Source organism: Melopsittacus undulatus, chromosome 5 (assembly GCF_012275295.1).
Source record: "Melopsittacus undulatus isolate bMelUnd1 chromosome 5, bMelUnd1.mat.Z, whole genome shotgun sequence".
Lineage (NCBI taxonomy): Eukaryota > Metazoa > Chordata > Aves > Psittaciformes > Psittaculidae > Melopsittacus > Melopsittacus undulatus.
Window position 1 is genome coordinate 57,958,781 of NC_047531.1, and position 243,804 is coordinate 58,202,584.

A 243,804-nucleotide genomic window follows, 5' to 3' on the forward strand; every position below is an offset into this window, starting at 1 on the left:
CTCTGTGGTTCCCACAGTGGCAAAGCTGGCAGAGTTGCTGCTATGAAACTTTTTTGATTCCTACGGCTTATATCCCACTCCAGGGCTGTTTACAGAAAACCAGCCCTAGGCTCTGGCGGCAGAGAAGACAAGCATGGGAGGGTCTCAGCAGCCAGCCTGAATGTGGATTTTGGCAGATAGAGGAAGAGGAGGGTGCCCGATTTGAAGCTGCAGCAGCCAGGGAGATGGTGAAAGCCAGTCCCTGCAGGAGGGATTCCAGGCACTTGCTGCTTCTCACTCGCCTTCCCATGCCTGGTTTCCCTGCAGAGCTCAGCCAAGCAGCCAGAGCAGGGCTGGCAGTGCCAGAAGGGATATGGGGTTTGTGCCGACACAGAGAAGAAGCAAGCCCTGGGGGAAAAGCAGCTGCTAGCTTTGCTACCCAAGGCTTAATGCCCTAAGAGCCCAGCTGACTCCTGCTCAGAAGCAAAGGGGAAACTGCAGGCACTCTGGACGGCTGGGCACCCGATGATGCTGCACTTCCTCAAACCATGACGGGACAAAGGCTCAGAAAATGCATCGCCCTTTGCCTGCTGCCCTGGAGCTGCCTGAGCTTTGCCTGGAGTGATGCTGCTGGCCCTAGGACTGCCTCACCCAGGGCAGGACACATCAGAAAAGGGCTGCCCAGAGACATTGCCAACGGGACCTACTGGCACAGCAACATCTCAGGTACTCTAGTGAGCAATTGCCCATCTCCTCCTCTGTCCAGCTGCCCCACTGTGCAGGCAGACAGGACGAAAGGCGGGGGATGCGCTGATGATGGCACTGTGGTGCTTCTCCTGGTGGGCATGGAGGCACACTGAGGGGGCTGCAGGGCTTTGTGTGGTCCCCATGGCCACAGCAGCTTCTGTAGTCTGTGAGAGGTGTATCATGTCAGAGGAAAAGTCGCTGAGCACAGGGAGAAAATTTAACACTCAACTGTCTCCCTTGGAGAGTAAACTCCTCCTCCATGTTAACCTCTATACGTATCATGATGGACCAGCTCCCTGCCCAGGGCATGGGCACACTGAACACATCCTTGTCCTCAAAAGATGAGCTGGGACCCCTGGGTAAAAATGAGGATGGACATTCTTTAGAAGCACAGATGATCTCCAAGTGTTTGGGGTGATTACTTTTTCTTAATCCACTTGCTAGAGCACAAAACACACTGTTTCCCGGCAAGTGGGACGTGGCACTGGGGCTGCTGTGGAGTGACCACCTGCCCAGTGCAGGCAGAGGCACAGAGCAGCCCACGCCATACTACTGAACCCTTCGCCTTCCTAAACCTTTATGAACTATATGTAATTTCCAAAATGCTTGTTGGGAACATTCCCTGGACCACCCTATGTCCAAACCAAATTTTTGGGGAAGGTGCTATCCAGTGTCAGGCAATTTAACTGTGCAACACATCCAGCCCACACATCTGGGCAGCCTCCTTCGCACGGCTGAATTTACTCATATAGACATCTCCATTACCTGTTAACAGCATTGCCAACCTAGAGAGAGTCTGATCTTACTCAATCTGTTTTGTTTCTTGTCAGCTCCTGTGGAAGGGAAGCCTACATTGACTCAATGAACACAGAGGCAGACCAAACCTCTCTCACACATTAGCTTTACTGCTGCACTCAGAATTTCCCTCAGAAGTTCCCTGCAAGTTCTAAGCTTAGCTTAACTAGAGCTGATCAGAGTATTTTCCTTTAGTTCAGGGTATTGGTACCTGTGATATCTGTTACACAAGAATGTACTCACTGACATTTTCTTGGCATGTGTTAGTATATCCAGGGATTTTCTGCAGGAACACAGTCAGATTGGCATCCCTTTTGGAGCCTGTCTCAGCCCTGGCTCTTGCCAGATACTAGCAGAAACAAACAGCACTAAAGATGCAAAAGGTGCAATGCAAGAAGTATAACCTAAGCAGGATAACTGAGTAGCTCTGAATAGCTGTGGGTAACAAATTAGGAAAAAATAAGGCTGGGATGGAAGAAGTATCTTTCTACAGCATAGAACAGTATTTCATTGCTTTGACTTCCAGCCAACAATATCCTCCCAGAATACTAGGGTATTTAAAAAATGCCTGTCCTCTTCCTCTCCCTCCTAAGAGTTGCTCTCTGCACACTCTCCCCATCCTGTACCTTTCTGTCATGGTTTGAGCATGGTTTCTGTTCATTTAAGTAGCAGCTCACATTGCAGAGTTTGCAACTTAGAAGACTTGTTTTCCACATAAAGCCACCAGACTTCCCTACGCCTTTCCTTTAGGATCACACACACACATAATAAATAACTTAGAGACTTGCAGGACCTGCAGGAGTGACACAGGGTACAGAAGCATTTTCAGGAGCATCATCAGAAGAGACTTTGTCATCACCTGCACTTAATGTCCTCCCTTCTCCCCAGCACTATGCACAGCACTTGTCCCACCACGCTACGGATTCTACTACGTGGACAGAGGGTCAGGCGTCTCCCTGGGCTCAGTGCTCGTGTACTGGTGCCAGGATGGGTACCAGCTGGTGGGCAGCCAGAGGCTGTCCTGCCTCCGCCGAGACAGCACTTCTTCCTGGAGCCACCCTCCACCCCGGTGTCAGGGTAAGGAGCTGCTCACAGGGTCTCAGGGGGGTGCAAGTGATCATCACCCATCACTAACTCGGGAGGGGAGGCACAGGACCTCACACGGGGGTTCCTCACTCTGACCAAGCCACTGAGGGCAGGGGGAGGAGCTGGGGTGCTCCTGCCACCCTGAAAGGGGACAGCAGAGGTCCAGCTTGTCCCATTCAGTGGCTGTCAGCACGGGTGATGTGCCGTGATTCAGCAGGGTCCCTGCAGCAACGCGTAAGCTGAGGGGTTGCCAAAGGGTGGATTCACCTGGCAACAGCACAGAAGTGATCAGGCTTCCTCTCATTCCCACTAACTGGTACAGGCAGCACTGAGCTGGTACCTGGTACCAGCTGATACCTGACCTGTGGTCAGGTACAGGGACTAAAAGGCACAGCTAAAATTTCAACAGGAGGAAAGCTGGACTTTGAATTAACTCAGCACATTCTGTTTATGAAAGCACATGCAGAACAAAACTTGGCTGCAAATGGCCCTCACAGTTGTTGTGGTACCAACTCCCTGAGAACAAATGGCTTAACATTGAAGGAACACAGCTTATTGCTTTAAAAACTTTCTCTCACACACTGCATACTGTGTGTACACATTAAATAACTTCAGGAAAACTGCCCCCAAGAAAGTTATGTATTTCTGCAGCACAAACAAAACCACTTCAGTTGTAAAGGCTACATAGCTTATGCGTGAATTGTATTGCTTATGCTGGGAATCAGACCTGGGACTCTTTCAGAAGCAGCGTACAGGCAAACCCGTGGTGCAAAAGCTGGCTAAAAAGAGTTGGAAATAGAAGAAGTCTGCCTTTTGCTGCTTCTCTCTCACTTGCTCAAGAAATATCATCTCTATCTTTTGCTCAAAACATGCAAACCCATTTTAAACAGGTAGCATTTCAAAATTAGAAACCAAAGTGCTTCAACCATAGGACATCTGCACAGGTGCTTGAGCTCAGAAGCACTCCAGGCAGCTCACCCTTTAAAGATGAGAACAGAAACGAAGCAACTCATCTCAGTTCAGAGCTGTAAAACCTGGTGATACACAATAAGTCACTGTCATTCATAAAAGTAAGCATTGCAAAATAAAAGCAATGAACTTTGTTGCAACGAGTTACAGATGCTTCTGCAGTGAAACGCTCCTAATGCTCAGCAGCAATATTTGCCTTCTCAGCCCTAAACAGAGGCTGCAGTTTGTGCACTGCAGAAACAACTTGGGGGAACCAAAAACCCCTCCAAGCATTAAATCACACCCTGGGTTGCCCAGAATAGAAGGCTTTTAAGACAGCTTTAAGGGAAAAATCCCCATAACAGTTTTTCAGCTTAAAACAAAAAGCAAATCTCTGTAGTTTCAGATGTCTTAGTTTGGTTATTTTGCAAGGATTGTAAGGTTGGGGATTGTTCATGTATTTTTTTTACTTTGAAAACCAAAACATGCAATTTTTGCAGATGTTAGTGAACTCTTTCATATTATTTTCCTCTTGGGATGGGAGACACTTTCTTAAGGTTAGACATTGGTAATGCAAACACCGTTTAGGCTTCCATTATGGTTTGATCAGGATGTAATTCATCTGCTCTTTCTAACACTGGTCTTACGGCAGGTACGGGTCACACACTCAGAAGGCCCATACACCATCCCAGAAAATTCTGGCACAGGGTGCCCAGAGAAGCTGTGGCTGCCCCATCCCTGCCAGGGTTCAAGGCTGGATGGGGCTTGGAGCTAACTTGTCTAGCGGAAGGTGTCCCTGCCTGTGGCAAGGGGTGGGAACTGGATGAACTTCTAGATCCCTTCCAACCCAAACCTTTCTATGATTCTATGATTACACTCATCAAAGTTTCCAATTTATAAATTTTTAAAAAAATTTCATAAGCCCATTTTTCTCTCAAATACTCATGCTTCCTTAATACTTTTCCCCTTTTGTTCCCTTTTAATTTTTTGCTTATTTTTTCTTCACTTTTCTTCCCTTTTCCACTTTTTCCCTTTCCACTCTTTTTACCTTTTCCCCCACTTTCCCCCTTTCCCAGTCTTATTCCCTTTTTTCTCCTTTTCTCCCTTTTCCACTTCTACCCTTTTTTCCCTTTTTCTACTTTTTCCTTTTCCTACACTTTTCCCCTTCTCCACTTTATTTCCCTCTTTCAACTCTTCCCCTATCCCCCTCCCCATGCAACAGACAACCAAAAATACACATTCCATTAAAAAATAAACAACCAAGCAACAGTGAGGCTACCGCCATTGCTTTTTCATTGTGTTTCATTCCTCCTCCCTTTGCACTTCACTCAACATCTCACATTTTCTCTCCCATGCGGCTATTTCACTTTAATTATCTGAGGAAAATATTAACTCTTAATGTGACTTTGGAGATTCCCCCAGTCGTGTCATCCTGTGTGTGTCGTCCCCCTCCCCCCTTTAATTTCTGTGTTTATGGAGCTGTCTTTAAATGCTTCTTCGTAAAAACAGTGCCCTGAAGTGTAATTATAAGGGGGAGCAGGGCCGGTGCAGGGGATGTGCAATGCCCACTTCAGCCCTGCTCCCATGGACTCCGCTCCCATGGGCCCATCCTGATCTCTCCCCGCAGCCACCCCACAGTCCCCAGGCACTGGCTCCCGTGCTGCGGTGGCTGCATCGCTGCTCAGCGGAGCTGTTATCCTGGCGTTGTCCATCTCCTTCGCCATCTGCTGCTGGCGGGACAGGGCAAGGAAGAGGCTCGGGGGGTGAGTATGGAGAAGCAGGAAAACGAGGGGGTCACATTAGAAATCAGCCACAGCTAGGCATGGTCATGGCTACAAAATGATGGCATGTTTGGCACTGATGGGGAAGATGGGTCTTGGAAGGGATAGTGGCCCCAGGGATGAGGGATGGGGTGGGTGACTGCACAGAGGTGCCCTGTAAAGGATACTGTTAGTTTGGTGATTGACAAAAAGTTCTCCAGAACAGAGAAAGGGAACAGACACAGAGAGGATAGCAAATAGGAAACAGCCCTGCCACACTGTTTGCACAGCCCAAGGTGGGGAAATTTTCTGTACAGTTCTGATGTCCTCAACATAAGAAGGACATGGAACTGTTGGAACAAGTCCAGAGGAGGCCATGAGGATGATCAGGGGACTGGAGCACTTCCTGTATGAAGACAGGCTCAGAAAGTTGGGGCTGTTCAGCCTGGAGAAGAGAAGGCTGCGTGGAGACCTCATAGCAGCCTTCCAGTATCTGAAGGGGGGCTATAAGGATGCTGGGGAGGGACTATTCATTAGGGACTGTAGTGATAGGACAAAGGGTAACGGGTTGAAACTTAAACAGGCGAAGTTTAGATTGGATATAAGGAAGAAATTCTTTACTGTTAGGGTGGTGAGGTACTGGAATGGGTTGCCCAGGGAGGCTGTGAATGCTCCATCCCTGGCGGTGTTCAAGTCCAGGCTGGACAAAGTTTTGTGTGACATGGTTTAGAGTGAGGTGTCCCTGCCCATGGCAGGGGGGTTGGAACTGGATGATCTTAAGGTCCTTTCCAACCCTAACTATTCTATGATTCTAAATAAGGAGCATCATCCTCTGGGAAGCACTGAGAGAGAAGCAGGTGGGGAGCAGGGCCACCAGACAGGACCATTCTCACAGAGCAGCAGCACTGCCCTGTTTTCCCACCCTAAGGTCCAGGAGGACCCCTTGTTTTTGCCAATCATGGTGTCCTGAACAAGTGATGGCAGCAAAAGGGACCATGCAGGAGCCTACCTGGTGATGTGGCTTTAACTGAGAGCCTAAGACCTTATTATAAGTGCACAAGAACCAAGAGTAAAAACCCCTGCAAGAGACAACGTCTCAATCTCCCAGCAGGCACCAGCTAGACCTCTCCCCACTGTCCTGCTCTTTCCTGGTCTGGCTGGTGCCTCACCAGCACCCCTTTTCTGCAGGGCTGAAACAGCTTTGGTGCTTTGCTCTGGGAGCAGAGGAAGGAGGTTAGAACCATGGGATAACAACTTTGGTTTAGGATGCAAACATGCCAAACCCGTCTGGGGGTGTAAATGCAAACAACTGGCCCCCAATGTACAAAGAAAGCATCTGCATCTCTCTCTCCATTTTGCAGGCAGCAGCAGCAGCAGAGGAGGAAAGCCAGAGGAGGATGGAGATGCGATGACTCCACTCCCGACAGGGCAAGGAAGGCTTTTGGGAGACTGAAACACTACCACCGGCGCGATTACCACCTTTCGGCTCTTTCCAGCTCTGTGTTCCCAGGGGCACTGGCAGGCTGCAACAACCTGGCTTTCCAAAGGTACCGCTCAGCCCTGGTGCTGGTACTGCCCCCCAGCTCCTCACACGGGGTCAAAGGCTGCTCCCAGTCTCCCTGGAGTGGCCAGATGTAAAAGCCCACATCGCTTGGGCAGTCACTCCCTTGCTTCACCCTCTTATGCACTCCCCACCTAGCACCTAACAGCAATGAAACCCTTGCATACGCTCTTTTCAAGGGGGAAGTTGAACCAGAGGACCAGGGTTCCCCTTTGCCCTGCCTCAGCATCTCCTGTGTGGGATGTGGGCTCCCTGCAACGCTGCAGCCCCCTTTCACCTCTCCCTCTTGCCTTTACCAGCAGCCCTGAAAGCCTGTCCAAGCTGACCCTGCAGAGCTGGCACCCCGCAGCGCAGGTCCTGCCCCGGCTGGTGTCGCCCAGCAGCACCCTGCCCAGCCAGCCGCACCACAGCATCCTGCTGCCCATCCTGCCCAGCCAGGCCCGTGGGCCCAGGGACCTGCTGCCCCTCTACCACAGAAGCCTTGAGGAACATCAGCTCTTCAACAAGTTCGGGAGACTGGTTTGAAAATTTAAACTGCTGTTTGACCTTTTTTTTGTTTCCTTTTTTCTTTTAACACCATCGATTCCTTGGAACTCTGCAGAGCTGAGGGAAAAATCTTGTAAGAGCCAGTTCCTGCACCTGGATTTTCAAATGGAGAAAATCTGATGTGTTATGTTGAAAGGCTTTTTTTGATATAATCCTTCTATTTCCCACCATGTCCAGAAATGCACATCTCAAACAAGAGTGCCTGGGACACGCTTCTTAATTCATCATTAAGATGTGAGATGTGTAAAGCCAAGCCTGAGCAGCTCCAGCTTAAACCACAGGCTGAGCATGTGCAGACTTTGAGGTTTTAAACACAAGGGGCTGATTTTCTGTTTCCGGCTCTTTCAAAGGCTGGAAGTGAAGACAGCCAGATACCAGGAACAACGAATCTATGTAATTGCATAATTGGAAGCATTTACAATTCACTGCACTTGGATGTAGGCTGAGATTTAAAAGTGGGGGATTTTTGCTGTTCAGAACTCACTATATATACTCCTATTTCTACAGAGACAATCCTAGACTTGCAGGAGGCAGTGACAAGTGTGCAAAGAGAGCCAGTCAAGATGAAAATATGAATTCACCTGAAAGCTGTGGCTGCCCCATCCCTGGCAGTGTTCATGGCAAGGTTGGACAGGGCTTTGAGCAACCTGGCCTAGTAGAAGCTGTCCCTGCCTGTCCACGGCAGGGGGTTAGAACTGGATGAGCTTTAAGGTCCATTCCAACCCAAACCATTCTGTGATTTCTATGACCCAGCACATCTGAAGGGGAAAAAAAAATTAAAACCAAAACCAAAGACAAAAGCCCCAAAACAACCAAAACCCAAGCAAACAAAAAAGCAACCACCAAAACTTGAAGGTTTTCATCCCTTCTCCCCTGCATCAGAAATTCATATCAGGTGTATCAGACCTACAACAGCAGCTGAAGCACTAGCGTGCAATCCTTTACATTTAGAAAGCAATGACACTCTTTGTTTCTGTCCAGGATTTCCTGGGTGAAAATAGAGAAGCATGTTCCAGGCAGCACATGCAGAGCCCGGCCAAGGAGCTTCAGGACAGCCCACCCCCCATTTGCACCACAGGACAGACCTCTGCCTGTGTAGCATGATCTGGGCTTGTCAAATAACACGGCATCATGTGTGCACAGAGATGCTGTTCGTACCCCTGGAAGCATTACAGTGTTAGAAGACCTGCTAGCAGACCCAGGAACTGCTGCATGCATGGGGCATGGAATGAGAACAAGCACCCAGGATGTGAACCCTAGCATCACCTGCCATCCAGTGCTCAAGGATGCAAACTGCGATGCTCAAACCTGCTACAAAAGCGAGGAGTTTGTCTGCTGACAACATTTCTATCCACATTGGCATCACGTTTCAAGGAAAAAAGGCTTCAGAAGACAGAAGGTAGTACATCCTTGTGATAAGGCAAAACCTGCTAGTGGACATGTGGTAACCACTGCCACTGCTCCCTGGAAAAAGGGCTAGAGACACTGTTCTTTCAATTTCTAATAATAATAAAGGAAGCTCCCCCCATTCCACCTCCTATGTCTTTTTTTCACATCAGCAATCTATGGGAAGTCTGGTCTGGGTGCTGGGTTTCAGATAGCAAAGCTTTTTTACAGATTCCTAGCAAAAGACAACGATGCCCACAGCAGCCATCTTCCAGCAACAGCACCATGAGAAGGAAAAACCTTTCCATTCTCCTAAGACAACCGAAGTCGTAGAAAGGACAGGAAAACCAGGACCTGCTCTGCGCTTCCCTTCGGCTCACATCCTCACCTTACCTTTCTGTCCTCCCTCTTTTTTCCAGCCAAGTCTAACACACAGGGAGGGGAACAATCCTGCTTTAAGGTAAGATGTTCTTTGGTCCCCTCTCAGCTGCTCACGAGACTGTCCAGACAACCTACGGGAATGGTGCTGTGCATGCAGAGATGGCAGCCATGGATTCAGACACAAGCCCTATGGGTGTTCTGGGCTCTCACGAGTACGTCTGTGCCATACCCACAGAACACTATTCCACTCCTGTCTCACCAAAACAGGTTTCACAGCCAGGAATTCAGCCCACGATCGGCCCTGAGAACAGCACTGCCCAATGTCTTGTTCATGTAGGAAGAAGCTGTCTTTTGTCTAAGAGACAAAATCAGGGAAAAAAACAAAGGGAAAGTGATGAAGATGGGAATGAGACTTTCCCTTTTCCGTTCCTCTCCCTTGTCGTGCTTTAAAGAATAAATAAAAGCTCACTATGATTTCCCCTTTTTCCAAGGAGATTTTTTATTAAAAAAAAAAATCATGAGAGACACAGAATTTGAGTGAAGCTTTAGAACCAAAAGTGGGATTTTTTTTTTGCTACACGAGATGAGGCTGACACCTGCTCTCACTGCAAACTGGAACGACACACACTTTAAACACAAAAATCTTTGCCAAACATGCCCAGAAAGGTGCTGATTTTGAAATATCATAACAAAAAGTGACCATTTTCCATAAAACACCTGACACCACAGCTTTACACACAGCGCCAGCTGTCAACGCAAAACAAGCATTTCATACAACTGATACTTAAAAAAATATTTACTTGACAAAACCAAGAGGATTCCTTGCTGCAACGTTCTCCTGACTTCTTGGGATGCAATCTTTAGCTTCCTACCACAAAAACGTGATCCCAAAACCGTGTCAGACATAGCCGTGTTCCTTCAGCAGGGAGGAGCACAGCCAGGTCTCCCTCGAAAGTCATCTCAAGCTTACAGGAGGCTGAAATCAACAGAAGAAAGGTGGGTTAAGGGCAGGAAGCCCAACTCTATCAGTTTCCCTATGTCGCCCTTAGTTCCTTCTCCTCTTGGACCAGCCTGTCAAAGAGCAGAGTGAAGGCTGTGAAGAGCCACACTCAGCTTCAGCCTGGGAAGGCACCATTAGGAAGGCACCAAGCAGCACTGTTTGTGTTTATCTGCCAAAGAGGAAGGAGAAAGCAGGTAACCATGTAGAAGCTTTAATTTGTAAACAGGAAGAAAAATAACCTCACAAGTTTACATCCCACACATTCTCACTATGTCACTCAGCAATTCCTGTTAGGAGCCACCATCTACTCAACTGTTCATCACCCGAGCAGCACATGAGGTGCTGCTCTCCCCACCGGCTCCCCCCCTGCAGACCACCACAGAAACTCATCTTCTCCAGAATAGGAAAGGGGGTTTCCAGCTGTCTCAGAGGCTGGCTTCCCTAGAGGGAAGCTGAAGCTCCAAGAAGTTTAGTTATAATGTTTTATAAAGCATCAAATACAATATCCAACGATGCAACACATCATATATTGCATTTCTACTTATTTATATTGTATACACGCAATATCCAACAGAAAGGTGGGCTCTAGAACCAGAGGAAACCATTTGAAGAGGGACAGAGATAGCTGCAAGGTCAGCTCATTGCAGATTCTGCTCCAGGCAAACCTTACAGTCACTTTCTGCTCAGCATCTGAACAAAGAGAAAGCACCCTCAGTTCTTTATAGAAATGGGATTTGGGGATTTTAAACATCAGACTCCACACCGGAAACCTCACTTGATCTGCAAGCTCAACCAGAAAGAGCTGAACAAGTTCTGGTGACAGCTTTACGCTCTGCACTGAAGTTCAACATACCACCCTCCTAGGACTGTGGGCACTAACAGAAGAGGTTTCAGACCCACTCTAAAGACATGGACAAGGTTAATGCTGGGACTTGCAACACTCAAATGCTAAAGCCATGAAACTCCAAAAAAGATATTAACTGCGAACATGAAAAGAACAGCCATCCACCAGTACAAGCTTTCTAGACTACCATATTGAGTGCCACTGTGCTGGTAGGAAGAAGAGAGCAGGCTGAGCAAGTTCCACCCTCTCCCCAGGCATCTCTAGAACCGGAGAGGTATTTGGCAGATTCGTAAGTCTGAGGACCCGGGGAGATAAAGAGCAGTCTAACAGGATCCACAGGACAAAGCAACAGTAAATGTGCCATGACTGTACCCCACTGGAACACTCCACCTCAAATGTACTGCTGGAGATGGGCTCCTCATAACTATCAGGGGTCAGGCAGATCACTATTCCATCAGCTTTAGATTAACAACGACCTTTTTGTACTGATTTCCTGACACAACCAAACTCTGTTCAAACTACTTCCACACCTAGTCTCACTGCATCAGACCATCTAAACATGTGGTTTTCATCAACAAAGCTGGTAACACATCTGTTGCTGGCAGGATTACCCAACTTACCTCAAACCTTCACAGTGCAGCAGTTCAGACTCCTGCATCCCTGCAAGTCACCTGAGCTCCCTGTACTTATATGGCAAGAACTTCATTTGACCATTTCCATCTCAGGAGCCTTCACTTTACCACATAAAGCAGTAAGCCTAGGGCAAAGGCAAACCCCCAAAAGATAGGAAGATGTAGATCCTGCTCATATAAAGTGATCTTTCACATAGATCGAAGCATAATGAGGCTACATAATTTCTTACAACTGTAACTGAACACTATGATGATATTTCACCTTCTTCCTCTTTAGGAGCTTTGTTTACAGTCACAGCTATAAACAGGGGAAGACCCAAGAGCTGTTTCCCATCAGCAGAATGTCCCAGAGTAGGAAGAAAGATGCTGGGGTTTGGGTGAAGAGGAAGGCACAAAATCTCTTACAGTTACTACATCCACATGTAGCTAGAACAAATGATAATTGGTGAAGTGAAGGCATTCCTATAGCTATATGTAAAGCAACAACTATTCTTAATGCATAGATTCAAGTCAACAAGCACTACACATTATTTGCTTTGTCTCTGTTAAAAATACACACCACTGGTAGCTAGAATGGAGAAGAGTTCATTCCCCTCAAGGTGTTATGAGTACCTACAACCCCTTCAAGCAGGGTTGGTCCCCTAACACTTCAAGCATTGTGCTGCTCTCAGTGTTTCTTGACACACTTCAGTTATGAGCAGTAAGTTTTTATTCCAGCACAACAGCTTTCAACAGAAGGAATCAGTCCCAGGCAATACAGTGCCTGCTATGCAGTGGATTTAGGCATGATGGAGACCAACACCAAGCCTAAGCTCCTTCACAACTTAAGGCAACTTCCAAACATCCTGAGAAGAAGGATGAACAAGAAGCACCTAGGTAACTGTTCTACAATCAAGTGTATTTTTCCAAGCTCCCTTGCAAGGGTGAGGGAGGAAATTGGTGCATGACCCCCTTTTCCCTTCCTTTGACTTCTTTGCTCAAGTAAAAAATCTCCACAGCAGGATAGCCAGCTCTACAAGCTGTAAAAACCCAAACAAAAATCACAAAGCACAAAACCAAAAACCCCAAAACCACCACCAGAAAAACCAAACCCAAAACAAAATCAAACCACATCCCACAAGACAACCTAAACGCATTGCATTTTTCTTACAATCCAGCATCTTGAATGCGTATCATTCAACAAGCATCTTAGAGAAACAAAAGCAACACAAACTTTTTGGACAACCCAGTCTACTAGCGAGGGGAAGGAAAAGTTTGAAGTTCAGGAACTAGAATACAAACTCAACTTCATGGTTAAAAACTGTCATGGAAACTGGCAATGGTGTTTTGAGTACAGTTAAAGTAGTCCTGTCTAGACACTGCATTTATAGAGGCACAGACCTGCTCATGTTTGACTCGCAAGGAGGAAATGGGAGTTATAAAAGGAAGAAAAAGGAATTTATGCAGGGCTCTTCACCTTACCTAGAAGCTGTAATTCAGAAAAAGATTGTTTCCTTATTACATACTAAAGAGGAAAAGAAAAAAAAAATAACAAAACCAGCAGCAGCCAGGAACCCTTAGGAGCAATCCAGCACTGCTGCCCCCCAAATTACTACATTTGAATTAACAACTCTTTGAAAATGCAACACAACTTGTACCAACATGTTCATGGCTAACAATGAATAATAAATAATAAATCATGGCTCAATACATATTCATGTCCATTTTGGAGGAGTCTGGTCCATTCTCCTTTTCCAATTCCATCTGTACCAGATACTGTCTACCAAATGTGTTGCTAATCCTAGGAAACCAGCCTTTTAGCCAAGGACTGCTCTTCGCTTAAGAGCTGCAAGAGTCTAATATATAAAATAGAACCAGACCATACACTAAGACAATCACACGGACAAAGCAGACACAACTACGCTCTCCTTTCAGTAGCTGTTCCTGTACAGGATCTTTTGTCACAGCAAAAGTCCATCAACAACAAAAACCTCCAGAGAAACTAATTGAGCTCCACATGGTTGAATAGTGAATTGCCAGGTTGCTTTGCCATTGGGGTAGGGGGACATGCAGGAATTATCATCAAACAGTAGATAAAATTAAGGTAAGGGAGGCAGAAGCTGCACCCCCACACAACATGAACTGATGCATTTTAATAACATCAATGTTACCCACAAAGAAGCCTCTTAGGGAGGGCAGCACCATAAAGAGAAAAATCACTCTAGTTGTAAACTTTGGCCTGAAGGCTAAGAGTTTGTAAGTAGGACAACCACACAAGCTTTTGTATGGTTCTCCCAAGCAGACAAAGCCTACTCTCTAGCGGTAGCAAGCCATGGACACAGGTTTCCCCTCAACACATCCTAAACTGTGACAGAGACAATTCAAAACCCAGTAAGCTTCAAGTATTGCCGTGACACATAGGAAACAATTACAGCTGCTTCGGGAGGCTGGCTTATTTTCAGGGTCAGGAAGGGGACCCTTTTAAAATGGAAATGTCAAAAAATGTCCATGTCAAACAAGTGAGGAAGGAGAGAAAGAAAACAAAAGCACCTTACAGCTTCATCAGCACCTCCAGCAAACCGTTCCTCCTGGGTTGCATCCCCAGTGGCAGGCGCAGCAGCAGGCACTGCCACTAGAGAGGATGTCCCAAGTCTGCAGCACTTCTGCTTCCACCACCAACAGTTAGAGTGGGGAATTGAGCAATGGCTGACTGAGTGGCAAAACTGTTGTCTGCTTTGCAGGGGAATGCTGGCATCAGTGGGTGTGTGCATTCCCCCAGGTAACGAGAGCACACGGACCGCTGATCTGCAGCAGCCATGCCTATCCAGAAACAGTACATGCAGTTCCTTAAATAGACACCAAATACAGTACTAAACACCAACACAGGTGAGAGAAGAGCAACAGCAGGTAACCATCAACAAGTAATGTTTTACAAAGCAGGACATTCAGCGTAATTTTACGCAGATTCAATGCCTGGTTCCCCTCTCCAGTGATTGATTCAGGACTTGCTCCCGCTCCCTGGACTGTGAAAGGCCAGTGCCTCCCATGCTCACTAGGTGCCCAAAGTTCCACAGTAGGAATTCCCATCCTTTCCCCTGCCAGCCGCAAATACTTAGGAGGGAAGCCAGGCAGAACTATACAGCTAACACCAAGTGAGAAATCCTTCTGCACAGGCATCTCTAGGATTTCAGGCTCTCTGCCATCCTCATGAGCTCCAACAATGCAGCACCCCAATCACAAGGTTGCTGGTTTTAAATACATCTGGCTGGAAGCACAAGAGCTTGTTGGGGGCCTTCTGTATGTTAAGATTTTTTCATCTCCTGTTGTGCAGTGACAATGTTTTACACCTTTAAGCGAGGTTGCTGACAGAAGCTGAAGTTGTAACTAGAATTCTCCGCCACACCTTTAGACACGTCATTGCATGCTATCTGTCTCAAGTGCCATGGCATTCATGGCATGGCATCAGAACATACAAACAAGGTTTCATGCTTCAGATCTAAACAGATACCACCTATAAAGGTCAGAAACACACAGCCTCTAACTATTGCTGTGAGTGAAGACAACAATACCTTTAAAAATTTAAAGACTGCACGCTTTGTCCACCCTCCAGTACAGAAGTCATCATGCAGAGCAGTATTCCCATGAAAAAAGTATCTCCAGTCTAGATGAACAGGAAATAACACCCCATGCAATGACATACAGTTTTTACCAGATGCAGTAATTAAAAACTCAAATTTAACAAAATAAAAAGCAAACACAAAGTCATCATCAAGTTTTCTGTTTTATTTAAGATTTTAGTTTTAATTCTGAAGAAAGAGGTACATTTCCTTGGTTTTAGTTTTAGCGTCAGGTTATAACCATGTTTATTTATCTGTTTCTTTTTTTTTTCCTGTCTTTTCAATACTGCACAAACGTCCAGAAACTACAGGGTTAAGTAAAAGCTGCAGGCAGAGGAGGTCAGAGGTTGCTCCTGATGGTGATCATGTGGCCCCAATGCAGTGCTATCCCAGAGTGCCCTAATCAGATGGATCTTTTTTTTTATTTCAAAAAAATAAAATAAAAAAAAAAGAAAGAGAGACTAAACAGAGGAGACAGAAAGACTGAAGTAAGTATCACTCGTGTTTCAGCTGCTTATGATTATATTATGTATATGCTAGGTATTAAATCTGTGAATACTTTTAAAATATTAAGGTTTACTTTAAATCTAAAGCCAAAATTAAAGAAAAATCTTATTCTCCCCTCTTTAAGCCACTCTTTAGCAACATGCCAGTTACTCATAGCTATAAGTGTTCTGTCTTTCAACACACTTCATGTCAAACTGACACAGTAAAATCCCTTTCTCAAAAAAAAATAAAATAAAAAACCAAACCAAACCCCAACACAGCAATTTCCCTGTGTAGTGCCACACTGAATGCAAAATAAATGCTAGGCCACTGCTTGCCCCACATGTTCAGTAATGTCATTTAAATGAAATACCCTTTTCATGTCTCTGCATTGGATTCTGCATTGCATTTTTCCCCTCCTGCAGACTGACATTTTTCCACTAGGCAGAAATACTCATATGCAAAAGACATAAGACAGTACTATTTTCCTTAAGCACTGAGACTGCATTTTGATTGCTCTCTCTCTCTTTTTTTTTTCTCTCCTTAGAATGGTTAGAAATATTTCAAACAGTGTATTTCAAACACTGGCTCAGCAGAAACTTAACAAAAAGATACAGTCATGACCCTGTGATGGCATTGCATTTGGGGGGGAAGCTTGATCAGGAACTGGATTCTTCAGAAAGAAAGATATGACAGGAAACAGTAGGTGGGCATGGGGAGGAGTCAGGGTGGGACACTTCCTGCATTTCTAACGTTTTGGGTTTTCTTTTTCTTTTTTTAATTCTTCTTCCTTTCCTAATGACGATCCAGCGCTGAGCTCTGTAGTAGATCTGTGGGGGTTTTAGTGGGAGGTCTGAAGGCTGTCTGAAAGCCTGGAGGTGGGGAATGGAAGCTGGTGGGGTTTGAAGGAGGAGAGTAGGGATTCCAACTGGCTCTGTGCAGAGGGATCTGTGTGCCGAAGGGGTTACTGTGGTGCGTTTGTGATGGTGCTGCACTGGGGCCGTCCACCTCTGTGAGGGCCTGAAGAGATTTTAGCCAATGTGGAGGATTGTCATCTTGAAGGGTGTCTAAACTGTTTCCTGTGGAAGCTGGGATACCTATGAAAAGAAGAAAAAAACAGGGATACAGACAAGTCAGAGCAGAAGCAATAAGCTGAGCATGAAGGAGGTCAATTTAACCTAACAAACAGCAACAGTGAGAAAACATGATTAGTTTGTACAGCAAATGCATTTTACATTATTATATATAATTAACCTGCCCGCAAAACATTTAACATTAAATCCAGACAGGAAAAAGTTCCCCTTCAGAGCACTTCATAAGCACACATTTTTCTATCAAACATCCTTTGCAAGAACTACATCCCTGTTGATGTGACCTTACCACACCAAACTATCAGTACGCTGCATGCTTCATCTCCTACTCTGCCTGCCTGAATCATGCTTCAGCCTCTCTAGCAGGGAAACACAACCAGACAGCCTTATAAAAGAGAGCTTTATAAACAAGTGGAGTATGTCCCTTTTTAAATAACAAAGTCCAGTGAATGCCTTCAGTGGCTCAGGACAAGCGGCGCACATACCGGACATGCTACCCAACAGAAGGGACACCTACAGATTGACCCTATAGGTAAGTGCTGATCCACCTGACTACCTGCAAAGGTCCCAGGCATGCATTGCAAAGGCCTAAGTGACACTCTGTTACACCTAGCAGTTCCACAAAAATTCCTGGACCCTTGAGGTTTTGTGGATGGAAGCTGGAAGAGACCACCGCATACTGACTTTTTTCCAGATGTTAAATCAGTTTGTGCCAAATACCCATTTGATGGTTTGCCAGCGGAGCTGAAGGAGTGAGAAACGGTTACCTGTGATGATTGCGGGGTCCATCCAGCTGCCAGGGCTGTCCCAATTCAGGCTGTCGGTGGTGGCAGTGTTGGACGTTGGTACACTGTGGTTGGCGTTGGAGGGGGAAGAAGCATTGGGCAGTCCACCAAAGTTGATGTTAATGTTCGGTAGAAGTGCCCTTAGCCCGTCCTGCCATTCCTTCATATTTAAACTCTCTACAGAACTGCTGTTGTCTGGGAGATTTACCAACAAAAAAAATGAAAGATAAAAAAATAAAAAGCTGAAGTTAGAAACAGATGTCCTTCTTTGGTGGGGTATGGGATTTTCTTTTTACTTTTTAAGCTAAGCATGTAATACTTCCCCTGTCCAAAAACTAGGGTCAATGTTTGTGTGACTGATGAATTATTCAGAGGGGCTGGCAGGTTTTAAACCAGGTATAAGGAAGTGGAGGAAAGATTTAACTCCTCCCCCAGTTCATATTTCCCCCTTTTTTTTTCAGTTCAGAGACTTAAATTATCAAGGCCACAGTGGTTCTCCCTCTATTACTAATAGGGAAAAATCTACCAGATCCTTTATGAGAATACTTCTTGTTGCAAGCCAGACAACCCAATTTGGCTGCTTTATTAACAGGCAGCAGGCTCGAAAAGGGTTGTTTTCTTTGAAGTGTATCAAAATGAAGAAAGGCTAGGTAGGGCTTTGCAATAGAAACCGAACATGAGGAACCAGGGAGGTGGAGGAATATCATGGAAGTTTTTTGTTTTGTTACAGCTTGATCATTCACAGCCCTACAGGTGTTCTTCCGAAGGAAATGGTAATTAGGTTCTCATGAAGTCAGAGGGAGTGCAATTTCCTCTTGCAGTTGAAGAACAGTAGCGAAAATTCTTTAGAGACCTTTCAGAACAAGTCCCGACACAGCAACAGCCTCAAAACTCTGGGAGGCAAACCAGCTGGACACCAAAACAGACAAGTCTCAACTATTTGCCTGGATGTCTCAGGACATGTAGTGAAGTAGCACAACAGGATAACATGGCTATTAGCACTATAGCAAGTGATCCTAAACACATGTTAAACCATTCTATCGAGAACAGACTACCAGGTTCTAAGATCCATCTCCTTTAAGTATATTAAAGCAAAACAAACCAGGCAGGAGCATCCCAGTATTTATCAGCCAATACAGAAAGTAACTTAATTAACTTGTGGTCAAATACATTTTAAAAGAAAGTGCTGGGTAGTACATTGGCAGCACACTCTCCTTAACAAAATCCTAAAATATAATTTTAACTAACTCTGCCTGTCCAAATTGAAGAAATGACCTCGATGTCAATCAGAAGTCTTAAAGTGAGTTACTTACACAATACTGTAGAACTAGAGGATATCACTAACTTGCAACTCTATGTTGGGGGGGTAAGAAAGTTTCACTTGCTATGAAAACCTGCCTTAGCAATTTCTGTAAAGCTGAAGGCTCAGAAAGAACTGATGTTTTGAGCAAGTCCCTTTTTGTAACTAAAGAGGATGGGAGGAGAAGCAAGTTCTTGAAAGCCTGTGCTTTCATGTAGAACTTTCCTTCCCCAGGCCAGACAATTTTTAGAATAAGATTTATATAAGATTCTGCTTCTGTACAGAACTGCAGCAAACAATTTCAATCACAAATCACAGCTCAGTCATACCTCAGTGCATGTAGCCAACTGAACTTCAAAACAAATTACTATGCAAATCTGCTATATCCACTTTGCCTACGATGACTGTTGGAGCAATGCATTCATTTCTAACCCTATGTATACCTAATGCAGCTGTTTTAAGTGCAATCATCCACCTTCATGCATAAATGTCCCCACATAGCACAAGAGCAGCTGAGACCTAGGACTCTTGTGGCCAGATTGATACTGTGCAGAGAGCCTGGACAAGGGTAACAGCACAGATGCTAACAGCATGCTAAAATCATCCTCTGTGCCTGGGCAAGTTCGCAGAATACATCTGACCACAGACTTTGGAAGGTTTACAGCTGTCTGCTGTCGTAACCATGCACTGACTGAAGCTGGGGAATCACTCTTCATCAGAGGTTATAGCATGAAGTACCGCCATGGGGGAGACAGACAATTCCTAAGCATTCCCATAAACAAGAGACGGATCAAAACTCAGGTAGTGGAAATAAACCCCAAAGCCTGCCTATTACAACATGCACCATGATATATCTAAAGATAAAATTTTGAAGTGCTACAGGAGAAAAAGCAGCAGTGACAACTGCAGCTCTGCCTCAAGCAAATAACTTAAGATCAGCTTTTTAGTTGCACTTTAGCACACAGAGACAATCAAGTGGCCAGACTTATGCGTGACTATCCACACACTGTGTGCAGCAAAGTGCTTATGGGGCATACAAGGCATTTACGGAGGAAAAAAGAAGGCTTATCAGCAATTTGTTCTGGGTTCATTCAGCACTGAGCCTTAGTGCATACAACTGGTTTGACCTCTACATTCATTTCTCCCACTGTGAATCAAGTATACTTCCTGTTCCCTCCAGAGCTCCCACTGTTTTCTTTGCAATACTAATACACACAATAAACAGTTTTAAAGAGTTTGGTGCAGTATATTTTTTATACAAACCTATGATCCTAGGTTAAAAAAAAATCAAAATTTCAAAAAGTATTAGCCAGAAATATCCTCAATAGGTATTCGCTCACAACCCTCTTGAACATCCATAAGCCTATTTGAGACATTTCTACATTCATTTTTTGGAACAGAAGTAGCCAGCTCATGATCACAGAAATAACTGCACCAGATTCTGCACGGTACACCCTTAAGTTTCTACTTTATTTTCTCACAGCTGCTTCCAACAGCTTGTGCAAAGAAATACAGTTCAGCTTAGTTACTTGCTTCTGCGAAACGCACACACAAGATGCTTACAAGGAGCATGTATTAGTGAGCATACTCTGCAATACCTGTGAGCTCTGCAAGATCATAATGATCTGAATCACAGACATTACTAACCACTAATACGCCCTCCTCAAAGTTCATGTGCAAATAAATAAACATGTGGTAAACTACACACCTGCAAAATGTCATTGAGGAAGTCTAATGAAGACAAAGCCAGCAACATTTCCCAAGGAATGGGACAGGAAAAAAAATGTAGTAGGACATTAGGCCACCCTGGGCTAAGAAAATACATGTATTTTTGTCACGTTATTCTCCATTTAAAAAAAGACGTAATACAGCATACACAAGAGCCCAGAAAGATAACAAGCAGTTTTGATACAAGATTTTCATGGAACAGAAAAGGCTGGCACTGTTTGGTGAGGAGACATTAATCTGCATTGCAGGCATGGCGCACCACTGCTGTGTACCCTCACACAGAACAAAAGAAAGTTAGAAGAAACTGAGGAAGAATGTCTCAACTGTCAGTACAAAATACAGTTAGAGCCACAGACATCTGTGTTTTACTTGCTAGCAATAAGGAAGTTACTTATTAAAGTCTTGTGCTCCTGGGTACAAAAGTGACAAACCAGAAAATTCCCAAAGATTTATCACCTTTCCCAGGCAGCTGGGTTTTCTGGGCTGAAAGGCAAGCTCTGATAAGAACACTGCCCTCTAACACCAAAGGCAAAACAAGCAACATGTTACTCAGGTGTCTCTAACAGGTTTTCCAGCCTGGCTAACAAATGCACATGGTAAATTAAAAAGAGGCCCCAAACATGACCAAAGTTCACAGCTTTGTCAGACTCCCAGCCCCTAAGCTGCAATTAAATTATTCTTGTAATATGGGATCGGGTAAGGGATTAAAATTCATTAAGGTGTTAAAGTAGTTGGGATCAGTGGAGAATGCAAGGCTTTATGACACTCCCTGTGTTGCCCTCTGAGGCCTCAGTGACTGTCTGTGATAGGTAAAACACCCAATTAGAAAAACTCCTGATGCAACCCAAGTACGTGAGCCGTCTCCAGGCACGCATATGTACCCAAACCACACAATTAAAGAGCATGTCTTTGCTGGAGTCTGACAAGTTTTAAACAAGAGCCTAAGTGAAAATACAAGTCCACCCCAGAGTCAGGAGTTACTCCCACCATCTAAAGAAAATAAGTATCTTTGTAAGATCATAGAATGGTCTAGGTTAGAAGAGACCTTTAAAGGTCACCTCATCCAACCCCCTGCCATGTTCAGGGACATTTTCCAACTAGATCAGGCTGTTCAGAACCACATCCCACCTGGCCCTGAACACTTCCAAGGCCAGGACAAGGAGAACCAAACCCAAACTCACACACACACCACCCTCTCCTCCCCCAAGCTAGCTTTTCTGTTAATTAAATTTATGCTTCCCCATGAAGTCAGTCCTGTAGTTAAAAAAGATCTATTAAAATGGTATTTGCTTATTATCTTTCACTAATTGTAAATTTAATTGGTTAAGGAGAGTAATTTTTAGAGTATCTAAAAGACTTCTCGGACATCGTAACACAAGGGCGTGAGAACGAGTACACCACTGTCTCCCTCTTTAAAGAAGTGGAAATACTGTCTCCTTCCACAGACTCATCCTACTTTAAAGCAGTATGTCCACAGACAGTAGGAAAACATAAAAGAAAACAAGTCAAAGCCCAGTTGACTTCACATAAATGGGAGATTTCTTCCCCCATGCACCAATTTGTCTCTGAGAGAATAATCTGCTGAAGCACCACTGAAAGCACCACTACTCACATGAAAAATACACTTGAACACACATCCCGAACTCCAGTCTTTCCTTGCTGTGCATTTCATAATCATCTCTGGTCTAGCAGAAACTTGCGTGTACAGAGGTGAACAGATCCCACAGTTCTAGCACTGAACTTTTTCATGTGTCTGAGGTAGTATGCCAATATGAAATACTTGTATGTACAATTTTCAAAGCCAACCACTATCTTAAAGTGAGCAAAAAAAGGGAAAAAAACTTTACCACAAACTTGCCCACCCAATTTAAATAAATAAATAAATAAATAAATACTTAATGTTAGCTCAAAATGGAATATGACTGAGAAGCCTGATCATTCACCCGTATAAAAACTGGTTATTTAGTGAATTTTTAAATAAAATCATCGTGCAGTCATGACATCCTACCAGTCTAGTAGTGTTACTTCACTACCTGTAACACCATTCCTTCAAATCAGGAAAAAGAGTGTTTTTTTTCTGGTGGAGAAACAGCAGAGAAGATGATGGCCAAGCAAGAAACACTGTTCTGCTGTACACAGTAAATACCCTAGAAGATGTCTACACTAGTGTCAGCTGCATTAACACAGACTGTTCCCTGACTTCGTAACTTCTGACAAATGCAGACCCAGAAGCGTTTCAGATTTGGCCGCACTACATTTGTGATTTTGATGCACTTGACCTTTCACATTGAGGGTAATGAGACAGCATGTCTTACAGTTTACTTGGTGGGCGACAAGGACAGTAAGGCAAATGTCCTACAAAGACTAGACCATTTCAAATTATTGGACCAATTCTGATACAAGTTTATGATCAAATCCGTATTGAAATTCACACAGTACATGCTTAAATAAATACGACTCCTAGCAAAGATCGCAAGACCATCACATTAAGCATAAAGCAAGTGTATTTCTTTGCTCTGCCAAAATTATATTCCAAGCTATTACAAGAGCCTGGTTTTGTACTAATCGTGTGTACTAATTTGTACTAATTGTAAAATATCTTTATGCCAAAAGTCCTAAATATCCTAGTTCCACAGAAAAACAAGCAGTCCTGCAAATGTAGGCTGCAATTGTTTATTTCTTTAAGAACCTATCAGTATGCCATGCGTGTGACAAAGGCACAAAACAGCACTACAGAAAAGCTTCAAATAAGCAAAAGAAATCCAGAGGAAAATCATCAAGTGAAATAAAAATAAACTCAATTATCAATGTCATGTACATGACTGCACGGAGTGAAGAGACTACCAAGGTGTATTCTGTAATAGACTGGCTATTGCAATGACATGCTTGTAAGAAGGCCTGTGTGAAATCTTCAAAGACACTGTACAGCAACAGTTTTGAAGCGCTGGCAAAACAATCAGAATGCCAAAGTTCAGCTGGGGTGGGGGGAAAGAGAAGGGGAAAAGACTACTAGAAGGAGTTCACCAGGAGTCTTTCAACACAATTAGAAACAAATGGGGCCACCAGAGAAACATCCTTTTCAGTGACATCTCTGAGACTTCACTGATTCTGTGTTCTTGTGATTTCTAGGAATCACACAATGCTTAAACCAAATGATGGAGTTTCACCCATTCTCAGAGGCCTGAGATTATCACTGGCACATTAAAGCAAACTGAATCTATCTCCATTTAAACAGCATAAATAGCAGTGCTGCCCATCAGGAATACAAATACCCACTTTGTATTAGGGAGATATCAAGTGACAGAAGCACTGGCAGATAAAGCTGCTTGCAGGGAACATCTAAAAGCCTCACCAACATTTCTGACACACAGGAAGCAACTTGGCAATCCATGAAAACCGTTTTCTAAGTGTCATACCACAATGTGGATTTCACATGGAAGACTTATGGTCTTGAGCTCTAAGAGCTGGGAAAACAAGAGGTGTACATACATACATGCACATGTATATGTATATGTTCATCCACACACCTACAAAATTGTCTCTGTTAGTCAAGAGACACACATCTCCCCTCAGCTTTAAAACAATGCACATAAAGCAGCTTTTATCTTGATTCCATATTGATTTCCATTGTCAGATTGCTCAATTTGAAAGACAGTCATGTAAACAAAAAAGCACTGTTTTTTAATTCAAAATAAATCAAACGCAATGTAACATGCCAGTAAGCCAAATTATCAACTAGAAGAGGAATATACTGAATTCTAAAGTATACACTTCAAAGGGAAAGTAATTTTTTCTAAATAATTTTCATTTTTGCTGAAGATCTGACAGCACAACTTTTAAGCTGTCTGTGACTAAGTAAGTGTAAAGAGTCAGAAAATTTAATTTCTTTCCAGGGGAAATCCCTTCTACAACATCAGTGAGGGAACATCTCATCTTAAATATTCAACAGGAAAATTCATATTTGCTTTTATGTACAGTATCATGAGTTTATTAGGCTTGAGATAAAGTCATTTTACACTAAATATTCCGGAAAGTTCTTGTGATTTACTCATACTTACCACGACTGAAGAGACCAAATCTAATACACAGTTATAACAGCCAGCCACCCAATTTTAAGCTCTAAATAAACGTCAAATTGAGATTCCAACTTGCTTTGAAAAACATGTTTGACTTCATATCCAGTGTTTCCACAGTATCCCACTTTTTATTACTGACTTTTTAATCATCTATTGCTAAAAATGCATAGTGGTCAATTGCAGGACTTCAATCTAGTTCGGGGCCACTGTCCTGCATACAAAAAAAGACAATATATTCTGTAATGATTCCACCTTAGTCAATAGCTTCTTTTTCATGTGAGCTAGCAAGATGCTTCTCATCCAAACAAAAAAAAGCACCCCATAAGAAAACAGCCAGTTCTTACCACTGATAATCTTCAATATTAACATAAACCTAAACTGAACATACAAAGACTTAAGATACTGAAACCTACATACAGAACAATTTGATTAAAAAGCTTAGAAAAACCACGCACTTCTATTAATCTGAGAAAAAAAAATGTTCATTTTAACCCATGTATATCTGCTGCTTACTCTCAGATCCTGCACCATGGTTTAATGTCACCAGGATATCCTGTGTCCTGGGTTCAGCAGTAGCAGTAGGAGAAAAATGACTGCTACTGCTGAATCCAGGACACCATGTCTGTCAATAAAAACCAATACTTTGAGCTCACGTGAAAATCCTGGGTGTACAAGTGTACTTGTGGGTATATGCATAGACATATGCATAAATAAGAAAAAAATACATGGAATCTGCCCTATGGCAAATGCAATAACTAGAACGGGGGGGGGGGGGGGGGGGGGGGGGGGGGGGGGGGGGGGGGGGGGGGAGGGGGAAGAAATCAGGTCCTCAAACTGTATAGATAATTAGCAAGAGTTTTTCTAGTTATGAAAGTTCTAGATTCCAGGAGTCCCCGAAACAGATTCTCTAACCAAAGCTGTGAGACCAGCAAATGCATACTCTGAGAAATGATAAATTCTTTCTTCCAGAGCTGCAACAAACAATTAAGGCTAATGTACATTTGTAGATACTTCAATCATCCTGTGGGAAGATTGGATAAAGCTGAGAAGAAAAATAAACCTTCCATGATATGAAATTAATTCTGATTACTAAATACTGTCTTCCAGTAGAAGTGACCTACTTTTTAAATACATGGGGTTTTAAAAGTAACTCCTTTGGGAACAAGCTGAAATTCAAATGAGGTTCTGATGCAGAAGGAACCAAGAGACAGCAAAGTATAGAAAAGATCAGATTTTTCCTTTATTCCCTCCCCCCCAAATGCAATTTGGTATTGCTGAAGGAGAAACTTTTTGTAAAGCTGCTTTTTCAATTGCTGTTATCCCTTCAGGATATTTCATTTACACTCCTCCCCAGTACAATTTCCAAAAAGACTGAGGTTGCCCTTTCTCAATGAGTCTTCAAGTTGGTGCATTTCAAAATATGTTTCTTACAACAGCAGATGAACTGTCTGTGCTTTCTGCTAAAGTTCATCAGTCATAATTGGTATTTTGTGAGATGGACTTGACTTAGAAGGAACTGAAGTTTCAGATCCCTGCCCAAGGCACAGCCTCTTGTCAAACACTGCCACTAACAGGTGGCACTGCCAAGTGTACTAATTTCCAGTCTTCAAAGGAAAAAATGCCAGCTTTTTAACATCACTAAGACAATTACATCTTTTAACTCATGCTGGTGGCTTATTGTGTATTTTGAAGTGCCAGTCTGTAGTTTAGAAAAGCACTGAAGAGAACACAGCACCCCTAGGCTGAGCATCTGTCTACTGGAGGAGAGAGACATATGCTACAACAGCCAACAGAGCTTCCTTTTAACACCACTGCAGAGCAGTCCCAAGATCTTACAGGTTACCTGTGAAAGGAAACAGCTTTTTCTAACTTTCGGTGAACCAACCCTAAAGAGGAAGGAAAAGTTCTTCTTCTGCAAGGAATAAATACAGTCTTCCATCCCTAAAACACAAAGGTCCAGTACCTAGTGCAGCTGAAGCTCATTTGATGACACACACAGTCAAGGAATTTGATGTGAAATACCTCCTGTATACTTGTTTCCTCCCTGTTTCTGGGAAAGAGTTACCCAAAAAGTTGTCAGGACTGATGGTCTAGAATGCAAATTAGGTCAGCCACTCAGGCCACCTATTCCAGCCAACAATGCGTTTATTTCAAGTCTAGCAGTGTTAAAAGTGATTAGTCATTTCTCTGATGTACTGCAGCCAAAAAAGTTAGAGGATTCCCCCCCCACCTTTTTCTTTGCATTTTTATCACATTTTCATCTTCCAAAATAAAGTTACATATTTAAAAACAGGCATCTTACTACACAAAAAGGATGCCTCTTTTTCACTTCTATCCCTAATCTTACAATCAAGGATTAAGAAACATTTAAGACCTTAAAACCAAGCTCCTGGAGATGAGGCACAGATACTTATATGTCAAGCTTTATGTGAAACAGTATCTCCTATATAATAATATGAAAAAATCCACAGCTTTTACAAGCAATTGCAACATTAACACTGAAAAGGCACTAGGAGGGAAGGGTGGGTATGTGAGGTAAAATGCTGGAACAGATGAAGAAGCGTCAGGACTTAAAGAACAGGTGCTCTGGATGAAGTTGTCCCAGAGACTGTGACAAGATTATGCTAAGGGAGGCTTTAGTAGGAAATGTAATGAGTATATAGGAGTTACGGGATAAGACACCAGAGGTACGACAAGGAACATCCATAGCAGATTTCAAACAGTGTGACTTCAAATCTTGACACTGATTTAGTATTTGCGATTAATCCAAAATGCCATTTACTTCATTTGAAACCTGGCAGCACCTAGGTGCATTAAAAAAACCACCTCCAGAGCAACAGAAGCAAGCAAGCCAATAGCTCATTTTCAAATCAGAATTGTTCCATATTGTGCTAAGCTCTTCACCTCTTCTCCAGTGAAACAAAATTAGTTATGATGTGAAATATATGGAGAAATCATATTGTGTGTGGGGGATACACACAGACACAAAGCACCTCCAAAAGAAGGGTTGTGGAGGCCCAAGAACCTCCATGGAAAGAAATGGGATGGACTGGGTGAAAGGACTGCTTAGAACAAAATGTTCAGTGGCAAAAACTGCACTAGGAACAGTTATTTTTGCTGAGGGAAATGGGATACACAGGGTCTATGCAAGAGTCAGTAAAAGCAGTACTGTTAACAGGTGAGGTTTGTTTGCAAACAATTCTTTCCATTTTACCATTTCAAATCAGTGTTCAGGCCTTTATTTTCAGATGAGAAGTGACCTTGATAATGAGGGTAATACATCCACTTCTGAGAGGAGCTGTTCTGCATTGTGGAAAGATACAACCCTTTGGAGGTATCACACACAGCACCTACAATTAATAGTGGTATCAGCCAAGATTTTCACCAGACTTTGTATTTTCAATACTTATACCTAATCAGAGAAAGCCTTCAGCTATGGGAAGCCATAGCTCTAACCAAGAGCACAGAAAAGATGACGTTCAGCTGCCATGCTTTCTGCCCAGCTGCTGTCAGAAAGCCAAACATCAAAGACGACTAACAAGGATTAAGAGAGAAAGTTAATGGACTAATGCATCTCTTACTGTTAAAGTACGGCCATCAGTACTTAGAACCTGTGTGAAACCTTCCACATATTGTTAGGTCAAGAGAAAAAGTGTAGCAAAACATTCTTTCAACCACTCCATCCATATAAAGGGATGTGAGGCAATACTGTTTAAGTCACATTGCCAGCTGCTAGGGCATGGGATCAAATGCATTTTGTACACAGCATCTGAGGAGTTTTAAATTTTACAACATGCTGAATTTAACAGCCATACCACATGGGCTCTTTCAAAAAGGCAAAGTAGAAGAAACAGAACTCCTCTCAAAACCCCATACCAAATTATTATCTTGAGGCCACAGAAGAGTGTCAGCTGCAAACTCTTTTTTTTTGTCCATGATTAAACAAGCCATGTTTTCCTTTGTTCAGGAGACAGAATCAACAATTAAGAATCAACCCAGAGAGAGGAGACAAAGTCAAAAGGACAAAGGTCAAATAAGAAGTGTGCTCCCCAAATGGAAATGTGGTTATGTTTTGAGAACAGAGCATGTCAACACTAATTCTGATATCCCACCCTTCTCTGTGGTCTGAATAAAGTCTTAAACAATACGATCATAGCCAGTATATAGGGACCTTCCCTTCTTTTACTAAAAAGTTATCCAAAAGGTAGCATTAAGCAAGAAAAGATTTGATGTTCAAGACAAATTTAATAGCTGGGGGCACAGAGGCCAGAAAGTAAAAAGCCAGACAAGACATAACAACGTAGGTTGTTCAGAGCCCAGGACTTAAAATAAGCAGTAAGGCTGTGGACCTTCTTAATATAACCTCCACTGCTTTGCCCTCCCTGCTACCCGCTATTGCTTCACAACCTAAACGTAGGCAAGACTTGAAAATGTGCATGTTAATAGGAGTCTTGATAAGGAATGCAACACCACTATCACAATGACTGTTGGATGGCGCCCAAAGTTAATACAATTTTGTAAACTTAAAGATGAGATTGAGACAATAAATAGGTACACATAATTCCATCAATTAGGCTGTGCATATTCAAGAGATATAAGCCACGATGTCAAAACAAATGGTCAAGAGAAGAGAATTTTGATTTGTCAATTATATTTAATTATGAAGACTTAGGACATTCAAGCCTCCTGTTTTGAAGTTTCAAGAACAGTCCCAATCTGAACAGTGTTTAATTCTTTGTACTTCCTATCTGTCTCTGTGTCCATTTGACTATACCCTTTTACATTTCTAACATATGCATGATACACATAAACTGCCTATGTTCAAGAAGTATTCGGACAATGCTCTGAGAGGTATGGTTTAATTTTTAGGCTGCCCTGTGTGAAGTCACAAGTTGGGCTCAATCTTTTTGGATCTCTTCCAGCTCAAGTGGTTTCAATGACTTACGTGGGTAAAACAGACACACAATATTGTATAACATTACTCTTGTAAGAGCTCAAATTTCAAACTATCCCATTATTGAACTATGTTCTTACAATTAATTTTTTTTCTTCATTTGGAATTATGTTCAGGATATTTAGGAAATTAATAAATGAAGTAACAGACAGTTTCAAAATGTCAAGTACTTCACCTTGCATAGAACTGATGGGAAAGGCAAATTAACCATTTACAGCTTCTTCTCATACCTTTAACTGTGTGAATTTGTTCTTACTCAATAACTCTATATTTCTATTTTCCCATTATTAATATGCATTTATATAATTTAATAAGCATATATCTCAAAACACATTGTTAATCTGAGACCTACTTTACTCTGTGATCCAATACTATACCTATTATTTTAGAACACACCACTGGGCAGTAGGGTAGCAAAGATGACAGCATGTTAGCTATCAAGTTACAAAGAGTTTCCTGTTATCCTAAAGTAACATAAAGGCATGTACCCACCCACACTTCTGTCAGTGGATCTTTCCTATCTGCAGAATACAGGATAGGCAATGTCCTTTGTTCTTAGGATAGCTTGCACACAAGCTAGGGTAAGACTCCTTTTAGCAACAATCATGTTGTCCATGAATAAAAAGTCACTGAACTCTTCTCCTAAAGCACAGTTACACAGTTATAATTACACAGCAAATCATCTAATCCATCCCACACCAGAGAACTGCAACAAGCCTAAATTGTCCCTTACAATGAGAACATGTAACATCTGCTATAGTTTGCAAAATGCTAGTTTGAGAATCAGTCAATCAAAAAGTTCGTTTAAATATGGGTTGGGGACAGATGTATGCCTGATGAATGTGACATATTTCAAGTATATGCATAATAAAATTATTAAGTCAATCATGTGTCATTGTGTTATTTCCCTGGTAACTGCTGAATGAGTTTAATAAGTACTACTTACTATGAGGAATAGGTTACCAAATTCCACATAAAAATTATTCTTAAATGAGAGCTTTAAAAAAATTAAAAAATAATATGTAGGTAGAGCTTGTGTCCATTTAAATCTGGTACATGCCACAAAACAACCCTACCTCAAACTGTGGGGTTATGAATGTCACACAGCTTTGATTCTCGACTAAAAGGTAGATTTAGAACATTATATTTAACATGTCACACATGAGCATTTCAAATTCATGTGAATATTAATGCCTACCTAAAGCCAATGCAGCAGTTTAAAAGATGTGATTTTCTTCATACAACCTTCCAAGCCACAAATATACTTCGTGAAATCAAGTAAAAATGGATTTAGAAAGACTAAAAAGTAGTATACTAGCTTCATATAAAGTATATAGGTCTGCTTAATTTCACATAAATGAAATAGAGAAGTTTAAAATGATTGCTTAAGTAGAGAGAGAAAATGCACAGAATAAATTAATGTTTTGTTTTGAACAAATGGTCCACTATTATCCAGTTTAGGAATTTATAGTCCTGAAAAAAAATGTGATCAAAGGCCTTAAACATTCAACTTCAATAGCAGATGAGGGTCTCTGCTAGAAGACAGAATGTGAAGTTTCACCTGCACTAGGTTTCTGTCGCTGCTACATCCAGAACAACCCAGTTGATGACATTTTTTGAAATGCCCTAATACAGACTAGCAAAAGAGCTAACAAAAAGGAGCTTCAGGTATACTAGATCTAATCTCTCTATTGCTAAATGGCTACTGTGATACGCACCGCCTTTCTAGCAGGTCAGGTAGAGTCTGTTATAAATCAGTGTAATAAAGTCCTATCAACATGATTTCTCTGTACTTGTACACTACTCTCCCACAACCCCACCAGACAGCTGAATCTGTAAATCAAATGATGAAACCAGGAAAATTCTGTAATTATATACCAGCTACTGACAGATTAAAAACAAGCATAAAGAACATGAAATATTCTTTAAAAAAAACACAAAAGGAATTCATTGAGACACTTATACACTAGATATGGGTTTGAAAAGACAGAATAATCAATAAATTGGAAGCTACTTAAGTCAGCACACAAAGAAGATTTTTGAGAACATCTCCTGACTTTGAAATTAGCCGTACTTTTGAAGCACTTTTATAACTAAAGAAAACCCCAGGCACTAAATACCATGCAAGTAATACAGATCCATAGCTCAGCAAACAAAATCAGAACTGATTTCTGACAAGAAGCTGTATCAAGCTGACATGTAGATCAGCTGAGAAGCTTTTGCACTGCAGCAACTGCTACTACCTGACTGTCAACCAGGCAACCAACAATGTTTTCTATAACATGAGATTAAGACCAACTCAAAGGAACTTTCCATAGAGACTACGGCAGATGTTTATTTTCTGGTTTTAGTACTGTATCTGCCAAAAATATTTTGAGATTAACTGGTTCGATCAGTTGCATGCAAAAAAAAAAAAAACCCAAAACACATATATCAACTCTGTTGCCTTAAAACATGGGAGAAGCCAGACACCAAGGAGCTATGAGTCTTCCACAAACACACAGACTCGCTTTCAAACTGCCAAAGACAATGGAATTTAAAGCATATTTTGCAAACCTAGAATCAACCTTTACTACAAACACTATGTTTTGTTATTCTTTCTCAACACAAAATGAGTTTTCTGCTCCCTGTAGCCCAGAACATAGTTTTGTTACTGGCCCCTCAAACTAGCAATTTTTAGAACTGAGTTGGAAAGTTGAAACTTGATGTCTTGCAATGTTCTTGGAAATTCTGTACAGTTTAGGGCTAAGCAAACAACAACTTGCAGTGTTACAGGTGGTGCATTTTTGACTCCACATTATAAATAATTAATTTTCCTTTAATATTGTTTCCTTTTCCTCCAGTGTAACCATTACCAGTCATTTTAGCTTAAAAACTTTGCCACTGCCAGTATAAAGAATATTGAACTACATGCATATGTAGTCTGGACCAAATGTTTATGCTATGCATAAGCCTAAGTATCCTACAGCAGTACTGTACCTGCAACAACCCTGTCAAAGAGGACAAGTACAGGGAAGTAACACCCAAAATTAGCTCTCGTACTAGAGCATCAAAAGAACACTGACTTTTTCTAGGTCACTTTCTTATAGTATAGCTAGTACTTCTCAAAACCCATTGAAGGAAAACTACACTGGCAAGATCTCAAGAAGCAGTTTTCTCCATCTCAAGGCTACCAAGAGTTTGCAGAGACTTTCTACCTCCAGTTTATTGTACATTTAATGCATTCTTTTTTTCCCACCTGTTAAGAAAAGAGAACCTGTTTGTGCCAGGCTAAATCGGAAGCATGGAAGGACTTCAAACTCCAGAAGTGAATTTTTAATCAGAACAGTTATTGTTACAATTAGCTCTAAGTTGTAATGTTTGCCACAAGAGCCATCAATCCATTCAGAGCAGCCTGAACTGGCCTGACTGCACATTTATCCTCCTTCAGCACCACAATCCTCACAATCAGGATGAATCCTCGTACACACATTGCAAGCATCCATTCAGTGAAAGATTAGCATAATACTAAGATCATCTGAAGTACAGAAATGAACAGCATTTGAATATTCTATTGTGCAGCCATTTGGTTATGCACAAGAGGGAACAACCCAGCCAAGACATCTGGCACAAACTACCAGCATTACAGTTTTTTTGCATAGTTTTAAGAACTCTGGTCAGCAACTGCGTATCAACACAGAAGTCACAATGCACTTCCAGGGCCTACTCTTAGAGAAAGCCAGTCTGGCAAGAACCAAAATACCAGTCTGCTTTGGCACAAAATTAAGAGGGCACATAATACTCCACCTTCCTTATAAAGCTCAATATTACAAGGCTAAACATCCAGATTTATATATATATATATATTTTCTTTTGTTGTTGTTTTTTTAATGGAAAGGGCCTTTTTAAAACAATATTCTTCCCTCAGTTCATAAACCTAGCATGACAGTCAAGAGATACCACTCTTCCACTTGCAGCTGGCTATTCCCTTTTCCTGTCCTAGCCCAAAGAAGCTGAAAGCATTAAGTCATTTTCATGGCTGTCCCGATTCACCTACCTGATATAGGTATCCCTCCCAGACCTGTGCTGTGTTGTGGTGGGAGACTCAAGTCCAAGAAATTACTATTTGAGGTGGGATTTGCTGTGTGGTTCAAGTGCATGATGCTATTGCGTGGGAAGGCCATCCAAGGATAGCGAGCTGCTTGGCCTGGAAAACTGAAGGAGTTGTAAACTGCTCGATGCTGTTGAAACTGTGGGAACCTCTGTGGCATGACTGGAAAGGTGCTACTGAGAGAGTTGGCATTTGTGGGTGCAGCAGGATGCAGAAATCCAGAGCCTGGCCCTTTGGCAGTTGTAGTGTGTGGGGTAGGGTTCTGAAGAGATGTGGGCGAGAGGGAAGGTTGGTCTTGGACTGACAGTTCCTTCTCAATCAGGTCTGCTAAGGCTTTGCGGGTGATGTCAAAGGGGTCAAACCCTAAGTCGTCCTCTTGCTGTTTGGAGGAACCAAACCCAAAAGCCGCTTGCCAGTCTGTGGATGATGATACTGGTATAGTTTCTGTCACAGGAAAAAGGAACAGGAGTTAGAACAAGAATTAGTAACTACCCATACAAAAATTTCAGCGTCACTGTATCTGAATCTATGTTGCCAGTTATCTTTATATAATACTTCTTTACATATTCCCCAAAGACACCTTATTCATCAGCTTACAATGCCATTTTCACATCAAACTGTCAGATTTCTACTTAGGGTGCAATGGTAAAACTAGAAAATAGTATTTTTACTGCCAGAATTGCTCTGTTCCTAAACTACAGAAAAACCTTACCCAGTGAGTATTTTCAGTAATAGCTCCAATTAGGAAGAGACATCACTTGCTTAGAACAACAAATTACTTAAAACAGACAAATTACTTAATGGAAATGTGACCAAGTGAAGTTTAAATAAGTTATTTATTCAGTTCAGTATTTTGCTTTCAGTATTAATGCTGTGCTTCACCTCTGCTCTGCAGGAAAGATGGAGTGATGCTCCCTCTCTAAAGGGTAACATCTGGGCAGTGGTTAAGAAAAAACAACAAAAAACCACCCAACCCCCCCCCTACTGTCTCCCAATGAAAACCAACCAAATTCTTGAGCAGGTAAGAACTGACAAAACAGAAGGAACTATATCACAAGATATTAAGTATTTTGAGGCAGTGTTGCAATAAAGGGTTACCAGAATTTCCCTGAATTTTCAATTACTACTTCATTTTATTAAACTGCTTAAGTCTCTTACTCAGGTTCAGTGAAGGCTGGGTCTAGTTTCAGAGTATTTTTCCTCAAAACCATGGTAAAGCAAGCTGATGAATACAAAGTATTATCACTCACAACACTGGCTCCCTCTGCTGGTAGGGAATCTGGTCTGCTGCCTCAAGTAATTCAAATGAAGCTCAGTATGCTCTAAGAAATCTATGCTTCTATTTTCACTCTAAACTTCATGACAATAAATAATTTCCAGACAGACAAAAACTTGTCTTTTGTTTTCTTATTTAAATAGCAGCCATAGGTTTTGTATTAATTATGAAACCAACAATATCTCTACTACCTGGAAATTATCTCTCACTGCTACTTAATCCTCATAAAATTGGTGTGTATATTACCTTAGCAGTAGCTAATTTCCTTGTAATAAATATCGTTTACAAACAGGACTACAACATCCAAAAGTCAGATAGACATTAAAACTAATCACCAAATAAACCAACCTTGTCCTACAGTACTATTTACATTCTATTTATTATTGATGTACATTCTACTACTAATATTGTTTCATTTAATTTTCTAACAATTCCCTCAGATTTCTAATTTGAGCACTTAATCACCAAGACTATAGAAATACAACTAAAGATAAGTTTCATTCATATGAAGTGGTATTTCATAGGAAACTACCTTTCACTTGATGTAATTAATCGTATTTTTGTATTTTCTGAATGTATATAATCCCACTTCAGAAAGCGGAAGATTAGGCACCTTCAGACAACTATGCAGAATACTAAAGAAAATTCTGAATTCTACTGTACAGCTTCTAATGTCAGAATTACAGATTATAACAAATTATTAAACCAACATATTATGACACCACATTTTCCTCACTCTCAATAAAACCCTGTAACATTAAATATTAAGCATACATATCACTTCCTATTATTTAGACCAGCACATGGCTGAAGGAAACTAAAATGAGCATTCTGAATACTTAGCCATGCAGCTGGAAAACTCTGTAAAGTTTCTTTTAGAAGTAAACCTTACGCCAGTACGATTCATTTGTAGTTACGAGACAAATTTTAATCATTCATGAAGGTGAAAAAAACAGTATGGAGGAAGTCCTAGAGTTTTTGGTTCTACATAGTTTTAGAAATCAGTTGCAAAAGCAAGCAATACCCAGCCATGTAACCTGCATACAAACCTGATGTGAAGAGGCTCTGTGGTTCTGGTGCTGTGGGCCAGTCATTTGAAGTCTGTGGAGAGCTGGGGAACGGAGGAAGCCCACTAGGGATAGGGTTAGGGTGCCGGAAGTTGTCAGAGAAGAGTGACTGTGATTCTGTAACGGCCCCTTCAAAAGGGGACCGTGCACTGTGATTAGATGAACTGATGGGTATGACTGGATTGGGTTTTGTTAAACCAGGTGGTGGTGAAGGTGTATCACTATTTGTTATCTACAGGCAAGAGATAAGAGAAACAATTAGGCTATGAGTGTTTATATATAAAATATTCTTCACTTATACAGTTGAAATATTTCCTCAATCTATAGCTCAGTTAAGAGTTAATCTAGAACTCATGACACAATCAAACATAAAAATCAACTTAGCAGTAGCATTTTTTACTTTTGTTTAAAATTATGACACACTTCAGAAAGTACTGGCTTCTCCAACTACAAGTTGCACTAAAGCCTCAAACTTAATCCTTACTTTTACAGCATTTATCTTAATGTCTCACCTGCTGGGAGCTGTCACCATTTCCTATACTGAGTGAATCTGAAGGTTTGTCGATAGGGCTGCAAAGTGGGAAGGGAAAAGAGACAATAAGACATTCAAGTATTTAATTTTAAAAAGCAGTATTTGCTTTTATAGTGGTAAAAAAGCCTTGAAACAAAGATTAAGTGAAATTAAATGGGAGGAATAAAGAAGTAAAAATGCCCACTTGAGACTTTTTTTTTAAATATAATAAATATTTCAATCATTTGCCATATATTGGCACACTTCTTCCACTCTCCACTCTGCTTGTTGACTGTCCTGTTAAGGAACAAAAGGAAAGTTTTAAACATGCTCATAGTATTGCTATGCCATTCAAAAAACCAAAACCCTTGTACTATGGCACTACTCTATAGCATTCAGTTCCATCTATGCTACTAGTGGAAAGAAACTTGGGAACAAATTTGTTTTCCAAATACTTAAGTTGTCAGTTCCCACACAAGTCTTAAATAACTCTGAAGAGAGGTAAAAGATTCAATTAACTACTTAGTTCTGATGGCAAGTTAAACTTCCCACCAGCCTTTGAGCTTTAACTAGCAGAAATTAGTTCCAAGGTAAAAAAACTGAGTTTTGAGATAACAAAGGGCAAAAAATGCAGGAAAGATACAGCATCAAAAATTCCCAACAAACTTAAAGAGAATAAAAGATAAGACACAGTAGAAAACCACCTCAGAAAGCTATTAACTGGAAATTAACGACTTGGCTGAAATGGCACATCTCAGGATTCAAGATTTTGACAGGCATCTGCAAATTGCCTTAATTATGCTAAATATCACAATAAGGAGAAGTATTAGTTCCAGTTCAGATTAAAATCTCTGCTTTACAACTGCAGGGTACTTTCATTTTTATCTACCCGTAAGAGAAGGTGCACAAGCATCAGGCTGCAACAGCCCAAAACACCAGTCCTACCAACAAGGACCAGAAGAACATGAATTTCAGTTCCATTTAAAAGCCAGAATGCAATACAAGTAAAATTACAGGCATGATGCATCAGCACAAATTATACATAGTTATTATTTTAACTGGATGCAGACTTCAGATTCTAGCTAAACCTTGTTTTCGAACATCCCTTGCTGCTGCAAGGTTCAAATATGTATAGAGCCACATATCAAGGTCAAAAATTCATACAGGTTGCTTCTCTCCATACGTGTTTTCTCCATCCTAGAATAACTAGTCAAACCCAGCAGAACTAATTCTTTTCCATTCTAAAAAAACTGTGCAAGATTTACCTGTCAATAAAACTCATTTTCGTGCAAAAGAACACCATTTGAGTCAGAACAGCAAAAGAGAGAACTGAAGCTGAAGTATTTACAATTATAAAAATCAGAGGAATGTACTTGTAAACAAACATTACTCCCGTACAGATTTAGAACAGCATACTCAATGGTTGAACAGCATGAATACAGTTCTTCCACTTCGAAGAAACTGCCCTGGGTTAGTAATTTCTTAATACCTATAACACAAGTATTTGCTGTAGACTCTTCACTACACAATCATTCTGATTGCCGAGCTGATATTCCAGTCAAATTCTTTTCCCAAAACTGATGACAGAAAGTCACAATGCTGCAGTTTAAAAAGCTATGTGTTAGACAACTTTTAATGACAATCTAAGTGCTGAAAAGGTTTACTATATTCGAACCTGACCAAGGAGCCTTTAATTGTAAGGCAGGCCTCCACTCCTCAGAAATGAACACAATTCACTACCAGCTATAAAAATATTACTTAAATTTAGTACATTCTTTTCAGGAAAGATATGGAAGTTGCATGTTATTACTGAGATGCAACTGTAGGATCTCTGATCACACCTCAATGGGGAAGCTATTAAGCCTAACAATAAGATACCACTTTGAGCAGTACTCAGTGTTAATGCATTGGTTCAATATTGATTTAATATTAAGATCAGATACTTAACTGGTAACACCTACTTCTTGAAATACTAGGGTTTACCTTGTTATTTTCCCATCCCACTTATGAATGAGCCCAATCGCTATTACCTAAGGGGGTCCATGAATATATGTAAACTAAAAGCATGACTACAGACTATCATGAGACCCGCAAGTGATGGTTATGATGGAAGAGGACATCAGTTCCATTCAAGGAGGGCACCAAAGAGGAAAAAATATTGGTTAGCAATAAGGAAGTTGCTGCAAGCAGATGAATTACTTCCTCTGCACAAAAGCCTCAGATGAATCTTCTGCCCTGTTGCTCCTGTTACACAGTAATAATCACGGAATCCTTTCCTCTGCAGTTGTTTCTGCAACACACCTCTCTGTAAAGAGGTGACAGACCTCAGCCCTAACATTTAGCTTCCTTCTGTTGAAGCTTTTCCAACCGACAAGCCTCCTGATGTATAGCAACTAGTGTGTTACTTTTGTGGAAGCTTCTGCACAGAAATTAAGGGCTTAGCTGTGGCAGGGACCATGAAGCTATATAAGCTGTTGGTCCCCCAGTTATTCAGTCCCCCTCAGCCTTTATCTGTACCACCCCTTACTAACTTCCTGTTAGGGTTCTCCTGTACAATCTGCCAATCAGTCTTTTTGACATGGGCTAGGCCAAGCCCAACTTGTTATGACCTGATCAGGATTTGAATCCAGTTCTCCAATCAGAAAGAGACTGGAGAATCATTCCCTCCACACCAACCAGTGAGAGAGAAAGCAAGCTATCTGAAGTATAAAAGGCAGCACAATTACCCGAAATCTGAGTATGCACCATCTGGAGTCATGTGTTCTGGGTCTGTGCCATTTTCTAATATAGGAGGCGTTTTCCTGTGTTCCATTGTTAAACCGTTGGCTGATTTACTTGAACTCTGTAATGATGGCCAGGCATCTTTGTTATTACTGTTGGGTCTGGAAAAAGGCAAGAGTAAAAAAAAGAAAAAAAAAAAAAGAAAAAAAAAAAGAAGAGTTCAAGTTATGAAGAAAGTGTTTCTAAAAATTATAAGTACTGGGGAAAGGAATCCTTGTGCCAGAAAATCCGTAAGAATAGATTTATCTGGGTATCATTTCTCAGATTTTAAATGGTGATGACTTAAAAAAAGAATTACTGGGGTAGGGAAGGGAGAGAGAACACTGGAGGAATTCTGTTTTCTTCACTGAACAAACAGCTGCTCTGCCAACGCTGAAGTCCAAACTTGTCCATTTGGGGGGAGGAGGGGGAGGGAGAACAAAAAAAAAACCCCAAAAAACTCCATCAGCTTCAGGTATCCAGACCTACTCACACCTCATTCAGAATTATTTGCTTTATCCCATATGTATTTAAGTTGTGTAAATCATGAACTAAATCACTTTTCAAGAAAACATTTTATATTCCAGGCACTATAAAGCCTGGCCACAATAGATGAAGTTTGTGTTTTATACCTACACAAGAGTCCACAGCTTTATTTACAGACCATGAGACCAGTCAGACCAACACACTGTTCATTCAAGTTACTGTTCCCTTAATTGATAGTTTAAAGCCATAATTACTTCCCTTTTATAAAGCAAAATGAAATTTAATTTCAGAGTCCACATTAAATCTGAAAGAAGTTCAAGAATGAACTCAAAGCCCAAGTTTTTTTCTGAAAATAGTTACATTTTATACAAATTGAAATGAGCTGGAATATCATCTGTAACTGAATGCGTTCAAAGTCAGTGTCACCTAACCCTACAATCTTACTATGACAGGCTTGCTTTTGTGTTTTCCACTTCTTTTATATTAATTTTTGCCTTCAGCTTTCTTCAGGATGCTATTTTTAGTGTCCAAGTGCTTTCTGCATAAGGAAGAAGCCTTCAAAAACAGTTTTGTAACACATGTGTTCCTCCTGATGCTCCCCTTCATTCACATGTTCATATTACATGTTTCAATATTTAATCTACATCTTTAGGACAATTTAGTAAGCTCACAGTCAGAATGCTGACTACAGCAACGTTTCTTACTGCTATTCAGATAAAACTGGTATTACTAGTTACACTCAAATCTCAGTATTTATAAGATGTGTTATTCTACCTCCATCTTTTCTCATATACCTGTAAGGTATGTACACAGATGAGAGCCTTAACCTGATTTACAGATCCCATCTTTGCTTTGTACACATTTGAATTAAGTTAGATAGGTAGGTAATCAGATACTGAATACTAAAGAATCAAAACATATCATGAGCCAATCATTTAATATTGTCACCCTTATAAAAAATGAGCTGTAATCCAAATACAACAAGACTTTCAATCCATTAACAGATTTATTTTAAATATTAAGATTTATGTCCACTGCAGTGCAAAGCCATCCCTATACTACAAGTAACTTTAAAATGCCAGTTATATGTCAGCTTTGCACCCAAGAAGAAAGGTAAAGAAACCATTTTATGCTTTGGGGTGGTTTTTTGTGTGTATAGGCTTTTTTGATTCGGTTATGTTCAAAGCTGCATGCTATTTTCTAAAAGACCAGCCAGTGTTTAACAAGTGCTTTCCACTTGTAGCATAAGAAAGCATTCATTTCAGTTCTTTAGGAAAAGGTCAGGAGAAGGAAAGGGGAGGAGGAAAAAAAAAAGAAAAAAACAAGAAAAAAAAGAAAAGGAGAAAAAAATAGCTTGATCTGTTTTAATTGTGGAATATACGTTTAATTGTATGAGAGGGCAGCTAGTCAGTATGACCACCAAGTGACATAAAGAGATGAATACCCACATACACAAAGTGGCACTAGGGAATTTTAACATCTGCTTTCACCAGAAAGAAAAAAAAAAGTGTGAGGAGGACCTTTCAAATTAGAACAATATTGAAAAAGCATTTATGCACAGTTTAAAATCTGTTTTCTATAACTGGATATTTATAACTAAATGTCTACTATTTAGAACTCAACTTCTGTTCAATTCCAAAGTGAATGTACCCCAGAAACACAAGCACAACCAGAAAACTGTCAGAGGCTCTGACAAACTACCAGAAATATTAATATTGTATCAATAAATCAGACAAAACCAAGATCCCGACTGGGTAGAAAGCTGTGAAGGCAAACAATATGCATTCACCAGCTCACAAGCTACATTTTGTACTGACGAGACAGGACTTCAAGAAACATTTTGAAATCCCAGCTGCAAGAAGAAATTCACTTTGCAACCCAAAAGGTGGTGCCTAGCCATTAGCAAAAAACAGTCTGTGTTGTGATGATGCTGTTCAGCTGACAAGAGAAATTAACTCCAGGCCACTTGTTGCCATTTTTCCCACAAGTGCCAAAGTGTTAGCACCATGGGCTGGCCAAGCTCCAATTCATAATTGCTTTCTGAAGGCTTAAAAGTTTGCTATCATTTCAGATAGAGCATTATTTCCTCACTGCTATAATTTGTTTTGCTGGGATATAATTAAGTTTCAAATGAACATTAGTTCAGACTTTTTAACATTAAATAATCAATACCCAAATGCAGAAAGTGGTTTATTTGCTCTGCTCACTGCCCACTACTTTTCAAGTCAATATTGAACCAGTGACCCAAAAGAAATAAGAAGTGGCACAGTCCTTAAGAAAGATCTAACTGGAGGTCCCAACCACTTGCAGTCAACAAGCATTTGATACCTTCCCTCCAGAAGTTTAAGAAAATAATCCCAGTATGCCAATTGGGATATCAGTTCTCAGAATTATATTCTGCTCATTCAAGATCCATTGACAATACTTTAGATACAGTACCCTCTTTATTGCTTAAAGCACAGTGACACCGCTAAGTGGCAAATTATTGTCTGAAAAAAATCAGTAGTGGATAAACTGGCACACAATACAAACTGATTACAAAGCCAAGGTGAGTGCAAAATGCAGTCTAACTTTTACACTCCACTGCGCCCATATCATTTTGAAAATCTGACAAAAAGGAGTGTAAGAAATTGTTAACACTTTATTACTTTATCTTAAACATGGTATTTGAGTGGATAATTCACATAAGAACTGATGACCACAGACTTTCATTTATTTTTGTATGACTATGTACTCATATGGACAGAAATCTTCAAAACATACTGTACAAGCTACTTCAACGAATATTAACAAGCAGTAATGAGTGATATGCGATTACAACAAAGAAATATGTAACTGAAGTTTGCTAGATGAAAGCAATGATTTTTTTTTTTATTCACAATTCTTACACAAAAGACACTGATTTTACTTTCGATTTCCAAGATCCTTACACCTAATGTAAGGACTGCACTATAAATTATGATGTAAAAACCAATAAAACACATGTATCAAGACTCTAAGGTATCTCAGTTGTCAGTGTACAAACTGACACCATGACGTGATACCAGGAAAACTAGCACCTGGTCTTCAGAAGAATGTGTTTATATTAATATTAATTACAAGGCCATCTTTCAGAGTAAGAATACCTTGTTCCCAGCTAGTGATCCAAATGCACTTGGCAGAAAATCAGTTCTTTACTAAGTAAGATTCACGCTCATTTTGTATTAAAATAAAGTGGTGCATATGTGTCTGCACAGGCAAAACCAGTCGCAGTTTATCACGTGAAAAGCAGTGGGCAACTTAGTGGATACAACAGCAATACAAAAGGTTTCTTTGGGAATAACCAGCAAGAAAACAGCCAGGCAGCTCAGCATCAGTACTTACACATCATACCTCTGCAGTGCTGTCACTTTGTTCTTGTTCTTGTCAACTGTACCCGTAGATAACTGGAGAAAGTTGGGGTTTAGTTTGTATAATTCTTGCAGTAGTTTCTGTTCATATTCCTGGTGCTTACCCGCCTAAGAGAAAAACACAGTGTACAAGTACTCGTTTAATATTTTTTAAAAGATTTTAAATCCCAAAATTATATAACTTAGATATCTACATCCCAAAGCTAAGTAATTGAGCTTTAACAACTGAACAGGCAAATCCTGACAAATTCAAAGCAGTGATTCTCAAACTCAGCAGGTGTAATCTCAACAAATTTACAGCTTGTAAATACATCCAAGTAATTCCTAGACAAGTTTATAAATTTCTTTTGAGCCTTCTAAAGCAGAAAAATAGTTACAACCTACTTAGAATTTGCTCTTCATTTCTAATCAAGAGCTACACAATATACTTTATAAATCATGAACACCTAAATCTCCCAGGCAGTCTGCATTTGATATGTCAAGCATACTAAGCTTTTCAAAAGATGGGAAGACCAAAGAGTCTCTTGAACCAGAAGTTCCAAAATGGAGGTCATTTTATATTAGTTTAATAAAACCTGTTGAGCTGGTCTGAGGGTGAACTATCATCTGACAGGATTTTCTGAGCAATAACTGATAAATCATTATTTTTAATAACTTAAAAATTGAAACAGTCTTAACTCATTAAATTAATTAATGAGAGCAATTTCTTGCTTTCAGATATTGAGGAGTATTTTTCAGTCTAGTTTATCCGTAACATTCTATGGCTAAATAGCGAAAACAAAACCGGCAAGATCCACCCCCCCAACATTTAAAGTGGTATCTAAAATAAATGCAAGATGAACATTCCCATTTTTGTAGGTTGTTACACTACTCTAACATAAGAACTACTGTTTGTAAGTTAAGTATTGTAATGAGTTGGATCAAGATACAAAATAGTACAGTAAAAATTTCTTTAAAAGCATTACTTGCTTAAAAAAAATAAAATAGGAATAGCTGACAAAATTCAAAACAAACAGTAATGATGAGAAATTAGATTCCCTTATGGGCTCCTTATAGGCAGCTGCATAACCCATTCGAATACTCTAAGTCAGGCAAACACTATAAATATCTCAACATTTTCGCTAGTTCATTCTCTGGTTCTCTATTACTGACTGATTCTGAATATATCTCTAGGTAGTCAACATACACAACCCTCAAAAAAGACACTGAAACTTCTAGTGTATGCATCATCTTAACCAACCCTGTCAGTACAACCAAGCTACTACTTACAGTAGAAAAAAGTGTGGTTCTAGAGTGTAGTTCACCTAAATGCAAACTTTACAATATATACTGCACCCTGGAAATGCTTCTTTCACCATCCACTATGAATGGAATATAAGCAACTAGCTCAGATGCACAGATTTGCACTGCAAACGTTAAGCAGCCGAGTAAGGCAACACTTTCCTAGATATCTCATCTTGCTTAAGATTTTAGTGGCAAAAGACTGAACATCAGCCTACTCCTAAGCTCACTTACCTGTCACATAAATGTAAGAAAGACACAAGATTAAAAACCTATATAGGAGCTTACAATAATTGCACTTTATTTACAACAAGCAACCCAGAGCCCAAACTTAGCACTAACAACCTACACTAACCCTAAATTCACAACTTCATTTTCAGAGACTTCCTGGAGTTCTACCATTTTTTTTCACTGTTTTCAGTTTGTCACAATGTTTAGTTCTATTAGCAATTATTGAGCACAGAACATAAGTTCATCCATTAACAATTCTATTTATTTCTAAATAATCAAAGTTTGTGACAATGAACATTCAGTCTCAGTAAATAAACCTGTAATTCACTGACACTAAGGCAAACTCCACAAAGCACCCTACACTCTTCAGTAATTTCCAACAATTTCTAAAAAAGCAAGAAGAAATCAAGAAGAAAGTTTAAGAAATATAACAAAGAACAAGAAAGGAAAATTATAAGTCACCATGATCAACTAGGATCCACTCAAGATTTCTAAAGGAATTCCTATACAGGAATGTTGTCTGGGAAGCTAGGAACCAGGTTAGGAAAGCTAAGGCTCAGTTAGAATTAAACTTGGCTGGGGATGTGAAAGGTAACAGGAAGGAATTCTGTAGGTACATTGCAAATAAAAGACAGGCTAGGGACAACATAGGCCCCCTCCGGAAGCTATCAATCAGGAGAACTGGCTACCCTGGATTTGGAGAAGGCTGAGGTTCTGAATGGCTTCTTTGCCTCAGCCTTCACTGGCAAAGGCTCTGACCACACCACCCAAGTCTTGGAAGGCAGGTGCAGGGATTGTAAAAATGAAGACCTTAGGCCCACTGTACGAGAGGGTCTCTTTCAAGACCATCTTAGGAACCTGAACGTACACAAGTTCATGGGACCTGATGAAATCCATCTGATTTCATCTGGCAAATTAAGTTGCGAATTAAGTTGCAAAGTCCATCATATTTCAAAAACCGTGGCAGTCAGGTGAAGTTCCCGATGACTGGAAAAAGGGAAATACAACCCCCATTTTCAAGAAGGGAAAATGGATGACCCAGGGAATTACAGACCAGTCAGCCTCACCTCTGTGCCTGGCAAAATCCTGGAGCAGATTCTCCTGGAAGGCATGCTAGGGCACATGAAAAACAACAAGGTGCTTGGTGACAGCCAGCATGGCTTTACTAGGGGAAATTCTGCCTGACCAATCTGGTGGCCTTCTATGACGGGGCTACAAAAGTGATGGACAGGGGTGGAGCAGTTGATGTCATCTACCTGGACTTGTGCAAAGCATTCAACACTGTCCCACATGATATCCTTGTCTCTAAATTGGAGACATCAATTTGATAGGTGGACCACTCGGTGGATAAAGAACTGGCTGGATGGTCGCACTCAAAGAGTTGTGGACAACAGTTCAATGTCCGGCTGGAGATCAGTAACGAGTGGTATCGCTCAGGGATCAGTGTTGGGACCAGTCTTGTTCAACATCTCTGTTGCTGACATGGACAGTGGGATTGAGTGCACTCTCAGCAAGCTTGCTGGTGACACCAAGCTGTGTGGTTCTGTTGATACGCTGGAGGGAAGGAATGCCATCCAGAGGGACCTTGACACACTTGTGAGGTGGGCTGATGCCAACCTCATGAAGTTTAACCATGCCAAGTGCAAGGTCCTACACCTGGGTTAGAGCAATCCCAGGCACAGCTACAGGCTGGGCAGAGAACAGATTCAGAGCAGCCCTGCAGAGACAAACTTGGGGGTGCTGATGGATGAGAAAATGAATGTGAGCCGGCTTCAGTGTGAGCTTGCAGCCCAGAAAGCCAACCGTATCCTGGGCTGCATCAAAAGGAGTGTGACCAGCAGGTCAAAGAAGGTGATCCTGCCCCTCTACTCTGCGCTCATGTGACTTCACTTGGAGTATCGTGTACAGTTCTGGTGTCCTCAACACAAAAAAGACATGGAACTGCTGGAACAAGTCCAGAGGAGGCCACAAGGATGATCAGGGGACAGGAGCACCTCCTGTATGAAGACAGGCTCAGAAAGTTGGGGCTGTTCAGCCTGGAGAAGAGAAGGCTGCGTGGAGACCTCATAGCAGCCTTCCAGTATCTGAAGGGGGCCTACAGTGATGCTGGTGAGGGACTATTCATTAGGGACTGCAGTAATAGGACAAGGGGTAACGGGTTGAAACTTAAACAGCAGAGGTTTAGATTGGATATAAGGAGGAAATTCTTTACTGTTAGGGTAGTGAGGTACTGGAACAGGCTGGCTAGGAGAGCTGTGAATGCTCCATCCCTGGCAGTGTTCAAGGTCAGGTTGGACAGAGCCTTGGGTGATATGGTTTAGTGTGAGGTGTCCCTGCCCATGGCAGGGGGATTGGAACTAGATGATCTTGAGGTCCTTTCCAATCCTAACTATTCTGTGATTCTATGATTATGTGAAATTGAGTTCCTGGCCAAGGTATGCAGCCTATCAATTTTAACTGGCAATCAGGCCAGAGGACTGACAGATTGCCACTGCATTCTATAAAGTGCTGAAGATCCTGTGAACTACGGGCTTAAATTCAACCTCCATCCCTGAGGCTACCAAGTCTATGTTAGAAATTCATTGATAAACACCATCTGCCAGGAATCAATCTGTACATCTTTGGTAAAGGGGAATTCTACTTGACTAACATGATGGGATTTTATGATAGTGTCCATAAGCATAAAAAAAGAAGATTCACAAAATTTCCAAAAAAGCTTTTGTTTGACGATGTTTCCCACTAGAAGTCATTCACAAAGCTGTCCTGGGATGAAGAAAAGGTTCCTGCATGGATTGAAGCTGGTTCAAGGATAGAAAGGCAAAGGTATGACTGGTCGCTCTTTCAGGGTGCAGAAGCAACTGATGACTATGAATGGCATCAGTTTTATGCAACATCATATATGCATGAGAGAGGAGTGAAGAGTAAGTTCTTTGCTGACACTATCAAGCTCTCTGGGTAGGAAACTGCTTTGCTGAGAACGAGGAATTCCAAAAGAACCCCAAAAAACTTGTCAAGAAGGTGGCAAATAAGCTTCACCAGAGTCATGCCAGGTAACAAAACACAGCCTAAAACTTGTACTAACGATCTATGAACTGGTTGTTACAGCTCCAAGAAAAGATAATGAGGTTACTGCCAACAGATTTCTGAAACTGTTAGTTGATTATGCACTGGCAATCAAACACAAAATATATGCTGGGCATCATTTGGACAGGCACTTAAAGAACACAACAGCCCACATACCATACTATGCACAAAATACTCAGTACTGCTATATTAAACTTTGCTTCACCCCACATTGTGAGTATGAGTCTGACATCTGCATGTGAATGATAACAAAGAAGGTACAGAGATTGGCAATAGAAATTATTACAGAAAGGGAGGAGCTGCTTTTCAAAGTTTGTAAAAGCTCAGAAACTGTTTGGAGAGGATAAGAGATAAAAATTAAGTTTTATAAAATCACAAAGGCAATGGATAAGGTGCAGAAGGGTTACACTATCAGCAAGTACAATGGTAAGATTAGGGGACACTTGACAAAACTAACTGGAGATCAGTTTAACACAGGCAAAAGAAAGCACTTTTATAAAATAGCTGGTGAACTTCTGGGGCTTGCTACAACAAAAGACTATGGGGCTGACAGTCTCTGCAGGTTCAAAACAGATTTAACAAATTCATGGCTGACAGCTCTATAGAAAAACTAAAAAGCCTAGACATACCCCCCCCCCCAAGGGAAAGCCTAGGAACATACCCCCAGACATGTATAACACAGCAGGTCTAGGTGGTAGAAATACAGGGAAATGGAACAGGGAAGGTGGCCTGGTTTGCAAGTTTTCCTTGAATTTCACCTTTATTGCTATCATCTGCGACAGAATATATACTACAGGGACTATTCATCTAAACCAGTAGGGTATTTCTTTAATTTATGAAAATGTACCTGAAATCCTCAGAAATAACTGCTAATTTGTGGAAAAAAATATTGAATAGATATAGACTTTCTTCCTTACTCTCTGACTTACATCAGCTTAACACACAAAATGAAATCTATCTTTAAAACATCTGAGCTAGGACTAGGGGTGGGGACCACCTGCTGCATGGGCAGACCACATGCAAAAATTAACAGCATGGATGCAGAGCTGGCATGTTTCAGACCAAGTTTAAAAGCTTTACCATCCCTCATGTAGAGGGACAGGTCCCGATACAGAAGACCTTAGAAGGCACCAACTTTGAGAAAATAAAGCTATCCATTTACTTGCTTCCCTACCTTAGATAATAAGCATATTGATGGTCAGGTAGTCAAAAATCCCTGCAGCAATACTTGTGCTCTATTACAGTTACCCTCAGTTTTTTATTTGCACACAGTTTCTACATCCTTCACAAGCTAAAAGGGCTATGTGAATTAAGACAGCATGGTCAAATCACAGCCATGGTAACTGGTCACACACACAAAACCTACAGGAAACCCCACATCTGCCTTAAATTTTTTCAGAAACTTAAAAGAGTGTGTTACCTTACATTGGTATGGACAAAGTGAAAGTAGCTAACTTGATGTTATCTGAATTCTTTGCCAAGAATAAACTCCATCTTTTCAACTCATGAACCCTAGGTAGGCTTTTCAGCCTTTAAAAGCAGCACACAATGAAAAAAATATAACTTGCAATATCCAACTGGTTAATCACTTTCTGGATTTCAAAGTTCACCTCTGCCATAACATTCAGCAGAAGGCTATGTTATACACATATTTGAATAAAACATATATATCAATACACATAAACGCCACATTTAATGAGATTCCCACTCATTACATGTACCTGCATTTCTTCTTTTGTGAAACTGGCTGCTTCATCTCCCAGCTCATGTAGATACATACAGTCTGGTTTTGGACACTGCATATTTTTTAGAAAATAACTGCAGTATTTTGTTGTACCTAATGATGCCTGAAGGAAAAAAAAAATACTTAAGTACTTGAAGTTATGGTTGACTTTTACAATGTAAGAAAAATAAACCCTGAAACAGCTGTATTTCAAGAAAAAAAAAATCCTTACCAAGATTTAGAGTTCCACCATCATGCATTTTTTTTATGCAGATGGACTAGAAAGTCCATTTGTAAGAAATCTATGTACTTGAGGATTAGATAATTAGGATGTGTATTTCTATTTTCATCCTATCTAAATAAACACCAAACAAAGAGCCTCTGTAAATATTTGCATTCATAATGCTAAGAAGTCAAATAAGTAGTCATCAATTTGCATTACATAAAACTGGTTAATGTTTTGTAGCGGGATCAGGAAATTAAAATTAACTAGATGATTTACTACAACCATTGGTTTTGCCCAGTCAGCCTGAATACCTGTTTACACAAACACCAAATGGAAAAAACTCCCATTTCCTATGGAGCTTGAGAGGTACAATGTTTGGACTACAGAAATGCTCTGTAAAAGCAAATAGATTTTCATACTGTGCTATTAAGCTATAAGGCAAAAAAGTCACTGTGGAAAGGAGTTGGTGGTGCATCTTCTCCTTTGTTTCAAACTTTTGTTTTAAGATGTTACTGGCTAACCCCCTTAAATGCTGCCTGTTGGAAGCTCACTGAGCTTCTATGTTGTGTTTTGACCAATGTTTTCCTAGCATTAATCACAATCCCCAATAAACTGGACATTATTGTTCATCAACACAAGCGTATCCATACAAATAAAATTTTATACTATGCACTGATATTAGTGGCCTATCACATACATGTAATAATGTAAAATATTACCACCTTAAGTGTTCTGCCATCTACCACCACATTATTGACGCACTGTATGGCTCTGAGAGCATCTTCTGACCGGATGTAGGTTACATATGCACTGGCACTTGGACCCTAGAAAGAAAACATACCATATTATATTTATTTTATTCCCTCCCCCAAAAAATATGAAAATAAATTTGCCTTTTAGCAGCTCAAACTAGTATACTCAAGGCTAAATGTTTTTACAGGAAAACTGACAAAAATGGTAGAATTCATAAAAATTTAGATGTGATGCATAAACAATGGAGAAAAGAAAAAAAAAAGAATTCCAACAACACACTGCCTGAAAGTTCTAAAAATAAAGGTATTTTATCCCTGAAAAGCAGATTAGTGAATAAATGCCACATTGCTGCTTCTTTGAAGGTTCTCATCCTGTCTCCCAGTTTTTCCATCCTTTTACACTGCGTCTTAGAGCCAACTTTGAGAGTGTGGTTGGACAGTGCCTCAGTAACTCCACAATAATTTGATTTTTGCAATGCTGTTTTTTTGTTTTTTCTATACTTCTTTAACCTATTGCTTAGTCAGAAATAGGGAGCCCCAGATTCATTCCACAGACGTTTATTTTCTCTAAAGGAATAAATAAAATCACAAGGACCTCTGGCTTACCTGTGAGCCTGCATATGACGTGCTGTTATTAATGACAACTTTATGTATTTTACCAAACTTCCCAAAATATTCTGGTCGTTTCAAAACCTACAAGAAAAGAAAATCAAAGTGGTATGTTGCGAAATTAATTCATACAGGGCTGTACTTATTCTTCTCTAAATGTTAAACTAAAGCCTTTAACTAATGAAGACAGGTCTCCTATACAAAGAAGAGAGCATGTAGTTTTGTCTTCTATGTAAAACAGTTACTTGCAATACAGAATAAGCTACAACTGCAGTAAAGAACTTAAATAAGAGATATTCAACATTTTATGCTGTATTTTTTAGATTTCTTTGGGTATTTAGATTACCCAAATCTGCCCTTGCATAATAAATCCAATTCAGCAAGAAATAACGTGTATTTTGTAATTTCAGGCTAAAAATAAGAATCCTATTAATACCAGTTTTAAAAAAAATAACCACCCTAAACTTTAATTCAGATATATTAACTGCTAGGAATAAGATGCTAAATCTTGACTCACTTGCCCCACTCTGTAGAGAAATATTAAACCAAACAGCTCAAGATAGCCTCAAGTTTTCAGATGACGAGACTAAGTACAGGAAGACAATATATGACACTTCCCAGGGGCAAGAAAAAAAAACATTTCAGAGTCAACTTCATGCTGAAATGAATGAGTGAATATCACATCCCTGAAGGAAAAAAAAATGCTCTTGTCTTGCTCTTCTCTGCATCAATTATTACTAACACACCATCTAGGGATCCTGCACAAAACAGGAACATCTCTGGAATGTTATGCAGCTGTGCTGAATAATGATTACCTGTGGGTCAATGTAATTGGCAATATATCTGACACATTTTGTATCAAAAGACTTTTTCCTACCCCTATGAGGTAAGGAGGTGCAGAAGTATTAAACTAAAATGAAATTAGATAAACTCTAGGTGTTTCTAGCTGTAGACAATAACCTGAAAGGTTAAAAAGGAAGACTGGTTTCCCCAGCTCTGCCTTCCATATTAACACTGGATAGTACAGTTAAACTGTACTGAACCAAGAACTTCTTTACTGAACCACCTCTTCTTCCTTCTCAAGGGAGAACAACATCCTCAAGATTTAATAAAATCGCATTTGGAACATCCTGTAGAACTACAACCAGTCACTCACTGATTTCTTCTGACTTCACCTGATCTAAATCCTTCTTGACAGATCCTACACCCACCCTCACGCATCATTGAAGAGGAGACTGATAATGCTGAGTAACATAGAAGAGTTTCTTCAAGTATCTTGCAAATTATACTTCTATTAAGATATAGCGGCGTGGCCTTCACAGTTTTTACAAGAGCATGCCAGAAGAAGTGGAACTACCTGTACTCTATTACAATCCACAGATCATAATGATTCAGAATCAGCAAAGAGCAGCCTATCTCCCCTTCCAATCATCTTTATTCGTGGAGGAGTTTTTTTGCCTGCTTAAGTGGAAAACTTAAACTGAACATATTGAATACTTTGCAGTTTTTTTAGCCCATTTCTCTCTTTCAAGCTAGGTTCCTTGGAAACCAAGTCAACTTGCTGCAATAAGCAATATTCAGTAAGGATACATTATCTTTTGGTTATGTCAAGTGAGAATACTGCTACCATCAAACCTAGTACAACTCCAGATCCCCACACCTTACTACACCAATAAACCCACTTCTAATAACTTCATATAACCAGTGAGGAATTATCTGCAGCAGCTAAATAAAAATTTAACTGTATATATTATTTCTCTCAGAAATCCTCTATTTGGACAAAGAAACAGAACATACTTTTCAGTAACAGCAACAAGCCAGTGTTGACAATTGCTTGTAAATACTTGTTGCTATATTCTTGTAGAAACTGAAATGTTATACACCAGATGAGTTTAACTTCTATTTTTCCTCTTCCCTTCATATCCCCTTTTTTCCCCCCTTTCAACAAAAGCAGCTTTTTACTTTTGCTCTCTCAGTCTACCAAAATGCAAACCATAAGCTGCAAGTCCTCAGAAACTGACACTTCTAGCTGAGATTTCTCCAGACAATTTAGTCTGATCTTAAGTGAATTTAACTTGGCACAGTAGTTTTGATGACTACTATCTATCTTACCCTGCAGTGCATTCCTTTCATGTTCTAATTCAAGGTACTTTTACTCATTAGCCCTAATTCCATTAGTCACATGCAGATGACTGATGATGGACGTAAATAAAACATTTTAAACAGTCTTCCAAACCAAAAGCTTCATCTTGATGATGCAGAGTAGCAAGCCAACTCTATCCCTGGATCTTCCTCTTACTAACACTCTTCCTTCAACTGACACCACCCTTATGGTCTTTCCTAGTTACACTTCCAGGCACTGGATTTTTTCTTATGTCCCTACAGGCTTGTACTACACTTTATATTTGCTCTTCATAATTCAGCCAAGCTCCCATTTTAGAATTGGTGGTGCATGACACAGCTGTACAGAGCCAGCAGATTCCGCCAAGGAAAAGGAGTACCTGAAAAGTTCTTAAACTTATTTTTAGCTTAACAACAAGCCATTTTTAAACAAAGAACAACTTCCTTAAAAAAATAATAAAAAAACTAGAGCATCTGTACTCCCAAAAGCAAACACAAACACTTGCTGAGGCTATGCTGGAATAGGAAGCTGAGTAAGTTCCCTTAATGAGAGGAAGCCTCAGAAGCAGTGAACCTTTCCAATGCTGCTTCATTTTATACCAATCAGAAGACAGACAAGGGTAGGCACAATGGTATTGCAATGGCTCTTTGACAGTAAGTTAGGAGAAAGATCTGTCAGTGTGAACCACTCACCTCTGGATCTGCTAGGCGCTGAGATAGCCCTACCACGAAGACAAGGTTCTTTTGTACAACCCGTACACTGGCTAAATGTTTGCGATTCTCTGATATCTTCTGTTTCCTCTCATTTTGTTTCTGTTTCTTTTCATTTTTTATCCTTTGCAGCTCTTCCTGGGAGAGCGGTTTGTACACTGCTGGATCTTCTGGATATGGCTAAATATAACAAACACCATTAAAAACAAAACACATACAAAACAACACATTTCAAAATCATTAATCCCAGTGTTTTAACATGCAGATTTTTTCTTCCATTATACTGTTCTGATTCTTATGGCCAGCCACATTACAGAAATAACATTTTCAGCCCTTTGAGAAAGGTGAACATCTTGCATATTTTTATGGAATTCTCCTACTGATAGTGTAATAATGATTTGGGCAATAGCCTCATTCTAACCCAGCTGCCTGTCAGTTTGCTAGAACTACAAGCAGCTGCAACATGACAGCCAACACATCTTAAGATTTCACTAACATAGCATAGTAAGCAGGGGGAAGGCATATCCTGCATATTAATTTTATATTTAGTTGTCTGATACAGATATGGATAAATAAGTGTATTAGACTACAGGAAAAGAAAGCAAAACATAAATGTAATTTCAGTGGCCCAAGTTCAAGACAGTAACACCATTACATAGCTCAATCTTTACATGGTTACCTTCTAGTGAAGGGACAGATTTCAATACGCTTACTGCACACTGATTCAATAGTATTCTTGCCATGCTTGTGTACTAGTTTGAAATCTGGGCTTTTTCTTCCCTTGACAAGGGTGAATTTTTAACCTCAAGATTATCATCTACAGATAACTCCTCAAACGCAGACATAAACACTGTAGGTTTGAAACTCAAAAGGATCTACCAGAAGTACAAATGTCCTCAGAGTCACCTCAAAAGATTGTTCTACTCATACAGAGCACTGCTACAAAGGCACTATTTTAGCCTGGTCTTGTAGTCTACAATGCACTGTCCTCTGCCCCAGATTACTCCTCAAAGGAATTCCCTATTCCTTACCTGTACATGCTTTCTCAGAATGAAAAATCGGTTTTCACACTTTATATACAAAGAAATGCTAAGCACAGAAGCAAGTATGCGAAAATAGATATAAAACAAAAAGCAGTGTTTCCAAACACTGGCATGAAGTAAAAAAGAAAGAGTACAGGAGATGTGCATTAAGATGAAGACTTAAGATAAAAATGTTGAAGTTCACCAGTATATTGAAAGTTAAAAGCATGTATTCCTCATGCTTGCCATGATGCTACTGAAAGACCCACTAAGTGCTCAGACCCAACAGTCTTCTGAGTACATCCCCAAACAAAAGAAGATCCATTTTACAGTTCAAAGAGTTTAAAGTTCAGCATCATTATGCTATAGTTGAGAAATTTTCTGAAAATATGCTGCAGCTGACTTCAGTAGATGGCATCTCATGGTTAAACACCAACTACTCTGGAACACGGTTACAGTATCACAAAGGAATTTAAGTTTAAAAATACTTTGGCAGTAACCAAAGATACATAAGTCCTTAACATGAAAACACAGCAAAGACTCATGCTACCTTTGAAGAACAGTTAAAACCACACCATTCTTAAAAAGTTATGTTGTTCACAAGTAACACTGAATACTTTGAACAGATTTCACAATGTACTTGATGAACAGCAATGACCTGTTAGTAGGGTCACTTGAGATTAGCTATAGCAAATGATCACCTTGAGTTTTAAAACATGCAGGCATGAGGACTTCAGAGATGCAGAATACTTCTGCAATGCATTTCACTTAAAGAATTTCTCAAAATCTGTTCCTAAATAATGTACAATAAAAAATAGACATTTGTTCATTTTAGGGAAGAGAGACTGCTTGGCAAAAAGCTAATTCAGTTATCACAGTCAAGCTGACTATCAGGTATGAATAGGAAGAAAACAAGTGCACCAGTATAAGGTGGATATAATTCCAAAACCAAGATGGCTCACCCTACATCAAGGGATGTGGTATATGCACAGCCTTTCACAGATTAGTTCCTTCCCCATATCCCATACTACACAAGGCAAGCTTTGCAAGTGCGCTGCTCTCTGGTACAGCACAAGAAATGAATTAATGGTTTTCAGTAGGTTCAGCAAGTCTCCGGAAGGTCCAAGAAAACTACAGCAGACATTGCCAAACAGCTTCTTTCTTGCCAAGTATAGCCACATTCAGAGCATATTCTCAAATGAGAAACAAGTCAGATAGTATGTTCCTTCTCTGTCCAGCTATTTGCTACTGCAGGTCCTGAACATTAGTCAAGAAACATCCCAGGTAGCCCAAGCACAATGTTTATTTGCTTACAATAAAACTTGTAGTTTGTACTTGTACAGGAGAGCACAAGGACTGTTGAGAAGCACATGACTAGACAGCAACTTCAGAATAAAGAAACAGAAACATCTTCATCTCAGCAGAAAGTACAAGATTGCCTCAATAAGGATTTCAATCAATTAAGAAACAGGAGAATTAATTTGCCATCAGGGATAACAGCACTTGCTTGAGCAACAGAATAACGAACAGATCTTGCTAGATACTGTAGGGCTGTATTATATATGAAATGTTTCAAATATGTTTATCACTCTTATGACTAGATATCCTAAATTGCAGAGCCTGCAAATGAATCTACATGCACCTCTTGATTTCCAAGAATAAATCAGAAACCCAATCCTATGAACTGACAGCTTTTCATATATGTATCTCTAATGTGTGGCATGATGACAAAGAGATACTGCGCATTTGAAGGAGGAAAGCAAAGAGGCACAGCACCACCAGAAGCTAATTCTAAATGACAGTATTAGAAATCCTGTTCTTTTCAAATAAGGACATACAGTCAGCCTACAAACACAACAATAAATGATTTCATCTTCAGAGTGATTGCTTCCCACGGTGCTGAAGTTCATGAACTCAGATGATCGTTCAACTATAGACAGAAAGCATGCAGAGAAGGCTGGCAGAACCTGGCTCTGAAAGCCAAGTAAGGTGAATTGACTGATAGTGTATCTCACAGTACCATTTCATCTGTCGTTTAGTCTCTGTGCAACCCTGCAAAATACCACCACAGGCACCAGAAGCTCTCGGGTCTTGTAACAGCTGAAATTGCTACATCAAGTGTTATCAGCATTATGTCAGATGCAAGACATTAAGAGATTTCAACATCAGAGATTCACTAAGTTTAGATGACACCCTCCACTCAAGTTATACAAATCCTCTTCAGCATAAACCACGGAAGTCACCTGAACAGGGTGTGCCTACATGGAAAATAACTAGATTTTGTTTACACTAACTGCAAGTTGCTGGTAGTCCTACAACAACTTCATCAAAAGTCTGAATGTCTCTTCCATAGTCTTGTTTCTTTAATCAGAGATGAATTCGCAGTCTTCCTGACTAAGTTTGTCTTGGCATTTAAGTTTTGTTTTCTTTCAGACTTTTTCCCCCACATTTTCCCAACTGTTGAAAACTGAGATGTGATTTATCAAGCATTTTGCTTTTGACATTCCTAGATGGGTCACATTCCTTCCACACAATGGATGTACCAACATTTCCCAGTTGTTGCCTTGCTACCGAATAGGTTCTGAAATGAAAAATACACAGAAAGTCAATAAGGTTTATGCACAGCATACACCACACTACTTGTATCAAGAATAACAGTGATTTACTATATACTCCTAAATATCAATTTTTACACCAAGCTACTCAGTTGTGTAACAGCTAGAAGAAACAACTGATATTTGGAGACTGCATTAAGACCAGAAGCAGGAGTAGGAGAAACATGGGCAAGAGCATGCTTATAATATGTTTGTTTGTTGATCACAAACTTAGCAGTTTATTTCTCTCCATGTCTAACACAAGGTGCTGGGAGGAATAAAGCTCACTAAATAAAGCAATTGGAGAACAAGGCAAAGCCCCACCACAGGAACAGCTGTATATCAAGTTGTATTATTTGGTGGAAGGGCAAAGCAATTAAGATATGTGAAAGAGCTAGGGTTTTTTTATTGTTGGATTTAAAAATTGCAAAAACTGACACCAAAGTCAGAGAGCTATGCTATAATAAAGCGATACAAGCAACTGAGTATGACAAACAGTACATAGCCTGCTGAATTTTAAAGGAAAAAAAAATACAGCAAAGATTAAAGTCACTTGTTTTAAATCAGTCTGGTGACCTGTAAACCAGCTTTTGGCTACATAAGTCTCTATTGATAACAGCATTACTTTAATTCTAATTTGACTAGTTAGCAGCTATTTCACTCACAGTTAAGAAATCAATTGACTGGAAAAAACAGGAAGGCTTGCTTAGCATCTTAGAATTGACTACACCTACAGTTCTGAAGGGCATCAGGAACTCAAAGCAGGTCAGTTCTGGTTTTTTAGGAAGTACTTTCTGTAGTTAATGAATTAAACAATTTCTGAGTCTTTTTCAGCAAGATTCCGACAAAGTTTAGGAAGCCTTAAATGTGTTAAGACTAAAGAGTACTATCTTCCAAACAGCACTCAATTTGAATTATACCAGCACCTTACTTCCAAAAATTGAAACAAAGCGGATGTTTGTGTACAACTGTTACTAACAGGAGGAAACTTAGACATGCTAACTCAATTGACTGCAATTCCATGAACATATTCTGCACATGTGAATGTTAAGCTATGTTTAAGCACACAGAAGTATTTTCTCCTTGGTAGAAAAATTACAAGTTACAGTTAATTGTAACTTGTTAAAATCTACAGAGTTAAATTGTAAAGTTACAGAAAAATTACAGTAAAGTTACAGAATAACTGTTTTAAAAGTTTATAGATATAAATATAGTTTACTTTAAATTTACTTCATTTATAGATATAAATGAAATTTACAGAATAACTGTAAAGTTACAGAAGAATTACAGTTACAAGTGAATTAGAGAAGCGTAGGAAAATAGTGGTATATATATGTTGCACATTTAAGATCTATCAAAATAATGGCACCGGCACCACTATAATGTATAGCCAAACAGTTTTATCAGACTCTTCTAAAGTCTCCTCCAAACCTTTCAACCAAAATGCCTGGATAGGGAACTTCATCACTCCTTTCCAAAGACAAGTGATCAAGCCACTAGAAAACTCTCACTGGATTCAATACCACTGGCACAAATAGCAGTTTTCTATTATGCAATGGTGTATAACACTCAGCATTGCTTTAACATATATTTATTCGCAGTCCATTCTGCAGTAATTATCCTGCACTGATATACACATTATAAACATGATATACCTGTTATATACCATGATGTATGTTGAATCCATAGTACCTACTATAAATTCTCCTGCAAAAAAAATTGTTGCTTTGCTATTTTCTGCACTTCAGTATTTTAAGTGGTCACAACCAATACACACCATAGTAGATATGAATTAGAAAACTATTTAGATCTTTTCTCCAGAAGCCTTACTACACAGAGCTAGGAACTATTTAGACACACTGCACATAAAAGCACATACCTGGTTCAGAAGGTCTGGCACACTTCAAAAGGTGGCTTCTTCAGACTTATTTAATGCTGCCATCAACTGTGTAGCTCAAAATGACTTATTCCCAAGATCCTGATAGGGTCTCTGCGCCACAATGTCTTTGTCTATGCCACAAGAGGAGTGTACTCCTCCATGCAAATCTCTTACAATTCAGCAATACAGCTTCAACTCTATTCAAGAGCATCTTGTAGTCCATAGATGAAGAAAATATCTTTGTCCATTGTGAAAGAAGAGGTCTCCTTTGTTCCAACTGTACCACTCATTCTAACTTTGCTCCCAAAAAAATTTTTCTGAGCAAACTGTATCCAATTCAGCAAAGTATCTGCATACCCAGTCATACTCCAGGTTAATCCACATTAAAAAGTCCAGCTGTGGCAGTATCCATATTCCAAAGAACTCAAATATTCAAAGGCAGAGAACAGTATGCTGATTCCGTGATCTTCTAGATATATTCCACAAACTTCCAGTACAAACAGGCGGAGATGAATCAAATAGTTGTTGGCAAAAAACTTGTGCAATAAATCCAGGTAAATGAAATGACTTAGACAAGGAAACTCCAGAAATCTCACGTTGTGTCAGAAGAGTAAAAGTTTGCTTGTACTAAGAAAAGTGCTATATAGCACGTGTCATCTACAGCAGGTATCCCGTGTGAAGACTAATCTGGCTGATGACAGGTGGATCTTCTTTGCAAGATGTAAACCACTCAAATATTGCAGCAAATTTGCACAATTTGTTAACATATGTTGCTACGGGAATGCCTTTAGGCTTGCAGAGGCATCCAAACACAGATCAGCTCTTGTGTAGCCAAAGCCCAAAAGAGCAGCAAGATATATGACTGGAAGTGCTTATAGAATACTATGGCACTGAATAAATATAGTGAGACCAAGTAAGATTACTTTGGAGTCTGAAAAGGGAGCTGTAATATGAGACAGGAAACCAACAAAGGCATCAACTAAGGACAGGATCACAATTAAGTAACAGAAGAAAGAGGGGACATAAGTAGCTGTGATTACAAAAAGAGGAAGGCCAGCCAAGAAAGTTATAATCAAGGAAAGTCATTAGAGCTAAAGAGAAGAAGATACTGAGAAAGAATTTTATTAAACACTGAACACAAGGAGAAAATGAGTTTAAGCAAAACACTAAAAGGAGGAGGAAAATAATTCAAAGGAAAAAAGAAGGCAACTTAGTGAAGATGAACTTCATAGTTGTGGCCAACCAAAGTACCAGCCAGACATGAATTAAAAGAGAGGGAGGAATTAAGTGTGACTCAAAGTACTACCTTTAAGCATTTGAAAACAACATCAGAATACTAGACAGACTGAAGCATTTAAAAATCTAGGCTAAAAGTTTAACACCATTGGATATATTTTCCTAAGGTTTTACATGTTTAGTGTCCAGAAAAATATGGACTAAAAGCTCCAGTGCCACAAACAAAATGAGCAGGTGCTTTATAAGCTTGCCTCAGACAGCTCTGATAATTTAGCTGAACCTTGGTCTCCAGCAAACCCGAGTGCTGGAATCCCCACTGTACTTCCTGAAAAGTGACTGTCAATGCATGAGCATCTCAACCTGGAGGTTTTAGGGTTTTTTGCTGCTCTCCCAGTATCAGCATGCCTTGGTTCTGATCCACAGCTTCCCCTATTAATCCAGTTCTGATATTAACAAACCAAAACTAGCCATTGTGCAACAGCTCCGACACATATGTAGACAGAATCTGAAAGATCCAACACCTCACCCTTGATCTAGGCCATCACTAGATGAATGTTTTCCTGAAGGAAAAGGATGTCTGTGGTACCAACACAATGCAAGAGCCTTGTGATATGTGCAAGACAAGCCACTGTTCCAGGATATTTACCTTTCTGCAAGCAGGACAAAGTCCATTCTCATCAGTGCGGATACGATGCCAACAGAAACGACAGATTTGGTAGCCACAGGTGCAAGGGAAGAAGTTGATGTCATCAATTTCCAGAGGCTCCATGCAAAGAGGGCATTCCACAGGGTCTTCCTTAGCATCAGGGCTGCGAGACATCTTTATATGTTCACAGAGCAGCAAAAGTTTATAATAACTTAATAGACCTTGAAGGTCAGCTTGAAGGTCTGCAAGAGGGGAGAATAAAAAAAAAAAGAGGAGAGAAGAATGATTAGTGCTTCTGACAATCTTTCTCTTGTACCTTTCATATATTTCAGTTCTTCACCGCTTTCCTTCTACCTATGCAAATTATCTACTAACATACAAGTTACTCCCTAAAAAATTCAAGCTTGTCTTCCTACTTATGAGTCACACAAGTAACATGAAAGATGGTACTGGTGATGTATCTCCCTGCCTGGACAGGCAAGCACTTCAGCAGATCACTAGCCTATTTAGATTGCAAACCATACAGTTGCGAAGAAATGCTGAACAGTGTACACCATGCATTGCTTCTAAGTTCTGTCAAGTTCTTTAACCATTGCTTCCTTGAAATCTTGTACAAATCTAAAGTCAAATCCTTGAATGCAGGACTTGATTATTAAGATCAATTTATTTCTTTGATCAGAGACTTGGAACACTGCAAGATATGGACTAACATTTCAGCCATACATTCAGACTTTTCAACAGGATTACAGAACTGCCAAGCAAAAACAAGGAAGGCTTCTTACTCAGGATTCATTTCTTTGTCCATCTTACTATTTGGTTCAGAAACTGATTTCCAAGATCAGCCTTAGGAATAACATTAGCCTAGATTTGTCAGGTACACAGCTTTCTGTGTGTCAGAGAGCTTTCATCCCATTTAAGCTTTTCATCAGCATCCAATTCACACCAAAGCCCAAATATACGCATGTGGTTCAAAAAAAAAAAAAAAGAAGACAAAACAAAACCCCCAAATCCTTAGGTTTTAATCTAAGGATGTAGCCACAACAACGTACTTCTGGGTCAGAATTTTGAAGAGAGCCAAAATTCAGGTAACCATTTTCTTCACTTACTTCTCAAACTCAGTCATTCGGGTATGCTTCTATTCTGCCAGTTTAAGAATGCAGCACAAAAAAGTTACACTCAGACTCAAAATAAGGCACATACAGCTGTCACCAAGCTATTCAATCACTTAAGTGGTTTTCTTTTTTTCATAAGAACATGTAAAAAGATGGGACTGAATTCAAGGGCAACAGTGGTGGACCTTTGATGGGGGAAAAATGGGGAGAGGAGGAGGAAGAAACCCACTGAAAAAGGTGGGAGTAGAACTGACAGTTGGATGGTCATATTATCTGTAATGAATTACAACACTTCTTTACAGTAAATTTAAAAAAAAAAATCCAAAATTCTTTTTACAATTAAGCCTTCCCCACAACATCAGTCACACAATTACAATTTAACTACACACACGATCTGGCGTCCAACTACTTTCCCAGAGAGTTTTCAATTTAATTTCTAACCAAAACCTACTAGATCATATGCTACCCAGTCTTTCTCCAGGCTTTCAGGAGCAAGTCCAGAAACAAATTCTCACATCCACCTACTTGAAGAAGAGTGACATTTACTCTTGCACTTGAAGATGACAATGTTTTGAGATTAAATCCTTACTCAGAGGTTTCTGTATACTACAGCCTTACATAGCTTTAGTTTGATACTTTAACAGCCACAAACAGCCCTGTTCACAATCTTTCACACGCTAAACCTTACATGAGAAGTCTATCTTGTAAAGCCTAAGGGCTTCCAGCTCAAGTTGGGACCTCCTACTTTACAAGAATAAGATCTGTTTAGCATCAGTCTGCAATACTTGTCCCTCACCTGCACATCTCTCCAGGTACAGCAGCCAGGAGAGAACCCTGAAGAGAAACAGCATGCACCCACACAAGCCAAGTATACAACTTTGTCCAGAAATGGTCATATTGTAGGTAGGTTAACCTGTGTTCACAGGCTGATACCAGAAGTCTGGACCACTGCAATTTTCACTAGTTTGGTAGGGAGTATAGCCTTTAAGCAGGACGTACAGTTCTGGTTTTTGTCTCTAAATTGGAGTGTCATCAATTTGATAGGTGGACCACTCGGTGGATAAAGAACTGGCTGGATGGTCGCACTCAAAGAGTTGTGGTCAACAGTTCAATGTCCGGCTGGAGATCAGTAACGAGTGGTGTCCCTCAGGGATCAGTGTTGGGACCGGTCTTGTTTAATATCTTTGTCGCTGACATGGACAATGGAATTGAGTGTGCTCTCAGCAAGTTTGCAGATGACACCAAGCTGTGTGGTTCTGTTGATAGGCTAGAGGGAAGGAATGCCATTCAGATGGACCTTGACATGCTTGTGAGGTGGGCTGATGCCAACCTCATGAAGTTTAACCATGACAAGTGCAAGGTCCTACACCTGGGTGGGAGCAATCCCAGGCACAGCTACAGGTTGGGCAAAAAGGAAATTCAGAGCAGCCCTGCAGAGAAGGACTTGGGGGTGTTGGTCAATGAGAAAATTAACATGAACCAGCAGTGTGTACTCACAGCCCAGAAAGCCAACCATATCCTGGGCTGCATCAAAAGGAGCGTGACCAGCAGGTCAAAGGAGGTGATCCTGCCCCTCTACTCTGCTCTCGCGAGACCTCACTTGGAGTGTTGTGTGCAGTTCTGGTGTCCTCAACACAAAAAGGACATGGTACTGTTAGAACAAGTCCAGAGGAGGGCCACGAGGATGATCAGGGGACTGGAGCACCTCCTGTATGAAGACAGGCTCAGAAAGTTGGGGCTGTTCAGCCTGGAGAAGAGAAGGCTGTGTGGAGACCTCAGAGCAGCCTTCCAGTGTCTGAAGGGGGCCTGTAAGGATGCTGGGGAGGGACTCTTCATTAGGGACTGTAGTGATAGGACAAGGGGTAACAGGTTAAAACTTAAACAGGGGAAGTTTAGATTGCATATAAAGAGGAAGTTCTTTACTGTGAGGGTGACGAAGCACTGGAACAGGTTGCCCAAGGAAGCTGTGAATGTTTCATCAATGGCAGCGTTCAAGGCCGGGCTAGACAGAGCCCTGGGTGACATGGTTTAGTGTGAGGTGTCCCTGCCCATGGCAGGGGGGATGGAACTAGATGATCTTCAGGTCCTTTCCAATCCTAACTATTCTATGATTCTATGGTAAACACATACCACCACTGCTCTAGAGAAAAAATGTTCCACTTGATGTTCATATAAAAGTAAGGATGAGAGAATGGATTTTAGATGCAGTAAGCATAATTTCTCTGTATGGCATGTAGTAGCAATGACACTGCCCTCTTCCTGACCTTCACAATTATTACAATAAAAAAATTAATCTACAGTAACACAGCAGCTTTTACTCCATTATTTGTGCTTTCTTCATAGTGTTGCATTTACGATCATTTTGACAGGCTCAAAACCAGGTCCTGGGACCTTAACAGTGTTTTCTCAGAGAAAATTAGCAAAATCTGACTGAAGGAAGCAGGTAGCATAGTAGCAAAACCACTACAATATGAAAGTGACTTTAAGCCGAAGAAAGGATAAACTGAACAGATTTTGCTCCATTTAGATTTTGATTTGACCTTGTCACACATCTCCAAACAGATCAGTAAGCAGACAGCATATCCCCTTCGACTGTGTACTCACTCCACCGCATGCTCAGCGGTTAGGCCTCCTGAAACACATCTAAATAAAGCCACACTAGTACTAGTGAAGCCGTAGCTAAAAGCATGGTTTTGAAGAAACTTCAGCCACCACAGTAAAACTACTGAATTATGAAGTCACTATTTGGAATTTCTGAGATAGTGCGACATATTAGCTAGCGCCTCTGGGATGTGCAGACAAACTGCAGCATGATTAAAATTTATGAGCTGTGTAAGTTAATGCTAAGAGTACAGCAGCTGCTACGAATAATGCCAATAGCTTGCTTCAGTCAGCAAATGGCCCGTTATTTTACAACAAGGAGAAAAGAGCAGCTGTGTGCCACGTTTCTTGAAACTAAGTAAGAGGCAGTATTTATTTACTTGGGAAAAGACCATTCAAGCATCCCATTTAGAGATTCTTCACTGAAGTGTGTCTCCATTTCAGGAGGGTTTATATACCAGGGTTTGTGTCTCAACTCTGCATCAGAACAACACTTGGGGTTTTTTTTCAAACCCAGAATAACATACATAGTAAGGCATCATAATGCACTACCTATACAGCACTACCAAGAAACACAGAGTAATTACTCAGCTCTAAAGCTATTCCAAACAATTCGATACTACCATCATAGAAAAGTAACACAGCAATGGCAAAAACCAAACGGCAGTATTACATGCTAAGTTTAATCCAGAGCATTTAGTCTTTGGAATCAAGTTCAAAGAGATGAAATTAATAGCATCTCAGAAGAGGAACAGGAAGAAGGTTGTGCACATGTACATACACAATACAAGCAGCCAGACTGTGTCCATACACTTTCCAAGACACTGACAACTGCAGTCAAACAGGGCCCTGACAACTCCATATCCTGTTTACAGGAGACTCTGCCAAAACATTCATGCACAAAGGGATGGAGCAGAGGTGGACAAAGTCCAGCAGCATCTTTTAGATGTGATATATTTGTAATAGGTAATAACTAAAACAAAGAAATAAAGTTTTGTGTCTTATCCTTTCCACCATACCAACTAAGAAGTTCATTTCCAAACACATATGCAGAATGGAAAGATAATTTTTCATTAACTTTTAAAAGTGCTTACTTAGTGGATTTCACAGCTGTGTCTAATCAGCTTCACTGAACAATTGTTTCTCTTGATGAAATCCTCCAAATTTTGCAGTTGGGAAAGAGAGCCTACTATTTAAGGGTACTCAAATAGTAAGATCTCTCTTTCTCTACTAAACACAATTTTACTTTTAATATAGCTAGTGCTTTCAGTTCATTGAAGATGGAGACGTTGTCTTTCCCTTTTTCAGTACGGTGAGCAAGTTTAGCTTCCAGTAATTTATCTTCCCTATTTAATTTTAAAAAATGACATAAATATAGGGGGGTCAGGGGAAACACTAGCTTGTTATTAATTCATTTTCAAGTGCACAAATTTGAGATTCAAAGCACACTCCCCCTCATCTCCCCAGAGTAGACACCAGAACATCTCCGCTTACTAGCGGTTCATTTTAGTAAACACGTCCCTTTCAGTTCTCCCCCAAAAGTTGTCAAAAATCTAGCCATGAAATTAAAAAAATCTCATCCCAGAAGATATTTGGAGACTTATGGCCTCTTGGAGGAAAAAAATCCAGACATACATTAGCTAATGTTTCACTTAGAGTTCAAACATACCTGACACTTGAAGTGAAAGAGGTCAGAGTCTATGCACCAGACCTTTAGTAAAGGCTCATTAAACTTATGCAAACAGAAACTCCTACTTTTTTTTTGTGGCCTTGTATCTTTGAAACTCATCAGCCCTAAAAAGTCTCAAAACCACACTGAGGATGCTGCCCCTAATGTCACAGGGGAGGCAGCCACACCACACCTCCTCCCATTCCCAAAACACCTGTTCCCACCCTGCAGAAGGATCACTTCTCTTTCCCTACTTCACCACTGTGGTGATACCACACACAACCTGGAAGCAGAAAGACAAGCAGACTATAAGCAGCAGCTGTAACAGGTTATCCCTTCCATGAATCAGGGGAGCAAGCAGCAGGTTTGTCAGCACAGCACTATCCTCCAGGCAGACACACAGCAGCCTGAGGCCCACAGCTGCATTATCTCCTCCTGCTAGTGGCTGCTGAAAGGAAAACAACCTTGATCCCCTTTGGCCTCTGACTGTTAGAAAAGGTATCACTTCACTGCACTGCAGTAACCACTGGAAGGTTTATATCAAAACCCTTCTCAGGTAGGCTGCAGAGGAAAGCTCATTTTTACTTTAGGCATGCAGAAGTGAGGAGGATCCAGCATATCTGTTATTCAGGGCCCCACAGAGAAACCATCCAGAAGGGAGTTCAGATATGCAGGTCTCAAATCATGGATGTTCTAGTCACTAAAGCATGATGTGTCTTAATTAAGTCACCCACACAAGTTAGAAACCCAGAGAACTTCCCCAGGCCACCCATTTGCTTGCCTGTCTACTTGCCTGTCACTTTTCAGAGCACTACACAAGGAGGGTCATCCATTTCTCCCACCAGCCCTTCACTCACATCAAAATACAGTGCTATTTTACAATCATCTAGTTAGCAACCCTGACACAGGAGGCTGCAGGAGTATTGAAAACAGGCTATGCTTTAAGTTTTATGGTGCTATTACTGAGAACAAAGACACCTCAGTGGCAACTAAGCAGGCTCTTGAATTCATCCAAGTTGATTTTCATTTGAGACAGAGAGAAAGTTCACTTCCTACTTCTTTTTCCTGACGACGCTAAACATTTAAAGCAAACTGCATGCATTGAAAAATCATGCCCAGTAACTACACAGTCTGTTTTCTCTCATGTTGCCTCTCTGAAATGTTTATTACTCCAAGTTCTGCAGCTACATTTTGATCACAGTACAAACAATGCAAAAGAAAAGAGGTAGATAAAGTCCTGAATGTTTAGAAATATGATGAAGAATCTGGTAGCCATCTCAGTATTTCTAAAATTAGTGTTACACTGACTAGGATTATCCCCAAGTTACTTAGCTGAAAGACATCAAAACTGAAGTCTCTAGAGATTCCTCTGTTTTAAGTGTCCCTGCAGGTACTTGGGAGGCTCGCTCCCATGGTTGCAGACTTTGAATTCTGCCAGCATAAGCAGCTGTACTTAACACTTGAACCAACAAGACCAAAACACGACTATTTTTACTGGGTCATATTTAGCTTAAATCAATCCTCTATCCAAGTCTATCACAGAGCCAAGCAGAAGCTTGCACCAGCATGGTAAAGATATAGAAAGAAGCACCTAGAGGTAGTCTCTGCTCAGGCAGCAGATTCAGCAACAGTGCAAAAATCAGCTAAAGGATTTACTAGGTAAGTTTCAGCCTAATGCCCTAAAGGCACCTTAATAACAAAAACAGAAAAGTCAGATGCCACTGGCTAACTGAAAAGGGAGCTAATAATTCTTTATAAACTCACTGTGAACACAAGCTATTTCAAGACAGTTACGTGGCAGAAAAAAAATGTTACATATCACAAAAAGATGCTTTTTTCTCATTTAAACTGAATGAGGAATTGGTCACTGTAGGCATATTGTTACAGCACTCAGCTTTTATGCGTAAGGGGCTACATATTATCAGTGACACATAAACGCCAAGTAAGAGAGTATTTACTCAAATTACTTTCTTACAAATCACGAACAGGATCAAGGTGTTAAAAGTTTATTTACAAAGAAAATAGGCCAAGTAAGATTCATCCTCAAGCACATAAAACTGTGGACACAATTATCCAAGACAATGACACTAACCTAGCATCTAGGTCAATTCATTCAATGAAATTAAAACCATAATATTGCTCTGTAACTGTACAAATTAATTTCCCACATTAATTCACATTAGAACTTGAATGCTAGTATTCCTTATTTTCTTTCTGCATGCCCCCATTTCATTTTTGTGCCTATAGCACCACTATATATAGACATGATATGCCAAAGGCATTTGGATAATGAATTAGAAGTAGGCTATACAATTATTAGCTTAAAATATTTTAAAAGCCTAAGTCACAGACAGTGACTGTCTAGTACTGATACACATATAGAAGCATGATTAATCCCCACTCCTTAGGACACAAACATGAGATGCTCAAGCAACAGGTGAAACAAAACAGCCACACCTATACAGACCTGTATACAGCAAATTGTATCACTAATTGTTGTCAAATAATGTTGCAGAGACCAGAACAGCTCCTGTTTAACATGAAATACGTTCTATCTGAACTATCCTGAACTCTCTGAATCTCTCTCTACTAGGAAAAAGGATACTATTCCATTCCTTGCACTTTTTCTTGAAAGTAGATAGATCAGCTTGCCAATCATGCAGCAACCACTGGCATCTATTAAATAGGCTATGTGAGGAATGGAGAGTCTTTATTCAGTTCATGCAGCACCTCAGTACAACATACTGATTCTGCAGTTAGGCTACCTATACATTAGCATACCAGAGTTCAATTTTTCCATAATGCTGTGTTCTGTTTAGTCCTTAGTAAGGTGATACATACTCAAACACACACTTGTCATCCTTGCAAATCTGTAAATCACTACTAGCACTGAAAAACTCCTTTCCACATCCTGGCACACCAGTAATCTCTGTATTCAAAGACTAGCATATTGATTTCATTGTAGAAGACTCACATTCTAGCACAGCAGCACTATCAGACAGCTGGAACAGTACTTTGGAAAAACAGTGTTTTGTAAAAGACACATAATTTAAGAGATTAAAAGCTTTGTTAATCCATATACTTGCAGTTTTTATTTGTGATATGACAATATTTAATTGTAAAGGCAGTCACTAGCATAATAAAGAAATTCAGGACCAGTGCAGAGTCTCCCAGCAGTTTTTTTTAATGATAACATAACAGACTAACACAGTTCAGCTACTCAAACTCCCTACAGCAAGCCACAGAGGCTGAGTAATAGCAGCCTGATCCCACTGACCTGTCCTTCTGTATATTTCACAGATATTTCTAACATCTATCTAGTGCTTTTACCTATGCAGATTAAAAATCCTACACACAGGTGTTCCATTGGTGCTATCCTGAGTAAGTTTGGAGACACTGGTTAGAACAGCTCTAGGCTTCAGCTTATCCCATGTTGCAACCCCCTGAAGAATGACTTTGTGCCACTGGAGCATCTTATCTATGCATTTCTTATCTTCTGCTGCCTTTTACTCACAATGAATATTTTTAAAATCACCAATTTTAAGACAAATTGCAAGTTAACCCTCCCCTCAACTGATTCTAACTTTTCGACTACAATTTTTTCCTATCAGTAACTACTAAATATGTTAATTTACAACTAAACAAAGCTTTAAAAAAGACCAAAAACAAGTAACTCAGCAGAAAGTCTGTATTACCCACACCTGAGCTGTTGGTGTTTCAGTATGTAGTATGTTCCTCTGACTTCTGAAGGCTGGTTTCTTTATCTAGTATCAACAGTGTATTTAATAACATCTTTTAAAAAAATCTACAGGGAAATTTAAACCAGCATAACATACAGAAGACATACAAACACTTTGATGTGCTGTAACATAAGACAGTACATTCACAAAACTTGAAACCAATTATCTAAAAGTAGCAGTGTTAATGGTAGGTTGTATTTCCAAATCCTTCAAGATTTCAAAACTAGTATGGCACATTCTCATTTTCCTTTCCTAAGGGTAAAAAGAGAAAAACGCTTTTTCGCCTTAAAAGAATTAGTTCCTCTAATGAAAGTGAAGACATCATTTAGCATATTAAGGTGTCGTGACCTGACTATGCCTTTCAAAGTTGGTTCAGCGAGTAAACAGATTTCAGTTCTTTAGCTAGTGAGTTCTACTAGTATAATGAATGCTAGAAGTCAATACTAGTATCATTTATTCATAGTTTGAATATGACAACTACTAGAGGAAATGCTAATTTCAGTGAGAAAGATCACTAAGTAGAAGAATTACATTGTAACACTTGCTACTGATTTTGATGTGGGAGTTGAAGAAAAACTTATTTTAAGAGACATGATCTACAGACCAATTTTAAGCTTTAAAAATCCCCAACCAAACCACAACCCCAAACCCACAACATGTTGCCTGTCACCACAACAGTGGTATCCTTTCCCTTTGCACAGCAGTTGGGCTGTTGTCCTCCCTCTCCCATGACACAGCTCAGCTGTCTGCCTCTCTCCTAGGCAGCCCTCTCACCATCTCCCACTTTTCATCAGTCTCCCCAGTACCATTCAAACTATTTACATTTTCATAGGATGCCTTCATCCAAAAGACATGAAAACCAGCATTTACTACAGCATTAGCCATTCTGGCTACTGGAATTTTTATCAGGCTGTTTCTTCACTGAAGAGAGGTAAGAACATGCCATTCGGTAATGAAAACTTCTTGTCCTAACTTGTGTTAGACTGCGTATTTATTAATAATGGCCAGTATTCCCAGATCCAATTAGGAAGAAAAGCTCAGCTCTGAAGAGCTCCATAGACAACCCAGAAATTCTCTCATGTAAAAGTCACTTCACTGAGGTTGAAAGACTTTGAATATTTGAATACAACCCAGTTTGCAACATACTGCTGGCAGCCATGGCCTCTTGGTTAACTTACCAGAAGGACTTACTTTTGACCTGCTGGTCCAGCTGCATTAGTTCACAAACAATATTACAACTGGTCTGATCTGAAAAGGACGAGTCTTACCATCAATAAAACAGTCTAGCACAGAGCACCATCAATTCAGTATGCTCAGGAAAAGGAATATACATTTTTTAAAACTTGCATTAAAAGGCAGCTCAGCTTTTACATTTAAAAGACCTCTCAATTGCATTTTCACGATACACCACAAACAAGACCACTGCAGCATCTTTAGAAGTCCTAGCCTACCTGTCCAGCTGTACTCAGTGATCACAAGCTGCACTATCCAGTTCAAAAACTCTATAACCAGTTTTCCTATTAATTACTGGATATTTGTTACCATAATGAAGGAAAAAGAATCACCAGTTAAACCTTCTGCAAACAGATCTCTAGAGATTTAATTATTATCCATTAGATAAACAACTTCCTCTGCAGCAAAAGGATTACCTGTTATTTGCCCCTAAAGAAGCAGTTAAACTGTCTCTTCCACAGAAACCATAACTAAGGAAAATGCCATTGGAGCTAAGGCACATTCCAGATGAAATTTTTCTCTTCAGATTTTTTAATTCAAGGATCTTTGATTGTTAAAAAATCATCATTAGTTTTTGCTTTTAAGGGAACATATTTCTTTAGCCCATAACAGTTATCAAACAGACTTGTAGAAACTAGGTATAAAATGGAAAACTGGACAACCACAGGTCAGGGCTTCTTGCCTTTACTTGCAAAGTATCTCAGGAACATTTCAAATTCCTTATCTCTTCCATATGAATTGCTGAGTTGTCACAACAGTGATAAACCATAAGTGTCTTAGCCACATATTAGTATTAAAAACCACACACATGGCAAGTAGTACATTTTCCATTTATGTATAAACGGAGAGCTCACTTGTGAGAGTGAGACCTCCCTTGGAGTACTGTGTACAGTTCTGGTGTCCTCAACACAAAAAGGACATGGTACTGTTAGAACAAGTCCAGAGGAGGGCCACGAGGATGATCAGGGGACTGGAGCACCTCCTGTATGAAGACAGGCTCAGAAAGTTGGGGCTGTTCAGCCTGGAGAAGAAAAGGCTGTGTGGAGACCTCAGAGCAGCCTTCCAGTGTCTGAAGGGGGCCTGTAAGGATGCTGGGGAGGGACTCTTCATTAGGGACTGTAGTGATAGGACAAGGGGTAACAGGTTAAAACTTAAACAGGGGAAGTTTAGATTGCATATAAAGAGGAAGTTCTTTACTGTGAGGGTGACGAAGCACTGGAACAGGTTGCCCAAGGAAGCTGTGAATGCTTCATCAATGGCAGCGTTCAAGGCCGGGCTAGACAGAGCCCTGGGTGACATGGTTTAGTGTGAGGTGTCCCTGCCCATGGCAGGGTTATTGGAACTTGATGATCTTAAGGTCCTTTCCAACCCTAACTATTCTATGATTCTATAAGCAAGGGGGATTGAAAACTGCATCTGCCTTGCCTCCATCCAAGAGCCCGCCCGAGCATTGTTCTTAATTCCACAAACTGCTTCAGATGCTCTTATTTAATAGAAAGAATATAAGTGAATATATGAGGTAACCTTTTTTTCTGTGTTACCAGGACATGAATAAAATCAAGAATGATTCATTCTGAAACTTAAGAACACAGCTGAATATACTTCAGAGCTAGGGAATGGGAGATCCAGCTAAATGTTAGCTGCAACCCTTTGCTTCCCTCCTTGAAATTAGGAAAGCGTAAAACTAAAATGCCAGAATATCTGAGACAGAACACATTCTACGTAATTCTCAAAGCTCTTTACGTAAATGTTTATGTTTAAAACAGCCTTCATAAAAATGGATGATAAATTAAATGCTGATTTGTTTTCTCCCCACCTTCTCAATTAAGGTGTATTTATTCTACGCTTCAACTCCTACAGTTGTTCAACATTTTCAAAAGAGAACAAAAGAGTAACTTGACCTTCAATTATTACAGAGCAACAGGCATATTATATACTTTTCAAATAATTTTAAACACAAACATGAACACAATATCAGCCTAATTATTGTGTTCTTAGCAACAATGGTATTAGGTCTTCCAGGTTCTTCCACAATACATAAAAGAATAAAGACTTTTGAGTTGGATTGGAGGGGAGAGAAGTGCCAAAATGAGCCTGAGAAATCTGCACAGAGAACACCTTATACAGCTCATCTATAGGTCCTAGATGAGCAGCAGTTCCAGCCTGAGTGCTTCTGTTAATCGAGTGATAATGCAAAACATTGAGTTCAGAAGAACAGAAATGCTTTCTCAAAGTCCACACGCTCCTCAGTGCTCACAACTCTATGTTGAATCTCACTGGCAGCTGATGCCAGAGATTAGAGGACTGGCATGAAGTATGCAGCATGACACATTAATTTACAAATCAACAGTCACATATGGCACTAGACTGAACATGCCTGCTTATTCTTGTTCAAGTAAAACACAAACTACTACTTTATCTCTTCCCTGCTCAGAAATTGTGAAGCACCTATGTTAATGCCTCCCTTTGGTTCTAGTAGTAGCTTGTACTTTAAGTCTAACTTTATGGGAGGAAAAAAAAAAACAAAAAACAAAAAAACCCAACACAATAATTCCTGATCTTTATTTCACTCTGGAATTATGTGGATGCTTTACAAAAGTCTCATATCATCTTCTGATTTTCCTGGTTGTAGCTTTATTCCCAACAATTCTAAGTGTCCTACTGGATACCATGAAGCAATGAAGCCTTCACGGGACTTATTTAAATGGAACTGTTATAACTGGAATAGTCTGGTACAGATTCAGACAGATAATACAGATTCCTGCTTACCAGCAGGAAGCATACCTCCCTCCTGAAAGCTTACATAGGTCTCAAAAGACAAAACAAACAAAACCAACAACAACAACAACAAAAAAAACTAGTAAGGGAAAAGTAGCCCACTGTGTATTTAAGAGAGTCAGAAAATGATGGATAGAATTCCAGAGATACTTCTTCTCCAGAGCTGAAACTGCCTCCCTGGAAAGCCAGTAGAAACCACACTTTACCTCTTCTCCCTTCTCAAGACAGAAGTTTCCACACCAAGGTCAGCCCCATAAGCAGGACCCCCAGCAGTGGTTACTAAAGTAGACTTGGCTTTAACTAAAGACAACAGCAACAGAGTAAGAAAGAAATTATTACATGATCAAAACCCAACTGCTGATCACCACACAAGACATTCTTGTAAAGGTCAGGATGGAACAGAGACAGTAAAAGTTAAAATTTAAAACTATTAAATCAGTTTGCATTTCTGGACCCAGGGCTACATTGTAGGAGCAGTAGCACAGACACTGCCACTCCTCTATAGCAGAGATTGCAGGGAAAACTGCTGGAGCAATAACAGCTTCCAACAGAGTTTGTGGGTTATCAGCTTTTCTTGCACTATACCATTTAAAATGTTCCCACATCTTAAGTATTTTGTCTTTTAATGTCTCTGGTTGCATATGGTCAAACCAAGATGAAGAGCCTTTTTTCCTTTTTTAATAAGGTAACTCAGCAGTGGCTTTTCTTCATGTACATCACATTTTTTGAATAGGCTGTGGTCTAGAGTTCACTGTACAGAGAGCAGATGTAATGCAGACAACTGCAATACATGACAACACGAATTTCCAGATGCAGGTCTGGTGTGAAAATAAGCCACTACCTTTTGTCATTTCTTGCAATGGGGCTTAGAGCAGAGGAGCTGGTGGGAATCAAACAAACCCCCTGGTTTTAAGTGTTCCTGACTCAATACCGGAAGAACACAGCCAGAGTTTTCTTTAGGAGCATCAAGCCAAAGTTAATGAAGTTGCATTTTCCAGGAAAAATACAGTTTAGGAAAGACAATGACAACCAGCAGTCACAGAATGCTGACACATGAATTGCCATTCCCAGTCAAATATTACAAAAACCTTGAATATGTTAAGCACTAGTCTAGAACTAGGATTTCCTGCCTCCATTTATTAGAATTGTGAAAGCCCCAATGTGTTAAAATACACGGCCTTAAAAACTGGCAAAAAGTTTTCCCCTCAATACCTGCACATTCATTACGTGAAAACTTCTCTCAATACAAGCTTTACTTCCTACAAATGAGAAGTTCAGATTTATAAAAATAAAGTGTCATTAGTGCTTGATCAGACAATTCTTAATCAAGTTTCAGTGGGATATAAGACCTCTTCAGCATTTTATACAAAAGAGCTATACTTTCCAAAGCCTATTTCTTTTTAAAGCTATTTTGTCTAAGTTGACTGGGCTTATCTCCACAAGATTAGTTTAGAAGTTATCTGCAGGTTTACTTTTACAGAGTATGGTCAGTCATACACATTGATCAAGCAGCTGAGGAGGAGCACAGTTCCTGCCTACTGAGCCCGCACTTCAAAACTTCTGCTCATTGAGTTCACAGAGTTGCTCTATAACAGGTAGCTGCAGTACCAGATTTTTAAGGATGGGAATTGATAGTAAAAGCATTTTTAAAGGGACTTGCCATACCTGTCCTTTACCGGAAGGAAATGTTTTGCTAAGAAAAGCACTAGGATATTTCACTGAAAATAAGTAGATTGAATTTCTTTGCCTCACCTCCCATTGGGTTTACAGAATCAGAGGTACATTGATATAATGTGCCATACCAAAAGTAACAGCTTCTAGCCAGATATTAACCATCCAAAGGAGGATCCGTTCATAAAAACACATCAGATTCTCCAAGTGTGAACAAATACTGCAAAGCCTGTAACTTTAAAGATTTAGCCCATAATGATATACAATGACCACACTAGTTAGTGCCAGAGTTAGCATGCAACGAAAACAAAAAGAAAAAAAATATTCAACTGTTCATGGAGACAGTTATATTCCTTTCCCCCCTTCCCCAATAATTTTTTGAGGAAATTCTCAGATCATGAAGACTAGAACAATCTTGTTTTCTCCTTAAATTTCAAAAATGCTTTCAACAGGGCTCTGCTGAGCTCTAAAAACTAAGGTGCCATCAAGAAGCATCTATCCTCTCATGGATCATAGAAATATAGCAGGTAGATTTCAATTAGGTATTAGAAGAAATTCTTCACTACAAGGGCGGTAAGATATTGGAACAGGCTGCACAAAGAAGCTGTGTGTGTCCCAATCCTGGCAGTGTTCAAGGCCAGACTGGATAGAGCTTTGAGCAAGCTGGTCTAGTGGAAGGTGTCCCTGCCCATAGCAGGGGTCGTGACTTTATCATCTTTAAGGTCCCTTCCAGCCCAAACCATTCTATGCTTCTATGTTGAGATGTTAAGAATTGATTTTAAAAATTTGGAAACAAAAGAAGATAAAAGGAAAGCCAACCATGGTAGCTCCACACAATTCTCTAGTATCACAGACATAAGTCATTCTATTTACTAGTGATCCCCAAAAGAAAGCGAGGATGAAGTGGATAAAAATGACTACACAAAAAGACTTGCCATTTAAGACTGGCACAAAAATCTAAATCTCAGGAGACTAAAGAGAAATAAAATAGTATGAAATATATTATTTCTAAATACATATGATGCAAGCCAGGAAAAAATTACTTGTGAGCACAGCGATGCCCCAATCTATCTAGCAATCTTAAGCATCTGAGCCATCGTAAGTATCTCCTGCTACATCAGTTCAGTAATCAGTAATTAGCCAAACTAAATGCAAACTACATTAGAAAGAAAAGCACCAAACCCCATCACTGCATAAGTCTACAGTGCATGTGCATCCTGTACCCAGGACAGCTCTGCTTCCCTCTTCCACATGAAGAAAGAACTAGCAAGTACAGAAGGAATAACAAGACTTACCAAATGTATCACAAGGAAGAAAACTGACCCACTGGGAAAAATGTACTGCAGGTACACATGAACGGAAGAAACAAAGAATATGAATATGATCACTCTTTTATATATGTTACATTATTTATATATATAAATACAAAAATAAATACCGTGCTAGGTCAAACTGTGAAACTCCTTGCTATCTAAAGTTGCAGAGGACAGAATTTAAACACCTTAAGAATTATCAGCCAAGTTGACCAGGGTGGAAGACACAGTGTAAAGTTAGTAGGTCAAACACAACTAAGCAGAAAATACACTGCCAAGGAAGTGGCTTCTTTAGAAGTCCTCAGGCTGGTTACCAGCAGTTAGCCAGGCAACAGATAACTACACCATGAAATTTCACAGTTCTTTGCAGAAGTATATCAGGAAATTATGTTGAACTGTTGAAAAATATTCCTACTTTTGATCAACAAAAGCTATCAGCAGCTAATTTAATGTTACAATTCTGCATCTGCATATACTGCACGAAAAGAATCACAGCTGCATCACTCTGATTTTCACACCATAGGTACTACCTGAAGTTCCCAGAATTCATTGCTGTGTAGTGACACTTTCAGTTACAAGCCTTTAAAAAGCACAATGAGTAAATCTATAATGAAAATCATTTCTGTGTCCACCAATATTATGATGGAGAAATCCTTAGTCATAGCACTGAGATATTGTCCGTAAGGCTTTTCAAGACTCTCAGAAGTGATAAAAATTAGAGGAAGAAAATAGTTAGATTGAGATTGTCTTACTCTATTTGTAAAGTAGGAATACAAAGCTGCTTCTGTAGTATTATTTGAACAATACTACACAAAAGCTACAACCCAGCTCCAAAGCTTCAGCATTTACACAAGAGACTAGCTTACCTGCTGCTAATATTACTTGGAGCAAGGTGTTTGCAACCATACTATTTTTTTTTATTTACTTAATATTATAAACAAAGCTGTTTTTGACACAGCAGTCTCTCAAATAACCACATTCAAGCAGCTCAGACCTCCTAAAGTATTACAACTTAATATGTAATCTGTAGTGACAGCAACAATTGAAATTTTAACCATCTGAATAAAAAAAAAAACAGCAAAACACGTAAGGTCAGTAAATTTCATGGTCTTATATTTTCTGGTTAGAAGGAGTCTATTCCACTGTTTTTCACACTGGTCCTGTTCCTTCTCCTTCTCATTAGCAAATGGCTTTCAATAGCCAAGAATACAGTTCTGATCTAAAGAAAGACTGAACTAAATCCTGAAAAAGAGTAGCAATAAAATACACGGAGCTCATTGATGCACAGAGTTACAGGTACTGCTATGTGGGAAATGAAAAGGGACAACCAAGGGAGGCTACATAAACCAAGTTTGAGCAGCCTCCAGAAGGGTCCCTGTTTATCACCTTGTAGCAAGCCTTAACACATCAAGACTCCCACTAGGTGGAGAAAGATCATCCTCAAACATTTTCTGCTTGTATCCTCTTAGCTGAACAATATAATGAGTTCAAATCCACACATTTTCACTTTGCCTTGGATAAGGTTTCTGGGAAGGAAATCAGTTAATCCTGTATCTGCCCAGATTAAGAGTTCAAACCCACTTCTGCCAATAATTTAGGGCTGGACTTCACAGTAATGCTGTACTTAAAGTGAAGTGAATCACAGCCAAGTATCCCAGTGATGCCTAAGGTTAACTGCCAAAATAAGCTTGCCCTCACTGTATTCTGTCCTCATAGGTGGGCAGAAGAGAAGAACCAGGCTGCCATGGATTAAAATACACTACTCAGATCTTTAGGAACCAAGGCACACGGAAGACTCCGCAATGGACCAAAAAGCCACAGTACATCCTCCAACCTCCATCAGTAGGCATAAACAGTCATTATCTTCAGCCTGAGCAGGTCCAAAGAAAGCCCTTATTTCCTCAGCAAGTGCAAGCATCCCAGAGAGATCAGTATCACAATAAAGACACATGAAGAAATTCTGCAATTCTTCTGGTGATGATCACACGTACAACAGTAACAACCAGGAGCTAGAAGTCTCCAGAATGACATCAACACAGCCAGCACACAAGCATCTGATCATTTTTACAAACCTAGTCAAATCACAGGAATTTGAGAAAAGCCTAAATCAGTTCCTTAGGAAGAAAAAACACCAATCACAGATCAGAACCATGACTAAGAACTAATTTAATGTGTTTCAAAACTTTTCATTTACAAGACAATCCTGCAGAGAACTACAACAGAATTTCTCCAACAAGGGAAATCAGTACACAAAAACTTTGGTTTAATATTTAAGAAGCTGCAGTTAGCCCCACCAGCTAAATGGCACCTTGCATCAAGGTGAGGTCTTTTGCTTGCCTTCCCACAATGCACATATACTGTGAAATAGTAACATTAAACGTTGCAAGTCAGGCAATCCTCAAGTGTAGGCTGTTTGTACAGTTTGTTTTACAGAAGAATCAGTTGCTTCTAAACAATGTCCATTGTGCTCAACCTCTGCATTAGACATAAAGCAGGCATCATACATTATATCTACAGAGCCTGTCTTGCAGAAGAGAACTGGTGTTAACAAGACTGCAATGACTAGTTAACACTCTACCTAACATGAAAACACCACGGGTTCTCCCCAGGATAGAGCTAAGATTTCAAGAGAAAAGGAGGAAACATACGTGCCTGCAATGAGAACATACTGTCTGTGGCCACTGAATGACAAGCCTGCTGTTGAAGCAATTAATGTTTGAAACTACATTAGAAATCTCATACCAATGTCAGGTGCCACAGCCCTTATATCCAGAGTCAACTCTCAGAGTATATTAGCAAGAATGTTCCATTCCTAGAAATTTTGTAACTCATCCCTTAATTGTATTTGTGACACAAATAGACTTAAGAGGATGAATGTTTAGATCTCAGTAAAATCTGAGTGCACTTGTAAAATATTTCTTACCTTTCTACAAATTAAGTTGAATGAGTTAAGTCTTGCAGCCTTCTCTAAAAGTTAAGGTCCCTGCATTTGCAAAGACAGGTTACTGCATTAAGGTTTCATACCATTCAAGCTAGGATGATTAAAGATTGTGGAAGCATCAAAACACCAAGTAGGGAAAATGAAAACACCCCCCGCAAAAAAAAAAACAAACAAACCCAAACAAAACAAACCAACCAACCACACTCACAAAACCCCTAGTATGCCATCATAACTTCTCTGAAAAGCTATAGCTCTCTCTGAAAATCCTTGCCTTATCACCTCCCTTTCTCACTCTATGAGAAGAAGCATAAGCTGTCTTCCACTAGTTACAGTGCAAGGGTTTTTTATTTGGGGCCAGAGATGTTAACATTGCAAATTAGGAAAGATTTTTTTTTTTACTGCACCCTTACATTCTCTTCAAGTTTCTCCACTCCCAGAGACAACTAAAGCACTTTGTTTATTGTTACGTGTTCCAGTGCCAGAGCCTTCATGGCCAGCACAGCAATAATCACCATGGTCCTAAGTACAAAACAGTACCAGAAGCATCATGGCCCTCTCTTGATAAAAAGTCAGGAACAGAGATCCAAAAGAAGCCTCAAAGTAGTAGGTCTAGAAGATTAAATGCAGAAAGAACATCTTAGTTTCTTAATATGGCAATCCAGCATAGGCCTTTGAGTAGAACAGTCCTTTCCCTTTCAAAACACCGGCTCAGGGAGGCTCTCCTAGAATTCCTTCCAGAGAAGCTGAACCCATACAGAAATGTATCAAAGCAGGCCATCAAGAACTAAAAATCACAAAGTGAAGGGATTTGTTATTTAAGAAGTATCATGTATTTTATTCTGAAAGTCATTAGTGCCTAACAGCAAACTGAATAAGCAAAATATTCCTAACAAGCCTCACATTAAAAGCAGAGTCTCTATCACACACATCTGAACTGTAACCAAGTTCAGGTGAGAGAACCAAGAGGCAACTGTACCCTTACTTTTCCTTATTCTTTTAGTGGCCCAAGCCAAGTACAGCAGCTCCTTGGACAGAGCTGTTCAACATGTCCAGACTTGCATACACGATACCTGATACCAGAATCCAGCAAGCATCAGAACATAATTTCCCCCTGCAATTATCATGTACTTAAGATGTGTTGTTACTGACTCTTGCCCTTCGGTTTTCAAAGTACAACCATTTATGACTATCTTCTGACAACATCATTCTTTTTTCATTAGGATATTCCACTTCATAAACTTTGTGATATTTGAGTCTTGGACATAACTGTAGTGTTATTGACACATAACTATAGTGTTACTCGCACATATCATAGAACCATAGAATAGTTAGGGTTGGAAAGGACCTTAAGATCCTCTAGTTCCAACCCCCCTGCCATGGGCAGGGACATTCTAAAACTGTTTCTCAAAAACCTGACACCTCTAGTTTAGAGAGAAATCACTCAAATCCGACTGTACACAGGAAAATGGCTAAATATATGGCTATTATAAATAGTCACATACCCCCACTAATAAAGGTATCTGCAATATTAATATGCAAATAAAGCTAAATTAGTTCAGCAGTTGCATTCAACAAGAATAATAATCTACTCAGTCTGTTGTTTCGGTGTTCAGAAATTCTAGGGTCTTGGCATCAGGAGGCCATGTAATGAACCACAGTGAAATACAAATGTGTATTTTCTAAGTTTATGCTACTGTGTGTATTAACTACAGGACAGACAGCACTAGCTGGTATCCAATGTGCTATATTTGGGAGAACAGATATTGACAAAGCTTACTTAGATGAGAAAAAGAATCTTCCAAAATTAGCCTTAAAACCAAAGAAGTTCCATTTGAAATGTGTGTACAGAAATAAAACAATGGGTCATATTGCACTGCCACTTTTACATGGGCTTGTGCATGATTACAAATCTCTAAGAGAAACTTTAGTGTGGTTTAGTCTTCATATGCAAGGTGCTGAATAGTAATTGAGCATTTTAAAGAGCAACCAGAAAACCCCTATTAGTGTTCCTACATAGGAGAGGAGTGCTTTCGCTGCCTCTAACAGAAATGTCCACTTTCAAAATAATGGTAAGTCACCACACTTACTCCCTGAGTTTAAAAAAAAAAAATATCTCAAGATTTATCTAGTAAACAGCATAATTAGAGAAGCATCTTTCCTGGAGACTTAGAGAGGGGTGGGGTATCATATTATTTAGGGACATGGCACCCAGGTTATCTGCTTCCTGACAAGCACTGTACCCACCTCACAGGGAACGGGCTACATGTTCCAAGCTCTTTCAACCCCCATCTGCACAAAGGTCAGAGCCACACAGTAGCGTACAGACAGAACACACAGTAAATACCTCTGCTACTCTGACTCAACAGACAAATTTTACCTGCTTTTTAAGAAGGGACATTTGTCTTCATAAAGCAGGTTAGTGTTTTTTGTTAGCTTCTGTAATAGAGAAGGCTTGCGATCAGTAATGTGCATCAAATAGGCAAATCGTTACCAAGCGTTTTAGCTCGTAACATAACAGACGTAGGAAGGCACAGGTAGTTCAGACTGCCCAGAAGGCATTAACAGAAATAGCTAAAAATTAATAGTTAGGGTGAATAAATGGCACATTTGGTTTTGTGGGTCACGACCCGCACACACACCCACCCTTGGTTTTCTTCCATTCTGCTTACTAAAACTTGGTTACCTATGCACAATGTCATTGTTCCCAAATTTACGCTACAACATCAGTCAGATAAATTCCCTGCTCTCATACAAACAACAAAACTTTGGAAAAGGATGATGTATTCCTGCTGCTGCTGGAACATCATCAACTCAATTCCCAGACCCTCTGGAAGGAAATGCTCATTGGGTGAAGTACTGCAGAGAAGAAATACAAAGTCAGAATAACAGAAAAGAAACATCCTCTCCCAGAAGGAAGAAAGCCTGACGTATTTTCCGCTGCCCCATTCCATAGGGTTAGAGAGTAAAGCAGCTGTCAGGTTAGCTGCTTTCTCTGCAAGGCAAGAGCTCCAAACTGACCATATGCAAAATCCGCACTGTTTCTCTCCTGCACCTTTCAATTAATTTTGCTTTTTTATAACTTTCATATGAAAATAGTTTCAATGAAAGCCTGAAAACTGTTCTAAATACTTTTAAAGGGACATTTGTAGCCACCATGGGTTTTAATTCTCTGACACACACAGCTATGCATAAGACTAAGAATGCTAGAGCACACAGAATATTCTCCCCAGATTAAGATCATAGACAGCATACAAAACAGCGTAAGATATCACTACACAAAATTAAGGTTTGTGACATGAAGTCACAAGTCACTTTGTTACACCCGAACAGAGGTGTCGGTATCAAAGATAAAGCATGTGCCCACAGCAGCTTTTCTTACACAGCAAGACATATATCAAGAACAGCCACAAAAGAAGATTAGAGTGAGTATGAAGGGAAAGCAAACTCGTCTTCCTGCTAGCACTGCACACCTCTGCAGAGTCCTGAGGCTGCCAATGACAAAAAAGCCACACACATCCTTGTGCCTCACATACACTCTTGCATTCATTCCACTCCAAAGCAGCCACAAGGTTTGTAGGCTGAGATTGTATCTTTTATTAGACCAACACATATAACAAACTGGCATACTGGTTTAACACAAGATACTATCTCGGCAGCCAACAAGTTACTACCTCTGCATCCCCCACCTTATACAGGGTGATGGGATGATAAAATCTGACACTTCCAAAATTCAGTAATTATTGATTAATGCAAGTTATAAATAAGCTCTTCAGTATACTCAGCACTCAATCCCAAGTTCTGGTGTTCCAAACTTTCACCAGAATTAGAGAAGTTTGTGAAATTAATATAAACATTGTCCTCAGGGTATGCCTAAGTATTAAAATTAATGGTCATTTCCCTTGCTTTCTCAGTGATCAGCAAGAGAACAAGGGTAGCCATTCTGAAAGTAAATTGAATAAGATCAACTATGGCATAACAGAAGAAACCAACAGCTACACTTGGGGGGGAGGAGGGGTAAAAGAGGTCTTTAAGGTACTCTTAGAACAAAACACATAAGTTACCTGCTATCTCGGAGCCTTTTCAGACAAGGAGGAGAAAAAGAAAGCATTTAGCATACTGTATCTGAGCAGTAAAATAAGAATCTTGCATCAGTTTGAAAGGGATCAAAAAAAATCCCCAAAATATCTAAGTCATCATGTGGTATCCATAACAGGCTGCATTATGGTTGCTGAACATCCCAACTTTAGGATTTGCTTCCTACTTAAAGGCATTTACAAGTCTTGCATTTAGTCTTTTCTCACAGTTCAACACAAATTCGGGGTGTAGGTGGCAAAATCCATTACACAGGTATGTAAATAATGCCGAGTGTTTAGGTGAAACTACAGCCATGTACTGCTAGAATTTGTTATCATACCACACCTTCCACAGGAAAAAAAATATATATCTGACATGCTTGAATTGAAAAATGCTTGGGAATTTACTACTCTCCACAAAACAGACAGGGGCTGTTTCTGCACGTTTTTCAACCTTTAAAAGGCATTTTATCTTCCGGAATAGCTCTCATACTAATTGTCTATAAAAGGACTATAGTGCAGAACTGCTTATGGTATAAGTAGATTTCCTCCTCTAAAACCTTACTCCAGATAAACTTTACACTTGCGTTTCTATGTGGAGAAAGGCATTATTATTTAAATTTTATTTTCAATTTATCTAGCAACAGCCAAATTACCAAACATAATTTATTGATGATACAGAAAGTACACTGCAACAACTCACCACAACAAAAAAAAGATATTGCTCTGTTAAACATTTCCAGGAACAAAAAAAATAAAACTGATACATTTAGGTAAAGAGCCTGTCCATCATCTCCACTCTTCTTCAAAAACAATGTCAAAATTATGTTGTTTGCAGAACACTCCTTCTCCAGTAGTAACTGAATATTTTAGAACTCTGACTTTATGGCTGACACCTAGATCCAGTTCAGGGTCAGTGTTGACCACATGTCAACTACTTTTTATATACCTCTCAGAGTCCAGGTCTCTAGTACCCACAGTACCTCACTGTACCACACTTAGTTACCAAGTTGTGGGTAGAAGCCATAAAAAAAGCCCTGAAGAGTGAGCTACCTTCATATTCCTACATGCCAAATTTAAAGTACGCTTTCATGATTTATATTACTCCTGCTGAACTTGTTTGACTGACAAAGAGCTGAAGACTACTACTGGACACACAAAAAGCTCTCTCAAACACACTCTCTTTCTTTAGAGCATTCTATAAAGTTATTGGATAGATTACAAACACCTATATTGGGTCATCAATCCCTAACTAATTTCAATTTTAAAGTGCCATTAAACCATCACAAGTTAATATAAGGGAGTCAAAAGAATGAAAATTACTGATCAGTATCTTGTTTTTAAAGGTAGTGAAAAATTATACGTACTTCAGCTTTCCTCTAACAGCGATATCAACATAAAGGGTTTAAACACACTTTTCTAGTTACCAAAACAAAATTTACAATCTTGAAAAAGAATATGTGCAAAATCTACAATAACTAGCACAAAGGACACTATCCATAGATACAGTGCAGAGATGAAGAAAACAAGTTTAGGATGCTAGGACCACATTTCTTCCAACGCCTGCATTCTCCCAGGGGAGACTGCAGAAGCTGTGAACCACTGTAACAATGTTTAACATCTAAATTTATTTTTCATTTGTGACTATTCATAATCCTGCCACTAGGAAGCTACCTAAAAGTCTTAGTTTAAGCAGAAAATTGAGAGCAAGTTCTGCCATAAGACAAATTATAGCAAAGTTGCAGTTACAAATTGCAGAAATTATTTTGGATTACCTCCTGTAAAATTGTGCTTTTTAGCCAACAAATACAAAGTCTGTTTCTCCTACTTTTTGCAGACACACAACTACAGGAACAAGCATTTAGTCACATACAGTGCTGTCCCCATTCCTAAGGCTTTGAACAGAAGTATCTTGCCCAAAGGAGAAACAAAAAGTAAAACTTTACAGGAAAGCAAGGAAGAAAAACACCCATAACACCCCACTACACACACAACGTACCTCAACATCAGTACTGAATCGCTTTCATTCCAGAACATTCTCAGACTGAGTACCACTACAGAAGGGCAACGCCTGCACCTGCAGTACCATGGACAGTGTACAGAAAAGTTACCACTTTGAAAATTTTACCCAACTTTATTCCTGCTGCTGCAGGAACACAACAAACATCCTTTGACAGTGCGAGAGATTCAGTGATCTTCTGTATTGCACCCATAAGCTTTGGTGTTTACATCAAGAAACACCTTTAAGTTCAAAAGCTTTCTTGCATGTGCACTGAAGGCATATTATCTACATTAAGGCTTTTAATACAGACTCATCACTGATGCTCACTTTCAAGCCCCAACACAGAAAACTTTATATTTATAAAGATTTTTTTTGTGCTACAGAATCACAGAATAATTCCAGTTGGAAAAGATCTCCAGGATGCTCTAGTCAACCTTCTACTCAAAGCAAGGTTAGCAAGTTCAGTCCACATTACTCAGGGCTGTATCCAGCTGGGCATCAAAACATCCAAGGATGGAGACTGTTGAACTTTCCACCTGTCCCAGTGATTGTTCCACTCCAAGGTGAAACGCATTCACCTTAAATGCAGTTATTTTAATGCATTCCTGCTGTCTCTTGCCTGCCTTTCACACACACTGCTATAAAGATCCTGGCTCAGTACTCTCAATAGCCTGCCCATAGGTACCAGAAGGTTATTATTAGTTCCCTCTGCTTCCCAAACACTTCTCTTCTGCAGGATGAAAACTCATTTTCCTAACAACCAGAACAATTTTAGCAAACACTTATCATACACATATGCTAGACTTAGGTCTTCTATTACAATGTTAAGTTTTGATTCAGAGTGGCTTTTAATCTTCATCCCTGCACTTCCCCAAATTCAACCGCAGGAGCCAAGATCTCATACTAAAGCCTGTTCTAGTACAAGCTGAATGAGTTGTACATTGCCTTTCTAGGCTCACTACAGTTCTTCAGCCCTGAAGAGACAGCATCTCCTGTGCAAAAGAGCAGAGGTTTTACAGGCTTATATAAATACACATACACTTGGATACATAGGAAAAAGATGCCCAGAGCGGAAGGGCATACACGTAGATCAGAAATAGATCTGGAAGGAGAATAACAGTACATTACTAAGGCTGCTGCCTAAACCATGAAGTTGCCATTAAAAAGTGAAAGACATTAACAAAGAAGCCACAAGAACTCCAGCATCTGAAGTAGATTTCAGGTAAGGTATAGTGCCTTACTGATAATTACAGCAAAAGTTCCTACATCAATTTTCCCAATCCTCTATCCAGTCCTGCAAAGTTATTTATCAGGCTAATGGCAACACACTTCTGAACAGCATCAGCTCTTCAGATAGAGACATGCACTCTTTGACGAAGCAAGTAACATTAGGAATTGCTAACTACTGGAAAATCCATGCCATGACTTGTCAGTCAATGAATCCCAGAGACAAAGAGGGGAAGGACTGAAGAAGAGATATATCCAAAGATTTAATTCAGACCTTGTAGCAGTAATCAAGATGTGTGCCAGCCTTTTTCCCCCTCAGAAAAAACCCTACATTTGAAATATTACATGCAAAACAATTAAGTTTTATTAAATTTTAAAGACTGCCATTGCACAACACAAGTGTGTTGTACTGTGTGTAAATCCACATGATATAGTGGGACTGTAAAGTTACAATAGAAATCTAATACATTTCTACTTTAAAGGGACATAAGACCTACATGAGGTACTCACTCTTAGAATTTTTCAAGAGTGCACAAGCAACTAAAGCATTATAACTGTAGCTAGTAACTGCAAAGCCTGACAGGGGGAAAAAAAAAATCAAAATGCACAACTGAAGCATTTCAGCTTTCATGATATATACCTGGAAGGTAAAGTTGACTGCAAATACAGCACACATCCTGCGTTCAAATCTGTGGCACTATCAGGAATTAGACAGAAGCTGGGCTTCTGGTTTATTTCTTGTTTTATGCTGATAAAGGCAAAGGCTGAAGCTTTTCTAAAATCTGGAATTTTGTAACATAATTCAAGACAATAAAAGTATCTCTTTTAGCAATTTATATTTTTAACAGAAAACTGCTGGATAAACCATAAAGTAGATCTAATTAAAATGCACTACCAAATAAGTCCTATGATCTACCACTTCTATTGGCTGAAGAAAAACACTGACTTGAAGTTCAGTGCAAGTACAGAAAATAAGAATACTACGCTTAGGACATCAGCTGCTTGTGACAGGTAAGAACAGGATGCTGCTTCAAGAAGATTCACAGACATCTGTATCACCAGAAAATAGTACAAATGTCTATCATGTCACAGCCACATTCAATCACACTATGGGATTACTGCTGGCTTCTAAAGAGAATACTTAAGAATTTTACTTTGGAGTGGGGGGGACACCACCAACCAGAGAGAAACACCACCCCATAAATGTAGAACTGGAAAACAAAACAACAGAACAGAATCTCTCCCGCATGCTCACTTTTTTTCCTGAAGACACTTCTGGGACAAGAAGGAGAAATATTAGGAATCACAATTAGGGTGAAATTAACTTCTGAAGTGGCCACTCCATTCCCAACCTTTCTACTACTTCAACATACAGTGTAGTTTTTTTACAAAATATACCTCTGATAAGGTAGATTACACTTAATTCTGCATTCTCTAGCCATTAAGAGTGTAATCGTAAAAATCAGTACACAGCAGAGCTCAATTACAAGCCTAAGTATTTTACGCAACAACTTTCAGAAATTACTGATTATGGTTCACTTTTATTAGACAAATAAAGATAAGAAATTCTGAAATCTGCACAAATGAAGATGAATGTGGAAACTACAATCACTAGACTGTCCCAAGGGTAAAAGTTACATTAGAAGAAATTAAACTCTATTGCTTTGGGGCAGAAATGAGGGATGACCTTAGATTATTCAAAAGTTTATTTTAACTACACATAGAAGTGTAAGGACTCCAGGTAAGAATATTGCACCATTGCTTTCAAATGAAGGTTGTGTCCCACAATGGGATAAAAACTACAAAATTTAGGAAATCACAGATTAAACAACAAGAAGATATAACCACTCACACATAGTCCAGTCTAAAACTGGTCAAAATGTGTTCCAGTATTGCAGCAGATATCCATTTCGTATTTACAAAAAATTGAGTTTTATTTGAAAAGTAAACCAGAGTTCAAGCATTTAACCTAGAAACACTGGAGAGGATATGAGAATTGATCTATCATTCCCTTCACACACCTGCTAGAAACCCAGAAAAGTAGCTGCTTTATGCAATATTCTCTCACACCATTAATTCCCATTCCAACATATTATGTACACAAGCTACAACCTTCTGCTTCTACTTTTCAGGGAAAATATGGATCTGTTACTAAACAACAAAAGCTGAGAAAGACCAGGACCTGCATTCAGGGACGCACCTTTATCCCAATGGGGAACAGAATGTATAACTGCTTGAAGATAACATGTATGCTGTCATAAACAAATTCTAGAGACAGTCACACACAAAGCAATTGTTTTACAAGAAAAAAAGGAAGAAAAGGGAAGGGAAAACATTAAGAAGCACCCTGGGGAAACAGCTTTCCAGGTCATTTTCTAAAAAGGCTGGGCAGAAATGGAAAAGTAATTTAGTATTCTAAAAGAAACGATCTAGTAAAATACTCAAAAGCAGAGCACCAGTTTTTAAACTTAAGTAGTATCTGTAGTACTGGCTTTATACAAATTTCTTCTACTGCTACCTCAGCTATATGGAGCTGCATTAACTCAGGCAGGTGAAGTTATGAAGTCATTTGATATGTGCAGAGCGCTGAATTAAATCCCAAACAAATAATCTGTCAGACTATGACAAATATATGCTGTAAAAAGCACAGAAATTCAAGTTGACAACAAATGCACTTGCCCAGAATATTCTTTAAACACTGTAACTTTTTAATACTAACAGGGACAGTTCCAAATTTCTGCTGATCAAGAGCAGCTGAATACAGTTCCTTTACAGAAGCATAAGACCACATGAGAGGCAAACTAACCAGAACCCATATGAAATTCAAATAACTGCCTTAAGACAATGAAGAACTGGCTATTAGACCTAAAGTTCCTCTAGCTGATGTCAGCTCTGTTTGAGGGGATGCTCTAATATCTGGCTTTATAGCTAATAAAAAACCCCAACAACCAAATATAAACACCACCACCACCAAACCAGTGACACCAAATCCTTCTTATTTCTTGTACTTTCATGCACTGGGGTCTTTCCTGAGCCTGTAAGTCTCAGAATAAAATGGTACTGTCAAAAGATGCTGCACAGCGCCTCTATGGAAGTTACCTTCACCACACTTTGAGTTGGCACACAGCAGAAACAGCAGCTGGTTGCTCCTCTCAACCAGCAAGTGGCTTATTTATTAAGCATGGATGACTACAGTACTGCAAGTGCCAAAAGGAACCTGCCTGTCTCACCTTGTCCTACCAAATTACATTTGTTTGAAAACAAATTTTGCTTTGACTCTACTCAATAGTTTAATATACATACGTGCAAAGAATTTTAAAAGACTCATGGTAACTGGTATTAATGATAACTAGAGACAGAATAAGCTTTTTTACTTTTAAGATCCTATTTTCTGATTTTCCCAATTTTTTTCTTTATTTATACTCCTTATAACTAAGCTTAAAAAAATAAAAGCCATACCATTGAAGGCTTCCTTAGAAAGATGGCTGTGTAGAGTTCTCTTTTTGATCCCCAAACTCAAAAGCAGTTAACTGGTTTCCATAACAGAGATACTCTTGTCTACAGAACCAATTCTAAGCAGTTTCTGCCTAAGGTATGGTATTCTCGTAACACTGTCAGAAAGTCATATGGTCACACAACACAGCTGGTTCTTACCAAGTTTCAGTGTGCTATGTATTTATACAGTAGTAACCAAAGCAATAGTTCTCATACAAGGTATGACACTGCTCCACCCCCAGGGAATCACGAGCCTCAAGGTTAAATCAGAATGAGACCATGAGCAAAATAATTGAGAAATTAATGGCTCTGAAAGGGCTCAATTAGAGTAGAAAGCCACTACACTAGTGAGAACATGAGAACAGACCTACCTTGAAGCATGCTTCCAAGTATAACCACTATTCAAGACAAAAATGAAACTGTAATCCAGCCAGAAGGTGACACTACCCATGTGCAGAAGACAGCCTGATGAGTATAAAAGCTGGTATTTTCTTAAACTCTCCAGCTGTTCCTCCATATTTTCAACGTACACGAACAGTTATATAAAAGAAAACCAGTGCTCATCCTTGTTTCAGGCTTGCCACCTGATGTTCCAAAACCAGTCTGCCACTAACTCTGAAACCACAGCATTAATGTTGAATACATGTTTTATTAAATGAAAGTATTAGCAAGGAAACTTTCAAAGATGGGAAGAAGATATAATTAATCAAATGTGGTTCCCCAGTTACAACTTCCTTGACCCTTAACCTAGGATGAAGTTTCATAAAACAAAAGCTTACCTTCTTAGGTTAAGGGATTCAATTTACTCAACAACCAACAGAAGTGCATGCAAGCAGGTTCCTTCAGAGCAGCAGCAGTTATATGATAAATGGCAGTAAGATTAAGTCACTAAGACAAATTGGATTAATGCTGCTGGGCCTCTCTCATTCAGACCAGTGCTTTTAACATAACTCCAACAGTTTAGGGGCCCCTACAGTTCACACTGATTGGGGGAAATGCATTCAAATTAACTGTCACTCAAGTTGACCTATAAACACTGATTTTGACCTAGCAAGCTCAGGCTTTTCACTGTATGCTCGTTTAGGAGATCTCAGAGGACACTTTTTTTATGAATGAGATACTGAAGACTAATTCTAGATTTCATTCAACAATAAAAAAGAAAAAAAAAAGGAAGAAGTCACACGTAATGGAGCAGTAGCTATTCAAAGAGAGTAGCTTCTATTTTTGCAACATCCAGCAGTCCAAGGTAACTTCTACAGATGGTGTAGAAGTTTTACATCTTTGACAGGCACAGCTGTAGCTACATATACCTATCATCGCTCATTATATTTGGATAGAAAAAGAACGAAGAAAAAAAATAGATGAACACTTTCTTCACACATCTAATGATTTGTGCCATGTACTTCTTCCCTCATCCTATTTTTCTAAATTTCTAGGCTGTATTGCAAAACGGAAACTCTGAATAACAGAGCTATCACATGCACCCCTGTCTGGGACATTACCTTCATCAAAACTTCTATAACAAAATCCCTCAGGTAGGCAGCTCCAAAGCACATATTACTGAATTACTTCCTCCTGTTCTTGCACGCAAAATTTGTTCGTTTTTTAAAAAGATGGTATCATTGTAACATGTAATAGGAGATGGGCTTAGAAGTAACAATATTACTCCACCTTCAAGTGCAGTATTTCACACTTGCAATTTAAAATTAATATATACCAATCTTGTGATTAAAAATAAAAAAGATCTTGGGGATCTTGCAATTTAAAATTAACATACATGGTTTAAACAGGATTCACATCAAATCTACATTGGTCATAGAAACTTGAAACCAAAACAGAACATGTAGCCTCCTTTCAAATAAAGCTCATCTGTTGAATTCAGTGCTCCTGAAACAAATTGCCCAGCTTCTCACTTTTCCACTGCATTAAATTGGGAAACTGGTAGTGAGTCTTCCTATGTAGTGTATTTTGTCCTACAATGACAGAGATTGCTACCCTTTAAGTTATTACTTCTCTATATCAAATCTTGCATGGAAGAAACCATTTAAGAACACACATTGGGAAAACCAAATGCCCCTTCTGTGAAGCAAGGCACAGTCTAGAGCTCAGTAGTCCAAAACATAAGATTAAGATGCAGCCTACCACAAACAAGGCCTAAAAATGTGCCAAAGTAAAACCAGGGATGAAACACTGCTTGAAGACCACAGAGAACACTCACTCCCATCACGTTTTTAGGTCATTTCCTACAAAGCTCCTGAGATTCTGTTCAGAATTTGAAAAATTCATTAGAAGAAATTTAATGTCAAGAAAGGGAAGCATGCTGTCATTTTCAGTTTCTCTCTATGCACTTCATCTCTTTTGAAAAAAAAAAAACAAACAAAAACACTACCCCAAATTCCTAATGCTAATAATAAATGCTCACAACCAAATAAAAGATATTGCAATGTTACCTTCCAGCAATCAAGGACTGCTAATCTGTGATGCGCAAAACACCTACAGCCTAGAAGGGACAGTACAAGGAACTGTGCTGAAGTAGAGGACCCTCAGTCCCATAACCAAGACACTTAGAAGTACAGTTACTTTGTATCAGGAATTGCAGTCAAATGGAACCCATTTTCTATTAGGCATCTGTTCTTTTTGAGATAGCTGCAAGACAGAATAAACTGATGCTGGGATCACAGCATGTTATAAGACCATTCACAGACAGCTGAAGCTTTTCCTTCTTCCCTTGAAAAAAAAAAAAACCAGAACCTGATCAAAAGCAGACAGCACTGCTCAGGGCACAAGCCTCAGCCAAGACCTAAGCTCCATTTCCACCAAGTTCAGTAGCACATGTGCTTGATCTCTACATCCACCTTGATTTTTAACTTGGTGACTAAAAGAAAAAAAAACAAAACAAACCCTTATGCTGACCCCAACACACCTTTCTCCAGTTTAAAAACCAGCAACAGTTGAAGGTCCTAATAAAATACAAAAATGTTTGATTAATCATTATGAAATTAACACTAACATGTTCGGCTCCAGAATAAAACCACAGTACACAGCTTTCAGGATACATAGAAAGTGATGAGAAGGAGTGCCACTCTCTTTGCCTGCATTCTCCTGATGGCTTTGGATGCAGGCTTTCTCAATTTGTCAAAGCACGTGCATGAGAGCTTATGAATGTGTTATTTTGTACATATGCGTTTAGGAAACAATTGTTAGCTCCATTAAAATGATAGATTCCTATAAGAAATACCTTGGAGTTGTCATGTTCACAGAAGAGTGAAGGGGAAGGAAAAAAAAAGAAAAAACCAAAACCACACATACCACCACCAAAGCTACTTGATCTTAATACTATGTGAAAATCACTAGTTTAAAAAATTATTTCCATTAAGCTGGTGTAGCCAGTCTCATAAGTCAGTCAAAAATATGTATTCTGAATGTTCACTAAATTAGTAGAATCTGTGATATAATTCTTAAGAAAACTATAAGGATTCCCTTTTCAGACTTACACAAGAAAACCAGCACCTGACAAAACCAAGCACAAAGTTTATGGCATGACATAACAAAACCCATTTTGATACAAATATGCACCTAACTGACCTAAATAGTTTATGCAAAAATACATACGTGTTTTTACTTACAGAGGTTATATTCATATTTCCTGATAGATACTTATACTGCCCTCCCAGTTTGCTTACAGGAAGACCCAGAAGGTCTGAGCAGCATAGAATCATAGAATAGAATCATAGAATAGTTAGGGCTGGAAAGGACCTCAAGATCATCTAGTTCCAACCCCCCTGCCATGGGCATCTCATGCCATGCTACACTCTTTGCTGCTATACTGCATTTTCCAAGCCTGTCAAGTGTTTACAGTTGCTGAAATGTTAACAAATGTTAACCAATCTTCTGAAATTGAGAAATTCCCGGACTACTCTCCAAGAACCAGAAGAGGGGAGAACAGAGAGATGGGGGTCTGTTTATTCACAGATCTCTGATTCCTCACCCTCTTTCTATCCAATAGAAATGGGACAATGCAGAAAGAAAGTTAGACACTGGAAAGCAAAGAAAGCATCAACATCTTTAAAGAGCTGAAACACTCAGGACATTAAAGAAAGGTAAGTTATGCAGCCTTTCACATGCACTTAAGTTCTCAGCAATATTACATAGCTGCAAGCAAGGACAAAAGGTGGTTTGTACAACCTGAGATACCATTGACCATGTGGAAGTTGAAGAACTCTTGATCCTAGCGGTCTTGCTGAGCAATTAATTTGCTTCCAACATGTGGTAAGGCCTATAGATCAGACTAATCCTAACAGAACAACAAATTTACTCATCGAATGCCTAAGATACAATCTACAACCATTCACTTAGCAGTTACCTATCCTTACAAAACACTGTCTGTTTCAAACAATCTCATTTATTTCAGAGTTAAGCAAAATTTTGAGAAACAGTTGTCAGAGTTAAGCCTCCAGGGCCCACACTTAAGATCATGGTCAGTGATTTCAAAACATTTCATTTACAAAGAATATCCTAACTTTCCTGAACAACAGCCATGAAGGACATCATGTACCTGTTCATAATGAATATTTTTAACTAAACAAAAAAGCCATGCACTTGTGTATATTCTCTCACCAGCTTCACTAACCCAAGCATTTTATTTAGTGAGCACCATATAGCTGTTCTTAAACTTTCTGAAGAAAAGGTACCAAGAAATTAATAGAGCACCATTCCTGATAGGCACTAACCACCTTTTCTCTATAAAGGGACAAGTTGTTAGGATCCTCCAAGACTCATCCATTTGAAAAGCTAATTAAGAGGCACCTGGAGAAACATGCAAGTTAAAAGCTGAGCTGATTTTATCGTTGCATTCCCTTTCCAAAACAATCTCTTCCCCTAAAATGAACTTTGTTTCAATTCAGCCAAGTTCAACTGCTAAGCATTTCTAAATGCTTGCATGTGTTTGTCTTGCTTATGAAACGGAAACCATCACAGAATCCCAAAAGCCTAAGGTATAACAAATCTTAGATCATGCACTAGTTTGCTACATTATTAGATGCTAAGAAACTAGAAGTATATTTGAGTATTTGTAGGCCATATGAAACCATTTCACCCTCTCAAGACAAACTGCTATTTTAGTCTCTGCTCTTCACAAATACCTACTTTATTTTCTTCCTTTTCTTTTTTTTTTTAAGGAGTGAAAAGGTCTAGAAGGTATTTTATTCTTCTACGTATTGTATCTTGGTATGAGCTTCTCTTCTGTTAGTGCCAGTCACCATGTTTACAAGAACGTGGAGTCAAAATAAAAGGATGCTGGAGTCAAGGCATTTTAAAGCCAAAACAAAATACACACAAATAAAACACAGCAAGTTAAAAATCTGTACAGGCTCAGTAAACATGTGATTGGCCAACATTAACTTCTAGAACTTTTGGGCAGAAGTAAGCTAATATCTGCAGGCCCCGAGTTTCCACAGCTTTAACTAGCTGATGGGCATTGCTTGCATTAACATATGCTCTAAAGAGAATTGCTTCTCCTATGAACTACGTACTTGATATCACCATACTGACACAAATACATAAGCCATGGACAATTAAATCCTTTCAGGTACAGTAACAACGCATTTTAAGATAACTATCTAGTGTATTTTCCCTCCCCTTTTACTGTACAGATGAAGGCATCAGCAGCTCACTTTCAGACTGGCAGATAGAGCTGTACAACCGTCGCTGGAAGTAGGATGAGAGCCTGAATGCAGCCTTGTCATTTGCTTCTGCTAACGCACAAAATGCAAAGAGCTTCTAGGATTTTGCAAGTAGGAGACGGAAAGTTACGTACCGGTTATTTTACTGACACACAAATCTCGGGAGGTTACACGGACCGTCCAAAATAACACCAAATATAAGAGGCTGCCATTTACCATCTGTTTGCCTCTCTCAGTAAAAAAAAAAAAAAAGTGCAGATTACAAGAACAAATGGAGCCTGGCTCCGGGGAGGAGGAAGAAGTGGAGAGAGGAAATTTCCACGCAAATCCTAAGTGAATCACGCCGCGATCCCCGCTCCCAGCCGCTCCGGCCTCTCCCGGCACAAGAGAGCTGCTCCGGGGGCACCGACACCCCGCGCCCCCGGCCGGCGGCCCGGCCCGGCCCAGCGGCTCCCCGACGCCGCGCAGGGAGGAAATAAACACAGCCTCCCCCGGGAAGCTGCATGGAGAGAGCCCCCGGCCCCGGCGCCCCCCGGGGAGGAGCCGCCTGCTCGCCCTCCCCACACTGCCCGGTGTCCTCCGCGCACGGCAGCGGACCGGCGCGTTCCCCCGCCGCCGGGGCTGGCACCGGGGGGTGGGCTGAGGCCTTCGCCGTCCCAGCGAAGCCTCGGCGCTCTCGTAGTCACAGCGGCCCGGCTCCCCCCCCCCCCCTCCTCGCCTCTCCTTCCCTCCCTCCTTCCTTCCCCAGCCCGGCCTTCAGCTCGCACTCACCCGCCTTCCTCCTCGCTGCCCGGCCCGCGGTGCGTGTGCGCGGCTCTCCCTCACGCTGCCCGGCACGGCGGGGGCGGGCGAGTGGGTGGGTGAGCGTGCGGGAAAGGAGGCGAGGGGAAAGGAGAAGGGTGGGGAGGGAAGGAGAGAGGCGACGAGAAAAGAGAGAAGCGGGGGAGAGAAAACCGAAGCAACGCTCCTGGGGCGGGACCTGCGGCGGCGACCGGCCGGGCACTTGGGTGGCTGCTCCGACGACCTTTACGCGAGAGACGAGTAATCTCCGAGCTCGGGGCGCTCCGCTGCCAGCCCGGCCACCATCTTACATTAGGGAGACTTGCCCCGGACGCCGCCTCCCCTTGCGCTTGCGCCGCCGACAGTGGGCGGGCAGGAGGGGGCGCGAGCCGCGACAACAACGACGCGACGGCGCTGGGCATGACGGGACTTGTAGGCGACAGCGCCCGCACGGGGTGCGCGGGAGGAGGCGGTGCCTGCTGTGCGGTCCTCAGCCGGGGTCTGCTCTGCTGCCGTCGCTCGGATGCGGCCGCGGACTCCAGCCCCTCTCTGCAGGCAGGGCCGCCTCACTGCCCAGCGCGCCGCTCCAGGGAACGCAAGCCATAAACGCGCTCCACTTCCAGCCACCTGTTGCTGGCCACTAAACCTCCGCAGGTCTGAAGTACTGGGCTGATTTCTTTGTTATTATTATGTTCCACTCTCATTGATGCTCTTTTGGGTTCTTTTCCCCCGCCAGGTCGAAGCGACCCTGTCTGACTTCCTTCACGCCACCCTCAGGCCGTTCCGGCTATGGGCTATAACGTCCGGGGAGGGAATGTCCTCCCGGAAAGCGGCTGTCAGTCAGCCAGGACAGCTGCCGCGGCGTTTTGCTCAGGGCTGGATGCGGTTCCCACGAAACTCAACACAGGCAGCAGTTCCTCACAGCGCCTCCTTCCCCTCGCAGGCCGGGGCAGCGGGACTGCGCCCTGCCCTGCCCCTGTCGCCGTCTGCTGTTCCGCTCCTAAGACGGCCCCAGCTTTGCTAGCCTCACTCCCCGAGAAGGCACCCCTACGCTGTATCCCCACTTATCCTTCCCTTTTTCCCCCCTCTATTTTTTCCCACCCTTACAGGCTGCAAACAGAAGGACTCGGACTGACAGGATCGCTTCTCTAATGAGAACATCTGTTTCTGAAGGTGCAAAGTTTGGAAACCACTTCTATGGCTCCCTGGTTCCTAGGACACTGTGCTCCTGTCCTGCCAGGCCCAGCTTCGGGTGGCAAAAGCGTCCCCTGACCTGGCCAGCACTTCCCTGTGCTTAGGTATGGCTTTCCCATGGTGATGCTGCTCCTTCGATGAACAAGTTGCTGTTACTATTACACGGATTTTCCAAGTCCATGCCCCATTTGGAACAGAGCCCAATGGAACAGAAGGAGGTGTTTCCTTGGTTTTTCTCTCTTCATTTGCAAAATACAGGCACATTTTGTTTTTATGCATAGGGGTTGTAAGTAATTTTGACAGAAGCAACTTCTTACTCTCCTTGTCAAGTAGAGAAGTAGAGATCTTTCACCTGCCCAAAAAGCATTTTTTTTTTCTTTTGTCTTTGTGTTGTCAGAAACTCGCACAAACCACATTGTTTCTGTCATCTCTTTCTACCGCAGACAGCCTGGGACAGGGGCCTGTTAAAACAGAAGCCCTAACTCTCCCTTTTTAGTGTAATCCCAGCGCCACACAAAGGACCTCATCATCTCAGCTAACAGACAAAAAGAGCACTTTTACTCACTGCCTTTGCTGCTCTCCAGTGTCTCTCCTTGCACTGGCATCCTCAGCTCTCCAAACACGCAATCTCGGTGTTTCATTACCACTTTCTCCAGTGCACAAGCTATTACTACTTTTGCTGTGAAATCAACCACGTGAGAATTTACTTATTTCAGCAGTGGATAGGAAAGAGAGGTTTTCATCACAGAATGCACTGGCATAATTACTTTGTCTAATGGCGTGATGTTTTTTTTCTTCATGTATGCATCTTAAGATTGAAGTGTAATACTAGTACAGCTAAGTGCAATACGCTCATCCTACTAACAGTAAAGTGCCTTGTCTTGGCATAGTTTATTCTTCTTCCTAAAACAAGTAAATGTTACCTTATGCATATAAAATTTTATATTATATTTATATTATATTTATGTTATATATCATATATCCACAACAGGAATGCTCTGTGAATTAACTTTACCACTTCTGACTGTAGGCAAGACCCAGGTCTGCATAAACATAGGTTCTGTTTTCAGCAGTACTCTTGACATATGCAAACAAAGGCAATGTTCTTTTGAAAACAAAACATACAATGGAATATAAACACCTATAAATGTGAGAAATTCCATGGTTCTCTGCATATATATTCAACTGTAACATATTCTCCATATATATAGCTACATATTAATCAAATTGAGGTGACTATATATATAAAAAAATAATGTATTTCTCCAAAAGTTAATACTTTTCACATTTTCACATCAAGCTATGTATAAAGCATTAGGTTTCAGAAGTACCCATTATGTTAGTAACTTACATATGTAATGTAATTGTTGACACATCTAATACCTAGGAAAGTTTCCTGTTGACTAAAAGCAAGTAGTGTGACTTGGAAAGAAAGATTAAAAATAATAAATCTAAAAGGTGCACTTCTTAGAGTTGAAGCTGTTTGTTAAGTGAATTCTGTGATTTCTTTTAATCCACTACTGAGGAGTCTTTCCCTTAGTCCATATCCATTTGCTGAGCCCTTCATGAACACAAATTTCAGCAGAATCCAATAATAATGTAGAAAAAAATCTACACGGCTGAAGATTTCTTTGGATGATGCTACTGAAGGTTACCCATAGCCCTGCTACCACCTTTGCTTTAATCTAGTAGGAATAATTCACTAGGCCATCATGTAGACATCGTAAGATTGAAGATGTTTTAAAATTAATTATTTTCTTGTCTGTAAGTAAGTGTAATTGTTTTCATTAGATTAGTCTTACATAGCCACATTTTGTCACCTTATTTGTTTCTAGAAACGTGTGCTTTTCATTTGTTTTGTACAGGTCTGATAACTGAGCAGGACTGTTCCTAAGAAATTGTTCCCATATCTACAAGGAAAACCTTTTAGAATATGTTTTCTTGGGAATAACCAATGTGTGCTAGCTAGAGTAAAAATGTGTATCTGTATAATCTATTCATTGTGGTTTCCCTGTGATTTGTTGCATAATCACTGCTGTGCATTGATTACCACCATGTTCTGGGAAGGTGTTCTTCCAGGCAATGCTCCATGGCCACTGTCTTATGGAACAAATCACAGAATGGTTTGAGTTGGAAAGGACCACAAAGATCATCCAGTTCCAACCCCCCTGCCATGGGCAGGGACACCTTCCACTAGAGCAGGTTGCTCCAAGCCCCATCCAACCTGGCCTTGGAACACTGCCAGGGATGGGGCAGCCACAGCTTCTCTTGGCAACCTGTGCCAGTGTCTCACCACCTTTCTTCCTAATATGTAATCTAAATCTACTCTCTTTCAGTTTAAATCCATTTCCCCTTGTCCTGTCACTACATGCCCTTGTAAAACGTCCCTCTCCAGATTTCTTGTTGGCCCCCTTTAGGTACTAGAAGGCTGCTTAAGGGCTCCACACAGCCTTCTCTTCTCCAGGCTGAACAATCCCAACTTTCTCAGCCTGTCTTCATAACAGAGGTGCTCCAACCCTCTGATCATTTTTCTGATCTTCGTCTGGACTCCAACAAGTCCACATCCCTCTTGTGTTGAAGATACCAGAACTGCACACAATACTCCAGGTGGGTTCTTATGAGAACGGAGTAGAGGGGGAGAACCACCTCTCTCGACCTGCTGGCCATGCTTCTATCGTTGCAGCCCAGTATACGGTTTGCTTTCTGAGCTGCAAGCACATACTGCCTACTCATGTTGAGGTTCTCATCAGCCAGCACCCCCAAGTCCTTTTCCTCAGGGCTGCTCTGAATCTATTCTTCTGCATTTGGGATTGCCCCAAATCAGTTGCAGAATATAGGAACCTACTGCGATTCTGCTGTTATTCTGTAGCTATTTTCAGGACTCCACTGGTGTTAAGCTACCACTATCTCAAATGGCTGCCAAGCTGTATGGAGGAAACACAACAGAGATCAACAGTGGAGTGTCCTGAGAAGGAATTAGAAAGAGACACAATGGTGGTGTACCAATACTGGCAGAAAAGGAGGAGGTGGAAACTTAGTAATTCCCATGGCTGGTTGGAAAGAAGACTAATTATGCTGGGACTTTTAGGATGGTAAATTTTGCAAAGCATCTGTACGGACTACAGTTTTAATATTCAGCAACAAATAACCAGTAGAGCAGCACTTTCAAAATACTTCAAGATTTGGAAACTTCTTGACCCTGATTTGTGCTGGAAGCAGTGGTTGGACACATGTGCCTATACTTCAGTCTCAAAGTCAGGTTTCATAAATAGGAAAAAAAGGTATTTTTAAGCTTCTGCAAAGCCTCATTGGTTACTATGGAAAGTTCACAGGTATTAATGCAGAACGATATATAAGAGTTGATGACAGGTTTTTTAGAAATTCAGCCTTATTTACTGCAACAAAAATATGAATTGCTCCTCAGACTGCAATAGATGTTATTGATGCATCCATTCCTTTTGTCACTCTGGGAGATCCAGACATCTTTTTGCTTCTCTGGCTAATGATGCCTTTTGCTGGGCAAATGTGTTGGAGAAAGGAACTGTATGACTGTTCTGAGTAACTGTAGAATAATAAAGAAGGCTTTGTTAGGAAATTGAATGGCAGGTGGAGGAGCCTTACAAACACTCTGATCAATATTAGCTGCAAGTGGCAGATGTTCATCATGTCTTGTTCAAAATCCATGATAAGGAGGAGGTGTCTATACTGCTCAGAGCTCAGAGAAACAGGAGGAGGGATTTGTCCTGCTCTTTCTCAAATGAGATAATACAGTGCTGAAAAATTCATGTGTTGTAGCCAAAGATATGAAAGAGCTGCATCTTTGTTAACGTTTTTGTGTTATTAAGGGAAAACAAAAACTTTAGTGGGATGCCTCTGCTAATTTTTGCATGGTAATTTTTACTTATTCAGCATAACTCTGTCACAGTGCACCTTATCTGCTAAATGCACCTATCTTTGCAAATGAAGACAGAAAAGCACTCCTGTTTTCTGGAAAGGGTGCAGTGGGGACCTCCAGGAAGCCACCACTACTTCTAATGTTCTTCAGAGGTCTGTTTCCTTCTGCACAATTTGCAGCAAATTTTCCTGTACATTGTTTTTCTTGTTCCAAACTCCTCTGAATCTAAACACCGAGTGAAAGTTGACACAAGTTGTCACAAGCATTCTTCCAGCTCTTTTTTTTTCCTTCTGGCTCCTGTGCTGAAATCCATTCATAGAATCCTTGGACTTCTTATTGTCCTTTTCTTTTTTTTGGAACATCTTTTATGCATCAAGAAGTTTGCAAGACTCGTGTTCCTCATCATAATGGTGCCTTGGTTGCCAGAGACGATTTGCAAGTATTTGTCATTTCTACGCTGAATTCTGCACCAATGATAATAGGTTGCGTTTTTTTCCCCAATTTCAAAATGTCAGTCCCATATGTTTTTCTAGTCTGGGCTCCCCTAGGAAATGGATGTTCCCAGGAAATTCAGTAGTGTGTAACAAAATAAGATGCATCTTATTCTACATCTCCTCACCATAGAAATCCTGTGCTGGTACTGGAATGGAAAGGAGGGAAGAAGATGCTGCGCTTATGAAAGGTGAATAGTAACAGGATTCAAGTTTGCACTTCTGTGTGTGCCTCTATAGTAATGTTACCTTGAATTGTGTTTCCACAAGATGCGAAAAAGTCTTACCAAAGAAAGGCAGTGGATAAATCAGAATTATATGCAGCATTGCTTAGAAGGGAACTGAAATATATTCAGTTGCAGAAGTGAAAGAGGCACCATGCAGATAAGCAACCAAGAAGGCTGCATTGCTTTGCTCTGTGCATAGTAAAATGGAGCACAGTCCTTGCCTTAAGATCTCCTATAACACACACAGGTCAGCATCACGTGCACCAGAAGGGAAAAGACTTTAAAGCACTTGGTCTGAATCCAAGAATTTTATACTGCTAAAGATTTTATTATAAGTGTCGTATAATCTCAGCATTTTGAAATGTTTAATTTTGGTAATTCATCTCATAAAATGTGAAAGGAGCTAAAGAGTGCTGAACAAACTATAAACCAAAGTATATTTGCTATTGCTTTTCTTCTGCATCTGCTGTTGCAATAAATAAGCCTGTTCTGCAGTCAGTATTCTCTTTTAACTCATGCAGTACTGCCAAATTATTTGAGTGTCAGGAAGAGTAGCAGTGAGCCCAGATACATAATCAAGTAGTGCAAGGTGGGGTCAAAAGATTTGAGTTCTTGTTTGTGGAGCACCACAATGACCACACTAGGGAAGGCAGTGCCAAACAGATGGAAAGAGGCTTATGGTTCATATAACTTGTGTCAACCACCAGAGGTGGCAACCACATACTATCTGGTTTAGAGATGTATAGCTACAGTACATATATTATACAGGATTATTTCCCTCTGCAGCATTTTCAAGCTGACTGTCTTTCTGGATTTCAAACAGCATTTTTGTAACCTTAGTGTTTGCATTTCAGTTTAGTGGTTTATAAAAAAACAGCTCTACATTTCCCTATTTGAAGTGACATCATTTGACAGCTGTGGTAAATCACCTGACTACATTACAACAGTGTTCAGCAGTGACTTCCCATGGATAAATCTTTCACAGTGGATCCTATTCCGGACATTTAGAAATCTTGGAGATCCTATTCATGTCCCTTGTCCTCTTGTAGACCAGCCAAGATTATTTTGCTTTATGGTGGCAGTTGTTCATTTCTCAGGAATTTCTCTCTGTTGTATTCAGTTTGGCCACCACTCACAAACCCTAATAATTGAGGCAGTGTCATAGAGCTGGGGCTGGATGTGTTACACAGAACCCAGAAGACAATATCAGGGGAGGAAAAGAGGCGCTGCTGTAAATGTGTGAATCAGCAAACACACACACACTGGAATTACAAAGGAAGCCATCAGCATTCAGTGAGAGTGATAACATATCTAATCTGGATGATCTTGTAACAGAAGTGGGCACTCAGGGGCCAGACAGCAAATAAACCTTATCACATTATACAATGAGGGAAAATCATTGAAAAATTGAGAGAATCCTCTCATGAGCTTGATGTAGCTTACAGCTGTGGGCTGGTAAGCCTGAGTTTCATTCATTCAAAAAGAAAGGCCAGCCACTTTAAAACAATCTTTGTGAATGCACTCTAGTCAACTCACCTGAAATATTTGAAGTAACAATCCCTGTGTAGGCAGGACTTCATTATGTTACTTGTTATTGTTTTCAGAGTCCTCACCTGCTCTTTAAAGCACAACATACATTATGTGAATGATTGCTCATTGTTGTTGTGTCCCTTAATTGCCATCTATATTAGTGTGTTCAAAGGAATGTATTTTTCCTCTTCTGCCCTTCTCTGCCTACATCTGACAGCACTCAGCATTTTCCACAGAGCTCAAAATTGCTCGCATTCTTATAAAAACGCCTCAGCCGTATGGGATTTGCTGAGACAAAATAAAAAGTGCACGGCTTGAGAAAATGCAGTACATCATCCTGTGTATTGATTCCATTGCTGCCGTATAAACAGGAACTGTTACAAGAATTTCCACTGACTTTATTGGCATTAGAGCTCGTGTTCTGCATAGGCCAGGTGTGACATGAGCTCACCTGTCAAGAAAGTATGACACTGCATTTAAGTGCTGGGGTGAACTCTGATGCTTGTAAATATATTGCACCAGACAAGCTCCAGCTGCAGTCTTGCAGTTTTCCAAGCAGATCTACTTCCTTTTGCCAAAGGAATGTGAGCTACCACAGCTAATTTTATGCTCTATAAATAATGCTGATAGAGAACCAAACTTGAAATTATAGGTTAGATAGGCAAAATAATAGGTTAACTAGGAAAATCAAAGCATTTGTTAATGAGAAATATGAGTATGTTCCTCAAGGAGCTACAGGAACCCAACTGTAATGATGACAAATGAGAGATCGCAGAATAATAAGATCAGTCTTGCGTTTAGGCAACACCATAAATGAGACTCTGTATGACATAGATGCACTGTTCTACAGAGAAATTGGGCCCTTATATTCTGATAGAGAACATTTCCTCTTCTTAACAACAGCCTGTGCTTGACATGCTTACAGTGTGAAGGTTCTTCTGTGTGCCTTGTGTTGTTCTTTCCCCTTCTGCTCCATCTTCCCCCCAGTGCCCTCCACCATCACAGGGCCTGGCTGAGAGCCACCAAGGGCAGGGATTATATGCAGGTGGAAGAGAGATCAGGGAGGTTGTGAATGCTCCATCCCTGGCAGTGTTCAAGGCCAGGCTGAATGAAGCCTTGGGTGATATGGTTTAGTGTGGGGTGTCCCTGCCCATGGAAGGGGGTTGGAACTAGATGATCTTAAGGTCCTTTTCAACCCTAACTATTCTATGATTCTACGATTCTATATTCTATAGGTTAACCAAGACACCCAAAGGATGGTAGATATTTTAATATTTTAATATATATTTTTATTCTTTCATCTGCATTTTAAAATTTTGCTATGTTTTCCCCTGCAACATTTTGAAATCATTGACACATTACTGCATGAATAGCAGAATTTCCAGCTGGCAGGCCAGGAGTAGAATTAAATCTCTGGGTAGATCTAGTTTGTTTTACCCCTAGTACCTATCACTTTCTTTTTTTAAGGAGTTATAAATTGCCTCTGATTCTGAAACAGGTTAATTTAAACTCTTCCTCTAATAGCAGCCATATTTTGCTAAACAATGTAAACCATGGGCTACGTTTAACTTACTTCCATTTGGTTTTCTTCTCCTCACTCTCTTTGTATTGGTATCATACACTGGAAACCAAAATGATTTTTTTAATGGAAAGCTTCAGAACCGATGTGCCATCAGCACTTCCGCTGATAGTGTATTGTATCATGCTTGCCTGAAGTGCTTATAATTTGTTTTATGCAAAATCACTGTATGCTGGACCTTAAAATATACTGCACAGTTGTTGGATTGCCATGGGGAGAAGGAAGGATATGCTGAGTTTTTTTGTGGTTTTATTCCATGCCTATCAGTATTTCTCCTAGCTAGTAAATAAAACAGTGCGATGTCTAAAAGCCACAACTTTCAAAACTTTTAGGTGTTTATATTTTAGGTGTTTATATTTACATGAGATCCTATTAAAGAAGCCTGATTTCCAAAACAGGGGAGCCTTTGCAACTTCTCCTGAGGTCAATGATAACTCATCTTCTCTGTAAGAAAGCTCCATTCTGCAAGTTTTCCACACAGGATTTCCATGTTAAATATTAGACCTACACTGTTGAAAACACTGGGTATAGTCTCATGATACAAAAAACAAAACCAAAACAAAAATGGGTTGCCCAGGGAAGCTGTGAATGCTCCATCCCTGGCAGTGTTCAAGGCCAGGTTGGACAGAGCCTTAGGTGACATGGTTTAGTGTGAGGTGTCCCTGCCCATGGCAGGGGGGTTGGAACTAGATGATCTTAAGGTCCTTTCCAACCCTAACTATTCTATGGTTCTATGAAAAAAGTGGGTACCCAGCATATTCTACCAGCTGTACCCAGAATCTTCCACGTTTCATCTCTTGGGTGTATTATGTAAGAATAAATTTGGAAAAGACTTCAGGGTAAAGCTATGACTAAGGAGAATAGCAGGTAGTAAAGAATCTTCTGAGAGAAGAGAGTAAGGAATGTACCACGGAGTAAGATGCACAAGGTGATGCCTTAACAGTAGGTTCAACCATAAGCATATTAACAGCTTCATTGTCCTTCAAAGGCAAGTAATTCATTCAGCCGACATGATGGGTCATTGTTTTCTTCACTCTCAAGTGCAGAAGCAGCAGAGTAGGAGCATAAAGATTAGGTGGACAGCTAGCTACTTCCCACTTGGGTAAAAAGCCTTTGCCAAAATCAGGGATGAGAGGGAAGCGAGTTGCTAGTTGCTTGTGTTTTTGCTCCTCCTCTTTGCAGATAGGAATCTAGACACTGGACTTTCTTCCTTCTGAGTAATATATACCTTTCCTCATTCTTCTGAGCATTATATACCTTGACTCATTGCAGGCCTACTTCAAAGGCATAGGAATCAGAGGAAACACTTAGACCTTTTCTCACTAGAGTGAAGTCTTATGTTCTCACCTCAGGTGAGACATGTAAGCAGTAAGTTGCCTCAGCTGAGATCTCAATTAAAAACAAGGGAGTTATTTTTTCATCTTCAAGATCTAGTTAAAATTCAAGCTTACCTTAATTTTGTAATGTAAGTGAAAATACCTCTGTGGATTTTATTTAAAAATAGTTAAATAGGTATAATATCTATTTATTGAGGTATGACTATATTAAAAGAGCAGAAACAAAGAGCACAAGTCTCAAATTGTGAAGTAAAACTGCTGAAAGAGTAACAATGGTTCTGTTGTACTTCTATGCAAAGCAGAACATGATGGCCTAATTGAGTTTTATTACGCATTGCTTTCTGATTGGTGATGTGACTGAACAATCAAAACTGTAAAAGGTGCTTGGCTAATATTTTGAGCAGTGTGCTCCCTTCAGAAAACTTAGTTATGATACAGCATTGACCTTTAAATGGTACCTTTCATCTCAGATAACTGAGGAATTAAGAGGATAAACAGAGCCACCTTAGGTTTTCATGGCTCATCTACAGCTTGTACAGACTTTTAAAGTTTAGTAGCTTGTCACATCTGCCTTACATGCGGATAGAACAGCCCTGCATGTCATGAAGCAACCACTTAATGAAAGAAGTCTCCAAAAGTTTCAGCACACAAATGTTCAAAAAGATGGTGGCTTTAAGCCCTCTTTTTAGGAAGTGCGTAAGCTTTTCCACCTGTGAAATTCAGGCAGTCGTTTTAAATAAAAATGTTAAAAGTGAGCTCTGGCAGCTTACAGACTGACAGCACAATTACCTGTGAGGTGTGCCCCATTGTGAAAAGGCTGAGCTTGTGCAGTTTGTTCATGTCACAGCATGTGACAAAGGGTTGCCAGAAAGTAAATTACTCTTGTTGTACCATGGCACTGCTTGTGTCAACTGGCTTTAGCAATGGCAGCCAGGCTTCCAGTAAAGAACTTATTATGATGTGGCTGACACCAGCCATGATTTGGATGAGAGAATGATATGGGCAGAGGAACACCATGTGAATAACATATGCTATCTTAGGTGATACTAGCTTTGTGTGTCCTTATTGTCCTCCTATTTTTTCCCCTTAATTTTAAATACCATCAGTTATTATTAATATCCCCTTAACTTTAGCTAAGTTTGTATTTGCACAAACTTAGAGGAGGTAAGTTGTTTATGAGCAGGAGGCCTTAGCAATGCAAAAGGCTGTTAATTCTAGGAGACAAACTCCTCAAAAAGTCCTTTTTCTGGTGTTATGCAGGAAAGTTGGTGTGAGGTAAGACTTGAGTCTTATTTTGAGACTTATTTTATGGAACCATGATTAAAGAGAAAAGGCACAGAGCTTTCAGACAAGAAATCCAGTTTATTGAGAGCACTGGGGCTATATGACTCATTTATCTGAGTAGACAAGCAAACTAGGAATTATTAAAAGAATGGCTCTGAACAATAAAAATATGTTTTGGTTCTTGCTGAGATCAGGAAAAAACCCTAAAAATCTGCCCTTAGACTACAGATTGCCCCAGTTTTGGAACACCTGTAAAGAAAAAAAAGGCTATAGCTGGTCAGGTTGACAGAGCTGGTGGAAGTGGTGTCATTTTTACATATGGCTCAGGCTTTCAAGTTCTTTCCAATGTAGTTGACACTTTAAGTTACATTTCATTGTGATTTAGGCAGAAAGTAAATTAGTATTTGAGTCTCACATTACTTGAGCAAGAGCTCTAGGCTGTTGAGGGCCTTGGGTCGTGCTTCTCAAGTCTTTTGGTTGACAGTGATGCTTTTGCCCAAAAGACTTAATCAAGAGAAACTGGAGGAGAAATATTCTCTATCTGGTGGTCAGGTTAGTTTCTGAGTGGTAGGATTATCAATACCCCATTCCCTGACAGGTTCTAGTTCCATATCTTGTGAAAGTTTAATTACTTTTGCAAATGAAGTGGCATTAATGAGACATTGAGAGCACACAATGCCAAAGTCCCCTCCCACCTCGATGTGAAGTAGATGTGTGTTAGGCTGGGGAGGGCAGAATTTAGCAAGCCTCTCACAACCTGGACAAGTGATCTGAACTCCTCCAGTGAAAGGGAGACATTAATCTTTCCTATAATGCTGTCTGAATCTCACCTCAAAATTGACACTAGAAATTCTGGTATATCACACTCTGAAATATGCTTATCATCTGCCCGTATAAAGCAGTGTGAAACGAAACCACCCAAAAGGCACAATAAAATCTTCATTAAAAATAAGCCACCTAATTTTTAGGGGTTTCTCAGCTCAGTATCCTTGTGTAGTTATAGTCTAAATATACCTGCAAGCAAACCTTTCCCTCAGTGTCTCAGAATGAGTCAGTACCTCAAGTTTCTCCTGGGCTGGACCTCACTGCAACTACTTGTTTCTGCACAGAGACTGTACATTAAACAAGACTGAGAGTGATGCATAAGAAAAACAAAATTATATTGTTAATAGGTAGGTGCCTAGGAATGCAGCTGAGTGACACATTCTGAGTGTTCTTTCCAAGCAAATATTGATTGTAGTTTATAAAGAGATAGCACAAGATGTAAAGCTATCCTGAGATCATAATCATGATTCTATGCTGTCTACTTAAGAGAACTGGAATGACCCTTCATGCAGATACTAACCATAATAATGAATGTAGGTCCTGACTTTCGAATTTCTGTTCTTCAAATCAGTATTTCCTGCATGCATGCTTTCAATAGGTTATTAACTTTGGAGTGAACTATTCTCCAAAGTATGCTTCATTATAATTCTGCTAAAGTTAATATACAATAGTAGTAGTTTTGGCTTGTAGAAAGACCTAAAGGATTACCATTCCACCATGCTGGACATCTACAGACATACACAATTAACTCTGAGAATTTTTACTTCTTCATTGGTTAGTTCTCATTTTATGAGAGTTCAGGTTAGCTGACCAGGTGTTTCTCAGCACTGCATTTCAAAGGCAGAGGTTTAGGTTTGTCTGATTTAGGATAAGAATACTTTTGAGTGATGAGGAAAATTAATTTTGACCATCTGACACCATCTAGAAGAAAGGTATACGCAGCTCAGAAACCTGTATATAAGATAAAGGTTTTATACTACTCTATTCTTGAGCACTTAAGCAACTGAATGAGCACAAGCAATAAACTCCAGCCTTGATCACTCAAGCACATAATATAGTTCAGTGCTCCAATGCTTAAGGTGTCACCTTGGCAGGAGTTACTGAACATGTGCTCTTAACAATTGCACCATTAATTGTGAACAGCTAATATTGCTTCTCATTATCCTTCTGCAGCACAGTCATAACCAAATAAGGCAGGAGGAGACTTTAATAGACATGTGACTTCCAGTGAAATATTTTGACAGCAGAGCCAATTAATACAGTTGCCTATTCCAGTCCATAGTCTTCAGATTCTTGCTCTTGAAGATAATTCTTCCCAGCCCTCAGGAAACTTCAACTAAACAAAAATGGACTGGAGCAGAAAGCAAATCCTTTCTTATGCTACCTATTCAAACAGGGCTTTCCTTCAAATAAGATACCTCAGAGCATAAGGCTAGGGAAATTCTGCACACATCTCTGGTGTACAGGAGCTTCTTATCTTGAACACAGAGAACTCCAAAGAAGTGGGCAGTGCTGGAAAGATAATTAACAGAATGGCAATATAACTTGTGAAACAATTTTACATTGCAGTAGAGATGGCATTGTGACATGCCCTTTTTCCTTGCCTGTCACTGGTTCCCATATCAAATTCACTCAATTTGTAAAAATAAAGTAATGATTTCTTTCAATTTGGTTCTGATTGACTGTCAAGATACTTCCTCTCCTATTTCCTGTATTATACCCACTTATAAAAAGCCTGTGCTTTACATGATTAGCAAACAGATTTTTACTGTATGCAACTTTATACACCTTCAGTGTTGCTCAAATGACCTCATTACATTTCTGTAGCTTTACACTTATTCAAACACACCCATTCTCTGATAGGAACCCAAAAGGATGCAGTAAGTGTATAACTGAGCCTTCAGAACATATATAACATGCTTGAGAAATAGCATGAATTTCAGGACAAAGCCTGAATTTGTGGGACTCGCAAATAGCAAAAACATCAACCATCCATAAATCTGATATGGAAACCACTGGACAGAATGAGTATCAATAAGGCAGTTTATGTGCTAACACTTCTGCTTATTGGATCAGGTATCTCCACTTTGTTCCTGTTTTGTCTTCCCATCGTTTCCCCTGTTGTATGTTTCTCCATCCCTTGTTGTCAATTACTAGCAGCTACATCAGTAATCAAATTATCTCCCCAGCTAGTCACGGCCTCATCCCCTTCAGAAGTTGAAGGGAGAAATTATTACCAAAAAAAGAGAAGCTATTTTTATTCTAGGATAGAGAAGAAAGATTAACAAGACAGAGAGCAAAAAGGGTCACAAAGCAGGAATTAGAAAAACAATAATTCACAACACATCACATGGCCGAGAACACTATTTTCATTTTACTTCTGAAGCCTGAACAGGAATCCTAAAGACTCAGTTGTCAAGCAGGAAAAGTACTGATAACGTTTTATCAAGGCATTTGTTTCTGGTGAGATGCCTACAATCAATAATTGTCCTCACCTATACAGGAAAGGCAACACTCGCTCATGTTCAGGTCCTCTCCTCCTGCCCCCAGACCCTGAGGAAGGTATTCATATAACTTTGAGAACGTTTAGCTCTTTGTTGCCTTGGACTAGATTAACCACTTACCTCATGCAGTTTCTCTGCTGAGCTTAGATACCATGGTGACTGTAGGAATATCTAGGATGGAAGACAAATTACAAAGTTATTTTGTTGAGAATTGCTGCAGGGAAAGATCTTAGGCTTTCTTCTAAGATTTGATGCCAAGCTAACTATCTCAATATATAAAACACATTTTTTTCTGACAAAGACAGGATCATAACTAGCTAAGGAGTTCTCAGAAAAATTAGCCAGTACAGTAAGAGAATTCAGGGATTTGTACTCTGCCAATTTAATGTAACCCAAAAACACATTCTTTTTCTCTGTTCAGATGGGGCCAGGCTAAAGATCCAGTCGATCGGCATTCCAGGCCTACTGAGAAATGTTATACCTGTTTTTACAGTCCAGTAATTTGAAATGTACAAACCTAGTGTCTGTCAAAATAAAAGCTTAAGGAAGTTTAATGGTTTAACAAGTAGCAAAAATGCTTTAGACTTTTTGGAAAAGAGGCATATTTCATAACGTAAATACTGGCCTATTTATGTAAATGCATTTCTAGAAGGCATCTTTTTCAGAAAAGCAGAAAAGCCTTTTAATTTTCATTTTACTCCATTATGCAGGATGTGATCACAATGACACTCAAGATTAAAGCTAGGAAATTAAGCATGGCTTCTTGGACATTTAAATAATACTTATTTTTTGCTAATAATTATTCTTCTGATCATAATAAAATGTGAAGAAAAAATAATTACATCATTGTTATCTTGGTATCTTGATGTGTAATCTGGCTATGAACCATAGTAGCTGAATTTAGTATTATATATATGTTACATTGTACATCACAAACCACCTGCAAGTTGCAATTAAAGAGCAGGTTCCCATTGTAGAGCTCATTTCAATTACTACTAGTAGTTATTTCCACCTGTATAAAATAACGTCTCTTAAATGAAGGTATCTCAATGCACAACCAGAATTCACTACCCCATAGGCAATCTGGGACCTCCTTTCCCTGGAATCCAGAGGAATGAATATCCATCCCAGGTATTTACTGTCAGCCTACCTTTGATACTTCAGAGATTTCTGTCTAGTAATTAAGGATGAAAGAAGCTGGTGTCCCTCACTTGAACCCAGCTGTACTGGAGAACTTGCTGAGAGCTGTTAGAAAGAGGAATGAGGTATTCTTTCCCTGAAGTGATTCAGCAAAAATAGTCTACCAAATCAAACAGCAATCCCAGGTAAACAGTAAGATCCTAAATTAAAGGACAGCAAATAAACTGACAATAAACAAAGAATTACTATTCATGGACTTGCCTACTCATCAAAGCATGGATGGATGCAGTTATGCCAATATAAATACTTGCAGAATGTATGGCACGGTGTATCTAGACACCTCTCTTACTTAATCCATACTAGGAGCTGTACTGTCACAACTATTTTGCATTAGAATATTACACTGCCAACAAAGAAACAGTATAATAAATGCTGAGCAGCTGGAGCTAAATGTGGTATTTTGCTTCTGAACTTCAGCTGCCCAAAGACTTACCCCATGCCATCCACTCTTTTCAAGGTGGTGTTTTGCCTTCATGTTGCTATGTGAAGGAAAAACACCGTTGGCCAATTGGCAAGGAGAGGAATGAATTATCTGGAAATTTAAAATACTAAATCTGCAGTGGTTTGAAAGGATTTTTTTTTCCTCCAACAGAGATTGAAAAAAAAAGTGTGCTCAATCTGGCTGCATCTGAATGCCAAAAGAAATATGACAACTTATAGTGCCTGGGAAAGGCTTTTTTTAAATAAAACCACAACAACCAACTGATTGTTTTATTTAACTTTTTTAAAAAATAAAATAAAATAAGGTCTTATTTCTTAAGGAAACAAGGTGTAGGAAATCACACTCTGTCCATCAAAATTTTTCAGTAACTTTTGAATTCCTGAACCAATTCCTGAACCAACTCCAACCTAATCTGATTAAGGGCTAAAGGGCTCAAAAATTTAAGTCCTCACAAACTTTGTGAAATTCAGGGCATATATAAAGGAGCAAGATCAAAATTATGATCCCTGTGGTTGGAAAGGCTGAAGCAAAACCTTGAGCTATCCAGTATGTTTGCTGTGGCCAGGTGAACAGCACATGTGTCTCCAAATTTATCATGATACCTGCCTTTCATGGTCTGGGGGTGGCATGTGAGCAGTCTGGAAGCAGAGCTCTGGCTTCACAGTAATGGATACCCGAGAGAAGATATAAGAATGCTATATACAGGTGCTGAGGCTGCTTCAGTTAAGTTGCTTGTGGAATAGCTACACTTATTTTCTGTTTTCACCTCTTGCCTGGCATTCTTCTTTTCCTAGAATAAAATAAATAATTCACAGTCTATCATTCTCACTGCAATAGAATCATAGAACAGGTCTGTTCTGGTTCATGGCTAAGACCAGGAGAAGAGAAATCTCAAAGAAACAGGGTCCCTTTGACTAAACAAATTCTGCTAAACTAATCATAATGGATTAATCTGTGGAACTCTGACAGGAGCTGTTCTTGTCAGGACAAACTCTTCCCTCCCTCCCCCTTTTTCATTTCTTTTTCTCTCTCTTCTTTCTCTGGCTAATCCTTGTGAAACTGTTTCTCTGGTTTGCCTTTTTTTTTTCTTACAGCTGCTTTGCTAATTCACTCTAAGCCCAGGACTACTGCTCTTTTTATATTGTCCACTCTGCCACCCCATTATAGGGAACATCTAGAGGAGCAAAGAGTTTGGCAGTTTCCCATGGGTCTAGTTCATTGGAAGTGGTTTTGCAATCATGAAATATTGTTTTAATAAAGTTCAAGAGGGGAAACCATGGGCAGTAAAAACGAATATACACTTTTAGTGGAATCTTTTATCTTAAAGATAATACAGGAGGGAATTTCTGAGGATATCTGATTACTACAGGGACATGGGGTGGTAAATCGGCTTCAGATACGGAGTACTTCTCAGATACAAGTATTTGTTCCTTAGCTCCACATACGTGCATGTACAAACATCCCTTCTGCTTGCTTGTCTTCATTCTGGGCACTTATTTTTTAACTGAAAAATTTACAAATCTCTGATTTCGGTTTTTTGAAGACTTCCGTCTGCAACCATACAAACTGAAGATTTTTAATAAACCTATCTCCCGGTGCAGCATCTTCCTTCAGGCATTTTGCCTTATTCAATGAATACGGCTTTTAGGATAGGGTTTGAAAGCCAAGACTCCCTTCGGTGTGATCTGGAAAAAGGAGGAGGAAAAGAGAAGCCGAACGGCACAGGACTGATACGCTATTTACAAAAGCAGCGAGCAGGGAATGCAGAATGCCGCTGCTCTCCCTTTTCTGCTGCCGCCTCGAGAAGGTTTGAGCGCGAACACGAAGCCGACTGACACGAAGAACTATCAGTCTGTCACTGACACCAGCAACAGCCGAACAATTCCGGCTCCCGACCCCTCTGCGACTACAACCCCCGTCAGCCCGCGGTGCAGGGCTCGCCGCCCTGCCCCTGCCCTTGAAGGAGCGCCGGTTTAGAACTGGCCGCTGCTCTACCTTTCGCCAGTCGGCCTGCCCCTTGGCTGGATAGGGAAAGCCGTGGGACCCCGACCCCGTCCCATCCCCGTCGCCCGCGGCGGGAGGAGCCGGTGGGACGCTTTCCGCTCCTCAAGGAGGCGCCGCCGCGGACAGCCCGGGCTGTGCCGGCCCTTCCTGGGTCTGCGGCGCGGCGCCCTCCCTCCCTCTCACTAAGATGGCGGCGCTGTTGGCGGTAAATTCGGGTAAGAGAAACGCGAGCGTGGGGCCGTAGTTTTCCCCCGTCCTTGGTGGAGGGGCCGTTCTCCGCCTTTCCTGCCAGCCGATCGGGGGGCGCCGGCCCCGCGCCCCTCCTCAGAGCCCGCGGGGCTGAGGGCGGCGGTGGCGTGGGGAAGGCCGGCGTGAGGCGGTGGTGCGGCCCGAGCGGGCGGCGGGGCAGTAGGCTGTCGGGACCGCTGTGGTGCTGGCAGGCGGCGAGGAGAGTGGCTTCCGTGCGGCAGTACCGGGGCGCTCAGGCTGCGTAAGGCGGCCTGGTGATGGAGTTCCGCGGTCGGAGCTGCGCCATGCCTGGCCGGTCCCTGCCAGGAGCCAGTGAAGGTGGTGACATGGTGGAGCAAAGGCCACTATGGTAGCTCCTTGTGTATGTGATTAAGCATCACTGCTCTATTGCCCTCATCTCTTAATGCTGTGTGCAATAAAAAGTAAAACAAGAAGTGCACCCTGCATGTTGCTCAGTGCTACCACAGGGAGTCTGGAAGTGTTGAGCTGGTTTCTCTTTCATTGGGTGTTGCTAAGGGTTAGCATCAGAATCAGCTATGGTCCTTTCAGAGCCCATCACAAGGAGCAGTTTGCATTACTAAGGCAGCATATACCCAGCATAACTAGGGAAATAAATCTAATATAAAAGGAAATTACTAGATAATCAGAGAATAATCTAGGAAGTCATCTGGCCTAACCCTCTGCCTTTTCCACCCCCTTAAAGCAAGGCCAGCTCAGTCAGGTGGTTCAGATCCTTATCTAAGCTAGTTTTGAATACTCGTAGGGATGAAGATCTTCCCAGAGGCCTCTCTGAACCTCTGTTTCAATGTGTGACCAGCTTTATAGTAGTGTTTTTTTTTTTTGTTTGTTTGTTTTTTTTTTTTTGCCTGATGGCTGTTTGGGAGCTTTGGTATTGCAGTTTATGTCAGCTGCTGCTCATCTTCTGGGGGGATACCTCTTGTCTCTTCCCTGTGTATACTGCCATTCAGTAGTTGAAGATAATAAGGCTCCCATTTCTCTTTAGCCTTGTATTCTTAAGACTGAAAAAGGTTAGTTTTTTTCAGGCTCTTCTCATTAATCCTGTTCTTCAGCTCCCTATTTCAGTGTCTTGCTCTGGGGAGCCCAAAATTGGACACAGGACTGGACTGAAGGACTCTCGGAGATGTATAAACAATCACTTGTTTATATGGGCCAGGGGGAGTGAGCAAGTGGTTCTGAGTTACTGGCTGAGCTTAAACCATGACATTGGTGTACGTCATACTGACTAGCTAATAAAATGAAAAGCTCCATTCCTGTGTTAAGCAAGGAGTAGATTTCACAGATAGTATATTTTGATCTCAGTAAATCAGTTACTTCCCTATCCCCTCATGGAATAGCAATGGTGAAGCAAAGATTCTTCATTTGAAATGTGACTTTGTTAAAGTGAAGATTGAAGTGGTTCAAGTAAGAATACACTTTATTTTGTAAATTACATAGCAAGAGATTCTGTAGCCTTATATTAAAAAATAATGGAAGAAGGAGTTTTATATGTGAAAGATGAGATAAAATTTAAAGCAGATGTGGCACTAGAACTAAGGAAGATTTTGCCTTAGTTTATAGTTTATTTGTGGGGACAGACAGTGTGGTTAAGTCTGTAACTTGACAAAATCTTCAGTCATAAGTGTCAACTGCTGTTGTTGCCAAAAGAGGCAACCCAACCTGTCCTTCCTTGCTGTCCCTGATGGGAATGTCTTAATGTCTTACAGTATTTGGAGTAGTGCAAAGCAATTGGGTTGCAGGGACAAGAACAAACAAATAGGCCACGAAAACAGTTGAACAGCTTTTGGCAGGCACTGTGGATTGCTGCTTGTGTTTATGGGACTCAGTAATTTAATGAGAGTGAAAAGACAGTTTAGAGTGGAAGTAAGTCTCTGAACTCTGAAGTTATGTTAGACAGCCAGTTACAGTCCGGGGTGTGAAATTATCCATCCAATAGTAGCTATTTTTAGTGAATTTGTCAAGGCAGTGGTAATATTGTATGATCAAAACACTCTGGTGCTTAAAAAAAAGAGAAAGGATTTGTCCTTTTTTACAGGTGGTCAACTTGGATACAGCTCTATTACTGCAGCTAACGGTGCTGTAAATGAGGACAGTTTTTGTTAGTGTTGAGTTTGGGTGAGAGGGTTTGTTTTGGTTTTATTCTTATTTTGTGTGGTTTCTTCCTTTGCAACAGGATAAAACTGACAAAGTTTTACTTCGTTTACTGCTTCCAAGACACCTTAGGTAGTGGTAAAATTGACTGAAATCAGTGCTCTTGCTCTGAGACATGCTCTTGTCTCCATGTTCACTCACTACATCTCAATTTGACTTATGCTGCCTTATTCAGGGCATTCATGTAGCATATTGCATTACTTCAAGGTGGTGATTGGTTGTATGAAAAAGAGGGGCATCTTCACTTCAAGAGTAGCTACCTCTTGCTTGCTATCTTAATGTGAGCAGCCTGGTCAAGATGAGGTGTGGATATGTTTGAGTTGGATGCATGTAGTCAGGTTTACCTTAAGGGTTAGGCCTGGTCAAAACAAGTATGAGAATTAAAATGTTGCCTCTGTACCTGATTTTATGGCACAATGTTAACCTGTACATTAAGAAGAAGGAGGCAGGGGGAGGGTGATGTTTAACCAGTTGTAGGTGGAATGTTAGTATTTTTGTATATAGGCTACTCTGCAAGGCATAGTTCTATTTTATCATTTCTTCAGAAACAAAGCTGGTTTCAGAGGCCTCTGCTGTTCACTACCCACTCATTCCTTCTCTTCATGTTTCAGGTATTGCTCTTTCACTAGTTTTTATGATTAGGAGGGATACTTTGTAGTCTGTGTTAATGAAATACTCTGATTTTTAATAACAAGATTGGAAGAACTCTTGTGGGAATTCTTAAAGAGCCAAGGCCACGTAGTGAGCGATCCCGATACCCTGAGCCTTGTTACTGTAAAGTAAGAAGATTTTTGGCAGGCATAAGCAAGGTCAATTGTCTTGTTAGGCCTCTGCAATTTTCCGCTGAAAACGTGCAGAGAATGATCTCTGCCAAGGTTATAGTTTCCTGCTGTATTTTTAGAGTAAGGTATTTAATCGCAGTTATAACAAGTTATAAACATTAGCTTTGTAGACGGTAGTAACCTCTAGACTAACCAATTAGAGCTTAGTATCCAAGGCTGTTACATAAGAAACCTAAGGGAGTAAGGGTATAAAAGGAGCACTGTATCTGGATAAACTTTGGCAATCGCTTGATAACATTGATCGTCTCCGCGTTGTCCGTGACTCCTGCATCAGCAAACTCTGGAAGATGTTTCTTCCTTTTTACCCCCCTTCTTTGATTTGGATCATTTGACTAACATGACTTACAGTGCTATCCATCAAGAGTTAATGGAGCAGGTATATATACAGTTTGGGAACAAGCGTCTCTCAATGAAGGAGAGCAGCAGCCTCTTAAAGTAGCTTTTCTGCTAGCAAAGTTGTAGCACACAAAAGCCACTGCTAGCTTATAATATCTTTGGGTCAGGGACTGTCTCAGTAAATGCTCAGAAACACAGAAAGTGACCTGCAATCTGGCAGTGGTTGTTCTGTCGTAGCTTGCAGTGACTTGTGTGTAGAATCTGAAACTTTCACAGATACAAATGAAATCTAGCAAGGGAAACATATTGGTACTTCTGTTTAATGTTGGTCTTTAGTTGTGATATATATATATTAATAGAATGTTAATACTAGGTGGTAGGAATAATTTACCAACTGTATGATTTTCAGTTTAGACAGTGATTCTGTCTGAAGTCTGAAGACTAGTTTGGTATATTGTTTTCAGGAGATCTGATCATAAGGAAATTTCTATTGCAGTTTTCATACTACAGACTTAGGGTTCTGAATTATACATATTCCAGTTGTACTAAATTCAGTTTTGAAATACTGGCAGTCCTGGGGTAACGGTTGGACTTGATGATCTTAAAGGTCTTTTGCAACTGAATTGATGATATCATTCTATATACAAAGGAAACTTGAAAGAGGTTTTCTTTTTTTTCAGAAACACTGAAAGGTGTTGAGGAAGATGAGACTATTCCTAGAATAGGGTCAGACTTCTCGTAATTAATATATTTGCGCTTGCTAGTTTCCAGAAATAATCTAGTCTCTTCTAAGCATAGTCTCAGGTAATGATTTATATTCTAGTACAGGAAATTCATATCTTTATGTAAAGATCTTGTTACAGAATGTTAGCAGCAGATGTGTCTTATGGGTCAAAACTACATTTTTTTTTTAATCAAAATGAGAAAGATGAATAGATGTGAAAGAAAGTGCCCTTAGGTTCATGATTTTTTACTTACGTAATACTGCCTTTAATCTCAGGGTTTTGGTTTCTAATTTATGTTATTCTACAGACTGATAAAATGATGTGACAGATTCTGATAGCGCTGCTGTTCATTTTCAGTCCCTCATATATTAGGTATTTCTCTGTTTTGGATTCTTCTGTCAGAAATAGAAAACAGGAAGCCAGTTTTGCTGAGTTACATTCATATTCAAGGTCTGCCTTGCAGATCTTAGTTATTCTTTAATTTTATCTAAGTGATGGAATCTCATAGGCATATAAGGTTGAAAGATTACAGAGCTTGTATCAAATATCTTTATAAGATGACTTTCAGCTTCAGAATGTAGCTGCGTACATCATCTTTTCTGCTTCTGTAGCTCCCTAAATGTAATTAGGTATTATACTGGACTGCTGTTGTAATTTTTTTGTGCCTTAAGAAAGGGAAATATGCTTTGTTTGATGGACATAACATTCTATACTGTCAAGCTGAAACTAACAGTAAGTTTAAAAAGTCTACTTACTGGAAATAGTGTGTAATTGTTTTTTTTTCTTCTTTCTTTCTTTCTTTTTCCATTCAAAATACAATGTTTTATTTCTTTTAGCTGCCAGCTTGTGGGGTCCATATAAGGACATATGGCAGACTGTAATGAATGCCATTTGGAAAAGGCAACCTGAAGCTATTCATCGCCTCGACCAGATTTTAAAGAAACACAAATCGGACTTCATATCTCTCTTCAGAAATCCGGTACTGGATTAGGGCTCTTTTGTGGAATGAGTTGGAGAGCTGACAATTTACTCTGTATTGTACGATTGTATGATGTACCGTTTCGGCCCCAACCATCCTTTTCGTTATATGTTATTACAGTACCTAAGACAAATGTGTTACAACAGTCTTGTTCTGCTGTAAGAATACAAGTAGCTTGAATAATGTGTTTTATTTTTTGTCTTGTACAGGATGATTTACAACTTTTTTTTTTCCTCTCACATTATTTGAATGCTATTTTGAAAGGAATAGTAAAAGTATCTGATAATCCATCAGTCAAGTATTGGCTTTTTTGCTACTCTTATATGTCTGAAATAAACACAAAACTATTTTGTCTGGTTTTGGTCCATGCTCATGCTTCCATCAGGTTAATGAACACAAAGAACAGAGGAACACATTAATTTACAAGATATACTTCGTGTCTTATTAGATATGTGAGATGATGTGTAAAACCTTGCTGTTTCTTGGTGGTGGATCACAAGGCAGCAACTAGCAATATGTCTTCTTTCAGTGGTGTTACTTCTGCAACAGTATATGGCTTTTTATACGGATAAGACAGAAAATTTAACAGTCAACTATAGAGTTTTGTTAGTATATTTTAGTGTCTGAGTTTAATAGAAAAAAGAATGATGTAGAAAACTGGTTTGCAGTAATGCAACAGTTCTGATCAACAACCCAGATGTCTTTTCCTGAGCTGATACAAATTCCTCTTGAGAACTGTATCAAAATTTACTTTGTCTCCTTTATTCTGAGTAAACTAAACATCAAAACCAATTGTATAAGATTATTTTTGGTACATCCCAATATAAAGACCATTGTTGTGTGACTGTAAAGCATTTTTAGGGTGCCTTTACTATTTCTGTGTTTAAAAGCACTGTTTTTATGTTGACAACCTAACCTGTCAGAATCATATTTGTGAGGACTGATGTGTAAAGCTTTATTCAGTATTTGATCTTGCCATTTTGAATAACTTATGAGGCTTGTTTCTCTTGCAGCCAAAGAATGTCCAGCAGCATGAGAAAGTTCAGAAAGCAAGTACAGAAGGAGTTGCTATCCAGGGACAGCAGGGAACTAAACTTTTACCAGAGCAGCTAATCAGAGAGGCCTTTATCCTCAGTGACCTCTTTGATATTGGAGAGTTGGCAGCTGTTGAGCTCCTTCTAGCTGGTGAGAAGGGAAAATATTTAAGAGGTGGAGAAATACTACCTAAGTAGGGCCTTCTTATTTAAGTATATGCTTATCATGAATGTGTGATTCAGTCAGGGCCTTAGAGCATAGAATGTTCTTAAAAAAAAATATACTGTCACTGTAATTTAGTACAATAACAGTGTTCTGAACCTAATGTTTATACTTCATGCAGCTGTTGCAAAAGGGAGGATAACTTGAGGGGGTTTTATGATTTGCTTTCTCTATTACTGAATTTGAAAATAGTTAAAAAATAATTGATTGAGAGTTTTTCCATAAAGCAGGGTAATAGATCTTGGTTCTTCAAATTATGTAGTAGTTATGCACTGATATGTGACTCTGTTTGGATCATAATCTAGTAACTGATTAGATTATGAAATATATTCTAGAAAATTACATGCTTTGCATGTAGAAAATTGATTTCAGAGTTATTAAAATATAATTGTTAGTTATCACTACTAGCTGCTGTTCCATCATTAACTTTTTAATAATTCATTAAAGAAGTAGCTTGCAAATTTGTCACCTTTGGAAAGCCATCTTCAAATCAACCTCACTTTCTATTTTGAATTTGAGTTTTCGATATAAATTCAGAAAGAAAATTTTATTTTAAATAAAGAAAAGATACTTTGCTGATAATCAGCTTGAATTGATTGTTAAGATGGGTAGATATGAGCTACAAATACCATTTGGACTAGGTTATTTATGGACTTTCACTTCTATTTCTTCTGAATTGTTGGATGTTTTAATAATTGAATTTCAGTTTAAATAGTAGCATTCAAAATATCTGTGATATCTTTTGAGTGCCTGAAACAAAACAAAGTGATAGTGAATAATCATGGTTGCTTTGAATTCTACACTTATATTTCAATTGGAAATGCAAAGGCATAAATCTGTTATCCAAGTGTGTAAGGTAGACTTTCTGTGACTATTCTATGCATTTTCATTCAACAGGGGAGCACCAGCAGCCTAATTTCCCTGGCCTTACAAGAGGTCTAGTGGCTGTTCTATTGTACTGGGATGGAAAAAGGTGCATTGCCAATTCACTAAGAACCCTCATCCAGTCACGCCAAGGCAAGACATGGACGTTTGATCTCAGGTCTGTATTAGGGTGATGAGCTCATCAAAGTTCTTTGCTTTGAGTTATTTTAGGACTAATTAGACTCATTAGTGCATGTTATGTGCAGTACTTTTTCCTTTGATAGCAACCTTAATTAGCTGATAGAGGTTGTAGTTTCATATTCCGTATTCTTGAACCTACAGCTGTCTAAAGACTTTGTATCCATTCAGCATAATGGTTTGAGGTGAGCCATGCATATTTAGTCATTTTATGTATATAATACAGTTGTATGCTTTCCATCAACAAATACATTTGATGGGATTCATTATTTTAGACTTCTTCTGTGACTGGGAATAGTACGATTAATTGTTAAATTTATATTCTTTCCAATATAGTCAAGAGTTAATATCCATGACAACACGCTTTACAGATGACCTAATGGAGCAGGGTTTGACTCAGAAGATCCTCACTCTTGTGTCACACATTGATTTGAACAATGAATTTGATAAACTCCAGAGAGAGCGAGGGTTGGGCAGTGAGAAACATCGCAAAGAGGTAAATATTCACTGGCTGTAAATATTCTTCTGAATTACTTCAGATTACTACAGATTAGAATACAGTTAAACTGCAAAGAAACAAGGAGTGATTTTTCTTTTTACTTTCTAGTTTCTGTTCTCTACCTTTGCAGTCTCTGTTACTGTCTGAGAGGTTGTGATATACCAGATTGGGATCAAGGTTACTTCCTCCATTTCAATTTTGCTGTTGCTCCCTCATGCTAGGGCATACCTTATTTTTAGTGAAGAAGTGTAATCAAGGACAGTAAGAAAGTAAGCCTAACCTTTGCATTATGTGTAGATTTCTTCTTTTTAATTTTATTCTAAAGGCTGTGTATTAAATCATCTGCTCTCAGCACCATGGAACAAAAATAGTTTACAAATTAGTAAACGAGATTGAAAGCAAATCAGGTCAGGAAAATAATGCTCTTTTTAATAATTCAGTTGTGTTTATATGAGCAGAAGCATTTCTAATACTGAAGTGAGAATTGCTTGAAAATTAGTTTATGTTTTTTGTCGTCCTTGAACTTAATTGAGACTGTGACTACCTGGAGAGTATGTTTCTAGTAGGAATATTTCAGACATTATTGGTTTATTTTCTACACTTCTTTCTAATGGGTGATCTGTATGAAAATTATTCTATGTTGTAATCAGTCAATTTGTTTTCCACCAAATAAACTAGTTTTACACTTTTACTATTAATGTAGAAACTATTCAGAGGATATCCTTCTGATTTACCTTAAATTATCTTAGTTTTACATTAAAATACATTTAATATGTAATGTTAGAAGGTTTTTTGTTTTTATTCATCCACCTTTTAGGTGGACTACTGTATTTCTCTCTGTATTCATTAGACCTATTCAGCTGGAGTCTGCACAAATGTCTTGCTGTGTTAAATGTTGAAAAGTTTTTATCACGATATATGTGATTTTAGTGGAAATAGAATGCTTATAGCTAGCTATTTTTTATTTAACCAGGTACAATAGAAACAGGGAAAGAATGTCACCAGAAGCTCGCAATTTAGCTAAATAAAATATGGTTTTACAGAGATCATTATGAAATGCTATTAGTGGCAGTTTAAACTGAGGGGGAGGACTGAAGTTAACAAATTAAATGAATGTCCTTGTTTGAAAACAGGTAGTTTTTGTTGCAACTGTTAAAGAACAAATTCTGGTTTCAAGAGCAATTGTACTTAATTGTATCACAGCGTGAAATATTTTGCCAACTAAAAAGAAAATGATCTTAAGGTCCTTTCCAACCCTAACTATTCTATGATTCTATGATTTAATATGAAAAGGCTTGGTAGTCTTTAGGTTGGGCATCATATTTGTCCCATATGTAATTGGGGATGATAGATTTAATTTGTATTTGTTTTCTGAAGTTGATACAAGTATTTTTTCTGGGGGAAGAAAGTTCTAATTTTAATTGTTTTTCATGTTTCTCAGCATCCTAAAAGTTTTGCATTTGTGTAGTCGGCTGAGGTCATCTCTTTTGGGAGAAGGAGAAGACTGTGGCCTTACCTGGCTATAACTACCAGCGTAGTTGGGTATTACAGACACAATGTGACTTTTGTGTGGTATGTCTACAGTCACAGATATTCTGTGTCAACTCGTGTCTCCTGACCTTGACAGAGATGCTGACCAGTCATATTTCAGGGTATCTACTCAAACCTCATATGAAATACATGGGAACACAAACGCATCTAACAAGCAGAAGTGTGCCTTTTGTTGTTGAGCAATTAAAACCCCCAACATTTTCTGTAGCTGTTGTCTTTAGAGTAATTTTAAATTTGACCTAGTAATCCTGATTGACTGTGAAGGACAAAGTGAACATGTAACCAGAATATTTATATTCAGAGTTTTTGTTTGGTTTTTCTCTTAAAGGTTTCTGACCTCATTAAAGAATGCCGACAGTCCTTGGCTGAAAGTCTGTTTGTGTGGTCCTGCCAGTCACCACTGAGTAAAGATGACACTCTCATCCTCATAAGTTACCTGGAAAAAGTAACAGTGGAAGCTGATGGCTCACTGGATGGTGTGAACTTGTCTCTTCTCATGGCTCTCCTTTACTGCTTTGATGTCAGCTCTTTGGAACAAGGCACAGAAGATCGTGATGGTAATGCTGGCAAGTTTCCCAGAGCTTATGTTGTGCATATGGATGAATTGTTTTTTAACCAATTTTGTTACTGATCTGTAACAAATTGGTAGGATTTTTCATGTTTGTTTTCACATTCATTTACTGGGTGGTGTTGTTATGTTTGTTGTTTTTCAAGATTTGGTGCACAGGCTCCCTCTGCTAGCAGAAAGACAGTATATAGCAGCAATACACACTCGTCTTCAGGAGTCTCAGCCTTGGAAATTACCGGGCCTGCAAGCTACTGTTAGATTAGCCTGGGCCCTGGCATTACGAGGAATATCCCAATTATCCGATGTGACAGGTAAATTACCCTGAAGTGCAGTTGCTGCACATTAGTATTCAGAGCTTCCAAGAGGTACAAGTCAAAGTATCTAACCTTTTTGAAGTGTTACTATTTACCTTTATGATAAAATTACAGTTGACACTCTTTTAAGGCTTTATCAGTATGTGAGTTTAGTTGTTGAGCATTGAATTGCTCTGAAATGTACACAGATTTAGAAATACTTAGTTGTTAGACAGTAATATTGCATAATGTCTCATTGAAGTGAAAGATATTTTAATATACTGGAAATGTGAAAAATTGCATTTTAGCAGCTTTAGTATTATTTGAACACTTGAATAGAGAATACTCTTATGATTTTTTACACCTGTAAATGTTAAACCTCAAGATCTTGAGAGGACAAATCTGGTTTAATGGTTTTTTTTTCCTTATCTGTGTACTTCATAAGCTTCCCAGGCTCCCTACTAGGTCAGAATTGTGTCTACTCCAGAATATATATTTAAAGAAAATGTGAACTTTATAATTAATATCTAATTAAGGTTGGTTTGTGATTCTTTATACATAGCCTTAGATTTGATTGGGTAAATGGATTATGTGCTTTAACGCTTATTAAATAACAAAATTGAGATAATCACCAAACATTAACTTGTATATTCCAGTCTAGTGTTTTCCGGTATGATAGAAAAAGCAAAGTTGCTAGATGCATGTCAATTTGCATGTCAGACAGGTATTCTGAAATATGTTTTGTTTGGTAACAGGTAACTATAATCTATTTTTTTCCCTCTGTTGTGATTTCTGTGGCCCAGCTCTTGCAGAATTCACTGAGGCAGATGAAGCAATGGCAGAGCTGGCAGTTGCTGATAATGTCTTCCTGTTCCTGACTGAATCTGTTGTGGGGTCTGAAAATTTCTACCAGGAGGAATTTTACATTCGCAAAATTCATAACCTTGTCACAGACTTCCTTGCGCTCATGCCAATGAAAGTAAGCTGTTTGCATGAATAGCAATTCTTCTTTTCTGTATTTCTGACATTAGAAGAGAGAGCATAGGGATTCAGATATGACCCTCAGCTTGAGGCTCTGTGGTTCAGAAAATTTGTTGACTTTATGGAACAGATGTGGTTTGGGATTTGTTTTCCACATTGAAGTGATGGAAGAATGTGATTCTTAAAACACTTCAGTGTGGTGAGATTTGCAAAGCAAGCTTTTGTGGCAGTAGTGGTTTAGTTTTGTTTTGTTTTACATGATTGAAATTTAAACGAATGTAGAAATTGATGGCAGTGAATGTGCGTATTGATTTTTTTGTTTTCTTTAGATACAGACAGTAACATAACCTAAATTTACTTACAGCTTTTGTCTCTTATTCTTCTAGTAGTGATGTTTTCAATATTTAAGGGGAGGGATTCTCCTTTTTCACTAATATAAATTGCTGGGAAAATGATCAGTGTGTATCACTAGAACAGTAGAAATACTGCAAAAGGGTTTAAAAGAAAAGTTTGAAGCAATTGCAACAGTTTTGTTTGTGGAAGAGCTTGTATCTAAGCATGGAAGATTAAAATTCTATGAAAAGGTTTTTATTTAATTGATGGAGCCTTTATTTTGTGACCTTTGTCGTGTTGAGCTATAGTTGGAGTTGCCAAACAATTACTTTTTCAGTGTGCAAGAGAAGGATTTAAAAATCTATTTTGTTCATTGTAACATCTCAGAATGAGAACAATATTGTCAGGAAAAACAGTATGTTAGTCTTAAGAGTCTTTAAGGGCATATATGAACAAGTTGTAGACAGCTTTTAGGTTTAATCCTAATTTATTTATAATCTGGGTGTTGCATGTCGTTTTCTTGAGATGTCTTTTTAACTGAGAGAATATCCATAGAAAAGTATAACGACAGTTCAAACAAGTTCATGCTGATAACAGCTGTATTTCTGCTGCAGTGGCTGCCTGCCTGGCAGCACCACATTGTTAACAGGCCTTGGACGTTCTTTGAAGGTGCACACAATGGTGTTTTCTGTAATACAGATACAGTATCCCTTAGGAATCTTTTGAATATAGTAGGAATATGCGAGGTGTATTTTATAGAAGTTCCTTAACAATCAAGTGCAAGCAGGTTTGGAACTGGGAACTCCTATGAGGCAGTTATTCATTGGATAGTGAAATGTTGAAGGTGAAATGTCTCCTCATAAGGATACCGCTTTATGTGAGAGACACAAGGTAGCTTTTTGAATGAAGGTTGAAGACCTGGAGACTGACCCAGGCTGAGGTTGCTGCCATACTAGATTTAGAACAGATATGACACTGTCCCCTGTATCCACAGAACTGCTTGAAAATCCCAAAGCTATTGGCTGATTTGTTGGTACATCTCTCATCTTCATTGCATTATGGAACTGGAGGCTTTACCTCTGGGAAGAATATTTCTCTTCCATTTCAGGTTTTTTGGTTTTGTTTTCATTTTTGTTTTTTTGCTTATGTTCAGATCTGGAGTTGATTGTAGCTAATACATAAAGATGAAGAGAGATGTTTTTCATTGCAAGTAGGATTTTTTAATACATGTAATCAAAAATCTGGCTGTTGAATTGTGTTCCCGTTGTATAGGTGCCAGTACTAGTTTTTCTACAGGAAAAACTTTGTTAGCTGATGCCTGGGATGCAGCCCTTCAAAGGGATTTCTTAAGTGCTGTTATTTAGTGGTTGGCTTTTGTACTCAGCTGTTTCTCCTGAATCTCAAATTTTAGGTAGAGAAGTGTCTGAACCTGTGTTCAGTTTTATTTGAATCTGTGAGTCAGCATTTTATTTAACTCTTCTATATTTTAACATTTATATTGCTTGTCAGTGATGATTTGGGTAAATCTTTGTGTTGACTGCATTACATTCACAACTTGATAATTAGCTTCAGTAGTTTGGATAATTCATTATTTCATTTATTAACACGCAATTTTGTCCATGTATTAATTTTGTTAGTGTACTAATTTGGTTAGTTTGCTCTGACCCTTTCCTCTGTTATTTCTAGTTTTTAACTTCTTTTTTCTTTGTGAGATAATTGTTTTGCTACACATTCGATTTTGCAAATTAAAATATATGGTAGACCTTGAACAGGTCTCTATTGACCATCACCATATTTTAGGTTTTGGTGTGTTGAATTGGTTGCTTTTTTCTGTTTCTGTTTTTCTTTTTTCCTGTTGTACTTACTGACATGTGATAATGCTTTTAGCTGAGTCAGACTGGCTCCAAAGTAATTCCATTAATCCAAAACTTTTCAAAATGTAAAGTAGCTGTAACTAGAAGTAACCATAAATGGCTAAAAAAGATACAGAAAACGTTTGTTTTTTTTTTTCCCTGTTTCTTTTCACTCCTTGTTGATAATGGTCTAACAACCTTTGTTCGAAGCTAACCTGTCTAGCTTTTGAATTAAAAGGAGGAAAATGCTCCACCTTTTGGAGCAAAACTGGAGGATTTGGTGAAGTCAGTTGTGAAAAACTCCCATGGCACAAGTTCAGGGCTTTTGCTATGAGCTCTTCAGTTGGCAGCAAGGAAGTGTTTGAATATCCCTTTGATTGTATGCTCTTGGGGGGAGGGGATTAGAAAAAAATAAATAGAATATTCTTGTCATGTATGTACAAGTTCATTTTCTTTCTTAGTTTTTAATGGTCTGTTTAGACAACTCTCCCATGCCTGTTCTGTTTTATTCTGGCTAAAGACAGACCAGTGGGTTTTTTAACACTTCATAAATTGTGTAGGTGAAACAGCTGAGAAACCGTGCTGATGAAGATGCTCGCATGATCCACATGAGCATTCAGATGGGTAATGATCCACCTATTTCCCTTCGCAGGGATCTGGAGCATTTAATGCTTTTGGTAAGCTCTATTTTCTTTTACATTACTGTGGCAAAAGGTGGTTATGACTTTTCTTCATCTGAAAACCCATCCCTGAATGATATCGTACAGTGCTGAATCTTTCCTTTTCTGCATTGGAGGGATTGTTTGTTGTTTTTTTTTTTCCTCAAACATAGACACTTTCTGTAACTTCATGTAAAGGAATTAGTTTACTGCCTTGGCTTCTGATGTTAATGAAGTATCATTTAATTCTTGTTTAGTAAGTAAATATTGCATTGTTTCTATATTTGAAGAACTTTTGACCTGAAGTTATTTTGCAAAATATTTACATACCTAAAATTTAAGTTATTTTAAAATAATCTTAACATATCTATTATTTTAAGCTATCTTATTTTAACGTAACTTAGAGTTTTAAGGCTACAGGCTATCACTGGAGTTGAGATCTGCCTAAATGCATGCATGTTCTTTGAATGGAACACCTTTGTGTATCTAGACCTCAGTGGTTACATGGTGTTTTGTGTTTCTATAAGTCTTCAAATTGAGATACATGAATAGTTATTTAAGGAGAAATTACACTTGTTTTCTTAGCAATGTAATTTGTAATAATTAAATAGAAAGCTGTGTAAGTTTCACTTATGTGTGCACCTGGTTGTCATTTGTTCTGATATTGCTATTTAGACAAAGAGTTTTAAGGAATGGAACACCAGCCATGGGATGCTTTGCCTCTCAGATGTGTTTAGCTTATCTAGAAGTAGTGCTTATTGTTGAAGTAATCTTCTCAATATAGTTGATGCTTTTTAACATCTTCTTTTCTTTGATAGATTGCAGAATTGTATAGGAAAGACCCCTTTAATCTGGAACTTGCTCTTGAATACTGGTGTCCATCAGAGCCTTTGCAGACATCTACCATCATGGGGTCCTACCTTGGAGTAGCTCATCAGCGACCTCCTCAACGCCAGGTTATCTAGCTTTTCTTGAGTAATTATTAGTAACTTTAAAGTCAAAAACCAGGCAGCAGAGTGTTTCATATCCTTATCACAGCTAGCCTCTAAAAAGACATCTTTTATCAGTGGTTTATGTGCATGTGTCCTCTGCATAGCATGGTCATTGTTACTTATGCTAAAATGAGCTACTGCCAGTCATTCATGGTTTTCAATAAGTTTATTAAGGAAGAATGCTAAGCAGAGCTCTTTGAAAATGTTGTTCAGGTGTGCTTTTGTTGCAGTTGCTAAATGAATTCTGGTAACAGTGCTCTTGTGTCTTCTGTCTGATGACCTCTTCATGCCTTTTTGATGTAACTGAGAACATAAATTCTGTAATTATAAAAAATCTTTATTAACTGTAATTGATGATATTTTAGGGGGTGGGGAGGAATCATAGAAATATTTTAATTGTTTAGAGCCCAAAGCTTACAACCCGTAAGAGTCAGAACTTGAAATCAGAATGAAGAAGCAATCTAAACAGATGAAACAGATGTTCCAAAACTTTCTAAATACCTGGGATACTGTCAGCCTTCAGTGCTTCTTAAAGGACTATGCAATGTTAGGCAAAACCTAGTACAACACATATTGGGCACATCCCAAGATTCACCCAGAATAGAGGCAACTTAAGTTAGGTCTGATTCAATCTGCAAGCACCCTAATATGACCATGGGAGGACCCACTGTGTGAATTACTGTGGTTGTGGATATGACAAGCATAGTGAATTCTTCTCAGCATCACTTAACTTGCACTGTGAGATGTATTAATAATATTGCTGTGCAGCATTTGTGAGCTGAAGTAAATTTTATCACAAAAAAAACAGAATTGAAAAATTAGTAGAGTTAGTATACTTTGCAGTCACTTGAAATGTTTTATTTCCTCTCTGAAACATGTTTTCCACCTTCAGGGAAACTGAATAGGACAGTCTACAGAGGATTTTTTTTTATATGAGTTGTGATTCCACCCCTCTATCCTACCCTGGTTACATTAGATTCTGTTGGCAGCCTGTTTTATTCCTAAAATACTCAGATTTTTTTTAAAACACTGATCTTTATTTGTTCTAGGTTGTCTTGTCAAAGTTTGTTAGGCAAATGGGAGACCTACTTCCTTCCACAATTTACATCCCATACTTGAAAATGCTGCGGGGACTGGCTAGTGGGCCTCAGTGTGCTCATTACTGCTTTAGTTTGCTAAAAGTCAATGGCAGTAGTCATGGTAAGAAAAGTGACACTTCAGCTCTTTCTCAACTCTTCTTTAGAAAAGTACAAAGACTCATTTGAAGTTAATTGTGACTTCATACTTTTAACATTTCATTAATGCAAAGGTGAAATCAGAAGGCTTCACTTGAAAGTGTAGTGTGGGAAAAGAAAATCCAAACTGATTAGGTAATTAAACATCTGAGCAGCTTAGCAAGTAATTCACATAATGAAATAATATTTTTTTAAAAAGCTGTGACCTAACAGTATAAGAGATGAATATCAATATTGCTTATTGTAAAATATAAAGAGAATCATGTCAAGTTGTATATTCTGTAAATAGTTACCTTTTTACTTATTTCCAGAAGGACTTTGTTCTATTAGAATTCTTTTATATATGTAATATAATAGCACTATTAAAGTAAGAAATGCTTGTCAGTCCTGTGTTTTGCATTGATCAAATTAGAAAAATACTCCACCCTACTTTGAAGATACAAATAATGCAAACATTCTGATTCATAAAATTGAAAACTTATTTGTATTGGCTCTTCATATTAGCACCTTTCTGTTTCTATTAAACAAAAAACCCCCCAAAAAATACCCAACAACAGCAAAGAAACCCCAACCCTAAACCAGAACTGCTAATTTTGGCAACAACAGCTTTACTTTGAACTTTACTTTTTTCCTCCAGAAAACAAAGTTTTCCTTTTAAATTTAACTACTTTGCTTGTCATCCCTTAAAAAGAGTACAAAGAAGATCTTGTCACCTCTGTGTTATTTTTCTAGCGGAAAATATCCAAGGAGCAGGTGGCAGCCCAGTCTCCTGGGAGCATTTCTTCCACTCTTTGATGCTTTATCATGAGCACTTAAGGAAAGACTTGCCAAGTGCAGACAGTGTCCAGTATCGTCACCTGCCTCTCCGAGGAATCACACAGAAAGAACAGGATGGATTAATAGCATTTTTACAGCTGACCACTGTTATAGTAAGTTGGGTAAGTAGCCTTTTACTTGGTTTTCTTTGTTAATATATATTTTTTTTCTAACAGAGCATCATCATTTAACTGAGAAATTCACTTGACCAAAAAGGTGTGTAGGGGAAATTTACCTAACAGTTGTCATTTGACTAGTGAACTTTATAAGTGTGAGAGGCATCAGGAATAACTGCTATGACCAAACATACACAGTCTGGGGGAAGCAGGAAAAGTAACACCATTTCCGATGTTACTGCTGTTACTGATTTTCTTGCTTTCCTGACACTTTGGTGTCATGGAGATGTCTTTCAGAAGTGAGGTATATTCAGAAGAAATGACTACAGAGTAGGAAAGTTCTTTGCATTTAATTGAGTTTGAAAAGGCAAAAATAATAGATGGATTTAAAAGGAAGTGGTAGAAGGTCGGCGACAAAACTGATGAATTGTGAAACTTGCCTCCAGAGTTAGATTTAAAATGTCCCCACACCAAGAGTGCAAAATGTGCCATGAATTGAGTAGAAGAGGATTCCAAGAGAATAAAACAACAGTGCAGATTTTGTATGGTGAGTTGTCTGGGTAATTCTGGATAGTGTGGAATTCAGCTCTTCAGTACCAACCAGATTCTGCAGCACAAAAATTCTGCACTGTAGTGAGATACCTTTGGTTTTGCTGACACAAACACAAGACAGATCAGTGAAACTAACTTGTTTTTTTGAAAATCATCCTTGGTGATAATGGTGTTCCTATATGAGCTGTTGTGTCAGCATTGGATAAGCATGGGGAAAAAGGAACTTTTAAAACTAGTATTTTGTGACATCATGAAGCCATAACCTGGGAGGAAGTAAATTTGTTCTAAAGATGCAGGGAATTATGATTTGATGAGGATAGAGGCTTGTTCCTGTTGAGTATTTAACCTGAGAGTTTCAAATGAGCTTACACTTGTGATGACCCTGCTCTTAGGCTTAAATAAATGCATACAAGTTCCTAGCAAATGTCCAAATGCATTTTAAGTTTGTAACACAAGTATTGATTGAAGTCCCTGTACTGATGCTTGAAGAAGCTGTCTAGAGTGTAAGTACTTAAACCTATTTAAGACTAAGTCCATGAATGTGCGTCTACTGAAAAACAAACAAAAATTGGGTTTTTATGAGAAGCTTATATTAGCACAGAATAACAGAATGGGAGGGACCTTATAGATCATCTAGTTCCAACACTCCTGGCAGGGGCAGGAACACCTTCCACTAGACCAGATTTCTCAGGTTATGTACAGAAATCTTCTGTATGGATAGGCACAATTTTAGTACTTGTGAATTATTGAATTGGGCTTTTTGTTAAATGAAAATTGTTTGCTTTGGAATGGTTTGCTATTCATCTGATGTGTTGTGTACCTTCAAGTATAAAGCAGTGTCATTGATACTGAACTTTGAGGTAGAGATTGTAAAACATGAATAATCTTCAAATTAATAATGCGTGGTTTTGTCTGTTGAACTCTATAGAGTGAGAATGCCCGCTTGGCTCTTTGTGACCATCCTCAGTGGACACCAGTAGTGGTCATTCTGGGACTTCTGCAGTGCAGCATTCCTCCTATTTTGAAAGCGGAGCTATTAGAAACCCTTACTGCTTTTGGAAGATCTCCTGAAATAGCTGCTTCACTCTGGCAATCTCTGGAATATACACAGGTATTTTAGGATTTTCAGTGCTTAGAACTATAGTATCCCAATCTGTTGAAATTATCAGTAGATTTGAAATAGTATTGCATTTCCTCCTATGTTTTCTTGTTGCCATTGAATGAATATGTGGTTTTTTTTTCACTTAGTTAATGCAGTTCTTACTTTGACATGATCTTGAAAATGGCAATATGGTTTTATGCCTCAGATATCTTACTGGTTGTGCTTATTTTACATAAATGCAGGTTTCCTAACAGACAGTTGTGTGCATTCAGTATGTTTTTTCTTCAGTGTATGGCATCAGTAATAAATGTTCTTCAGGGTTTTTCTGAGGTTTTTTTGTTCGTGACATTGTTCTATTGTGAGTCATGCTCATAGAAAGAAAGGACAGGCAAAAAGGCTCCACTTTCAGACATTTAGTTTTCAGAGGAAGTTAATAGTAATTTACTGGATTTTGTTGCCAGCTTTCACATTTAGATGGCAAAAGTGAGATATGGATTAAAAGCCCTGCCTTTTAAGAAAGTTTTTTTTCCCCTTCTGTCTTGATTTCAGAGAAAAATTTTAAATATAAATCCTAAGGACGATGAATATCAAATCAAAATGTTCGTGGTATTGTTAATTAAAAAATCATGATGGGATCGGCTTATTTTATAGTCTGTTATGGTTCAGACTAGTTGCTGTTTTATGTGGAAAAATGTGAGGCATTTGAACTGCAAGTGCTGGTTTATTAGCTACTAATAAAAAGACCCTGACATCTTGTAACAGTATTTTAAGTGCTTCTCCTTTGCTTGCTGATTTAGGATATTGCTTAATATGTACTGTTGTAAGAGATAACAAAGTAAATGTCTTTCTGCTAGTCAATACAAGACAAAAGTTGTTAATATGAAAGTATTTCTGTGCTTTATTTTATTTAACAATAAACATAATGCAGATCTTTGAGGATGCAAAGCTAGAAGCATGTAAGTCTACAACATACAATCCAGCCTCTCTCTTTTCACAGCTGAAAAGTGATGAATACCTTTTAGTCCTGATGGAAATGGTACAGATGAACTTTGATGATTTGTAATGTACTGATTTGTGTTTCACATCTGTTTTCATTTCTGTTTCTATTTTGAAGATACTACAAACTGTGAGAAGTCCAGACCAGAGGCAAGCAATTGGTATTGAGGTGAGGGTTTTTCTCTACCTAGGTAGCTTCTCTGACTACTCTGCGTATGAGTTCAGGAAACACTCACAGGGGGTGTATCTGCTGCTGTGTCCACAGGAAAGCCTTTGAGTAGGCACTGTCATCTTACTGCTTCTTAATTTACATTCAAGCCTGCTTGTAATTTCTGGGAACTTTATCTATTTATGGATCTAGTGCAGCTTCATGCTAGTAACAGAGCATCATCTAAATGCCTAAGTTTCTCATGAGCACTTTTTATTAGATTTTCCTGTTTCCCTAAACAGGCCTCACTTTTTGTTACATCATAGTACAGATCACTTCACTTATAATAAGAGTGGTAAATAAAAGGAAAGTATATAAATGTTGAGGTATATCTCTTAGTAGCTCAGAAATGAATGAAGAGTGTATTTCTGAACTGACTCTACTGTTGCTTCACTGCTTTTGCTTTGTTTCTAATATACCATAGACAAAAATGCAGCAAAATCAATTCACTGTAAAATAATTAATGGATGATGCTCTTATAGTATTTGTGCTCACATTTTCTTCTACCTTCAAAGTCTTTGATTTTTCTCCTTCTGTTTTTGCTGTCCTCTTGGGAAGGTTGAACTGAACGAGATTGAGTCCCGATGTGAGGAATATCCATTAACCCGTGCCTTCTGTCGACTCATCAGCACACTAGTGGAGAGTTCGTTCCCCTCTAACTTGGGAGCAGGTCTCCGTCCACCAGGCTTTGATCCCTATCTCCAGTTCCTCAGGGATTCTGTGTTTCTCCGATTCCGCACCAGAGCTTACCGGAGAGCTGCTGAAAAAGTAAATTTTGTTTTATTTTTTATTTGTTTGTTTGGGTGTTTTTGATTTTGTTTTTTTTTTTTTTTGTATGTAGTTAAAATGATTTGCACTGCTGACATGGCTTAGTTTTGTTTCAGAGGCTGTGTGAGGTTGATGCAGAGTTAACCTCATAATATTTTGACTCTATGAACAGGTGATTTTTCAACTCTTGGGTCATCAGGATCTATGAACTACTTCTAAGGGGCCTGTATAATGTATCCTTAATAAAAAAATATATATTTTTGCTAAATTTCAATTTGCTATACAGGATCTGCAACTCTGCTACATGGCTAATGACTTGTGCATCACATACCCAAATCTACAAGTCAGATTTGTTCTTTCCTCAGTGTTACTTATAGAATATTTCTGACTTGCTGAACCATGGTATTTGAGTTTCCTTTATGATACATTTGGATGAAAGTGCATACCAAATTGTATCCAGGAAGCTATTAATGATCTGTTATTAGCTGTATACCTAATAAGACTCTTTATTCCTTGTAGTTTCACTGTGCTGATATGTATATTGTGTAATAGAGCCTAAAATAGGCAATCAGTCTCTTTCGGTGTTCCATTTCACTTCAGAAAGAAAGCTTAATCTTTGACAGTCTTTGACATGGTGAATTATAAGTGTTGTTGGATAGCATTTCAGAGTCAGATAGTCCTGTGATAATTCTGATCCAGTATATCACTGCATTACCTGTTGTATTTTTTGTTTCCTGGTCTTGTTGCTGCAGTGTCAGTCTTAATCAGTGTATGACTTTTTTCTCATTTTGTGGTTATCTGCAGTGGGAAGTAGCTGAAGTAGTTCTGGAAGTGTTTTACAAATTGCTGCAGGACTATGAACCTCAACTTGAAGACTTTGTGGACCAATATGTGGAGTTACAAGGTTAACTTGTTTGCTTGTTCACTGGCCAACAGAACTGTAACTTGCTTTGCTTTCTTGTCTCTCTGGTGATGTTGTTTAATATTGCAAGTAGGCTGGTAGAAAGCTAGACCAAGGCTTTAAGATAAAAAATATTCAGTAAATATCCACATACTATCAGAAGTTAAGCTGTTGATTCAGTAGGGCTTCATGTACACTATTTCCTATTTCCATAGCTCTACTAAGAGGATGACTTGTGTCTCGCGTTGCTGATTTGATTAAAGAGCAGCATTTGATGCTTAAAAAGCACCTTGGTTTTGGGCTTGTTCCTCTATATTTCTTTGGTCTACATCTAAATCACCACTATTCACAGGGTTAATTTAAAGGTGTCAGTATTTTTGATATATCCTCTAATATTAGTATTATTCATATATTAATTATTTAAAGCAGACAGTAGTAGCAGAATTATGATCTGAATTAATTTAATTCTGGACAACTATTCTTTAAAAGGCTGAAGTAGATGGCAGATGCCTCGTTATAGGAAATTTAAGGCTAATTTGGTCTGCAGGGTTTCTTTTTGTTTTTTTTTTTTCTGAATACAAAGTTTCTTCTTATGTTGAATGCCATGGATTGGCTTCTAGCAGTAGGAAGCTGCAAGAACCACTTCATAAGTGAATGACAACTTTAAGGCGTACTCTCCAGTCAGCTTGCCTCAGTCACAGAGGCCTCTGTGCCCTGTGCTTTGACAAACAGTTCTTGACAGCCTAACTGGCTTGAGCAATTCCTGTCCTCAGCTAGTCCTTCAACTTGTGTGACTATTTGTGGGTTACGTGGTATGTTGGAGAAATGGGCTAAACCCATTCTTTTTTTACTAGATCCATTTCTTGAACTGATTCAGTGTGTGACTGCACAGTGGCTTGTCTTACTGGTGTGTTAGGCAGCAGTACAGCCACGGTGTGAATGGAAGGACAAGGGGATTGTTTAAGCTGATGCCAAGAAGAAACTTCACCCATGTTCTTACTTGCATATGGAAAATTACACTTACTGCTCTCTTTCTTTTATCCTATACTATAATTTATAGCAAATTATAGTTTACTAGAAAACGAGATAAACATTAGCCTTGACTTCAGATTTGTAAGGGCCATTGAATTTTAGGCTAGTAGTTTTGTTTTTGCATTGATTATTGCAACAGACATGCAAGCATCTGTACACTGTGAGCATCAGGGTTTCAGTGGATCTTCTGATTTATGAGGGCCTTTGAGTTTTAGGCTGGTAGTTTCACTTTTGCATAGATTGTTACAACAGACGTGCAAGCATCTGTACACTATGAGCATCAGGGGTTCGGGTCAGTGGACCTTCCCAGCTTTGATTTCTGGAAGTGCTTTTTCCCTCATCCAGGGTGTTTACACAGGCTTGGAGGGGGGGGGGATGCAAATTTTTTCCAGCTGCTTTTCAATCTTGCAGAACTATTTAATGTAGCTCCAGTGTGGTATAAAGTCCTAGCACTAATTTGAATCCAAGGTCAAGTGCACTTAGGAAAGGTCTAACTGGATGAAGTTGAAATTGTGCTATTAGTAATTGCTATTACTGTTCTTTCCAAACTTTTAAACTTCCCTAAATGGCTTATGTGTAAAGAAAACCTCTGAAGATTTTGCAGTATGTTTCATCTGTTTGATGTTGCTTACAATGACAGGGACTGCTACATTTTGTAGCTCAGGCTAGCTTGAGTAATTGATGTCTTTTGTATTAGATACTAATTTTTCCCCCCTCCTTTCTTTAGGAGAAGAAATAATAGCCTACAAACCACCTGGATTCAATTTGATGTATCATCTCTTGAATGAGTCCCCAATGCTGGAACTGTCCTTTTGTTTGCTGGAAGAAGGGGTTAAGCAGCTTGATACTTATGCTCCGTTTCCTGGTATGTGCCTGGAATTTTTTTTTTGTATGAAGTTAAAATGCATGGTACGTAGGATTTAAAGCTGACATTACATAACCTCATGTTGTTTCTCTTGCATTTAAAAGTGGGTTTTGGGGGGGATTTTCCTAGTAGTAAACAACTGACAAGTTCTTTCCTGGTGCAAAGCTTGATGAATGAGGTGAAAGCAGTCTATTTAACTGCTTCTTTGATTTTCTTATGGTTTGTTGTTGTTTGTGCACTGCAGGGAAGAAGCATTTAGAGAAAGCTGTACAGTATTGCCTTGCACTTCTAAACTTAACCCTACAGAAGGAGAATCTTTTTATGGATCTGTTGCGGGAGAGCCACCTTTCCCTTATTGTCACACCATTGGAACAGTTGCTCCAAGGAATCAATCCTCGCACTAAAAAGGCAGATCATGTGGTGAATATTGCTCGGTATGTGTGAAGTACTGAGAAGGGAGGATTTTCAGAGGCACAGAAGTGTTTGGGTCCCTGTCCTGTCATTAGTTTTACTATCCAATGTTTCTTTTTGCGCAGAGCATCATACACTTTTTTCAATTATATTACTTTTTTCACATAACACTAGTTGACAAATATTTTAAAAAAAGCAAGCCTTTTAAGATGCTTTCACATTTAATTTTTTTTTATCTTGTGTGCTTTGGGTCCATGTGGTAGTTGATTTTAGCTAGTTGTGGTTCTTCAGTGACATATATTTCTGTGTGATCTGAAGTTATTTTCTCCATGTTTCTGCTTTGAGCCTATGACCAGTTGTTTTATCTTACTCTGTAGTGTTTGTGCTAGATTTTGAATAAAAAGAATGGTAAAAATTCCAGAAAAAGTTATTATGCCTACTCAGCTTAGTACCCTTCTTTTAATGGAGAATTAAGTGTTTCATATAGAGTTAAAGTTGGTTTGTAGCTTTAACGTTATCTCATGTAGTTTGATTTGTGAATGTTTTAGTTCTAAATGTTGTTTAATTTCTCATCTGTGTCTTACCATCTTGAAATAGTAAAATTCTCAACAATTCATTTCAATAATCTTGTATTTTTTAAGGTATCTTTGTCATGGAAGCAGCAATCCTGAACTGGCTTTTGAAAGTGCTAAGATTTTGTGCTGTATTTCTTGTAATTCCAACATCCAAATAAAGCTAGTTGGTGATTTCACACATGATCAGGTAAGTGATGGTTTCTTTGGATCTGGAAAGAGAAACTGGTAGAGAAATACTAGTATTCCATAGTGTTACTTCAAAGGACAGGGTTCTAGTTCAAGTATATTAAAGCTATATATGTCTTATATCTACTTACCTCTAAAAAGTCTTTCACTGTGGCACTGTGGAGAAACAACTACATTAATTGAAAATAAGAACCCTAAAATCACTAATGTTTGCAAGAAGGAAAAGAACAATATTCTTTGAGATAGTAAGACTTTTCCTTGACTTTACAGTCTTCAACCTGTGAGGATAACCTATCATACATATCAAGAGCAGATTTTTTTTTGTTCGGTGGCTAATTGCTAACCTATGTTTAGAACAGCAATGACTCTTAACTCCCGCTTATTAACTAGGTTATATAATTTTTGTCTAGAACTAATGTTAACTTATATGCAGGGAACTACAAAAGGTATTATTTTTAATACACTTAAAATCCTCTTAATTTTCATCCTTTCATTGTTGAATACAGAGTATTAGCCAGAAGCTGATGGCTGGGTTTGTGGAATGTTTGGACAATGAAGATGCGGAGGAATTAATTAATCCAGATGAGGGTATGTAAAAGTCTTCTTAAAAATGGCTCATGTAGTTGTCTTTTGTATAAAATTAAATTAATGGGAGGTGAAGAAAGTGCTTTTAAGTCAGAAAACCCCTTTCTTGTGTTGTTTTCTGTAGAACTAGGCCTTTAAGTGAATGAAAAGCACTGATGTCTTGTTAATATATGTCCATAGTGTGATGAGCCAACTACAAACTGAGTGTTTTTTTCAGAAGACAGCATTGCTCTGGATGTATTATTTAGAGCTGTATTAATAGTAATTTGAAATTTTGATCTTGTATCCCTTTGTGCTAATATAAATTGATGCCTTCACTTTCTTCTGTTTAACTAGAAGGCTCTGAGGGTTATTCCATTAAATGCATTTCTTCACTTCATTATTCACTTTTAGTTATTTATTTATTTTTTTTTTAATCAAGAGCTGGAGCCTGAAAAGAAGCAGGCACGAATTCATCATGAAACAAGGATCCATATTCTGAATCTCCTTATCACTTCTCTTGAGTGTAGTCCTCCCAGCCTTGCTCTGTATCTCCTGGGATATGAACTGAAGAAACCTGTCAGCACCACAAATCTGCAAGATCCAGGTATGAGGAAGAAACATTGATCTGTCATTTAATCTGTTTTGTTACCAATATTGAGAATATTTATTGGAAAATTCATGGGGAGAAGCAGTTCCTCTTAATGTTAAGAATAATACAATAGGCCTTTATCAGTTCCTCAAAAGCTAAATTAAAAGATTTGTTGCTACCAAATGCAGCATTTAAACAGCATTAGGATTTGATCCTTTGTTTAAATTGGATTTTGGAACAGACTTGAAATTAGAGTTGTGGGGGGAAGTGATACATATATATAAATACGTATAAATATATATATGGTCACTTCTGTTACTTTAAAGTTCATATTACATTTGTGATGTTTCTTGTAATGGTGAGAAAAATAGTATGTTAGTATGTGTGTCCTCAGTTTCTAGCTTGTATTCAGTACAACACAGATGTTGATAATCTTAAGCAAGTTCAGCAGTGCTGGTCAGGGGGCTGGAGCACTGAGCCTATGAGAAGCTGAGGGATTGGAGAAGAGGAGGCTTTGGCGGGACCCAGTAGTAGTCTTTGAATATCTACAAAGAAGTTAATGAGAAGATGAAGCCAGGCTCTTCAGAGGTGTGTGGCAAGGAGAGACAGTGGGCATAAGTTGAAATGAGAGGCTCCAAGTGGATATAGCAGAAACTTTTTCACCATGAAGACACTGAAGCAGTGGAGTGGGTTGGTCAGAGATTTCAAGGAGTCTTCATGTTTGGAAATTCTCAAGACCCAACTGTATAAAGCCATGAACAATCTGGTCTCGTATCATAACTAAGCAGTAATACGGAGTTTAGACATCATGGAATCCCTTCCAGTCTAAAGTTTGAGATTTTCTCTGGTGTTTTAAAGGATGTTTTATGTGAACATGTTTGAACAAACATTTCATTTTAGTTATTTAGAGAATATTTTTCATTAGGTTTGTATTGGATGCTGTGGCCCAGCAGTTTTTGGCCTTTCATAGTTATAAATGAAGGGTAGATAGGACCTAGATTTTATATGGGGGGGGAAGTCTTCAAGTTATTTGATATATCAGAAAGATCAAAAAGAAATGCTAACTTATTTTTTTCATCTGCAAAGGAGCTTTCAACTGCAGTGGTACATGTTTTGGGTATTTTGAAATGCTGTAGTTATGTGATACAGGTAACTCATCTGCACCCACACAATTTTACACAATATGTTAAGTCAGTGACAGGGGACTTTGTCTCAAAGCAGTGAGAGTTGTGTGCACATCTTTGAATTGTCTCATTCATAATGTGAAAAAATAATGACCATAAGCCATTTGCCATGAGGTAATAATTTCCTACTAAAGCATAAATTATATGTGCTAAACAAAGATGATTTCCCCTGTAAGAACTGCAGTTATTGATGCCTTTAGTGCATCAGGATATCTTTCTTGGTTAATTAAAGAATTAATTTGCTAAAGGAAGAAAGCAAAAAGAAAGGAATTTGACTTCAGTATTAAAATCTCCTTCCCGTTCCCCTTCGTTGCAGTATCAGGTGCCTCTAGAAGCATTAGTCATGAAATGGCTGTAAAAATAAAGACAGGAATTTCAAACTCTTCTTGAAATTGTCAACTGAGTATTCAGTTAAAAGTTTTTAAGAGCAGGAATTTGTATTTTCATGCAGAATATTAAAGAATATTGAATCTTTTTCATAGAACTGAAGGAAAAGTTATTAAGTTTTGATTGCATAATTTATCCAATTTCACTAGCATCTTAAAAGCCTGCAGGTTAACAATAAACATTTTAATTAGAATTTTGCTGAAACACAGTTCCATCTTTTAATTAATGGAGAAAAAAAACTCTGACAGGTATTTTTGCTGTAGCTCTGTGGAGCAGTATAGTGCAGCACAAGGTATCTGAACAATTTAGTTTCTGTAATTCTGTGTACTAACTGACATTTGCTGTGGGGGCTAGTAAGATCAAGAATGTTAAGAAGTTACTTCTCTATTTTAAGGTGTCTTGGGTTGCCCGCGGACTTGCCTTCATGCTATTTTGAACATACTAGAGAAAGGTACTGAAACAAGGAATGGGCCTACAGCAGTTCAGGAATCTCCTCATCTTGCAGAACTCTGTTACCAGGTATTCAGCATATTTTCTGTTGACATATAGTGAAAACAGGCTCTAAATAAAACTAGCTACTTGGTGAATACAGATTGCTGATGATTTTGGCTATTGTTTCATTTTTAAAATGCATGTGTTAGGTTTTTATATATCTTGAATTCTTTCTATTTTACCGTTTCCTGTGTGAAAAAGTATTTTTTTGTAGCAACAGAGAAAATAAAGAATATTCACTCATGCAGAAGTTTGAATTGGGATGTACTCATGTAACTGGTGTTTTAAATGTTTCTGGCAAGCCCCTGCATCTGTTATGACCATATACTAATTTTTTTATTATTATTATTTTTAATTTTGGAACTGCAGTTTGCCAGCAAGTAAGATAACAAATAATTCCAAATAAGCCAATACAATTCTCTTCTTTATTCTCTAGCGGTGACAGAATGTATGTACATATGTCTAAGGAGATGAGATGAGAAAGACAGCTGAGTTAGGCATATGTTCAAGGTAGCTGATTTTTAGCTTTAAATCATATAGCCATATGATTGCACACCTATATTATGTTGAAAATCTGTGGAATCTAGACAGGATTTTAAACACTATTAAAAGTGAAAAAGGCCATATTGCAGGAGGAGGAAAAAAAAAGAAAGATTGTGTTCCCTGTCTTGGTGAACCTGGAGATGGAAAAAGACATTCATTTTTAAGTGAGCTGAGCAGACAGAAAGGCTTACATGGTGTCATGTGAGCAAATAACCATTGGAATCATCTACCCACTGGTACTCATTTAATGCCGTAATTCAACGTCTATTATATATAATATGTTCAACTTTGGAGTGGAAAACTTACTCTAAATACAGGTAATAATATTTGAGCAGTAAAACGGTGTTATGCATATTTTGATTTGGTGGTTAGTTTGTTTTTAAAATAAATTCCATAAATGGCTGTCTACTGGTTTTGGTTGTCAGGTGATCTATCAGTTGTGTGCATGTTCTGACACGTCAGGTCCAACTATGAGATACCTGAGGACCAGCCAGGATTTCTTATTCACTCAGCTGCAGTATTTGCCATTTTCTGTCAAAGGTAACTTTATACTAAGATAAAATTGTGCATGTTTAAAATCCAATTTATCTTTTGACTCCCTAGGAACACAGAAGAAGGAATCCAGGTAGCATTATTAAACTGAATTAATTATTAACTCTGCTAACCTTTTAATTCTGTAGAAATTGAGCTCTGCCTATTTAGAAAGTTTACATGATTAGCACTGAACTTTTGTAAAAGAATGCTAAATTTTCAAATGCATCAAGTCTCCAGAAGCAAATCCTAATTGATATTTCAGTTGTCATTGTAGTTTTGTTAGATTGTGCTACAGAACAAAATATTTTTGAACAGTAAGGATGCTGTGAAGAACTGAGGGAATCGAATGCTGGTGGTTATAGCAATCTGTGTTTTTCCCTTCCTTTGAATAAAGTAATTTTATTTGGTGACAGCATTAATTTTTAAGCTAATAAATGTTTTTAATGTCTCAGACCAAAACAGTTTCTCAGGTGTCTTAAACTGAATAAATCTACTTACTTACTTTATCAGATGCTTGACCACTAGTTCTTTGTTAAATGATAGTAGACTTAGTATTCACGTACATGTATCCAGCATGGGTAAAGCGCCTTAGATAATTCTATTGTAACTTAAGAATCTAAATTAGATGAATATAGAATATGAAGATTCTTGGAGACCTACATTCAAGCCTTATCAGCTTTGATGAAAGTTACAGTTTATTTTGCGTAAATGTTTTTCACTGAAATTAGAACTGACCCTATTTGCTCATGAAGCACTGCCTTCTCCACAAAGACTGTTAGTATATTTATATCCAGATTTTTTGTGTATGTGTATACTCTTAATTGCGTATATGTGTATGATTTGTTTTCACGATAATGACATGTTCATTTTGTCCCATAAACAAACAGCAGATAATGACATCCTCTAAAACATTTCTCAAATGAAAAATGTTTTCCTTGGACTAAGTAATATTTATGTTCAATTTTATAACTGTTTCCTTATCTCCACCCAGAACATGAAATTTCAACACTGAACCAAATGTCTTGGCTGATGAAGACTGCAGCCATAGAAATGCGAGTGACATCTCTGAATCGCCAGCGCTCCCACACGCAGAGACTGCTGCATTTGCTGCTTGATGACATGCCTGTGAAACCATACTTGGGTAAGAGGATTTTATTGTGAGGGTAAATAAGCTTGAATAAATGGAAGTGTGAGGGGCTTTATTTGAATTCTTTTCTCCATAAGCTTGTGACAGTTCATTTGTGGTATCAGGTCTGGAATTGCCACTGGAGAGATGGAAAGAAAGATGATGGTGTTTTAGACTCCGAAGTGAGAGAAATTAGGGCATGTTGTCACTCTGTAGAAGAGGTGGAAGGTTTTCCTTAGTAAACTGTTAGACAAAAGTTTTTCTCAGTCCTAACTTCTGTCTGTCTGTTACACATTTCCAACCCTCTCTCAGATAGTAGATAGTAGCTACAGGTCAATTTCACTTTTGATATTATAACATTACAAAACTGATCCCAATATGACGTAGAATGCAATGTTAAATAACAGGGCAAGATTTCAGAGTTTCAGAGCAGAGGAAAAAGTGAATCAATGGGAAGAGAAACAGGTGGTAATAAAACTCTTTACATGAATAAAGAGTAACTAGAAGATAATGGGCTGCAGCAATAAGGTGTTTTCCCTCACTTTTATAGATCTGAGCACTGTTTTCATCATTGTTGGAGATCTCAGTATGGGAAACTGTTTCTGAATACCCTACTCATTTTACAGTGTTCATCCATCTGCGTTATTCATACTGGAGGGTGGGGTGTCCTTTTGGGCATTTCTAGTATTGTCTAATCTGTATTTGATAATTGGCCCATTTCTCTGAGATAAGTATTGTTTTCATTTTATTAAGAATCAAAGCTGTATTAGAAGACTTCTGTGTGAAGAGCCCGTCAGTGTGTGCTCTCTCTGTCTTTTTCAGTATAAATAAAGTAGGTGGTATTTGTTTAAAAAAATACTTATATTTCATTACCTTCAGCTGATGGTGAAGGAGGAATGGAAGATGAAAGTCGATCAGTCAGTGGGTTTCTCCACTTTGATATTGCTTCCAAAGGTAAACATTATGACTGTTTACTGACTCAGTAAACTTCTGAATGGGGGGAGGACCAGCTCTAGAAAGGACACTTTGAAAAAGCGATAGACTTTCTAGGCAGCAGCAGTACCTAGAACAATTTTATTTAGTGTGGGTAAACTAATTTTTTTAACTTATCAACAAAACACTGTGGTTCTCATTGAAAACCAACCTGCTCGTAATTAGGAGAAGAAAACGTGAATCTTGTATTTCTAAATATTGGATTACATGCATACGTAACAAGAGAATGATGCAGTGTAACACAGAATTTAAGGCTCTAGAAAATGTTTTTTAAATCCCTTATATAGATTGATAGCACTTTCTGAATACTTAATGTTTTGTTTTGAAATTTTACACATTAAGATCAGATTTACAAGTGTAAGGCTCCTATTGTGAATTTTTGTTATTTTCCCCTTGATGTTGGTGAATACAGTTTGAATTGATTTGCATTTCCAGTGCGCAGGAAAATCTTAAGTATCCTGGATTCAATTGACTTCCGTCAGGACATACCAGAGCCTTTACAACTGGATTTTTTTGAGTGGGGTCAGATTGAACAAGTCATTGCTAATTGCGAGCACAAGAATGCACGTGGACAAGTGGTCTGCAATGTCAAGGTGTGCAGTGGTCTGTGGTCTTGAATGTGTTATTTTATATCTTAATAATAATAAAAATGATTAGTGAAATAATACTTAGAAAACTGCTTTCAGGTAAAAAGTATAGCTGTTTCAGATACGTGCATAATTTATGCAGACTGTTTGGATTACTTTATTTCTTCTGCATTGCACACACTGATTTCTCGTCTGCACTAGACAGGTGCATCAGTTTAAGACATTTTCATGAAATTTTTTTAATCTTTCTATTTTTCCCATCTTGGAATACCTAAGTGATGTTGCAGATATGACATCTATTTTCTTATTTAGTTAATCTCCAATATATGCAACTGTGTAGTACTACATATGTGTACACAACTGCATACACAACACTGTTGTATACTGTGGTAGTTCTTAGAGGCTTAAGTTAATAATACGTTGTGATGGGTGCTTGACAAGTGAGTGGTAAATAGTTCTGAAAATTTTGTCATCTGAGAGACAAGAGACAGAGCAGGAGCAGAATGGAAAGTACAGTTCATCTTGATGGTGATAGGAATGCAGCTATTCCTTATTTGGAACCAGCTATTCTATACTGGAAAATATGTTTTAGATGTGAAAGGAAACAACCCCTTCCTTCTGTGTCAGAGAGCTATTGTGGAGTTTGAAGAGGAAAAGGAATGCAATGTGTTAGAAGAGCTCATGAAAGGACAGAACTTAGGACCAGAAGTAAATGAATAAGTGCCAATATGAGAAGTGTAGTGGGTAGGGAGAGAGACAGCTGAAAGTACTGCAGTTAGAGAATGAAGTATGGGAGAAACCTAAAAAAATGACTAAAACTTGTTTGAATCTCAGTCCCTTGGTTGCATCTGTCATTATGTATCAATCTCCTAAATACTTCGAGAGACAGTCATGTTTCTTGTCATTTGTCTTGGTTTCAGCTGGGATAGGGTTAATTTTCTTCTTAGTAGCTGGTGTAGTGCCATATTTTGAATTTGGGATGATAATAATGTTCATAACGCATTGATGTTTTAGTTGTTGCTTAGTGTTTACACTAAATCAAGGACTTTACAGCTTCTCATACCACCCCACCAGCAGGTAGGCTGGGGTGCACAAGAAGCTGGGAGGAGACATAGGATAGCTGACCCAAACTGGCCAAAGGGATATTCTGTACTACAGCATGTCATGCTCAGTATATAAACTAGAGGGAAAGCTGGCTGGGGAGTGCTTCTTGGGAACTGGCTGAGCATTGGTTGGTGGGTGGTGAGCAATTGCACTGCACATTACTTGTATGTTCTATTATTATTATTTTATTATTGTTGCTATTACTATTATTATCTCTTCCTTTTGTGTCCTATTAAACTGTCTTTATCACAACCCATGAATTTTAGTTTTTTACCCAGTTCTCCATTTCACAACACCATTATGCTTTCTTTTTTAACTTTTTAATTTCAGCACCTTCACAGAGTTCTGGTTGCAGAAATCAATGCCCTTCAAGGAATGGCAGCAATAGGCCAGAGGCCTTTGTTTATGGAGGTAAGTATAGAAAAAGTAACTACTGTTTGTTGTTGCTTTTGGTGGATTTCATTTACTGTCAAGCAGTAAGCTTCTGCCATGAAAGCTTGTGGATTTGAGCCCTAACTTTAAGTTAGTAATGCCTGAAAGAAATAATAAAAAAAAACCCAAACCGTAAAATTTGATAAGATTAACTATGTCTTACTGTACTGTTCCATAAATAGCAGAACTGGAGTCTCTTTTCTTATTTCTATAACCTTTTCCCTTGCCATTACTGATAATTGTATTTCCCATCCCACTGAACAGAAAGCAGTACATACTAATGTCAAGACTGGCTGTTCATAAGTACAGAGTGTAGCAGCCACACTGGGCTCAGGGGACACTAATTTATTTCTCCTTTCTTCTGCACAGCTGTAGTTTCACTGAACACTGAGCTTAATTATTTTCTGAGCTTCCTGCCATCTTTTAAATTTAGGTGAAATTGGCTAAATGGATTTGAAAGTTGAAGGATGAAGGAGAAATGAGTCAGACTAAAATACAAAGAAAAGGCACAGAGATTTTTCATAGTTGTTCTTGTTTTGATTTTCAAGTGTATGTTAGGAAAGAATTTCTCTTGTTAATTCCTTTCTCCTTCTCTCTCCTTCCTCTCCCCACTACAAGCATGAGACATTTGTGATGGAAAGGCCTTGTGAAAAGCCACTCAGAAATGGATTGGCCTATCTTGTTAAAATGATTAATAGCAGCTTGTTTCTGAGATGCTGAAACCTTACCCTTCCCCCCACCTCCTAAACACTATTACTAGTAGATAAAATTGTCATCTTGAAATCTGGCTTTGCCGTTAACTTATTTTATTTCAATGTCTTTGTCATGGGTATTCAGGAGGTCAACACTATATTGCACTATGTAGTGGAGCGTAACAAGCTGCTGCAGTGCCTCCATGCTAAGAGGCATGCTTTAGAGTCATGGAGACAACTGGTGGAAATCATACTCACTGCCTGCCCCCAGGATCTCATACAGGCTGAGGACAGGCAACTGATTATCCGTGAACTATTGCAGGATGTGCATGACAAGGTAATTCTATACTGGAAATCAACCATCTCCTTGAAATTTGTTGCTGTATTTTTTTACGTGAGGGAAATTACTTATCAAGTAGCCTTCTTAATTGTGATCCCTCCAAAATTTGTCTGCTTTTAGTATTCTTTTTAGTTTTCTGATTGTTACTGTGCTGAAGTTGAATGCACTGTGACAGAGGGGATACTCTGAATTCTTCCATAGCTGCTGTTGAACTATAAGCCATGTACTGACAAATTTCAAAGATATTTCAGTATAATCTGGTTATGAACATAGTCTGTAAAGGGTGTGTAAAAAGGAAACAGCCCATTTTTATGAGGAGCATAGAAGAGCTCACTGGAAGGATGAAGGCAGACAGAACTGCAGTTGATAATCGATTGTGTTTAGACTCACTGCAAATAATACTGCTGCTGCTTTTGAAAAATTAGTAGAATGAAGCTTCATAGATGAAAAAAATAAAGATTTTGTAATTCAAAGGATTTTTGGAAATGTGAGAGTTTGCTTTGCCTTAAAATATTTAGAGTCTAAATGTTTTACTGCTGCTAATTTTTGAGACAGATTAGGCAGTTAGTAGCAACCCAGCCAGTCTCAAAGGCAAATTTCAATGAAAGATCCTTGCATTGTTTAGGCTGTTGGGGCATCTTTTATTTCATTTATTTATTTTAAGAGCTGTGGTATTGGTAGTTTTCCTGTTTAGACAAGTTGTGTTTTGAGAAATATATATTGACATGTTGTATTTATTCAAGCAAAAAAATAACTATTTGAGAGTTTGTTGCTGTTGCAGTTTACATTGGGGTTATTTTTTTTCTGTAGGAGTTACCTAAAATGTAATTTTTAGTATAGTCCTGGTTTTGTTTTTAATAGTAGTATTTTTATTAAATAGCTGTAAAGCCAAGAGGGTGTCAGTTGTTCTTTCCCTAACTTCGGTTTAGATATTTTACTAATACAGCAAGTCAGATGTCAGTGCATTTCTTCCCTTTTCCCCATCCAGATTTAATTATCATCCTGCCTGTGACTTGTGTAGATACACCCCAGAATACTAAGGGTCTTCTCAATTAAAATGTGTTCAACTCATCTTTCTGAACAAGTTCATGACACTAATGATTTTGATGTGTTTTGAATAGTGGCATGTTAATGAAATCCTTAGGCATACCTAAATGAAATAGTTGAGAAGCTAATTTAATTGCTTTAATGGCTCATGCAATCAGACATTTTTCTACTTTTTTATTTCTTTTTTTTTCCTGTTCTTTCCTTTCTTCTTCTGTATTAAGATTCTTGATGATGATGCAGCTCAGGAGTTGATGCCAGTAGTTGCAGGGGCTGTGTTCACCCTGACTGCCCACCTGAGCCAGTCCATGAAAACCGAGCAGAAACAGCCACTTGCACTCCCTATGGCAGGACAATCTCAGTACGTCTTGATGTTGGATGGTTCTTTTACCTCATCACCAAGCTCTGAGAGCATATCCATGGGTTTTGCTTCCATTGGTGACTCCTCCCTCCACATCATCTTAAAAAAGCTGCTGGATTTCATTTTGAAAACAGGTGTGTTGACCCTTGCATTGTGTGTATGTGGAAAATCCAACCACCAAGAATAAAAAAGATGGGTTGAGCTACTTCCTGTTACGGCAGTGAAGATTTTTATTACAGTCTATTAGGTAGATATAACGTAATTAATATAGATCTAAGTAACGTTACTAACAAGAAAAAAAACAATGGAGGTGTGTTATTTATTTATTTATTTATCATAACAACAAGCAGAATCATATTGCCACGCTTTTGGAGCAGCATTAACTCGCTGAATTTACTTATTTGCACTTTTATGTGAACAATAGAACTCTGACTTAAGAAATCTAGTTGTTTTACTCATTTCTGGTAGCATTGACATAAGAAAGTTAATAAGTGGCAGTGGAAGATTGAGTTAAGGAATTTACATCTATTTGGTTTTAATTGTGAATGTTTCTTGTTAACAGGTGGTGGCTTCCAGAGAGTGAGGACGCACCTTTATGGATCACTGCTTTATTACTTGCAGATTGCCCAGAGACCAGATGAGCCAGACACTTTAGAAGCAGGTATGTCCAACTGTTACGGAAAACAAACAAAAAATGTCATTAAACCCTCAACAGTATGGTTCCTGCATACAGTTATCTTCTGGGAAAAGGTACATGATGTAGATAGAAATAATTTTACTCCAAGAGCCTCTGAAATTAGCTGCTTATCCTAAATGATGCACATCTTCCTCTGCTGTGACCTGTCTAGCTATAGTAGGCATTCAAAATTCATAGTTCTGGATGAAAATACTAAATTTCTGATCTCCAGCACTAAAGAAGGTATTTCATTTGTGTCCATTTAAAGCTATGTGTCATGGCTACAAAATTGTCAGAGGTCTGGAGGTTACTTGTAACTAACTGTTCTCAAGTAGGTCCAACTGTAGAAATACATTTCTGCCACATCTGTATGTACACTCAAATCACAGGATCCTATTACATAATACCAACAACAACAAAAAAACCCCAAACCAACCAACCCCCCAGAAAAACCAACCAACCAACCTCCCCCGCCCCCCCCCCAGATTACTTCATATTCTTCCGATCATTTAGCTGAAGGGGAAAACAAACAAAATAGCATCCACTCTACCCCCAGAACATAAGCCAGACAGAGCTGCTGCTTAACCAAGAGAGCTCATGGTAGATACCGTGTTTTCCCTGTTAATGGCTTAAATATTTGATCCGTCAGTGTTTCTAATGATTGTTTCATCTTGGAACTTGGACAAGGATTGAAAAACAAACTTGGGACTAGTATTGTGCATGCAGACTTTTCTATTACTTGGTCAGCATTTTAAGCTACAGTAGTAAAAAAACCACAGTCTATAAACTTGTTATGACCCCTTTGTAGTTTATTACTGGCTTTGAAGTCAACCCTTTCCCACTTAAACTTGTTTATTTCCCTCAAACAATGTGTTTTAGTCCCTGTGAAAATTCTTAAGCCTAACAGATACTCTGTTAAATGTTTGCAAGGGTGGTGGATGTATACAGGCACACACCTTTTTTATTCTGGCTGGCCGGTGTGTGATACTCAGGAAAGAGTAGATTTGTAGGAAAACAGTTCAATTAAAAACCCCTGTCCACTGTTTGGGGAATTTCTGTTGCAAGGTAGAGAGGATTCCCTGGGGGATGTAGCCTCAGCTGTAGTGTAGCTAAGCTAATGCTAAGCTTCCCATCTTTGCATTTTTAATTTTTTGTTGTATTTGCTTTTGACAGCTAAAAAAACGATGTGGGAACGTCTGACAGCTCCTGAAGATGTGTTTAGTAAATTGCAACGGGAAAACATGGCAACTATTGAGAGTTATGGGGCAGCTCTCATGGAGGTGGTCTGTCGTGATGCTTGTGATGGTCATGAGATAGGCCGGGTAAATCAGTCTATTCCTTTGCAGTTGCTGTTCTGTTTGTTTTAAAGAACACCTTACTACTGTGCGGAGAGGGGAAATTTCATGAGGCAGAACTAGAACATTTTTTGTAGATAATTAATCTCTTTCATATTTCTGTTCTCCCACTCATCCTTCAAGCAGTTGAAAGTAGGAGCATTCATCTATATTAACTTTTTTCTCAAAAAAGCTATGTGTCCTATTGTTTAAGGGTAGCAAGCACTGCTACAAAAGACTGTAGACATGAACTGCTGTGACATTTATTTGTTAGTATTTTTAAATCATCGACTTACTGGTTTCTCACTTCGGGAAGACCTGTTACTTCAGGAAGAAATATTTTTTTATAGTAACTTCAGTAGACAGGAATGCAAACTAGTTTTAAATAGTAATACTGCTTGGAGCAATGCTTCATTAAAGTATTTTGGCATAGTTATTGGTCAACAATATCTGTAATATTTTGTTAAAGAATAATAGGGGAAAAGTAACTGGCTTATACTGTATTAAATCATCAAAAAATCTTAAAATATTTTTAGCATAAAGGATTGCTTTGTAATGCAGAAACACATTCTGTCTTAAAAGAAGCTGTTAGAAGCAACTGCTTAGTGTGTCATATTTGTTAAAAGTATCATTGATCTCATAGATTTATATGTGTTTTCATTTTTGTTTGCTTGCTTGCTTGTTTGTTCTTCCCTCATCCCAGATGCTGGCATTGGCTTTACTTGATCGCATTGTTTCAGTAGACAAGCAGCAGCAGTGGCTGTTGTACCTCTCCAATAGTGGCTACCTGAAGGTGCTTGTGGATAGCCTAGCAGATGATGATCTGACCCTTCAGAGCTTGCTCACACCTCAGCCGCCCTTACTTAAAGCGCTATACACCTATGAGTCCAAAATGGTAATAGTAATTCAGAAACTATTTTGTGGTATGATGGTTTGTTTGTTTTCTTTTTTTTACCTGAACAAAAGTTGTTTGTCTGTACTTCACATTGATTGTACTGAGAGATGTTCTAGTAAAATACTACTCTTTGAAATCATGCTAAAATCCAAGAGAGAAAATACTTGTCATAAGCCTCATTGTGCATCTTCAATACTGATCTTTCTCTTCTCTAGGCATTCCTCACTAGAGTTGCTAAAAGTCAGCAAGGGGCATTAGAGCTGTTGCGGTCTGGAGTGATTGTGAGGCTGGCACAGTGTCAAGTGTATGACATGCGACCTGAAACAGACCATCAGGGGTAAGTGTTGATTCCCTAGCTCATTTTGAAATTGTAATATAAGCTTGGAAGCAGATGTCTTTTTATAGGCACAAGTCTTTTGAGTAATTATTTGGGGGTTTACTCTTTTTGTGTGTGGGTGCTTCTTTAACCTATCAGTTCAGTTCAAAACTGCCTTTTGTTGAGAGAAAAATTGCAAATAAGTGGGTGTGAAGTTGTACTTGCATGCCCAGTTAGACTGTGTAAAAACTTACTTGTTTGATACCTTAGAAAGGAATAATCTATGTATTACCACTGTTAAATAATTTAATGCTGAAAACATAATGTTTGAAAAACAGCCTGCGCTGTAAACTTATTCTGGGGGCTTTGCAGTTGGTGAGCAAAAAGGGCAGAGTTTGTCCTTCCCCATAAAGCACTAATGAGAGAGCAGTGTTATTTCAGAAATATTTTATGGTGTGTTTCAAAAAAAATCACAGTTATATACTGCTTGACAAGTTTCTTGATGTGTTGCCACACTGTTAGTCATTGTGAGATGACTGAGAGATCTCAGAGAAGGAAACTGCGTAACTGGGGGAAATTGCTTTGGTTGCTTTCAAACCTCGGTCCTTGCTTTAAATTTACAGTTCTTAGTGACATAAAGGGGGTTCAAACAGTGTGGAAAAATTCCAGACTTAGACAACTATTAATTTTAAAAGTGCCAATGAGATGAATAAGATTATAAAAGCCGTATGGATTTCTTGTAGAGGACTGTGTTTATCAGTTGCTTTAGTTTAAGCGCGCCTCTTCCTAAAATATTTGAGAATATTTAGTTTTATGTATAAGTAAACAGGTGTTATATTTCTACCACAAAGTAATCTGATTTTAATGTAATATAGTACAAAGAATTAATTTTCTCTGCTTAGAGAAAATACCTGGCAGTAGCTTTCTAGGCAAATTGCAGCAGCTGTGTATCATAAATTTGTTGCTTTTCCAATATAAACTCAGCTCAAGTACAGATCTGTTACTGAAATATGAATGTTTGCAAGTTCATGAAGGTGACTGTAGGCTGAGTCTCTGCCTCACTAGTGGGCTTCACTTATCTTGCATTGTTTATCTTTTTTCTTTATTTTATACCTCTTAAGAATGTATGGAATGAGAGATCCTCCTGTCTTCATTCCTGCTCCAGTGGAACGTTATCGCCAGATTCTTCTTCCAGCTCTTCAACTGTGTCAAGTGATCCTCACATCCAGCATGGCACAACACCTGCAAGCAGCAGGACAGGTAAGTTCCAAAAGATGCTAAAGTATCACTGCTACTGCTCATTCAAAGAAATTATGTCCTTTTGCTGTGAAAGTAAGTGTTTTTTAAAATCCCATCCTCACTGGTATGGGAGACAACTTTAAAATTCTCCAAAAGTAAAAAGTATCATTTCCTTTCTGCTAAATTCTTAGTCATTCATATTTTCCCTTTTCTTCTTGTGATACAGGTTTTGCAGTTTTTAATTTCCCATTCAGATACTCTCCAGGCAATTCTGAGATGTCAAGATGTTAGTGTTGGATCTCTCCAGGAGCTGGCTTCCCTGACAGGAATAATTAGCAAGGCAGCTTTGCCTGGTAGGAACTGCAGTTTTGAAGTCTCTTTGCCTCAGCTGCATGAATCTCAGGCTTTGTTTTCTATAAAGAAATTATAAGACATATAAGGGAATACCTGATCCAGTACAGAATTTTCTTAACATGTATAGCTCTGGGGAAAATGAAAAAATCTTAAGTAATTGTTCTTGGACTAAGTATGGTGGATTTGCAGTGGACAAAGTACCCTTATCTATGCATTTGACTCTCCATTTTCTTTTCATTGTGCTGGCCATCAATAAGTATTTTTGTCTTTGACGTGACCTGCAAATAATAGTGTTCAAAGTGCATGTGGTATCTTAAAAACAATTTTCATTCAGCAAATCCTATGACTGAGGAAATGAAGAGAGAAAATTTTCTGCATACCCGTGTCTTTGTTAATGTCATCTCCAATTTTATTTATTTCAACATTGCTCATGAGTGACTTATCTTCACAAAGGACTAATAATTACTGTGATGGATATAGTGATTTCTTCTGTGTGCTAGAAGACTTGCTTACCATTTTATAACAACCTCTCTATTTTAATTTAATGGCTTGCTTGTTCAAGAGAGATGTCTGACTACGACAGAAAGGAGTGCAAAGCTGTAGGTTGAGCCCAAATGTTTCTTTGCTTACAGTACACTGAGCTTTACACAACAGCTGCAATTTTCATGCTAACCTCCCTTCCCCTACAGTAAGTACTGTCCCTAAGTAATTAAAATACAGAGATGACTTAGAATAGTAAGCTACACTGTCATGAATCTCCTGTTAGCTGTTTTCATATCTAAATATTTTCCTCAAACAATGTGCAAACTGTGAGTTGTATTTCTTGCTGAAATTTTTCTGATCAATGCCAATATTTATATGAATGTACTGCATAAATCCTGTTTTTATTTTAAAAGGAAAAAACCCCAAACAACAACAGTTAATGCCTGTATCTTTTGTCAGGAGTGCTGAGTGAGCTGGATATTGATGTTAGTGAAGGGGTGCAGATGGAGCTACAAGGACATATAGGCCGATTTCAGGTAATAAAGTTTTATATTTAATACCTGTCCTTTTAAAATTGTTTGTAGATGAGCTTCTTCCTGGTTTTGTCCTTTGACTAGTAGCAGTATGAAAGGGCTGTTTTCCACTATGGTGGCTTGGGTTTTTTTTGGGGGGGTCGGGTGAGGTGTGGTGGAGCTGGATTGTGTGTGTTTGGTGGTTTGGGGTTTTTTTTGTATGTTTGCTTTTTTTTCTTTCACCTTTTCTTCTTTTTATTCCCCCAACCAAATAAAAAAAACAATAAAAATATAGCATTTAACAACATGAGTTCTGCATCAGGAACTTTGTTTCCCTCCCTGGCTAACGATTCACCTTAGGTGGAGGAGAATTCCAGCATGTGAAGTAACTCAGAAATACTCTGTTGCCACTTCTGCTGCAAGCGTATCTCCAGCGCAGTAATTTGGAATATCAAACGTGTTAGTGTTTTATTCACTTCCTTCCCTTTTAAAAATAACCCAGACTTGGAAACCAGAATGAAAGCCAAGATAAAGTCTTGCTCAAAAGCAGATATTTTGAAAGCTCGAAATCATTGCAGACCTCTTTACAGCTCAGCATTCAGCATCCAGCAATGTTTTTGAAGCTTTGTGGGTCATGTGAGCAAGGGCTTTCATAAAGAAATATTTATCTGAAAGCTATCTGTAGAAAGGTCTGGGCTATCAAATTCTTCTGTTTGAAAGAGAAAGACGTATTCTCTGAATACTTTGATAGTAACTATCAGGCTGACAGGCTGAAGCAAAGTAGCGAGCTGTAACTGATTGCTGTAATACTGGGATACTTGGTTTTCTGCTGAATCATGTCAGCAAGAAATTCCCATGGGAAAGCAGAAAGTTGGGGTTTTTTTTAATTGTAAGGAATTTTAATTAGTTAATTTGAAAACTGAGCTGTTCTGAGCAGAACTGAGTGAATCATAGGATAGAATTACAGCATAAAATTATAGAATCAGTCATCTGTTATTGTAGCTTTTCTCTTTAGTTTGTCCTGTTATTTTTATGCAGCTATAATAAAAGGATTTAAGTGTTCTACCCTTCCCCAAAAGTAATTACCAATAAATCTTTAATATCTTTTTTTTGCTGCTCCACGCAAAATTGACTTGCATTCTGAGGCACTTGGGCGATCTTAACATGCCACGTGTAAACTAGACCCAAATTTATTGATTGCTACTTCTTTTTATGAAACTATTGAGTTGGTTTTTGCACTCTTATTTGTCTGGTGTTTATTATCTATATATCCAGATTTTGATGGTTTGTCTATATACGCAAAGGTGTTGAAAGTGGGAATGGGTAAATTTAAACTGTCATTGATGCTAGTCAGTATGCAAGAGACATAAGCTGTGCACATTTGAATTGCATTTGTTTCTCAAGGAACTGCTTTAGGATACCATTCATTTTTAAATTAATTAAAGGTGAGTTTAAACATTATGTTTTAAACATTTAATTAATATAATTAATATATAATTTACAGAAAATTTTATCTGCATTTCTCTTTTGCTGTTGTGTTTTAAGAGATAATGTATCACTTAAGTGAAAAGAGTCATGCACTTCATTTGTTGAAATACTAATTAAAATGCTAATTTCTTATGACAGCGCCAGTGCTTAGGACTTCTAAGTCGTTTTGGTGGTTCAGAAAGACTACGTCAGTTTAAACTGCAAGATGATAACTCACAGGGGGACAAATTGAACAAGAGGGATGAAATTGAGTTGGCCATGCAACAGGTAAGGATGTAGGAATCTGCTAGAACTTTCAGTCTCAAATTGTGACATTTTACCTGCTGTGCAAATGTGTTTAGTTGTCACGCTTTCATACCATAGTGGTAATGCTCTATACTGTTTTTAGTCTGATAGAGGATCCCACATTTTATTTCTATTTAAAGTAAGCCTTGAAAATTTGGTTACTTAAATTTGCATTAGCAGCCATTACTGTTTTGGGTACAAATTCTGTGAACTTTGAAACCTTAAATTGATCAGAAATTTTCAAAAGAAAGGCTGAGTATAGAGCGCAGTGACTAACAGTAGGTTAAAGCCAAAAGGGGACTTAAAATTGACCAGAAATTTTAACTAGCAGGTTGGAAAAGAGGCAAGGTTGCAAGTTCTAGACTTGAAATAGAAGAGAGGCTATAACTGACCAGAAAAGTGAATCATTACATTTTGGTGAGGAGAGAGGGAACTAAACATGTTGTTTATTGACATTTATCCATTTAAAATTCAATGCTCCGAAGCCTGTAGATAGCGTAACTGACATGCTGTGATTTTCTTTTGGCAGATCTGTGCAAATGTGATGGAATACTGTGAGTCACTTATGTTGCAAAGCGCCCCCAGTTTTCAGCACACTGTTTGTCTGTTTACTCCTAACCTGTCAGAATCAACCAACCGAGATGGGCCTCGTCAGGGTGAGATTTTTGGCTTGCTGTTTTGTGAGACTGAATGGTGTGACTTTGGGCTAGTAGAAGATAATGAACCAGAGGCTGTAGTATCACATACAGTTTGAGTCACTTTATGCCAGTACTGTGGGTGCCTGTTTTCTAATTCTGGAACTTTGCATGGCAGCCTCTGACACACACATCAATAAAAAAGGTGTATGTAAATAAATAGCACAAAACATGAGAAAGTGAGCATTTCTTTTTTTCAGCATCTGTGGTGGATTACATTAGGTGAAACTAGAACCTAATTCGTGACATGTAAGATGTGTTTCGATGCTGAGTGAAACTATTCATTATGCCACATGGCAAGAGCTTACAATGTGCTATTATGCAGCTGAGTGGTTAAAATCTTTAAATAGTAAATCTTCTGGCCTAGTTACATTTCACATGTTACACTCAGTACTGTGCTATGCTGACTGCGTTCTAGTACTGCAGCCACAGAACTTTTTGCCTGGTGTCTCATTGGTGTTACTTCTGACACAGAAGTATAAAAGATAAACTTTCACATCTTCCACTGCTTTATTGACAGACAGTATACATTATTGATTTGTTGTTCTTTTTTACTTTTATTTTTTAATTTTGAATTGTTCATCATCTTTTTTAGATACACAAGCACCAGTGGTGCCGTACTGGCACTTGCCTGGCTTGGGTATTATTGTCTACCTGCTGAAACAAAGCACTAGTGATTTCTTCAGTTACTACGATAGCCATCGTCAGAGTGTTAACAAGCTGCAAAACGTAGAGCAACTCCCACCAGATGAAATAAAAGAGGTAATAGTTCTTCTGACTGTAGCCCTTGTATTGTTTGTAACTTAGACACAGCTGTAACAGAGACTCAAAGCAACTTAGACAAGTAAATAGTTCCAGTTCTTGTGCGTATTCCTTTCTACTGCTGATGAAGGAAGGTCCATGGAATAATTTTGGGGAAAATATTTGGCTTAACTTTTACAAAATTGTGATTTTCATTATAGTTGCTTTGGGTTACATTTAATTTCTCTACTTTTGGTCAGCAAGGTTATGCAAATTTAAAACAGCGCAGTTTTGAAGAATCAGTAGCTAACAAGGGAGTTCTATATATTGATAAGTAATTTTGTTTGCTTATTTCTTTTGATGTTCCGTGATTTGTTACAGTCTTCTTGTTTTCCCTCTTCTTACCACAGCTGTGTCAGTCAGTTATGCCAGCTGGGGTTGACAAAATCTCCACTTCCCAAAAATATGTTTTGGCAAGGCGACGCCTGGTGAAGCTAATAAACAACCGAGCCAAGTTGCTTTCTCTCTGTTCTTGTATCCTTCTAAAATTGAAATGACCCTCAAGGTAATGCTCCACAAAAGCAGAGAAGTAGGATCAGGTTCTTTTAACCTATATTTCTGTCCACTTCAAACAACGTATTTTGCAAAAAGGAAATTTGAAATTCTGAAAATTAGATTAATAAGAGTGTATTGTCCCGCTGTTGTCGGAATGTAAATATTTTCAGGTTAGTAATTTCCATCATGGAGACCCTGCTAGGACATTCTGCAACATAACAGAGGAATTATTACAGCCCAGCTCTTCAGTTCAGTATCCAGACCCACTAAACATTCACATATGTACAAGTGTGGTAGAAGAAATATTTTGAAAAATGATTTTGAGGTGCCTGTGAGAGCAACTGGAGTTTGCCAGTCTTACAGTTAACCTTGCATAAAACTAATCTAAACATCAGTAATTCTATGGAAGTACCTAGTCATGTGCAAAATAGCTGTCTGCAGCTGATTCCTTTGAAACCTGCTTTGGGAAGTATGTGCTCTTGCAGCCTTGCCTGATGTGAGTACAGTCATTTGAAGCAACCAAGTCAACACCATGCTCAGGCAGGTAAGGAGCATGCAAGTGATCCATTACCATACCATAGAAATGGAGGCGAGAAGCTTTTGCTGCAGGTGACAGATGTTAACATCTTCATGTGCTTCAAACTGTGTAAATAAGCTCATATGGTAAATGTACAACCTTGAAACAACAAAATTAGGCTCTTTGACTTAGATGTGTCTACAGATATTATAGAAACATGTCTCTTCATTCTTTGGCGTCATCTGGAACACTATCTACTGCATTGCACACCCACTGACTCTCAAGACCCACTGATGTCGTCTAGGATGTCCTTTCAGAAAGGAAGGCTACAAGGTAAAATTTCTCAAACATCAAACTGCATTTTAGTAACTTCTTATAGTTAACTTTAAAACTGTAGATTACAAGGTAGAGTCTTAAAATCTACTTCAAAAAGTAGATTCACTACTATTAATCTTATGTCATTCATATTTAATAAGAGATTGCATTTGGATTTGGCATACCTTTGGATTTTCTGCTGGAGAACTGGCAATAAAAATATTGTTGAGTCACAGATCTCGGGTTCTGTCTATTACACACAACCTGCAAAGGAATGTAAAATTAACTATTTTTTATTTCTGTTGTTCAGACCAAGTGAAGTTCAAATAATATAATCAGATCAGTGATTCAAAACAAGTTATAGGAAATATAATCTAAAATGAAGTTAAGAACTAAAATCAATATTGATGGCTTTAAAATTATTTCTAGAATTGTAGGCACCATTGATTCACCAGAAGATTTGAAGTGTGTAGGATTTTGTATTTTTGAAAAAAATAGGAATGGAAGGAAATCAGAAAGGGAGAAGTGATCTGGGGAGGAGCTTTATGCGTAAGGTACCATCTTGTGTGATCAAAATTAGTTATAGCCTTAACTTATATTCTCTAAATCATTTAAATAAAAAAAAATCATTTTCTTATATGCAAGTTTACCAACCAATTTGAAACACTGTGTTTTAATCTTGTTTTGTAACCTGATGTGGAAAAGCGAGTGGAGAGCACCAGCCAACATAATTTTAATGTCTCATTTTCTACCACTAGATTCCTTTGGTTCAGAGCCTAGCTTGGATTTCAGTAGGGGACTGAATCGAGTGAGCCAGCATGATATAGAACAGGTGAGATGTGATGGTCAACTGAGAAGTACAGAATATACTTCATCACCCTACAGGCATCTAGCCAGAGCAGTCTGTCAGTTTCCCACTTCTGAACAATGTGTACCAACAGGGTGTAACTTAGTTTAGGATTAATGAAACACTGCAGATGTTTCATTAATCCTTTCTTTTTTTGTTTTTTTTTGAAAGTATTATGAAGCAGGTAGCAGTTGTGCTGCTGCACATGTGATTTCAAGTATTAATATATGTATTAAGTTAAATGAAAAATCAGCTAGATTTACTAAAAGACTATATGTATACAAACCAAACAGTATGTACTTTTTAACAACAGCTTTCTGAAAACATGAGTTATCCTTGACAGCCTCGCAGCATGAAGGCAGAACTCCCAATTTTCTGTGATCTTGCAGCTGTTCACTACAGGTCAGCTACAGCTAGGCTGTAGAGAAATGAGATCAAAAAGGGCAACAGAAACTGTGAGGAGACTGTAAAATGTGAATGCTAGCAAAGAAGTGATTTCTGCTTACACAGCGGTTTCATAGTTTATAGAATCATAGAACAGTTTGGATTAGAAGAAACCTGCAAAGGTCATCTAGTCCAACCCCCTGCAGTGAGCAGGGACATCTTCAACTAGATCAGGTTGCTCAGAACCACATCAAGCCTGGCCTTGAATGTCTCCAGGGATGGGGCATCCACCACCTCTCTGGGCAACTTGTGCCAGGATTTTACTGTCCTCATTATAAAGAATTTTTTGCTCACATTCAGTCTGAATCTCCACTCTTTTAGTTAAAAATGTCACCCCTTGTCTTATTGCTTGGCCTGAGGAGCTATCCCAGTAATTATTGCAACAGAAAGCCTGATTGGTAAATGTTAATGAAACAAAGCATGCACACAGTAGATATGAAGGATTAAAGCTGACAGCCTTGAGCTTTGAAGTTTACGTTTTACTTCAAGCAATGGTGTAATAGTCCTGTTCCAACACTTATTCTGTCTACGCAAGTCTTAAGTTACTTGTTTCAGATTTTTACAGTAAAATAAAAACTGCACAACGGACTGCCCAAAAGCTTAATACAAAAGAGTTGGTCGGTTTGATGCATGTGTTTTTTCTGAAGGAAAAAAAAAGAGAATAACACAGATACAGATGAGAATCTTATCAAGAAGCTACTGCAAAAACTTTTATTCTGAGGTTTACACACAAAGATCAGCTTCTCTCAAACTGAGCTCAAAACAGGCTGCAACCACACAGTCATTCTCTGTTTTACTACTTTTGGTATTGCACAGTTGGATTCTTTGGAGATCCAGCTACAAAACCAGAATCATATGTGCAAATAAAACACAAAGAGTTTCATTTTTCAATTAAAGAAAAAAAGTTTTAAAAATCTAAAACTTAGAGCTGACTATGCACTGTGTGTATGAATGTTTTAAACAACCCAGATAAAATTCTGGCATCAGTAATGGCCACATCCATGCTATTCTCTCTGATCTACTTAAAACTAGACTCCAGGTGATATATAATTCAGAACTAGTTCTAGTAACTTAGTTCCACATAAACATATACAGCTGAAAACCCACCATTGAAAATATCCCAGAAATTGATAGAGCTAAAGTGATAAGCAGAATGAAGACTAATAATAAGCCAACAAGGTAGGAAGATTTTAGCATGTTCCATTTATTAGATGTCAATTCAGTATTTGCAGCATAACAATCTCTACTTGCAAGTCAAACAAAATGCAGAGATGAGGAATACTCTTAGAATTAGTTATTTCAAATGTGAAGATGTGCCACCTTGGCTGTGCTTTTTTTATTAATGATATTGACAAGAAAAACTGCTCCTAGCTGTGTAACTTCAGAGGCAGTTTTCTGGACTTTCATTTTAGTGACAGTTTATGATCCTGGCCAGTTCAAAAGATGCAGTTTGTGTAAATTCAATGCAGAGGTGACAAATCCCAGTAATTTTTATTAATAAACCCCACTGACATTTCTGTTGCTGTTTGCACAGGGTTTTGAGAACATCTTTTTCCTGCACAATCTCAAGTACCTTTATAAGATCTAGAATTACAAGAACAGTTGTATGTGTGTTTAGTGATAAGGCACCAGTCTTATTTGTTCAAAAGTAAAATACACAGTAATATCTTGCTAAAATACTCCGGAATGTAATTATTTTTTTCAGTGACTGTTTACATACATATTAGTAAAAAATGTTGTCTATGCACACTGGAGGACAAGGAAAATTTCAGTTGGAAGACACGTTTGTATGACTGTATTTAGCTGTAAGAAGCTAAATTACATAAAACCATTTGATTCGTAAAACAGGAGTTTAATCCCTAAAATTTAGCGAGGTTGTAAGGTGGTAATATTTGGATCATCTGTAAATGTTCTGAGTCACTCAAAAACCCCCATAGAAAGGCTATCCATTATATAATATAGAGAGAAAAACGTAAGGGAAGAATGTACGCAGTATTCATTAGGGGAGTTGGAAAAAACTTTTGAGAAGTGGTTTAGAGAATCAGTCGTAATGAAAGGGATAACAGGTAGTTGATGATGGATAAGCTGACATTCCACAAGGAAAAGGTTTTGTATTAATGACTGCAACAAATCTCTGTTTCTCAGCTTCAGATTGAAGCCGCAAACAGCTTTGGTGAATCTCTGCAGAAGAAGCTTCTGGACATCGAAAGGTTATATTCTAAGGTTCGGTCACGGTACACCTTTATTCAAGCTCTTGTTAGACGTATCCGTGGTCTCCTAAGGATACCAAGGAGCTAAGAGACTGAAACATGTCATTTGCCCCCTGAAGCAAGCAAAAATGTACACAGGCAGGCTTTCTGGGTCATCCTATTTTATAGAACATACATTTTCTAATTAATGTCAAAAATATTTTGTTACTTTTTTCTTATTCCTGTGGATTATGTTTTTTGTGTATTCTTTCCTACTGTTCCAAATTGTCAGGAAAAATAAAGGATTGTTTTGTTAAAAACTGAAGATTAATGTAAAATTTCAAGCAAGAAAGAATTCTAATGGAGGACATAAACGAAAGAAAAGAAGTTCTGCAGCTGTGATAATGCATTTATGGATGCTTTCAGAGAGAAGGGGGAGTAAAGTTTTCTGTGCTGTTCTTGCTGGAACAGGAGTATAAAACCAGAATAAAATGCATGAGGAGGAAGCCAACATGCTTGAGTGGTAAATTGGTTCTGTACTTACAGATTGTTCTCATAAGAGATAAGGAGATATGACTATCTCTTATGCAAGAGAAAAAAAAAAAGCATGACAACTCATAATTAACATGAGCTGTGTTGGGTTTCTCTTATTACAGTCTGATCCTGAAGCCCAGTTCTCCATGTGTGCATTGTGAACTCTGTCTCCTCTGTGTTTTTACTAAGTATTTCACTTTTTTTTTTGCAATTTTATATTTATTCATAGAATCACAGAATGGTTTGGGTTGGAAAGGATCTTAAACATCATCTGGTTCTAAGCCCCTGCTATAGGCAGGGACGCCTCCCACTCCACCAAGTTGCTCAAAGCCCTGTCCAACCTGGCCTTAAACACTGCCGGGGATGGGGCAGCCACAGCTTCTCTGGGCACCCTGTGCCAAGGCCTCACAGTAAAGAACATCTTCCTAGTATCTAATCTGAATCTACCCTCTGTCAGTTTAAATGCATTCCTCGGAGTCCTGTTACTCCATGCCGGATTTCTTGTAGGCCTCCGTTAGGTACTGTAAGCCTGCTCTCAGATCTCCCGGGAGCTTTCCTCAGGATGAACAACCCCAGCTCAGCTCAGCTGCACAAGCTGATTACATCATCTCTTACACAGGTTCCGGTTATTGCCTATTCCACAGGCGCCACCGGGCGTTAATGGTGTATTTGGTTGCATTTCGATGCTCAACAGGGCTTTTTCTCGTTTCTCCACCATTTCAGTAAAAACCAGTCATGAATCCCCGCAGCCCCTCAGTGGTATCTCCCCCTCAACATGCCGCAGTACACACGGTGGGCAGCGGGCAGGATGTATGTACGTATGTGTGTATATGTTCGCTCATCTTACAGTGAGGTGGGACGAAAGGAGGGAACACCCCACCAGCCGCACTGGGTCGAGCAGGAAGTGCTGCCCCCCGGCACGCGCGTAGCCGGGCCCCGCCCCTCAACCGGCACCCCGCTTCCGCTGGTGCCGCAGATTCGCCACATTTCACCCCCGCCCCGCTTCTTTATTTACAAACTATTTCCTCAGCTGTCCTTTCCTGTACTCCAGTACCTGCACGGGGAGCCCCACGCCCAGCCCTTCCCTTCCCCACCCGTGGAGGGTGAGCTTTCCCCGTCTCCGTGTCGAAACGGCTAGCGGGGAGGCAGCGCCTCGTTTACTCGCCGCCCCGTGCGACGTGGAGGCTGCGAGCAGCGGCCGCTCGGCAGCGGCAGGAGCAGCGCACCGGACGGGAGCGGGCCGGCAGCCGCGGCGCTGCCTACTGACTCATCATGGGTAAGGAGCGGCGGCACCGCGGCAGGGCCGCTGTGAAGGGCCAAGGGGCCCGGGGGAGTGGCGCCGCCGCAGCTGAGCGAGGCGAGAGGCTGGGAGGGGGTCACTTCCCGGCTCTGCCCGGCGGCGGGGCCGTTGGTGCTCGCCCGCCTTCAGCCTGAGCTCCCAATAGGGAACGGTGCCTGCCGGCGGCCGGGTGGCTACTGCCGGTGTGGCTCTTCTGCAGCGCTGCTTCTGGAGCATACGTTTGTTGTAATGCTTCTGTACGCCTGAGACTTGGCTAAATTAAACTGTGGTTCACCTGTGTAATGGCTTGCTAATCAAAAGCTAATTATGGAAAGAGGTTTTTTTAGAATAGTAAATAGGGCAGTAAGAGGCCCTGAATCAAGAGGTTAAGTGATTAGAATAAATCTGTGCTATTGCACGTGGTATTTGAGCAGTGTCTTAGTGTGGGAAAACCAAATATGATGTAAGAAGGAATAAGTGTCTGGCAGTCAGTAAGGTTACTGACAGAGGAAAGAATTGCTATCTCTTTGGCGTCCATGGATCACATAGTAGCCTTCTACTGGAAATATTAACATTGAAATACTTTTTGCATCTCAGTTCTAAGGTTATTTGCCTGTCTCACAGTAAACAGTGCCTTGAGCAGCACTATGCAAAATGCTGACAGATGGTCCCTTGTGCCTTCTCTTTGTTTTCTGGGTGTGTAGTGTGCATGGCTTCTGTGATGGGGTGGGCTTAGAAGAAGTAAAGCAATCTGTTATCAGTTTTAATTCCTTTTTATGCATAAGCATGTAGCTCACTGGTCTCTTCCCTGGAAAGGCATCACAGATGCCTAGAAAGGCAAACACGGGGAGTGTTTTTTATCGGAACCTCTTTCAATAAGATTTTAGTAGCAAACCTTCTCTGTTTTGACTCTCCTCTGATATATTTATCATAGAACAGTTTGGCCTGGAAGTGGACCTTAAAGCTCATCTAGTTCCAACCCCCCTGCCACAGGCAGGGACACCTTCCACTAGACCAGGTTGCTCAAAGCCCCATCCAGCCTTGCCTTGAACACTGCCAGGGATGGGGCAGCCACAGCTTCTCTGGGCACCCTGTGCCAATGTCTCACCAACTCTACAATAAAGAACTTCTTCCTTACATCTAATCCTAATCTACCCTCTTTCAATGTAAAACTGTTCCTCCTTGTCCTGTCCCTGCATCCCCCTATAAAAAAAATCCCTCTCTGTATTTCTTGTAGGCCCCCTTTACATACTGGAAGCTGCCCCAGCGTCTTCCCAAAGCCTTTTCTTCACTAGGCTGAACAACCTCAACTCTCTCAGCCTGTCTCCATAGGAGAGGTACTCCAGCCCTTGGATCATCTTCATAGCCTCCTCTGGACTCACTTGAGCAGGTCCAGTTCCCTCTTGTACTGGGGACCCCAGAGCTGAATGCAGCATTGCAGGGGGTGTCTCATGAGAGCAGAGTAGAGGGAGGAGAATCATGTCCCTCAAACTGCTGGTCATGCTCCTTGTGATGCAGCCCAGGACACTATTGGCTTTCTGTGTGCAACACACATTGTTATGCTGTTAGATCATGTTGAACTTCTCATCAACCAACACCCCCATGTTGCCCTTTTCAGGGCTGCTCCCAATCCAGTCTCTGCCCAGCCTGTATTTGTGGTTGGGATTACCCCAAACCAGATGCAGGACCTTGCACTTGGCCTTGCACATCATGAACAGGCCCACCTCTCAGGCATGCCAGGGTTCCTCTGAATGCATCCCTTCACATTGTCAAATGCGATTCTAGCTTGTTTGGTGTTTTGCTACCTTTTACAGGGCTTAGTTGGATTTACAACATTATTACTTAGCATCAGATATATTTGTTACAAAGATAATTGGTAAAAATGTTATTATTACTGGCCTACCACATTCTACAACTGGTAGGCACAAATCCGGTGTTAGTCTAGCCACAAGTAGTCTTACAGGAACTTAAAGAATAAATGAGTCTGGGGCAAGCCAGTTTTGGAATAAAATAAAATAAAATGGAATGGGTTTTGTATTTGGTAGTGGACTGTGATTTAACATGTACCTACTGTTTTATACTTAATTTTAAGAAGAAAGAAATGGATGTTCCTGTGGGAGTCCATAAACATCAGAAAAAATTCCTTCACACTTCGGCATGTATAAGGAAGAAATTCTTTACTGTAAGGCTGGTGAGGCACTGGAATGGGTTGCCCAGGGAGATAGTGAATGCTCCATCCCTGGCAGTGTTCAAGACCAGGTTGGATGAAGCCTTGGGTGATATGGTTTAGTGTGAGGTGTCCCTGCCCATGGCAGTGGGGTTGGAACTTGATGATCTTAAGGTCCTTTCCAACCTTAACTATTCTATGATTCTGTGTTGTCGCATAGCCTGTTGCATTGAACAGGTAGAGTCCAAAACAAAGAAAGAAGAAGTTGGCTCAGATTTTGGCAAATGAGAGAAGAGGAAAAGCAAAGTCGTAGCCACAATGAGGAAGCTTGATGTTTCTGCAATGTGATTTTGCTGGATTGAGCTACCATAAAATAACAGTATAAAGCCAGAAAAATGTAACGTGATTCAGCACACGGGTATCTGGGCAACAGCCTGAACTTGTCTATTATCACTGGAGCAAAGACACATCCTGTATCTCAGTAAAAAATGAGGTGGATCTGTCTGCCTTTCCATAGCCTCCATATCCCAAGCTGACACTGAAACGTCCTTCTGTCCTGTTTTATGTAGGGGGCTTTTTCTCCACCATCTTTTCCAGTCTGTTTGGAACTCGAGAGATGAGGATTCTCATCCTGGGACTGGATGGAGCAGGAAAAACAACCATTCTTTACAGGTTACAAGTTGGAGAAGTTGTTACCACCATTCCAAGTAAGTCAAAGCAGCCAGTTTGCCTGTAGCTGTAACACATAAGCTTTGTCAGCTGAACTTGCTTCATGCTTCCTTTAGAAATAAAAGTATCTTGTGCCCTGGGAGCCTTGCAGTGGTGTGTTCAAGAACTTTTGCACAACAGTATTACAGCATGCTATAGAAGCGCTACATAAAGGAGTATTTTATGCTGCCCTCCTGAAAACAAAACGTACTTGACCTTGAGGTTGTTACTGCGATTTCGAAGGTAAATGTTCAGTAAATGCTAACTGTTGACTGAGTAAGTAATATTTTTGTCTCCAAATAGAGCTCTAATGAGAATTCTAGAGATCATTATTGTGCATAGGATGGTGTCAGTGAATTGTACCTGTTTAGTTTCTTAATTTTTTGACAAGGGTCTAAAGTGTAACAAAATGCAGATGGTACTTACTTAAAAAAACTAGCTGATTTCCTCAATTGCCTCAGCATTCATGTGGCTGTACCCACCTTTAAAAAACTCCCAGGTGTATGTGCCAAAGTGGGATCACTCTGTGTAATCTGAAAGGCAAGAGGTACTTGGCTTTTGAGTTCCTGTCATATCTCTTGGGTTCCTTCTGAATGGCCATGATAAACTGAGTTTAGTTTGGTCTTTTTTACCTTTTAGAAGCCAGCAGCTTAATGTGTCATAATCCTTTTGCCCTAAGGTTTTGCTTATTTCAGCCTCCGTAAGTTTTAGGTAGTCTGCATCCATCATTCACTTCCCTATGTTGAGTTTCTCTGGGCTGGCAGGAAAAAGGATCACATATGTGATGTGCTGTAACATTACTGCCATCTTCCAGATACCACAGTGTCACGTATTTTGCTGAGAAGTTAGTTCTGCTATGGTCTTACGAGGTGTTGACACGAAGGACACTTTTCTTAGTGGTTTATTGCTGTTGGTTGTGCACTTGGTTATCAAAACAGGCCATTCCTTTAACACTTGCTCTGTTTCTTTTGTGGATTTTTTTTAACAACCTTAGCATTTGTTAGAAATCTTTACAATATGTTTGGAATGTGTTTTTATTGTTCAAAGGAAAAAATGGCTGCATTATTTTGAGCCATAGATGTTGGGGTATGAACTTCATTATGGAGCTATTGAGAATTTTCAGGCCTGAAAATTGTAAACTAAGGGCTGTAACATTCTTCAGAAATAAAGAGAAATCACCAACTGTTTAACTTTGTTTCAGCCATTGGCTTCAATGTTGAGACAGTGACATACAAGAATCTGAAGTTTCAAGTCTGGGACTTGGGAGGACAGACAAGCATAAGGTAATAGATCTCTTGAAATCAAAAGATACAATTAAATGTCTCTCAGAAGTGCGGTGTTCTTGGAATTCTCTCAGCTGGCACTTCTTAAAATTGGTTCTTTTTAAAAACAGCCCATTGTCAGGAGAGCGCTTTCATCTGATGAATTCACTCAGTGAAACCTGGTTTGGACTACAGGTTGGAAAGGAACAAGCAAATGTTTTCACTTCTCTACAGTTCTGCTTTGAAAAATGAGTTTGTGTTGGAGGCAGTTGTGTAGCATTCTGAGAGGGAAGTGAGTGATGTAAACCCCAAGGGATATTTAAATGTTGTTAATGCAAAGCAAGGAGGTTGAATTTAGGTATAGACAATAACATTTTTAGCGAGCTTTACAAGTTTTGCAATGAGTTGTTATATGCATAATTGTAGTGAGCTCTTCGGTACCCTGCTATGACCTTTTCATGAATGCTTCCTGAGCACTAGGTAGTGAGGTGGAGCACAGTTAGTGCATACGTAACCTGCAGGTTCCTTCCCTTTTTAGTTTCGGTAAGATAATTCTGAAAAAGGTTTCTTGTTAATTACTTGCCTGTATTAGTCATTTCAGATTTCTCTGTGTTTCAGTGTTCTTTGCTTTCCTGTCCCTTAGTTATGGACCTGATGTCCTGCAGGCTGATTCTCAAATAAGTCTGTCCACAGCACTTCTTTCCTTGTTTTTAAACTGCTTTTTTTTTTTATATGTCCTTCCTCCCCTGCCCCAATAGTATTTGTTCTGTCTCTTGAAGATAGCTACTATGTGCTTCCTGTCACCCAGAGATGGTTTTGCTTCCTCTGCGTAATCTGGTTTTCATTATCTGGCTAAAAAGTGCTGCTAAAAGTGCAAATTATATGACTGGGACTTAATCTTTCTTCTGCAGGCCATATTGGCGGTGTTACTATTCAAATACAGATGCGGTCATCTATGTAGTGGACAGCTGTGATCGAGACAGAATTGGCACTTCAAAATCAGAGCTCGTTGCTATGTTAGAGGTAAGGAAACAAGCTGTCATGGGTTCAGCAGTAGCTCATGCTCTGCCAGGGAGGAGGGAGAGATAGGGTGCCTGGTCTGGGCTAGTCAGGGAGGTATTCCATACCACAGCATGTCCTGCTCAGGGAGGGGACTGGAAGCTGGCCAGGAGGGTAGGGGTTGGCTCTCTCCTCCGGGCTGGGCTCGGAGAGGGAACTGGAAGCTGGCCAGGAGGGGAGGGGTTAGCTCTCTCTTCCGGGCTGGCCTCGTGTCGGCGGGTGGTATCGTATTCTCTCTCCCTGTTTATTTCTTCTAACATTGATTTGTTAGTGGTAGCGTAGTGATTTCTGTTATACCTTGATTGCTGGACTGATTTTACCTCAATCCATGGGAGTTGTATTCCTCCGGCTCTCCTCCCCATCCCTCTGGGAGTGGGAAGGTGGGGGGGGGGAGGGAAACAAAGGAGTGTGTGGACTTTAAACCACGACAGTTTTTTGGCGCCCAACGTGGGGCACAAACCCATGAAATAACAACAAGTCTGACAGGATTTATAGTCATTTGTCACAATGCTGATTTACTGGCTCTTACAGTTTTTTCTCTTGATCTCACGGTTTCAGGATTTTACCAATTACTTGTCATATATATTAGCTGTGTTAGTGTTTATCAAGTATGGGGTTTGGGCTAAGGTTCTTGTCTCATTGTACTTTATGTTAATGACTTGTAATACAATAGAAGCATTGATCATGAAACTGATCTGGTTTATGCTCCCGGTATGGTCACCAACATTATATTTTGGGAGGTATATAATAGAAGTGCTTAGCAGTTTCACATCTTTTTTCTCCTTCTCGGGTGGTCAACCTGTGAAGGAGACATTCTTCTATCCTCCAAGTGTTCTCTCCAGATGGTCTACAACATCATTTGAAGGTTTTGAAGTTTTTGAATGGCCTTTTAATACTGTTGAGACTTGTATGCTGATTGTGATGGGGATCACCATAGTAGCACGCATACAGAGTGTGTTTTGCCCACAATTATTTAATCTGATTTCAAGAGTTAAGCGGAGTCAGGTCTGGTCCTGTATTGGGGTTAAACGATGACATAGGAGGACCAGGAGATCTTCCCAGAGGCTGGACAGTCATGAGTGGCAGGGTGTGTTGGATAGTATGGGCAAGCATCTAGGTCAGTGGGCCCCTCCAGTACTTTGGAATTTTACTTCCGAACAAGTGAAGAATCCGGAAGAATTAGTAAAACACCTAAATGAGGTGTGTTGTCGTCCTGGCCATACCAGAGATGGACGAATTACGGCAACGTGCTGGGGCTTGGCCTATGCCTATAGGGCCTTGTTCGACACTACCCACCCCCTTCAAAAAGAAAAAAATGTCCCTGGATCTGAGAGCAACACAGAAGTCAGCGCAGCTGTTCCAACTCCAAGTACAGCAGCTACACCATCCCCAGCAGCAAGTACAGTTGCTACCCAAACTTCAGCTGTGACAGACAGTGCAGCTACCCCAGTAACGAGTACAGCAGCTATTCAACCCTCTACTGCGACAGACAGTGCAGCTACCCCAGCAACAAGTACAGTTGCTACTCAAACTACAGTGATAATCACTGCAGCTGAACTAGAGGACCAATTCGTACCAATATCGGTTGCTCCTGTACATAAGAGAAAAACCAGAAAGGAGGCAAGAAGGAAGAGGCAGGATGAAGAAACTATGCATCCACTACCTGGTCTAGTATCTGATGAGGGGTCATCATCACACGACGAAGAAGAAGAGGTGGCTTCTCGATCTTGGACCTCAACTGAGCTGCGGAATATGCGAAAAGATTTCACCCGTCAATCAGGGGAGCACATCATCACCTGGCTGCTCCGATGTTGGGATAATGGGGCCAATGGTCACGAACTAGCAGGTACAGAAGCCAAGCAGCTGGGATCACTTGCTAGAGAAGGGGGAATTGACAAAGCAATTGCAAGAGAGAAAAAGTCCCTCAGTCTTTGGAGGCGGCTTTTGGCAGCTGTGAAAGAAAGGTTCCCATACAAGGATGATGTTATGAGTCGTTTGGCCAAGTGGACTAGTATAGACAAAGGTATCCAGTCCCTGAGGGAATCAGCTATCGTAGAGATGATCTACCAAACCAAGCTGAATAATGGGAATGTACCCATAGACCCAGATGAAGTCGAATGCACACGACCCATGTGGCGAAAACTTACACGAAACGCACCGTTGTCATATGCCCATCCATTGGCAATGGTAACCTGGAATGACATAGCACCACTAAATGGATGAAATGGTTCATAAACACCGAGAATTCGAAGACAATCTTACCCCTTCCATCATCTCAGCTGTGGAAAAACTGTCTCATGATCTCAAACAGTTGAGGGATGATCTGTCTGATTTATCTAGCTCCTCGCATGTGCCAACACGCGTTTCAGCTATTAACAAAAGGCGTCCTATTGCTCGAGAGAGAAAATATGTAAGATACACACCATGGGCCACCCTATGGTTTTACCTGCGGGATCATGGAGAAGACATGACAAAGTGGGATGGAAAACCTACTTCAGCCTTGGAGGAACGTGTGAGTGAATTGAAGAGTGGAGCAAGGGCCAAGACTGATCGCCCCATGAGAGCTGCAGCTTCAGTCTCTGGTGAACAGGTTCCCAGATGGAGTGGAAGAGCTGATTTTACTCCAGCTCCTGTGATAAAGAAGAGTAATCCCTTTCAACACGACTTAGGTGTCCAAGATTGTGATGATGATGACTATTAGAGGGGCCCTGCCTCCAGCCAGGTGGAGGTAGGGGACAATCGTATTTACTGGACTGTGTGGATCAAATGGCCTGGCACATCAGCCCCACAGAAATATAAGGCTCTAGTTGATACCAGTGCACAGTGTACCCTGATGCCATCGAACTGTCAAGGGGTGGAACCCATCTATATTTCTGGAGTGACAGGAGGGTCCCAAGAGTTGACTGTACTTGAGGCTGAAATTAGCCTGACTGGGAAGAAATGGCAGAAGCACCCCATTGTGACTGGTCCAGAGGCTCCATGCATCCTCGGCATGGATTACCTCAGGAGAGGGTACTTCAAAGACCCAAAAGGGTACCGGTGGGCTTTTGGTATTGCTGCTTTGGAGACTGAGGAAACTGAGCAGCTGTCCACCTTGCCTGGTCTCTCAGAGGATCCTTCTGTTGTGGGGTTGCTGAAAGTCGAAGAACAACAAGTGCCAATTGTGACCACAACAGTGCACCGGCGGCAATATTGCACCAATCGAGACTCCCTGATTCCCATCCATAATCTAATCCGTAGACAGGAGTGGCAGGGAGTGATCAGCAGGACCCGCTCACCTTTTAATAGCCCCATATGGCCAGTGCGAAAGTCTGACGGAGAGTGGAGACTAACAGTAGACTATCGTGGCCTGAATGAAGTCACACCACCATTGAGTGCTGCCGTGCTGGACATGTTAGAGCTGCAATATGAATTAGAGTCCAAGGCAGCCAAGTGGTATGCCACGATTGATATTGCCAATGCATTTTTCTCAATTCCTTTGTCAGCAGAGTGCAGGCCACAGTTCGCTTTTACTTGGAGGGGTGTCCAGTTCACTTGGAACCGACTGCCCCAGGGGTGGAAACACAGCCCCACCATCTGCCACAGACTGATCCAGACTGCACTGGAACAGGGGCAAGCTCCAGAACACTTGCAATACATCGATGACATTATTGTGTGGGGTGATACAGCAGAAGAAGTTTTTGAGAAAGGGAGGGAAATAATCCAAATCCTGCTGAAAGCTGGTTTTGCCATAAAACGGAGTAAAGTCAAGGGACCTGCACGGGAGATTCAGTTTTTGGGAATGAAATGGCAAGACGGACGTAGACATATCCCTACAGAAGTAATCAATAAGATAACAGCAATGTCTCCACCAACTGATAAGAAAGAAACAGAAGCTTTCTTGGGTGCTGTGGGGTTCTGGAGAATGCACATTCCAAATTACAGTTCAGTCGTAAGCCCTCTCTATCATGTGACCTGGAGAAAGAATGATTTCAAATGGGGTCCTGAGCAACAACAAGCCTTCGAGCAAATTAAACGCGAGATAGTTCAGGCAGTGGCCCTTGGACCAGTCCAGACCGGTCCAGATGTGAAAAATGTACTGTATACTGCAGCTGGGGAGAATGGTCCTACCCGGAGCCTCTGGCAGAAAACTCCAGGGGAGACTCGAGGTCAACTCCTTGGTTTTTGGAGTCGGAGATACAAAGGCTCGGAGGCCAGCTATACCCCAACGGAGAAAGAGATACTGGCAGCTTATGAAGGGGTTTGAGCTGCTTCGGAGGTGATTGGCACTGATGCACAGCTCCTTTTGGCACCCCGCTTGCCAGTGCTGGGCTGGATGTTCAAAGGCAGGGTCTCCTCTACACATCATGCAACTGATGCTACTTGGAGTAAATGGGCTGGACTAATTACACAACGAGCTCAGATAGGAAATCCCAGTCGTCCAGGCATTCTGGAAGTCATCATGGACTGGCCAGAGGCCAAAGATTTTGGAATGTCACCAGAGGAGGAGGTGATGCGTGCCAAAGAGGCACCACCATATAATAAATTGTCAGAAAGTGAAAAGCAGTATGCCTTGTTCACTGATGGGTCCTGCCGTATTGTGGGAAAGCATTGGAGATGGAAGGCAGCTGTATGGAGTCCTCAGCAACAAGTTGCTGAAACTGCTGAAGGAGAGGGTGAATCGAGTCAGTTTGCCGAGGTGAAAGCCATCCAGCTGGCCCTGGACATTGCTGAGCGAGAAAGGTGGGCAGTACTCTATACTGACTCATGGATGGTGGCAAATGCCCTGTGGGGGTGGTTGCAGCAATGGAAGCAGAGCAACTGGCAACGCAGAGGTAAACCCATCTGGGCTGCTGCATTATGGCAAGATATCGCTGCCCGGGTGCAGAAGCTGGTGGTGAGGATACGCCATGTAGATGCCCACATACCTAAGAGTCGGGCCACTGAGGAACACCACAATAACCAACAAGTGGATAAAGCTGCTAAGATTGAAGTAGTTCAGATGGACTTAGATTGGCAACATAAAGGCGAATTATTTTTGGCCCGGTGGGCCCATGACACTTCAGGCCATCAGGGCAGAGACACAACGTACAAATGGGCTCGTGATCGAGGGGTGGACTTAACAATGGACGCTATCGCCCAGGTTATTCATGAGTGTGAGACGTGCTGCAATTAAACAAGCTAAACGGTTAAAACCTCTTTGGTATGGAGGACGATGGCTGAAGGATAAATATGGGGAGGCCTGGCAGACTGACTATATCACACTCCCCCCAACCCGCCAAGGCAAGCGCTATGTGCTTACCATGGTGGAAACAACCACAGGATGGCTGGAAACATGGTGGAAACAACCACAGGATGCTGTGCCCCACGCCACTGCCCGGAACACTATCCTGGGCCTTGAGAAACAGATTTTGTGGCGACATGGCACCCCAGAGAGAATTGAGTCAGACAATGGGACTCATTTTCGGAACAACCTTATAGGCACTTGGGCCAAAGAACATGGCATTGAGTGGGTATATCACATCCCCTACCATGCACCAGCCTCTGGGAAAATTGAACGGTACAATGGGCTGTTAAAAACTACACTGAGAGCAATGGGTGGGGGAACTTTCAAGCATTGGGATACACATTTACCAAAGGCCACCTGGCTGGTCAACACCAGAGGATCTGCTAACAGGGCTGGCCGAGCCCAGTCAGAACTTTTACATATTGTAGAGGGGGACAAGGTTCCTGTAGTGCACATGAGAAATTTGCTAGGGAAGACAGTCTGAGTTACTCCTGTTTCAGGCCAAGGCAAACCCACTCGTGGGATTGCTTTTGCTCAAGGACCCGGATATACTTGGTGGGTAATGCAGGAAGATGGGGAAGTCTGATGTATACCTCAAGGGGATTTGATTTTAGGGGAAAACAGCCAATGAACTTAATTATACGTTGTTGCTTGCTGTGTAATATTTTTATAGTCCATCAACTAGATGTCTTCAGGTCACCAGCGACTGGCCCTGACTTCCCTCTAACCATCGTCCCAACAGAGAATGAACTCTGATAGAACCAGATGAGTTCTGCAGTAAAGGAATGATCAACATCAGCAGGCAACAATCCAGCACTGCATGCAGACCCTCCTGCTACAAAAGACTATTACAAACCTAACATCATGGACCAAATGGACTCAATAGCATTATAGGGATTGGTCCATGTATTAAGAAATGATTTCTTTCTGTCTGTCTGGGTGTATGCAGATGTGTATATATATATATATATGTATATATATATGATGGTATATTGAAAATGTGGGATCTGAGCATGACGTGAATGGTATGGAATAAGGGGTGGATAATGTCATGGGTTCAGCAGTAGCTCATGCTCTGCCAGGGAGGAGGGAGAGATAGGGCGCCTGGTCTGGGCTAGTCAGGGAGGTATTCCATACCACAGCACGTCCTGCTCGGGGAGGGGACTGGAAGCTGACCAGGAGGGGAGGGGTTAGCTCTCTCTTCCAGGCTGGGCTCGTGTCGGCGGGTGGTATCGTATTCTTTCTCCCTGTTTATTTCCTCTAACATTGATTTGTTAGTGGTAGCGTAGTGATTTCTGTTATACCTTGATTGCTAGACTGATTTTACCTCAATCCATGGGAGTTGTATTCCTCCGGCTCTCCTCCCCATCCCTCTGGGAGTGGGAAGGTGGGGGGGAGGGAAACAAAGGAGTGTGTGGACTTCAAACCACGACACAAGCATTGAAACAGAAATTGAGAAACTAAACCTCTGTTTGGAGCACATGTGAAATTTCATATAGTGAATCGGGTGAAACTGACCTTCACTTGTGAAACTTCAGTCCTCGGGGTAGGCCCATGCAACGCTTGTGACTGAAAAGCACTAAACATGCTGCAGCCATTTCACAGTTCTGTGCAGCAGTGCCTGGGCAGTTGTTAGTTCCGTAGTTAATTCCATGTAGCCTTTTGGTCATCCAAGAATGTGTTTGGTACTGAGCAGCTGTCCCTGTGGACACAGTGGTGGCAAAATTCAGGCCCTGAAGGATTAACAGTAATTAGTATCCTACTGTGTTTTGAAGCCGAAGAACATGTGTAGAACAGGTAATAAGGGTAAGAAGATGAGTTGAGCAAAACATTATTACTTTATCTATCCCCCCCTCCAATTCATTAAAGTTCTTCCATATGCCTTGTAAAATCCGACTACCAGCTTGTTTCATAAGGTATAAGGCATAACCAGCTGTATTTTGAAATTGATCCCATGTGGTATCATGCTGGAATTGAAAGGAAATACTGTTCTTCCACTAAAGAATTTTCTGAAGGACAAAAATCAGCAAACTGAAAATCATTATGAGAGCTGCTGATGTGTCTTTTCATTCTATGGGGTTTTGATGCTGAGTAAAAGTCTCTGCAAGACCAATCTCTTACATGATTCCCTCTTTTTTTAGGAAGAAGAGTTGAAGAAAGCCATTTTGGTGGTGTTTGCAAATAAGCAGGACATGGAGCAGGCCATGACTCCCACAGAAATGGCAAACGCGCTTGGCTTACCGGCTCTGAAGGACCGAAAATGGCAGATATTCAAAACCTCTGCAACCAAAGGCACGGGGCTTGATGAAGCAATGGAATGGTGAGTAACAGCCTAACTAGGCTTCATTATAAAAATGTCTTTTACTGTATTTATTAAGAATTGGATCTGTGGAAAGCCTGTCTGACTTAAGATAGGTGTCCACAGGGGAAGAAAGAGAAGCTTTCTTGTAAAAGTATTTCAACATAATTGACATGACTTGTCAGTAAGCTGCATTAACCTTTTTCCATAGGTTGGTGGAAGCCTTGAAGAGCAGGCAGTGATTCAGTGACCATTGCAGAACAGTTTCAGCTACATGCATCATTCCTTTTTCTGTAGTTGGATATTTTCAGGCCACAGCTGGATTTGGTGGATTTGAGTGGCTACTGTATTTGTGTAATTAAAACACTAATAAAATCTGGAACTGTCAGTTGTACTCAGAGGTGTGTTGCTTGCTCAAGGCTGCTCACTTACAGGAACAGTTCAAACACCCACAGGGCTGAACACTTAAAAAGATTTCCTTAAGCTGATGTTGTACTTCATCATCCTTCAGTGCAGATACGCTGTGACAGTGACGTGCAGTGACAGAGATGAGTATACCTCCAGCTGTTAGCATACTACTGGTTTTCTGAAGAGACAATAAAATGCCTTCAGTCACCACATACTGCCCTGGATGTACCAGGGCCATAATTTAACTTCCAGCCTCAGGAACTGTTATTCCTTTACTCTAAGCTTAGCCAGAAATGACAGTGCAGTTGCTCAGAACAGCTGCAGAAGCGAAGACAAATCAGTATCAGGAGGCATCTGCTTTCTCCTCAGGAGTGTGGATGTTCACAGGCATGAACAGTCATCACATCAACCTCTCCCTTAAAAAGGAAGTAAAATTTAATATAAAAGATAATGGCTGTTTGTCCATTCAACTGTACATGCTCTGGTAAATATACAGGCTTGAAAAAATTGTAAAGCTTTTACTTTAGATCCTAGATGAAAAGAGGACATGGAAAAATACTAATAAATACAATTAAAATATGGAAATACTTTTTTAACAGTAATTAGTTCTTTAGCTTGAGATCACTTTATAAATTAATCCTCCAGGAAAGAAAAGCCTCTTCATTCCACCATTGCTAAATCTTTTAGTGCATGACTTCGAGCTCTCTTGGCCTTGTAAGTAGGGCGCAGGGATTCTATTTTTCTCTTCCGGGTTTCTGCTTTATTCTTATGTCTCTTCAGCTTCCTCCGTGCAGCAATGTCAGGGTTTGCTACAGTCTAGTGAAAAACAACACAGTTGTTACTTATAACTAAACAAACAACTGTCCCTGTAGACATCAGGTACTTCCTAAGAAACTAGTCACTGCTAAGACAATACATGGGTTTTCTTAGGCTTTGCTAATTCTGAGGGTGTTCTGGCAGCTTTGCCCAAGTTCATCACTGCTCTTCAGGTAAGTGGGAAAGCACAGCACTGCCATCAACCAGAACCTGCCCAGGAGGTTCTCAAACTCATCTTTCTGGTCAGCTCCCAAGCCTTCAGAGAAACCCTAATGCTTTTAGCCAGAAGATGATAAAGTGGAATCTTACCTGCAAAGCCCTCTGCTTTTTTCTCATGGCTCTTTTCTGATTGGCCTGTTTCTGCACAGAAGAAAAGGCAAGTGAAAAAGCCTCCAGTCCCACCAGCTTCTTGAGCAGTTCTACGATTTCTTGGGAAAGGTTCTTCAGTGTTGGATCTAATAAAACAAAATTATCTTGCTTAATCTTTTCAGCAAGGAACAAAAGCCAAACAGTAAGGATTCCTCTTTATTTAAGGATGACTGCGCTGATTCATTTTGCCCAAGTAGACTGTAGAGATGAGAGCAAAGGCTGTTGTGCAATCTGCTGGTTCTTCAGCAGCTTTCTTGAGTACCACAAGTGGCACTTCACACAGGCAAACAAAAAACAATGCTTCTGCGAAGCAAAAGGGTTTGGGTTTGATTTTTCAGAAGGATAATGGTATCCCAGAGGTTATTAGAAGTGGTTTGCTTATACAGCCATCAGGGCTCTTGGAATAATCTCTGTTAGAAACAGAGGTGGTTCCAGCCTTGTCAGTCAGCAGGAGAGAGTGACCTGGGCTCATTCAGGAGGAAGGGAGATGTTTGTGGGCAGCTCGATGGGTGTTACACCTGCCTGCACACACCATGTGTTGTAGCAGCTCTCGTTCCCTACCTGCAGAGGTCACGCTCTTTCAGTCACTGCACACATGCCACACACTGAAGATCATTTTCTCTGTGTCAAAAGGGGGAGCTTGGGGAAAACATCAAGCAACCACTAACAACCTGCAATTCCAACTTGTACAGTCCCAGTCACTACAGTAACCCCAGGTGCCATAAAACACACCCTGTTTTACATTGCAGCTGAAGCATGCTTCTAACCACATGGCATGGATCTTCAGCCGCAAGCATCACAGCACATCTAACATGGCAATTAAAAAAAACACTCAGCAACAGCCTTGTTCTGGCTTCCTTAAGAGCCACACTGTTCCTCTCCTCAGCAAGGGCTCAATTCATCTTGCCACCATGAGTCTACCCTCAAGTACTACACTTTTTCTACTACATAACATGCCCAAGCTGTATCCACTCGCATGCAGGAGCCTGCCTAATCTTCTTCCAGGCTTTCTTAACACATACATTTTTGTTTCACCCCTCCTTTCCTGATATTCTGGTTAGTCTGCAAGTAGGTGAAGTTCACTGATGATGATATCTGTGCCCCAACAGACAAAAGGAATGAGATGCGGTGTTCATTTCAAGGCACAGCTTTGACATACTTTCCTCTTTGCCAAGTCTTTGCGAGGGAAATCGCTTACCTTGCTCTGCATAGGTGCTGTTCAGCTCCCGGTACAGAGGGGTCAGAATTGTTGGAAGGTAGGGCATGATCCTGTCTTTTCCCAGATCCACTGAGATTGCTCCCAGGAACTTAAAGATGCAGCTTCTCTGAAAATGAGTGTGTGGGACATGAAGTAAGGAAGGCTGGAAGGAAACTGCTTAACTGAACTGCCAGAAGAAAGCTACATGTCACTGCTCAATGTACAAGGCATTTTCTCAGACACCTGAGTCAGAAACTTACTGCCGTTACAGTCATTAGATGAGACACAGTCCCATAGGATCTGTAAACATGGGAGCTGTGACTCCACTGGACTGACAGCTGTTAACACTTCAACAGCAGGCTTGCTCTTGCTGCGTTGTACTGAGGCAGCTGAAGACATGAAAGTTCAACCTAACTACACCATGGGGAACCACAGTTTTTCTGATGCTCTCCTGCACCCTCTCCTTCTTCCGAGCAAGTAACTGCATTGCCATTCCCTGCCTGCATAAACCTAGCACTCTTGGGCTCTCAAAGGCAGTGCGCTGCCCCCTTCAGCCTGGTGCCTTTGGGTTTATCACTCTTCCACCACCCCACAGAAGGCTGGAAGCATCAGCAAGGAGCAGCAGACTGACACAGGCCTTTCTGTAGAATCCTGAACTGAAACATGGTGTTTGGCACCTACTAATCCTCGCTTCAGAACCAGCTCCCAGCAGCCCCTGTAGCTGGTCTCCAGGGAGAGAAGAGCCAGTGCAGCACTCTCCTGTGGAAGTGCCTGCCACATCAACAGCAGTTGGTCTAACCCTGCTCTTACCTTTAAAGGGACCTTAGGAGAATATGCTGCTTCTCGCTTTGCCATGAGAGAGAGCTTCTTCATTAACCACAGCAGTGTGGCTGGCTGGCCTTTGTCTTCTTTTTCTTCTTCCCCTTGAGCAGAAATGTCTTTCTCATCTTCTGAGGCCTCCTGCTCTACCACTTCACAGCCAAGGTCTCCTTTGACCTCTTTACATTCTTCTGAAGGAGGGGCTAGCAAGTAAAGAACTTTGGCCACAAAAAGCAAATTCTTTATAACCTGAAGTGTGAAAGCAGAGTAGTCAGTCACTGCAGGTTCCTGCACTGTCAGCACCAGGTGTCCTGGTTTTATCTGGGATGGAGTTAATTTTCTTCCTAGTAGCTGGTTCAGTGCTGTGTTTTGGCTTTAGTCTGAGAACAATGCTGATAACAACACTGATGTTTTAGCTGTTGCTCAGTAACACTTACTCTGATCAAGGGCCTTTCAGTCTCTTGTGCTCTGGCAGTGAGCAGGGGCACAAGAAGCCGGCAGGGAGAAGACAATACACGTGACCCAAACTAGCTGAAGGGGTCTTCCATACCACAGCACGTCATGCCCAATATAGCTGGCAGGAGTTGGCTGGGAGGGACCAGTTACTGCTTGGGTCAGACTGGGCATGGGTCAGCTGGTGGTGAGCAATTGTATTGTGCATCTCTTGTACTCACTGGTTTGGGGTTTTATTTTCCCCTTTTAGTTTTATATTTTCTCCCCTTGTTATTTCCATCATCATCATCATCAGTAGTAGTAGTAGTTTTGTATTATACTTCAGTTATTAGACTGTACTTATCTCAATGTTTACATTCTTCTGATTCTCCTCCCCATCCTGCCCAGGCAGAGGGTGAGCAAACGGCTGTGTGGTGCTGAGTTACTAGCTGGGTTTAAACCATGACACCAGGGTACATAAGAGCCAAGGCTAGATCTGAAAGAGAAACCTGCCAACCCAGGAGGCTGTAAGAGCTTCCCCCACTGCCATATTTGACAGAGCATACTGCTCTTAACAGGAAGGCACACCTCAATACCCTCCTACAGTTTGGAAGTCTTTCCCCGTGAGCTACTGTGCCTGTTGGGCTCCAGCACTCCCTGATGCAGGACTGCTTATCTTTGTCTTTTCCATGTCTGGCAGCCCCCACCTCTTCAAAGATTTCTAACCAGGTTTACAGTGGAGACAGACCATCAAGCAATGGTATAAAGCTAGACTACAAGCTCCCAGCAAAGACAGAGCTCCAGAGCAGCTGCATGGAGCCAGCACCTGAGACCTGAGTCTCTACTCCAGAATGTGGCTGTCCAACCCACTTCCACCTGGGCTGCAGAGCCACTCTCCCTGACAGAAGGGACCCCAGTAATGATAAGGCCCTGCATGGTGCCTCCCCTTCTGTCCCTGCCATCCTCTCAGCCCTTCCCCTCTCAGCAAGCAGACACCACAAGGGAGACTTTGCTGGACCCCTGAGACACAGACCTGCTCAGATGCCCTCAGCACAGAGCAGCAGGCCCTGAACTGTGCATGTGTCCTGAGCTACCACCAGCCACAACGCTGCTGTCCTGACTAGAATGTTAGACCCCCTTGTTCATGGGCAAGGGCCTGTGCTGTGCCTTCCTGCAGCCCCAAGCCCACTCCTGCTCTTACCTGCTCTCCCAGAGACAGGTCCAGGAACTTGGACTGTAGCTGATGGCAGAATGCAAATGTGAGTTCCTTCATCTGGAGACAGGAAAAAGGAGAAGGAAGTTACTCCATGAAAGGGAGCCAGTGGAAGAAACTCAAAGCAAAGTTTTGCAGTCACCAAAGGCAGTTCCCTGGGGATGCCTCCTCTGTGATCAAAATTAGGCAGCAGGCAAGCAACCAAAAGAGGTGCGCATGCCAAACTGTAGCACTATTTTAATGTCCCAGCCAGGGAATGGGCAGGGAGGGAAGGAGTAACACAGACATCATTACCTTCTTGTCCAATTCAGCACTCAAGAAGGCTGTTGATGCAGACAGCTCCACTGACATTTTTTTCCTCTTGCCTGCCTTTCTTTCCCTCCACTTGTTGACAAGATCTTCTGGCTTGTAAGATGCAAACAATAAGCCAAAGATCTCAGTAGCTGTCAGCCAGACCCAGCTGTGAGGATACCACAGGTGAGACTGCACATGACCTGGGGAAAGAAAATCTCTTTCAGCACATCACCAGTGAGAGCATAAAAATAACCAGGTCCCTCAAGAATTACCACAGCACACATACTACAGTAAAAAGGGGAAGGAAATGAGCAGTGCACATCTGTTCAGAACATACTCATAAAGAAGACTTCATAGCAACTCTATCCAGCCAAAGCAGAGTGGCTAAAAGCTACAGGTAACCAAACGTTCCCACAGTGACCAGGCATTCTTGAATGCATGCACAGCACATCCGAACATCCAAAGATAGGGCCATTGCTGGAAAGTACTGGCAACTGGGCAGGAAAAAGGCATGGCACAGAAAGACACTTCTTGTGATCCTGGCTGCCAAGTCCTGTGTCTGCAGCAACTGTTGCCCTCTCACATGATGTCTGGGGACTGGTTGCTGTGAGACTGAGTTGGCCCTGCTGCAGATGGTCAGATCAAACCCCTGGACAGAGACTGTGGGTCCCCCCAGAGAAAAGATGGAGTTTCCTTCTTATCTTGCCTCTGCCCAAGCTGCACATCACCAAGCAATCCAGGATTTACGAGGGTTATCTCCTGTCTCACTAAAGGCACCTGGCAGGCTCAACTCTTTGAAGACATTAACCAGCCAGATCCAGGCCACTTAATAGCAGCAAACGAAGCAATTACAAACAAGGCAACAAAATGCCAATAAGCCAGTCTGACATTGTGGTTTCACTAAGAGGGAAAGTGCTTGAATCAGAACAACCTCCAGGCTTTAACATTCTGGCAGACACATAGCATTCACTGCACTACTAGCATGTATCATCGCCTGCTGGCTGGTATGCACGATCTCATCAAGAAAATCCCATCTTCCCAGGAGAACGGAATGTTTTCATCCAAGAGGATGTAATTATGGTCAAACATGTAGCAGTTTGCACCTATTTGCTCTTGAGATGACAGAAAATACTTCCCAGCAACTGAGACAGAAGGTGTCTTGTTTTCATCAACCATGTAACCTTTTCCATTAAGATCTTCTCTTTCACTGCCCAGTAACTGCTGTGTATTAGCACTGTGCAGCACACAGTCCTTGTAGGACGAAGTCCAGGTTTTTTTGTATCAGGGTGTGAAAAAGCCACATATCACACAAAGAATCTTCTTTATAACACAGCCATAATAATTCTTGATACTTACCCCAGATATTGCTCAGAACTTCACTGTTCTTGGTTAAGTGAATCAAGTTGCATTCTGTGATTAGCTTTGTTACCAGCACAAGAAAGCTGAATAGCAGCCTATCTGCAGCTTTCTCCTCCTCCTCTTCAGTTATCTAATAAAATCAGCAAATCGAAAAAGATGCTTATGAGAACCAGAAGACAGTGCTTACTTACCCTACTAGATACATTTCAGATCAACCCTGCAAACAGAAGACTGACTTGTACACAGTTCCCAAAATAAACAGAAGAGAAGCAGCTCCAGAAAAGCATTTCTTCTGGAGACTGAACCTCTGCAGGAGATTGTTACCAGAATCATTCTTCTTGTTTTTTATATAGATGCTGCTGTAACAAACTGTTCCATTTCTAAATGCAAGCAATTATGTACTTTGTGTATCATTTACATCTATACACTTGATTCTCATTACTAGAGCCAAGCTGAGCACAGATTTGCCTATGTCACCTGGGAAGCCCCAGACTGTTATGACAACACTGTGTGCACTGTGATTTACTCAATCGCCACCAGGTCCTCCCTCACCCTGTCTGCAATTACCTGCTGGCTTGACGGAACTGGTCAGTGCTTTACCCACATGTCTGAGCACAGGGGATGATTACACTGCATTTCTCCTCACTGCAGTTATTTTATTTTCATCCCTTGTCAACTTAGACACCACGAGGTTCTTCTCTGTTGTTCAGTGTGTTTGTTGCCCTTACACATTAGTAACATACAAGGCCACTCCCCAAGTGCAGCACTGGGATCCCTTTGGGATTGCCACAAGCCAAGCAAACCTGAGGAAGCTTTGTTATAGCCAGTTAATCATGTGCACTAAAAACATTTTCCATAAAACAAAACCGTGGTCTGAAGTACAGGAAGGGAACTCCTTTGAAAGTTAAAGCTGTAGATAACACTGAACAAAGCAGACAGTCACAAGCAATGCACTCCTGACCTTCCACACTTACACAAATCAAATGCTGTCAGTGTGATCATCTGCCTGTTATCCAGCTAAGTGGATTGTAACCCATCCCGATGTACCTGTGCACCTTGCTGTTCTTTCTGATGGTGGTTTTTGTAACTACATTTTAAATACCAAATAGAAGTCCCTCTTCTGCCACATCAGGAAAGACCAGAAGCAGGGAAAACTACCTCAACACATGATGCTACATGCTGTCAACCCACCGAGTCATAGTAAAAACCAAAAGCCTAAGACTTGAGGGTTATGTCAAAAACTGTTCCTCTCCACAGTGACCTAATAGAGGGTGGGGTAAGGAGCAACGTATCTGCTGGTTACACAGGATGGGTGTAGGCTCAGGCCAGGTGGCTTTGCAAAGTTCCTTTGCCCCTTGTGTTGTGACCCATGCCATGAAATCTGGGCTTACAGACAGAAAAAACACAGTTCAAGATCAGTGAAGTCCTCTTCAGATCAGACGAGTGTGTTTCACTTCCTAAACCCAAACAGCGGGGCCAACTGTTAAATCTCTTCCTCCCTTTTTCCCACTTTCGTGGCTGTCTTTCCCCAAGACTCACACATGGGAAGGGTACTTACATCTTCAAATTTAACTGGGTTGATTTCTTTTTCAATCAAGCTAAGGACAGCTTCCAGGCGCCGTTCAAACATTACTCCATTCACTTCAACAAACAAACCGCATGCCTGGGCAGCCAACCTCCTGTGGGAGCTCTGCCAAGAGAAAGAGCAACAGCCCTTGTTACTTCTTGATACTAAATCCTGCAGCTCCCCTGTGCAGGAGCTGGCAGCAACCTTTACTTTTTTTTTGCCTGTAGCAACAGCATCTTGAGAGAATCTGGTTTTCAGAGTACTACTGAAAAAGGAGTTGCTGCCAGGGAACTTGTGTGCTATCCCTCATAGCACACCCTAAAACTGAATGACAAAAGGCTTTTTCCATCCCAGTTGCCAGCTGCAAAGCTTTGAGAGCTACTTTGCACCCTCTGATTCTTCACAATGCCACAGGTGTCTCACAGCTATAAACCAGAACTGAACATATTAAAGGTGAATGGATGAAGTGTTGCACAACACTTACTCCACTACTGCAGAGGGACAGAACACGAGTCCACTCTGAGAATAACTAAACACCCAGACCAAATGGGAGATCTGTAAAGACCAGGTTTGCCACCTTCTGGCTGCTGGTGACAGAATGAAGCAAGTCTGAGCTCAAAAGAGCACAAAAAGCCAATTACTGGGATCAGAAGAGCATTAAGGAACTCTCAAACCTTTACCCTAAGCTAAGACTACACCTGGTGAAACACCGAACCCAAAACAGGAACTGCTGGAAAGCAGCACAGTGCAGCTGGGAAGTCTGTAGGGTGACTTACAGCACCAGCAGTTCCCTGCATCTGTGTAGCTTTATGAAGCTGTATAATTTTTACTTACTTACTAGCATAAGTCTTATATAGGTCTTACTATATAAGTAAGACCTTACATACTTAAGTACATACATACATAAGTAAGGCCTTATATAGGTCTTACTAGCAAGACCTATGGCACTATGCACAGCTTGAAAGAGCTTTTATTCTAAGCTGAGTCTTTCCTAGAACTACAACATCAGGCACAACAGCCCACCAATCCACCTGACCTGGTACAAGCGATCTCTCACTTGAATTAAGCTTAGTCAGTCCCCAAACAGAGTTCAGACCCAAAGAATACCTTCTTGCTCTGAAACCACTCTGAGACCAGCGAAAACATCAGATCTTGTTTTTCCTTGCTTATCTTGCTCAGGAGAGATTTACACGTCAAAGCTGCCATCTTTTTGCATTTGGCAGAGTCATCATTTATCATCATCATACAAAGAGAGAGAAAAAACAGCCCGCAGTATTTGTGGAGGAGATCCTAGAAAGAAACAACCATTTGTCAACCTTGGATCCCAAAGGAGCTTCTGGCATTTAAAGGAGAAAAGAGGGTATTTGTTGCACCACACACAGCAACAACGTCAGCCCTGAGTGGGGTCCACAACCAAGGCAGAGGAACTTAAAGGATGGGATGATCCAGTTGTTGGAGCGCACAGGGAGTATATACAGCCCAGCCCTGCTGAGACTCTCAGTTGCTAACACATCCCTGAGACAGCAAAGTTAAGTGTCAAAACTGAAGGGTATTTTTGTGCCTAGCTCTCACTGAAGCATTCCCTCAGCATGACAGCAATCAGCCCAAAGGTCCTTCTCTCAGAGATAGCAGCAATTTGCTACTTGACAGAGTTGCCAAGGAACCAAGTTGAGACACTAAATCTAATCAAATGGTGGTGAAGCACAGCTTACTATGCAGAATTTCTCTTCCTTCCTCCCACATTCTTGTTTGATTGCACTTCTCTCAGTCTCCTGAAAGCACAGTCAAGCTCCAGCTGAAGAGCTTCAAGGCACTTTAGCAGTTTGCATATGTTAACCTGCACAGATCATGGTTATTTTAAAGCCTTCTTTTTGATCTGCCTCACTGAGAAGCCCCCCTCTCACCAGTTCGGCCAACAAACAGATACAGTACACCACATACCAATCACATACCAGTTCAACCATCTCGCACCAGTGCTGAAACCCCACACAATGAGGAAACTCTAGACTTTGTATTCATGTCCCACTTCCTAAACTGGTTGTGTCTCTTACTGGCATAAATCACCACCAAGTTTATCCAAACACCAGCTGACTGAGCTTTATTTTAATTGCAGACTGAGCACATTAGATAAAGAAGAACTGCAGACTTCCCAGCATGTCATATCTCTTTTGGAGCAAAGCCAGGCTCCTTAGAGATAAGTGAGCATTCTGCCTGTGATAAGAGATTGCTGGAACTACCAAGTGCTTCCAAAATAAACTGTTCTGAAAACACTCTTACTGAAAGCTGCAGTAACTGCTTGATGCTTGGAACACTGAGAGGTGCTTGTTACCTTTGGGAATGTGTCCAGGAGGTATGCAATCATCTCCAGTGCAGATTCCCTTCCAGTTTCATATTCGTACCTATGAGGAAACAATTAATGGTTAGGGCTGGGTTAATACTCTATAAAGTTGCTAACAATTTACAAGAATGGCCTATGCCAGAAACACATACTGACAGGGATCTTTCTGTAACAGCTGCCAGACCTGGTCTGGTACTTAGGAGGAGAGAAGCAACAGGCCCAGCAGCCCCATCACTCAAGAGAATGGTCACAGGGAGACAAACAGGCCAAAAAGGGCTCCAGCTACCTTGAACCAGCACAGCTGCACTGTGCTATGCTGCTGGGGAACATGGTCAGCTACTGTCACCGTGAGCAAGGGAGAGGTTATGCTCAGGTGGAGGTTTCAGGCACACTGCTCCTGCTGAACTGGCGCAGTTGATCTCAGCTGTGCCTGCAACTGTAGTTAAGACCACTGCCATGAGACAGCCATCAAATAAGTGCATTCCATTATTCTTTCTGGACTTTCCAGTTCACCTGGTTCACAACCAGTGGAACTGGTTGACCACTAAGCAAACAACAGAACCGTTGCTTTCAAAGAATAACAAAACCAGCTGTGAAATAGGGAAAAGCACTTCCTTTACCAAACAACCTGACTTTGCCTCCTCAACAGCCCTTTGGCACACCTAGTGGCCACTAAGGTTATATATAAGGAACTAGGATCTGTTCTGACAGATGTCAGGACTATAAACTCACTCCAGTTGTGCGAGTATGAAATCCAGATTGGGTTTCAGCTTGTCACCAAGGGGGTAGTCCAGAATATATTTTAAGTAAATCTGGAAAGAAAAAACAACACCACAGAGAGGAGTTACAAGAAACATTCACAAAAGCTTGTAAAAAGGTTATGAAAAAAATTCAGTCATGGAGCAACAAGTTTATGAGAATCATCCCTTTTATCCTGCTCCTATTACACAAGGGGCCAACAACTGCTTCCAAGCTCTGTGTTCAGAACAGAACCTGCAGGTGTTTGACATCTGCCAGATCAGTCTTTAGAGTATTACTGTGATTTGCACAGGCTTCTGTTAAGAGAGATTCTGCATCCTTCAGAATTCATCCTGTAACTATGGAAATGCTCTATTTGGTTAAACACTGCTCCTGTTGCATGTGTATCCTAATGCCTGAAATGAAGCAACCAATTCTTCCCTTTTGATTGCTTTTAGCTTGGAAAGAGATGTAGTAGGAATGAATCATGGATTTGTGGCAAATTCTCTTCTGCTGGGATCCAGAAAAGGGCATGGCTCATCATTACATGGGCCTAAAAGCTTCTGAAGGAGGTACAATGTTACTGTTGCTGAGCAGGCTCTTGCCCTGTACTCGGCACTGGTGAGGCTGCACCTTGAATACTGTGTTTGATCTTGAGCCCCTCACTACCAGAAAGACATTGAGGTGCTGGAGCACTTCCTGAGAAGGGCAACAGAGCTGGTGAAGGGTCTGGAACACAAGTCCTGTGAGGAATGGCTGTGGGGACTGGTGGTGTTTAGCCTGGAGAAAAGGAGGCTCAGGGGAGACTTTGTTGCTCTGCACAACTAACTGAAAGGAGGTTGTAGTGAGGTGGGTGTTGTTCTTTCCTCCCAAGTAACAAGCAACAGAGCAAGAGGAAATGGCCTCAAGTTGTGCCAGGACAAGTTTAGACTGGATATTAGGAAACATTCATTCACAGAAAGGGTTACCAAGCATTGGAACAAGATGCCCAGGGAAGTTGTTGTCATTCCTAGAGATATTTAAAGGATGTATAGATACAGTGCTATAGGCAAGCAGTCTGTGATTCTGCTATGCACCGGTCACAAGAACTAAAGACGGTCAGGTAACAGGGGAAATAAGGATTAGTAAGAAGGGAAAATGGAGTTAGTGGTTCAGCAGGGTTAGGGCACGTGTCTGTTAGATCTGGGATGGACACTAAGCCCTCTAGCCTGTTAGACAGCTGCAAAGGAAGTAAGATGACTCCATTCTACCAACCTGTCTGCACTGGACTCGCACTGGCTCACTCTGACCAGTGATGGCCAGCTGGGCAACTTTCTTCAGCACATCATCGATTTCAGGCACAATCAGCTTCCTGGATAAAATAGCCTAGAAATGTGAAAGCACAGTTGGAGCCATGTAATTCTTCTTGCACAGCATGAGATATGGTACTATAAACTGGGACTATGTCAGGTAGTACATTAACACTGACTTTTTCACACCTTCAAACACAGCCAGAGCAACTTAAAAAGATGTCTTTCAAATCCACATCTATTTCTGTTTCTTTTGGATGACACAGAACACTCAGTCTAATGATCACAGATGTTGACTCTTCAGTAAAAATGAACTTAGATCCAAATGGATCCTCTTCTGCATGTGTATAAAATAGCCTCCCAAAGAATTTTAGAGTGACAAGTTAAACAGGAAAGCTTTGCTGCTTGCTCCTGCTCCCCGTAACAGAGAACCTTAACAGGATTCTATGGCCTGTTCCTGACATGAGGTAAGAGGGAGAATCCTGACATTCCAGTGGTTCACAGAACCCATACACATGCTGCACAGAATTACCTTGAGAAGGCCAAAGGCAGTGGCTTGGCGTGATGAATCATAAATGTCTTCTTCAGCAAAGCCAAGCAACACTTGGAGCTGTTTGCTTGTTATCTGACTCTTTGCGTTCTTCACAAGTATTGTTACACACTACAGAATCAAATTGTACATTGTCAATACACATGCAGTGCCATAAAGTACAAGCCTACCTCAAAGCCTGACTTTGTTTGTATCACTTAAGCTTGAAAAGACAAACTGCTGCGCTGAAACATGCAGCTAACACTGTTCTCATCACATCTTCCTTTTGGCTGGCAATTCTGAGACAAAAACTGAATGCAAGCCAATACACAAATTCAGACTTGTCCTTGAAACAACTGCGGATGCTCACAGACATGAGCCATGATGCAGGAAAACAGGAAGAGGAAAAATTCTTCTGGCACTGGCATTCAGCATGAATTACTGTAACTTTCCCATATGATCATGAAGGTGTAATTAATTTAGCAAAGCATTTAGAAGATATCTACAGGAAGACACTGCACACTGTAAGTGTGGCTATTACTGCTAATAATTGCCCCCTTCCCTTGTCCCACTTCAGTTGCCAGGGCTTACTCCAATGAATCATGTTAAAAGCAAGCTATTCCAGTACAATACTGACACCTCTCAAAAGACAGGGTGGTAACAAGATACTATTATAAAAGAAGAAAGAAGGCAAATATGCTTTTACAAAAACACTTCTTCAGATCCAAGCTGTGCATTTTTGGGGGATAACTTTGTTTAAGTCTGCACTTGGGAAAGAATCAGCAAGGCCTCTCTTCCCCTGCTATCTTGTGATCTCCAGACTACCTCCTCCAGGGACAGCTGCAGGAGGGATCTGTAGTTGGAAGACTCTCATTCTACAAAGTTAATCCTAAATTAGGAAAGAGCAGAGCTGGGTCTGACTTACTTTGAAACAGCTCACAACCAGGTGAAAATTCTGGCCTTTGGCTATTCCTGTCTTGGCAAATTCTTTCAGCAAGAGGAAAAGCTGCTTGATCAGTGGCTCCAGATTTGTACTGATAGAAGGCAAAGGGAACTTCAAAATCCATACCAAGCACTGCAGAGCCCCAGTTATCACCTGTAAGAAAGAACCAAAGGACAGCACATGTGTACAATGACAGTGAATGAACACTTTTCTCATTCTGTTACAGACAGGGCAGGCTATCTGCAACTCTGGTAAAAGGCAATTAGCTAACAAGATCAACCTCTTTCAAACCATTTGTATGCAATACAAAAAGTTGCTGAGTTCTAAAAGCACTATCTACCACTTCTTAATTCTCTAATTTTGATTTTACTAGGTAAAGACATTAACACTATGCTGATGGCAGCCACTCTTTCTGAAGTGGAGGTGCCTTCAAGGCACAGAAGTTGCTCCGCCAAAAACCCAGGTCACCTGAATTCTCTGCTCCAGGTATCTGATAGCATATGAGGCATGCCTTCCATTCCCAAAAAACTCAAGATTTAACAGATCCCCTCCTAGGCTCTCCCTCAAGCCTAAACCTGACCAACAAGGAGGCTGCTTATGGTGCTGAGAATAAAGACACAGTTGTGACAACACTGCTTGCAGCAGCCACAGGACCTCATGAACCTCCTTCACAAACTGTATGAAGTCTGCAACTGATCCATACTTGAATCTGCAGCACTAGGGACACACCATTCAGTCCTCCATCAGCAACAATCCTTCCTCCCCTTTGGAATAATATGTCCTCAAACAACTTAATCTGCACATCTATGAAACAAGCTTTGAAAACTGTATGGTTTTCTCTTGCAGATCAACTGCAAGATGACATCTGTGGGCAGGACCTTTCTTAGTATAATAGACAGAATAGCAAATTTCAGCTCAGAACTGTACCTTGACATCCATAGATTTCAGGCAGTCTAGAAGCAGCAGAACAAAAGGGTCTAACATTTCCAAAGCATGCTCCTCAGAAGAATTTACTTTGGACCTCTTCAGGCTCATGTGCAGGAGCTGACATATGAAACACAGGATATTCATCTCAAAGTCAGCCTGGGACTCAAATAAGTCAAGTAAGGTTCCACATAGTTTCAGGTTATAGTAGAATTAATACCCTGTCGATACCATTCTACTATCTGCAACAAGCTGAGCACTTTTTATAGCTCTCTAAGAGGCAGCACCTGAGTGACCACATCCAAAACAAAGTTAAGGCTAGTGGCTGTGTTGTTAGGACAATATAGCCACACCACCTTCCTTTGAATGCTCTTAACAACAATTCTGACCACAAAGCTTTCTATCGGAGGAGATCCTTACCCGAAGTCCTGAATCAACCAAGATATACGTGTTAGTCCTGCTGCTGACACGTGCTTTCTGCCCCCCTCTCGTAGGAGTGGGCTGGAGCAGCAGGCAGCTCTCGGGTTGCAGCCGAGGATCTGGAGGAGGGGCAGCTTGTTTTCTGGAAAGGAGAATATTCAGATTTCAACCCTCTACACAACAAACTTCTGTTGGGAGTGAAGAGAGCTGGACTGCACTCAGCTGCTACCCACACAGCAAGCAAAAGGAGGTTACAGCCAGAACACACTGAAATAAAACAAACTTGAGAGCTGCATGACAGATGGGACTCTCAGACTTGAGAACAGTATCACTATTACGAAGACAACACTGATTTGCATATGTCCCCACTTTTTTTTGCCTTAGTGAACTGAACAGCTTTGGTAGTTCCTTCAAGCAAATGCACCTCCTGCCATTGCCCACTGCACTTCATTTGCTGATATTTACTTCAGTTTCTGATGGGCTTACAAAAAATCCAAGGAGTCTGCAAACAGCTGTCAGATCACAGAGCAAGCTGGCCTACATAACACAGGAAATGCAAGGCATCCAGATCCAGCTCTGAGCAGTGACACCACCAGACAGAGAGGAAATCCAGTGGTTCTCCTTGACTTCTCCACCAGCAAAGTGATCAAGTGACAGCCCACAGTTCTTTTCGTTCTTGACTCCATGAAAATATCCAGGATCCCAAACGCCTCTTACAAGGCTGTTTGTAGCTCACTTCTAAACACTGACCCTTGTCCCTTCATCCAAACACCCGAATGCATATATGGGCTTACCAGATGGTGAAAAAGCCTTGCTGAAGGCCCTGAACACTTGCAGGAACACACTTTTATGAGTTTAGCAAGTGATAACTTCCATTTCCAAGCTTTCTTCTTGCCCTCTGACTGCCTAAATAATTCACTTACATTAAAAACAGAAGACAAATGAAAGCAAGGAAACTCTCACACATTTGATTGGCTGGATTTGAGAGCTGCTATTTCTGGAGGCAAACCTCCCAGTTGATAAGAGACCACCCAGATAATATCCTGGAACTCACTTGGCCTTCTCAGTGAGCAGAGGCAAGTTTTCACTGATGAGACCATGACTGAGCAGGAGAAGGGACTCTGCGTTCATGTCTGTATTGAAAATCAGCCCTTGCATGATGTGACGCAGCGCCTCATGCACCTTCCGGACTATCTTCAAGCTTGTGGTGCTTTCCAGAATCTGAAAAGGCACAATAATGAGAGTCAGGAGGGCAACATGAGGGCAGTGGTTTGTGATCTGTATTCAAAAATCATGGGAAAAGCCAGAACAATTTGTCTCTCATCACATGCTGTCCTAAGTCCCCAGCTCTCTATATGAACAGCATTCCCTCATCTCAGTTCTATCCCAGCATGTCTCCCTTTCTCTTCAGCCTCTTCTCAGCCTTCAGCCAGTTTACCTATGGCCACCAGGACATTCCAGAGCTCATAAGCAAACCACTGGATTCCATTTTTCTGCGAGCTTTCACTCTGCTCAAGAAAACTCAACTCTGAAAAGCAATTACTGCACATGGACAGACTCTGAATACGTTTTGGTGACATTTCCTTCAAGATCAAACCAGAGAGCAGCCCTGCAGGACTTTGGAGCTCCAGAGGTAGTAAGAGCTGGCAGAAGGAGAGGGCATGGAGAACTCATACTGGAATGTTTCCTTAGCAGGGGTTGAAAGCTTCCCAGAATGCCATTTTCGTTTTATGACCTGGGTGCCTACTGCTTTCCAAAAGAAAAATGGGAACTTAGATTATATAGGTAATTTCACAGCAGCCACCTGGAGGCTTTAGAGTTTCTTTTAGACCATATAGAATCTAGGGTGCTCAGAGCTAAGAAAGACTCTGGCTGACTTTTCTTACCTCTTTCAGTGGCAGAATAAGTTTTGTCATCTGGCCCTTTCCTATGAACTTTCCAAGGATTTCATAGGAATCGTAACTCTTGTTCTTCCGTGCTTCCATTACCTTGGAGACAATTCCCTTCACTTCCTTCTCTTCAGCTACATTCCCAAACAACTCTTGGTTGAAAATCTTTGGAAAACAGGCAAGAGAAGTGAATGAGAGGAGCAGAAAAGCAAAGCCAGATTCTCCAATAGCAACAGAACACCATGATTTTTCCTCACTAACAGAGAAAAATAATTCTCCAGGTTTCCCACAAATCATGTCTAGGTTTCTTTTGTCAACATAAAACACCCCAGTTCAAGCACACCAGATAAGAATGCTTACCTGTGGTGGCGTGATACAAGGAGGTCTGACTGCAGTCAAACCAAACCATCTAAATACACCTCATATGGGTTGTCATCTGAGCTCCTGGGCCCCATCAACCACATTGACTGTCTTTGACAAGTCTGTTGACTTCCTCAGCCATTTAGAGTACAGGGAAACATAGCCAGATACCTTAATCTTGAACCCATTCCCTCCCAGGATGCAGGGCTCAGGATACAGCCCCAAATATACTTAGCATCTCTACAAGGGGTCTGCTCATGCCTCTTTCTTTGCCGCACACACACTATAACGCCCTGTTTGCTGCCAAGTCTGAGAAAATCTACGCAAAGCCTTCTCCCAGAACGTGCCCGAGGCACTCCATGATGCTGTTTCCTTCAATCTTGAATAGTTTTTACCTCAATCAGGATATCTAAGCAGGGGTCCAAATCACCAGCACTGAGCCTGGTAGTAAGGCCCTTCAGTAACAGGTTCACAGTGAAAGTCAACACGTGGAGCTAGAGAAAAAAAGAACAGATCATGCTTCCAAACCCATGCACAGAACTCTAATAATACTGGATGGGGAAAAATATCATTATCAGAGACATCACAGCTCACCCACTGCACTTGAGCTGTCATAGGAAAAAGAAGTCACTGGGAGGACAATCCATATACTGGCAGCAGGAAAAGGACACCTGCCCCTTCACAGGCAGAAGGGTTGGAATCTCCTCTTTCCCCAGTGCTCTTAGTGATATTTTTAGGTTGGGCTAATCAGCACTTTCACTGTTATAGCAGCCAGAATCTCACACTGTTCCACTGTGGTAATTCACATAGAAAATTACTCTTACCTCCAACCACTGTGGAAAGAGGAAATATGAATTAATCGAGCCTTGGCTCTTGATCTCAGAAGCAAGACTTCAATTAGCATCACCACATACTGTCTGTGCAGTCTCTGTGGCAACTCACCTCAGATGATGCTTAGTGCCAATGACCTTACTGGAAAGACTTCTACTAATTCTTATGGGAATTAGAAAGTCATCCTTCACCTCCATACCTAAACTCTTCATTGCAAAAAAATGGAGATCTTAACTTCTTCTCAGCTTAGACTCCGAGTTCTGTGGGTACAAACCCTCATCTGCCACTTGACATTACAAAGACATCAGTAGGCACTACCAATAGTGTTTTGTCATATTATAGCAAGCTATTCTACCAGTGCAAAATAGTTTAAGTAGCACTTTGGATTCTCCTCCTAACATAAAAAAAACCCTGCAGAGAGCAGAAGAGGAAAAATGTCACCATTACCTGGTATCCATGGACAAGAGTGGACTGCATCTCTTTTAAGATGTACAGAAGGTACTGCACTCCCAGCACTTCCATGATTTTAGTGAGGGTGTTACGGGCAATGTCCCGGATTTCTTGAAATCTGTTCCTCAGAAACGTGCAGACTTTCAGCAGGATGCTGGAAACAGATAGACAGCTTAGCTCACCCCCAAAGAGAGTGAAACTAATTACACTGCTAGCTAAGGAAGCTGCTTTTCAGGGCTCTTCCACAACCTGAGCTATACCCAAAGGCAGCCTTGCAGAAAGGCCTTACAGTCATGCACACACTTACTGTCCTTCAAGACATATCATTTTACTAATTGTCGTTTCTTTCTGTACATTATTCTTTCCTCAGCTCTGCCACCCCTACCTCTGCACCTGGCTTCACACCTCTGCTCTTATTTAAGGATTTATCAAGTTCCTTTCAAACTTAAGTTTTACAGAAGTCAAATGCTGAGACAGGAGAAAACCAGGAAACCAAGTTTCCAAGATAAGTATTTAAGGATTGTTAGAACGCTCCTCTTGGCTTTAACTTTGCACTTAAAGACAGCTTGAGAAAGGTGCCTGCAGTCACTCCCAGAGCAACTAACAGCATTCACGTTACTCCAAAGGGATTTACCTTGGCAGGTTGGCTTCCATCACTTCTTTGGGAAGACACTGCATCATCCTGACCATTGCAAAAGCTAATGGAATACGAACTACCTCATCATCATTCACAACGTTGGATTTCACAAGTTTGTGTTCCTCATCTCTTTTAACCTTTTTAAGAGAGCAAGACACAATGCACTTTTAATATATATAAACAAATCTGTCTTTTTCTCAACAAACTCTATATGAGGCCAACAAGGCAAGCTCCTACCCTAGGCTGAATACGGAAAAAACCCAGACAGCTAAAGGACAGGTGAGATGAATCCCTGTGTTTTCAATACAGAAGCTCAGTTGGGTGCCAGCAAGTGACTGAAAACTTTTCAATAAGCTGCAAAAATGGACTTGTTTCACTTGTGTGGTTAAAGCCAGTTCTCAGCAGGAAAGTAAAGACACCACACTCACATTGTCCAGAGGGTGTGTGCCAATACCCATGGCACAACAAAGCAGATGAAGCCTTTTTGTGCTTTCAGGTGGTTTCTCTCCAGTTTGTGTCTACTTTTTTTCACATGCTGCATTTACACTAGCTCTGAATTAGCACCCCAACCTTTATAGCTTACAGGCACAGCCTGTAAAGCACCTTTCCAAACACCAGCTCCTCACCTTTGCAACAATACACCTGTGCAATTTAGGCAAGATGTTGACCGTAACTGTATCTTGAATGTGTTTGATCAGACACTCCAGCTCCTCTTTATTTCGGGGTAAGAAAGAAACAGGTTTGGTCACTTGCTCAGCATCTTCAGATGTCTCAGCTCCTTGCTCAGGTTCTGCTGGCTGCTCAGGGAAATTCTTGCCTTCCATTTCCTCAACCACCTCTTCCCCTTCACTGTGCTCCAGCTCCATGGCTTCAGCTTCCACTGCTGGCTCAAGGTCCATGGCAGCAGCTTCTGTCAAGTAATTGCCAAAAGCATAGGTAAACACAGGAGGCCAAAAAATCTAGCCCTTATAAGAGGCTCTTGTGATAGCTTTGTCCTTGACAAAGCTGCTACTTAGCATCAGTGACAGTAAACAATCAGAGTTGTTTTACTGGGTACAAAAGCTCTGGCATACTGGTTTCTGATAATCACACATCAGTGCTAGGCTGATCTGGTGCACATTGAGCAGTTAGTGTTTCTATAATCAGGAGCAGAAAGCTCACCTTCATTGTCAATGGTCACCAGCTGTTTTTCAAGTGTTTCATAGTCAAAGTGAAAGGCTTCCAGCACTGTCTCTAACAAGCTGTGGAAGGAAAACATGAAGATATATCAACCCTCTACTCAAAAAGGAGAGGCTGCATACACCAACACACATAAAAATCTAAACAATGCTTTTTGGAACACTTCAGACTCAGTGACACTGCAGTGTAAGGAGGTTTATCCTGAAATAACAACCTGGGAAATAAATACTGGTTGCTTTTCAGATGCATCCTGTGACCTAACTCATTGTGAAACCTCACAGACAGTGGTACTGTAGCACTGGACGTGTACCACAGAGCAGGGACAGCCTGACAGAAGCAGAGGCTGCTAATGCTGACACGCACTCAGTGAGACACAGCATGATAAAGTAATGGCCTGTTAATCCTTCATAGTTCCAGACTGCAAGACCATGCCCACTTTCACTTGCCCATGCTCACCTCAAAGTCAGCAATCTCTCATTTCAGGGAAGAGGCTAAAATGCACATTAGGCTTCTTAAGATATTGAATTTTCCCTTAGCAGTCTTTGGAGAAACTTAGAGCAGCATTTCTCACAGTACCTACCTGACTCCCAGCTTTGGACTGATCTGTCCTGTCTGCAGGACATGGATGAAATGCTTTAAGTGGTACAAGTACGCTGACCATGAGAGATGGTGGCAGACAGCTCCAACAACTTCAACCGAGGCTGTTACCATATTTTCATGCTGCCCAAAAGATAGAAATTGACTTGCTGTTAACATTCATGAGGAGCATGTCTCTAAACCATACTTTACTCAGAAAAACAAGATCCAGACATAATGTCTGTCTAGTAGAGATGTTTGGAATTCAGCTCTTTTAGATCTCCTGACCACCAGGTAAACCAAACCAAACCCAAACTTAAAAAGTCACAGCTCTACAAGCAGATCTCCAGATCCATGTCCTCCAAGTATTTCTGCATGTATTTAACTTTTCTCACGTAACTACATCTATGGGATCACTTGTGTGAAGAACTAAAAACCAGTCAAGATATCTAACCGCAGACACATGGGACATTGCTGGGCTACGCTGGTCAACTAGAAATGCACATCATTTACTCACTTCTGATGTGAAATAAAATGTGTTTGTTCCTTCACCAAGGTTTCAATCAATACATTTTACCTCTCATTGGTCAAAGAGCAACTGCAGTCACTTTACTGTTGGGCACAGCCTGTATGGCTGCAGGTGCTGGATCCTGTGTTTTGTTTCTGCTTCAGAAGAATATTTCTTACAGTAACAGAATTAGACATTTGCTTGGTCTGACATAAGCAGCTCTGCTGTTCTCTTTGATAGTGTGCAGGGAACTATAGAAGTGTGAAACCTTGCTTTTCTGAGTCACAAGTAGAAAATACAGCCATATTGACATTACCAGTAATTTCACTATATATATTCAATAAATGTATGGAAAGTGACTGCAAAATGTCACCCTTCAAACTTTACAAAACTGCTAACGATTTCAGAAGTTCCCCTATAACTCCAGAGAAAACAATATTTATTTCCACCTCAATTACTAGGCACAGCCCATGTTGCCTAATGCATACATTCTGCTGCCAAACAGTAACTAATCTCACAACTGAACAGGAAGAGAGAAGTTTGGAGACAGAGGGAAAAAAATAATAACCTGGTTATAAAAAAATGTGAACAAATATAACCCCAGGTAAAAAACTCAGAACAAAATAACAAAAAAAGCCCCAAATCCCCAAACAGTTACAGAGATCCACCTTTAAGAAACAGGACAGGTTTAGCAGATACAGGAATGGGCCCAGACTGCATCTGCAGCTTGCAAACCCTCTTTCTGTCACCAAAAGCAACGGAAAGCTCTTGTCTGAAAGGGGAACACTCACTCTACAAACCTATCAGCCTTTTAAAGTCTTTTGAGGAGAATGGTATACAAGAAAGATGACAATACTCAAATGGATGCATTCAATTTAAAAGCCTACCTTAAGCATTTTTTCATTAAAAATGGCAGTAGTCGCATAAGGCATAATGTAGTTCTGCAGGGATTTAGAAGATAGCACAAGCTTTTTTTCCATGAGGTGCTTTGCCAGTTTCCTCAGAGCTCGTGCCCTCCTGTGGATCTGAGTCAAACATGAGAGACAGTGAATGAGGTGGGGCTTTAGTCAGACAACATGAGGAAACACATACATTCAGCAGTTCTGAAAATGCCTCTAGTTTAAATAATTACATAAACATATTATGGTCATTTCCAAGGAAAGACAACTCCCTTTTCCTTCAGTCTCTGGCCTTTCACTAGCCTTTTGCCTCAAAAAATATTCCAACTCAATGTGATATTTCATGGTCAATTCACAATCATAAGACTGCCTTCTTCAGGTATCAGACAAGGGAGGCAACTGATAAAAAATGAGAAGGCCTAATAAAACTACAAGGAAAATGATTAGACTCTACATGTAACTACAGATGTAACAAAGGTTCTCTCTCATTGTGTCTCTGAAAGCAGGAGAAATGCTGTGTTTTCATACTGCAAGACAAAAAAAAAGGAGATCAGGCTTTGTGCAACATTTAAATTACAAAGGTCTATGAATGAAAAAGGGCTGCTGACCCTCCAGACAGAGGGCAGCTGAGAACAGGCGAGGAAGAAAAAACCAAAAAGACCTGTTCCCTGCCTATGTCAGAGGGATCCTCAGGACAGTTACTGACTGTGGGCTTGGTCACACAGGTTGTAAAGTGGAGTTGCCTGCTCAGGATCATGTACAATCATCTAAAATGAAAACAGTTCTTTTAGCTAAATTAGGAAGAGGTAAAGAAAAATGCTCCTAAATCATAAAATCAAGAATTCCTTAGATAAATAGGAATTTGACTCATAACCACCCTTGTGATGATGGCCACATCCCTTTTTTTAAAAAACAATATCTAATGACCACTGGTTCAATTTCTCTGTAAAGACAAGGCACAAATGCTTTGGAAAACACTACCCCACAGTAAAATACTTTTGCTTTGGCAGAGGGGGAAGATGCACTAGGGAATGCCTATTGCCTTTTACCTGCATGTGTTTCATGTTCTCGAAGAAGTCCATGTCAGGATCATGGCAGTTGGTCAACTGGACCAAATCCCGGAATTCAGGATTTGCTGGGAATGTTTGAATGAGGCAGGAAAGCAATGATGTGTAGTCTTGCTGGATGCTCTGCAAATCACAAGCAGCAAATGGTTAAGTACCCTTTGAAGAGGTTGCTACACACTGCTCAGAGCACAGCTGTCATTTGCAAGTGGCTTAGGCCAACAAGTCCTATTCTTTGGTAACAGCAAATACACCCATATTTTAGACTGCACGTAAATTCAAGCCTCCCCTGCAAAGAATGAGCTACAACTAAGAAAAGCTGAACAATGGCAAAGAAATACCAGACAGCTGAGTTCTATAACTTTTTAGATTTTTATAAGATTTCAAACAAAGGGTGAGTTCAGAGCAGGTAGCTGTACTTCTTATCCCAGCAAGGGATTAATCTGTAGAATGTCTCATATATCCTGGTGTCCTGAAAACAGTTGGGAGATGCGTAATCAGATAGCACTGCCTTACCTCAGTCTTACTCTTCAGACCCCTTCTCACAGACTCCAGCAGAGTATGCTGGATTAGCTCCTTGTAGTCATCATCTGTGTGGTCGATTTCTGCCAGTCGGTGGATAAAACTTGTCAAGCAAAGGCTTGCATTGTCACTAAGAGCCATATCCCCTAGCTGAATGGATGAAGAAATTGCAGCACATGAGTATCGATATGACATCTTTTTCTCCCCGAAAGACTGGACTGAACAGTATCACTGGACACAACCCAACAAGGCCTATAGCAACCCAGTAACTCTTGACCTTTTCCTATAGAAGTTCTAGCCCTGAACTAATGCCCATCCTTCCAAACAGAAAAAATCCTTTTAGATTTACCAGCAGGCCCACACACCCAGAACATGCCACAACAAAGAGAAAAGCAGCCTTTAAAGATTGCAATATGCCTTTTATACAGTACAAATTGATCAAACAGTTCAAGGGTTCACCGAGAGAAAGGTGCACTGCACTGCGAGCCTTCTTGCTGCACTGTATTCACCCCTCTAGACACACAGATGAAAACACAAGCAGAAAAACCTTAAAAACAGGTGTTCGTAAGAAGAATCAAATGTGCTCCATGAATGTTAAAAATTAGCCAACAGAAATAATTTGGAAATTAGATTCACCATGGACACATGGTGCACAAAGCAACAGAAGGAAAATTCAGCCAACCTGGATGGTATAGAAGCAGTTGTGCAGAACAGGGATGAGGAAGTCAATATCCACTTTCTGCATTTCCTTGATGCGGGCTGTGATTGACTGGAATGCTGACAGACGTACATCAAAGTCGATATCATCAAGATGTCGCTGATCAAAGGCATTCAGCTATGGGAGAGCAACAAATTTTTCACGAAGGTAGCCAAAAAACATGACAACATAACGTCGGGGAAAAAAGGGAACAAATAAACTTGTTACATACCTTAACAACATCAGTAATGTACTTCAGTTCACTGTCCAAATCAGATAAAGTCTAGAAAGAAATATAAAAGATAATAGTTTAACAGCTATAGTTGTTAAAATTTTGGAGAACTCAAGATCTGACCACTCAAGACAAAAAAATAAAGCAACAACATAAATCTTTCTCCTTTTAGAAGCTTACTAACAGTTACTCTTCCATAACTTGGAAGATGTGTGTTTTAAGATTGTACATTTTTAAGTATCTACAGAGTGTTTCCTAAGTTTTCCTGCTAAATAACAAGTTAGATAAGTCACTTCACAAGTACAATACAGCCTGACTGCTACAAATCTGTGAGAGAAGAATACAAATAAAAATCACCTTCAGGATGCTGAAATCCACTCTTCTTTCATAAAATACAACATTTTTTTACAGAGGAATTGTGCTTTATTTCGCTTCTCTTACACAAAAGAACCCTGGTGATGCTCACCTCAAGCAGGCTTAAGCCAGAACTTACACATCAATTTCTATTACATACAATTCTGCTACTTGAGAGACAATGTAGATTAAAAGGTTTTTAAGCTCATGTACAACAAAGACAAAACACTGCTACTTATTTTGTTCTTGATTGCTTAGAACAAGTGAAAAAAGCACAGAAAGACATGTAAAAATGCAATACCTGAAATACCAAGCACAACTTATGTCGAGACAGTTTGTTCTGGATGACAGAAAAAAGCTTTGCCAGCGGTTTAAGAAAGCTTGTAGGGTTTGAGCAGTGCTGCAGCAAATTCTGTACTGTCTCCAGAATGTCAATCTCTGTACTCTGAAAGAGACGGATAAGGACACACTCAATGCAATCATGGAATCTCTCAGAAGCACTTGCAACCTTTCAATTAGACACAACAGTGTTAGAGAGAAGTGCCATCATGAACACTTCTTTTGTGTGTCTTTCCTCAAATGACTCAAAGATCAGAACTAACAGAGCTTTAAAAAGTAGTCTTTTGTTAGCCTGTGAAGCAAACATTAACAGCCTCATACACTTGTATGCTCTCCCTGAATGGAAATCATATGTGGTCCCCTAGTAACTCAGAGCTTGAAAAACAAGAATCTTCTGTGAACAATTAAATGACCACTTGCAAAGTAGAAGCTACAGGGTTCTGCCTAGCAGTTCTTTCTGCAAGCCTAAAATCTCTCATTGAGCAACTGCATGTCTTTTAAGAGAAACAGAACCTTGATCCGAGGATTCAGGCAATCAAGCTGAATAAACAGCAGATTCATTCATTGCAGATGGGACTGTAGTTCCGAAAACAAGGTTTGGCAGTGAGGGAAACAGATAAAATAGTCTACCAATATCCTCAGTGTTTGATTTACTTAATAGTTTACAAAAGCCTAAGCAATTAAGAGCTCTGCTTCCTTCAACTGCAGCACATACGCTTTCCGTGCCTGAGAAATTTAGGCTTTATAGGGAAGTTTCAGTTCCGAGGCACACTTCTGTACCTACAGAGAGATTCCTTAAAAGTGGTAGGAGAACAAAATGGAACCAGGAGATACGGGAGCATGTTAATAAGCATATAATCATAGAACAGTTAGGGTTGGAAAGGACCTTAAGATCATCCCATGGGCAGGGACACAAATAATACTGTATGTTTGCCTTTCATCCTGCAACAGACCAGTGTAACACTGTGCATTACAGAGCATGTACAACACATATATAAAACCATATGTATTCATATTGCTGTCCAGATGCTGTGGCTTTGGGGTGCATAAAATCCACAGTGAAGAACACTGTAAGGGATTTGAACTACAGTGGCAAAGGAGGTAAATATGGTATAAAAAAATTCTGCAGACCTTCCCCATGAAAAGGGGAACCAGAGTCAGTCTTGTCACTGGCATTCCTGGAAAGTATTCAATGACTCGTACCCATCAATATGCAATGGCACAGCATTCTCAGCAGGCTACAAACACATGAAGACTTGATTTGAGGCTAATCATAAGAAACAGCATCTTAAACAAACATACTTTATTAAAAAAAACCCATATGTTGAATAGGGGGAGAAAAAGTAATTTCCACCTACCTGCTCCATGTTACTCTGATAAAGGAAGGGGAGGAGAAGGCTCACAAGCATTGAATTCTGACTCTTTTCTTGTATAAATTTGCTGATCCTGCACAATGAGACAAGGTAACTTACTATTTTACATCAATCCCATCACCAGACTAGAGCAAAGAACTCCTCAGTCAGCACTAGTGCCATATCGCATGGCTTTGTCAGCCCATCCAGGCAAATAGAGTGTTCCCACCAAAATCAGCCAAAGTATTTAGTTCCATATGTCTATGGAACAAAAGGCATTTATGTACCTTTTCCTATCCCCAAGACATTGATTCTGAGTACCAGCAACAGAAACAGCTAGAATCAATTTCTGAAGACTTTTTGTCCCAGTCACCAGCAACTTGCAAGGTCAATGACAGATGCAGGTACTTTCAACTGTTCTAAATTTAAATAGTTTGAGACATAATGTGTTTTGATTTGGAACCTACTATGAGAAGCCTCTTTCTTCCTCCCACCTTCCAACTTTTAAATTATTTTGAGCTCTAAAAAGTCACTTACTTAGAAAGTATACTCAGCTCTTTGCTGACTTGAGCTCTATACTTCTTCTTTTTCACCTTCTCCATATTCAACATAGTTTTGCTGAAGTACTGAAGTATGGCAGGAACATGAGGCATAACTAAGTGGCAACCTAGGGTGAGGGTCTCTGTAAGGGATACAACAGTTAGCAACACCCAACTCTGTGCTGCAAGCAATAGAAGAGAGATCTAACCCTAAACAAACAAAGGGAGAAACACAAAGGAGATTTCTTTCTTTCATCAGTGAAAGAAAGAAAATCAGTGGCAGCTATGAATGTGCAGGGCAGCAGGATGCTGGGAACATGCACCAGCACTTGCTGAGACAAAGTCTAACACATCTGAGCTGGAACCAAAGAAAGTATACACAGACAATAAAAGCTCTCCTTGCAGATTTCAGTAATAACCCTGGTAAATCTGGGCTTATAAATAGATAAATTTGAGTGCTAGTAGACAGGAAGGGTGGTGTGGTGTGTTTGGTGCTGTGGAGCCATCTTTCACCTGTAACACTCAAAGGCAGTTACCATCTCCTAAAATGGCTGGAACATTTTTTAGGTGTAGCTTTCTCTATTCTACCATTGACCTCTTGGACAAATAAAGCTGCTGTAACAAGGGCACAGCAATCGAGTGATCTTCCCACTACCTTTGAGTGTTACAGGTGAAAGATGGCTCCACAGCACCAAACACACCACACCACCCTTCCTGTCTACTAGCACTCAAATTTAAAAGGAATCAATGACAGGTCTTTCTTGTCAGGAAGCACAGACTGAACATCAAATTGATACATGTCCATGCACATATAGGGAGTGGGGCCGTTATATAAACCTTGATGTTAGGCTCAGAGTCAAGTCAGCAATGGAGTTCTTGAAGTTATCGCATTCAGTCAAAGCTTTGTAGACAAAACAGGTCACCATCACAAACATTTTTCTTCTTCAGAAAGAACTGCTCCATGCTCAGGACCCTGATGCTCAAATGTGGATTTCACCAGTCATTAGACAAGCAGTACTTTACAGTTTTTGAGAATGCCAAGACAAATTTGTACATTGACAATTCTGTCCCCACTGGGAGGTCTCCTTCCCTGGTATTCCCAGCCACTGAAAAGACAATCTCATCATAATCTAACACCTCCATCCAAAGCACCCAATGTGCCCCTCTAAACTGTTTTGCAGGCATACCTTCTGTCCCGTCTCCAGTGACTGTGACAGCACAGTCAGTTACGCTCAAACTGGAAACCTGCTCCGTGGGTTCAAAATCAGGGCTGTTGAGAAGACTGTCAGCTATGTCCATCACAAGATTGGATGTGGCCTCAGACAGATTCTTGGCTGACAGCACAGCAAACACATTTGTCAGTATATCACACTCTGGGTGATCTGGCTGCTGCTTGGCCAGCAAGGGGAAATACCTGAGAGAAAGATTATAAAAAAGGTTGGGTAAATAGAATGAATGGAGGCTCAGAAGTCATCAAGTCCCTTTTCCTTCTTCAAGATAGCATCATCTAAACATAACCCTTTCTCCACGGACACTTTGATCAAGTCTCCTGTTAGTCTGTTCCTAATCTAATGATCCAATACCATTTTTTACAGAAGTTTGTATATAAGTTCATGCCTGAAAATGATCTGTCTTAAACAAGATACTGGACACTTGAGGCAAAGGAAAAGCAGTGAGTCTGTGGAAGAGGCAAAAATCACTCAAGACAGCTGAGTTGGAATTTCTCACTGTCTCCATATAAAAACTCCCTCTTTTACAACCTGCAGTCTCAGTCATAGACTCCATGCTGAACCTGCCCATATTCTTTCATAATAAAGAAAAAAAAAGGAATAAAAAAACATTAATGAAATTATGTATTGTGGAACTGACTTCCCGCCTCCCAGGACTAAGAAGTCATAAGTCAAAATGCAGACATATTCTAAGAAGGCAGCTCTTCTCTCCTCACCTGTCAGCAGGGTTTCGGCTACATGTCTGTTTAGTTGTTAACATATGGGAAAAACAGCCTACTAAAAAGAGAATAACCGCATAAATTGGAAAGCTTCCTAACTGCATTTGGACTGCCTTCAAAAGGATAACAGTCTAATAGAAAAAGAAAATATGCGTTTTGACACATTTTTTTCAGAATCTGTTTGCATGCCTTTTTTTCCTTTAATTTTGTGTACACAGAAGTACTTATACTTCTTTGCAAGGAGAACACTTACCTGGGATTCTTACTCCAGGTATGAATGAGTTTGAGCAGAAAAGTCGGTGAATACTGACTCTCTGAAGCCAATCTGCAGACCTAAGAGATAAAAAACAGATACCAGTGCAACATGAAGTTACTTAAATTCCTCATCTTTAACAAAGACCTCACTATAACCTACAGTTTACCTTTTTTTAGAAAGTAATTTCATCGTAATTTTTCCAGCTTCCTCAGTATTTGTGGAATCATTCTTAGATTATCTTACTCCTATGTATACACTATTCCAGCTACCACTTTTGTCCTCCCCTCAAAACTGGCTCCCTATAGAGCCTAATATTTGCTGCAAAGACCTAGCAACCTCTCCCAGACATACCATACCTATGAGATCTCAAGCGCAACACCCAAGACTCACTTCTCCTGTAATTCCTATGCCCTGGCCGCAGCACACGCCATTCCAGCATGTGTTCTATGCCTCCACCATCTCACTGCTATAAAAGCACCCTCTCTGCCCAGGGAGAGGCTCAAGCACTCCACCACATCCCAGGAATGGGATCTCCTAACAGGGTTCTGTCCCGTAAACAACCACACCTAAGAGCTACCTAGCTTAAGCCCTATAGAGTAGCTGCTGCTCTTTCACATGACTGGATAGAGGTAAAAGAAACCTAGTGGGAGGTCTCTGCCACTCTACAACCCAACAGGCTGCATGCATGTCACACAGCTGGTTTTCTACCCTGACCACAGCTGGACTGTGAGCAAGCATACAGGCAAAGAAAGCTTCAGTGCATTCAAGGGCAATAGCTAGGATGGTGCATGTAGGGTTTGTAGTAGCTCCATCTGGGCTCAGGACCTGAGCATAACAGAAAAGAAGGCAGGTCTGACCATCATAGCCAAGGTCTTAGAAAGCTTCTTCTCCTGCCCCAAGAGGCTGGTAATGTTATCACTCTGCATAAACCAGAGCTTATCTTTATAATGTACAATGAAGAGCAAACTGTTAATCCAAACCTGCAGCAATACTGCTGTGCAGGATAACGATATCAAGATTGTGCAGCAAACTCCTGGGATATGACAAGCATAAAACTCCAGTTCCAAGTACAATAGGCTTAAAATAATCTGCGCTCTCCATGAGTTTCTATACATCTCCGTTCCATAGTTTTGAAAAAGGAAAGCACACAAGCCAAACAATTCTCCCAAAATCATATCTTCATGGATTTCCCTAGAGGAAACTCCCTCTAGATGGAGCTTCTGTGTCGTACTACCCTCCAAGCTCCAAACCCAGCTATGTCTTCCGACATCTGTAAGGACAACAGGAATTCTTACTATCTAAGAACAATTTTACATCTTGTTCAGATTTACTCAGTTTCCAAACACAATACTCCCCAAAGCACTAGCTGCATTGCTGACTTAAAGCCTGAACTGCTCTGGGACTGCAGTAAATGTTCACTGCTTTGCTCATGTGGCACCCTGGCCTTGAAAAGAACTGTCATGGTTTAACCCCAACCAGCAACTAAGTACCATGCAGCCACTTGATCACTCCCACCTGGTGGGATGGGGAGGAAAATTGAAAAAGGGTAAAATTCATGGGTTGAGGTAAGAACAGTTTTAATAATTGAGATAAAGAAAAATACAATACTAATACTACTGATAATGTAATGAAAAAGGAAATAACAAAAAGAAAGAAGAATTAAATCTGAAGAAAAACGAGTGATGCACAATACAATTGCTCATCACTTGCTGACAGATGTCCAGCCCATCAGAAGTACTACCGGCCCCTACTGCCCAACTCCCCTCAGCTGCTATACTGGGCATGATGTGCTGTGGTATTGAATATCCTTTTGGCTAGTTTGGGTCAGCTGTTCTGGCTATGCTCCCTCCCACCTTCTTATGCCCCTCCTCACTGGCAGAGCATAAGAGACTGAAAAGTCCTAGACTTAGAGTAAGCACAATTTGCAACACCAGCGTGTTATCAACATTATTCTCATACTAAATCCAAACCACAACACTGTACCAGCTACTAGGAAGAAAATTAACTATCCTATATGAAACCAGGACAAGGCTAAATGGACAAACCAGGAGCACTACACTCAGCTTGGTGAAATACAGAGCTATATGCGTGCCCAAAACTATTTTACCTACTTGTCCACACACACATACTACACATCACATATTGTTACTCATAGAGCAGAGAAGCAGGGTAGATGTAAACAAACACAATTGTCTACAGAAGCAGATCTGAGGTTTCACAGAGTGTAGCAGTTACTCCTGGTGCTCTTTGACAGGCTTTTCTGCTGCAAAGAAGTAGGACATTTAGATACCCCCAAAACCTCAGCAGAACAGCTCTGCTGGAGTCAACCCATCCTGCTCAGCTACCCTGTGGGTGAAGAGGACTGTTTCTAGAGCAGACAACCCAGCACCTAGTACAGGCATTCCCTGATAACCTCAGAGCCCAGCGCACTGCAACAGCCAGCACAATTTCATTTTAAACACTGTGTTTTCTCTTCCTGTCACACTAGTGCATTTTCCTAGCTCAGAGGTGATCTAAATTTCTCTGATGACAGCCACAATTCTGTGCTTTGTCTCTGTGCTCACAGGGGATTCCCAGCAGGCAGGCAAAAGAGCACACAGCCCACTGACAAACCCAGATGAGTCCCTCCTTTGCTGCAGCAGCATTTGCTTCTGCAGTCCTCTACCACAGGCCAAATAACTGGCACACAGAAAAGTAGCAAAGTGTACCCAGAAGTGACAAGTATTATTTTGCTTCCCTGAAGCATCCAGGCAAGAGGTCTGCTCCTGTGGTTAAGAACAAAGAAATTACATCCATTATATTCAGATGAATTAATTTGTACTTTAGCCTGTGACTTGATTATTCCAGGACTAATCAGACATGAGCCAAGAAACTGGCCTTGCACATACACATCAGAATGCCAGAATCTGAGGCTGTATCTAACCTTATGACAGACACAGCTGACGTGATGGACTCCAGTACACGTTACACACAAGCTGTTTGGAAGAACAAGGATACTTACCTGAGGCCATACCACTGCATGGAAAACTGCATTGATCTCTTCCACACTAAAGCTGTAAGTCTCCCAATCAGAAAAAAACTCCACCACAAGCTTGAGACCAAGACGTCTCAAATTCTTCAGTGGATTAATCAACCTAGGTTGGACCTGTAAAAACCAAACCAAACCAAACAGTAAGACCTTCGCAGAACAACTATTAACTACTTGCTCTGAAATTAAATACAGCAATTCACTGACCCCAGATAAAACTTTTATTGGAACTATCACAATGTTCTGTCTCCTACTGTAACTTGTTCACAGTAGTAACCTACCTCTCATGGACCTAAATTTTAGTAAGAGTTGCCTGTTCCTGCACGAAGTCAGTTACACATGACTCCTTCAGCCCATCAAAATTCACGATGACAAGTTTGAAGTAGCATCTGCCCTTTTTGGACAAAATGCAGAAAGCTACACCACACTTACATTTCCAGCCCTGACACTTAAACAATTCCGTTCTACACAGGAAAAGACCCAAATCAGCTCCTGAAAGCAAAACTGTACTTTGGACACTGAGATCTACTGGAAAGAAATCAACAGACAAAGAGAAGGGGAAGGAAAAAGGAAGGCAAGAATATGAATCACCTCCTCCAACACCATGGGGGGGGGGGTATAGCATTTGGTTACAGGAGGATGCTTCCTGTACCCAGTCAGCAGTTACATTCCATAGCCTTTCTTGGGGAAAACACTTTGGTAAGGTAATCAGCCACAGAGCTAATTATGAGGTTATTCATGCATTGCTGCATTTTCACTCTTCTTCCTGAGAAGAGTATTGACTTGAGTAACCTAAATGATTTCCTTACTGTGCAATGCAGCTCACAGCACAAATACATGAGGCAGCTCCACAGTGCTGTGGTACTGAACTTCAGTTTCAGAAACAAGAGAGCTGTGTCAGAGCAAATAAAGGTCACAATCCAAGACTGGAGTTACGTTTTGGGAGTCTTGGGTTCTTCAGAGGTGCCATTACACACCATGATTCACGACACAGAATAGACACTTGTACCTCTTATTTTACAAAGCAGCTTTGTGTCAAAGCCTCACTAAAAGACATAATTTTTTTATTTGATATACCCTCTGGATTTCCGAAGACACTATCTTCTACACTTTTATAATCCCTTTGAACCGTAGGTAAAAAAAGGAGATAGTGGAAAAGAAACCAAATGCACTCTTGCCTAGGACCTCCCAAGCTGTGCTGAATGTACTAACAGCGTGCAATCAGCCTCCAGGCAGCAAATGAGCTGCCTGAAGGGACAAAGAAAGCACAAACGCCTAAGTGAAATAATTTTAGGTCCCCCACTGTTCAATCGCCATTCACAGCAGTCGTCTGAGATCAAGTCTTTGAGAGGACAAAGAAACTCGATACTGAACACAATCAGTAAGAAATGGTAAATGAATAACTTGTCTTAAAATGGTCAAAGTTGATGTCCAACTCTCCAGGCAGTATCGGCCTGCAATAAATTACTCTCAAAATCCATGAATGTCTTCTAATCATTAGCCAAGATAAACAGATTTTTCACACTCTTCCTGAGCTTTTAGTATCTCATGGGCTAATGAAGTGCCAAATTAAGTCCAGACAAATGATGGACTGTCACTCTGCATGTTACATGTTGACAGGATTACTGGAGTAACCCTGGCAAAATGTGACTAATCCAGCAATGAATGAAGCAGCTTTCAAAACTCCTTTCTCAGTCTAAAACATGTAGGCACATGTGATCCAATGCTTAAGTCAGACTGTGGGATGCTGCTGTCCTAAAATTTGCTCATACCCTTCATAAGTGAAGACAGTTACATATGTGCAGCCTGCAGGCAGCTGTGGGACCTTGGATGCCATCTGACTGCAAGGGCTTGCTTTGTCTGATGGACTGTTTTCAAGGCAAGTTCTAACCTCGGATGCTCACAGATGAGTCTTGGCAAGAACATGTGCATGGTGACAAAACATTCATTACCTAACACCACTTGCTCAGTCTATCATCATATAATTCCTTTCAACACACCACTTGCCCAAGTCTATCATCTTATAATTCAACACCACAGTGATGATGATGACTGTGCAGTTTGCTTGTTTCACACCTAAAGTATGATCAGACTCTGCACCAGACCTGACTCGAGCCTTCCTTTTCCTATTTGGACTGAAGCCTGGCAAAGCACTACTTTCAGGAAGACAGAAAAGCTTTGCTCAATGTCATAGTTTCCCAACAGCTGCAACAGACCCCCTGAGCTAGCTGGGCTAGAGCCAAGGGACCTCTGCACTGCTCTCCTGTGCAGCAGGAGCCAACATGCCCCATCTTTAGGTGCAGCCAATATTTAACAAAATGTTTTCCTCACCTGACCCTTTCTGCCATGTACAGCCACTGCACAGCAAGGGAAAAAAACAATGCTCTACAGATACCTGGCTGAGACCCAGATTGTGACACTGGATCAGCATGACTACTCCTGATACAGAGCTGAACACACTTCTAAAGTGCTGAAAGCATGGCTGGCAGCCATGTTCTCCCTGCGTACCACAAGAGACAACCACCGCAGATAATCACTGTGATCATCCTCGGGTCTAGCACTGCCACAAAACATCTCAAAACCAACTTTTGATCTAAAGTCGCCAGGTAAGGAACTTTAAATCCTCTCCTTCCCCTGTTTAAATGTTTTATCCTCACAGCCAAGAAACTACACCTTTGAGAACAATTTCAAGTTCCTGCCATAAGATCTTGTCACATCCTTACAACAAATCATTTAGCTGTCCCTCATGCCCATCTCTCCACAGAGCAGGCAAGTAGCAATGCAGAGATCACCTCCAACTCTCTCCTCAGTAACTCAAAAATGCAGTCCAAAGCAGCTTTCTGAATACATTAACTCCACCTGCACTGTCTGAGCCCTGTTGCACTTTCAGATAAATATCAGTGGCCCCTCTTTTGACAGACATCTAACTGGCAAAGTTTCACTCCATGCTGGCATTAAACTTATCTTTACCTGAGCCAGTGAAGGTGTGTGCACATGTGCAAGCTAAGCAGAGGAGGAGAGAAAAGAATTTAATTTACATGGCTTTTTTTTATATTGTTTGCTTATTTTGTACCTTTTCTCTTTGCTGGAGGATGCAGGATACGACAGCTGTCATGCACAGCAGAATCTGTAGAATTTCAGGTAGGTACTGATGGATCAAATGTCCCATGTTTTTCAACACAACTTCGAGCCCATTGAAGAGGCTATGCTGGCGCCCAAGAGGCAGGACTTTAGCTAAATCCAGCTCTGACATACTTCGAAGCACTGCAGTCTCACAAGGCCCTGTGATGAGCAAAGGGACAGCAACTTATGTAGAGACGTACCATGAAGACACCTACTACCGAAAATAATTTTCAATGAAAACCAGCATAATCCAGCCCTAAATTACAGATCCTCACATTCTGCTTTTTAAATAAGCACAACTTTGGGTCTCCATCTCTCTGTGACACTCAGACTCGCACTGCTACAGTATTAGAACACTTTACAATCTCTGTTTATAGCCACCATATGCAGGCTAACCTATGATGCCAGTGATTGCTCATTCATGGCCTGCTACAACTTATTTGTACAGCTGTAGCAAGTCATTAAGTTTTCTGACCTTGGACATGTAGAACAGAGCAATCCTGTTTTGTAAGGAAAAACTCAGGGGAATCCTCATCCATATTAAAAGTTTACTTTCATCCTTTCAAGGCACTGTTAGAGACAAACTGAAGTATGTAACAGTATATATCCTCCTACACCTCTACAGGCCAGAAAGCACCATATCCTAGGTTCTAATGCCCAAACCTACCATCACTGAATTGCTTCACAGCTTCAAAGAGCAGATCCAAGAACATCCGTATCTCTTCTGGCAGTGAGCCGGCAAGAAATCGTAGAACGATTGACATGCGAGTGCCCGCTGAAGACTTGCCCTGTGTCTTGCTCCCTGTTTTGTTTCTCATTCTGCCATAGAGAATTCTTCAAGAGCCAAAAAGAGGTTGCATTAGCTTTCAGCAAGCCATCTGTTTCCTAGCCTCTTATTCTGCAGGAGAAACGCTATTTAAAAATACTCTTTAGTGAACACAAGCTTGAGTGGAGGTATCCCCTTCAGGGTCTCCAGTGAATTAATACACATTGCCCAGAAAACATTCCAGTGAAAGCTCTGCTTCTGCTACTGCAGTGGACGCTTTGCTGGAGACTTCAGGTACAAAATCAGTTATATGCACAACAACTTGCATCACTTATCTTTAAAAATAAGTGGCAACACTCAGTGAACTGAAATATTCTCACAGTTCTCTGTAAGCCTTAACAGAAACAGTATTTACCAAAAAGCTGGTTTTAAAGAAAACATCATCTGCATAATACACTACGTAAATGCGTTAATAAGGGAGCCCTACTGCACATCACAAGCTAAGTTGCCAAACTATACCATTAACCATAGGTTCATCTCAACTGTTTAAAATGAGAAGCAGTAGCATTACATCTCTGCTTATGGTACTTTGACATGAAAATTAATCCTCACTCCATGACGCACCTCATAAGCACAGGAATGAGATCTGGTCGATGCTCCATTTTTACAACAGCAGTCTCTTCAGAAATACTGAAATGGACTATTTCTTCCTTAAAACTCTTGTCCTCCAGCAGCCTTTGCAAATTCTCTCTGAAAGTAAAAAACATTATTTGAAGGCAGGTAAGGTTATAAAAACAAACAGAAATACACACACACCTATATCTAACTGCCTACTTATCTAATCTATGCTGTATATAAAATACTACAGTACTATGTTCCCACCCTTTAATAAAATATTTAAAAGGCAGCAAGTTCAAACCACTTTTTTAGGAAATTACCTCCTGGACACATTCTGAAGAGATTATTCAACCACAAACTACAGTTTTACGCTGTCACTTTCTTTGCATGGTTATGTATCACCAGTACAAAGACGTCTTTGATAATGATGCAACTACAAAGCACACACTATTCTGGGACAGAATGAAAGTGTTGCCATTTTCCTGTAAACAAAAAGAGACACTGACCAACCTCAAGACCTTATTTCCCATTACAGATAGGAAATATGCAGCTGGCTAAAATTAGTATTTATTCATTTATCTTCAACAAATACAATTCTCTCTTTGAGGCAACTGACCCTGAGCAGGCTTCTGGTACTACAGGCAGCTCATTCACCAATGCTAAAATAACAAAGCTTTTACCTGTATGGCAGTAGATGAGGATGCTTGTACGTCATTATACAATCAAGAGCTATTCTCTGTACATTCTGGTCTTGATGGGACAGTAACTGCAAATGACAAAAGAAATAAAATAAGTCCCTATCTAGAAGAGAGAAGTGCTTACTGAAAATACTGAAAAAAAACAGAGCTCAAGCAGGTTTTGGACTAACTTAAAATAGAAATGGAATGTGTGTGTTGCCAGTATAAAGCCAAGAAGCAAACACACAACTGTCACTCAAAAAAAGTGCACATGGTTGCTGGTAGTTCATACATACACACACACCACCCATGTACATAGGATAGTTGCAACATTTGTTTTTTCATAATAAGGTCAAAGGAGGTGATCCTGCCTCTCTACTCTGCTCTTGTGAGACCTCACCTGGAGCACTGTGTGCAGTTCTGGTGTCCTCAACATAGAAAGGACATGAAACTGTTGGAACAAGTCCAGAGGAGGCCATGAGGATGATCAGGGGACTGGAGCACCTCCCATATGAAGACAGGCTGAGAAAGTTGGGACTGTTCAGCCTGGAGAAGAGAAGGCTGCGTGGAGACCTCATAGCAGCCTTCCAGTGTCTGAAGGTGGGGCTATAGGGATGCTGGAAAGGGACTCTTCTTCATTAGGGACTGTAGTGATAGGACAAAGGGTAGCAGGTTGAAACTTAAAAGGGGAAGTTTAGATTGGATATAAGGAAAAATTCTTTACTGTGAGGGTGGTGAGGCACTGGAATGGGTTGCCCAGGGAAGCTGTGAATGCTCCATCCCTGGCAGTGTTCAAGACAAGGTTGGACAGAGCCTTTGGATGACATGGTTTAGTGTGAGGTGTCCCTGCCCATGGCAGGGGGGTTGGAACTAGATGATCCTAAGGTCCTTTCCAACCCTAACTATTCTATGATTCTGTGAACTGTTTTTTGGACTGTCAGCCTGCATTTTCGACTTCCAAACCAGTTACCAGTTGTGTTATCTGGGAAGACTGGATTAAAAACCAGACTACTCAAACCACCCAAAGACATCCATATTTCTTTTCTGTGACAAATACAAAATACTCTTAGGATTTGATATAGAAAGTCTCACTGAGATTTGCCTGCTCTTAAAGATTACTCTTCATAACCTAGACACTAAGACATGCAAATCATCTCCCCAGGTAGCACCCCTATCAGTTCTTCAATCTGCCACCAAACAGCACAGGCCAAAATCAAAGGTCACTTCACCATGATGCCCCTATGCCAGATGGACACACCAGACATGAAAATACATATGTTAAGACACAAATGGCAAACAGTAAATGATGAAGTAATCTTTCTTACATCAGGCTGCTCTTCACACAATATTTTGTACACATCTGTTCAGTATTTTACTAAGAATATAGGCAAGCATCACCTGGGTATATAATGCATTCAACTTCTGTTCCAGATACAACGCACGAGGATTTGAGAATTTAGAGAAAACTTGTAAGTGGGCTATCAGTTGCCTGTAAAAGAAAACATTTTGTTTAAAATGACCAGAGACATAATCCTGGATCATTAAGCAATTTGGGAAGTTTCATTAAAATTAACAAGAAAGAAAAAATCCCCAACAACCCAAAGCCAGAACAACACAAGAGGATCCCTAGTCTACATGCCTCCATTTCAGAGAAACAGCAAGAGGATACTATCCTCTTCCCTGTCCTAAGCACCTCCTTCCAGACATAATTTAATGGCATAGAGGGCCACTTTGTCAGCAGCACTAGACGGGCTCAGCTTCTGATGTCAAAGGAATACAATCAATCAGAATGCAGCTTGCTTTTCTCTGCCAGACCAGCCTGGAACACCAACAGATGAATTTACCTCTTTATTTATTCACTTGTCCTTAACTGGTGGTCATTTTGCTCCTATCAACATGAAAGGCTGCATTCAGCAAAAGACTGTGCTGGACTTACACCAGGCAAGCACAGACAGAAGTCAGTTCTTCTAGAAGTGGCTGTGTCACCCCACATCTGCTCCACCTCCACTATGCGGGAGCAGAGAGAGATGACCTAGATAAGGAAGGCGTGAGATCTCTACCAGATGTGCTGTGGGGCTAGTAGAGCCTTTCTGCATCCAGTTGTACCCTCTGGCAGTTTACACTGAACTCTCCTGGCACTTTGGTTGGGCCACTCTCCTCCATGGCTGGGCTCAGCCAAAGGACAAGTAGGACAACTCCACCCTGAGCCTGGGGCAGGCGTGCGTCCTCCTGCTGTCTCAGCCTGCCCCTGCGGACCGAGGGCTCTCCTACTCTCAGTACAAGCCTGACTGCATGAACTGCACAGGGCAAAGATGAAGGGAGGTCATTCCAGAACTCAATAATACATCTCCAGTAAATCTTTCATGCCTTTTTTACTGCTACCAGCACTCATGTTTCCACTTAAGTACATGGACATTTTGAGATGAAGGCTGAAAAAAGAAACAAACCAAAACACAGCTCTTGGACTGTCACTGGGTTTTAATTGCTACTCATTTGCTCAGTTACAAGCCAGAATCTGGGAATAAAATGAAATACCTATAAAATACCTGGGATTAAATGACAATTCAGATTGTATAACAAATGTATTCCAACATGTAAGGTGACATTTTCAAGTTCTCTGTCATTACACGGCCCATCCTTTCCAGAAAAAGTGGCAAAAAACAAACCCTTGTAGTGTATTTGTAATGGACATTTGACAGAGGTCATCGGGGTAAAAAGACTCCGATTAGACACACTGTGGCGACTTCATACAAAGAGTCACTTTCTCCATGTATTCAGCACTGCAATAACATTATAACAGCATGCAGCTTCAGTCTAAAACACCACCTAAAAAACGTCTTTGTCCCTAAGGACAAAAAGTCCTAACCAGGACCAAGACTGATAACAGGTAGGCAATGGCAGAATCCCAGTATGAATAGTCTTATTTTTCAAAGTGTTTGGCAATATCTATGGTTTTAAAAGACCAACAGATACACACAGAGAAGCCAGGGGAATGCAGGTACAATAGCCTCCAAAAACTTCAAAATACCACATTATTTCAGCTTAAAGTAACATAAACCACAGACCATCAGCAGGTAATGAGATAATGATAAAGCCTAGGCAGTGTCTTTGGATATCTAATACTGTGCAGGCAGAGTTTCTGACTCTAAGGTGCTTATAGTCCACTGAAAACTAATGAAGTGCAAGCAAAAGAAGAAAAAGGAATATATAAAAACACAGCTTTTATCTCAATATGAGTTGCTGAATCTGCCTTTCTGTGAAAGCGCTAGCAAGAGAAAACTAAAAATACTTACTTAGCAGCAGCTCTTCTTGTTTTCCTTTTTGGTAGTCCTGCAGTAATCGGCTCCCCTTCTTCCTTTTCTTCTTCCTCCTCCTCCTCCATAGCAACATCATTCACCTCTTCACCAGGTATTTCTTTTGCTGCTACTGTATCACTAGTTCTCTTTCTGAGATCCTGAGATGGAGCCACCAACGAATCTGCTGGGTAGTACTCATTTCTGTGTTTGAAAAAAAAAAAAGGAAGGGATTACACAGCACAGCATTTTTCAGGGTTTCAGGACAAGAAAGACCAAACCCCCCCAAAACCTCCATTCTCATTATTAATGGCACTGTGTGTTGGAATACTATATGGCTAAAAACTCCCAAAGAAGTATATTTCAGCAAGTGTATGCTTTTATGCCTAGAAGTTGCAGGATATAAGGCAGTGGGCCAAATACCCTAAAGGAGACTGGAGGAACTTGGTGGAGAGAAGAGAGACATGAATCACTGAAATACTAGAGGCTTGTAACGTTATGTGGAGAGCATGGAGGCTGTGTTTGCTCAGGTGAGCAGATGAACAACGATTATGGCAGTGTGATACTAAGGAAACTAACTTACTACAGCATGGTTCAATTTTTCCAGGAAGGGAATCAAAACATAGGTTTACTATTTACAGGAAATGAATATCAGAAACCTTCCCTTGCCATGAGGATCAGACCTACTCTGTGTGCATCATACTATCTGTACTATCTGATGATATCTGATAAGTGCACACATGCAAGCTCTCCCTTCCCGGGGCAGGAAACTGAATCAGCCTCTAACAAACCCAGTATTTTCCCCACTGAAATCACTCCCTAATGGAGTAATGAGGCTGTGACAGGGGCAAGTCAACAAATAAGACACTGAGCAGCAGAAACTGCCAGTTCATTTCAGCCTGCTTCTTCTGTGATGTTTCTAACCGAACATACATTCCAATCAAAGGTTATCTTAACTGGAAACAGACATCTCACCAGCCATGCACTCAGGAAATAAAAGTCTATAATGGGATAGCCATAGTTTTAAAGCTCAGCAACAACTGAAAGCAATGTCCTCTCAGCTGAAAAATAAATCTTACCTACCTAACAAATCTCAAAAGAAGTGGGGAAAGTTCCCTTGACCTAGGCTCCACTCTGTCTGGAAACTTATCCAGTGCTTTCCACAATAGAAAACGGAAGTTTGTGTGGTCCAGCCGCTCACTGCAATCTGTTCTAGTCCACAGCTGCTCCAGGAAGACAGCCCCCACTCCTCCTTCTGGCATCTTCTCACTTTCTGTTTCAGCAATGCTTTCCTCTTGTTCATCTAGTTCATTCTGCAGCTCCATTTCTATAAAACAGATGAAGAAAAGCTCTTCAGGTTACTTCATAATTGCCAGTAGCAAGGGCTCAGCCCCTCATTACAAAAGTAATACTTTTGGTGACATGTAACTGTTTAGACACCTGTATTTAACACTGACCTGAAAGATCTGCACTGCTTAGAAAGTACTCTAGGGTGCCTTACAGCCTCAGTTAACCTCAGTTTTCTTGAATAACAGAGAAGTCCACAAATGGCTGTGTGCTCATGGCTCTATCATGAAATCACAGATGCCATGCACCCATAGGTAAACCTCAAGAAAGACACTGTTTGCAGAACTTCCACACAATCTATGGAGCAGAAACATGGTCAGCCTGATTATACAGGTTTTTTCATCACTTCTGATCAGTCTGGGCAGTCACCTTACACAGGGACAAAACTGCTGCATGGCTTCCCACAACCTGCAACTCCCTCCTGAAATGCAGGCACCTTTTTTGTCTCCTTGTTGGTGTTTAGGACAGAAGGAGACAGTTTTCTCACAGATCTCTCTATTCCTGCCCTAGACATGATGCTGGTAGTCAAGAACCCTAATTTCCCAATCACACATAAACATAGTCATGTCTGTGTTACTGTTAGAATAATGATTAGGAGCTGTGACTTACCAGCATAGGTAGCAGCCTTCTCCAAATGTTCATAGAAAACCTTCCAGAACTGTTTATTCTCCATTTCCTTTGCATGAGAACTAACGAAGTGTAAGACAGCATGAAATTAAGATGAAAATAAAAAAAGCCATGCATCACTAGTACAATCTAGTACACCAGTACAAGTACGCTTTGATCACTGCCTTAATGTGGGTGTCCAAAGAGAGGACATCTGAACAATACAGATGCGGCACTTCCTTGCCTTTACTGATGTATCCCACATGGCAATTGTTATTAAAATAATCTGATTGTATCTCATGACTTCAAATGAGCTTAAATTGAGTAAAAATGTTCACAAGATTTCTATTGACTTCCATAAAGTAACATTATTTAGAACTAAAGGAGGAATTAGTATGGGCATATCTTTCAAAGAGCTAGTTCAGTATTTTTTAATTAATTCTCTAGTTTGAATTCTCTCGTTAATCATACAAGAGAGCAAAAAAACCAAGAACGCAACGCAGACACTGATGTCGATATTTAGCTCAGCTGTCACCATGGTAAGTCTTCCCTCCCTGTTAGAAGGGTTTAGAGGTTTTCCAGTAAGGGCAGAAATGTCAGAGTTAACTGAGAGGGACTTCTTGCTCCTTTAAGCATTTGTGAAACACTAATCAAATCCTGCTACCTTTGAAAACTCTGATGCTATGTGACTATATTCGTTGTGAATTCCCTTTAATAGTAAGAAAAATCAGAAACTAAGTATCAGTATACACAGATTGTGATTTGAGATCAAATTTGTTCCAGAACATTTCACATGAAGGTTATCCTGGACAAATCTCTTCAAAGTGGACACTTGTAGCTAAGCTTTTGTTCACAAAACAATGGAAAGGATGTTCTGTAAGACAACCACAGACTAGCATCCAACTGCATATACTCACGTTATGAGTTCAATTACAGGATCCCACAGAGGGCTGAAGTTAATATAAAGCATTCCTAGTAAATACCGAAGAGGCACCTAGAATGACACACAATACCATCTCGTTGAGATGTAAAAAAACATATCTTGAAGACCAAACACCTCTCTCTAACCTTTTTCCCTCTCAAAGAGGAGATGTTGATCAAAGAAGTTCTCAGAAGTGCTACAAGCTATGAATCAAGTAACACTGCATCACTCATTGTCTCATAGCTGTATGATGAAACCTAGAGCTTTTACAGTAAGCTGCACTGAGATCCTGTCACTATACCTACACATCGTGAATGTGCAAAAACCAGTTCAGCCCAGCCGATGATATGGCTTGCCTGCCTCCCTCTCAAACTTCAGGGCTGCCATAGCAGTATTAGGGACCTCAGAAAGATGAAAGTTTGCCCTGAGGAGTCTTCATTGAATTAGGACTAAGAGCGTGGCCTCCGGACAGGCTCCTTGCTCATCTGCATGCAGTAGGACTGATCTACAGCCCTTGTTCATAGGAACTTACAAGCCAGTGTGAAAAATTGTACAAGTACAGCAACAGCCAGAAAAAATAACACTAATAGAAAATCCCCTCCCACCAAATCCATGATCATTTAACTAGTAAAACTGTGACCATTCCAAAATCCAGAAAGTGAAGTCCCCTTTAGCTCAGCAGCAGAGGAGATTCAGCAGTCTCAGGTGCACAAGATTTTCATCCTGCTGCAAGATCCAGAAGCTAGGATCTGCAATGGCTAATGGGAGTTCATGTATGTGAGTTCATATCAAAACCTGATTAATCTGGTTGTGAGCCATTATCAAGATACTACTGTTCTACTAAATATCCAAGAAAACACAACAGTCCTAAACACAATGGCAGCTGTGATCTCTACTAAGTATTCTAAAACATAATCTGAGAGCTCATTGATTTTTTAATGAATGCTCATTAAAAGCTCTGCAATCCATGTGATGGAGCAGAGAATGCTTTCTTGGAATAAAGGAATGAGACAACTGCTTTTTGACTTTAACTACTTACCTCCTGCAAAGACCCACTTGGTATTCCAGGCTGCACTATATCACATCTTAGTTTCCTTAAATAGAGAAGCTTCTCTCTGTAATCGTTCACTGTCGCTGGCACAAGTTCTGCTTGAAGTAATATGGCAAATACTGTCTGGAATTTGCCTGTGCTGTCACCCTGAACAAACAAGTGACATGTATTTTATTAAGAGTATCCTTTTCCTGTTGAAAGGTATTTCAATAGAATTGTACAGAGTCCCAGCCATTTCTGGACCAAAGAACAAAGTCAAGAGACTTGCTCTGGTTCCACCACTTAGGCATCAAAACTCACACATCAGAAAATATCAGGAGGCAAGGAGACAAACAGATAAAACTGGACTATGAAAGCACAAAAGCAGAGGACAACCTCTACCAAACACATTCTTTATTTCTGCAAAGTGGAAAACAGCTAACACACAACATCAAACAGAGATGGCTTCGAAATGCTGCGTGAGAAGTTTTAGCCCTACCTCAATCTGTGTAGAAGGTAGATTCTCGAAATGGTTTAGAATTCGAACAGTCAATAGCCGGACCTATCCAAAGTGGAAACGTATGTCAGAAGCATGAAGGAGAATGCAGGCTACACATGCAGATATATACACATCTAAAGAGAGGTTAATGTTTTGCACAGAAGGCTGATTTCACTAGATTCCTCACAGAGCTGAGAAATGGATACGGTCCAGTAGTCTATAGCAGGCAATTCAAAATGAATACACTAGGCTGCTGCTCTGATTCACCCTGAGGGAAGAGACAAGCCTTGCAGGTCTAAAAGTTAACCTCTGTTAACTCATGCCTCACAGCAACCTCCTAGAAATGGACGCAGTCCTAAACAGATACCACGGAAGTAAAGTTTTAAACAATCTCATGTTTCTCCTTTCAGTCTTCGTCACTTAACTCAGTTTACTCAAGTTATATTGTTAAAATACAAATTATCTTGCATGTGCTCAAAAAAGCAGATTACCTTAGAAACACCAGTGGAAATATTAGGATGCAACTTCTCAAACAAGTCCATTAGGTTTCCCTGGGAAAGGGGCTCCTGGCAGCCATAGAATGCCAACCTTGTGTAATAGAGATCAGCCAACAGCAGTGCAGAGGGGTCTGAAGGGAAAGTGCTAGAATAACAGAATGTTTTATTTGCATACAGAGAGCACTGCAACAATATAAATATTTGAAAATAAGGCAGTAGTGATGGTAACAATATTAAGGGGAAATTCCACATGACTTCAGACTCTGCTGGCACCAGCAGGCCAGTGAAGTTAGACTTCACTGACCTGCTGGCTTGCTGCCTCAAAGCCCAATAACCCATGACAGGCCCAAGAGGCATGAGATTCCTCCTTTGTATTAATCAGGCTTGTCAAGCTCAGGATAGCAGGCTGGATCTGTCCTCCCCCAGGTACCCAGGCAGTGATCAAATTCAACCGAAAGAAAATAATCCAGGCCTAGGTGAGACATGAGGAGTCCTGCCTGTCCACAGGGAAACCTCCTTCTGCTACTTTCATCCCTTGCTTTAGGTGGGTTTCACCCCAAGCCCAAAGCTGTCAGAAAAACACTAGACTGAAGCTCCCTGCTAAGACTTCCTGTCTGATCTGGGCAAGCTGTTTCATCTCCATCATGCCCCAGACATGGGCACCATGATTTCATAACTGAACACGATATTTTGAAGCTCAAGCCACTGAATACTTGGAGATGCTCCAGCACAACAATGGGAGACAAATTCAGCAGGATTTGCTGGAGACCAATCTTACTCGATCCCTTCAGCCTCTCACTTATGTGTGCTAATTATAAACAGAACAGAGTTACAATAAATAAAATGAAGCATACGAAACCTCCTCCCACTGTGCAGCAGGCACATACATGGGTATGTAGAGACAGGGTAGAATCCCAACAGTACCACAGACTGCAGCAGTTGAGGCTTCTGACACAATTCAGAAAGCACTTTCCTGTCTCTTTTATCATTATAATGTAACAGTTACTAAGCTTGGTGATCCTAGGTGAAACTAGACCAAACATATCTGGCACACTACTCTAAAGCTGTCTAAGAAAACTTCAGTTTGCAGAGAAAATACCACTGAACAGGCACTACATCTATCTGGTTCTTCAAACAAACAGTGCCTACAGCCTTGCTATCTTACATAACCACAATACCGAAGCAACACATTGGTGTAAACAGAATGGGCAACACACAAAGAGGCATTTTTGCCTACATAAAGGCAAAGTCAACTTACTGTGCCTTGGAAAATCATGAAAAAAAACACAGAACAGGCAGTTTACTTACGTCACCAAGCTCTTGACACGCTCCACAGGTAACAAATGGAGTATTTCAGAAGACTCTGCCAAACTAAGGAGAGTACTTACAGCTTGGCAGGCCACAAACAGGCTTCCTGGAGCAGGGAGAGAACAAGAACAGCCTGTATATTTACTTAGCTCTCAATGACTTCTGTTTGTATGGTGCTTGCCCATCCTGAAATGGCTGGAGTCACAGAAATAGGGTAATATATGGATCCCAGAAATGGCATGCATATTTTCTAACCATTATCATAACCCGTAAAGGAAATAATCCTCTGGCTATCAAAGTGCCTACTTATTTTTGCAAGCCAACACAGAAATCTGTGAGCAGCTCCCAGTTTGCATCTGTTTCCATCACACCTGCGTATACAGAGAACAGAGATCTGGAAGTAAACACTGCTGCAGGAGTCTCAGATAGCTCTGTGCTATAAATGATACTCAGAAATGAAGAAATGCTGCCCAAATTTATATGAATGTAGCAATAAGAAGCAAAAATATATCCTGATCCTACCATACAGGTGCCTATAAACTCTGCCACTCCAGCAATGCACGATACACTATGAGATCTACAAAAGGCATTCCAGATACTTAAAGACTGAATATTCATTAGTGCATGGAAGGAGGGTTTGCTATGGCGATAATGTCTCCTTCCTAAGCCTCTCAGCCTCCTTTAGAGATCAAGGGTTTTCCAGAAGCACAGGAGAGTTAAAGCCCTTCAAGGTAAGAAAGGGGAAGGGCAACTCCTTTCCCCTGACACTTCTAAGTTGGCAAGCAGGTTGTTAAATAAATTAAAAAATCCCCTTTCCTTTATCTCTTCCCAAGGAGAACACTGTTCCTAAACTAGGCAAATTGAATAAAGTTTTTAAAGGATATAATTTTCTTACACACTGCCAACTGCCATGGGAAAGAAGGGGAAGCGAGCACTTATTTCCCATTTATTCATTTGAAAATGTCCCTCTATTCCAAGTTGCTCCATTCACCAGGAATGTGCTGAATCCTGCTCACCTTTAATGTCCACAACGAGCTCCTCAAAGAGAGGAGAACATGTAATGGCGGAATGAAGCTTCTTAGTGTAAGGGTACAGGTTTCCAAAGTGCGATATTTATACCATCTGGTATGTCTATGCTGGACAAAGATGGCAACTCCTACCTCATTACAGACACACTTATATGATCAACAGGGGTAACCACTTCCATACAGGCAGTTATTCCGTAACAGCTGCCAGGGTTATCTTGCTGTTGCTCTGTCCCAGTTTGCAAGCCATCTTCCCTGTACTCCACAACAACCACAGAAAAACACCCGGTTCTGGGGCCTGCATTTTGCCTCAAAGGCCAAGCAAGTCAAATACGGAGTACGGGGCTGGGGTGTGAAGGACTTGCAGAGATCATGGAGCTGGAAAGAAAGCCAGAGGATGAAGAAAGTGTCCAGGAACCCTAGTTTGGGAGGAAGGTGAGGAAAATCAAGCAAAGAAGTGTAAGATGGGACAACAGAACGCAGAAGCTTAGGACTGAGGTTGCATCTGTTTTCTCTTATAGGCAAAGGAAGAAACAACAGCGTGCCTCTTGCATGCACGTAGAGCTGCTGCAGAGCTGACATGAGACCCAAGAAAAGAAAGTTTGTGTATTCTTTTTTTTAGAGTAAGTATATTGCCACTAAATAATCATGACAGCATGCAAACCCTGCAAACAGATCAGAAGAAAGGGCTAAATTCAGCAGGACCATGCTTGACAAAGACTAGAGAAGGAAAAGCAACAGAGCCAGTTGGCAGATACGTTTAGGAATGTTAACGGAGGCATTACGAAGGGAAAAGACCAGATTCTGAAAAGCCCTTTCAAACTAAGCGAACCTGGGGTTTTCCAATACTTGCAATCTCCCTCATTAACAACTGTACTGTATAATGCAAGCACATTTAAAACCCCCTTTTTTTTTTCCCAGCCAGAGAAGGAAGATGATTAATGACAACCAATGGAGGAAAGATGCAACATTTTAGAACTGGTGCTGTCACTGAGGTCAGAAATGGTAATGTCTCCAACTTTACACTATAGGTCTGAAATAGTCTAGTTGGTGTTTGTCAGTCAATAGTCTCTCCTTCACTTGACTGCTTCTGGTTTAGATGGATTTCCATCCTTTTATTTTCTCACTTCCTTCTTTTCCTTCCCAATTATCTGTCTTTCACTTTGCAGAACATTTGCTGCCCCATTATTATTCTTATCAACAGCAAATGCAGAATTCTTTGCTGGAGGGCACTTCCTCCCAAGCTTTGCTTTTCTAGTTTCACTTGTGCTTGTCAACAGATTTGAATACAATGCTACTGCTATTCATTTTCATGCTTTATGTAATCAGAAAAAGTGCTTTACATATATTTATGTATCAATAAAAAGCAAATAAACAGGAAATAACCGTAACTGACCTTTGCAGAGACTTCCTTTGTCAATGGCTGTGAAGAGAGAGTCTATGAAATTTGTCACACGATGCAGAGTGTTTGCTTTGTCCATTGGTCTGTCCAAAATAAATAGGAAGACTTTACCTATATGTGACACTGACAGCTACATCCATAGGAAAGCTTTCTTTGACATCTATCTTTTATTACATTACAGATAGCTCACCCCAAATCTGAAACAAGCAGCAAGTCATTTTTGCTATTTCCAATTCACAATTTAACTTGCAGCATTCACTGCACCTTCCAGAGGTCAATGCTTAAAACACGGAAACTGAAACATGTCATTAACATTTCTATGTACTGAAGTACTAAATTTAGGGAGTAGGCAATCACGAAATGGATATTCTGTTTCTGACTTTACTACTGTCATTTACTCATGCCATTTTCACACAGCATATTTTTTGCCTCCTAACCCCAGTTTCCCCAAACTACGGTTAGTAATTTTTGTCCTTCCCTTAGTACAATGATTTCTGACAGACACTGATTTCAACTAGACAAGTATTACATAAATACATAACAACAGTACCTTAGAATACCCCTTACCTAATATGTGGCAGTATAACCAAGGCAACCCAAGGCTGTGAAAGGTCAGTGATGTCTTCTTTCTCTGGTAAATGGATTAAAGACAGTACATGATCCAACACCAATTCTTCTGCCTTTCCTCCTGGTCTTTTACTTGTTTGTTGCCTTGTATTAGAGCTAAAAATAAAAGCAACCTTTTTAGTAACCTCCTCCTCCCATGATATGCAAAGTTAGGTTTGCTATTTCTAGCAAAAAGGACTTGGACAAGCTAAGGGATTTTTTTTTCTTTCTAATGTCCTCCACAGCACAAAACATGAACTAGTCACGCTAAGAAGCACCAAACATGGCCCACAGGAAATGTCAGATCTGCATTTCATGTTCAAATATTTCTAGAAGGAAAGATACTAGTCATCAGTTGGATACCTTCACAAGCAGGACATACAGCCTCTAGAAGCACCTGAGAGTCATCTCTGAGATTACTGTTAATAACCAATGAACTAATGAATGACAGAAAACAACCAGTGAGTTAAAAGTTTGGTGACTTAAAAGGAGTCACAAGGTAAGCTCAAATCAACAAGCCCATCTGCAGGCAGAAAGGGTTAACATAGTGGAACATATGAAGAGGAGTACTTCACACCTCTTGGACAGCTATCTTTCCACCCAGTGTGCTTGTAAGACTGCAGTTAGAAGCTGCATAGGATCCACCCTTCAAGAAAAACAGAAGCTAACAAAAAGGAAATGGCATCAAAAGCCATTAGAGGTTTCAGAAAAAAAATTTATGAGTGAAACCTCAAGGAATTAGGATCGTGGCCCAGAGAAAAAAGATTTCAGATGTTTCTGATGATCAAAGCCTGGTATTTGTAAAAGTTGCATACAAAGAGAGAAAATATTTTGCTTTTTGTGTTCCCAGCAGATAAACACCAATGAATCTAAACTGCAATAAAGGAAGTTTAGTTCATACACTGAGGACTGGGAAAAAAGCCCCAAACAAACACCTGTGTAATCATTAAAGCAGTAAAGTACTGGCACAGACTGCCAGGTGCAGCTTTGGAACCTCCAGATTTGGAGTATTTAATAACAATTCAGTCGGACATCTTTCAGGTCTGGTTCAGGACTTGCTAATTCCATCCTAGGCAGGAGATGAGGTATGCAACTCTTGATATGTCTCCTAGCCCTAATTTCTGCCACTGACATTGCAGGAGCATAAAAAAAATCCCAAGTAGGACCAAGGTCCTCTCAGCTAAGTACTCCATATCATTGGAAATCCAGAGATCAACAGACAAAGAAAACGTAATTATACTGATTCAACCTTCTGTCCCCATTCTATTAAATAAAGCTAGGAAAACCCACAGAGTTACTGCTTTCAGGAAAGATAAAACCTTACATAAAAGGCAATAAAAATCACCACTCTGCAGGTAAATGCTTTGAGTTATCTGAACCAGAATGATTAAAACAATCATTACCAGTAGATTAGGAACGGTCATTCTATGCTTGACAATGGTTACTCCATCTTTCCACAGAGGCTCCAGGAGGAAAGCGACCACTTCATTGCAACAAAAATAGCTTTGCAACTAACAGTCATGCTGTCCTAGCACAATGCTGTATCTGGATTAACTACATGCCCTTTGGTACCCAGCTGTACTCTATGTTAAGATTATAGTGCAACTGACAAGAAAGCTCCTGGACAAGACATATGCGTACAGGGAAGAAAGACAGGCCACAGGCAACAGGTTAATAATAATGAGAACCTAGATTGCAGCATTCACTACAAAGATTAACTGCCTCAGGATGCAGCATGCAAGTTGGTGTAACAAATCCCCCTCACACACCTACTGAAACACTTGCTAGTCTTTTTGTATCAGAGGTAACCTCTTCAGAGTATCCCTTCTCTAATAATCTCAGAAAAAAAAATGGGATCCTACTGTTAATCACTTGGTTTGCAAATCTACCAGCAATGTTGACATTTACACCACTTCGGCTAAAACTGTGGAATAACCTTCATGTAGCTCTGCGTTGCCTTCAGGCCTGCAGCCATGCACACACATCCAGCTAAACTGGAGAAGTCTCACCTGACAGACGATTCAGTGAAAGTGAGAGGATACTTTTCAAATGGCATTGAACCAATGGTAGGAGGTTCTGCTTTCACCAGAATGAGTTTAGCCAGAATTGCCATTGCCTCATCCTTTGCAAGGGCATCTGTGCCAGAGAAGCAACGCTCAATATACGCCAGAAAGTATGGAAGAAAATGCTGAAGGGACACACACAAAAAAAAAAAAAAAAAAGAAGCAAAAACCAGTCAAGTATTGGTAGGTCTCTTCAATCACGATGAAATCCAAAATCACATTACACCAGCCACAGAGGAATCCAAACAGCGATGAATGAGCACTTGCAAAGCACCAGACGTATCAGTCCTGGCGCCCCAAGACACCAATCAGCATACAGACATGCTCATCCTCCCACCCCAGCAGGTATAGTGATTTGATGTAAAAACTTACTCTGCCTGAAATCTAGCCTCATCAGGACATTCCCAATCCCTGACTTTCCTTTCACCTCCCACTCTGTTTTGTGAACTCGATTTCTCCTAGGTCACCAGTTCCAGGCTTGACCTACACACATCATTATTCTTCATTTCCACTTAGCTTCTCCAGGACTCCTCCTCTTCATCCCACCCATAACAAGGCTACCCTTTTAATTCCCAACAGACTAGCTTCTCTTTGTGAGTATGTAGATATTTGTCACCTTTCCCAACCCCGATCACCATTACTAAACTTCAACACAATGGCGTAAGTAATCTCATTCTTAGAAGGTTATACCAGAAGTTAAACATCATGGCAATACACAAAAATGCTTAAGCTTGCAAGGCCAGGTAAATATGCTATGGGTTTCCCTTTGGCAACAAAAATAAACTAATGCACAAAAGCCTCCATGTACCCTCTCAAATTGCTCCATTGTAAACATTGCTTCAGAGAAGTCCAAAAGAAAGCGGCGTTCAAATCCACTTGCAAATACCTGCAAGATGCAAATGAAAGGTTGACAAGAACACATTAACAAGAAACATTTCATAGTAAACTCTACATTACTCGTGGGACATTTTTTTCTGGTTTATGAATCAACCATGCTTTGAATTCTGAACCATCCAGCTCAGCTCTCTGTTCCCAGCTAGCAGGGTTTGTCAGTTTAGGCACACACAGGAGTACTATTTCCAGTGATGATTCAAGTAGAGACAAGCACAGACATTTTTAACAAGCCCTGCTGGATCCAAGCTGGCTCTGTGCAAAGTCAGCTTACTTACCCCTTTAGTATGATGTGTAAGCTGAAAGTTCTAAGACTTAAGAGACACCAACTGTTATGAAAAAGCTTAGATCCAAAAGATTTTTCAATTCAGCATTTTTTTTTGTGCAGCAGATTGCAGAAAGTTTACTAACTCATGGTCAAAGTCAACCTCTGTGCTTCTGAAGGGCCCAAGATAGGAACAGCCATTTGAAATACTCAAGATCAATGCTCCTCAATGCCGAGATACATGACACAGAAACACGCACCCAGGTATTCCTTCCCCAGACCCTTCAGAGGACAAGGACAACTTTAAGCCTCCTGTTTAACAGAAGCCCACACAAATACCCTCAAATGTTTGAAGGACCATGTTTCCTGAGCAACACTAGACTCATGCCACAGGCAGAACCAATTTCACTTCAACACAATCAAGGATGTGTTGAAGACCAGGTGAAATTTGATCTTTTTTAAACAATTGCAACAGCCTTGTTTTCCCATTGTAGATCACATTACATCTTTTCTTTTAAATATTGTTTACATGCACAGTAAAACTATGGTCCAAAATTATAATGTAATAAGAAAACTGAAGAATCAGACTCCATAGTAGCATCTCCTATTAACCTTTGCAAGGCTGCATTTGATAGGCATGTATACAGGGTAATCTCGTCAATGCTTCAGGAGCAATGGTAGTACTGAAATGTGCCTGCCTCTGCACTTTTGAAATCAAACCACTTACCTGAACCTTGTTCACAAAACTAAGCCAAGCTCACTAAATGCTTAGCAACTTAGTGAAAAAGCAGACCTTTTTCACTAAGTCCAACTCAATGATCTACTTTATAACCTAAGGCAGAACATGTCCCTTCTCTGTTCTTCCTCCATTCTCTACAGAGGCTGTAGGTATTTGAATCAGAACCTAGTTTTAATTGCAAAGAGGTCTGCCACAGTGGCACTACTACACTGAAAGCATTTGTGTAAGACTGTCAAGGAGTCCCCAAGACCTCAACAGACATTAACTAAGGCATTAGGCAGCTTCTCCCTTATCTGTGCAAAAATGTTAAAGGGAACCTTACAGTATGTTTCCTGGCATGAAGGAGAATGTCCTGAAATCAGTCTGCTATGTGTAACTTAAACTCTGGGTTTCTGCTGTAAGCAGCAGTCCTTGTTACCTTCTCAATAGCTTCCTTGGTCAAAGAATCAGGCAAGAAAACATTCTCGGCCAGCAGGAATGAAGAAATGGTCTTCAGCAGGGTCTTGCAGCAAGATGATGAGAGATCTGGTGTTTGTAACATTTTTATTAAAATCTGAAATGAAAGAGAGAGAACTGATATTTGTCTATGAAGACAGTGATTGTTTGGTCTGAATGACCTGCACACTCCCTGGAGCAGGAGGACACGGTTTTCTAAAGAAATATTTCACAGAAATTAATCCTAATAATCCTGTTGAAGTTTGAAGGCACTAAACCTACATTTAAACCTAATGGGGTCAAACATGTGTATCTGTTATAACTGTCCTAATCGCTAATATGGGGATCTAGGTCTCCTTTACAGAAGCAGGAACTGGTCTCTAGAAGCAGCAGCCTTGCTTATTCAAAGGACCACACCAGAATTATAGTACAGAGGTAAATCCTCAGTGGATTGGAGAGGCAGCAATACTCAGAATAAAGATCTCTGTTCACTCATCTCAAATCCTAAGCAAAATGATGCATCAGAAAAATGTACAAGTGCTTCAGCTGACCACACCTTTTCGTACCAATTGATGGTTCTCTGGCACAACAGTCAATGTGGCGGTCTGACCTACCCGGCAGACATCTTCAGGCAGTGAGATTTTGGATCCATTTGCATGTTCCACTAGGATCAGATAAGCTTGTAGAATCCTCTGCATCTGCTCTGAAACCATAGCGCAATTTGCCTTAGTTATTTTCCTCTGCAAGTCTAAGAGTGACCCCTGTTTAAATAAAAAAGGAAAGCAAAATGTTTCAGAGAAATTATTGGACCCCGTTTCACTTATTGTTACCTGAAAGTAATTCTAAAGAATCAACGTCTCATCTGCCCAACAAACTGCTCTTGACTCTCATTCATGTTCAAAAAACTAAACCTTGCAGAAACACTGTGTGATTTCCATTATGTAAAACACACACCCTACATTGCTTGGATAGAAACACAAATACCTCATTAGACAAGGGTCTCCTGAAAGGCCAACACATTACATCCAAAACAGGAAAAAGTACTTGGCCCATGGTATGGAAGCACCCAGCTTTCACTGGAATTATCAGAAGTACTTTTTTAAGCATCATTATACTGATATGGATTCTGTGAGATTACTCATATCATTAAACTATACGTAAATATAACTGCTCTGGAACACTCCCATTAGTGTCCCTTTCTGCCCAGAGGGTATAAAGAAATATTTTTCTTGATAAGTGCACAGAATTTTTTCAGTCTGATGAATTAAAAAAAAAAAAACAACAAAAAAACAAACCACCAATATACCTCCAGGCACTTGAAGACAATGTCAAAATGCTCCTTATGGATATGCACTACAGCTGATCTGATCATCTGCTCAAAGGCTTCTCCTACAGTAACCCATGGGAGTTCAATTTCTTCTTCAGTAACAGGCCCCAGCTTTGAGAGAATTAACTTCATAGCCTGCACAGGAAAAGAGCATATCGTCCTTATACCTGGAAAATAAATCTAGTAATCCTAAAATTAATTAGTACCTGTACTTCAAAAGTATTCCAGTGAGTTTGATTCTTTGTAGAACGATTATGGAAAAAAACTTAAAAGCTATGACTTAAAATCTGGACCATCAGCAAGCAGTTCTATTTTAATATCTAAGAATACTGTGCAGGAATTTCTAAAAACAACCTTTCTCTCTCAAAGAATTTTCTTAGGAGGCAGCTTTCAGATCCTGTTAAGCAATGAACAGCATCCTTACCATCAAGCATCCACCGAGACAAACAAGACAACATTCAGTGGTTTCACTGAGCGTTGCCTAAGGCCCCATTACTGCAACATTTAAGCCAACAATCTTTTCTTGTCCTTACCACCTCTGCACAGGAGTGAAACATGTTTCGAACACCCTTGCACATCTCAAAAAGTAGCTGTCCTACACCTTCCACCTTCTCCGGATGCTCCCCCAGGTCACCAAACATTAAATTGAAGATTGCATTTTTATCAGACACCTACAAAACATAAGGAGAAAATAATGGTTATCTTCTATTCAAAGCTGCAAGATGGATAGAGGCAATTAATTGGCTCCACAGTACACCATGTTACTCTCTGAGTCCCTCCTTCCCATAACAGTTCAAACTCATTATTTCTGCAACCACAGAGGGAAACTGAAAGCAGGAAAATTATTCAGTTACTACAGCACCTCTGGCTCAAAGGTGCACACAGGTCTACTTAGGTCACTGCAGCTGAAATATGTGGGTTTGATTATTCTTATGATTTTAAACATGTGCATAAATGCATCAGTAAGCTGACTCCAACTGAAACACAAAGGTTGCTGCACTGGTGTGGAAAGAGACATGTAGCAGCTGATCAGAGAACCAAGTAATCCAAAACTGTAACTACACTCAGAAATACTGCAAGGACTTCTGGACCAATATTTTAAAGCCCTCCATTTCTGAAGATTTAACCTGAAGTTCAGCATTTTCTGAAAATAACCAAACACATTTGCTTTATTAAGGTCTCTCAACTTAGACAAAAATGAGGATACTCAGATTTGCTCGCCAGTCTCAGACATCCTGGCTTCTGTATATTTTGACTTCATAAAAACAAACAACTACTACTCCCTTTCCTTACTCCATGAAAAGATGCTGTCTGATCTTGACTGATGCTCCTGGGAACATTATATACTTTGATTTTCAGGAATGCAAAACAGTTGTCATGAGAATTTTCTTTCTACAAAGGCCTTAAAGCATTCATGAAAAAGTCAGTGAGCAAATATGCACTTATAAACTAAAGCCTCTCTTCTGCAAGATTACCCTACCATTCATAGTCATTTTAGATAAACCAACCACAGCCATATGGTTTAACTGCTTTTAAAACACAGCACACCAAGACCTCTGTTTACCAATGCTGATACAAAGTGCACGACATTCTCAGTAAAATACTCTCTAAAAATGACATGCTGGATGCCACTTCAGGCCTTGTTAACCCTTCTTTGGTGAAAACCCAACATTACACATTGAATCCAAGAGCACCCACAGACTGGAGATAGCTTCAAAGTACAAACACCTCACTTACCTTTCTCATTAGAAAGACAAAACTTTCAGCAGCAAAGTTTCTGATGTGAAGCTTGTGGTGAGCCAGCAGGGTGCTGTACAGGCTACAAAGACACAAAATAATCCACTGTCTTAAAGGCAATGCAAGAATTGCCACCGAGTTCAAAAGTTTTTCAGTTTACATTGCCACTTTTTACAAACACTAAGAATCTGTCCTCCTAGAGAAGGTAAATACTTTCCTCAACTCAATTCCTTCCCACTTTCCCTGGATAAAGAACAGAGAAGGTTAAATGATAACACCAGGCAAAAAAAAGCCACATTCAGAAATACCTCTGAAGTCTCTGGATCCACCCAGATTCAAATGCAGCATCAAAATTTTCCAATACATATACTCAGCAGCAAAAAGTAAATCAAAACTGATTTGAAAAGCCACAGGCTCTCCTGTGCACGTAAAAGTTTCTAAAGATACACAATTTACAGGGGTGATAAATATTTGCATGTTGCTGGTAAGTATCAGTAATAGCTGCATGTGGCTCACCACACATTTAGCACAGAGCGCGTGGTGCCTCAGATTTACAACCAAGCAGAAGTTTTTTCAATATGCTTGATAGCTTTCGCTGGGTTGGGGAGGAAATCTGTAACCCCTCTTTTGTTCCATCTGCTCCAAATCAAAACTGGGAGGAAGCAATATGGACACAGCAGCTGACAAAAACAAGAGCACTGCTACTACAACAATGTAAGATTGAACAAGCAGTCATATTGGGTCAGCCCACTGGTCCATCCAGCTGAGTAACCAGTCTAAACCAGCCAGAAGCAGATGCCTGGGAAATGTTTAAAAACAGGACAAGCACGTGTAAATCAGCCTTCAACCACCTACAGCTCAGGGACTCCTCAAGCCAGCAGTGCCTCCTATGCATCTGGTAACTCCCTACAACTGGGTCAGTTTCTCTACAGTGATCTTCCACATCCACAGCATCCTGTGGCAAGGAGGTTCAAAGTATATGAAACTGCATATCTTATCTGCTCTCACTAAACAGACAGGAAGAAAGGAAAAACATAAAAGGGGAAAATACTGGGAAGTGATTAAAGACTCAAGGAATTCATTCAATGTCATAAACCCAGATGTTTGCAACTAGGAAAGACAGAAACGATACTATGACAGAGACACCTGACAGATACTTAGGAAACCTGTGTTGAATTTAGACTTGGTCACAGATTTTCAAGATGACTCTGACAATCCAGTGTCTTTCTGAGCTTTGTTCACCCAGCTGAACTGGATGCTTCCTCTCAAATTCCCACAGGAGGAAAGGAGACAGAAAGCCCAAATCTGCAGCCCAACCCACATTCCTCCTCCAGTACAGTGGCCCATAAAAGTCAGTAGGATCTAAAACAGAGCTGTGTATGATAAAAAGGCTCAGAATCTCTCAGAAAGATGGGAAAGCATGCTAACAAGTATTAAACATTAAGCATTTACATTTCTAAAGCATCTAATGACTGCTGATCAAGACGGTTATTAAACACAACTTTTACCTGTATATGTTATGTATGTCTTTCACCATCAATCTCCACAAGTATTTGTAGAGGTAGGAAAGAGAGGTGAAAGCCCATTCCAGCAGGTCTGTGTCCTGTGTATCCAGTAACTTGATGATGGCCAGGAAAAAGTCATGAAAGTGAGGATAGAAATCAGCCTGAAGATCTCGAGCCAGCTGCACCACTAGACTGTGTTTCAGAAGATACACAAATGTTAGTACATTGCAAAAACAATCCAACAAAAAAAACAGTCAGACATTACATAATCCAGCAGGGTCTCTTTGGAAAGAAAGACAGCATCGCATTTACTTCTCACTATTTTTAAGAGAAGCCTTAAGGCAGCTGTGGATGGCAAAAGTCTTAAAAACCAGGCAGGTAACAGTTTAAACAAGAAGACAAAAATAATTAACATCAAACAAAAACACTACCATATTTTCCTCAGGTATAGTAAAAAGAAAGAACACTCACAACAGGAGTCATGCTTACTTTTAATACCATCAGGACTTCTGACTACATTTTGTTTGCCATATACTTACTCTAATAGGGGTTGGTAAGCAAGACTGCCTTTAACTTGCAAATGTGTCTTCAAGCTTTGCACAATGGCACTCTGGTAATAGACCAGCTGATTGAAGGACTGGCATTTGTTGGCGACTTCATTGTAGAATTGCACTGTTCAAAACACAAAAGAAAAACCCTGAAAATGAGTCCAGTTGGATGCAGGAACAACAGCTGTCCAGTGCCCAGTCCAAAAAATAATAGAAAAACTCTCACTGGGCTCTAGATGCAGAAGAAATGTATTTTAAATGTTAACATTTTAAGGCAAACAGGAAATCTGAATAAAAATGACATACCAAAATGCTGAGTGAGGTTCAGTTCCCTCCATTTTCGCAGTCCTTCAGAAAAGTAGGTTTCAAGCTCCTGTCAAAACAAAGATAAAGTAACAGCTAATGAATGTAGCCTGCAAAGATGAGAGGTTCAAATGAAGAAAACTACCAAATGCCTTAAACATTTTGAGAATATTTCAACAAATCTTGATGACTTCATTTCAGAAAGTTCTGTGAAATTTCCCTGAAAATAAGAATTTGCTTTCTATGTTCAAAACACATATGAAAATATCTGGTGACAGGACTTGTTTATGAAATTGCTTTTTAGACCTCTGTTGACTGGCCTTGATGATGCTCAGCCATAACCCAGCCAACAGAAATGCTTTGGGATTTTTTTTTTGATCTATAGGACACATGTAAATGACTCTTCTTTATGACCTACAAAGACACATGCTCATGCTTTGTACATATGCTGTGAATACTGCAACTGCTCAGCACCTGTAAATCTTTGCAGGTTCAGACGTAGGACAGCATATTCCATGCTCAGAAACACCCCAGGCCCAGCCACATGGGAGCCATCAGAATGGTGGCTGCCAAAGAGTCCGTATGGCAATACTGCTAAGTAGGTGGATGAGTAAAGGGGAACAAAGCACTAAATAAGGCTCCAGGAAAGGCAACTCTTGCAGGAGCTTCTTTCCAAATTTCTCCTGAATAAATGTCTACGGGAATCTTCCATTAGTGTAGGTACTTGTGATGTGATTTCAGAAAATGACCACGACTACTGTTCTCACCTCAGCATAGCTTCCTGTTCTGTCAATCCGATGAATAATATCGATATTAACATTGCTTAAGCGCTCCGAAAAGGTAAGAAACTGCAAAACAAAAGGACATGTTTCTTGCTCAGTTCTGAGAACAGCCCTCTTAATAGCACATTGTCTGCAAACAGAAACCCCCACTTTTAAAGACAGGCTGCCACACAGTACCCATCAATCTGTACACAGTCCTACTATTTACAGATTTACAAGTGTATTTATTTACTAATTACAAGTTTTAAGGCAAAAAAAACCCCCAAACTTGCTTAAAAAGCCCATGAACAGGGCTCTCCCCCCTTGCTCTGTACAACAAAGATTCGCAACCCACAAGTTTTCACAACACAGTGCAAAAGATGCAAAGAAATTACAAGGACATGTAGTGATAGGACAGGGGATAATGGCTTTATAGTGAAAGAGGGTAGATTTGGATTAGACATAAGAGGCTCTTTACTGTGAGGGTGGTGAGACACTGGCATAGATTGCCCAGAGAAGCTGTGGCTGCCCCATCCCTGGCAGTGTCCAAGGCCAGGTTGGACGGGGCTTGGCGCAACCTGGTCTAGTGGAAGGTGTTCCTGCCTGCGGCAGGGGATTGGAACTGGATGAGGTTTAAGGTTCCTTCCAAACCAAGCCATTCTGTGATTCTATGAAATCCACCGGATTTCAACAAACTGCCCGGCTCCTGTCTTTCCTGAAACAGCGCCTAAGATATACCCACACTGGATATTACTTTTTTATAAAATCAAGTCATTTTCTACGCTAAGGCTGTGGCGTGCCTGGTGTCCCCGATCCAGGACGGGGGAGAAGCTGCATTCCGGTGTCTCGGCCAGGGTCCCCCCACAGCGCTGCGGGAACCCAACGCGGCTCCACCACACCAGCCGCCCTCTCGCCTCCTTCCCCAGCACCGCTCTGGGAGCCAAGCACTACTGAACTAACCGAGGATAAAAACCCCAAGACCCTTCCCCCGGCCACCAGCAGCGGAGACACTGCGGAACCGGGCGGGCGCTCACCCGGTGCGTGTTCCCCGACTTGTGGGCTGAGGACTTGCTCTTCATGGCGGCAGCGGTACCGACAGGGCAGTCCCGAGCCCCGCAGCACCACACCGACACCCACACGTGCGTCCTATGCACTGGGGGCCGCCATGCCGGCCGCGGGCTGCCGGGAGAGGAGGCGGACTCGCCGGCGGAAGGGGCGGGTGGCGGATGCCGGATGCTGGTATCCGCAGATGTGCGGTGCTGAGAGGGATTCCGGATGTCACAGCTTCCCTGGGTAACCTGTGCTAGTGTGGCACCAACCGCGCAATGGAGAGGTTTTTTTTTCTTAACACCTCATGTAAATCTGCTCTCTCTCAGTTTAATTTCTTGTCCTCTCACTACACGCCCTTGCAAGAAAGTTCTCCAGTTTTCTCATACGCCTCCTTCAG

The 243,804-nt window shown here is 40.4% G+C and overlaps 4 protein-coding genes across 10 annotated transcripts; 2 read left to right on the forward strand and 2 right to left on the reverse strand.

Annotated features, from left to right (window-relative positions):
* Positions 1-15,406: 15,406 nt before the first annotated feature.
* Positions 15,407-98,022, reverse strand: CNOT4 (CCR4-NOT transcription complex subunit 4). 7 transcript variants are annotated; one of them, XM_031044914.2, is made up of 13 exons: positions 97,683-98,022; positions 61,376-61,617; positions 53,981-54,178; positions 51,164-51,250; positions 50,528-50,629; positions 49,578-49,703; positions 43,235-43,368; positions 39,352-39,507; positions 36,627-36,684; positions 36,097-36,346; positions 33,718-34,215; positions 17,606-17,818; positions 15,407-16,844 (listed from the first exon to the last, which is right to left on the reverse strand). In XM_031044914.2, exons 2-13 carry the CDS (start codon positions 61,547-61,549, stop codon positions 16,543-16,545), a joined length of 2,298 nt encoding a protein of 765 aa, XP_030900774.2. In that variant the 5' UTR covers positions 61,550-61,617; positions 97,683-98,022; the 3' UTR covers positions 15,407-16,542. The 7 variants fall into 7 exon arrangements, with proteins under 7 accessions (XP_030900774.2, XP_033918968.1, XP_033918970.1 ...); XM_034063074.1 differs by having other exon boundaries at positions 16,543-16,844; positions 43,244-43,368; XM_034063077.1 differs by lacking the exon at positions 17,606-17,818.
* An 18,233-nt stretch (positions 98,023-116,255) lies between these two features.
* On the forward strand, positions 116,256-166,685 carry NUP205 (nucleoporin 205). The gene is made up of 43 exons (XM_005144348.3): positions 116,256-116,418; positions 121,361-121,503; positions 122,517-122,688; positions 123,658-123,802; positions 124,159-124,318; positions 126,201-126,429; positions 126,587-126,751; positions 127,537-127,712; positions 130,461-130,577; positions 131,378-131,515; positions 132,601-132,751; positions 133,519-133,724; positions 135,199-135,381; positions 136,487-136,537; positions 137,135-137,344; positions 138,149-138,248; positions 140,005-140,142; positions 140,387-140,576; positions 141,195-141,315; positions 141,821-141,902; positions 142,321-142,485; positions 144,436-144,560; positions 145,502-145,616; positions 146,602-146,751; positions 147,616-147,690; positions 148,165-148,322; positions 149,751-149,831; positions 150,690-150,881; positions 152,153-152,423; positions 152,852-152,950; positions 154,139-154,287; positions 155,003-155,194; positions 155,410-155,531; positions 156,632-156,770; positions 156,976-157,102; positions 158,046-158,122; positions 159,725-159,853; positions 160,401-160,527; positions 161,162-161,328; positions 161,718-161,841; positions 162,584-162,712; positions 163,453-163,526; positions 166,131-166,685. The coding sequence occupies exons 1-43, from the start codon at positions 116,391-116,393 to the stop codon at positions 166,281-166,283; spliced, it is 6,045 nt and encodes a 2,014-aa protein (XP_005144405.2). The 5' UTR covers positions 116,256-116,390; the 3' UTR covers positions 166,284-166,685.
* Positions 166,686-167,761: 1,076 nt separating this feature from the next.
* Positions 167,762-181,142, forward strand: ARL1 (ARF like GTPase 1). Its single transcript, XM_005144346.4, has 6 exons — positions 167,762-167,984; positions 170,724-170,861; positions 172,064-172,145; positions 173,036-173,147; positions 180,591-180,769; positions 180,960-181,142. The coding sequence occupies exons 1-6, from the start codon at positions 167,981-167,983 to the stop codon at positions 180,988-180,990; spliced, it is 546 nt and encodes a 181-aa protein (XP_005144403.2). The 5' UTR covers positions 167,762-167,980; the 3' UTR covers positions 180,991-181,142.
* A 431-nt stretch (positions 181,143-181,573) lies between these two features.
* UTP20 (UTP20 small subunit processome component) lies at positions 181,574-243,436 on the reverse strand. Its single transcript, XM_005144347.2, has 62 exons — positions 243,392-243,436; positions 242,364-242,444; positions 241,600-241,666; positions 241,285-241,417; positions 240,749-240,937; positions 239,241-239,322; positions 238,037-238,174; positions 237,483-237,638; positions 236,791-236,937; positions 236,160-236,294; positions 234,655-234,732; positions 233,793-233,971; positions 231,745-231,900; positions 231,172-231,260; positions 228,751-228,856; positions 227,437-227,587; positions 226,946-227,008; positions 226,456-226,614; positions 225,412-225,488; positions 224,498-224,577; positions 223,625-223,868; positions 222,542-222,745; positions 220,647-220,737; positions 219,252-219,337; positions 218,578-218,703; positions 217,855-218,021; positions 217,138-217,346; positions 214,038-214,181; positions 211,034-211,113; positions 210,020-210,246; positions 208,831-208,975; positions 208,300-208,387; positions 206,904-207,047; positions 206,249-206,299; positions 206,002-206,154; positions 205,314-205,469; positions 204,783-204,923; positions 203,722-203,859; positions 202,331-202,470; positions 201,733-201,812; positions 201,198-201,478; positions 200,569-200,708; positions 199,932-200,088; positions 199,049-199,147; positions 198,291-198,458; positions 197,459-197,625; positions 196,405-196,546; positions 195,988-196,104; positions 195,043-195,213; positions 194,121-194,249; positions 193,554-193,664; positions 192,294-192,373; positions 191,553-191,622; positions 190,331-190,513; positions 189,215-189,346; positions 187,654-187,786; positions 186,298-186,497; positions 185,992-186,063; positions 184,350-184,607; positions 183,540-183,666; positions 182,282-182,427; positions 181,574-181,972 (listed from the first exon to the last, which is right to left on the reverse strand). The coding sequence occupies exons 1-62, from the start codon at positions 243,434-243,436 to the stop codon at positions 181,817-181,819; spliced, it is 8,364 nt and encodes a 2,787-aa protein (XP_005144404.2). The 3' UTR covers positions 181,574-181,816.
* Between the last annotated feature and the right edge of the window lie 368 nt (positions 243,437-243,804).

Excerpts from the sequence above, each read along its gene's own strand:
- CNOT4 (XM_031044914.2), bottom strand. The coding sequence starts at position 61,549 with ATGTCTCGCAGCCCTGATGCTAAGGAAGACCCTGTGGAATGCCCTCTT. Across the intron at positions 43,369-49,577 it reads TCACAAAAGAAGAAATGCAG|GCGGGTAAGCACCAGGAATA; the intron begins GTACATGTAATG and ends TTTTTCTCTTAG. Across the intron at positions 34,216-36,096 it reads ACAGAGCCTCTTCACATCAG|AAACTATACCAGTATCATCA; the intron begins GTTTGTATGCAG and ends TTCCTGTGACAG.
- NUP205 (XM_005144348.3), top strand. The coding sequence starts at position 116,391 with ATGGCGGCGCTGTTGGCGGTAAATTCGG. Across the intron at positions 126,752-127,536 it reads CCAATTATCCGATGTGACAG|CTCTTGCAGAATTCACTGAG; the intron begins GTAAATTACCCT and ends TCTGTGGCCCAG. Across the intron at positions 137,345-138,148 it reads ACCGGAGAGCTGCTGAAAAA|TGGGAAGTAGCTGAAGTAGT; the intron begins GTAAATTTTGTT and ends GGTTATCTGCAG.
- ARL1 (XM_005144346.4), top strand. Across the intron at positions 170,862-172,063 it reads AGTTGTTACCACCATTCCAA|CCATTGGCTTCAATGTTGAG; the intron begins GTAAGTCAAAGC and ends ACTTTGTTTCAG. Across the intron at positions 180,770-180,959 it reads CTTGATGAAGCAATGGAATG|GTTGGTGGAAGCCTTGAAGA; the intron begins GTGAGTAACAGC and ends CTTTTTCCATAG.
- UTP20 (XM_005144347.2), bottom strand. The coding sequence starts at position 243,436 with ATGAAGAGCAAGTCCTCAGCCCACAAGTCGGGGAACACGCACCGG. Across the intron at positions 198,459-199,048 it reads GCTTAGATATCCTGATTGAG|ATTTTCAACCAAGAGTTGTT; the intron begins GTAAAAACTATT and ends TGTTTTCCAAAG. Across the intron at positions 194,250-195,042 it reads TGGTTGTGAGCTGTTTCAAA|TGTGTAACAATACTTGTGAA; the intron begins GTAAGTCAGACC and ends TTGATTCTGTAG.